Here is a 288,358-nt window from a genome sequence, read left to right as displayed (position 1 = left end):
GCATGAGAGAGTGAGAGTGAGAGTGATAACACCAAATTTAACACACCTGCTCCCCATTCACACCTGAGACCTTGTAACACTAACAAGTCACATGATACAGGGGAGGAAAAATAACTAATTGGGCCCAATTTGGACATTTTCACTTAGGGGTGAACTCAGTTGTGTTGCCTGCGGATTAGACATTAATGGCTGTGTATTGAGTTATTTTGAGGGGACAGCAAATTTACACGGTTATACAAGCTGTACACTCACTGCTTTACATTGTAGCAAAGTGTCATTTCTTCAGTGTTGTCACATGAAAAGATATAATAAAATATTTACAAAAATGTGAGGGGTGTACTCACGTTTGTGAGATACTGTAGATACATGATATAAAACATTTTCTCCTGGCTTATCTGGAAAAGTGTAAGCAAAGAAAAGTGTGTGTGAAAAATAAAATACAAAATTGCTAGATCACGGTTTGATCTTGGTTAATGTCAGAGTTAGAGTCAAGTGTTGGGGTCAAAGGTCAGGGTCTGTGTATTTTAGGTAGCACTTAAAAAAAAAACAAAAAAACAGCAAACAAGCTGTACAAAAAAAATGGCAACCACCCTAATTTATAACTAGCCTCTGCAGTAAGGTGCACATGTAAAGGGCAATGCACACCATAAACAGACAAACATTTCCCAGCACACTTATCAGCCAGCCTGCAAAAAAATAATAATTCACATTAACAACAGAGGTTTTAGTTGCATACATTTGTAAATCTATGAGAAAACCGCAGTGCCCGCCAAGGCTCTTCTGTATACTGCGGTCCTAACTCCAAATTTCAGAGTCTTCAAGTTGAAGTATACAGTATATAGAACTAAAGTGGATGTAAACCCACCACTCATAAATATCAACTATTGCCATGATAATAAATTATATATCTATATATGCCTTCAGAATGTATTCCTACCTTTAACAAGTCACTCACAGCAAGGGGAAGAAACCTGCACATATTTATCTGTGTCCTTTTTTTCGAACTAAAAAAAATGATCAGAGGATTGCTCAGAGCTGGATCAACTCTTCGTGGCAAGACTGGCACAGATGACATGACATTCTCTACTGTACAAGGTAGAAGTCTTAATTAAAAAAAAACATTCGGGTTTACATCCACTTTTTAAGGGCAGGTATGCCTGAAGGGAGTTCACTCCTTCTTAAAGGCACAGGGGCACATTGGACACCCAGCAAAGGCAGCTGAAGGCATCCAATGCCAAAAAATGTCAACCACCCCAATTTATAATTTGCACTTTCAGTAAAGTGCACATGGAAAGGCAATGCACAACATAAAGAGACAAAAATTTCCTTTTGCAGTAGACTGCAAAGGGAAACACTGAATTAAAGCGGAACCCTGCGCTAGCAACTCACCATGCAAATAATAACGTCTTTGATAACGCCCTGGGGGAGGGGCGAAACGCGTCGACGCAACATCCTGCTTACGCCCGTAAACCCGAGAACCAGTGACATCACTTCCTGGAGTTGGTGGAAAGCACGCCGTTCAGCAGCGAACACCGACGATTAAAATATCTGAATGCCTGCTCTGCACATCGATTCCGTGAGTAGCGCTTATATGCGCAGGTGATCTCACGGTGTTATAGGTTTCACACTATATGTTTTCTCCTTTCTTTTTGGAGGAACGTGAATTTTGTGGTCCCATAAGCCTCCTCATAACGATCACCAGTATCAGCTTACCTTCTTGTCCAGACCTATCATATGGAGGAAAAGCTTGAAGTCAGCTGATTGTTTCTTGTGGAGAAACACCCTGATATAATAGACTCTCTGCCACTAGCTATTTTTGTTTTTTTTGTTTCATTTACAATTTGGCGTTTATATCTCTTTATAGAGATTCACCTACTGTTGTTTGTGGATCACGAATATTAATTTATATGCTTGTTTATATATATATATTATATTTTTTTGCACTAGTTTAGCGATATTTTATCGCCCTGTAGTCGCATCGCATCCAAGTGTTTTTTTGGGGTAATTTCACACAGACCACATTTGTTGTGTGTTTCAAGTAAAAATACACAGCTAGTGTATTACTGTTTATTAGTCACTTAGCCCTGTAGGGTTTTTTTGTGTAATCTCACGTAGCACACATTAATTGTGCATATATTATTTGTTTTTCCTAATTTATTATTTGCATGGTGAGTTGCTAGCGCAGGGTTCTGTTTTATATACCATTAAAGTCTTAGCACTTTCAACCAGCAGCTGCAACGCGATAGGTAGATCTGTATATTATTTAATTTTAATATATTTGCGAGCGCTGTTTTTTATTTATTTACTGAATTAAAGCGGTTCACTCCTTCTCTGCAAAGGGAAACACTGAATTAAAGTGGTGTTAAATTATAGTTTTGAAACGTTGGTGGGTATTTATGACAAAAGAGACCCTATCGATTTTCTTCTGTCGTAAATGCTTCTCCCTGCCTGTCAGCTGCCATGTACACCGAGCTGCACATGCGTTCGGGTGCCATATGTTTATGGCACCCCATCTGCACCGTGGTGATGTGACTTCCAAGCGTATGCTCAGGAGTAATGTCATTATGACACAGCCATTCAAGTTGCCAAAGAGACAGAATCTGAACGGAAGACCGGGTGAAGATGGAAGCGTGGGACCAGCAGGAGCAGTGATAGCACAGCCCTGGACAGCTTCATTGGCTGGGTAAATCTGCCATAATGTGCTAATTTGTGGTGCATACTAGCACATTATGGCATAACCCACCTGGGGGCCCATGTATTAAAAATAAAAATACGGTTGAATACCACTTTACTTTACACTAATGCCGCATACACACGATTGGACTTTACGGCATACTTGGTCCGGCGTACCGGATTTCGTCAGACAATTCGATCGTGTGTGGGCTCCAGCGGACTTTGTTTTCTCAAAAGTTTGACGGACTTAGATTTGAAACATGTTTCAAATCTATCCGACGGACTCAAGTCCGGTCGAAAAGTTCGCTCGTCTGTATGCTAGTCCAACGGACAAAAAACAACGCTAGGGCAGCTATTGGCTATTTGTTATGAACTTCCTCGTTTTAGTCCGGTCGTACGTCATCACGTACGAATCCGTCGGACTTTGGTTGATTGTGTGTAGGCAAGTCCGTTCATTCGGAAAGTCCGTCGTAAAGTCCGTCGAAAAGTCCACCGGGCAAAGTATGCCGTAAAGTCCGGTCGTGTGTACGCGGCATTACTCTTCAGCACTGGCATCATTGGTGCCAGTTCCCAAGTCACATAGCAACTAAAATTTACAGGGTACAGCAGGGATGATCAACCCATGGCCCACGACCTCAAAACTATGGTAAGCCGCACAGCCTCCTTCGGGTGTATGCCGCTCTATTGAATGATTGCCGGTCCTTCATAATCCTGGTGGCTGTCATACACAAGCCGCTATTGCGGTCAGCTCCCTGATCTTCTCTCTTTCCTAACACACAGACACAGGGAGAGGAGCCTTTAGCCGGGTGGATTACATCTAGTGGCATCCATACAGGGGTTATGAAGGTTGATTCTTAGTTGTGTGATGAGCTGGGTGTCATTCTGAGAGCATGTGAGTGCATTATATGTCATTTTTATCTTTGCTTAATAATGAAGTTTATTGCACTACTAGGGCATTCCCTGGCGCGTCCCTGGTTCTTGTTTTGGCAATTCAAGGGATGGCTGCAAAGAACCTGATATAGTGAAGGCTTCAACACTGGTTTGGAGCTTTTTGGCTGATCACACCTGAGCGCAAGAGTGGGATTAATGTTGATCTGGTTAATAAAAAAAGTGATGTTTACGTTTGTAATGAAACAGTGGGTAAACATCCAGCTGGAATGGGTCCCACAGAAAATTATGATCCTGATGGTTATTTAACCACTCCCCTACGGGGCACTTTCAACCCCTTCCTGTCCAGGCCAATTTTCAGATGTCAACGTTGTCACAATTTGAATGACAATTACACGGCCATGAAACACTGTACCCAAACTACATTTTTATCAGTTTTTTGAGATAGATAGAGCTTTCTTTTGGTGGTATTTAACTACTTCATTACAGGACACTAAAACACCCTTCCTGCCCAGACCAATTTTCAGCTTTCAGTGCTCTCGCACTTTCAATGGCAATTACTCCACACTGTACCCAAACAAAATTTTTATCATTTTTTTCACACAAATAGAGCTTTCCGAGGGACACGCCTCATCCCCAAACGCATCGCTGCGGGCCCCCGGGGAGCAGCAAATAGCAGAGGACGTCATATGTCGCCCGCCCAGGATGGCAGAGTATTCCTGCGGACGTCATATGACTATAGGTTGTTAGGGAAGTGGTGTTTTTTGCAAAACAAATGAAAAAAGACTGAAAATAGAAAAACTTTTTTTTTTTTTTAAATAGTTTCTGTTCTAAAATTTTCTAAATAAGTAATTTTTCTCCTTCACTGATATGCACTGATGGCCACTGACAGGCAGCACTTGTGGGCAACCTTTGGGCTGATTATCAGGACACTAATGATCAGTGCCCTGATTAACAGTGTAGATGTCTCCTGTGTAGATTTGCCGGTTATCGGCAATCCTCTCCTTACACGTTGTCATTGTGAAGAGGACTGCCGATAACCGGCAAATATGATTTACACTGTGATCAGCTGTGATTGGACACAGCTGGTCACATGATAAAGAGCCGCTGTGATTGGCTCTTTACTCCGATCTGTGATCAGCTGTGTCCCAAGGACACATCAATCACAGGTCCATGCCGATGAGGGTGCGCGGAAAGCGCCATTACGGGAGGACTTCCATGGACGCCCTCCCAGCCTGCGCTGTAGCCGTCTTTCAGCTATAGCATGAATGGGAAGTGGTTAAAAATCTTCATTATGCTATTCAAAATAAAAAAATTGAAATTCAGAACCATTTAATTTTATTGTGGCCCGTGACCGGTTACCAAATTACAAACATGTTATACTTACCTCCTCTGTGCAGTTGGTTTTGCACAGTGCAGCCTGGATCCTCCTCTTCTTGGATCCCTCTTGACTGCTCCTGGTCCCTCCCTCCTGTCGAGTGCACCCACAGCCAGCATCTTTCCATGGGGGCACCTGACCTGAGTCACAGCTCCGTGTATCCATTCAGACACGGAGCCCCAACCCAACCCGGCCCCACCCCCTCTCTCCCCTGATTGGCTAACTCACTTTGACAGCCACAGGAGCCAATGGCACTGCTGCTGTATCTCAGGCGCAGAGTCTCGGACGGCTTAGACACTTGTGGACATCGATGGATCGAGATGGGGCTCAGGTAAGTAATTAGGGGGTGCTGCACACAGAAGGTTTTTTATCTTAAAGCATAGAATGCATTAAGATAAAAAACCTTCTGCCTTTACAACTCCTTTAAGTGACCCGCGCTCTTTAAAAGGTTGAGCACCCCTGGGGTACAGGGTCTACTTTGATTCCTTGACTGAATTAAAAAAAAATATCCCTGTATGACCAGCTTTTGACTACCATTAAATCTGAATCAAGCTCATTATGCTTTATAAAAGAATTAATTTAATAAGAAAGAACAGTTAAACTCTTGACAAACATTGTCAGCCCTGGATCTCCTTGCTTAATAATCCCAGCCCAGAACACTCACTGCTTTACAAGTGATCTTCACACCAACCCGGATTACACTCTTATACAATGATTCAGCTCCTGCTAGACTTTGTGATTACTAGACTACTATCAGATGCTATTTATTATGTACAGTATATTTGCTCTGTATTTTTAATTAAAAGACATATTTGTGAAAAGTCTTATTACTGTATAGAACCCCACAAAGCCTGCTGCTTAGGGATTTGTGACACATTGGGGGTTATTTACGAAAGGCAAATCCACTTTGCACTACAAGTGCACTTGGAAGTGCAGTCACTGTAAATCTGAGGGGTAGATCTGAAATGAGGGGAAGCTCTGCTGATTTTATCATCCAATCATGTGCAAGCTAAAATGCTGTTTTTTATTTTCCATGCATGTCCCCCTCGGATCTACAGTGACTGCACTTCCAAGTGCACTTACAGTGCAAAGTGGATTTGCCTTTTGTAAATAACCCCCATTGTAGGCTGTAGTTACTCTCTCCATTAACAGAACACAATGCATTCTTTTATGGGAAATGCAACTCCCACTACCAATCGTTTGTGAAAAATAAGTAGAGTAGAGGGTAAAAATAGGATTTTTTAAAACAGCTTACCTGTAAAATCCTTTTCTTTCGAAGGACATCACGAGACACAGAGCCACAGTAATTACTGATGGGTTATATAGGTATCACTGGTGATTGGACACTGGCACACCCTATCAGGAAGTTCAACCCCCTATATAATCCCTCCCCCTTGCAGGGATACCTCAGTTTTGTAGCCAAGCAATATAGTGTATTAGAAGAGGGGCGGGACCTCTGTGTCCCGTGATGTCCTTAGAAAGAAAAGGATTTTACAGGTAAGCTGTTTTAAAAAATCCTATTTTCTGTCTCGAACATCACGGGACACAGAGCCACAGTAATTACTGATGGGATGTCCCAGAGCAATGCTACCTGAGGGGGGGGAACCACGACCAAGTAGGGTGCAATCAGACCTGAGGACCCTGTACCGCTGCCTGCAGCACACTACGCCCAAAGGCGATATCCTCATGCCTTCTCACATCCACCTGATAGAATCTGGTGAATGTATGAACTGAAGACCAGGTTGCGGCCTTGCAGATTTGAGCCATAGAGGCCCGGTGATGCACTGCCCAAGAAGCACCAATAGCCCTTGTGGAATGTGCCCTGATCTGAAACGGAGGAATCTTCTGTTTCAAACCGTAAGCTTGAATGATCAACTGTCGAATCCATTTAGAAATGGTAGCTTTTGACGCTGCCTGTCCTCTATTGGGACCCTCTGGCAGCACAAACAAAACATCCGTCTTGCGGATCTGAGTAGTTGCCCCTAGATAGGCCTTAACTGCTCTTACTACATCCAACGAATGTAGAGATCTCTCTTCCGGAGAACAGGGATCTGGAAAAAAGGAAGGTAGAACAATGTCTTGGTTTAAATGAAAATCAGAAACCACCTTCGGTAAAAAACTAGGATGAGGGCGTAGTACCACTCTATCCTTGTGTATAATCAAATAAGGCTCCTTACAGGAAAGAGCTGCTAATTCTGATACTCTTCTAGCAGAAGAGATGGCCACCAGAAAAATTAATTTCCTTGTCAACAAGACCAAAGGAATCTGACTTATTGGTTCAAAAGTCCGTTTCTGTAACACAGCCAGGACCAAATTCAAGTCCCAGGGGTTTAGGGGCGCTTTAACCGGAGGATTAAGACGCATCACCCCCTGCATAAAGTTTCGGACCAAAGAATGCGAAGCAAGTGGCCGCTAAAATAATACTGATAAAGCAGAGACCTGGCCCTTGATGGTACTCAAGGCCAGCTTCATCTCTAATCCCATCTGTAGAAAATCAAGGATTCTACCTATGACATATTTCCTGGGATGCCAACCTCTGGATTCACACCAGGTTATATAAGCCTTCCAGACTCTATGATAAATCATCCTGGAAGCTGGCTTCCTTGCATTAATCAAGGTAGATATGACAGGACCTGAGAGCCCACGACTCTTCAGAACGTGGGTCTCAATAGCCAAACCGTCAAATTTAGCGTTTGTAAGGCAGGATGGAACACTGGACCTTGAGATAACAGGTCTGGGCGTTCCACGGGGAACCTACCGTCATCCTTACTATTTCGGCATACCAAGTCCTTCTGGGCCAAGCGGGGGCCACCAGAAGTACCGACTTCCTTTCCTGCCTGATCCTGCGAAGGAGTCGTGGTAGTAGCAGAATAGGCGGGAATGCGTAAATCAGTGAGAACCGATGCCACGGAATCACCAACGCATCCTTCCCGCATGCAAGAGGATCTTTTGTCCTTGCCACAAATCTGTCTATCTTTTTGTTGAATCGGGATGCAAAGAGATCTACATCTGGAACCCCCCATCTTTGGCATATGGCCCAAAAGACGTCGGGATGCAGAGACCATTCCCCTGGAAGTAACTGCTGGCGACTTAGATAGTCCGCCTGCCAATTCTCTATTCCCGGGATGAAAACTGCCGATATGCATGGCACATGCATCTCTGCCCAGACTAAGATCTGGTTCACCTCTTTTTGAGCAGCTCGGCTCCGGGTGCCTCCCTGATGATTGACATAAGCCACTGCTGTGGCATTGTCGGACTGGATCCTGACCGGACAACCCTGTAGCCTGATAGTCCAGGCCTTTAGAGCTAGATGTATCGCCCGGATCTCCAGAATGTTGATGGGTAAGCTCCTCTCTGTCTTGGACCATACCCCTTGGACCGCAGCCTGTTCCAGAACTGCTCCCCAACCTGACAGACTGGCATCTGTTGTTACCACCGTCCAGGTAACCGGTAGAAAGGATTTCCCCTTCTGCAGGTTTTCGGGTATGAGCCACCAATTGAGGCTCTGACGCACCGCATGCGACAGGTGCATCGGAAAGTCTAATGCCTGAACCTTCTTGTTCCAGGTCGACAGAATACTGTGTTGCAGCATTCTTGAGTGAAACTGAGCATAGGGAACTGCTTCGAATGAAGACACCATCTTCCCTAGTAGCCTCATACAAAGGCGGACTGAGGGACCCTTCTTGGTCCTTACTGTCAGAATCAGCTCTCTCAAAGCAGTGATCTTTGCCTGGGGTAGAAATATTTTCTCCTGGCTTGTATCTATAATCAGACCTAAATACTCCAGTCTTCTTACTGGTTTTAGGAAAGACTTTTCTAAGTTGAGGATCCAACCCAGGTGTTCTAGATACCTGACCGTGGTCCTCAAGTTTCCATTCAAAGAGGCTACCAACCGGTCTATCAAGAGCAGGTCGTCTAGGTATGCTATGACAGCTATACCCTGAGCCCTTAATCTGGCCAGAGGAGGAGCCAAGATCTTTGTGAACACTCGAGGTGCAGTGGCTATCCCGAAAGGCAGAGCCACAAACTGGAAATGGCGCCCTCCTACCTCGAAGCGCAGAAACTTCTGATGAGCAGGAAAAATGGGCACATGCAGATATGCATCTCTGATGTCTATTGATGCCAGAAATTCTCCTCCCTGCAGGGTGGGAACTACTGTTCGAATTGATTCCATGCGGAAGGATTGAATCCTTAGGAATCGGTTCAGATCCCTTAAGTCCAAATTGGGCCTGACATCCCCATTTGGCTTTTGGACCGTAAAAAGGTTGGAATAGAAGCCCAATCCCTGGTCCTTTGCGGGAACTATCATAATGACCTCCTGCGACAAAAGTCGCTCTAACGCTAGAAGGAGCGACTGCTTCTTCTCTGGGTCTCTGGGAACATTTGATCTGAGGAACCGAGGAGAAGGGAATTCCTGAAACTCCAGCTTGTACCCTAAGGTTACCGTGGAGACTACCCATCTGTCCTGGAAGTCCTCGTGCCAGAGCTCTGAGAACTGTCGCAGTCTTCCCCCCACTCGAGTGAGCGGGGGCGCCCCCTCATGCAGAGGTCTTAGTGTTTTGCCTAGTAGGCTTCTTTCCCCAGGACTTCTTTTGTCCCTGGGGTTGACTCTTGTCTCTGGACCCCGATGGAGGCGGCCGTCGAGACTGCCTGGAGGCTGAAGCTCCCGGAGCTGGGGAAAGAGTCCGTTTGAAAGAGGGACGCTTACTCTTCTTCTTGACAGGTAAGAGAGTGCTTTTCCCACAAGAGATTCTCTTGATATAGTTATCCAAGTCCTCTCCAAACAACCTTGCACCACGAAATGGAAACCCAGCCAGTAGCTTCTTACATGGTGCTTCGGCTGACCAATTTTTCAACCATAGGATTCTACGTATATGCACCAACCCCAGTGAAAGACGGGAGGTTTGCACGATAGAATCTCTAATGGCGTCAACCACAAAGCATAAGGCCGCTGGAAGGTTAGCAAACCCCTGGGCCTGCTGTTCAGGTAATACTTTGATGACCTGCTTAACATGGTCTCTTAAGTATTGACAGACTCCAATCGCTGCTACTGCAGGTTGGGCCACTGATCCTGCTAAGGAGAAAACATCCTTCAATAGGGATTCCATCCTCTTATCTACAGGATCCCTGAGCATCTGAGCATTGTCTACAGGACAAGTCAGGCTATTATTTACGGAGGAAATGGCGGCATCAATAGCCGGTATTCCCCACATTTTAATAAACTTTTCTTCCATCGGATAAAGTGTTGCAAACTTTCTCGGCGGAAAAAAAAACGTTTGTCTGGGTGATCCCACTCAGAATAAATGAGCTTTTCAAGTAAAGTATGAACAGGAAAAGCATGTGCTGCTTGGAAAGGTTTCAGTGACCCCAAAGCAGAAGAGGATTCCTTAGCAGTTTCAGGTATGGGCAACTTAAATGTGGAGCGGACCAATCCAGCGAGGATCTGCACTAAGACTTTCTCCTCTTGGGAAGTCGCAGAGGGTCCCTCTCCACCTGATTCCCCCGAAGAGGAATCATCCGTCCCATCCCGATCCTCTGAAAGGGATTCATCTCCTTTATCCCAGAGCTCCTCTGTCTGAGGGTCTTGGGGAACAGAGGAAAGCCTAGTGCGTTTTCTTCCACTGAGTGAAGACGTAATCACGGCCATTAATCTTTCCTCTAGACCATTAATGGTTGAGGAAAAAACCTCTTGTGTAATATATACAGGGGCTGAAGTGCCAGAGGCAGGTGTAGCCCCTGACCCCGATGGCTCTCCCCGGCTAGCCGTCCCTGGCCCATCTTTAGGGGGGGGAGGATGCTGCCGACAGGGGGCCCTCAGAACCTGAACGAGATCCCCTAGTGTCTCTGGTTCCTGGGGTGCTTGAACCTCTTCTACCCATAGTGCAAAGCAACAAGGTGTGAGGTATACAAATGAACACTGCCCGCTGAGCGATGTAGTCTGGCTAAAAGCCTTGCTACCCAATGCTCAGTCTGGTGTTACTTCAGTAAATGCTGCCTAGGAGAATGCCTGTGTCCCACCTTACATGCGACCGTCAGCTCTGTGTCTCTCAGAAGGCTGAGTGCACCTGTACAGAGTGCCTTTAATAGCCTGCAGCTGGCCTGAGTGGGAGTCTAAGCACTCTGTGCTGACGTCCCGCCCCCTCCTCTACCGCCCCCCCCCCCCCCTCGAGTTTTGAAAAAAACGAGCGCTTCCCGCACTGCCGACTCTCCTGTCATGCTTCTGGAGAAAGGCTGGGGATGGGGGGGGGGGGAGGAGGGAGGCTGGTAACAAGATCTGCCTGAATGGCTATTTTCAGAGATGGTGGCCATTAGGCCGCAGAGCCCGGGTGGTATAACCACTTTCTAGACCCCTGTGGCCCCTCTCTAGCCTGGGGGGGAACATTCAAACATGAGAAATCCCCCCTTCCACCTTACCTGTTTGCAGCCTGCTTGAGACGCTGGGACATAATCAGCGATTACAACACCTGAGACAGAGTCAGCATGTGCAGGTTTGTGCTCTTGGCAGCCCCCGGTGGTCACAATAGGCATAGCATGCATTTACCTTAAAGGAGAAAAGCCACTAGAACTCAAAAATTCTGTGGAATCTCCTCTTACCTTATCCAGCCGCAGGGTGCTGTTTACACAGACCCAATCTTCACCTCTCACGGTGGGCTCCGTTTGAAAAAAACGTCAGAGACTGGGGCCCCCATCAGTAGGGGGATCCAACAGTTCTGGGACCGTAAAGCACCTCGCCAGAAATTAGGAAGTTTAAAGCCATTTTCTGATCTGCGGGGTCCAGCTCTCTAAAAAGAGAAGCATTACGGGTAAAACCTCGTTTCTTCGGACACGAGGCCCGGGTACCATTCAATTCGGCCATGAAAAGACACTTTGAATGGATCCGGTTCGCCTGGCTTGCCCCAGTATAGGATCTTAGGATATTCCCTTTGGAGCTCAGCACAGGACATCTTTACACGTCCATCACCTAAGACACTGGCGTAAAAACTGAGGTATCCCTGCAAGGGGGAGGGATTATATAGGGGGTTGAACTTCCTGATAGGGTGTGCCAGTGTCCAATCACCAGTGATACCTATATAACCCATCAGTAATTACTGTGGCTCTGTGTCCCGTGATGTTCGAGAAAGAAATGGGATGAATGGAAAAAAGATAAAGAGTTGGAAAGATAGAGAAGAAAAGGAGGGGAGTCCATCCAGGAGTCTAATGCCAACCATTCCTGGAATCAGCACTTATGTCTGGGACCTGCAAGTAGGCAAGTCAAGGAGACCAGATTTTGTTGAAAAGATGTTGTTTTTCTCACAAGACACTAATCATTTTTTCATTTAGCATTAGCCAAGTTAGTTTACGCTTCCACACATTATAATCTCATTGTACAATCTCCTTTAAATCTACCAAGAACTATATGGTGCAAGGGCCAGCTTAAGTGTATGGTAAGTGTATTGTTTAGGTAGGCCCCTCATATTATACAGTACATCGTTTTGGCAAACAGTACAGAGATAGCACAATGACATGTAATGTGTATGGCAAGATATTATAACTTATGCCGCGTACACACGGTCGGACTTTCCGGCGGACTTGGTCCGGCACACTTTCTGACGGACTTTGTCCGCCAGGTGCGCCGGACTTTAAAACGGACGGACTTGCCCACACACGACCGGACTTTTCCGGCGGGCTAAGTCCGCCCGTCTTTCCGACGGACTTTCGCCGGAGTTACGGCGGACTTTCAGAATGAACGGACTTGCCCACACATGGACAGGTCCGTTCATTTTGAACGTGACTCGGGTACGACGGGACTAGAAAAGGAATTCAATCTCGCCGCTTTTTTTGGCGAGATTGAAACCTTGCGAGCCCCGTCGCAGGCCCTTAGGTCTGGTATGGAACTTTAAGGGGAACCCCCTACGCCGAAAAACCGGCGTGGGGGTCCCCCCAAAATCCATACCAGACCCCGATCCGAGCACGCAGCCTGGCCGGTCAGGAAAGGGGGTAGGGACGAGCGAGCGCCCCCCCCCTCCTGAGCCGTACCAGGCCGCATGCCCTCAACATGGGGGGGTGGGTGCTTTGGGGGAGGGGGGCGCCCTGCGGGGCCCCCCACCCCAAAGCACCTTGTCCCCATGTTGATGAGGACAAGGGCCTCTTCCCGACAACCCTGGCCGTTGGTTGTCGGGGTCTGCGGGCGGGGGCTTATCGGAATCCGGGAGCCCCCTTTAATAAGAGGGCCCCCAGATCCCGCGCCCCCACCCCATGTGAATGAGTATGGGGTACATGGTACCCCTACCCATTCACCTAGGGAAAAAGTGTCAATAATAAAACACACTACACAGGTTTTTAAAATAATTTATTAAACAGCTCCGGGGGGGGGGTCTTCCTCCGGTTCCTCTTCTCCCGGCGTCCGGTTGTTTCTTCTCCGCTCTCTCTCCCGGTGTTCCAGTTCTTCGGCCGGCTCCTCTGCTGTCTTCAGGTAGCTCTCTTGCCAGCAGAGGTCCGGGCTTCTGGGCTTCTTGGCTTCTTCCCTCTTCTCTTCTCCAGATGTTGACACGACGCTCTCTCCGGCTGGACTGCTCTCTGAGGGCTCCGTTGTGACTTATATAGGCGGAGACCCCGCCCCCTAATGATGTCACAGTCCCTGGGCATGCTGGGACTGTGACGTTTTAGGGGGCGTGGTCAACATCGCCCGGTGACAGCAGAGGAGCCGGCCGAAGAACTGGAACACCGGGAGAAGAGAGCGGAGAAGAACCATCCGGACGCCGGGAGAAGAGGAACCGGAGGAACCCCCGAAGCCGGAGGAAGACCCCCCCCCGGAGCTGTTTAACAAATTATTTTAAAAACCTGTGTAGTGTTTTATTATTGACACTTTTTTCCCTAGGTGAATGGGTAGGGGTACCATGTACCCCATACTCATTCATATAGGGTGGGGGCGCAGGATCTGGGGGCCCTCTTATTAAAGGGGGCACCCGGATTCCGATAAGCCCCCGCCCGCAGACCCCGACAACCAACGGCCAGGGTTGTCGGGAAGAGGCCCTTGTCCTCATCAACATGGGGACAAGGTGCTTTGGGGGGGGGGCCCCGCAGGGCGCCCCCTCCCCCAAAGCACTCACCCCCCATGTTGAGGGCATGCGGCCTGGTACGGCTCAGGAGGGGGGGGGCGCTCGCTCGTCCCCACCCCCTTTCCTGACCGGCCAGGCTGCGTGCTCGGATCGGGGTCTAGTATGGATTTTAGGGGGGACCCCACGCCGGTTTTTCGGCGTAGGGGCTTCCCTTTAAAATCCTTACCAGACCTAAGGGCCTGGTATGCCCCGCGCTCGCCGCAATAGGAAAATTTGTTTTTCCTATTGCAGCGAGCGCGAGATGCAATACCCTGTCCTCGTGTTGTATCTGGTCCGTCGGACCAGCATACACACGAGCGGGCTTTCCGTCGGACCAGCACACAGACGAGCGGACTTTCCGCCCAAAACTGGGTCCGACGGGAAGATTTAAAACTTGTTTCAAATCTAGGTCCGGCGGACTTTGGGGAAAAAGTCAGCCGGAAAAGTCCGCTGGCGCCTACACACGGGCGGATTGTCCGGCACACTCTGGTCCGCCGGACCAAGTCCGCCGGAAAGTCCGACCGTGTGTACGCGGCATTAGATCCCTTCTTTGTATACAAACCTATAATTCAGCCATAACATTGAAATATTGGTACCTGTGTCATCAGCAGCTGGCTTTCATTCATGTCTCCCCAGGGTATGTGGGTGAGCAGATAGTGGTGGTACTCAGGACCGGCCCTACCACGGGTCCCGCTGGGTCCATCAGACCCAGGTGGCACTTTGAGAGGGGCAGCAAATGGATGCCCAAGATTTTTTTTCCCAGCAGTTTTGTGTGTCATCCAGGGGCATACTGGGCCGGAGGGCAGGGTGATAACTGTACCCCGGGCTGCTCCGCTGCCCTCAACCCACATGCTCATAGTTGCCAGGCGAGAGGGTGCTCGCATCCAGTCTAACACCGAGCACACATGAAGAGCTCAGGTGTGTGTGCTTTGCAGCCGGAGGCTTTGTACCCACAGGAGACAGAGGGCAATGAAAGATCCGTTCCCCACTGGCTCCGCCAGCAGGTGCAGCTTGCAAGGCTTGTATCTCTATTGGGTGGAACTGGAGGAGGGGGTGCGGCCGACCTCGCGCCCGGCCCGCCTTCTTCTGCTCTGGTACATGCATGAGGCTAGCCACTGAAGACTGTGGGAGCACTGCGAGAGAGCAACAGAGAGGTAATATGTTAGTTCTGTGTGACAGGACACAAAGGGTGTCCATCATTTTTTCTTGCAGTGGCTCCTGATCTGCTGGATGGCCAAATGTTGCATAACCTGTCATGCTCAAAAACCACTCTACAGACCTAGCTTGCCATTATACTACCCTAGCCTGTCCCTATACTGCCCCTTTCAATTAAACATAATGGTATGTCATATAATTTTGCATACAGACAAGGTGAAAGAAGGTTGTTTAAAACCTTAGCATATTTAAAAAGATGGCAAGCTCTAGGAAGAGTCCTGGTGGTTCCAAACTTCTTCCATTTACAAATGTGCTCATTGGGACCCTCAATGCTGCGGAATTTTTTCTGTACCCTTCCCCAGATCTGTGCCTTAATACAATCCTGTCTCGGAGGTCTACAGACAATTCCTTGGACTTCATGGCTTGGTTTGTGCTCTGACATGCACTATTAAAATTGAAAGCAGGATTAGGTTATAAAAAAATATCCCAAGCTTTGAACATCTGACAGAGCACTGTTCAATGAAAATAGTATGGCACTGTTTGAAAATGGAAATAGTATGGCACAACTGCAAACCTACCAAAACATGGCCGTCCACCTAAACTGACAGGCTAGACAATGAGAGCATTAATCAGAGAAGCAGCCAAGAGGCCCATGTAACTCTGGAGGAAATGCAGAGATCCACAGCTCAGGTGGGGGAATTTGTCCACAGGACAACTATTGGACGTGCACTCAACAAATCTGGCCTTTATGGAAGAGTGGCAAGAAGAAAGACATTTTTAAAAGGAGAGCCATAAAGGAATCCAGTTTGTAGTTTGCAAGAAGCCATGTGGCAGACACAGCAAACATGTGAAAGAAGGTGCTCTGGTCAGATGAAACCAAACTTGAACTTTTTGGTCTAAAAAGCAAAATGCTATGTGTGGCGAAAAACTAACACTGCACATCACCCTAAACACACCATCCTCACCGTGAAACATGTTGTGGGGATGCTTTTCTTCAGCAGGGACAGGGAAGCTGGTCAGAGTTGATGGGAAGATGGATGGAGCCAAATACAGGGCAATCTTAGAAGAAAACCTGTTCGAGTCTGCAAAAGACTAGAGACTGGGGCAGAGGTTCACCTTCCAGCAGTACAATGACTCTAAACATACAGCCAGAGCTACAATGGAATGGTTTAGATCAGGAGTCTCAAACTGGCAGCCCTCCGGCTGTTGCAGAACTATAGGTCCCATGAGGCATCGCAAGGCTGACAGTTACAAGCATGACTCCCAAAGGCAGAGGCATAATGGGACTTGTAGTTCTGCAACAGCTGGAGGGCCGTCAGTCTGAGACCCCTGATTTAGATCAAAGCATATTCATGTGTTAGAATGGCCCAGTCAAAGTCCAGACTTAAATCCAGAGAATCTGTGGCAAGACTTGAAAATTATTGTTCACAGAGGCTCTCCATCCAATCAGAGCGTGAGAAGAATGGGCAAAAATGTCACTCTCTAGATGTACAAAGCTGGTAGAGACATCCCCAAAAAGACTTGCAGATATAATTACAGCGAAAGGTGGTTCTACAAAGTATTGACTCATTCATGTTCAAAAACATTTTGAAAAGTATTTATTATTTTTCTTCCACTTCACAATTATGTGCCACTTTGTGTGGGTCTATCAAATAAATTCCCAATAAAATACATTTACATTTTTGGTTGTAACGTGACAAAATGTGGAAAATTTCAAGGGGTATAAATACTTTTTCAAGGCACTGTACACATACTAAGGCCAATTTAGACAGGAGCCAATTAACCTACCAGCAGGTCTTTGGCGTGTGGGAGGAAACCGAAGTAACCGGTGGAAACCCACACAGACACAGGGAGAACATGCAAACTCCAGGAAGGTAGTGTCGTGGTTGGGATTCGAACCAACGACCCTATTGCTGCTAGGCGGAAGTGCTAACCACCTAGCCACTGTGCTACCCTGTAGAAAAATACTGAAGGATCCTTGCCAAACACACATTACTGTGCAGTCAAATAGATCCAGAGTCTGACCACATTGGGGGCTACCAAATCCCAAAAGGAAAAATAAAAGGGTCTCCAATAGTGTAAAAAAAACTTTTTTAAAAGGCGTTTATTGTAGGCACTGTACACAACAGTGAATTAAAACATAGAAGCTGCAGCAGAAGTTTAAAAAGTTCCGGTGACTAGGGTAGCAAGGAGACGCTACCCTAGTCACCGCAACTTTTTAAACTTATGCCTACAATAAATGCCTTTTAAAAACGTTTTTTTTAACACTATTGGAAGCCCTTTATTTTTCCTTTTGGGATTTGGCTTGGTGGACATGAGGCTCTGATCTGGTCACGGGAGGGACGGCTGGAGAGACGTATATTCCCTACATCATTGCTTTTCCTGATGTCTGGAGCTGACAATTTCCAATGCTTATCTGACCTTCCATAATAGAGGGTCCATCCCGTGTGGTATCTCACATACCGTATGTTAAGCACGAGGGAGTTTAATTTTGCTATTTATTTCTGACTTTTTCTATATTCATTCTATATTTACGGTCTATGCATATGTCTTTAAGTGGCATTGTATATTTAATATATGGATTCAACTTATTGTTAAGATTCGTGGTTTGATATTGATTGTTTTGTTTTTCACAATTGTCACTGCAATAATAAGAGCAGTGCTACACTTATTTGATTGACATTTTGACTTTGGTAGAAGTGTGTAAACATATTTTCTGATTTCTTTGCTCATCTCTATAAAATAAGTACACCTTACAAATATAATAAAGAAGTCAAAAATTTTATTTAGCACCTAGACTACAAAATAAACACATACAAATGAACTCCAAATCCAGGGGTTATCTTCACACTAGTTCAACTTCCACACTAGAAAAACTTTTGAAAACGTATTTTCTTGCAAAACCTTAATTTGCGGTCCAAATACTTAAAGTGAGATTATCTTTTGATTGGAATAATGTTGCACCTGTCAAAACAAAGATAACAGACCTTTAGGGTACCATGAAATGATTGCGCTCATTAGTTATATAGTATTTATGGGCAGTTAAAGTGATACTAAACACACACCATTTAATTTATACTGTTCCATTTCTGTGGATGGATGATGGCGCTGTAATTATTTTAACAAAAAAAAAAAAAAAAAAAAGTACCTTTTTCCTAATCGATATACAGCTGTCACAATACCCAGATCTTTCCCAGCCTGTCTACAGGAAAAATAAATCATGTAATACCCCAACTAAAAGGTTTACATGTAATATCCCACCACCATTGTGTTTATCTGGTTGTTAGGCATGGAGGAGGAGGGAGGGAGTGAGCTCTCATTTACCACTGTGTATAAGCCCACATGTGTGACTTTATAGTCACACGGGCTGCTCAGATGTGATAGGGAGGAAATGCTCAGCATAGAAACTCACTGAAAACTGATCATGTGCAGAGCTGCCAACACTGCTCTGCAAAATCCATAGCTGAATTGGGGACATGAACAGAAGGGGGAGATAGAAAACAGGATCAACTCGTTTTTTTGCAGAATACAGAAAACAAATCTCATAGTGACTGAGCGAGCGTGAACAGCAGGTAATACAGCATTTAGTGATAGTTTTTTTATGATGTGGGTTTACTGACACTTTAAATTAAAATGCCCGTTCAAATTTGAAAAAGTATGTGGTGGATGGTTAGCTATTCCTGGACTGCACCCCCATGGCACTGGTCATGGATAGATTGGTGGGGTAATGCATTGCTGGTCTCTGCAAGTTATTTTTTGAAATGCTTGTGTAATCCAAGTCAATGGAATATTGTATGCTAAATGTTTGCATTTGGTTGATTTACACTTTAGGAGAGAAGTGGGACTTGGAATGTTAAGTATCAACTTTATTCATTTTGGGCTGGAATGGAATGTTGATAGAGTGTTTGTAATGCTTTAATCATATGCAACAGAGGTATTTGGATATGTTTAGTTTTGGAATCAGTATGTTTGTACAAACCTAAAAAAGAAGTATAAAAAAAAAACAAAAAAAAAAAAACAGTTTACTAAATATTGTCCGACTGTAAACACCAGACGGTGCCTGGAGCAGCACAAAATGCCAGCTTGCCTACACCCCCGAACAGGAACCAGATCCAGTTGTGTCACCCCCGCCTGCACCTAAAATGTTCTTGGTATACAGGCATCTGATGTATATTTTTACCAATTTTGGAATGATGCATTTTTTTTTAACAGTTATATGTGACTAAAAACAAAGCACATTTATGCTTTAAGCCAGTGATTCTCAACCTGGGGGTTGGGACCCCCTCAGGGGTCGAATGATGATTTGCCAGGGGTCACTGAATCCTGGGCTGTTTGTGAAGCCTGCACCGCTCTCCCACCCTTTTTGTGGCCACCCACCAGGGCTGTCCCTGGAGCCTGTGGCCACCCAGCTGGGCTGTTCCTGGAGCCCACAGCTGCCCACTCAGCCTCTTTGCAGCCGCCCATTGAGTTCGCTGCATGGCTGGGGGGGCAGAGACTAGCGGTCAGCTGACTGGTGAGGAATGTGAAGTGGGAGAGGCTGAAGGAGACCCTATCTCCTAATTTCGGCATAGGTGTCACTGCTACGAGACACCACAAAGTCTGAGACACAGTGAGTAGCACTACCTGTGGTTATAGTTACCATTAAAAGTCCCCACTACAGTTCTCAGATCAGCAGATGACCTTCATCAAGAGCACCTAAGCTGGATGATCAGAACTCCCCCCAGCACTGCCACTCATCCCAACTTCACACCAGCACTGCCACTCATCCCATTCCCCTCACCATGGAATAAGAGAAGAAATAAAAATAGAGAATACATGGAAGGGAGAGGAAAAGAGCAGGATGAACAAAGAAAAAAGGAGAGAAAGAATAAGAGAAAGAACAAGAAAGACAGCTAGAGAGAGGGATGGGGATGTACCATAAGGGGTTTTAATACTGTACGAGTGGAAGGGACTCAGGGAGCGCTAAATGTCCGTGGGTTAGGGGCGAAAATTACTTGTCTTGCCCTGGGTGCTGACAACCCACGCTATGAAAATAATTTTACTGTTAGGGGTCCCCACAACTTGGGAAATTTTATCAAGGGGTCATGGCACTAGAGAGGTTGAGAACCACTGCTTTAAGCAATATATGCAACAGCTCATGGTTATCGTTAATTACAGTAATGAGATTTACTAATCTACTGCTGCCCAATGCACAGAACAAAATATGTCAGCTGTGGAAAAGTGTTTTATGACCAAACTGTCAATCATACTGGCTGAGCCAGATCAGTGGCTTAAGTAGCTATCAGTCAGAGAAAAGGTGAAAACTGAAGCTGGAATTTGCTTGGCTGGTATGTGCAAGACCCATATATTTTTTTTCCACTATACTCTTTTTTTTTTTTTTTTTTTTTTTTTTAATTTTTTATTTAGTGGTATGCGACATACAATGAAATGATAACTTCACAGAAAATGTTGTTCAAACAAAATAGCTTACATATGAGCACAAGATAGTGGTATCTGAACAAAATATAAGTAAACTCCATATATTATAACAAGGATAGCTCTATACATAAAAAGATACCTAGATACCCAGGAAGTATAAGACTAGGGCTTCTCTTCGATAGGGCAGTTAATCACTAATAACCCTCTGGGGATTAGCCCTAGATCCATGAAGGATTTGGGCATCCTCACCTAGGGGAAGGGTACTGTGGTGTGACCAGCTGGGGTCGAAACATACCAATTTTTGATTTAAAGGAGAAAAAAAATTAATAAAGGAGAAAAGAGAAAAGAGACTGGGGGAAAGAAACTGAGTAAAGGAAAAGAGGGGGGGAAGGAGGTGATGTGATGGTAAAGTGAAGAGGGTAGAGGTAGAAGTCCACCTAGAGAGCAAGGACCGCCCCAAGCTCTCCAGGCCATCTGAGGGCCATGGTTTGGAACAAGAGCCTCTGGCATACGCCTTGGCCCAACTATATCGTACGGAGGTATTCCTCTGAGAAGCGGAACTGGGTCCAATAAAACCACCTGGTCTTATGTTCCTCGGATTTATCCCGGACCGTTGCAGTCAGGTCTTCCATTCGCTCAATGTCATTAACCCTCGCGAGCCAATGGGCCACCGTGGGGGCAGATTGTTGCTTCCAGAGACTTGGGATGCAAGCTCTAGCAGCGTTGAGTAGGTGTTTAAGGAGAGATTTGTGGTATCGCTTACTTGACATGGGGGTGAGGTTGAGGAGCACAGCAGCGGGGTCATTGGTTAAGGAAATGTCTGTGAATTTGTGGATGAGTCGGAGGACAGGTTGCCAGAAAGTTTGTAGTTTTGGGCAATCCCAAAAAATGTGGAGAATAGTACCAGCTTGTTGTTCGCAACGCCAGCAACGGTCAGATTGATTGGGAAATATTTTGGCCAAAACGGCCGGAGTGCGATACCAGCGTGTGATCAATTTATAGGAGATTTCCTGATATTTGCTGCAAAGTGACGATTTATGAGCGAAGAAGAGTATGCGTTCCTTCTGTGGGGTGGTGAATGTTATTTGTAGGTCTTTTTCCCACTTGGTTAAGAAGGGAGGGTCTGTGGTAGCTTGTATGTCCATCAGTGTTCTGTAAGACCTAGAGAGGGAACCTCGGATTGGGCCATCACTCAGGCATATTTCTTCGAAGGAATGGAGTTGTCTAGAAAAAAGCGTGTATTTGGGTAGACAGCTGAGGAAGTGGGAGAGCTGCCCTGCTCTCCAACTATCCAATGAGATAGGTGCCTGTCCTGCTATTAATGCCCCTGTGGGGATCCAGCCCGTGGGTCCTAGGAGATGAGATGCGCGTAAAAGTTTTTTCGGGGCTTGTCTGGTAAAGACCGGGTCTGACAGGCCCGGGGGAAATCTAGGATGACCCAAGATTGGAGTCATGGGAGAGGGAAAATTAGGCAGGGAGGAAAGACGAAAAAATCGTTCCATCTCGGTGAGAGAGGGGCCAATCAACGGGTGAGCGGTCAGGTGGAGATCCAACCGCCCACCCGCCCAAGGCAGGCCAGCCAAAGGAACCTGTGCCATCTCCTGTTCCAGCGTGACCCATAGTTTCCATTCCCCGTGTCGGCACCAGTCAATCACCCGAGTCATGTGCGTCGCTGTGTAATAGAGAGCAGGGTCTGGGAATCCAATGCCTCCCCTCAGCTTCGGCCTTCGCAGCACCGTCCTACCTATTCGAGGATGTCCGCCTCGCCATATGAACTTAATAAACCTCGAACGGACCTCGTGAAAGAAAGTTTGCGGTAATTTGACAGGTAAGGCTTGTAACAAATAAAGAAGCCGTGGCATTGCGTTCATCTTCAGTACGTTGCATCGGCCGAACCAAGACAAAGCGAGTGGATCCCATCTCCTAAGATCTGTAGTGAGTGTTGATAGGAAGGGTTGAAAATTCAGGGCAAAAATGTCCTTTGGATTTGCAGGTATTCTGGTCCCTAAGTATTGAATGGAGCGGGTGGCCCATTTAAACGGGAAGAAGGGACGAATGCCTGCCAGCGTACGGTCTGGTACCGAAATATTCAGAGCTTCTGACTTTTGGAGGTTAATTTTGAAGTTGGAGAGATTGCCATAGCGTTTCAATTCTTGTAACAATGAAGGCAGGGATGTCACAGGTTTGGTGATGTAAAATAAAAGATCGTCCGCATACGCTGCTACTTTGTGTTGATAGTGGTCAGAATGGACACCACTGATATTTGGATTGTCTTTTACATGGCGAAGAAATGGCTCTAGGGAAAGGACAAATAGTAGAGGGGAAAGGGGGCACCCCTGCCTGGTGCCATTGGAAATCGCAAAGATGTCTGAGTTCACCCCGTTCACCCTTACCGTGGCTGTGGGTTTGGAATAGAGGGCAGAGATCCAGTCTAGGATAGACTTCGGCATTCCAAAAGAACAAAGTGTTTCCCGGAGAAATACCCAGTCCACCCTATCGAAAGCCTTTTCGGCATCGGTGGATAGGAGTAAAAGAGGGGTGTTGGATCGCCTTGCCTTCTCTATGACGTTTAATGTCCGGATGGTGTTATCCCTTGCTTCTCGCGTCTGAATGAAGCCTACCTGGTCAAGCGCAACCAAACGTTGCATTAGACTGTTGAGCCTCGAGGCTATGATTTTCGTGAGGAGTTTGATGTCGCAGTTTAGCAGGGAAATGGGCCTGTAGCTGGAGCACAGCAGTGGGTCCTTCCCGGACTTAGGAAGAACCGAAATAGAAGCTTGCAGCATGTCGGGGGGAACAGTATGTCCATCGAGTATGGCATTGAAGGCTGTGATGAAATGGGGGGCCAGCTGTGTCTGAAATGCTCTGTAGTACAGGAGCGTAAAGCCATCAGGACCGGGGGCTTTCCCCGGCTGTGTATCCTTCAAGGCATTAGCAAGCTCATCTATGTGTAGAGGTTGGGATAGTAGTTCCCGTTCGGCTTCCGTAAGAGAAGGGAGTTTGGCTTCTTGAAGGTATTCCCGAATGTTTGAGAGGGAGGGGGCCGAAGATCCAATGGCCTGTACTGCATCTAAATTATAAAGCTTTGAATAGAAATCTCGAAAGGCGGCTGCTAGGTCCGTGGAATCATGAATCTTGGAGCCTGATGGGGTCAAGAGAGCTGGGATGTATGATTGTGTGCGTTTAGCTCTTAATGCATTGGCCAACAAGCGGCCACATTTATCGCCATACTCATAAAAGGAGCGGCGAGCTTTGAGCAGGATATGTTTGGCCTTGTAAAGGGAATGCTCCCTGATTGCCTCTCTAGTCCGGAGTAACTCTACTTCCGATGTGTGGTCAGGGCGAGCTTTATGTTGTTTCTCCAAAACGTTAAGTTTTGTCAAAAGGTCTGTCAGAGTTTTGGCGTGGCGTTGCTTGGCCGCATGGCCAATTTTTATGAAGATCCCCCTAATGTAGCATTTATGTGCTGACCACACTGAGAGAGGGTTAGACACGGAGCCATTGTTGTTTTCAAAATAGGAACGAAGTTCTCTGCTGATCTCCGCCACTGTTTCAGGGTCTTTGAGAAGTGATTCATTCAGACGCCAAGATGGTGTCTTTGAGTGTGAGCATGGGAGAGTGAGGTCCAGGAAAACCGGAGCATGGTCAGATAATGTTATCTGGCCTATCTCCGCTTTGGAGGCTAAGGAAATTGTGGAGTGTTGTATTAGGAAAAAATCAATCCTGGAATAGGATTTGTGGGTTGGAGAATAGAAGGAGAAATCTCGTTCTTGAGGATGGAAAATTCTCCATATATCAACCAATTGATGGTCATGCAGCAGGTCTTTCAGAGCTCGTCTTGCACCTTGAGTTAGAGATGTTGATTGGGCAGATGAGTCCTTAGATGGATCTAAGGTGAAGTTAAAGTCTCCCCCCAAGACAAGCGTTCCCTCACGGAAAGACTCCAACTTTGTCAGGAAAGTTTGCAAGACCTGGGCTTGATTTGTGTTAGGTAAGTAGAAATTTGCCAGAGTAACTGTGTGAGAGTCGATTTTGCCCTTCAATAGCAAGAACCTGCCCTCTTGATCCTGGATTTCATCCAGGAACTGCCAGTGTAGAGATTTGGATAGTAAAATACTTGTCCCCTTGGATTTAGAGGAAGTAGAAGTACTATGGTAGCCCACCGGAAAGTGCTTGTTAGTAAGTCTCGGGACCTTATCTGCCCGAAAATGAGTCTCTTGGAGAAAGGCTACGTGCGCTCTATGTCTCCAGAGTTCAGACAGACAACTGGTCCGCTTCTCAGGAGCGTTCAATCCGTTAACGTTCCAAGAAAGGAATTTGAGAGCCATAATGATAGAGTGTCTGCTCCCTAGGTGGTGAGAGAGTATAGAAAAGGAAAGAGGAGAAGAGGGGGGAAGGTGGAAGTTGACAAAAAAAAAAAAAAAAAGGGGGGGGGGGGGGAGTTGAGGGAAGTGAGAGAAACTAAAGTATAGAGAAGAAGAGGAAAGATACGGAAAAAAAAAAAAAAAAAAAGGTATGGGGTCTATCAAGAGGTGTAACTCCGTACAGGAGAGCTACTGCCACCAGGGCAGAGTATTCCTACTGTGGGAGGAGGTAGGGCACGGTCAAGCGCGGAGTCCCAGCCATTGGAACCCCCGCAGCAATGTTCACATATTAATGAAATAACACTACCAACATGAAAGGTAAAACTATCATTGTAGATCTAACATTGGAGAACCGAACATATAAGCATATACAATCAGCAAAATTAATACTGAAAAGTTAACAATTAAAGGTTATCTAACGCCCTTAAATCAGGCCCAGTGTGCCATGTAGCGCACGGAAAGAGCAAGAAGATTAACAGTACTCCAGCTCTAGAGACACTTCCTAGTCTCAACTGCGTTTGGCACCGGGTTTACCACTTTTGTGTCTCACCAGGGGGCCATCCCTACCTTCCTAGGCTCGCCTGGAAAGAAGCCCGACCCGCTCTCTACGGCAATTCAGACAGTGTCTCCCGTTATAGGGCCCTTTGTGAGCGGTCCAATGCTAATGGGCACTGGAGCCGCCGAGGAGACCAGTGAGGCGTCAAAAAGGTATATGGTAAATGCACCCCATAAAAACTGTGGTTATTCCTGTCTCTGACCTAACAGCTCGGGTGCGTGGAGGCGATGTGGGAACACGGATCCGACACCTACCCCCACACGCCCATAGGAAGAAACAGACAAAAAGCAATCTAACAGTATAAAACAGTAGGGGATTAGCTCATGTAAACTAACTGTTGAATCCAATACTTTCCCCATCACCCGTAGCATTGGACAAGTCCTCTAGCTTCCTCTCTCTTCGTACGATGGGTCCATCTGCTGTATTCCAGGTTGGGGAATAAAAAAAAAAAAAAAAAAAAAAAAGGTGGGGGGGGGGGTTCTTTTCCTTTTTCTCCACCCCCCTCCCAGGAGACCCCCTCTCCGTGACTCTGGGACAACGCAGTGTACACTGTTTGTGCAAGAAATCCCATGGAGTGTTCATTTGGGAAAGTCAGGTATGTCTCAGAACGGTTCAAGGCAATAAGGGGGACTGGTGAGCTCCTATAAAACCGACTGTGAGGCGGTTGGGCCCTCCTTCGGTAATAGGAAAAAACCCCAAGGCAATGAGGAAAAAAACAAAAACAAAAACAACCAAAAAAAAAAAAAAAAAAAAAAAAGGGGGGGGGGGTAGGGGAGCCCCTCCAACCCCCAAGGATGGAAAAAAAAAATTTTTGCTTGGATACAGCGAGGGGTGAACACACCCCTGACAAGAGGGGACTGCCGATTACTTATTTCTTCGGATTCAAGAGGCTGGATCTTGGGGTGCCTGTAAGGGGCCTCTCTGTGATCGACGGTAGGCCCGGACCCTTTGTTGTCTTCCGTCTGTGGGCCGACGTTGTGGGTTCGACTGCACATTTACCAGGAGCCAGTTGGGGACAGTGACTGGGTTCATCCCAGCGAAAGTGAACAGGAGTGGAAGCTCTGAGGGGTGACGCAGGGCAAAGGCGTCCGTACCCTTACGGACAATAAGGTGGAACGGGTGGCCCCATTTGTATGTGAGACCCTTCTCACCGATGCCGTCTAGAAGTGGTTTGAGTGCTCTCCTCATCATCAGAGTTCTCCTGGAAATATCTGGGAGCAGGTGGATGGCCGCGCCATCAAATTCCAGAACACCCACCTGCCATGCCTGTCTCAGGATTTCTTCCTTGAGGCTAAAGGAGTGCAGGCAGCAGAGGACATCCCTGGGTCTGTCCGGTAAGTTCGGATTAGGGCCGAGAGTTCTGTGAACGCGGTCTATGGTAATAGCTGTATCTCGCGGGCGATCTAAGTAACGGTTAAAGATGGCGGTCACCGACTCGCGGAGCTCAGATTGTGTAATGGACTCCGAAATTCCCCTTAGGCGTATATTCTGTCTGCGACTGCGATTCTCTAAATCGTCTAGGAGTAGTTGTAACTGGAGAAATTGGTCATTAATTTCAGAGTGTGAAGACTGCACAGCCTGTATATTCTGGGACATTGCTCCCTGTTCCTGCTCCACTGCTGTAATGCGTGTATCTAGCACTGCAACTTCCTGTTTAACAGACTGTATCTCTCCCCTCATGGCCATCTCCATTCTAGAGGCTAGTGATTCAAAATCATCTCTGGTGGGGAGCTGCTGTAACAGTGTCCATAATTTGTGGGTAGGATCAGCAATGAATACAGGCTCTAACTGCTGGGATGATGTAGCTGGTGTACTCACTGTGTCCTGTAGCTGTAAGATGTTTGCTGTGTTGAAGCCAGAAGTAGCGTGGCAGGGAGAGGTGTATGGAGAGGTCTGTATGGAGCTGGGCAGCTCCTCTTCCACCCCAGGTGATACTGCCAGCGATCTTGGCAGGCAGGGAGATAGGTCACTGATGGGGGAGTATGGCGGCATCGTGAAATCTTCTCCCTGCCGCTGCGAGCCTCCACAGGTGGTCGTCTCTCCCCGGGTATCCCCCGTCACATGACTGGTCGGCGTCATCTTGGATACCGCCGGGGTAGAGGCGGACAGTTTGAGCTGTTTTAAATAGCGATCCATGCCGCTGGTAGTGTGCTGTTAGCGGCGGTTCGGTCTCCAATCCGTCTGTAGTGCTTGTGGATGCTGGTAATGTGTGGTATCGTGTCGTTGGTATGCTGCACGGGTGCCGCCGGCCGGGAGCTCACAGTACAAGCGTCCTCACGCCGCCATGCCGAAGCCACGCCCTCCACTATACTCTTTATATATTGCCAGTATGCATGTTGCTTCTGATGCAGAATTCCTCTTTGGAGAGCCAGAATTGCAGACGCCACAGGATTACATATCGTAACATCCATTTCCAAACTTAGAATTGCCGCTCAACCCTATCCAGTCTATGTGGTTAACATGTATAAGTTGGCCTCAGCCTTGCACCACTCCACATGCCACATCCTCTTGAGACTGAACATAGACTGGATAGGGTTGAGCAGTGATTTTTTTGAAGTATGATATACACTACTGAATGGTGATATTTTTCACCAGCACCCCATTCCTGAGCATCAGCGGGACTATATATACACACTTTCTTTTTTGCTTAGAGCAGCACTACAAGCATTAGCAATCCACTTCTAAACAGCATGTAGATTTTTTTAAAAAACACGAGGAAAAGGGGTCCGTTTATTGATTTTTTTTAAGGCGCATGCAAATATAAGGGGTAAACAGAATGTCTTCTACATTTTAAAGTCACAAAGGCATTGGATGTAGCTTGTTAGATCAATAATCTATAGGTGTAAACTATTTTCCCAAAACATACCCTAAAAGTCCTTTTCCACTCCATCGCTGTGGGGTTAATCCTAAATGAACAGACTTTCCATCCCGGATTACTGTCACACTTAAGGGTCTCTGGAAATACAACATTCAAGATTAATAACAAAACAAAAGACCTGTTTACTCAAAACCATTTGCACATTGTTTAATTAGAATTTTTTCTTAATACAGGACAATTACAATGAAAATGAATGAGTGACCTCAACCCGGCAATCCTCCTCTGCAGACTAAAATGTTCCTATTTTTTTTTTTTCAATGAAGGCTCCAGGATGCATGTGATCAATATGTCATAGCTGACACTCGGACTGCTTCCCAGTCATCAATGGGGATCAGAGTTATCAATGACAGCAGGATTGAGAGTTAGCAGCCACATAAAGTATCAACTACTGGCTCTCAGGGGGGTGTTTGGAGGTGGTGGTTGATTTATTAAAGTATCCCCCAGGGCACTGTACTAGGAAACTTTAGTAAAACAGACTGTGGGTGGGAAGAAATAAACCAAGAATAACATACACTGAACATGAAGTGTAAAGTGATTCTAAACCCTTTTTTTTTTTTTGGAATAATGAACATGTTATACTTACCTCCTCTGTGCATTGGTTTGCACAGAGCAGCCCCGTTCCTGCTCTTTTTGGGTCCCCCACTGGCAGTTCTGCCTCCTGTTGGAATTCTACAATAACGGCCATGGCCTAATAAACAAGATTCCATCCAATACTAAGCATTCTGTATTGAGATCTTTTGTTTTTATAGCAATACAAACATGTCAAAGATGCTTCGCATATGCTTTTAAAATGATCTCAGACTTTTATAATGGTATTGTTTACATGATTCTGTGTCCTCTCATTTTCTCGGATTCTTGTGTATTGTGAGCTGGACTAACAATAGTCCTCACATTTTCCTATCTGTTGCACATCTCCGTGACAATTAGGTGATGGTGATACCAACAAGCCATTCTGTATACACGGTCTGTATAAGGGCACATTTGTGTAATGACCACCTTCCCCTTCACTTGGAAGAGCAATAACATTTGAAAAAGTGAACAGGGCCAGGTGAGAATAAAGCTGGCCACTCTCTCTCATGAACCAGCCAAAATCCTATCCGTGGGTGGTCCTTTCGGCACCTGCACCTAACATCCTTTTAAGTGAAAAATCTGATTTCAGCACCTGCAGTGCTGTCTGTAAGAACACAATGGCCATAGCAGGAGATTTGTCCATCCTCACAGTTTAGCCTAGATGGAGGAAGCTGTCCATTTTTTCTGTTCAGCCAGCAGGAAAAAAAAAAAAAAAACTGCATGTATGGCCAGCTTAGGTAGTAAAAAAAAACAAAATCAGAAACAGTGCACTAGTCGAGCTTGTACGGACTCTAGCGCTGAGCTGCATGGATGGATCGCCATTCCCAAGATGAGGCTGCCATACCTTACTGTGCCTAGCATCACCTTAACCTAAAATCCTAAGGTTCAATCATCTAATCCAGGATTACTCCTATGTTATCCATTGATGCTGCTTGCCTACAGTACCTTCTACCATATACAGCTCATGCGCTTATTGTGGGCTCACCTAATACCTGAGTCTGTTCATAATCCCCCGTGTCCGCCGTGGGGGGATTTATGTTGGGTCCTGCTGTCCCATTGAACCTGCCTGAGTGGTTTGAAGAGCTTCGCTTGGCAGCTGGCAGGAATGGAAACGATCTACAGAATAGTAGAAATGAAATCGCTGAGCTCACTCAGACAATTCAGAGGCTTAAAGGGGAGATTGAGTGTGCTAAATCTCAGCGTGCTCCACTGGAAGCCGCCATTAATGAAGCTGAAGAACAAGGTGAAGCCGCTATCAAAGATGCCAAACATAAGCTAGCTGAATTAGAGGCTGCCCTACAGAAGGGCAAGTAGGACATGGCTCGCCAACTAAGAGAATACCAGGAACTGATGAATGTCAAACTGGCTTTGGATATTGAGATTGCCACGTATAAGAAGATGCTGGAGGGAGAGGAACATAGATTGGCTGGTAAAGGCCATGTGAATATATCTGTTGAGCACTCCAGTATTGGAGGAAAGCATCACTCGGGAGGCCACCATGGTGTACATCATCAACATTATCACCACAAGGGAGGATTCAGCTCTGCCAGCCATACTTCCAAAATGAAGCACCACTCTAGCCATGGGCACCATTGCTGAAGTAACTGTTACGATTGCTGTCCAAATGCCAATGGCAAACATATACTTCAAAGAATTATTGTTGTAGATGCAGGCTCTTGAGAACTCCCCCTGTTTTGCCATTGTATTACTCTACTCTATTGTGCCCACTTAGTGACCCATATTGTTAGTATGTAGTGTAAATAAAGTTATCTCTGCTCTTCTAAATTGCACTAAATAAACTATTTACATATCATTAAAAAAAAAAAAAAAAAAAAAATACAAAAAAAAAAAAAAAAAGAAACAGTGCACTAGAAATCTGTCACATTTACCATTTACAAAGTACACACCCGGGCTTTAATTTCTGGTTTAAAAAAAAAAAAAAAAGAGAAAGAAAAAATGTATAATAGATAATATATATATATATATATATATATATATATATATATATATATATATATATATATATATATATATATCTCTATTGCTACAAGTAATGTGAGAGGTTTAACATGTGAACTTACCCCCTCGCTGTGCTGAACTACAGTGGCAATATTCTGTAAATTCTGGAAGTTTTTCGAGTTTACTGAACCGAATGCGGTAATTTCATCTCCAACCTGCAGTCCCTTTGGAAAAAAATACGATAAAAAAAAGCAATAAGACTAACATTTAAAATAGGAACTCTTAGAATAACGAGCTTGCAGTACATACTTTATAACAGAGTGGGGATGCCAAATGCATAAGAAAAATCTTTAGCAACCAAACAAAAGTATCATTCGCCAGAGTGACTATATTATACTTATTAAAAATAGGAGTTTTATGCTTACTGTAAAATAAAAAAAAATTCTAGTAGTGTATTGTAAACACAAGAAGACTTGTACTGTTGAGTTATACTGCCACAACAGGAAAAATCAGACACTAAACAAAAAAAAAAAAAGGCCAGCCCAAGATAACTGCTTCTCCTGCCAGCATGCCTTAAATTGGCTGTTACTTTGGCAAACGCTTTAATTTCACTGGCAGTCCATCTCCTTTATCCAGCGATAACTCACAGTATAAGTGTTTATTTAAATCTATCCATCTAAAATACCTTTTTTTTCCAGTCATCTTCAGGCTGGTCACATGACTCCCGGTCGCTCTGTTACTACGATCCAGGGCTACAGTGGGAGGGGCCGAAATCTCCATCTGACTTCAGCCAGGATGTCACGTGACCGCTGTGCTGGCCACTCGGCACCTCCCACTGTAGCCCTGGATCGGAGGAGAGCGGCCGGTGTCTTGTCAAATACAGTCCCCTATCATATGGTGTCCTCCCTGTACTGCGCAGGCGCAGTACGGAGGACAAACGAGACGCCGAAAGTCTCCGAAGTTTAACAGCTGATCATCAGCTGTACACGGCGCCTGCGCTTTTATTCTCACCCTATGTCCAGGTTCATTCTCTACTATCCAAGTGGACATAGAGTGAGAATTAATAGTTGCCGAGCGCAGCAAGGCCGTGCCCGAAGCGTGGCGAGCGAAGCGAGCCCGCGAGGGGCCCTCTTACACAGCCATCGCTAAGAAGTGCCGAATCGCCGTGTACAGCTGATGGTCAGCTGATCAACTTCGGACACTTTCGGCATCTCCTTCTGCTCCGTACTGCGCAAGCTCTGCGCCTGCGCAGTACGGAGCGGACACTATCCGATAGGAGGACAGTATATGTCAGAACACCGGCAGTCAAGTCAACGCCGCGTTTGCAACTGGGCACCTCCCACTGTAGCCCTGGATCAGATGTAGGAGAGCAGCCAGGAGTCACATGACCGCTGTTTTGGCCACTCGGCACCTCCCATTGTAGCCCTGGATCGTAGTAGGAGAGCGGCCAGGAGTCACGTGACAACCGTGCTGGCCACTCGGCACCTCCCACTGTAGCCCTTGATTGTAGTAGGAGAGTGGCCAAGAGTCACGTGAACTCCATGCTGGCCGCTCGGTACCTCCCACTGTAGCCCTGGATCGTTTTAGGAGAGCAGCTGGGAGTCATGTGACCACCGTGCTGGCCACTCGGCACCTCCCCACTGTAGCCCTGGATTGTAGCAGGAGAGCAGCCGGGAGTCACGTGACCGCCATGCTGGCCACTCAGGACCTCCCACTGTAGCCCTGAATCGGAGTAGGAAAGCAGATGGGAGCCACGTGACCAGCCTGAAGATACCTGGAAAAAAAAAGGCATTTAGAGGCATAGATATAAACACTTACACTGAGTTATCGCCGGATAGAGGAGTGGGACTGCCAGTGTCATTTTGTAAATTTTTATGTACTACGAATAGCAGCAGGAGGGGGGGGGGGGGGGCGGAGACGGCTCACACAGACACAGGAGCTGACAGGCAGCAAGGGGGGGAGAGAAGGACAGAGCAGGGCTGCGGATCACGGAGGCACGAAAACTGTGGTCAGTTTATAGGGGGGAGGGCAGGAAGTGGCAAGATCAGCTAGGTTTTTTTTTACAGTTTAGAGAGGGGCAGATTAAACAGCACAAGCACTGTGCTGTTTAATCTGATTTTTTTTTTAGGTTACAAACACTTTAATTGTTTGGAAAAGCAGTACCAGGAGGATGATCATGAACACTGAAGGGCAAGACCTTTGTACCTCAATAGAATTCATAAAAATTATTTTACAGTGAGGACACAAGTCTTGTACTGTCAGGACAAACAGCAAACAAAAAGCGATCAGGCCCACAAAAAAAATAACAGAACTGGGGACTGGCTGCAGCTCAAGGAGTCACATGAAGGACCTTATGCCTAAAGCTGGCATCAGAAGCCTGAACATAAACCTGTTAAGTCCTGGAGGACCTGTGATTGAAGACTATGTAGCAGTCTTGCAAATCTGAGAAACCGTAGTCTGATGCTGAAAAGCCCAAAAAGGTACTTACAGATCTGGTGCCTTGACACAATAGGGGGTAGCTCCTTATCCTTAAGCCTATAAGATTGAATGGTCTTTCTGAGCCAACATGAACTGGTGAAATGAGAAGCTGGTTAACAGGGAGCATCAGAAATGACAGAGAGTCAGTATATTTTGAAAGACGCAGTGACTGCATGGTAAACTCTCCCAGCCCAAACTACATCCCTGCAAGGGAGGGAGATCCCCTTCTGAAGAACTGGAGCCAGACAGAGGGATGGAAGGACAATGTCCTGGTTGAGGTGAAAAGCCGAAACCAAAGCTGGCCATACATTATACAATTTTCTTTAGCTTTACCTTCAACTATGTAGTGCAGGAGTCTGCCCGATTGCATACAAATTGAAAGTGTTTAGGCTTGACCTCATATTATATGCAGTGGCGGTGCACCCATTAAGGGTGCACGGGCGCCGCCCCCTCTCTCCAGCCACCCCCTCTATGTAAAATAGATAGATTCAGGCATAGCATGAATCTATCCATAGTAGTAAATGTGTGTGAGTGCGCTACTCTTGGGAGGATTTTTCTTAATATTGCACAGTAATAGGATAGAGATGTAAAATTATGAGTGGTGTATGTTAGAAGAGTAGCGCACTCACACACATTTACTACTATTTTTAGTCCATTTCACTGAATGTTTTTTTTGAATGCAGCAACTCTAACAGGGTTTAAATGGGCAATTAAAGGAAAAGTTTTTTTTGCTCCGGTGACACATACATATTGATGAATCTATCCATGGCCGCTGTAGCCACCCCCTATTCAGGCGTCCGGCCCCTTTTCGGACACCGGGTGCCTGAATTGCAGCGGGGGGGGTGGGGGGGTTATGGGATTTAATAGGCTTCAAAAAAGGTGAACCCAGGTGTGTTGGAAAAGCAAATATTCATTCGCTTTGCTAACACTGAACCGCTTCTCAGCCCATCAGGAGGCACAAGTCTAATACCCGTCTCCTGATTGGCTGAAGCCAGAGGTGCTCTGATTGAACGCTGAAGGAAGAGGAGACGCACACACAGGAGGACAGAGAACGATGGAGGATGCAAAAGCCGTCGCCTGACCCGCCACCACCAGGATGGGGTAAGTGTGTGCCGGTCAGACGGCGAGGTGGGGGGGGGGGGGGTAACAGAGGCTGTATAAGATGGGCACAGAAGTTGCATATTATGGGCACAGGCTGCATATGACGGGCACACAGGCTGCATATGATGGGCAAAGGCGCTACATATGATGGGCACAGAGGCTGCATATGATGATTTTTTTTTCAGTATTTTTCAGTTTGTTTGCGCCCCCCAAAAAATTTTGAGCACCAGCCGTCACCGATTATATGATTTTGATAAATATAAAAAAGGAAAATTGTATAATGTATGGCCATAGGTGGGAAGGAAGTTTTGGATCTCAATAGCATCTTGTCTCTAGTCTCTGTAACAAGATCACAAGTGTTGAGACCTGACCCTTGAGAGTACCAAGCACCAAATGCTGGTCCAGACCCATCTGTGAAAAGGAAAGTATTCATCCCACATAGATTCAGAGATGTCCTTGTCTCTCAGAACCTGGACATCAACAGCCATGAAAATAATGCCAGCAACCACGAAGTAGGGTGGTCAGTTGGTCTATGAGACAGAAGAACCAGAAAAGCTGGTTATAGATTGCAGAAGGTCTGCCTGAAGTCTTATCCGGTTGGAGTACCACAGTTACTTGGGCTAGTTTGAAGCTATAAGGATCACAGGAATGCCCTCTATCTTGATCCTGCAAAGCAGATGAGGAAAGTTTTAAGGGAAGGCATAGATCAGGGTGCACTGATCCCCAGAGAAAAAAAGAGCTTCTACTTCCGCTAGAGCATACTTGTACCTGTAGACAAACCTGTTCAGTTAGTTGCTGAATCTGGAGGTCAGGAAGACCACATCTGATGCCCACCCAACTGTGACATAAGTCTTGCAACACTTCCGGGTTTAGGGACAACAATCCAGGTCCAGGCACTGCTGACTGAGGAAGTCTGCATGCTGACTGTCCATGCCTAGTAAGTAAATGGCAGAAAAGACTAGAACATAAAGTTCTGCCCCGGACAGGATCTGCTCTACCCCTTTTGCTGCAACAAAACTCCTTGTACTTCCCTAATGGTTCATATACCTAATGGTTGAATCCGGATTCAGATGACCCTCCAACCGTAATGCCCAACGTTGCAGGGACAATCAAATTGCCTTAAGCTCCAGAATGTTGACTGGAAGATGAAATTCCTCCGACATCCATGACCCCTGCACAGGCAAAGTGCCCAGGATTCCTTCCCAGCCTGATATCCCTCGTGAGGATCTTCTAGGCGACCATAAAAAGAACTTTACCAATGCCATAACAGGTTTCTCAGCCATCAAAGCCAGGGACAACCTGCTTCTCAGTGCCAGTCGAATCAGTCTGTTCAAAGACTGAACTGACCTGCCTCACAATGGCAGAATTTTGTGTTGTACAAGACTGACGTGGAACTGGGCAATTGGGACTGCCTCGGAGGAGGCCATCATCAGTCTGAGGACTCTTATGCCGAAGCTAGGAGTCAGGTGACTCCAAGACTAAAGAATCAGAAACTAAAATCAGAACATTTGCAGTTTTTCCTGGGGAAGAAAAACTCGAGCACTGAGATCGCAGTAAGGCTAGCAGATGGAACAGCATCTTGGTGAATACTCAAGGTGCAAGAGAAAGTCTCCCTGATGAATAAAGGCAATGACAGTTCTCCCACAGGGATTCAGGAGGCATGCTACAGGCAACGCCAGAACTGTTGAAGTGTGAGGTGGGGGCAAGTGGTACAGCAGGACTGGACTCTCTGGGGCTGATTTACTAAAACTGGGCTGCAAAATCTGGTGCAACTGTACTAGTAGCCAATCATCTTCTAACTTCAGCTTGTTCAATTAAGCTTTGACAAAAATAAAAAATAATAATAAAAAACACTGGAAACAGAGAGAGAAAGCTGCACCAGATTTTGCATCTTTCAATCCAGTCTAGAATCAAACATATTGCATAAGGCAATATAGTTCAGGGTACAAGGAAAGGTCTCAGGAACTCACAAACTCAGCTGCTTTCAGGCGTCCAAAAGGTGACCAGGTGACTGAAGATGAGAAGTAGGAAAACTCCATAAATTAAGACTCCATGTCACTCCTCCAGGCAGTAGCAGCAGTAGGAAGATGCTTCTTTAATGGTAAATGGGGGAAGAGCACAATAATCAGTCCACAGATGTCAAAGTATATGTGCTTTTCTGATTTGGATGAGTGTATGAATAGTGGTTCAGCAAGACTGTGCAGCTTGGTCTGTAATCTATATGGTAACAATTCTGTAATGCTTGGTGTGAATGAAACATTTTTTATAAATATTCTTGGTACACATTATTAGAACCAGCTGGAACACTGATCTTTTAGAATCAGTAAAATAACATTTGGAAAATTCATGAAGCAAATAAGATCCACATTTTTCTTTTATTCCCAAGAAAAATGAAGTTTGAATTCAATGTGTGTGTAGTACAGCAGCAGGACACTGTAAACCTACAAAGTTGTTCATCCTAAAGAGAAGCAGATGTATTGGTAATGTAGATTTCCTTATTTGGAAAACAAGGCTCCTATCAAGCCAGCTAAATCTAGAAAATGTGGAAATGCTTTGAAAACAGATAAAAGCTACCACGTATGAAATTTCCCCTATGTTTCCTGGCATGACAGTGTAAACCAGAATTATGCATTTTCTGTGTGGCAAAGTTAGTTAACATCCCTAATCTAATTATGGGACTTGAGCAAGTCCATACTTACCTCCTCCAACAACCATACCCTCTCCTCACAGATATTCATCCCCATCCTCCCTGCTGTCCGCTAATAATTCTAATGCCAGGCTGCCCATACCCAAGCACTAATCCAACACAGACTTGAATAGATTGTTGCTCCTGCAATACGGGAGTGTTCCATTCAAGTCCATGCCAATCCCCTCCACTACCTTTGCACTCAGGACAGCAACAGTCTCCCTAATCTTAGTTGAGCAAGTTAATTTACTTTGTGATCTTGCCACTTTCAGATCACAAGATGAAGTGCCCATTTATCTGTAAGGGGTCAACCTTTTGGGCACTGAGAAGGATGTGCTGCATGACATTTCACTTTCCATCATACTCCAGTGGAGGGCTTTCTTTTTCTCATACTTGTGTAGCTCCTCAGACAACATGTTTGTCACTGAACAGAGATTGCACTTGTGGGTAAAGTTGGCTGTATGAAAAAAATTCCCCTGTGCAATGACAAGCTGTGGTCACATTCAATGCACTTGATCAATATATGCAAGAAAATACATGCGCTTTACGGATCAAGGCATTTTAGTGTGTGTGGGAATGCTTTGGTATACGATTGAGACAGAACCACTAAAGACTCAAGAACATTATTTCTTCATATATCGGCACATACAGATCTTGTTTGATCACTTTTAACAGAAACAATGGTATTTTTATTAAAATGTATTTTAATGCTTTTTTTGTTTTGGAGATATTGTTTTGAATATGGAAGTGTTAAAACCCCTCATGTTTTTACTGCTATTTTTGTACTATTTGGAAAGACCCATCATCTCTATTTGTCCTATTGACAGAAAGTGATAGGAAATCCAGATTTCCAGTAATCACTGAACAGGAATGAAGGGCAAATGGTCCAGTGGAAATTGTCTAAAAAGGTATTTTCCCTTCATTTTTGAGACATTTCCTCTCACTTTCTGCTGTTGTTTCTGAGGTAAGATGTAAGTAAAGGGGAATCACAATTGTACAAAAACAGCAAAGAAAACCTGGATCTTTTAACCGGTTCAATACCGGGCAATTTCACCCCCTTCCTTCCCAGGCCAATTTTTAGTTTTCAGCGCTGTCGCACTTTAAACGTCAATTGCGCGGTCGTGCGACGTTGTACCCAAAAGAAATTGACGTCCTTTTTTTCACCACAAATAGAGCTTTTTTTTGGTGGTATTTGATCGCCTCTGCGGTTTTTATTTTTTGCGCTATAAACAAAAGAAGAGCGACAATTTTGAAAAAAACACAATATTTTTTACTTTTTGCTATAATAAATATCTTCTACATATTTTTGGTAAAAAAAAAAATCGCAATAACCGTATATTGATTGGTTTGCGCAAAAGTTATAGCGTCTACAAAATACAGGATAGATTTACGGCATTTTTAAAAAAAAAATATTTTTTTATTTTTTTTAGCGGCGATCGCGATTTTTTTTGGTGACTGCGACATTATGGCGGACACATCGGACACTTTTGACACATTTTTGGGACCAATCACATTTATACAGCGATCAATGCTATAAAATTGCATTGATTACTGTGTAAATGTGACAGGCAGTGAAGGGGTTAACCACTAGGGGGCGGGGAGGGGTTAATATGTTTCCTAGGGAATGATTCTAACTGAAGGGGGAGGGGACGCATTAGGGGAGGAAACCGATCTGTGTTCCTCCGTTCTGGGAACACAGATCGCTCTCCTCAGAGCTGACAGGCTGTGGATCTGTGTGTTTACACACACAGATCCACATGCCGGCCCGGTTAACGGGCAATCGCGGGTGCCCGGCGGACATCGTGGCCGCCGGGCACACGCACCGGGTCCCGAGGAACGGCGCGCGCGCGCCCCCTAGATGGCCGGGAATCCCAGGACATCATATGACGTCCACCCAGGATGGGAGATCCCATCTGTGGACGTCATATGACTATGGGCGGGTAGGGAAGTGGTTAAAAACGTTAAAAAAAAAAAAAAAAAACTCCAAAAAACCCCCACTTACGTCAATATAGAGCAGTGGTCTCCAAACTGTGGCCCAGGGGCCAGATGTGGCCTCTTGCTTGCCTTTGTCTGGTCCTTGGGATATTATTTCACCAACTGACACTAATGATGGAGCACCATTTCCCCTATTGACACCATCAATGGGGCACTATTCTTCTCATTGATATCACCAATGGGGCTCTATTCCTCCAATTACATAGGTTGAAAAAAAAGACACAAGTCCATCTAGTTCAACCATAAAAATAAATAAACAAAAAATAATATCAAACAATCCCACATACCCAATCCTATACCCACAATTGATCCAGAGGAAGGCGAAAAACCCCAGCAAAGCATGATCCAATTTGCTACAGCAGGGGAAAAAATTCCTTCCTGACCCCCAAGAGGCAATCGGATTTTCCCTGGATCAACTTTACCTATAAATGTTAGTACCCAGTTACAGGTATATTGTGTGCATTTAGGAAAGAATCCAGGCCTTTCTTAAAGCAATCTACTGAGCTGGCCAGAACCACCTCTGGAGGGAGTCTATTCCACATTTTCACAGCTCTTACTGTGAAGAAACCTTTCCGTATTTGGAGAGGAAATCTCTTTTTCTCTAGGCGTAAAGAGTGCCCCCTTGTCCTCTGTGTTGACCATAAAGCGAATAACTCAATACCAAGTTCACTATATGGACCCCTTATATATTTGTACATGTTGATCATACCCCCCCCCCCCTTAATCTCCTCTTCTCAAGAGAATAAATTCAGTTCCTCTAATCTTTCCTCATAGCTGAGCTCCTCCATGCCTATCAGTTTGGTTGCCCTTCTCTGCACGTTCTCCAGTTCCCCAATATCTTTTTTGAGAACTGGTACCCAATCCATCTGGTCCAGGTGCTTTATCGACCTTTATTCTGTCTAAATATTTCTGGACCATATCACTTTTGAGCCATTGTGGATTATTTGGGGCTGTGTCAATACCATCCCCATTATGGACTTGAGCTCCCCCATGCTCCTTTGTATACACAGAACTGAAGAATGTATTTAATAAATTTGCCTTTCTTCTTGTCCCCAGTCACTAACTCTAGATTATTTTGTAAAGGGCCTTCATGCTCAGACCTGACCTTTTTACTATTAATATAATTTTTGGGGGTTTGTCCTACCATCTTTTGTAATATGTCGTTCGTTTTGAATTTTTGCATCCTTGATTTCCTTTTTACATATTCTGTTATATTATTTCTAACATTTAAACGACAATAGGTGTTTCTTCATTTTTATATTTTTTTAAAAGCTCTTTTGTTATTGTTTATAGCTTTTTCTAACTTTGACCGTGAGCCACATAGGTTTTATTTTTAGCCTTTTAAACTTATTGCCCATGGGAATATACTTTGCAGTGAGTTCACAAACAGTCTTTTTGAAGAATTCCCATTTCTGTTCTGTGTTTATCAATGCCAATATTCCCTCCCAGTCTAAGTCCTGGAGAGCAGCCCTCATCCTTGGAAAATTTGCTCTCTTAAAGTTTTACCTAACATCAAATGAAATCATGTTATGGTCATTGCTACCCAGATGTTCCTTTATACGAACATTAGTAATAAGCTCTGCGTGGTTTGAGATTACCAGGTCCAACAGAGCATAATTCCTAGTTGGAGCCTCAATAAACTGGACCATAAAATTGTCCTGAAATAGGTTTATAAATTTTTGCCCTTTAACTGATCCAGCAGTGCCATTACTCCAGTCAATTTCCAGGTAGTTAAATTGTTATCACCGCTCCAGCCCTTTCCATCTGTGCAAGGAGCTGAGTCTCCACCTCCTCATTAACATTGGGTGGTCTATAACAAACTCCAATATTAACTTTGAACTACGCACATCTATGCAGTTCCACCCATAATGTTTCAGCCACATCACACTCTGCATCAATTAAGTCCTCATTCACACTTGCTTTGAGATCACTTCTCACATAGAGACAGACCCCGCCACCTTTCCTTTTTACCCTGTCTCTCCTTGATTTGTTGTAGCCGTATTAGTGCAATTGTGACAGTACTCAATTTTCTCTACCCTGTCTCTCCGAAAGTCAGTGCATAGCCAAGAATATTAATAGCCCAGTCATGTGAGGAATGAAGCCAAGTTTCAGCAATACTGATTACATCATAGCTCTCCTCATGCACCAGAGCCTATTTTGCTTGGCAGACTTCTGGCATTGGTGAACAAACACTTATTATTATTATTATTATTATTCAGGATTTATATAGCGCCAACAGTTTACGCAGCGCTTTACAATATAAAAGGGAGACAATACAGTTATAATACAATACAATACAATACAATACTTTAATGCATTATGACATTTAGCTTTGGTTAAGGCCCCTTTCACACTTGTACGACTTTTCCTACGATTTGGGACTGCAAAGTCGCATGACAAGTCGTTCCCCACGATTTCCAATGACAACCATTCATATGGTACTATAAGCACTACTTTGGGCCCACTTTGATGACAGTTACACAGGCATTCCCTGAAATCGCTGCAAAAATCACGGCCGTGAAATTACGACTTTGAAGTCGTGGTAGTGTGAAAGGGGCCTAAAATCAAACCAATGATGGGGCACCGATACCAGGGCATTTTCTACTCCCACTGACCACAGTCCAGCACCCCTAAATCCTGAAGGACAGTAAACTGGCCCTTTGCTTAAAAAGTTTGGAGACCCCTGATATAGAGCAAAGAGGTTTTCAAATGTCTATAACTCCATAAGGGATACCCATAAAAGTAATAAAGAATCCCTACATGTTTATATAAAATCAGTCAGGCAAAGACCCTCAATTATGTAAAAGCTATTGCCCCATCTCACTACTACATTTAGGTTGAAATATTGAAAAAAAGGATTAACTAAAATTGTATTCACGACCAAACCCCTCTTCTCCTCACCGAGCCCCATGCTCTCCATCTTAAAGTGGTTGTAAACCCTTACACACCACTTTTACCTACAGGCAAGCCTATAATAAGGCTTACCTGTAGTTACCGTGAACATCTCCTAAACTTGCACCGTTTAAGAGATATTCACTGTATCAGCATGTGCAGACGTCATTGGCACATGTGCACTGAAGAAACGGCTCGCTTTTGCCGTTTCTTCAGCTGCTGTGCCATTACCAGTGGCTGCCGCGCGTTATCGCGGGAGTGACGTCACTGCAGCCAGTCACAGCACTGCAGCCCACGATACCCGGAAATAACTCTGTGAGAGGTGTTGCCAGCCACAGCGTTGTGCCGGAAAAACAGCAGCGGGGGCTTCGATCTAAGGTATTTCATAATGAGCTAGTATGCTATGCATACTAGCTCATTATGCCTTTGTCTTGCAGGGTTTTTTTTTTTTCGTGGGTTTAAAACCACTTTAAGCCAGCCATAGATGGTTCGAATCTTGGGTAAGTTTATCAGGAAACGGGCAAGATTCGAATTTTGTGTGGCCAGGCTGAATGTACCCAAGTTAATCAATCAATTAGCTTGGATGCAACCTGCCTGCTAGATTGTACATGTGATTATTGCTAGCGGCTGTCACAGCCGCTAGCAATAATCACTGTGTTCTCAAAGCAGGGACGGCCTCCCCCTAGCTTGCTTTATACCATACTAGTAGAAGAAGGGACTGCCCACAACCTGCCATTCTTACAGAGATGGGAAAAAGGACTTAAATATTATTTTGTTTACCCAAATCCAAAAATAATGCATTTTCCTATTTGCTCATAAGGCCTCAATAGCAAGTAAATATACAGAAGGATTCTATAAGCTCCTAATGAGGTGATACAGAATCCCCCAAAAAATAAATAGAAAAATAAGAAAAAATACCATCTAATGTTCCCACAAACCACTAATCAATGTTAAAAGTGTTTTGAGGCTGAACGCAAGTCATTTTTGGGAAGGTACATAGCTTGTGGGAATGTCCGCAGCTTCAGAAATTAGGCACTCAGTATAACAAACGGTAATAGGCGAGTCTCTAACCAGGAACCCAGAGGTGTACTTATTACAGGATACCCCTTTATTCATTAAAAATACATAAAAACGAATTGCTAAAACGCTAAAGTCTGCCATCCATCTATGTGGTTACAGACAGCTTTCTGCAGGAAATAGCAATTAGGAATGCACCGAAATTTCGGCCACCGAAACATATCGGCCGAAAATGGCCCTTTTGGCATAAAGCCGAAAGAGAATTCTTGCCGATACTGGCGCCAAAGATCGCGCATGCGCAGTAGAGGCGGAAGAACCAGCGGGTGACGTCACTCGTTGTGTGGGCGGCGTGCACGTTCCTCGTGGTTAAGATGCCACAACGCCGCACTCGTAAGCACGTTCCCTGCTGAGACGCTGGCAACTTCCCTGCGGATGCTCCTCGTGCTTGTGAGACGCTGCTGGGACCTGAGAGACGCTGCTGGGACCTGAGAGACGCTGCTGGGAAGCGAGAGACGCTGCTGGGAAGCGAGAGACGCTGCTGGGAAGCGAGAGACGCTGCTGGGAAGCGAGAGACAGTACTGGGAAGCGAGAGACAGTACTGGGAAGCGAGAGACAGTACTGGGAAGCGAGAGACAGTACTGGGAAGCGAGAGACAGTACTGGGAAGCGAGAGACAGTACTGGGAAGCGAGAGACAGTACTGGGAAGCGAGAGACAGTACTGGGAAGCGAGAGACAGTACTGGGAAGCGAGAGACGGCTTCATAGAGGGCTGCACATAGCATACTCAAGTACAAGAGTGGGCACTGTCACTCCTGGATGGCTACCATTACTATTCGTCGGTGAGCATTGCTGCTTTTGCCTTCTTAAACTGACAGAAACAAAACTAGTCATTTTATTTCTTGATTATTTTAGTATAGTACTAGTAATGAGTCTGACTATTTAAAATTACTGTGTGTCTACACAGCCGTACATCTGATCTGACTTGTAGCAAAAAAAATTATATAATTGAACTGACTGATTAAATATGATCTGAAATGGAATGTAATGGATTGCAAATTGCAAGCTATTTTTTTTTTTAGCTATTCTGTAGTATACAGTATAAAATTCATGCGCTTGCTGTTATTGAATGTGTCACTTTGACAGCGTAGTAAAAGTTATACAGTACTGACATGACAGCAAGCGCATTAATTTTTTAAACATGACAGTATGCAATAAATATGTATTATATTGCATACATAATATATTATTATTAATAATTATTTATTGCGTACTCTCATGTATAAAAAATTCATGCGCTTGCTGTCATGTCAGTGTCGTATAACTTATAATACTACGGTGAGACAAATTTTATTCAATGACAACAAGGCGCATGAAGTATACTATAGAATAGCTCAAAAAAATAAAATCACATGCAATTTGCAATCCATTCCATTTCAAATCAAATTTATTCAGTTCAATTATATTTTTTTGCTACAAGTCGGATGTACTACAGTGCAGACATAACTACTACCTTGCATGCCAAGAGCAGCACCATAAAAAAAAAAAATAAAAAAAAGGAAGGATTGGTTAGTTTTCATTTTATTTTTTAAAGCTGCCTCCTGGGGTTTAGCTTTTAAATTGGTTCTGTCCTTTTTTTAGCCCCTCCTCAGATTTCACTCCCACTATAAATCATTCTATGATATTATTCTATGTTACCAGCAAAGGTGGACCATGTCTGCAGTGTGGAAATATTTTGAAGTTTCTGATAAAGACCCCAAATTTGCAATCTGTAGTCTTTGCTCAACAGAAATTTCAAGAGGGGGTACAGTGGCAAGGAATTTTTCAACAACAGGTTTGATACACCACCTGAAAACATCCAGTTCAGCATTCTGATTACAAGACAACAGCGCCACTTTCAAAAAGTGCCTCAGGCTTAACACCATCTGTGGCCACAGAGTTTGAAAAGGTTAAAAAAATATGCAAGTGACAGTCCCAAAGCTCGTGCCATTACAGTTAAAATTATGGAATTTATTGCATTAGACGACCAGCCATTCACTGTTGTGGAGGACATTGGATTCCGTAGGCTCATGCAACATATTGAGCCGCGTTACTCACCACCAAGCAGACGCTACTTTGCAGATACCAGTCTACATGAATTGTTTAGCAGTGTTAGAAAACACGTTCAGGAGTTCATGACTACCGACATCATAGCAATCAGTTTTACTACCGACATTTGGAGTTCAGATGTCAGTCCAACGAGCATGCTCAGCCTGACAGCGCAGTGGATAGATGACAAATTTCAATTGCAAAACATCCTAATCAACGCACGTGAGTTTGTTGGATCACATACTGCAGCAGCAATATCTGATGCTTTAAAAACCATGCTTGACACTTGGCACATTGAGAAGTCTAAAGTGCATTTGATTGTCCGAGATAATGCGCGGAACATGGCAAAGGCAATGGAGGACAGTGAACTTCAAAGCATACCGTGCATGGCACATACGCTACAACTGGCTGTGAATGAAGGATTGCTGAGTCAGCGCACCATATCTGATATCGTATCAAAAGGAAGAAAAATTGTGGATCACTTTAAGCATTCTCCGCTTGCTTATTGCAGATTACAAGCTTTGCAGATGCAGTTTGGAATGGCACCAAAACGACTGCAGCAAGATGTAGCCACTCGTTGGAACAGCACCTACTATATGCTACAAAGTCTTTTTGAACAAAAGCATGTTTTAGCTGCATACATTGCAGATTACAAGCTGCCAGCAACACTGAGTGCACATCAGTGGACGTTAGTTAAAAATAGTTTGTCTCTTCTATCTCCATTTGAACAGTTAACAAAAGAAATAAGCTCAGCAAAGAGGAACACACTCCCTCCATATCTGATATGTTTGAAGAAATTTTACATGAATGCACCCCAATCCATAGCGGTGCCACAACAAGTGCAGCTACCCAACAGCTGGACATTTATTTAGCTGAACAGCCTATTGCCAGAAGCGACAATCCACTTGAGTACTGGCGCATCAACAAAGAACGTTTTCCCTTGCATGCACAGATTGCACGCAGATATTTATCTGCCCCAAGCACCAGTACAGAGAGTGAGAGACTATTCAGTCTAGCATCTCATATTCTTGATGAGAAGAGAAACTGTCTCTCCTGTGAGAAAGCTGAACAGCTTTTGTTCTTAACCACTAAGCTATCGCCCGCCGTCATATGACGGCGGGACGAGGCAGCTCTTGTTCTGGGCAGACGTCATATGACGTGATCGCCCTCCCGAGCCACTAGGGGGCGTGCGCACGCCCCCGGCGGTGCCCGCTGCGTCACTCGGGACCCGGTGCACGTGCCCGGCAGCCGTGATGTCCGCCGGGCACCCGCGATTGCCGGGTAACAGAGCAGGACCGTGGATCTGTGTATGTAAACACAGATCCACATCCTGTCAGAGAGGAGAGGAGACTGATGGTGTGTCCCTTGTACATAGGGACACCGATCGGTCACCTCCCTCAGTCAGTCCCCTCCCCCCACAGTTAGAATCACCTCCCTAGGACACACATTAACCCCCCTCGATCGCCCCCTAGTGTTAACCCCTTCCCTGTCAGTCACATTTATACAGTAATCAATGCATTTTTATAGCACGGATCGCTGTATAAATGTGAATGGTCCCAAAAATGTGTCAAAAGTGTCCGACATGTCCGCCTCAATATCGCAGTCACAATAAAAAAAAAAATCGCAGTTCGCCGCCATTACTAGTAAAAAATAAATAAATTTTAAAAAATGCTATAAATCTATCCCCTATTTTGTAGACGCTATAACTTTTGCACAAACCAATCAATATACGCTTATCGCAATTTTTTTTAACCAAAAATATGTAGAAGAATACGTATCGGCCTAAACTGAGGAAAAAATTTGTTTAAAAAAAAAAAAATTTGGATATTTATTATAGCAAAAAGTAAAAAATATTGTGTTTTTTCAAAATTGTCCCTCTTCTTTTGTTTATAGCGCAATAAATAAAAACCGCAGAGGTGATCAAATACCACCAAAAGAAAGCTCTATTTGTGTGGAAAAAATGATAAAAATTTAAATTAGGGTGCAGTGTAACATGACCGCGCAATTGTCATTCGAAGTGCGACAGCGCTGAAAACTAAGAAATGGCTTGGGCAGGAAGGGGGTGAAACTGCCCTGTATTGAGGTGGTTAACCACTTCAGCCCCGGAAGGATTTACCCCCTTCCTGACCAGAGCGTTTTTTGCGATTCGGCACTGCGTCGCTTTAACTGACAATTGCGCGGTCGTGCGACGTGGCTCCCAAACAAAATTGACGTCCTTTTTTTCCCCACAAATAGAGCTTTCTTTTGGTGGTATTTGATCGCCTCTGCGATTTTTATTTTTTGCGCTATAAACAAAATAAGAGCGACAATTTTGAAAAAAATGCATTATTTTTTACATTTTGCTATAATAAATATCCCCCAAAAATATATAAAAAAAACATTTTTTTTCTTCAGTTTAGGCCGATCGTATTCTTCTACATATTTTTGGTAAAAAAAATCGCAATAAGCGTTTATTAATTGGTTTGCGCAAACGTTATAGTGTTTACTAAATAGGGGATAGTTTTATGGCATTTTTATTAATAAATTTTTTTTTACTAGTAATGGCGGCGATCAGCGATTTTTATTGTGACTGCGACGTTATGGTGGACATGTCGGACATTTTTGACACATTTTTGGGACCATTGTCATTTATACAGCGATCAGTGCAATTAAAAATGCACTGATTACTGTGTAAATGACACTGGCAGTGAAGGGGTTAACCACTAGGGGGCGGGGAGGGGTTAAGTGTGTCCTAGGGAGTGATTACTAACTGTAGGGGGATGGGCTGTGTGGGTGACGTCACTGATCTCTGCTCCGATGACAGGGAGCAGAGATCGAGTGACACTTGTCACTAGGCAGAACGGGGAGATGCTGTTTACAACGGCATCTCCCCGTTCATCCGCTCCGTGAGGCGATCGCGGGTATCCCCGCGGCGATCGAGTCCGCGAGACCCGCGACCCGACTCACGGAGCTCCCGGCCGGCGTGCGCGCGCGCTGCCGGCGGCGCGCACGCAATGGCACGGCGGGGAATTCAAAAGGACGTACAGGTACGTCCTTTTGCCCAGCCGTGCCATTCTGCCGACGTAAATAGTCGTGAGCCGGTCGGGAAGTGGTTAAAGCAAAATCTGCCACTTTTACTGAAATAGATTTAAAAATCCATAGCATAGACCAATTCATTTACCATGCTGAACAAAGTAAATGAATTGGTATTGGACAATTGGAACATACAACATAGTATGACTGACTACCTAGTATGTTCCAATTGTCTAGTTGTGCCATTTGTTGGTTGTTCATTGTAGTTCTTCTACAGTTTTTAGCACTTCAATTTAAGAGAGAACTCCAGCTTTTGAACTACTGTACCATAGTTTGTTGCTGTTGGCCTAAAGTTAAACTATGTCTCTCCCTAAGCTCGCTGCATGTGCAAATGCAAAACTGTATGTTCTGTATCTGTGGATGTCTACATACTACAGTACTATACCGCACTGTGTTCCGGATATGGTATGATAGGGTATGGGCGGTGACTTCCATAAACACAGACATTGCTTGCTGTGATTGGCTGAGCACTACTGCTGTAGACTAGTCTGTGTTCCACTTCCAGGATGTCTCCGCCCATAACCGGGGCCGGAACACAATGCGGTCTACTGTATGACTAGTATGTATCTAACCCGCAGCTACATACATACACTTTTATATCGCACATCCAGCTGCTGACACCTTAGGGAGAGAACCCTGGGGAAAAAAACTACTATTATACTTCTCATTTAAATTGAACGAAAATAAAATAAAAATGTTATTATAGCATAGCAGATAGCACTGTACTATGTTATATTTACAGAAACTGTGAAACAGAATAACGGCCTTCTGCCATATTTCTATTATGGTTAGTTGAGAGAGTTGTTTTTTAAAGTACTACTTACATGTATAGTTTGTTCTGTTGTTGGGCCAAACTATATCATTGTCTCTCCCTAAGCTGTCAGCCCGCTGCATGTGCAAAACTGTATATTCTGTATCTGTGGCTATCTACATACTACAGTACCGCACTGTGTTCCGGGTATGGGTGGTGACTTCCATAAACACAGACTGTTCCAGGATGTCTCCGCCCATACCCGGGGCCGGAACACAGTGTGGTCTACTGTATGAAAAGAAGGAAAAGAGCGCACCAGCCTAGTGCATTATCCTTGACAAATTTATTAATTAAAAACAAGATAAAAACTACTCACAAAGGTCGAAGAAAAAAATCGCATAGTATGAAGGCTCTGATGAAGAAGGGTAACCTTCGAAACGCGTTAGCCAGCAGTAGTCCGTACGCCTCCTTCCTGGGACCTGGAAAACTGCTACCACTGGATTATTTGCCTCTGTGCCATATACTATGCAATTTTTTCTTCGACCTTTGTGAGTAGTTTTTATCTTGTTTTTAATTAATAAATCTGTCAAGGATAATGCACTAGGCTGGTGCGCTCTTTTCCTTCCTTTCATTTAACACCAGGACAATCCCATCCTTGAGAGCAGCAAGGCCGAAATCCATAGTCCTTCTTGAACCCTTGGGACTTTCTAGCCAACACACCTGTGCGCAAGAGTACTTTTGCTTCTTTTTGGTCTACTGTATGACTATGTATGTAACCCGCAGCTACATAAATACACTTATCGCACATTCAGCAGCTGAAACCTTAGGGAGAGAGAACTGAATTACTAGTTCTGATGTAAGTTGGAAATTAATAAAATATAAAAAAGTCAGTCTTTGGCATTTTTATATTATTATTATTATATTAATATTAAATAATAATTATTATTAATATTATATATTATTATTTATTTTTTTTATGCCCGTTTTGTTTGGTATGGTGGTGCAATGTGCACTGACTGCAGTCTTATATTATTTTATTTTTATCTTCTGTGTCCACTGTCCAATTTTATGTGGGTTACTTTTTGTTAAAGTACTTTTGGACATTACTGGATTGTAGTATTCTTTTCTTCATAAAATTAATGATTAAGTTGAATATAAATAATATAACGAATACGAATGTAACACAATTTTGTATATCCAATAATTTTTTTGGGTAATAGATAAATAAAAGCCTATTTCGGTTTCGGTGCTGTTTCGGTATCGGTTTTCGGGATCAAGGAAGATTTATTTTCGGTATCGGTTTCGGCCCCAAAAAACCCATTCGGTACATCCCTAATTGCAATAGTTTAATAGGATTAAGGAAATCCAACAGATAAACAACCTTATGACCATAAAAGATCAGGCTGAAAAATACTAGCAAATTTGGACCTCATGATTTCTTTACAGCAATCAAACATTTTTGTGAGGCTTTACTGTAGGTATGGTGTTATTTGGATGACGAGCTGTATTGGATTTCCGCCAGACATATTGTTTGGTGTTGAGGCCAAATTATTCAATTTTAGTCTCATCTGACCATAACACCTTTTTCCATGTGGCCTCAGAGTCTTCAAGGTGTGTTTAAGGTGGTCAGATGAGACTAAAATTAAATTTTTTGGCCTTTGCAAATACAGCTGGATAAAAACAAAAACCGTGTCTCTTCATTTCAAACTGCAAAGCAACAAAATGTGATTATTTTAAAGAGGAGGTGATTCTTTTCTTTACTCACTGTATGTGTGAAGTTGAGTAATAGAAAATGTATCAGGTAACATAAACCACATAGCAAGAAGAAGTATGGTATACTGGAACTTAATTGAGATAATTAACTAAGGGATCATGTGTACAGAACTCTTTAAGATGGGTACCAATTTTCCAGATGTGATAAATACACCCGATACTGCCTACCACATCATTGTTGTAAGTAAGACTTTGGTTGTGAAATGTTTTCCCCAATTGTGCAACTTTGCTATATTTTGCAATAATGTCTTCTTTTTATCTTTTTATTTCCTCTTGCCTCAGGAACACCAGTTAAATAAAACAGCTCTGATGAGGGATACACTGTAATTGCAACAAAAACGCATTGGAAATACACCTCCCACTACTGATCAAGACTCATTTGACGGTCAGTCTTGATCACGTTTGGTATGGAATTGAGTGCTGATTAGATTGAATTTTTATTTTCTAATAACGTTTTCTAATAAAGTTTCTCCTCACTTATCACATGATCTATATATTGGGGCCATGTGTAAAGCAAGCTTTCTGTATTTTTTTTTCAGCTAGCTAAAAAGGACTTTTGCTGTCCCTAAATATATATCTACTTGTAAGCAAAATAAATTTTCATGGGTTCTAACAATTCCCTACTGTATCCAAAACTAAAAAAGTTTTGCCCTAATATATAAATTGTATTTTATTCTTCACAAGATCTTGAGGAATACTTTGACATATGGCTTATCTCTTTTGTTGTAATGTCTGCATATTTTTGAAAATTAAGATTTAAAGCGGAGTTCTGCTTGAAAAAGCTGAGTTAGACTTACCGGTAACTCCTTTTCTGAGAGTCTTCCAGGACAGCCCATGAGACCTTGGGCTCCTCCTACCAGGACAGGAAACACGTCACCCCCACCAGATAAAAGGGCGGTCCTCCAGGCCCATGTCAGTATTCTCAAGAACCGTAGGACCCTGCAAAACATATGCATAATACACATAACTTCAGACAATACCGGGTGGGAATCCGGCTGTCCTGGAAGACTCTCAGAAAAGGAGTTACCGGTAAGTCTAACTCAGCTTTTCTCCAAGCGTCTTCCAGGACAGCCCATGAGACGATGAGCCAGAACTTACTAGTCTAGGGAGGGACAACTGCCTGAAGGACCTTACGACCAAACGCCTGCTCCTGAGCTGATAGGAGATCCAGGCGATAATGTTTAATGAAGGTCGAGTAACTGGACCAAGTGGCAGCCCTGCAAATTTGTTCCGGTGAGGCACCAGCCCTCTCAGCCCAAGACGTAGACAAGGCTCTAGTTGAGTGCGCAGTAACAAAAGGTGTAGGGACCTCCCTAATTTTGTAAGCTTCCAAGATGGCTTGCTTTATCCATCTAGCCAATGTGGCTTTAGATGCACTATTCCCCTTGTGAACTCCAGAAAAGAGGACAAACAAGGCATCAGTTTTCCTAAAGGTCTTCGGGACCTCAAGATAGACCAAGAGAATCCTTCTTACATCTAGGAAACTAAATTTTCTTTCTAAGTCGCCCTGTGGCGAACTACAAAAGGTTGGCAATACAATGTTCTGAGATCGGTGGAATGTACTTGCCACCTTGGGCAAAAAACCTGGATCGGTTCGTAACACAACTCGATCCTCAAAAATCGTGAGGAAGGGCTCCCTAACTGATAGGGCCTGCAACTCACTTACCCTACGAGCTGAGGTAACAGCTATAAGGAACACAGTTTTTAATGTAAGTAACTTAACTGACATACTTTCCAGAGGTTCAAACGGAAATTCTACCAGAGTTTAAAGTACTAGGGACAGATCCCACGTTGGACAACTTCTCACCACTACTGGTCTGGCCCTAGAGATAGATTTGAAAAATCTGGCTATAGTGGGATTTTCCAGGAGAGAAAACTGGAGGAACACACTAATAGCTGCCGCCTGTACCTTTAAGGTACTAACAGAAAGACCTTTGTCGACACCCTCTTGGAAAAATTCCAAAATAGACGGAATATCATGAGCTAATCTATCATTTTCAGATAACCATGAGTTAAACCTTTTCCAAACTTTGGAATATATGGCTCTAGTAACTGGCTTCCTGCAATTCACGAGAGTCCTGACTACTTTGTCAGAGAACCCTTGGGCGCTCAGTATCTTTTCTTCAGATACCAGGCCGTTAAGTTTAAGGAAACCACCTGAGGGTGTGATACTGGACCCTGCAATAATAGGTCTTCCCTTTTCAGAAGACTCCACGGAGGCTCTGAAACCAGAGACTGAAGCAGGGAAAACCATGGCCTCTTGGGCCAAAACGGGGCAATTAGAATCAGATCTGTCTCTTCCAGCCGAAACTTCCGGAGGACTACTGGAATCAGCCTGATTGGCGGAAAGGCATAACATAGGCCTGGAGGCCACGGGTTTGCCAGAGCATCGATCCCCAAGGCTTGGTCTGCCGGGTTCATGGAAAAGAATATCTCCGTCTTGCGGTTGTTTCGGTTTGCGAACAAATCCGCTACCGGATAACCCCATCTCTTGGTGAGGTCTGCAAAGACTTCGGGATGAAGGGACCAGTTGTCTCGGTCTATCCTGTGACGGCTGAGATAATCTGCAAGGCAATTGTTTTTCCCCTTCAGGTGTACAGCAGAAATGGAGGCTAGATTCCCCTCTGCCCATGAAAGGATCTCCTGGGCAATGGACTGAAGCCTCCGGCTTCTCGTGCCTCCCTGCTTGTTGATATACGCGACTGTCGCTATATTGTCTGACAGGATTTGGAGGTTGTGACCCCTGACCTCCATCTGAAAAGACTGGAGGGCTCTCTGGACTGCAAGCAGCTCTCTTTGATTGGATGAGGCCCTTGCCTCCTCTGGGGACCACTCTCCTTGTGCTACTGCATTGCTGAGGTGGGCCCCCCATCCCCAGGAATTCGCATCCGTGGTAATCCTTCGGGAAATGGGAAAGGACCATGGGAGACCTCCTGCTAGGTGCTGACCAGCTTTCCACCTCCACAGGCTTCTTTTTATCCTGTTGGGAAGCCAGATCCTTGACTCCAGGGACCTTACGTCCCCGTCCCAGTTTCTTAAAAGAAACCTTTGTAACGGACGCTGACGGAGTCTCGCCCATGGTACTGCGGGAAAACATGAGGTCATAAGACCCACTGCCCTCGACACCTGTCTCAGAGAGACCGACTGGTTGGTCTGCAATGTTGACATAGTCTGGAACACTTTGGTAATCTTCTCCTGAGGAAGAAAAACTCTTTGGTTCACGGAGCAAAAATCGTAACCCAGATAAGTTACTTTCTGGGCCGGAATCAAGGACGATTTTTCTTTGTTTATTAGCCAGCCTAGGGACTGTAAGAAGTCCTGTACAACCTGGAGATCTTCCAACAGCCTTTGGTATGATTTTGCCACTATCAGGAGGTTGTCTAAGTAAGGGATAACCGTTATTGCCTTTAATCTTAGAGGAGCCAGCGCTTCCCCCAACACCTTCGTAAAGATGCGTGGGGCTGAGGAAAGACCGAAGGGGAGGGCCTGAAATTGAAAATGTCGGGTCCCCATACCCGTCTTCACTGCCAATCTCGAAAACTTTTGGAAGGCTGGATGGATAGGGATGTGAAGATAAGCATCCCTTAAGTCCAACGTGGCCATAAAGCAGTTTGGGTATAGTAGGTTTTTGATTGTAAAAACCGTCTCCATACGGAAATGCTTGTATCTGATGGACTTGTTTAAGGTCCGGAGATTCAGGATAAGTCGAAACTTTCCTGCCGGCTTTCTGACCACAAATACATGGGAATAGAATCCCTTGCCCCGCTCCGCTCGAGGAAGAGGAATCAGGACTTTTTGATCTAATAAGTCTCCGATCTGGAGACCCAGAGCCCTCGCTTTCTCCCGATCTTGTGGAGGAAATGTGACCAACAAACGTTCTGGTGGTTGGTGAACAAACTCCAGCCTGTACCCGTTGGTCACTAGGTCCAGGACGAAGGGGCTCAGAGTGACTGCTGCCCACTGTGGGATGAAGGCCCTCAATCTCCCTCCCACCGGGGAACACAAGTCACTGCGGCTTGGCGGGCTGTTGAGGAGGGTTAAATAGCACTCCCCCTTTGCCTCTGCCTTTGTGCCCAGTCCAATGCTTTTTCGGCCTGCTGTTCTTTTCTCTAGGACTCTGTTGCCTGTTTTGGCCACGAAAAAATTTTCTGGCTGTCTGAACTCTCTTTCTCTCTGGAAACGCCTTTTTCTTATCAGCCGTGCGTTCCAGTGCCTCCTGTAGACCTGGGCCAAATAAATGATCGCCAGTTAAAGGAAGGCCACAAAGGCGCAACTTGGAGGCCGAGTCCCCTGACCAGGTCTTAAGCCAAAGGCTTCTCCTGGCCGAGTTCACTAGAGCCGAAGTCCTGGCTGACATTCTTACCGTCTCAGCGGAGGAATCTGCCAAAAAACCCACTGCCTGAAATAGGAGAGGAAAAGACTTTAAAATTTGCTCTCTGGAGGTACCTGCTGACAGATGTGACTGAATCTGAGTCAACCAAACCTCCAGATTTCTGGCCACACAAGTGGAAGCCAAAGCTGGTTTCAGGTTTCCAACTGCTGAGTCCCAGGCTCTGTGGAGAAGGATATCCCCCCTCTTGTCCATCGGATCCTTAAGCGTACCCATATCATCAAACGCCAGGTCCGAGTTTTTTGAAACTTTTGAAAGAGGTGCGTCTAACTTGGGATTCTTATTCCATGGCTGCGCAGTGTCCTCATCAAAAGGAAACCTCCTTTTTAGGTTACTAGAGAAGAATGGTTTTCTCTCAGGATTATCCCATTCCAGTTTAATAGTATCAACCAAAGAACTATGAACTGGAAACACTCTTGATTTTCTCTTATGTAATCCCTTATACATAAGATCATGTTTGGATAACTGAACCTCTTCCTCTTTTAATTCAAGGGTAGTATAGATAGCCTTTAATAAGTCATCTACATCCTCAACAGATAACTTAAATCTTGAGCCTCGAGTGGATTCTCTATCTCTGGGCTCTGTATCTGACCCTGATTCTTCCAGAGAAGAACGGGTAGATCTGACCTCAGCCTCAGAGTCTTCACTCTCTGCCTGCTGCGGAGTGCTTACTGACGCCTTCAGTGAAGACGGACTCTCTGCTGGAGTCTGGAGCTTGTCAATAAGCGTTCTAAAGGAACTGAAGGTGGACGCAAGCTCATCCCTAACAGAAGTAAGCATCTTCTGGCACGAGGCAACCGGGTCATCCTTTACTAGGCCTTCTATACAGGTGCGACAAACTACTTTGCTCCATGAGGAGCTCAATTTGTTTGCGCAAACCGCACATTTCCTTTTAAGTGGCTGCGCTTGGGCCTTGTCCTGAGTCTTGGTCTGCAAGACAAAATAAATGACCCACAATGTAATTAAAGCCACACAATCACTCCGTAACACCACGTGCAGGAGGGAGGAAATGTGTCCCCTTACACCCACTACTACAGAGGGGGGAGGGGAAGGGAACACTCACAGGGATAGTAAGGTGGTGACAGAACACCCCAGGCTTACCTGTGAGGTGCTGGTGTTGGGAACTGCATCCGCTGCCTGTGCAGGTATTGCAGGAGGATCCATTCTGCCCCTCTTGGTCATCCACAGCCTGGCTGCTTAACACCAAGAAACACCAGCAGCCAGCGTTCTCTGTTCGCGCCGTTTATGAAGACTGGAACCTCGTCTCCGGCGCCCGATGATGATGTCATATGCCCCGGAAGTAACCCTCTCCAGGCACTTCCTGTGGGCCAGCTTGGAGCGCAATAGCTCCGCCCCCTCGAACGCTGCGGCTTCCTCCATTCCTTGCTCAGATCAGCCAGGCTGTCGGCAGGGAAGGACAACCGAAGCTCAGCTGAGCTATAGTGCAATGCACTGCGCTAGGGGCACGACCTCACACCAGTCCTGGCCCTCTCCAGGCACTGAGGACAGAGAACAGCAACACAGCCAACCTCCCCAGCGGTGTGCTTCTTCTGGCAGAGGAAGAGGTAAAAGATATGCCCCAGAAAAAAACCATACAAAGCCCCTGCTTATAAGGCCTATGGGAGCAGGTTCCATGAACATGTTACCCCCCGTCCGGAGGAAACACAAATAACTGACATGGGCCTGGAGGACCGCCCTTTTATCTGGTGGGGGTGACGTGTTTCCTGTCCTGGTAGGAGGAGCCCAAGGTCTCATGGGCTGTCCTGGAAGACGCTTGGAGAAAAAATAAATAAATAAATAAAAGTCAGCAGCTACAAATACTGCAGCTGCTGACTTTTAATAATGGGACACTTACCTGTCCCAGGGTCCAGCGATGCGGGGGAACGAAGCCCCGCTTGGCTCTCCCTCCTCTCTGTGGCGCTGGCTTTGTAACTGTGGGCACTCGGCTGTGACTTCGAGCCACGCGCCATGACTGGCCAGGCAATCATCTGGGACCCGTGACATGTCCCAGATGATTGCCGAGAGGGAGGGGGGAGAGGTGATCTCCCTTCCGGTGCCGCAAGGAAGTGGGAGCTGAGACCCTCTAAAAAGGAGGGTATCCGCGCCCCCCCCCCCAAAAAAAATGACATGCCTAATGTGGCATGTCAGGGGGTCACCTTCCCTTAAAGTGGAAGTTTCATTTTTGGGTGGAACTTCGCTTTAAGAAAAAAAATTAAAAACACACAATGGTCTCAGTTCTACTGCATTGATTGATGGAAAGAAATGATTCCATTAACCATACGATTATGATACACCCAAAATTACTTTTGCAAAGTTATCTGTAAAAACAACCACAAAAAAAAAGTAGATACTTTCATTTGGGTATTTCATCCAGAACCATCTTTAATGGTCAATAAAGTAAACTGGTCTTAGCTGGAAGCATGACTCTGCATTATACAGAAGGCTGTGCTGCTTACCACCCCTCAGCAGATGTCACAGGAACAGAGAATTTCAATGAAGTCCAGATGTCAAATGCTTATCACATAGAACCGTTTTATACTGGTTTTTCCAAGTCTGATAAACCACATATCAGAGTGAGGCTTGATCCGTCCTATTACACCTGAACAGGACTGCTAACCTCTCATGCACGGTTCACTTACTTCATTATCAATAAGAAGCTATTTATCATCCATTAATCATCATCAGCACAAAATATGAAACCTCATCGGGGTGAATAAAAATCAAGGATTTAAAAATAAATAAAATAAAATCAGACATCAGATTTTTTTGCTTTACATTAAATTTTGATTTTTATCAAATTTATTTTAATAAAATGCTTTTGGAGCAAAAATCTATCTAAAAGATCATTTTCTATGTAAGATACATTAATAAATTTAGTTTATTCAGCATGAACTGGAGCTTAGTTATGTAGCATGAGGCTGTATATTCTGCAAGATTTACATTTTTGGTAGACTCATTCAATAAATCCAAGCTCTGCAAGCTGAGATAACATGCACTGCATTCACACAATTTCACAGTAACCATGAGATAAAACAAAGTTCAGGAATATTCCTTTATCCCATTGTTTTGCAAATCTACGTACACTACAAACTATGTTTGAATCGGTTCTGATATTGCTGATTTACTAACCTGAGAGCTTATTATTCTAAATAGGAAACCTTCATTTTGTTTGCAAATATTAAAGATTCTAACTACCAGCAAGAATAAGTCCTTACATTTAAAAAAACACCTGTCATTTCAGATCCATCATGGCAATACCTGTTAGCGGGCATCCACCTGGCTGCTGCTGCCACGTCCCTTACCTTGTTGTGTCACTGCCACATCACCAGCTGTCCCATTAAAGTGAATGGGACGGTCTGTGAGTCAACAGTGGGTCAGAGGAGTCGATGCGGGACAGAGATGACAATTGCTCTTTAAAAATTATGATTTAAATCAAGTTTATTAAAATCAAGCCTTTTTACTAGTGATTTAAATCAAATCCATCCTGAACCTCATTCATTAAAAAAAAAAAATTCAGTGGAATTCAGTTTAAAGACTTAGGCAGGCCATAGATGATACAATGGATCAACTTGGGTACAATCAACCTGCCCATACATGGCTCAAATCTCTGCCGGTCCCTGAATATATCAACATATCATATTCAAAAATGAGTTGCGTTTAGAAACAAATATGAATAAATATTACACACACACACACACAGCGATGTGCAGAAACAGCGAATCCTGACGCCCAGCAGCACGCATACTAGAACAAAGTGTTTTGGTCTTCAGCCCATGTGATCGAGCACTTACAGCAAAAAAAAATTCAGAGTACCAAAGAAAAAATAAAGTTGAGTAAAGTAAGTGTAAGTGAGAAGTATAGTAAACTTACAGACATGCTAGCTGGAGATCCTGGAGTCACAGCGTCGACTTTAGCAAAGGGCACAAGAAGATCAAGGTTGTGCTGTAGAGCTTCAGCCTGGGCCTCTACTTCATCTTTCACTCTCTTTTCTTTGTCCCGTGCATGTAAGTTGTGCAAGGCCTCTTCAATGTCTTTCATGATGGCTTTATGATCATTTTGCAAACCTTTTAAAACAAAATGAGCAATTATGTTTTTTCTTTGTTCCAAAAATCAAGAAACATTCGCTCTGTTACTTTAATAGGACACACAAAGCGTAGCGGATCATTCTAGCCAAAACATTTTTCCTTATTATTATTATTCATTCTGTGAAATACCATCTCCCAAGCTATCCCAATAGACAATCCAGAAGTGATTATACTATCACTCAATACTACAAAATGAAAAGGGCCCTCAATGGAATGCCTAAGGGCTCTTTCACACGGGGGATCCGTATGTCCGTTTTTCATCCTTCCATTTTCGGATGAAAAACGGACATACATGTATCCCTATGGAGCATCGGATGTCAGCCGTGACATGTCCGCTGACATCAAACCCGCTCCGATCCGAAAAGTAACGGAGGAAAAACCTACTTTTCCATCCGTTTTCGGATCGGATGACGACGGACTCTACGGTCCGTCATCATTCGATCCCCCATAGGCGAGAGCGGTGCTCTGACAGGTCCGTCGCTGCACAGTGTGCAGAGACGGACCTGTCATCTTCCTGCTCAGTGGGGATCGGCAGAGTGATCCCTGCTGAGCAAGCGGATGTTCACGGGGCGGATCATCACTGATCCGCCCCGTGTGAAAGAGCCCTTATACAAAATTATAATGATCAAAACAGTTCAAAAGAAAACAAGCTTAGTTGAATTATTGAGATTTGTCGGACTCAAGTAAGGGAGGAAATAAATGGAGTGGGAGCCTTCGGTAAATGCATAATTAGAACTGAGAATAAAAAAAAAAAAAAAACTTGACTCGGCTCAACCAGCCCAAAAGCATGAAAATAGAAATAGCCCACTGCATGTATCAAAGATAGCAAACAATTTTAATAAATCAACCACAAATGTATGTTTAAAACAATGACGAACAGATAAACGCTAATAAAAACCAAGCCAAGCCCACCTCTTGCAGACCCATGCAAAAGACCAAGATAACAGCGGCATATGGCAATTGTTCAATAAGTCTAGTGTTGATGGTTAAACCCTTTAGTCCACAAAACCTCTTAACGAATAGCTTGTGCACCTATAGAGGCCAAGATATATAAACTCAATGCTCATGGAGTAAAATGTGCATATCCCCAATGTCAGTATGCTGCATGGAGTTGTATCTGAAATCGCACTAGTGTGAGCCAGACCTAAACAAGAACTAATGAATCCCAATGGCATGCTAGTAGAACAGAACACGAACAAGGATGTTGAATGAAAGTTCTAAAAAACACTCACAGACAATGTTATGCCGTGCTGTTCGAATTTGGTAGAGGTCTACATCTGTTCTTGGGTAACCCTCAATGTCCACCAGTGGTCCATCCATTCCAATACTCTTTTGCTGTGAATGAAGCATTGGGACATAACTCTATTGTAGAGTCAATTCATGAAAAAAGTTGAGATAGAGATATATATATATATATATATATATATATATATATATATATATATATATATATATATATATATATATATATATATGGGCTGCCTGGGCAGAGGAAATACACCAAGAATTATGCCGAACTGGCTCAGCCAGGCCATGTGCAAGTGCCTTACATGACTAATATGTGCTCACTGAAAATGTTTTGCTATATATATATATATATGTGCAAGTGCCTTACATGACTAATATGTGCTCACTGAAAATGTTTTGCTATATATATATATATATATATATATATATATATATATAGCAAAACATTTTCAGTGAGCACATATTAGTCATGTAAGGCACTTGCACATGGCCTGGCTGAGCCAGTTCGGCATAATTCTTGGTGTATTTCCTCTGCCCAGGCAGCCCACAAACAGCATGTGATTGAATGATACTTCGTAGTGGTATCATGAACACCAGTACAGGATAAATGGGGTATGCAAAAAAAATAATAATAATATATTTTGCATACACCCATATGCTGCACTCATGTTCACAATAGCACTGCCATATAGAATACATAAGCACAGCAGCACACAGCCATTCATGCCAATCACAAGCTGCACCTGGTCTGCCCGGGCAGAGGAAATACACCCTGAACTCTGCTGAATGGACTCAGGCAGCCTATGTGCAAGAGTCCTATTGCAATTGGTAATCAAAGCAAATCTGATTACAAACTTGCAGTTTTATATTATTGTTATTGTATTAAATATATAAATTTGTCCACATAGAGAAAACACACTTGCAAACACTCTGCCATCCTGCTTAAAGAGTTACTTCACTCTAATGCCCCGTACACACGGTCGGATTTTCCGATGGAAAATGTCCGATCGGAGCGCGTTGTCGGAAATTCCGACCGTGTGTGGGCTCCATCGGACATTTTCCATCGGATTTTCCGACACATAAAGTTTGAGTGCAGGATATAAAATTTTCCGACAACAAAATCCGTTGTCGGAATTTCCGATCGTGTGTACACAAATCTGACGGACAAAGTGCCACGCATGCTCAGGATAAATAAAGAGATGAAAGCTATTGGCCACTGCCCCGTTTATAGTCCCGACGTACGTGTTTTACGTCACCGCGTTTAGAACAATCGGATTTTCCGACAACTTTGTGTGACCGTGTGTATGCAAAACAAGTTTGAGCCAACATCCGTTGGAAAAAATCCTAGGATTTTGTTGTCGGAATGTCCAAACAAAGTCCGACCGTGTGTACGGGGCATAATCCCCCCCCCCCCCAAAAAAAAACCCCTAAAGCCTGGTACACACTACTAGTTTTTTTTTTTTTTCTTTTTTTTTTTTAGCATTCAACCAAGTGGGCCGAAAAAAAACAGACAGCTCAGAAGGGGCCGCTGTACTAACAATGCGATGTTAGTACAGCGATATCTTCTGCTGTGCTATTGTCTTCTGACAAGGGGGACATCCCCCTCTCCCCCCAGAACATGTCGGTCAGTGCTCTCAGCCATTGGCTGAGAGCACTGATCAGCAGACATTCTTCGGTCACACCCCTTTGACTAAAGCCAACGAAAGGCCAGCTTCAGTACACACGGGCCGAATGTCAGACGAATTCTATTGAACCGACCGATGCCGGTTTGGCCCGTGTGTACTAGGCTTTAGGGCTCTTTCAAATTGGCAGCTGGGAGGAAGGAATAACAGGCGACTGAGCTGCAGTTTTAACACCCCGGGCTGCAGACTTTGGCTGGCACTGCCTGTCAAACTTGCCCATTGAGACCACTGGGGCAACACCACAATCCAAAGATTTGCTTCACAGCTGCGGAGTGATCCTGCAATGCAAATTTTCCATTTGGAGTAGAAAAAAGATAAAAAAATAAAATAAAAAAAAGAAGAGGGCTGCTCCATCGCCCTCTGAAAATCACTTTTCAGAGTGTGGTATACATTACTGCCAGAGCCCCAACATTGATTCCAGTCTCAGAAAAAAAAAAAAACATAGTGGACAATGGAATCCAGTGCTGTCTTGGTAAAAGCAGTGGCCCTCCCTTTGTCCCTGTTCTCCAGCATCATCACCTTTACTTTATATGTCATCCATGCACAGACAAGTCCACCAGGAAGGGCTCACTGTACTCAGCCAACCATAAGTGGCCAGGGCATTCCCCGCCCCACAACCTCATGTTATAAGCACTTCTTTTATATGTGTGGCTGTGCGATGGGTAATACCTTAGCTGCTTATGATTAAGGGTCAGCTCAGGCGTGTTTGCGAGTCCACGTGCCCGCGCCAGGAAGCTGACACTCCACAGCGCTAATCACAGGCAAGTGAGACATTTCCCGATCCGCGGCTGCACAGATTGGGAAATGTCTCACTGCTTGTGGATGAGGAGGATGAGCTCCGGCGTGTTCGCAAGCTACACGTGCAGAGCCTGCCAGGAAGTGTGCAGGGCTGATCACAGGCAGTGAGACATTTCCTGATGTGCGGCTGCAGAGATCGGGAAATGTCTCACTGCCTGTGATTAGCGCTGTGCAGTGCCGACTTCCTGGCGGGCTCGGCACGTTCAGCATGCGAACATGCCGGAGCTCATCCTTACCTGTGATTAGTGCTGTGGAGTGTCAGCTGCCTGGCCGGCGCAGACACGTGGACTTGCGAACACGCCTGAGCTCATCCTTACTTATGATTGACCAGGTGGGGGTGACAGCTAAGGATGAGCTCTGGTGTGTTCGCACAGCCCACATGCAGAGCCCGCCAGGAGGTCAGCACTTCACTGCACTAATCACAGGCAGTGTGACATTTTCCCGATGTGCGGCTGCAGAGATCGGGAAATGTCTCACTATGTATAATTAGCGCAGTGCTGACATCCTGGTGGGCTTTGCACGTGGAGTGTGCGAACACGCCGGAGCTCATCCTTAGTGACAGCTTCCTGGCAGACTCAGACTAGGATCTGAAAATGCCTTTGTCTCTAATGAAGCTCACCACACATACACACATTACAATCTGATTGTAGATCTACCAACAACAATGACAGTGAATGGGGGTGTTCACATGCCACAGTTGTAATGCTTTTGGCTGCAGCAAGAACTATCCAACATATCATGATTGGCAGGTGGCAAGGATGCTGAATGGGGGACCCACTCAGATGAAATAGAGAAGGACTGCAAACACCCCGCAAAGGCATTTATTTGGCAAAAAAAGGAAAAGAAGAGGTGGAGTCACCTCGCCTTCTTGTCGCCTGTCAAGTACCTCTGAAAAGTGATCCAAACACAAATCGCTTTTCAAAGGAACAGCAGATTTGGATGATTCAATGACTTGAAGTGCTATCCTGAAAACATGTCACAGGACAATGACTGGGGGCAGGAGGTAGTAGGATCAGACACCTAGGAATAGAAGTGCCCTATAAGACCTGCACCGATTTCCCTATGACAGTCCTGTATATTGGGGTGAGCACTGCACAGATGAGAATAGAGCACAGCACCGATCACAACTCTGTGTACCTCTATGTGATCATACAATGACACTGACACAGGGGGGACTCACATCTTCCAGGACCTCATAGAACGCCTTTATCTGAGCTTCCAACTCGTCCTTCTTAGCGATCAGCTTCTGCACATCGTGCATTGTGATAACAGATGGATCCCCAGTACACTCCGTCATCTCCGACCTGCAAGTCATGGAGCAGAAACTACAACTACTAATACAGGAAAAACTACAAGTACGGAAGCCGAGCACAGCCAAACCTCCCCGCTCACATCTCAACCAAACCTTCCCGCTCACATCTCAACCAAACCTCCCCGCTCACATCTCAACCAAACCTCCCCGCTCACATCGCAGCCAGCACCACTCTCATTGTAACCCCTTCACCTCCGTTCCAATTGTTTCATTTCTTACATACATGGGAAAATCTGCAAGAAAACGACTTAGAACTCCTCAAACATTACATATTGTCTGAAAGCAGAGGCCCTGGAGAATTAAATGGTGGTTGATGTTATTTTTTTTTATGTCACATGATATCTACAATTTTTTTTTTATTTCACAATATTTGCACAGCTGTATATCAAACACAAATTACTTAGATCCCCAAACATTATATATTGTATGAAAACAGAGGCCATGAAGAATTAAATGGTGGTTGATGTTATTTATTTTGTCACATGATAGCTACACAGCCACTTACCAAATCCAAATTGTCAGGGAAAGATACACTAAAATGAACTTCAGCACACACACCTACACACACAATATAATTGGTTGTGGAAGTTAAAAGGTTGGATTGAAGCACAGAGACACTTTATATTCTTTATGCAACACGGAAGCACAAAGACATTTTATTGTTAATGAAATAGATATTTGTTTATTAAAAGATGATTTAACTAGTGGAGAGGAGTGAAGGTAGAGGAGATAGATGAGAGTAGAGAGCCCGTTCTCCCGCCCCGGTGGATAAGGACCCCCCTGTACTGCACAGGCGCAGCGCTTGCGCAGTACGAGCCGCCAAAAATAGCCGAAGCTGAACACCTGTGAGTCAGATGTACACGGCGCCTGTAACAGGGCCACTCGCCATGCTTCAGGCACAGCCTCGCTTCGCTCGCCATATTTTTATTCTAACTCTATGTCCACTCAGGGCAGAATGTAGTGCGCAGGCGCCGTGTAGAGCTGACGATCAGCTGTTCAACTTCGGATACTTTCGGCGGCTCCGTAGTCGTTCATACTGCACAAGCGCATGCGCAGTACAGAGGGGTCCTTATCTGCCGGGGAAACTTTCTCGGCAAGACACCGGGGTAGAAAGGGTGAGGAGCAGAAGAATGACAGGAAATGACTGATGATTGACATAGGCGGATTGACATTGTTGTGTAGAGTGTATCTTTGTTTCTACTAGGTTTCCCTCATCATATGTTACGTTATTATAGTCAGAGAGGTGCAAGGTTTGTTTGTTTTGTGTGTTTTCTTACTCTATGATACTTTATTAACTTGATATATTATTTATTTATATGTATCACAATAAGAATATATTATGGACTAATTTAATATAATATTTGTTTATATATATTATAACAAAAATATCTTATGGATTAATCTGATATATTTTGATTATATGTATTACAACAACAAAAAATTAAAAAATAAAAACTATTTGATTTAAAAAACAAATAGATATTTGTTAAAAGAGAAGTTTGTTTTTTTTTTTGTTTTGTTTTTTTGGTGGATGCGGCATCAGTCCGATGCTGCACATGCCCCCCGCTGGTGTTCTGTCGAATAGTGCCTCCCGTCGAAAAATGCCTCCGATAGGTCTGCGCATGCGCAGGTACGGAACATCATTTTAGCTGATATGCTGATCAGCTGGCATGACCTGAACATAGTGCATGCGCATATCATCTGCGGCATTATCCGATGCTATGTAAACAACAGAGGGAGAACGTAAATGTCAGATTATGCCCCGCTGCTACGGGGAGTGTTTTGCGTGTTTTGCAGAGTGGCTTCAGTGTGTTGAACGGCGGCTTTTGTGTGTGTTGCAATACAGTGGTGGTGCATCCATAAGGGCGCACAAGTGCCGTCCCCCTCTCTCCAGCCAACCCCTCTATCACCAATAGATAGATTCATGCATTGCATGAATCTATCTATGGCCGCCACTGCCACCCCCTATTCAGGCACCCGGCCCCTCTTCGGGCGCCTGAATTACAGCAGCGGGGGGTGTTTTTGAAGCACCTGAGTAGAGCCATAGGCTCTAATAGGCGTCAAAAAAGGTAAACAGCGAGCGCCAAGCTCGCAGTTCATCCAGGTGTGTTAGAAAAGCGAATGAATATTCACTTTCCTAACACTGAACCGCCTCTCCACCAATCAGGTGCTCAGGTCTGTTACCTTTCACCTGATTGGCTGAAACGACAGGCGCTGTGATTGGACGCCTATCAGGCATCCAATCATAGGAGAGGACGAGAGAAGACATGGAGGAGCATAGAGGACACCGCTCGCCGCCGTCACCCGCTGTCCCACCGAGACAGGGTAAGTGCCGGGCAGGTGGGCACAGTGGCAGCATTTGATGGGCACAGTGGCTGCATTCGATGGGCACAGTGGCTGCATTCGATGGGCACAGTGGGAGCATTCGATGGGCACAGTGGCTGCATTCAAAGGGCAAAGTGGCAGCATTTGATGGCACAGTGGGAGCATTTGATGGCACAGTGGCAGCATTTGATGGCACAGTGGGAGCATTTGATGCCACAGTGGCAGCGTCTGATGGGCACAGAGGCAGCGTTTGATGGGCACAGTGGCTGCAATTAATGGGGTTTTTTTCAGAATTTTTCAGTTTGTTTGTGCCCCCCCACAAATTTTGAGCACCAGCCGCCACTGTTGCAATACGATCTTAGACACAGGCAAAACCCAATACACTAAAGATGCCCTGGCATAATCTGACAATTACGTTCTCCCTCTGCTGTTTGCATAGTGTTGGATAATGACGCGGACGATCTGCGCATGTGCTATGTTCAGGTCGCGCCAGCTGATCAACATATCAGCTGGAGTGACGTTGCGCACTGCGCATGCACAGACCCATCATAGGTATTTTTCAACAGAGGGCATTTCTCGATAGAACACCAGCCCTAGGACTGAGAACCGCTCGGTTCCCAGAGCTCTCTGAGTAGAGAGCTGTTGACTGTCATTCACCGCTGTCTGCTCTGCGCCCCTGGTCCCCACACACACTCACTGGAGCGCTGGGCTGTGGAGGGGGCAGGAGGTGGAGGCAGCTCGCTGATAGGCTGAGTCAGGTGCCAGTCCAGGATTCTGGATGGATACTGACAACATTGTCACAATCTTTCCTGGGCCTAGACTGGCTCTCTGACGTCAGTTGATAGCGGGGTTCAGCTGGAAACCGGTCACAAGAGTGCAGAACAAACTGCACTCCTGGGATCCATGGGAGAAGTACAGCCAAATGAGCTTTGTCTGGACTTCTCCTTTAATAGTTGGCAGCCCAGAGACACTTTAGTATGCGATGAATTATATATGTTTATAATTGGTGGTATATTTCGAAGCACGGAGACACTTCTTTATTCCATGAATTACATATGTTTATGTTAGGAAATAAGTTTATAATTAGTGTATGAATTAATTATATTAAAAAGAGCTATTGCGTTAACACGCTTTTATGATGTATTTTTAACATTTTTGCATGACAAAAAATAACGCTTTCCAGACATCTCTTCTGTGTTGGTTTTCTATTTCTACTTATACTGTCATGCCAGCTAATAATGCTTTCTAAATGCATCTCAAACACATACCTCCCAACTTTTTGAGATGGGAATGAGGGACACCTATTAGCAAAAGTATGTAGGCGTAGGACACACCCCCTGCCATGCGAGATTTGTACAAAAAAAAAGATTAGTTAACCGGTTCCCGACCAACCGCCGCAGTTCCACTGCGGCAGGTTGGCTCTCCTGCGCAAATCGCCGTCATTGTACATTGGGTGCGCACATGGCGATCTGTGCCCATTCGCTAGCAGGGGAGCCAATCAGCAGGGAGGCAGAACGGGGATCTGCCAGTGTAAACAAAGCAGATCTCTGTTCTGTCAGAGGAGTAGAGTGAGATTGTCTGTTCCTAGTGATTAGGAACAGCGATCTCTCTCTACTCCCTGTCAGTACACTCCCCCACAGTTAGAAATCACCTCATTAGGGAACATTTAACCCTCTGATCACCCCTGGTGTTAACCCCTTCCCTGCCAGTGTCATTTATACAGTAATCAGTGTATTTTTATAGCACTGATCACTGTATAAATGTCACTGGTCCCAAAAAAAGTGTCAGAAGTGTCCGATCTGTCTGCCGCAATGTCGCAGTCCCACTAAAAATTGCAGATCACCGCCATTACTAGTAAAAAAATAAAAATAAAAATGCCATAAATCTATCCCCTATTTTGTAGACGCGATAACTTTTGCTCAAACCAATCAATATATGCTAATTGGGATTTTTTTTTTACCAAAAATATGTAGAAGAATATATATTTTTGGGGATATTTATTATAGCAAAAAGCAAAAAATATTGTTTTTTTTTTTCAAAATTGTTGCTCTTTTTTTGTTTATAGTGCAAAAAATCAAATACCACCAAAAGAAAGCTCTATTTAGGGTGAAAAAAGGACATCAATTTAGTTTGGGTACAACATTGCACGACCGCGCAATTGTCAGTTGAAGCGACGTAGTTACTTATCGCAAAAAATGGCCTGGTCAGGAAGTGGGTAAATCCTTCTGGGGCTGAAGTGGTTACTTAAAGTTTCACCGAAAAATGGAACTTCCGCTTTAAGTGATGGTGACCCACTGACATGCCACATTTGGCATGTCATTTTTTTGGAGGGGGAGCGGGTACCCAGTTTTTACGGGCACCCAGCTCCCACTTCCTCCCCTGGCTCTGCGGCGCCGGAAGGAAGTTCACCTCTCCCCATCCCTCCTTGCAATCTTCTGGGACACGTCACAGGTACCAGAAGATTGACCGGCCATTCACAGCGCGCAGCATGGCTCATGCATGTGCAGTGCACACCCTGCTGTGAATCCACAGCCGAGCGTCCACAGTTAGAATGCCGGCGCCGTGGAGAGGAGAGGAGCGGAGCTTCGTACGCCCGCATCGCTGGACCGTGGGACAGGTGAGTGTCTGATTATTAAATGTCAGCAGCTACACCTTTTGTAGATGCTGACTTTTAAATGGGTAGAACTCTGCTTTAAACCCACAAGTCCTTTTTTACCATAATTATTCCTTTATATTGGCTTTTGAAATTTACAAATGCAGCAATTTAGAAATTGGATGAAAGGTTTAGCACTGGGAAACACTTTTTCAAAGATAAAAAGTGCATTTTATATACTGTACAACTATATAAATCAGACCAAATTATTGGACAAATGAGGAGGAAAGAGGGACAGAGGGACTTTGTTCCAAATCAGGGACAGTCCCTCAAAATCAGGGACCTTTGGGAGCTATGCAAACACGCTATGCAAACAGCTATGCAAAAAGTGGCTTGCTATGGGGGCACTGGTCAAGGAGGAGGAGCCAGGAGCGCTGGCATGGGGACCCAAGAAGAAAAGTATTGGGGGGCTGCTCTGTACAAAACAACTGCACAGAGCAGGTAAGTATAACATGTTTGTTATTTTAAAAAAAACAAACTTTAATATCACTTTAAAACAGAACTCAACTGTATCTGAACACCACTAATTGCAAATGCTATTTGATGGATTTTTAATAAATGCAGATGATTCATGTAGCATTTACTTTCTGGAATCCATCTACCATTAGCTCAGGCGTATAGACAGGAGGATGTGTTTAGCTTAGCCTCTCCTCCCCTCCTCCAGATGAAGTAAAAAAAATGCCCATGAACACTACTTGTATGTATGTTATCATTTTGACCTAGAAACCAGGAAGCAACTGCAGAAAGGTAAAATAAAGCAAATGAGTATAATATACCTTCTTATCTGTTTACTAAAGCTACCAGAATTAAGGCCTCATGTACACTGCTGCTAAACAGACATTTAGAAGCAGTTGGGTGTTTTTTTCAGCTGCCCCTGAACTCTCCTCTGTGTTATCTTATCAGTACATGTACACAGGGTCTTTTATAGTGGTTTCCAGGCAGTTGAGTTTAGAAGTATTCTTTGGAAAGCAAAAAAAAGTGCGTTCAGGACAGTTGTTCAGAGGCATTTGAATTGCCAAATGCCTGTAACAGCTTGTAAACGTGTGTAAACATGGTAACTCGCATTCAGCTGCGTTTCGCTTATAGGCGTTTTTAATGGAGATACATTTCTGACCATTAGCAATGCAAAAAACGCTTCTAAATGGAAACGTGGCTAAACGCAACATGTAAATGTGGCACAACGGACGTTTTTAACCGTGGGTTATTATCTGTCAAGTTCCATTTTTCAGGAGAGGTTTTAAAACGTCCCGTGTACATGAAGCCTAAGAATTAAAAATAGTTATTGTTATGTTTATTATTTTTTTGTAGTAAGTATTTGTCTGTAATGAAGTAATCTATTCTAGAATAAGTCATGTGCACATGCGCAAAAAAAAAGTATAACCCCTTTCTGTGGTGTGGAGGCACCTCAAGGGATCATAGAGATAGTATTTATTTACTATTTAAATAGTATTTAATCCAGATCTGGATGGGTGACTTTACTTGGAAGTGTCCACATATGGGTCCACTGGTGCGTTTAAGTCTCTGCATATAATGAGATTCCTGAGACCCGTTTCCTGATTGTCCGAAAGTGGAAGCTACCCTATTGGCCAAGGAAGGAGGAGGGAGGAGGCACACGGCCAAGACACCGCCTGTCGTCCGACCGACCGGAAGGGGGGGAGTCTGTGCACTGTCTTCCTCCCCCTAAAAAATATACCACTGGCCGCCACTGGAGCTTGAGCTATTTTGCAAAGAAGAATGGGCAAAAAAATCACTCTCTAGATGTGCAAAGCTGGTAGAGACATCCCCAAAAAGACTTGCAGCTGTAATTGCAGTGAAAGGTGGTTGTACAAAGTATTGACTCAGGGGGGCTGAATACAAATACATGCCACACTTTTCAAATATATAAAAACATTTTGAAAATAATTTATCATTTTCCTTCCACCTTACAATTATGTGCCACTTTGTGTTGGTCTATCACATAAAATCCCAATAAAATACATTTACGGTTTTGGTTGTAACATGACAAAATGTGGAAAATTTCAAGGGGTATGAACATTTTTTCAAGGCACTGTATATTACTCTGGTCACAGTGCGTTAAAAAAAATTGTAAAAAAAGTAAGAGCCCTTGCACACTGGGGCAGTTTGCAGGCGCTATTGCGCTAATAATAGCGTCTGCAAACCGCCCCGAAAGTGCCGCTACTTTCATTCCAGTGTGCAAGCCCCGAGGGCTTGCACACTGGAGCGATGCGCTGGCAGGACGGTAAAAAAAGTCCTGCCAGCAGCATCTTCGGAGCGGTGAAGGAGCGGTGTGTATACCGCTCCTTTACCGCTCCTGCCTATTGAAATCAATGGGACGGCGCGGCTATACCGCCGGCAAAGCGCCTCTGCAGAGGCGCTTTGCAGTGGTATTTAACCCTTTCTCGGCCGCTAGCGGGGGTAAAACCGCCCCGCTAGCGGCCGCATACCGACGGTAAAACGCCGCTAATAATAGCGGCGTTTTACCGCCGACGCCGCCCCCCGCCCCAGTGTGCAAGGGCTCTAAATAATTATTTTTTTAATAAAAATGTTTTTTAACAAAAATGTATAACTTTTTTTTTTTTTTACTGTCACCAGTCAGTGTCCCTGGTCACCGCCACACCAGTTATATGATGTCACTGTACTGCACTAGTGACAGTATGTCAAAAATTGTGAAATTGTTTTTTTTTAATTTCTTAATTTTCCCAAAAATTATGACAAAAAATGCCATCAGCACAAACCCAAAGCTCTGTGGACACAGACACTATGGCCTCATGCACACTGGACATTTTTGCAACTGCTTCTGGGGGTTTCACCCGCTGCCTACCTGCTCTCCGCCTCTCCTGTGCTGCCTGCCGCATGGCTGCAGAGAGGCCACGATCCAGTAGTGGGCCGCGGCCCTGTGGTTGGGAACCCCTGGGACTCTGAGCTATGGGCCCCAGATTCAGGGCTTTAGCCCCAAAAGCCACCGCCTAGTGACGCCACTGCCATGCACACATAGGATTTTAGCTGCATTTAGTGGCAGGGGCTTTTAGAGGCATGGAAAAAAAAAACACTGCCAGTGCGTCCAGGAGCAACAGAATTTTGGCAGAAAAAAAACGCTGCTAAACGTGTCTAAAGGTACCTAAACGCTAGGCTCATTTAGCGTTAATTCATTTTAATGGCCAGAATAAGTTATTATTCTGGCCAATGAAATTAACGCCCAAGCTCTTGACGCCTGTAAACACACCTAAAAACTTTTACAGGCGTCAGGCTTTTTTTCTGCCTAACAGGAGCAAAGGCTAATAGGAGAGTTTGCAAAACATCCTGTTTGCATGAGGCTTAAAAATGTTTAACCCCTTCCTGCCGCTGCCTCCCAGCCCTTTAAGAACTTCTAGATGCCAGGAGGCGGGCATTTAGGTCATATGACCGCTGTAATTGGCTGTCACATGATCAGAAAGCTTCTGCTTTTATGTAGAGTGCTTGCCTGAACCTTTTAAATATATATAGTAGATATCACACTGATGTAAAGTTAGTATTTTACCTTATTATTATTATTATTACTAATCTTTCAAAAAGATACAAACCATACACAGATCACCAGATATAAGAGCTTTTTTATTCAGTTAAAATTGAAGAAACAGCACAATGTATGGACATCTTTTGTTGATGCAGCTTAATGAAACAAAATGAAGTATTTTAGCAGACTGTACAATAATTGTGTTATTGATGCATAATATGGGGTCCTGTAGATGAAAGTACATGCCAGATAATTAATGTGTAAAGATCTGTCTCTGACCTTAGTTCCTAAATCAGAACCATATGATGTTTACAATGTGACTGTGTGCTGTGGTGGACTTGCACAACTATTGCACAACATATGATACATTTAGATTATTTGCAATAACTGTTTTAATTTAGTCTTTGTTATAGAAATATGATGGCTGCCACTTTCCCAAAAACAAACATTTTCTCCTTTAAGAAGAGAACGATTTGGAATGATTTCACTTGTATATGAGGCTACACTAAATAGAAAGGCACATCCCACTTTCCTGTCCAATGGGAGGTGTAGTGCTGATAACGCCCCTCGCTGGGGTCATTAGAAAGCAGATGTGCATGCAGATCACTCACCTTCTTCGGCATCCTCTAGTTTTCTGGAGTTTGTACAACTTATTTTAAGTGGCTCTTTTCCAATAGCTTGCAGGTGTTCAGATACTTTTACTGCCATCACAAACAGCAGAATGGGAAAAACATTTCTGCAGCCGCTATCAGTCCAAAACACATTTGAATGTAACTTAAAAGTGGAACTATGGGTAAAATAAAAAATGACATACAGTATCTCACAAAAGAGAATATTTTTGTAAATATTGTATTTATTTATTCATGAAGAAATGACACTTTGCTACAATGTAAAGTAGTGAGTGTACAGCTTGTATAACAGTGTAAATTTGCTGTCTCCTCAAAATAACTCAACACACAGCCATTAATGTCTAAACCGCTGGCAACAAAAGTGAGTACACCTCTAAGTGAAAATGTCCAAATTGGGCCCAATTAGTCATTTTCCCTCCGCGGTGTCATGTGACTCGTTAGTGTTACAAGGACTCAGGTGTGAATGGGGAGCAGGTGTGTTAAATTTGGTGTTATCACTCTCACTCTCTCATACTGGTCACTGGAAGTTCAACATGGCACCTCAGTACACCCCTAAGTGAAAATGTCAAAATTGGGACCAAAGTGTAAATTTTTTTTGTGGGCACCGTTATTTTCCAGCACTGCCTTAACCCTCTTGGGCATGGAGTTCACCAGAGCTTCACAGGTTGCCACTGGAGTCCTCATCTACTCCTCCATGATGACATCACAGAGCTGGTGGATATTAAAGACCTTGCGCTCCTCCACCTTTCATTTGAGGATACCCCACAAATGCTCAATAGGGTGACAACACTCATTTCTTAAGTGTTGTCACATGAAAAGGTATAATAAAATATTTACAAAAATGTGAGGGGTGTACTCACTTTTGTGAGATACTGTATTGATGCTATGGCATAAATACAGCAGTTTCTGTTTTTGGAACAAAGTTTTATTACTTGTTGATCCTGGCAATACAGCCTTTATTATTCCACTTCCTCCATCAGGCCAAGTTGTTTAGCAAAAGTGACTGGGGTTGGGACAAACCATTTAAAACTGACAGGTGTGTTTCATCTTTTTTTTTTTTAAATAATCTCCATTTTAAATTTTTATAGAACGATAAGATCAAGGTATATACAGTATATAAGTTTTATTTTACCCATTGTCCCACATTACATTTTTCAAAAAAGGTATTACTCCTAAATAAATGATGCATATCACGCCAATTCTGCAGAGTGTGCAGCTGCACAAGGGCCCCATGAAACTTGTGGGCCCAATTATAATTGAAGGTATTAAACATACGGTGACAAATACATTTCTCCAAAGTAAAATCCCCTCATAGACAGTCTTCACAACAAGTGTCCCCATTCGATGATTTCTCAACTGTTCCTCTTCCAGTGGCAACTCAAAATTTCTTTATCGTGCATCACAGGACATGGAGTACCATAATAATGACTATTTGGGTTATACACTACCTTTAGGTGATTGGACACTGGCAACCAATGGTAAGACGGTTCTTCCCATATAACCCCTCCTATACAGGAAGAACCTCAGTTTTTTCGCCAGTATCTTGAAGGTGATGGTCATGGCTGTTGAAGCTCTTCAAAATTCTTCAAATGATGTCCCAGTGAGGATGTTATAAACGGATCCATTCAGATGGCATAAGAAAGCTAAAGTGGATGGTACCCGAGCCTCGGTTCAAGAGCGAGGTTTTGCCTGTAACGTGTCCTATATGGCGCTGGACCCTTGTTAAGTTGGTATTCCTGGTCAAACTTGCCCAAGGTAAACCAGAAGGGTGCCTTACAGGCCCAAGGGTGTGGACCCCAAAGAATGGGGGACCCGGTCCTTGAAGGTCCTCTGAGGCGCTACCCGCCATGATGGGGGAAGATTTGGACTGGTAAAACAGGCCCTGCTGCTTGGAACGGTGAGTACTCCCTTTGGGAATTTTTTATATATTTCCCTCTGTTTTCCGCTGAAAAAAACTTAGTGACTTGTGTCTTAGATGTTACAGATTGGCCGGTATGGCATCGCAGATGCGCCGCGTGCGCCACGTGTGAGGCGTGAGTCTGGGCACGGCGGATGCACCGCTGACCACATGGGCGCGCGCGCGTGATCAGTGCACTGTCAAGTTAGGCTTTATAAGGATTGGAGCTCTTGACTTGCACTGGGACAACACAGAGCGATACTTGGGCACGTGAGTCTGGAGGTTTTTGGAAACAGTTGCGACAGGCTGAACGCTGGTTGCAGCTTGTGGGGAGTACTTTTTTCCTCGTATGTGAGCAATGTCTTCCAGAAAACGAGGTACAGGGAGCAAGGCAAGCACAGGGGTAAGAGTACCTCCCTTAAAAGCAGGAGACTAACCTCATGCTGATGCAGCCTCAGTCTCCCCCAAAAGACCTGCGGCATCTGGCCTGGCTGAGCCATTGCATTTGTCAGGCATAGGGGCCACTACAAATATTCCTGCCTCGGCTTATGTTACAAAGGATGATTTAGCATCTGCCTTAGCGGGCCTTGAAGGCAAAATAGCTGGCATGATTGCCTCTGTAACACAGGGAGGTAAGAAGCGTAATAGATCTCCCTCCCCTGAGCCCGAGCCAAGTGGAGAATCACTAGAGCACCAGGACTCTTATAGCCAGTTGGGTCCAAGTGATCTGGAACCAGAGTGGGCAGAGGATTTGGAGGAGGTGGCCATAAAAGACCGGGAGGAAGGAGAGGCTGAAGAATCCTCAGCTGAGGACTCCGGTTCAGAAGAGCCAATTTCAGCCTCCCATTCCCAAAAATTGTTTATCCAATCTCTGACTGAGATGGTACGAGTTGGGTTTAAGTTACCCCCGGTTCAGGAGTCTGGACTCTCCTGTTCTACTTTGGGATCCTTGCGACCTCAGCAAGGTTCCCAAGCGTTCCCTTTGCATCCATTATTGGAGCAGGTGGTTTACGCAGACTGGGATCATCCTGACAGGATATACTTACCTCCAAAAAGGTTATCTTATATCCTATGGAGGAAAAGTTCAGGAAGAAATGGGATACATCTTTGGTGGACGCCGCCATTTCTTCAGTTAATAAGAGTTTAACCTGTCCAGTGGATAATGCCCAGGTATTAAAGGATCCAGGCGATAAAAAGCTAGAGTCCTTATTAAAAGCCTCTTTTGCGGGGGCTGGTGCAGCAGTTCAGCCAGCAGTTGCAGCTATTGGGATTTGCCAATCCCTAAAAGACCACTTTAAAAGGTTGATAAAAAACCTACCTTGCCAGGAGGAACCTACCGAGGAATTGTCGGAGCTTCCTCATGCTTTATGTTTTGCAGTGGACGCATTGAAAGACTCAATCCAGCAGATGTCTCATTTTACGTTGCTGTCAATACGTATGCGCTGGGTCTTGTGACTAAAGAACTGGTCTGCTGAGACGCGATGCAAAAGGCTACTCGCAGCTTTTCCATTCCATGGAGAACGCTTGTTTGGTGAGGATCTGGATAAATATATCCAAAAGATCTCAGGAGGAAAGAGTGCCAGACTCCCTACTAAAAGGAGAAGTAAGCAACCCTCTTTTAAAATTCCCAATGCTCCAGGGCCTAGTGCTTCTTCCCCCAAGCGGTATAGACGGCCTCAGCCGTCTGGGTTTAAAAGACCTCAGGGTCAGAGGAAGCCCTGGACCCAAAAGCCAGCCAAGTCCAACTCAACCTTGTGAAGGGGCGCCCCCGCTCTCACAGGTGGGGGGCAGGCTTCAGCTGTTTTTGGATGCCTGGGAAGAACTGGTCCAAGACAGATGGGTCATTTCCACTGTAACACAGGGTTACAGAATAGAGTTCCGGGAAATTCCTCCAAACCGTTTTCTGTACTCAAGGGTCCCGTCGGATCCAGAGAAAAAGAAATGCCTGTTCCTAGCTTTGCAGCATCTGCAGAAGCAGGGGGTAATTGTCAAAGTTCCGCATGAAGAAAGATTCAAGGGGTTTTACTCAAACCTTTTCACTGTGCCGAAACCAAATGGGGAAGTAAGGCCCATTTTGGATCTCAAGGCTCTCAACCTCTTTGTACACGTCCGGTTCTTCCGTATGGAGTCGGCTCATTCAATAATAAAATCTCTGAGAAAAGGAGATTATTTAGCATCCATAGATATCAAGGACACGTACCTTCATGTACCGATCTTCGGTCCACATCAAAGGTTTCTGCGTTTCGCAGTAGAGGGCCATCATTTTCAATTTGTGACACTGCCATTCGGTCTAGCCACGGCCCCCAGGGTTTTCAGAAAGATTCTGGCCCCTGTGTTGGCATCCCTAAGGTCCTAGAAAATCTCCGTGGTAGGATATCTGGACGATCTTCTCCTGAGGGATCGCTCTTGCCCCATCCTGATCCAAAATGTGTCAAGAACAGTGAGGGTTTTACAACGCCTAGATTGGATTCTAAATGTGGACAAATCAGCCCTTTGTCCGACTCAAGTCTTGGTGTATCTGGGTCTGGTCTTGGACACCGCCCAAGAAAGGGTGTTTTTACCCCCCTTAAAAATCGTTTCTATAGTGGAACTCATCCAGAGGGTGAAAAAAGAACCAAGACCGTCTATTCGGCTGTGCATGAGGTTGCTGGGCAAGATGGTGTCATCCTTCAAAGCAATTCCATATGCACAGTTCCACTCCAGGGTGTTCCAGAACAGTATTCTGGAAGCCTGGGACAGGTCTGCTCGAACCTTAGATCATCCTATGGTTCTATCTCCGCAGATACAACAGAACCTCTCTTGGTGGTTAAGAACCAGCAATTTGAGAAAGGGAAAATCTTTTCCACCAGCAACCTGGAGAGTGGTAACTACAGACGCCAGTTGTCTCGGCTGGGGAGCAGTCCTGGAGGAGGCATCTGTCCAGGGAGTATGGTCCCAGGCAGAAAGGATCTTTCCCATCAATCTATTGGAGATTCGGGCAGCTCGTCTGGCTCTGCGCTTCTGGACATCCAGGTTGCGGGGTCTTCCTGTCCAAGTCCAGTCCGACAACTCCACGGTAGTGGCATATATCCACCACGGGGGAGGTACAAGGAGCAGCCCAAAAAGAAGTAAATCACATATTGACTAGGGCAGAAAAGCATGTGCCGTTTCTTTCAGCAGTGTTTATACCGGGGGTGGACAATTGGCAGGCAGACTTCCTAAGTCGCCAAAAATTGTTGCCAGGGGAATGGTCCCTGCATCCCGAAGTTTTTCTACAGATCTGCCAACACTGGGGGACCCCAGATGTGGATCTGCTGGCATCCAGATTCAATACCAAACTGGACAGGTTTGTATCCAGAACCAAGGATCCGCTTGCTGTCGGGACAGACGCTTTAGTAGTTCCTTGGGATCAGTATTCTCTGATATATGCTTTCTCTCAGATCCAAATTCTGCCGCACTTACTACACAGAATACAGGAGGAACAAAAGCCAGTGATCCTGGTAGCCCCAGCATGGCCCCGGAGATCCTGTTACACAGAGGTTGTGAAGTTGGCAGTGGGGGACCCATTGGTCCTTCCGTGCCTTCCAGACCTGTTGTCTCAAGGACCCATATTCCATCCTTCTTTACGGTTGCTGAATTTGATGGCATGGTTCAGTCTTGTCTACTCTGATAAATGCTAGAAAGTCAGTTTCTAGAACTATTTACTATAGAGTCTGGAAGTCATACATTTCCTGGTGTAAGGGAAGGAAGTGGAACCCTCATAAGTATATGATTGGAAGAGTTCTTGCTTTTCTTAAAGCGGGAGTAGACTTGAAGCTGGCTTTGGGGACAATTAAAGGACAGATTTCGGCCTTATCGTTTTTTTTCCAAAGACCAATTGCATCCCATTCTTTGGTACAAACCTTTGTCAAAGGAGTAACGCACCTGAGGCCGCCGGTTAAACTGCCTTTATGCCCCTGGGACCTAAATTTTGGTGCTGTCAGCCTTACAGAATCAACCGTTTGAACCTATTAGGCATATTCCTTTTGTCCTATTGGCCAGGAAATTGTTTTTTTGGTGGCTATAACATCAGCTAGAAGGGTGTCAGAATTGGCCGCCCTTTCTTGCAAAGAACCTTTTTTGATTCTTCATCAGGACAGAGTGGTTATGCGCCCTCGTCCGGATTTTTTACCAAAGGTGGTTTCCAATTTTCATTTGAATCAGGATATCATTTTACCTTCCTTTTTTCCAAACCCTAAAACTAGGGAGGAAAGGTCGCTTCACTCGCTTGATGTAGTGAGGGCAATCAAAGTTTACTTCAAGATGTCAGCTCCTTTTCGGAAGATGCTTTTTTGTCCTGCCGGAAGGTCCTAGGAAAGGACAGCCGGCAACAAGTTCAACTATATCTAGGTGGATTCGCCAGACTATTATCCAGGCGTATGGATTAAGGCGCAGGGTTCCACCTTGGGATTTAAAAGCACACTCCACTAGAGGGGTTAGTGCATCATAGGCAGTACGCCAACAGGTGTCTATGGCTCAGGTTTACAAAGCGGCCGCTTGGTCTTCAGTTCATACGTTCACCAGGTTTTATCAGGTGGATGTTAGATCTCAAAAAGAGACTGTTTTTGGCCACAGCGTGTTGCAGGCAGCTTTAAAGTCTCAGGCCCCATTGGGGCTTAGGAATATTGTGTTCCCCCCTCCTCAGGTGCATTGCTTTAGGACATCCCAAATAGTCATTATTATGGTGCTCTGTGTCCCGTGATGTACGATAAAGAAAAATTGATTTTTAATACAGCTTACCTGTAAAATCCTTTTCTTGGAGTACATCACAGGACACAGAGGTCCTTCCCCTCTTTTCTGGGATCGTCATTGCTTAATACAAAATAGGTACTTCCTGTATAGTAGGAGTTATATGGGAGGAACCGTCTTACTATTGGTTGCCAGTGTCCAATCACCTAAAGGTAGCGTATAACCCAAATAGTCATTATTATGGTGCTCTGTGTCCTGTGATTTTAGGTAAGCTGTATTAAAAATCCATTTTTTAGATCACATTCAGTCCTAGTGACATTGGTCATCAGGGCAAATAAAGAGGGTGAATCTTGGGCAATGCATTTTATTAAAACTGGAGTTCTGTCGCAAACAGTTAAAATAGAGAATAGGCTCAGTTTAAGTGTGGATTAAAACGATTGCATTGCAGTAATATATTGTAAAATGGCAGCCCAAAAACATGCACAGAGCACCAAATGTAAACCACCTGTGGGTTGTGGTGAATTGCATTAATGGGTCTGTTAAAACCTGCACTGAAGTGCACTGACAGTGAGCACAAAGCAGCACCCATAGGATGAGCACACTGTGAAACATTGATTAGGGATATGAATGGAGGACTGTCAGACAGGTATGACTACAAACTGAAATCCCACAGATCAGAGGTCCGCCCTATTAAAATAGTTAATACTATGACAGCATGTCTCCAAACGTATCTACACCAAGATCTGGCAGGTTTAAGGGTAAATAAAAAAGAGAGTTTGTGAGGTTTAGTCAGTCTTTTATAAGGCTGTTGGATTTCTTCACGAATTATATGTTTGTTACATCCTAGCAGAAATCAAAGCAAGCAAATCCTTTGTTGTGCACAGCTTAAAGATACCAATGAACACTTTTCTTAGCACCGTAGAATATAGAAGATTATTGGAATGTGTTACTCAAATTTAGTGTCAGGACTCAGGAGATGCCACAACCCTCTGATGGTTTCATGATATGTATGTGAATTGATAAGACATCTGCCATCCTAGAACAAAGCAGGCCAAATTGTGTTGTCACCCCCCCCCCCCCCCCCCACACACACACACACACACACACACTTTCATTTTGTACGGTTCCATGCACACATATCATATATTTCCTCTATGCTACCTTCCCAACCTACATTCCCTTTAGATTTTGTGGTGAGACAAAGGGGTCTATATATAAGCTGTTGACAGAATGGGGGCAAAACCGAATGATCTTAGGCTATTTTATCTTCTAATTCAATATTCTTCAGATATTCTGAGAAGCAGTAAAGATAGGTACAAACATAACATAACAAACATTATGGCCACTAGATGGAGCTGAGGATCATAGGAAACAAATACATCTTACAGTAATTATATATGTTACAATCTGACCATATAATCTTTGCTCAGCCAAATTTAGATTTACCAAAACTAAAATGAGGACCTAACTAGTGGAAGAACAGAAAGTCTGCAATTTGCTGCACTGGATATCTTTATTGAGAGTATCAAAATCAAAATCACATCACAGGAATAGCAGGAACAATAAAAGTTAACGCATTTGACGCTAAATACAGCACTTGCTCAAACTTCCTTGGAGGCTTGAGTAAGTGCTGTATTTAGCACGAAACGCATTACCTTTTATTGTTCCTGCTATGCCTGTGATGTGATTTTGATACTACAATAAAGATAGTGCAGCACATTTCAGACTTTTTGTTCTTCCATGGTCTTACAGATGAGCTGTGCAGGACCCTTAAGCTATACTCCCAGCAAAGAGGCTCTGATAGTTCCCCCTTGGATCGGCACTAAGTGTGTTCTACATTGAGGACCTACCTAGTCTATCCAATCACTTTGTATCCAATCAAGAAGGCCCTTGCACTAGGTTCACACTCATGTGTTTGGTGCGGGAAATGCAGGAAAAAGGTCTCTGCACCTTTATTTTTAGATTGCAGCTGCACGGGAATCATATGGTGCTTTTGCACCGTGCAATTTCCCACACCCAAAAATGTGCTGCATTTTCAGATGTGTGTAGGGGTGACTTTAGTAATTAATGGCACCCCCATGCATCTGCCAAAAATTTTTACCTGCGGGTGCCAGAATGTGTGCGATTTACATTGCTCTCCATAGTTTTAGCCAATGGAATGCACTGGGGGGAGGAGGGAGGGGGAGAGGGGATTTGTAGGCTCGTTTTTACAGGCTCAAAAATAACTGAAATACGCCTTAAAAATAAGCTTGAAAACACTCAATTCCAGTGTTTTATAGGCATTCCTTTTGAAGTCTAGAGGGGTTAAAAACTCTCAAATCTGCATCAAAAGTAGCTTATGTAGGTTTTGAACTTTCAAGCTTTGGGCTAGAGGAGTCTGAGAGCTCATATGTGGACAGTCACCAATGTAATAAATTGGATTTTGGATGTTGAACATTAAGGAGCATTGAGCTACAAAATGCTCAGGTGTGAATGGGGCCTAAAGAATACATGCATAGATTTTTTTTTCTTTAAAAAAACGGAGTTTAGTGTAATTTCCAATTCTTCAGACCGAACCTTGTACACTATATTATACATTCATATTACTAGGAATAGTTGAAGAAACCCTCCTCATCCCAATTAACAAGTGGGCACAATTTTGCTATTGTGATACAGTATAAAATTAATATATAGAAAGCAAGTTCACAACGTCTTTCACAATGTATATTTATAAATCAAGATGTTAATGAAGCTTTACTATGCAAACAGATTTTGTAGCCATCATACTGCTGTTTCATGGCAGCTTTACATTGGCATGTGTGGAGTCAGTTTTTGTTTCTCTTGCCTAAAGGTCCTCCTGTGGATTTGATGTTTTCTCTGGATTGGATTCTCCTAGACATGGGAACTCCAAACTTTTTACACAAAGGGCCAGTTTACCATTCTTTGGGCTTTAGGGCGGCCCAGACTGTGGCCAGTGAGAGAAGAAAATGCACTAACATCAATTTAAGTAAACAATGCCCCATCATTGGTTTTAGTGGGAGGAATAGTGCCCAATTGTTGGTATCAGTGGGAGGAATAGTGCCCAATTTTTGGTATTAGTGGGAGGAACAGTGCCCCAGCATTTGTGTCAGAAGGAGGCATGGTACCCCATCATTAGTGACAGTGGGAGAAATAGTGTCTCAAGGGCCAGATTAAGGTAAGTAAAAGGCCACATCTGGCCTTGTGCCACAGTTTGGAGACCACTGTCCTAGACTATATTTCTTCTCTTCCCCATCTGATAGCAGTGATGACGAGTGTATTATCAATTTATTTCTTCTGATGATTCTGCACATACCACATAAGACTGGGGGGGGGGGGGGGATAAAAAAAATATTTGGGAGTGGGAGGGAAGATATTGCCCACCCAACGCATTGGTCATTATTTAGTGTCCTCACTGTATGTGTTATAGATGTAATAGTGATCTGCCCATTCCTTAAAGTCTTGTGAGATACGCAATGATACCCTACTTTTAGACATTTATTAATGTCTTGAAGAATTGCGGTAGTCACAAATATAAAGAAAACTATTTTGTATTCAAACAACAAAAGCAAACGTATGGACTTATGAACCCTGTCAGGTTTTTATTGCTGTCTCTATCCCAGCCAGAGACGTCCTAGTGACCATTGTCACTGGGAATAAAAGTGATAGAAAATCCAAAATGTGTTGTTTTTAACCAGAGCAGGAATAGAGGAAATATCTTACAATGAGGACGCTCGTTCCAGTGACAATAGCTTAAGAGGGAATTTCCCCTTACTTTTGGAGAGAATTATTTGCTGCTGCTGGTCTACAGGACAGGAAGTGAAAGGAAATCTCCTCAGTGACACAGAGAAGACACAAGAGTTCTAACAATTCCTAAAATGAAGTTTTGACTTTTTCCCTCCTACGTCTGAGTGGGTCTGTGAAAGGAGTAGGGATGAGCCGAATACCCCCCGGTTCCGTTTAAATATCGTGCCTGGGGGTTTCCTTAGTATGCCTGTAAAGTAGCGCATCTTTCCCATGTTTATAACAGTGCCACAGCAAAATTACATTTCTAAAGGAAAAAATGTCATTTAAAACTGCTCACAGATATAATGTATTGTTGGATCCCTGCAACATAGATAAAAATACCAAAAATACCAAAAGAAAATGGTGTGGATGTCACCCCAAAAATCCATACCAGGCCCTTCAGATCTGGTATGGATATTAAGGGGAACCCTGCACCCAAATTTTTAAAATAATGGTGTGGGGGTCCCCCAGGCCCTATATACTCTGAACAGCAGTATACATATTAAACGGCCTGCCCTATATACTCTGCAATAAATTGGGCCTTAGGTGTTAGTGGTACCAGAACACTGCAAGCCCTCACAGTTACTCTTGTTGGGCGCAGAAACTGGCCCTGCTGTGAAATATTATATCAAGAATTGTAATTACATGCCCCTGTTAAACAGGGGCAGAAAAATTGGGCCTTGGGCCTTTTATGAATGTGAGCCTATCAACGGAGTCTGTGGACAGGCGCACTCTTTGATCCATTACAAACCCTCCAGCAGCACTAAATGTGCATTCAGAAAGCATGCTGGATGCAGGACAGGCCAGTAGCTCAATTGCATACTGAGCAAGTTCTGGCCAGTGGTCCATCCTCAAGACCTAGTAAACCAGAGGATGCTCTGTTGGAAAGGTCTCCAAGTCTGCTCTTGCTCCTAGATATTACTGCACCATGTAATGCAGACGCTGGCGATGGTTGCTTGAACCGATCAGACCTTGACGCTGAGGACTGAAAAATTGTTTAAAGGCTTCGGTCAGCCGGCCACCTTCTCCACCGCTCCTCCTCTGACTGAACGAAGCCTCAGCAACACGTTGTCCAGCACCAGGAAATTGTAACCTCCCAGGGTCTGGAAATGCATTGCACAAACCTTTCTTCAAGACCTCCTGAAGTTGTTTCATCCTCTGCTCCCTCTGCAAAGGCAAGATGAGTTCTGCAACCTTTCCCTTGTAACATGGATCAAGAAGGGTTTCCAGCCAGTAATGATCCCTCACCTTGATATAACAAATCCTAGGGTCCTTTGGCAGGCTTTGCAGAATCAGGGAGGCCATGCAGCGTAAGTTTGCAGAGGCATTCGATTCTGAGTCCTCTGGGTCACTAAGGATGACATGATCCGTAACTACCTCCTCCCAGCCACATACAGCTCCTTGGGTTTCTGGGGACTGAAAACCATCCCTTGAAGACTGCTGCTAAGTGTTATCCTCTGTATCCATGCTGTCACAATCCTCCTCCTCTTCTTCCTGTGTGTTTGGCGGGCCCGCAGGAATGCGGATAGAGGGGGCCTTGATAGGTAGGGAAGTTCTCCTCTTCCTCCAACTGTTCTGCCTCAAGTGCCCTGCCCATGATTCCACAAATCGTGTGCTAGTTATAGTGTCTACAAACTATGGTATATATACTGGAATTTACACAGCTATAGATGATATACTGTAATGGCAGTGAATTTATAGTGGGACTATGATAGGGTGGCGGGCAATCTGGAGCTAACAGACACTATCTGGGAGGGTCACTAACTGACACTGACATCGCTAGTGACACTAATACAATGATCAGTGATAATACTGTACACTGACACTGGCTGGGAAGGTTTTTTTTTTTAAAAACGAAAGTGGAGAATTCCCCATTGGGCTTTTTAGCAGTAAATAGGAGTCAAAATAATTTTTCAGATAAATTATTAATTTTATTCATCAAGAGACAATTAGACATCAATGTGATACAAAAGTTAAAATATGAGCTCTGGTGTACACAAAGCGAGACAGTTTGAACTATGAAGGGGAAGCAAACAGTGGATAATACCATGTGATATAACTGATAAACAATATACATCAGAGGGTATTCCCTCAAGGGCGGAGGTGAGCACAACTCCCAAGCAGGGTTCGGGATCATCATTGGGGGAATTCTTTATCTCCTTCTGTGCTTTTTAACAAAGAGAAGTCTCTGGATAAGCGAGCCGTCTTGGTGGAAGGGGTAAATATAGTGTGATTGCCAAGTCTAATAGATGATTATTTATAAAGAAATGTGTTTACATATGATATTCTGTAATATTGTTATATGTCCTTTTTGATGTATTTATAGAAATATAAGAACCCCCTGAAGAAGACCATAACCTTTAAGGTCGAAATGCATTGGGGCATTTCATAAACATTGGATAGTATAATTACAATTCATCAACACTGTGAGGGAGTACCCTCTGATGTATATTGTATATTGTTTATCAGTTATATCACATGGTATTATCCACTGTTTGCTTCCCCTTCATAGTTCAAACTGTCTCAAACTGTGTACACCAGAGCTCATATTTTAACTTTTGTATCACATTAATGTCCAATTGTCTCTTGATGAACAAAATTAATAATTTTTATGAAAAATTATTTTGACTCCTATTTGCTGCTAAAAAGCCCCATGGGGAATTCTCTACTTTCCTTTAAACATTTGTTCCGGGGTGTGCAGCCATATCAGACTCCTATATATGTGTCATTCGTTGCTATGTTTTTTTTTAAGGCATTTATTTATATTTTTAATTTTTAAACATAACAAACAAATGCCATCCAAAATGGCGATGGCAGTAATGTTAGCTATGCAGAGCCCATCAAAAGTACAGCTGGGAAGGTTAACATCTAGGGGTTAACTGTGTGCCTAACAATGTGTGTAATGTGCGCTGATTTTACTTTACTATCTGGCTGTTTTTTCTCCCTGCTTTTTAGGGAGAAGATACAGCCAGATCGCTGTTCCCTGCACACAGAGTTCTGTGTGTTTGTAAACACAGATCTCTGTGTGCGATTGGACACAGCCGATGAGCTAAATTCAACCGAAATCATTGGCTGAAACATTCTGCCAATCTTGTGCTACATCCAATCACAGCATGGGCCAGCAGAGGGGCACACACACATGTGCTCCAAAGCCAGAAGAGGGCAGTCATGTACATGAATGTGCTTGTGCCTTCTACATGCTTGCTGTATGGATCACATGTAAATGTGTACATAAATCACATGTACAGTGCCTTAAAAAAGTATTCACACCCCTTGAAATTTTCCACATTTTCTCATGTTACAACCAAAATTGTAAATGTATTTTATTGGGATTTTATGTGATAGACCAACACAAAGTAGCACATAATTGTGAAGTGAAAGGAAAATAATAAATGGTTTTACATTTTTTTTTACAAATAAATATCTGAAAAGTGTGCTGTGCATTTGTATTCAGCCCCCCTAAGGGTCCTTTCACACGGGACGGATCCGAGATGATCCGCCCCGTGAACATCCGCTCTGCTCAGCGGGGATCGCTCCGTGGATCCCCGCTGAGCAGGCAGATGACAGGTCCGTCGCTGCACACTAGGTGAACTGCGCTAGCAACTATGTATAAATAAGATATACCACATCAAAATAGACTAAAAAACACAAATAGTGAAAATAAAGGTGTCCCAAATAGTGAATATAAAGGTGTCAAAGAACTGGACATGCACCCTGTGCAGCACACCCAATTTTGTGTGAGAGTGCACAGGAGTGCACTACCAGAACCACAAGACCTTCAATATAATAAATGTGATAGATCAATTCTTGTGCATAATGCTGCACAATGACAGAAAATGACAACGGGAGCGTACAAAAGTGCACTCCCTGGGTGAAAACCTTCACTGCAATAAAAATCAATTGGTGTGCATATTAGACAAGGTGTGAACTATAAAAAGACAAAAATAGCGGTTACCGTAACACTAGTGTAAGAAAGAGAAATAAAACAAATATACTCTCAAAAAATTCACAATCAAAAATGACTTATGGAGCGATCCCCTCAGGAAATGCCAGGTGGGATAGTGAAATCATGAAATGTCAGCAATAACCAAATTGCAAACAGAGAAACGTAACTAATGGTTAAAACCCCTTCATAGGAGAAGCAATAGGCGGACTTCCAGCTTTTTCATCCTTATGGTCAAACAGGGCTGATGGTATAACAATGTTGAAATTGCTTGGAAGAAACCCCAAAGCTCGCGTTCCACCAAAAGAGAAAGGAGAAGCATATAGCATAAAACCTTATGATACCAAGGGGTCACCTGCGCATATATGCGCTACTCACGGGACCGGTATGCAGAGCAGGCATTCAGATATTTGATCGGTTCGCCGCTCTCCGGCGTGCGTTCCACCAACACCAGGAAGTGATGTCAGGTGATGGTAGCAAATCAGGTAGACGTGGACAGGATGTTGCGTCGACGCGTTTCGCCCCTCCCCCAGGGCGTTATCAAAGACTTTGATAACGTCTACCTGATTTGCTACCAGTGACATCACTTCCTGGTGTTGATGGAACGCACGCCGGAGAGCGGCGAACCGATCAAATATCTGAATGCCTGAATGAAGGGGTTTTAACCATTAGTTACGTTTCTCTGTTTGCAATTTGGTTATTGCTGACATTTCATGATTTCACTATCCCACCTGGCATTTCCTGAGGGGATCGCTCCATAAGTCATTTTTGATTGTGAATTTTTTGAGAGTATATTTGTTTTATTTCTCTTTCTTACACTAGTGTTACGGTAACCGCTATTTTTGTCTTTTTATAGTTCACACCTTGTCTAATATGCACACCAATTGATTTTTATTGCAGTGAAGGTTTTCACCCAGGGAGTGCACTTTTGTACGCTCCCGTTGTCATTTTCTGTCATTGTGCAGCATTATGCACAAGAATTGATCTATCACATTTATTATATTGAAGGTCTTGTGGTTCTGGTAGTGCACTCCTGTGCACTCTCACACAAAATTGGGTGTGCTGCACAGGGTGCATGTCCAGTTCTTTGACACCTTTATATTCACTATTTGCGACACCTTTATTTTCACTATTTGTGTTTTTTAGTCTATTTTGATGTGGTATATCTTATTTATACATAGTTGCTAGCGCAGTTCACCTGGTTATATATCACTAAAGTACAGTACTTTCATTCTGCAGCTGCAACAAAGCTCTCTTCTTCTCTAGTTTTTGAGATCACATATTATATTTATTTGCGAGCGCTGTATTGTATGATTTTACGTCGCTGCACACTGTCACAGTGCCGCTCTCCCCTATGGGGGATTGGATGACCACGGACCGTAGAGTCTGTCGTCACCCGATCCGATCCGAAAACGGATGGAAAAGTAGGTTTTTCCTCCGTTACACTTTTTCGGATCGGAGCGGGTCGGATGTCAGCGGACATGTCACTGCTGACATCCGACGCTCCATGGAGGTCTATGGAGGGTCCGCTCAGGTCCGCCTAAAAAACTGACAGGCGGACCTGAACGGATCGTTCGTCTGAAAGAGGCCTAAGTCAATACTTTGTAGAACCACCTTTCGCTGCAATTAGACCTGCAAGCTTTTTTGGGTATGTCTCTACCAGATTTGCATATCTAGGAGTGAAATTTTTGCCTATTTTTCTTTGCAAAATAGCTCAAGCTCTGTCACGTTGGAAGGAGAGGGTCTGTGAACAGCAATTTTCAAGTCTTGCCATAGACCGAATCTGGCGGACAATCTGACCATGTGTGGGCTCCATCGGACCTGCAGCTGACTTTTTCGGTCAAAAATCTGACGGACTTCAGATTTGAAACATGTTTCAAATCTTTCCGACGGACTTGGGTCCGGGCGAAAAGTCCACTCGTCTGTATGCTAGTCCGACGGACAAAAACTGACGCTAGGGCAGCTATTGGCCACTGCCTATGAACTTCCTTATTTTAGTCCGGTCGTACGTCATCAGGTACGAATCCGTCGGACTTTGGTGTGATCGTGTGTAGGCAAGTCCGTTCGTTAGGAAAGTCCGTCGGAAGTCCGCCGAAAGTCCGTCGGATAGACCGTCGGACCAGTCCTGTCGAAAAGTCCGCCTGTGTGTACGCTGCATAACAGGTTTTCTTCTAAGATTGCCTTGTATTTGGCTCCATCCATCTTCCCATCAACTCTGACCAGCTTCCCTTTCCCTGCTGAAGAAAAACATCCCCACAACATGATGCTCCCACCACCATGTTTCACGGTGGGGATGGTGTGTATAGGGTGATGTGCAGTGTTAGTAACCCGCCACACATAGTTCTTTTAGGCCAAAAAGTTTAATTTTGGTTTCATCTGACCAGAGCACCTTTTTTCACATGTGTTGTGTCCCCCACATGGCTTCTCGCAAACTGCAAATGGGACTTCTTATGGCTTTTTCAACAATGACTTTCTTTTTGCCACTCTTCTATAAAGGCCAGATTTGTGGAGTGCATGACTAATAGTTGTCCCGTGGACAGATTCTCCCACCTGAGCTGTGTATCTCTGCAGTTCCTCCAGAATTAGGTGGATGGCTATGTCTTAGGGTTCTAGTTGCTCTATACTCTATACTCTTTCCATTTTCAGATGATGGGTTGAACAGTGCTCCGTGAGACGTTCAAAGCTTGGGATATTTTTTATAACCTAACCCTGCTTTAAACTTCTCCAAAACTTTATCCCTGACCTGTCTGGTGTGTTCCTTGGCCTTCATGATGCTGTTTGTTCACTAAGGTTCTCTAACAAACCTTTGAGGGCTTCACAGAACAGCTGTACTTATACTGAGATTTTTTTTTTAATTTAAATAATCTTTATTCATTTCTTCATAATATACATGTTGCAAAATACCAATTTCTTAAATACGCCATATATCATATACATTACAACAAAAATATATAAAACAATTTCTATCCAATTTTCCCTTTTTACTCTTAACCCCCACCTCTATAAATACATCTTTAACCGCCCCCCGCCCCCCCACACCATTTTCACATTTAATTATTAACTTCTCTTTCGCATATTAAGTTTGGAACCGTATAGCCACCTCCTTCATCTCCTCCTTGCGCACCTTATATAGGGTATCCCAATTCCTCTAGCCAAGGTTCCAGATTTTTTTAAACTCTCTCATATTTCTTCTCCTTGCAAATACTACTTTTTCCTTCCACACTGTTTCAGTTTCTGTTCTAATCCAGTCTTCCTTCGAGGGGGGTTTCTCTGCCTGCCATCTCTGCGCTATTAATTTTCTTACTTGGAAGAGACATCTCAGCACTACTTTAGTTGTAACATTTCCTCTACCTAAAATCTCCCCTACTCCCAAAATGCACAGTTTCGGATCCATTTTAAGTCCTAAGGCGAAGATCTTAATTATAGTATCTAGTATCTCAGACCAATAACGGAATAGTTTTGGGCATTTCCAAATCATATGTATCAGGTCCCCAGTGTCCTGACATCTAGGACATCTGGCATCCGCCCTCCGCCCAAACTCAAACAACATTTTAGGAGTATGGTATGTCCTATGTAGCAACATCAAATATGAGACCTTCTGAGCAGGTGAAACCGAGACCTGATGTCCTCCCTCTAGAATTTTTTTCCATTGTTCATCCGAAACTATACACAGGTCCTCTTCCCATTTACTTCTACTCCTGAGTCTTTCCGGGCCCTCAATACTACTTCTAATTATAAGTGGGTAAATTTCAGCTATAAATCCACTAGACCCACCTGATCTACCTATTCTTTGGAATATGGGAGAGTTACTCCAAATCAGTCCTTGTCTCCCAAACTGTGCATTTAGGGCATGTCTTATTTGTAAATATTTATAATATGAATGGTTTGGTATGTCATATTCCTCCTTTAATGAAGAGAATGTTTTTAAAATACTCCCTTTATATAATTGAGCCAATCTATCTATTCCCTTTATTTCCCATGCCTTTATTTTCCCTATTGGTTTTATCTCTCGTAGGTTCTTATTATTCCAGAGAGGGGTACACTTAATCATACCTCCCATGCCCTTCATAGTCTTAACAGTTTTCCAAACTTCTATTGTTAATTTTACCGTAGGAGTTCTATAAATGAAGGAGTTTGCCTCTAATACCTCTGTTAGTGTCCTATAGGGCGCCCCTACAGTCATAATTCGTCCCTTATTATCACCTTCAAGGTCAGTACCCGTCCCTAAATGCTGCAGCTGGGCAGCTAAAAAGTAGCTCCGTGGGTGAGGAACTGCCAATCCCCCCTCTCCTGTGGAAAGTTGTAAGGTTTGTAAACTTATCCTAGGCTGCCCACCTTTCCATATAAGATCTCTAAACATTGTATCAATTTTTTTAAACCATTTCCTGTGATTCCATATTGGGGAATTATGCAACAAGTACAATAGCTGTGGCATCCACAGCATTTTAATCAAGTTGCATCTCCCAGCAATTGATAGTGGGAGACCTCTCCATATTTCAATCTTATACTGAGATTTAATTACACAAAGGTTGACTCTGTTTAATAATTAGGTGACTTCTAAAGGCTATTGGTTCCACTAGATTTTAGTAAGGGTATCAGAGTAAAGGGGGCTGAATACAAATGCATGCCACACTTTTCAGATATTTATTTGTAAAGAATCTTGAAAACCATTTATCATTTTACTTCGACTTCACAATTATGTGCCACTTTGTGTTGGTCTATCACATAAAATCCCAATAAAATACATTTACGTTTTTGGTTGTAACATGACAAAAATTTGTAAAATTTCAAGGTGTATGAATACGTTTTCAAGGCACTTTACATAAGTATTCACAGCCTTTGCTCAATACTTTGTTGAAGCACCTATGGCACCAATCACAGCCTCATGCCTTTTTGAGTATGGTGCTACAAGCTTGTCACTTATTTTTGGGCAGTTTCTCCCATTCTTCTTTGCAGGACCTCTCAAGCACCATCAGGTTGGATATGGAACATCGGTGCACAGCAATTTTCAGATCTCTTCAGAGATATTCAATCAGGTTCAAGTCTGCGCTCTGGCTGGGCCGTTCAAGGACATTCACAGAGTTGTTTCATAGCCACTCCTTTATTATCTTTAATCACAAAAATATGCTACAGAAAAACTATAACATTAGCAGAGCTAAACAATCACAAGAAAGAATTAAAATAATAATGTCCAATTTAAAATTTCGTGAATAATGTATTGTCCATCAGAAGAGTTCATACAGGGTTAAATCCAGCTGAATACCGTCACCACACCGCGTGTGCAACAATGACCCAAGATAACGAACTTACCAGACAACCATAGGTATTACGCTTGTGTTTTAAACAATCAACAGGCACTGCGTCTCTCCAATTAGGTATTGCTCACAGCAAGCAAAAGAAAAAAGTGAACATAGCGTAATCCAGTAAAATTTATTAATGATAAAATTATCCCCCTTACAAATGCGCACTTACAATATTTAAAATACAAAAAAGCATGTAACAGGCATACAAACTTTAAAATCTCTCGTCTCTATCATATGTCCACCTCTCACCGCTCAGCTGATTTCTCATAAAGCGGTGTTCCCGGGCTAGGTGAACAGATAGTCCAACGGCGTAGGACGCTGCATGGTCACGCCCCTTTATTATCTTGGCTGTGTGCTTAGGCTCATTGTCCTGTTGGAAGGCGAACCTTCGCCCTAGTCTGCGGTCCAGAGCGCTCTTGAGCAGGTTTTCATCAAGGAGGTTTCTGTACATTGCTGCATTCATCTTTCCCTTGATCCTGACTAGTCTGCCAGTTCCTGCTGCTAAAAAACATCCCCAAAGCATGATGCTGCCACCATCATGTTTCACTGTAGGGATGGTATTGGCCAGGTGATGAGCGGTGCCTGGTTTCCTCCAAACATGACGCTTGCCATTCAGGCCAAAGAGTTCAATCTTTGTTTCATCAGACCAGAGAAGTTTGTTTCTCATGGTCTGTGAGACCTTCAGGTGCCTTTTGGCAAACTCCAGACGGGCTGTCATGTGCCTTTTACTGAGGAGTGGCTTCCCTCTTGCCACTTTACCATATAGGCCTGATTGGTGGAGTGCTGCAGAGATGATTGTTCTTCTGGAAGGTTCTCCTCTCTCCACAGAGAAACGCTGGAGCTCTGTCAGAGTGACCATCAGGATCTTGGTCACCTCCCTGACTAAGACCCTTCTCCCCCGATCGCTCAGTTTGGCCGGGTGACCCGTTCTAGGAAGAGTCCTGGTGGTGCCAATCATCTTCCATTTACAGAAGATGGAGGCCACTGTGCTCATTGGGACCTTCAATGCTGCAGAAATTTTTCTGTACCCTTCCCCAGATCTGTGCCTCGATACAATATTGTCTCAGAGGTCTACAGGCAATTCCTTGGACTTCATTGCTTGGTTTGTGCTCAGACTTGCACTGTTAACTGTGGGACCTTATACAGACAGGCGTGTGTCTTTCCAAATCATGTCCAATCAACTGAATTTACTACAGGTAAACTCCAATCAAGTTGTAGAACACATCTCAAGGATGATCAGTAGAAACAGGATGCACCTGAGCTCAATTTTGAGTGTCATGGCAAAGGCTGTGAATACTAATGTACACGTGATTTTTTCGTTTTTTATTTTAAATAAATTTGCAAAGCTTTCAAACAAACGTCTTTCACATTGTCATTATGGGGTATGGTTTGTAGAATTTTGAGGAAAATAATGAATTTACTCCATTTTGCAATACAGCTGTAACATAACAAAATGTGGAAAATGTGAAGCGCTGTGAATACTTTCCAGATGCACTGTATTTTCCATTAAGCAAGTTTGAGATCAAGGCTTTTGTTACTAAAATACATACATATTGTACTATTCGTAAGCTCACCTTTACACACATTTCCCAAAAAGTTTCCCCATGCACCACAGTGTACCCAGTAAATGAGATTTTCACAGCTCTGTCACACAGCACAGCCATGTCTGGCAGGACTGCAGAAATGTTTTTTCTGTGCTGAAAATAAATTAGAACTATGGCCTCCCATTAAAAAATTCTTGCTGCAGTAATACATTTTTGGTGCATCTACCCTTATAATTTTTTTTTCTCTGTTGATCCTGCCAGTGAAGTTCATCCAATCCAGCTTCCTCTGATCGTGTGGCAACAATGCTGCACTGTCCCTGAATTCAGAGCAGAGTCGCCACTCTCATGTAGTCGATGCCTGCTTGCGCTACAGTGGGATGAAAAAATATTGCAGGGGGCATGGTTATCTGCATTGTCATTGCTGATTCTCAGGCATGTAGCTTATCAATGAGCACCTGGCCACATCTAAATCTGCCAAGTGCATTCTGAATTGACAGCCCTGCCTCTGTTGCTGAAGCCCTCCCAGAGTTATGCCCTGTACACACGGTCGGATTCTCAGATGGAAAATGTCCGATCGGAGCGTGTTGTCGGAAATTCCGACCATGTGTAGGCTCCATCGGACATTTTCCATTGGATTTTCCGACACACAAAGTTTGAGAGCAGGCTATAAAATTTTCCGACAACAAAATCCGATCGCGTCAATTCCGACCGTGTGTGGCCAGTTCCGACGCACAAAGTGCCACGCATGCTCAGAAGAAATTCCGAGATGGAACAGCTCGGTCGGGTAAAATTAGCGTTCGGAATGGATACAGCACTTTCGTCACGCTGCAATGTCAAAAATTGTTTAATACAGCGCACTCTCTTCTTCTTTATAATGTGAGAAGAATGAAGTAGTTTTGCTGCTCATATTCACACAGACTTCTCACAAACGTATTTCTTTATTATTTATTGGGATTCCCTCAATATATTTAGATTTGTCACATCTGACCAAATTAGTTTTTGGTTGTTTGTAATTTTTTTTTGTTTTCTTCCAGGCTGGTTTTGTATTTTTTGGGGGTTTGTTTTGTTTTTCAAGGCTGTGTTTTTATTGTTGTTTTTGTTGTGTTTTACTCTATAATATTTTTGTGTGTGTTTTGTGTGTCAAGTTACCACAACACCATTGATATCTTATATTATTTATAATCTGTAGGAGATTGCTTGGTGTTGGTGTCCCTTGTTAATTTCACATTGTATTTTTAAGTGTACCTGCCTCCTCACAAACAAACTGTCCTTTTTGAATGCAAACACACATAGGAGAGTATAATTGAACAAAAATTTCATTTATTAAGCGCTCACAACTAAACAAAGAGGGAGGCAACACTGGAGAAACAGCAGAAATGGGTGAAGCCTTTGGCCCCCAGGGCACACATCAACTATTTTCAAGCAAAATTGGTGGCCTGAGGAGTCCATATCTAAGGGAGTGCAGTCTGGTCCAGAAGTCTCAGAGATCCGGAAAGCAGCAGATGACATCTGTGTCCCCAGGCTGTGGTCATACAAGAGACTGCATCTTTTGTCAGACCAGACTGAACCCAGGGCCATCACTCTCTGGTCTTCCTTCCACGCTTCCTTCCACGCTGTGGTTCTGGTGGTGGAGTTGGGGCAGGAGGAGGAGGAGGGGCCAACTCACTCAGGTGGGTATTGGGTGTTAGTTCAACACTCACCCCCTTACTTAGGACTTTATAAAGAAGGTCCTCACATAGTTTGCGTTGACCCTCCTGCATGCCCTGCAGTTTTGTGGCAGCCATGCAGGCAAAGGCCTCTTCAGGAGTGGGTAAGGCTCTGAGGGACGCAGAAGTCTCCTGAATGAGCCTGAGCGCTGAATCCTGCATGTAAGTCGCCTTCCTCGCTCTTTTGTATGGAAGGCGGAGGGGAGGAACCTGTGATTCGGTCAGGCTTCGACTTGTCCGAGGCTTCTCCTGGCTGACACTTAGCCCCGCCTCCTCCTGGCTGCCACATTCCACAGCCTCCTCCTGGCTGAGATCTTCCTGTGTATGAAAAAGGGACATAGTTTTAGGTTTTTATTCATCAATCACACATAATTTTCACCTCCAGACTGTTGCAAATTGAATGTTAACAAATATAACAGACTATCCTTCTGAGCCCAGCATTTTTCATTCTTGTCCCAATTTTTTGTGCCCACTACTGTCTATTGATATGTAAAACACTTTTTTCAATCAGCAATTAGTAATTAATATTGACATCTAGTAAACATCATTTATTTATTGTCCAGAAATCTGTAGAAGAATGCTATACCTGACTCAAGCTGGGCTCCTCCATTTCTTCCTGGCTGGAAGGCCCAGGTTGGACATCGGAAGCCTCAGCTGGGGTGGAAGGAAGAGTGAAAGGAAGAGTAGAGAGGGATTCCCTGACTTCAGTGTGGTCTGACAGAAATCGCAGTCTCTCATAGTACCACAGCCTGGGGACATAAGCGTCATCTGCTCCAGCTCCTGATCTCTGGGAATCCGTGACCTTCTTGCGCTCCCTTAGATAAGTGCTCCTCAGGCCACCAATTTTGGTTTTTAAATAGGGGATGGTTGCCGTGGGAACCACCGGCGTCACCAACTCCAGCAGTTTCTCCAGTGCTGCCTGCCTCTTTTGTTTATTATTATAATGAGGATGTCTCACCTGCCACAGACAGGGCAGCGCCCTGTATTTGTCTATGAACAGGGGGAGGAAATTTTGGTCGTTGAAGCCATCCATTTTCTTTGCAAGACACAACACAAGACAAACCCTAATGTCAGGCCAAACTCTCCTAATCTTGTTACAATATAGGCATCAATTTAGAAGCAGTATAGGCCCAAGTTTAGATCTTACCTTTGTTCTCACGATCGGCCCCTCCGATGCTCCTTCCTCCGCTCACAGATCGTACGTACTATGCACACATGTTACGCTTTAGACACACTGCGCATGCGTGTAACTTCGTCCGCCCCTGACGTTCTTTCTAGTCTATTCCCCGCCCTTTTTTGTTCGGCGCAGTGGGGGAAGAGCACATGGCGGAGACACAGCAGGTGCGTGCTAATTATAGCAACAACAAGGAGGAGGAGGAAAGCCCGGATCCGGAAATGTCCCAATCCAGAAGGAGACGATTTAAGGCCTCAAATGTGTCCTTTGGGGAGATGTTGGAGATGGTCGACATCCTGAAGAAGGCCGACTATGATGGTAAGTATGGACCTTACCCCAACCCCAATGTCCGAAAGGCCAAGATCATGGCGAAAGTGGTCAAAAGTCTGCACCGGAATTTCGGGGTACGTCGATCGAAAGATCAGCTCAGGAAGTGGTGGTCGGACCTGAAATTACGAGAACATGAGCAGTACAGAAAGATCCGGAGAGTGCTGCAAAAAAGTAAGTAGTTGTGCTGTGTTCCTATTCTTTGTGTCTTTATTACGTTCGTGCTGCTCCATGTGCTTTTCTTAAGTGTTGTACAGTTTAAAATGGCAACTTTCATGTTCATGGGTACATTATTCATTCGTATCAAACATTTTTCTTTCGGCCTATAAAACACCATTGTTTTGGCTATATGCATTTGCCCACATTTTTTAGGGCCTACTTGTATGAAAATAATTTGGTTGTGTAGATGGGTTTGTTACTAGAATGAAATGCAAACTAAATTCTGTGTAAGGAGAGGACACTCAGCAGCAGTTTTCACATCTGGACGCTGAAGCACTAGTGTGGGACACAAGAAAACCCTTTTTATTAGGTGGCCCACACAGGTGCTCCAGTGTATACTATAGGGGTGTCTCCATCTGTGAAGCTTGTACAAGACAGGTAAAGTATTGAAGCTTGACAAAGGACACTCAAAATTCTACATCTTGGAACTCTGATAAAACAGACAATTGTACCCCACTTCCAAGCAATGTTTCCTATTTATAGTTCTGCCATCAAATATCTGTGTGCTAAGTATACCATTTTTGTTTTACATAGGGGAGAAAAGACTCGGAGGACACCCCTCATCCGAGGAGACCAGAGACCCCCCACCTCTGGAAGAAGGTGAAATACCCCCAACACAAGAAGAGCAGGAGGAAGAAGATGTGGTGGAACTAGTCACCACAACAGGTGAGTGTCTGCGACCACAGGCTCAGGTAAGAGATGAATGGCGGCATATTTATAATACATGTTTTTTTTAGGTTTCTCTCTTTTTAGGTGATCGTGATGTTGTGGAACCAGGGCATTTCACCTCGGAAAGTGCACAGATCCTGAGCGGGGAGATCATGGGGTGTAATTTAGCATTGGAAAACCTCAAGAAAAACATCAATGATGTTATTCAAAAAAATAAGAACATCATTGATGTTTTGGGGAGCGTTTAAAACCCCTCCAAATCCCTTTGTTTTTTGTGTGCTACAATGTTAAAAATGTTTTAGCGATTTTTAGAAAAGCTAAATTTTGAGGACGCACACAGTGTGTCAATATGTGCTATCTGCTATCACGGGAGATCAATGGACGCATTTTGGGGGTGCAACCCCTTCCTCAATAATAAAGTAGCTGAGAGGAAGGGGTTACTCCCCCAAAACACGTCCCTTGATCCCCCGTGATGGCAGCTAGCACATGTTGACATTCGTAAATTGGTGTGCATCTTCAAAATTTGGCTTTTCCTGGGGTGACTTCATCCCATCTGAACGCAATATCAAACACAGTTCCTAAATACTCATGTCTGATATTGCCTTCAAGTTCTAACAAATGTGAACTTTGTAAGTTCAAGATTTGTGTCTTTCTTGTTGTTTTGAAACATGCCTGTTTTATCTTAAATGGACATTTCTATTTTTGATAATGCCACCCCAAAAATTGTTATACAACAAACATGTTGGTTTGTTTTAAAAACCTTTTCTAAATGCACATGTGATTGTGCAGGTATTAAAAGGATTGTTAATCAAGAGTGTGTGGATTATTGTCTCAACGCTACAACACTTTTGTGGTGATGTAATTGCTGCTTTCTGTGACAATGGGTGTTATTTCCTAAGGGCAAATCCACTTTGCACTACAAGTGCAGTTTCAGTGCATTTTCAAGTGCACTTGTAGTGCAAAGTGTCTTTGCCTTTAGTAAATAACACCCAACAGTGCTTTGTAAGGTTACTCAGTCACGCCATTTTCAGGACTCACCACATTTCGGTCAGGGTCAGCTAAAACAAACACAAGCAATAAATGTCACCAAAGATTTGCTTAATTTTTTTTTATTTGGTCAAGGTTTCACAAATTGTCTGGCATATTGACCGCAAAGAACTCAAGGTATCTTAGCCGGACATCACGGGCACTCAGGGAGGGCAAGCCAGGACAGCCACTTTCAAGCGCCGTCAGGGTTGTTTCATTTATAATTCCAGCCTCAGGCCCAACTGAGCCAGCATAGTTGGCAGAATGTTGCCATAAAAAGTTATGTAGAACACAGCACGCCAGGATTATATGATTCAGTTTATACTCCGCCATATGGATGGGTGTAAGACATAGGCGGAACCGGCTGGCCATGATTCCAAATGTGTTCTCCACCACTCTTCTGGCTCTGGCCAGCCGGTAATTAAAAACCCTCTGGTCCGTGGTGAGGGTCCTCATTGGGAATGGCCGCATAACGTGGTCCCCCAGTGCAAAGGCTTCATCCGCAACGAAGACGAATGGGAGTCCTTCCACATTATCTTCTGGAGGTGGCAAGTCCAAGCTGCCATTCTGGAGACGCCTGTAAAACTCCGTCCGGGCGATGACTCCACCATCGGACATCCGGCCATTCTTCCCCACGTCCACATACAGGAACTCATAATTAGCCGACACCACCGCCAACATCACAGTACTATTGAACCCTTCATCATTATAATAGTATGACCCCAAGTTGGGTGGTGGGATGATGTGGACATGTTTCCCATCAATTGCCCCTCCACAGTTAGGAAAGTCCCACCGCTGGGCAAAGTGGGAGGCCACAGTCTGCCATTCCTGTGGCGTGGAAGGAAACTGTGGAGGAAAAAAAAAAATAGTCTTTTTGCACACTAAAACATGGAAAGCAGATTAGACACAAACATTCTTGGCCAACATCAAGATAACATTTATTAATGGGAATTTTTAAACACCAAAGTATAAGGTACACCTATCAGATCCCCCTCCCCCACCCCCTCTCATGAGCCATTTCTAACATTATAGGGGGGGGGGGGCTCTTGGACAGGTAACCCTCTCCACTTCATTGAGAGATGAATGCAAAGATATAAATACACACTGTACACATTTTAGCACATATAGACATTCTGCTATTACCTATCAAGATAATAATAGGATACAAAAACTTTAAACAGTACCATTTGAAAGTATACAGGCAGGCCCTTGCACTACATGCTTTGGGGAATTCATCCATACATCTGAGCACAAAAGAGGTGGGTATAGTGTGTATGGGTTTGGCAAAGTCATCAGATAGATGATTGAGGATAGATAGAGAATTGGTATCAGCTGACTTAGCAGTTGGGGGGAGGGAGGGTTAAAAATGATTTGGGGACACCCCAACAAAAAAGCCTCTGGCACTCTGTCTGAATTTAAAGCACCAATCACATTTTAAAACATTTTAGGGGGTGTTTGGGGTAAAGCACTACTATGGAGCTCACAAAATACATTAAGTGACTACATAAGGTGAATATAGGGCCTGTAGACCATGCTGGGGAGGTAAGTGAAGGCAAATATGTATGAAGGACAAAAAAATAATTAGATAAAAATCCAGCATGAATGAGGACAAAGGGGACATTCACAGCATATTCCAATCATGGTAATTAGTGAATGAGGAAAGAAATACAATACATTATCAAACAATAAATACAATAAAATGTGATATTAAAGGATAAAAATCTTACCTTCATATACTCCTTCTGCAGGACCTGGATAATGGCAGAACAGGTCTCTGGGATAATGATCCCCAGAGCCTGGGGGGAATTGCCTGTCGAGAACTTCAAGTCCTGCAGGCTTCTCCCCGTCGCCAAGTACCGCAGGGTGGCGACGAGCCTCTGCTCCGGAGTGATGGCTTGCCTCATGCAGGTATCCTGCCTGCTGATATAGGGGGTCAGCAAAGCCAACAAACGGTGAAATACGGGGTCCGTCATCTGGAGAAAGTTCCTGAAATCATCAGGATTATTCTCACGGATCTCACGGAGCAAAGGCATGTGACAGAACTGGTCACGCTGAAGCAACCAATTCTTGGTCCATGAACTCCTCCCCACCCTGTTCATGGACTGGACTTGTGTCAAGGTAAGGACCCCAACACCAAGCCCCCGCACAGCACGAACTCTATGAAGAGTACGTATATGCAACATGGCTAGAAAACGGTCGGCTGCTCAGAACGAAGTAACAGAACGCACTGAAGAACAGCAAGGCCTGTGAAGAGCGACCTGAAAAAAAAAGCAACGAACGAACAAGAACACAATGACTAATGAAAGTCATGCGTCGCGTAGCTTGTTTGCACGCACGGAAGAGCAGATACAAACCCACAAGCACAAACTGAACCGCAGAAAACGATCTGAAAGCCACGAGTCTGAAAAAGCGCGAATCGTCTCTCACCAAACTTTTACTAACACAAGATTTGCAAAAGGAGCCCAAAGGGTGCCGCGCTTGGTTCTGAAATGACCTTTTCTAGTCTCGTCGTACGTGGTTGACGTCACCGCGTTCTTGCCGATCAGAAATTCCGACAACTTTGTGCGACCGTGTGTACGCAAATCAAGTGTGAGCCAACATCCGTCTGAAAAAATCCTAGGATTTTGTTGTCGGAATGTCCGATCAATGTCCAACCGTGTGTACGGGGCATAAGACGATTAAGGGTGATTGCAATTTATAGTGCTGAATGAACTAAAAGTTCAGGAAGTGCAGGAAGCTACGGCTCTTAAAAGGGTATTAGAAAACAAAGAATAAAGTTGGGGAAAAATACAAAAATGGAAAGAAATAGATGTTCCTGATTATATCATAGAAGACCAATAGCTAGACTTTACTTGTCTGGATGTTGTGAATGGGCTTTTCTTTACCATAGATATCCTCTGGGTGGATATCATTTCAATGCTCCACTTTATACTATGCTATGTGTATTGTGTGTTTTATCTGTGTAATGTTATTTGTACTCTTTGAAAACTGAATAACATTATGCAACTGAGACATCCTCTGCAGGAATATTGTTTCCTCGTATTACACAGAATAAGGAGGAGCACAGGAGGGATGTCCCATGTCTAGAGTCCTATATGAGATGTGTCCAGCATCACAACCCACATATAACAGATCTCTTCGCTGATAGCGCACATCTTCTCACTATGGTAAGATACCACATTTTACACTAACACACTGCTAACTACACTTACATGCTTACATTAATTAGAAAGTGTTTGTCTTGTGACGTGTATACAATTTTTTTCTTTTTTTTAGACATCATATACAGACAAAGGAGAAAAGGTACAAAGGCACAATTATGCTATATGATAAATACATTGACTATATACATATATTTAGTAATCACAAATTAGAAAGAGTAGAGAACTAATAATATATATATATATATATATATATATACACACACTGTATATCAAATTTGTTCTCTCCTCTTTCCAATTTGTGATTAGGTGTGGTTTTGTGTATTTTTTCACTTTAATTTAGAAAAGGGATTTAACATTATTGTTTTTGCATGCTCACCTTTACTACTTGTGTTTGTCTAGTTTATTTATTACAATAGGTTACTTTTGGTATGGCTTACTGAATCATTACTGTACACCTGCTACTTGTAAAATATTGGGAGGAAAATTTGATTATTTAAAATTATCTGAACTTCGCAACTAATGAAATACAATTTGTTTTATTGGATTAGATTAAAGTCTGCTCATATTTAAAATAAAGGATAGAATAGGCAGGTGGTCACTATAATTGGATACTTCTAAGCTGCTTTTTATAGTATCTTCAGAATTAGGAATATAAAAGTACAGGGGAATTCATCTTACCTCCTGGGTCATTCACAATGCACCATTTTGGTTGCTGATTGCAAATGAATGATTATTATTATTATTATACAGGATTTATACAGCGCCAGCAGTTTGCGCAGCGCTTTACAACATGAGGGCAGACAGTACAGTTACAATACAATTCAATACAGGAGGAATCAGAGGGCCCTACTTACATTAGAGCTTACAATGTAGGAGATCTCTCAATGTTTTCCAAAGGTGATCATGCATTGATGGAGCACCAGATAAACACTGGCTATAATGCATTGATAGTTTCTTTCTGTATGATGCTTATGATTGAAACTATTTTGTCTAATACTACCATTCGATCTGTGCCTAGCATGAACATGGAAGATTTCTCAGATTTCATTCCATAACACTGTGGGTGAGCAATGCAAAACAGGTAAGCCGGTTCTATGTTGTAACTAAAGATAAAAGACGTTTTTGCAATGCTTGCAGCATAATTGTATTGGTAGCCTGTGATTGGTTAGTGGAGGGGAGGGTCTGATGTCCCTGAAAATCTGTTGTCAATTATGGCATTTGCCACATCTGCTTCTTCAGTAAGAACACATTTTGATCACACTCCTCACTCCTGGGATGTGTTATATAGGTTTCTTAAGGCCACGATGGCATTGTGAAAATAGTGACTATAGTGCCTGCTTTGATAGACAATGAATTATATTCTAATTTTGTCATGGGCTCTGTATTCTGTGATCATTGTTATTTACACTTTTACAAGTGTTTAAAGCAGAACTAAACCCATCAATTTAAAACAGTTACATTCAAGGCATGACATGAATGATAACTGTCACACCTCTTTTTCTCTGAATCAAACTGTCAAGCCATCAAATGTCTGGTGTCATGAATGTCGACATGTGCAGCACAATGGCAACTGCAAATTAAACAAAGTCTAAGGAGGATCATTTCCACTCAATTACAAGCCTGTAGGTTATTGTACATGCTTAGTAGCTATAGCCAACGCTCTACAGCATTTACATTTTAGAACAACTTCACCTAAATTAAATGTCTCCAATGTGGGTGGAGTGGAACAAGACTTGATCTCCTGGTAGATCTTTTTTGCTGTATGGGAGCTCAGTATAGAGATTTGACAACGTTATTTCAAAATCTATTTTGGGTGGTGATGCTCCTTAAAGATAACTATATGAAATCTTTATTAAACAGTTAAACATGTATTACTGGATGTACCATGATAGCCTCCATATGCTGATGAATGAATACATTCCTATGGCTGCTAGAGAGAGTGAAGGGGGAGGTGTGCCTTTTCTGAATGATGTTTAGTTTTAGCCTTCAGAGACGGAACAAAGAGTTTGCAGACAACCTGCCTTCTAAATAATCAGTGATGACTGGTGCTCAATATTTTGGGAGGGGCGGCAAACAAACCTGCATCCTGACTCGCACCAGCCGCCACACCCCAACCCCCCCCCCCATGCAGGGGACGGACAGGAATCAGAGGTGGTGCAGGCTCCTGGAAGCTGCCCCTGGCCCCCTCGCTCACAAAAGCAGTCCCCCCGCCCACGCGGACGAGTCGGACGCCATCCATGTCCTTACCTTAGGAGCTGGTGATCCGGGGTAGAGCTCCTGGAAGCTGCCCCTCAGCCTGCTCCAGCTTGCCGTGACACAGGGCCATTGCTTCTCCTCCTGGCCCTCAGTCCCTACCCTCAAGGGGCTTACAATCTAAGGTCCCTGACTTACATTCATACATACATATGTGTCCCCTTTTGACTCAAAGGAAGTGTGAATTTTAATGACAGTTTTGGGGTCTGTATTGATGGCATCAGTTTGAGATGCTTCTGATTTCAGATATTTTAAAATTCATTGAGGTACATTCAACCTGCATTTCACATGCTTTAAACAGGTTTGGCATTCCCATAGACTTCTCTGGAGATGCAAAACCCACCTAAAGAGAATAAAAGCCCGTCCACACAGACCCTAGGAAAGAACTGTTAAAGTGTTTGTTAAGGCAATAAAATAAGTCTATGCCAGCCCCTATATTAGATGCTGGCATAGCACATAGCACACAGAGCTGGAAAGCAGCCGCAAGTCTCGTGACCGGCCTGAAGACAGCGTGTAATCTGCTTTAAGGGACCAGGATCTACATATTTTTTTTGGGTTAACAAACACTTTAATGTTGACCTCAGATTGTACCTACCATGTATTTAACTCAGCACAGTACAGTACTTCCTCCAGCCCAATGTTCCGGTGAATAATTTGTCAACCGGTTTCGTTTACATAATTTATTGAATATAGGTAGATACAGACAAACTTTTATTACAGTGGCAACATGTTACAACTGTAGTTTTTAATTCTATATTAATCTTTGTGTCTGTATTATACCACTGTAATCTATGCAGATATGACTGTTAAAAACTTTCTCCCAATACGCCAGGTTGGCTCTCAGCATTCGCATACAGGTCAGATTAATATACTTTTTGCAAGAGTATTAAAGGAGTTCAATGGTCACATCATGCACTTTCATTTTATAACATCAGCATTGTAATAACAATACAAACAATTGTAATTTTTAACAATCCAATATAAACTTACTTGAACCATCTCCTTTCATGTTGCATAACTCCCAACTTTTTGAGATGGGAACGAGGGAATCCTATTAGCAAAAGTATGTAGGCATAGGACACACCCCTGCAATGCCCCTTTAAAGGAGAATTATACAAAAAAAATTAGTTAAACCCACAAATGTTTTTTTTTTTTTTTACCACTACTATTCCTTTATACTGGCTTTTAAAATTTACAAATGCAACAATTTAGAAATTGGATGAAAGGTTTAGCACTAGGAAACACTATTTGAAAGATAAATAATGCGTTTTATATACAACTATATAGATTAGACCAAAATGAGGGACAAATGGGGAGGAAAGAGGGACAAAGGGACTTTGTTCCAAATCAGGGACAGTCCCTCCAAAATCAGGGACAGTTGGGAGCTATGATGTTGTGAGTTCTGCCTGTCGTCTCTTTCCAAAACTTCCTGTATTCCCTGCATGCTTTGCAGCTTCTCCTATGGTGTCTATTTTCAATTTCTAAGGACTACATATCCCATGGTATGCACCAATTCCACCTCCTGAAACTACTCCCCTTGGCAATTCGGTAGTTTAGAAGGCAGGCTCTGAATTCTGTGACACAGCAGTGCATTCTGTGATATAGGGGATACAGGTCAGAGCATTCAAGCATATGTGAGGATCTTCACAAGGTAAGTTTACAGAGTTTACAGACTTTAAGATTGTTCGGGAAAAATAGGAGTAGGCTGGAAATAATTGAAATACAATTTGGAAATTAAAGTGTTTGTAAAGGTGTTTTTTTTTTTTTTTTAAAATAACAAACATGTTATACTTACCTTCACTGTGCAGCTCGTTCTGCACAGAGTGGCCCCGAACCTCGTCTTCTGGGGTCCCTCGGCGGCTGTTTCAGCTCCTCCCCGCAAGCATTCACCACCTTAATGCGAGCTCCCTCGCACGGTGGTGAGTGCTTGCGGGCGCGCTCCCGTGATACAGCCGGCGGCTATAGCCGCTCGCTGTATCACTCGGCCCCGCCCCCCGGCGCGCCGCGTCATCGGATGTGATTGACAGCAGCGCGAGCCAATGGCTGCGCTGCTTTCAATCCATCCACTGCAGCCAATCAGCGGCCAGGGTGAGCGGAGGAACAGATGTCGGGAACGCGAAGCTGACTTTCGAGGCGTCAGGTAAGTAAAACGGGGGGGCTGGGGGCGGCGGTTCTGTCAGAAGTTTTTTCACCTTAATGCATAGAATGCATTAAGGTGAAAAATTTTTTACCTTTACAACCCCTTTAATATATGATTTCACATTTAGACCATAGTTACACAGCTGACATTTATGATAAAAGTACATGTCACAGTTACTTTACCTCATACCTATACATTATTATGTTCACAGGTTTTAATGTTGCTTTGCAGGTCCTCGTCCAGTGTGCTTAATAACTTTACTTGTGTCTTTACCACAGGCTGCCTCATTTTATTGCAATAAAATGGGGTTTGAGCCCCTGGCTTACAAGGGCCTAGAGACCGGGAGTAGGGAGCTGGTTTCTCACGTTGCCAAACAAGACAAGGTACACGGCTCAGTGCATTGCCCATGCCAGTATTATTCATACTGTACTGATCATGTAGTTATAATCACTTCATGAACCTTTATGTTTTTTTTATAGATCATATTTGTGTTTATTTCACCTCTTACTCCTGGAAATCAAGGTAAATGTGCTATTTTTATTATTACATAGTATTTAGCCTACATTACACACTTGTACGTATGTCTGTATACACAAACAAGATTTCAAAGAAAATAGGGTATCTTGTAGATATAAAGTATATGTTAATACACGAGTCTTGGTCATCTGAACTGTGATTAGGTCATGGACAAATATTCTCTGGTCTTGTTTTATTGTTTTTCTTGTCATTCTAAAAAAATAAGGCCATTTCATATCAGCGTCAATGACAATAGTCCAGAAAAATGTCAGATTTTGGAAAATAGGTCCAGCCACTGAACTTCTTCCCACAACAAAAACATAGACGTGATTCATTTTATCTTGAATTGCCCTCCCGCAGGTGTTTACCCACACTGCAAATGCCAGCGGCAAGAATCTTGTGCAGATAGCTGCAGCAGCCAAGCCTGTACACTGCAGGAAATGATCTGTAGGCTAAACTAAAAAACAGTACCTCTCTAATGCCGCGTACACACGAGCGGACTTTTCGACCGGACTGGTCCGACGGACTATCTGACAGACTTTTGGTGGACTTCCAACGGACTTTCCCAACGAACGGACTTGCCTACACATGATCACACCAAAGTCGTGATGACGTACGACTGGACTAAAATAAGGAAGTTGATAGCCAGTAGCCAATAGCTGCCCTAGCGTCGGTTTTCGTCTGTCGGGCTAGCATACAGTCGAGCGGACTTTTCGATAGGAACTGGGTCCGGTGGAGTTCCGATGTAAAGATTTGAAACATGTTCCAAATCCAAAGTCCGTCAGATTTTCGACCAAAAAAGTCAGCTACAGGTCCGATGAAGCCCACACACAGTCCGGTCGAAAAGTCTGCTCGTGTGTACACAGCTTTATGCTCCAGAAGACAATTCCTGTGGCTGGTGACATTGTATGCTGGTGCTGGTCGGGATATAAGACTCGTCAGGTTCAGCTTAAAACAGACCCGGTCGCACACAGGATCAGCAGACTGTAAAGCTAAAATAATAAAAGATGATGAAAATTGGCTATTGTTTTCCACCTAAGGAAGCACCCCCCCCCATAGGCGAAAGGCATTAGCGGGGGCTCTTGTATGGGTGAAGAACTAAGCTGAAGCGAATTCTCATCATCTTTTACTATTTTAGAATTAGACTCTGCTGATCCTGTGTGTGCCATTTTCTTATAGTGTAAAAAATTATTTGTCTTTAAAACCACTTTAATATGATTGGCTGGACCTGTCGTAGGTGCTCATCAAGAGTGCCAGCTATGTCCACCCCTTCCGTTCTTCTCCTCCATTCATAGAAGCTGTATTATAGCTTCCATCAATGAGTCACCTCCAAAAGTCATAAATTACTCTTATTTGATGGAAGCTATAGTACAACTTCGATAAATGGAAAAAGGGGGGAAAAGGGAAGGCATAGACAGTACTCTTGAAGATACCAAACTATGACAGGTCCAGCACTTGTACTAACCCCCGCAGCACTAAAGATCATGGCTGCAGGGGGAGGGGGCTGTTCAGGGGTGCAGAAGATTTTTAACTGAGAGACCAGTAAGAGGCACAAGGGACATTTCACTTAAAAGTGGTTCCAAACACTAAAGGTTTTTGAGAATGCATTAAGGTAAAAACCCTTGCGCTGCCTTTTCCGCCCCCCCCCCCCCCCTCACATACCTGAGTTTTGTATAGATCCAGCCTTGTGCTCGACTGCAGCTCTTTGCTCCCTCTCTGCCTTGTCCCACGGGCTTTGCTGATAGCAGCAGGAGCCATTGGCTCCTGCTGCTGTCAAATCAAGCGAGGAGGGAGTGGGGGCCAAGCTGAGCCATGCTGTGTGTTCCTATGGGCACACACAATCCAGCTCAGGAGAAAGCCTGCGCATCTGCCCCCATAGCAAGCCACTTGCTATGGGGGCAGACACAGAAAAGGAGGAGCCCAGAGTGCAGGCAGGGGATCCTAGAAGAGGACGTTCTGGGCCACTGTGCAATACCATTGCACAGAGCAGATAAGTATAAACCTGTTTATCACCTACTTAAAAAAAGGCTTTAAAACTACTTTAAAGCCTAAACTTAGGCTTTAACTGCAGCACCAGCATCATGTTTGTATCTATCAGCATTCTTTTCATTAAGTAATGGTTTTCTATAAGTGATATATAGTAGGTGTAAATGATCCTATTTACTTATTAACCAGCTTAATTATTTTTTTTACTAATATAGAGTTTGGAGAGCATTTGCAAAAGCACGGAGATGGTGTGAAAGATGTAGCATTTGAAGTTGAAGACTGTGACTTTCTGGTTCAGGTGACAATTGCGTATATTTATTTGCAGAAATTGCAGAGGATGAGAAAGTGAAATACTTATCTTAGCAGAGAGTGCATGTATTGCAGCACATTAGAGAAGGTGGCATGAAAACTCACAGACGTGCTCCTCCTTAACTGCTACTAGAATTTATTCAATACGTATTTTGTGGGGTTGAGCTCATTACTTTGTGCTAGACAATATCTGCAGATAGAATTCAGTTTTAGATGTAGATTGTTTGCAAGCCTGAACAAAAAAAAAAAACACAACACACAAAAGTATGGGAGGCACATTTGTGGATTGTCACAGCCAGCGGTTTTCTGGAATTTTTTGAATGTCTTATTGTCATGTGTGATGGGGTTAACTGAACCATTTTCATTCTTAACAGAAAGCCAGAGAAAGGGGAGCGGTTATAGTAAAGGAGCCGTGGATTGAGGAAGACAAGTATGGAAGAGTGAAATTTGCTATCATTCAGACGGTATTACACATATTTTGTTTCTGTTTTTTAAAATTAACAGTGTAATTTTGCATGTTTTACCAATAAAAAAGGTAGTTCTGGCGTTAAAGTGACACTAAACTCTGGTATAAAAAATAATATTTTAAAGTATGTATTAACTTAAAGTGGATGTAAACCGTCACATAAATCCAGTGAAGTGAACAGCCTCAGATGATACACAGAGGTGAAACAAATCTCCCTTTTACTTACATATCTGCTGTCTTCAGCCTAATATATCCTTTCCTGACAGACTCCATGGCAGCATACGTATGGGTTAATCCCGCCTCTCATACCTCATAGGACCCCACTCCCATAAATCTTTGCTCCTAGCCAGAGGCCGTGTTCCTTTTTTGTCCTCCTCCTAGGACCAAGGTGTATCTTACCTTATGGATTTATCTACGGTCCGGTCCTGGCGTGCACGATTGTCCTGATGGCGGTTCTGGAGTCCAGCATTCCCGGCTATTAGCAGGGTGGAGACGGGCTATACATGCGATGCCACGAAGAGCTTCTATCCTCGCCATTGGCAGGCAAGCGGCATTGGGCCAAACGTCCTTGCTATTAGCAGGAGGCCCCCCTTACTGAAAGCCCGGTCGTGCAATGGATGGTCGTTCCCAACCAGGATGGACCAGGATCGTGCTGAGTGGTATCGTATACAGCCTTTGCCTTGCATATTTTTTTTATGACAGCAGTGTCTGTGTGTGTTTTGTTTGTCTTCCTTCCTGTGTTCTCCTGTTATGGTGGCTGGAGCGCATCTGCGTCTCAGTCCGCCGGGTACTTCCGGGTTCTGTGCAGCGGCCAGCCTCGTCTGAAAACGAGGCTTGGTTCGCGCACGCGCAGTTCCAGGGATAGAACGGCGATCGCGCATGCGCGCGAGTTCCGCTGGATGACGCTGGGGGGGCGTGGTGACGTCATCATCGGCGCCAAGTTTAAATAGCTGTCAAAATACAGCTATTACTTGGGATGATCTGCAGATGATACGGCGGCCTCCCGGTGCAGTGATTTGTATCTGCCAAGGTAGGAAGCTATGCTGCTGGCTGTCCAGCTCTCCTGTGTCCTCTGTTAGTGTTTCCTAGGCTGACTATGGATTTTCACTACAGTTATAGGTTTCTACTATGGACGTGTCACCGCCCCCCAGTGGCCAACCCTTGCGCTGCAGGTAGGAAATTTACCTTTCCTTCTGCCTGTATTTTTTCTTTTGGGTTGCTTTTCTATGGATTCTATTTTTCTTTCCCTTTCTTGCTCAGCCCTTCTAGGTCTGAACATAGGTCCTCAGCACGCGAAGATACGGATCGTTCCAGATCACATCACCAACAATCTTCATCTAGTTCCAGACGCCCTAGTTCAGCTTCTAGGCGTCATAGCGAAGAGCCCAAGTCCACGTCCGGGCGTCATTCCTACCGCCATTCCAGTCGCTCTGAGAAGAGAGCTTGCTGGGGATGTAAAGCTCAGGTCCCAGAGGGTAAATCCCTCTGTGAGCTATGTTTTTCCCGAGCTGCAAAAGAAAGGGGAGCAGAAGACCAGCAGGTAGAGGCCCTGGTCCGGAAAGTGGTTCAGGAATCTCTGATCAGAACGGATCCCATCCGCACAACTATTGCTCCCTCTGCTCCTACATTGGCTCCTGGCAGGGACGACCTTGGGGCTCCTGGTCCCTCCAGACGTAGTCCCTCTTTGAGTGAATCCTCGGAGAGTGAGGTTGAGACGGACGATCCTGGAGTGGGTTTTGATTTTTCCCTGGTACCACGGTTGGTCAAGGCGGTGAAGGATGCATTGAAATGGGAAGATCCAGTAGAAGCACCCTCTAAACAGAGGAAATACTTCAAACATCTTAAAAAGGATCGCCCAAATTTTCCCTTCCTCTGAGAACTCGGAGAAATCATTTCTGAGGAATGGGTTAAAGTCGAGAGGAAAAAATCGTTGATTTCAAAAATGGCTAAAATGTATCCATTCAGGAGTGAAGAGGTTAAGCACCTAGAATCGGCTCCGCTCATTGATGCTGCTTTGATGAGGTTGGTGAGACATGTCACTCTCCCTCTCGAGGATACCGTCTCATTCAAGGATGGTCTAGAGAGGAAAATCGATACGGATCTTAAACGTATCTACATCACGGCAGGTATGGCTTGTAAACCAGCCTTAGCCCTTGCAGCTTTGTCTAAAGCCATGGAATCCTGGTCGGATGATGTGGGTGCAGCTTTGGCAAGTGTCTCTGAAGATTTGGTTAAAAACTCACCGATTCATGAGCTGAAACTGGCGTCAGTCTTCTTGGGTGAAGCATCCCTTGACATTATTCGCCTAGTGGCACGTGTCATGCTCTCTTCAGTCACAGCTAAACGCGCCTTGTGGCTACGCCCATGGGTGGCGGATCCTGCCTCTAAACAGGCCTGGTGCAGAATTCCCTTTGAGGGTTCTTCCCTCTTCGGGAATAAGCTGGACTCCGCCATCACCCGTGCTACAGGGGGTAAGTCAGGGTTCTTACCCCAGGACCGTCGCCTCTTGGGTCAGAGAAGACCTCAACCCAGGCAAGATCAAGAGCGTTCTAGAGATGCCCGCCGCTACAAGCCCGGTCGTGAGTTCAGAAAGAACTGGAGGAGAAATCAACCTTCTGGTCAGAAGTCCTCAAAGACGACCTCTTCTGCTGGACGGGAGGCTTCCAAGTCCTTTTGATATAAAGCCTGTCCAGGCGGAGCAAGTTGGGGCTCGGTTACTCCTTTTTCAGCACGTCTGGGCAGCTTCGATCAGGGATTACTGGACAATCAAGACAGTCTCATCAGGTCATTCGTGGGTGTTCAGCAGCCCACCCTTCCACCAGTTTGTCTCCACAGTCCTTCCTCACCTGGAGGAGAAGAAACAAATTCTTCTATCATACACGGACCCACTGATAGCTCAAGGTGCGGCCATCCCGGTACCCTCGGAAGAGAGATTTCAAGGGGTGTATTCCCCCCTTTTTATGGTCCTCAAAAAGAATGACTCCTGGAGGCCAGTCATCGACCTAACACACCTGAACTCCTTCATCAAGAAGGAGAAGTTCAAGATGGAATCACTACTAACAATTCGCCAAACAATTCAACCAGGCGATTGGATGGTCTCCATAGACCTGAAAGATGCCTACTTTCACGTACCGATTGCAAAGGACTTCCAGAAGTATCTTCGCTTTGCAGTAGATCAGAGGCATCTCCAATTTACATGTCTCCCATTTGGGCTTACAACATCGCCTCGAGTGTTTTCGAAGCTCTTACTGGCTGTCGTGGCTTTAATCAGGGTCAAGGGTATCCGATTACACCACTATCTAGACGATCTACTCCTGCTTTCACAGGACAGAGAACATCTGTTATCGCACTGAGATCAGGTCATTTCTACTCTGACGGAGTTCGGTTGGCTGTTAAACAGGGAGAAAAGTCATCTAGACCCGACTCAGTCTTTGATATTCCTCGGAGCCCAGTTCGACACGATAGAGAGCACCATCTCTCTGCCTCTGGAGAAAATCCCGTTAATTCGGGACAGAATTCATCGTGCAATGTCATCGCCCTTACTCAGAGCTTCTCAGTGTCTCAGGATAATCGGCACCATGGTAGCAACAGCCCCCATGGTGAAATGGGCACAGTGGAAGATGCGCCCCTTCCAGAAGGGTTTTCTCCAGCAGTGGGATCCAGGATCACGAGACCATCTGGTCCGTATAACCCCGTCCATGTGGGAGACTCTCCCTTGGTGGCTACATTGGAAGAACCTCCTTAACTGTCATTCCATAGCACCCGTTTCCTGGATCACAGTGACAACGGATGCCAGCAGCAGAGGCTGGGGCGCTCTCTGTCTAGCAGAGGTAGCCCAAGGCAAGTGGGACTTTTCATCCCGAGGTGTAGTCTCCAATGTTCTGGAACTTCGAGCTGCCTTCTGTGCTCTACGAGCCTTTCTCCACTTAACTTCAGGAGCCTCAGTCCTCCTAAGGCTGGACAACACGACAGCGGTGTCCTATATCAAGAGACAAGGGGGCACACGCAGTCTCTCCTTACTGAGGGAAGTGGGTCCAATCATGTCCTGGGCTCAGACGAACCTGACAAATCTGACGGCTGTCTATCTTCCCGGAGCTCAAAATGTCCAAGCAGACTTTCTCTCAAGGTTTGCTCTGGACAACAACGAGTGGTCTCTCCACGCAGAAGTCTTCAGTTGGATTCTATCCCTGGGAGTGACACCGGAAGTAGACCTGTTTGCATCCCCTTGCAACTACAAAATAGGGAAATACTATACGAGATGTCGTTGTCCCCAGGCCTTCGGAGTGGATGCCCTGACGGACCAGTGGAGATTCCACAGGGCTTATGCCTTTCCTCCAGTTCCGGTCATTCTACGTTTTCTGTCGAGGCTCAGGTGGGAAGAAGTCGAGATAGTGGCAGTTGTTCCTTATTGGCCCAACAGGCCGTGGTTCCCCCTCTTATTACAGCTCAGCTACAGGAATCCAATTCCTCTCCCATCCAGGTCAGATCTCCTATCACAAGGGGCATCTCTTCACCCATGCCCATCCCAGCTCCATCTGATGGCTTGGTTCTTGAGAGGCAAAGGTTGGAAGCCCTAGGATGCCCAAGTGCAGCTATTTCAACTCTACTAAATGCCAGAAGACCAGGTACCAATAGAGTTTATCAGAGAATTTGGTCAAAATTCGCAGATTATGTTGCCACCACTGACGGTTCCTGTATTGACCCAAGGATTCAGGATATTCTGGGTTTCTTACAAAAAGGTCTGGATCTATCCTTATCAGTAAGTTCTCTACGGGTTCAGGTTTCCGCAATCTCTGCCTTCACAGGTATATCCTGGGCCAGACATCCCCTTACAAGGCAATTTTTCAGAGGAGCAATAAGGATCAGGCCTCAAAGAAAGCCGAGGTTTTCCAAGTGGGATCTTCCTCTTGTCCTGGATTTCTTTTCTGAAAAGGAAGTACGACTTGTGGATCGAGCAGCTATTAAAGATCTCTCTCTAAAAGCTGTATTCCTAGTGGCTATAACATCAGCCGAGGGTCTCCGAAATCAGTTCTCTAGGATGTAAAGAACCATTCCTTACCTTCTTCCCTGACCGGGTGGTCCTGATTCCTATGCTAGGAGCAAATCCTAAGGTAACATCGGTATTCCATGAGAATCAGGAGATTGTTCTGCCAATTTTCCGGACAACTGAGGACTCTAGCATTCACCCTTTGGATGTGGGTGAAGTTTTAAGGCAATACCTTGAAGTCACTGCCTCTTTCCGAAGATCCGATTATTTGTTTGTTTATTTTCAAGGAAAGAACAAGGGTTTGCGTGCTTCCTCCAGAATCATTGCAGCTTGGATCGTTCAGGCTATACAAGGGGCTTATGCAGCCAAGGGTCTGGCTCCTCCAGAAGCGGTGACCGCTCATTCTACCAGGAGCGTTTCTATGTCATGGGCAGCTTCCCATCATGTATCTCCGGAAGTGATCTGCAAAGCGGCCTCTTGGTCGTCGATCAACACGTTTATGACGCATTATTGTGTAGAACCGGCTTCCTTGTCTTCGGTTAATTTTGGTTTGCATGTCTTGTCTGTTGACGGTGCCAAATAAACCTTTTTTTCTTTAAACCAGCAATTTCCCACCCGGGAGTGTATGGCTAGTCATTTCCCATACGTATGCTGCCATGGAGTCTGTCAGGAAAACGGAAAATTTATATCAAATACTTACCGTAATTTTCCTTTCCTGATGGACTCCATGGCAGCAGGAGTTCCCTCCCATTTGCTGGAGTAGGCTAAGTTACGGAACACGGCCTATGGCTAGGAGCAAAGATTTATGGGAGTGGGGTCCTATGAGGTATGAGAGGCGGGATTAACCCATACGTATGCTGCCATGGAGTCCATCAGGAAAGGAAAATTACAGTAAGTATTTGATATAAATTTTCCGTTTTAGAAAGTGCTCCCTGTGTTACAGATTTTCACTTCCTGTTCAGCACTGGGAGTAGATTATTGACATACAGCCAAGACAGCTGATTGGAGGAAAGGCACACACCCCCACTCCACATAGGCAAAGAAAGGAAGTAATGTGCAAAGCTCTGCTGTGAGAAGGCAAGCTGTCTGCTAATCTATTTATAGCAACCTCCCACGACACAAATTTCAGGCTGCATTGATCTCCGGTCGGAGAACTTGTCAGGTTAAGGTTAACTTTAATCAAGTTATCAGGCTGATACCAGAGCTACAGAGCAAGAGAAAGCCACAGGACTCAGTGCTTTGGGAGAGATAATAAAACACTACAGATATATGTGCCCAGCTCAAATTTCATGAATCGGGGTTACATCCACTTTCAGGGATGCTCTGCTGCACTAAATTGCATACAAGTACGTGATTTTGTATTTCCAGGTAGGGGCGCACACTTTTGCGCCCGCCGCCCTGGTTGTGCTGTTATTCGCTACAGCACAAGCCGATCAGCAGGTCCCAGCCAATGATTTAGGGCCAAAACCCGTGCATCAACTTAGCAAATGACAGAAGAGAGGCTTGTGAGCAAAAACCGACACATTGCTTAGTAAAAACAGCACACAGTAAACATGGATTGCCCCTAAATGTTAACCCCTTCCCAGCTAGTGTCATTAGTACAGTGACAGTCTGTATTATTAGCACTGATCACTGTATTAGTATCATTGGTGATGTCAGTGTCAGTCAGTCAGTTTTCCCCCAGCTTCAGTTAGTGTCAGATTTTCCGCTACACAAAACAGTTAATATACACTTATTGGGATTTTTACAAAAGACATGTAGCCATTTGGCCTAAATTTATGAAGAAATTAGATTTTTTTATTTTTTTCATTGGATATGTTTTATAACAATGTAAAAAAACAGCTCCATGTCAGCCGACTACTGGGAACTAACTAGCTACCCATGCTGGGATAATGCGGAAACAAAATAGGGTTAATTATGGCCTCCAGCTAACAAGATAATCGTTTTGCCAAAATTAACTGTTGTGTTTAATAACGGCTCTATGCGATACTGAGAAATAAAGGTTTGTATGGATGACCACGTTTCTGCCTTGCATATTGACTTTATTGAGTCTCTCCAGGCGGCTGCCTAGGAGGTTGCGATGCTTCTTGTGAAGCATGCCGTTATTTCTTCCGAAAGGGCCAACCCCCTATCCGTTTATAAGGGGAAGATCCCCGACCCGGCCCCGCCCCCTCTGTCCCCTGATTGGCTGACTGGTTTTGGTTGACAGCCGCAGGAGCCAATGGCACCGCTGCTGTGTCTCAGCCAATTAGGAGGAGTGTCTGGGACAGCTAAGACACTCGCGGACATCATAGCAGAAAGAAGGGGCTCAGGTAAGTGATTAGGGGGTTACTGGTGGGGGGGGGCTGCTACACACAGAAGGTTTTATTATCTTAATGCATAGAATGCATTAGGATAAAAAAACCTTCTGCCTTTACAACTCCTTTAAGATAACTAAGATGATGTTTAAAAGTTACCCATCTACTTCAAAGTACAGCCCTGCAGATTAAAAAAGCAGTAATAAAGTAATTAAAGTAAGTAATAAAAACAAATTCAATGCAATAGGAATTAGTGTGCTTGGAAATAACCCTCTAAGTAGTTAACTACTGCTAAGGAAAGCTAAATACTGCAGCTTCCCTGATCAGAGCTCAGTCATCACCAGGTGACATAGGTGTGCGCAGCCTATTGCATTAGGGTGTGCACTGTGAAGCTCAAACACACATATCTTTCTCGGCAGCCTCAGCGACACTGGACAGTGAATGAATGAGAAGTTCTCTGCGCTGAGCGGCTTCCTGTTCATTCACAAACCGAAGCATGGTAAACAAATTTTACCATGCTTCAGTTATGAATGAACACAGTAAGTGTGTTCACTGTATTCATTAAAAAAAAGGAAGGCCCTGGTAAATTACATATTTACTAGCCCCTTTCCCCACTCCTTATCCAGAAACATCCCTTGCAGCAGCTGGGGGGAGAGGAGGGAAGCCAGCAGCACTGCAGGGCGGTGGGGCCAACACGGTGGAAGCCCTGGGTGGTAGGGGGAATCAACACTGCACATAGTGATTAGGGTGTGCCCAGGCACACCTGGCACACCCCCTGCCCACGCCTATGCCAGGTGATTTGTTCATCAAAACCTAGTCTTGCCAGAAGCAGGACAATGAAAAAAGTTCTGTTCAGGACAGAAGCAAGGAGGTAGGACTCTGTAACAGATTATGATAATATTCTGCAGTGTACACAGATCACCCAAGGGATTAGTAAATATCACCATTGCACCTTTTAACAAAAGTGGAGTATACCTCAATAGCCCAAAGCAGGTGCCTTGTACAACCCCAGGCTGCTATGGAGCTCAAAAAGGCATCCCAGCTGCCATATGGGGATCCATTTAACCTATAGAAATATCACTGAATGAAGGAAGATGCAGCGTGCATCACAGAGACAAAAAGGCAATAAAATCAGGCAGAGTTACATACCAGATAGCTGCAGCCATGGTGTCACCTCTGGGAACAGCCATTCATTTAGTAGGGCATTAATCCCAATGCCAGCCATAATACCCACACAAGAAGCCTATTTAAGGGTCCATTGAGCGGGGTCTGCACTTGGGGAGCTACAGGTGGACGGCCACAAGTTTATTGCAGCCAGGTAAGGGGTGCTTGATCCTACTAGGTGAGGAAGAAAAGAGAGGAACACCGGCCTGAGGGCGGGAGTCAAATTTATGAGTTAGGCCCTGCAGGTGGGGGTATCAGCGGACATACCCAGTAGTAGGCTGACATGGAGCTGTCAGAAAATATTGTTTTTTTTCTTCAAAATTTTTGGTATTTTTTTAATTTATAGCGCAAAAAATAAAAAAAAATCACTGATGATCAAATACCACCAAAAAACTGTTCTATTTATGTGAAGAAAATGATATAAATTTAACTAAATTTAACAGCGTTGCATGACCACGCAATTACCCGTTAAAATAGAGCAGTGCTGAATAGCAAAAAATGGCCTGGTCATGAAGGGGGTAAAATCTTCCAGTACTGAAGTGGTTAAAACAGTACCTTCTATTACTCTAAGCCTCAACCATTTTCAAATTCCTTTTTTTTAGCTGCTCTGATCTGACTTCCTGTTAGAAGGTGGCTAAATTCCTTCACTATTGCCATACTGTATGTAAGAATATAGCCCCCCTCCCTTGCTCACTCCCAAGAGGGACTATGGACTGTGATCTATGGGATTTGTAGTGTGCATAGAGCACTGCACATGAACGCAACTAACAAGCACTGCTCTTTCCAAACTAGCAGAAGTGTGTGCGAAAAAAGAAAGGTTTGGGAGCTTTACAGGAGACATTACAAAGAGGCATAAAAACATAGCAAGAAACTGTTTCATTAAAAAGAGATTAGAGGGCCATTAAGTAATGGCTGTGTTTGAATTCATTTTGGAAAATTAGGCTATTGTTTAGCCACTTGCCGCCTAACTGGGAATTTATGTCATGACTTTGACGTTTAATACCTGGGTTATGGCTGCAGCTAGATGCCATAACCCCAGTATTTTCTTTTACCTTTGGTAGTCGCCTTTCTGATAAAAGTGATCCCAGCGGCGGATTTGCTGCGGGATCACTTTTAGAAGTGATGAGAGAGGTGCCTCCCCCACCTCATACCGCTTCCCGGTGGTTCCCGGGCTAATCGCTGAGCCGGAAACCATCCGCCGTTGGTAAGGTTTTCCCAAGTGATGGCAAGATGGCCACCGGTCATCTCTATGCCTTTGGAGGACCGGAGCAACATCAACGTCACTTCTGGTTCCCGGGCCATATAAACATGTTTTTTTTTTTTCTTAAAGCAAAATATAATATATAAAAAAAAAAATATATATATATATATATATATATATATATATATATATATATATATATATATATATATATATGCAAAACAATTGGGGTATACATTATGTTTTTTTAATTTTATTCATTAAAGTGTATTTTTTCCAAAAAAATTGCATTGGAAAAACCGCTGTGCAAAAACCGCGTGACATAAAAAATTTCAGTGACCGCCATTTTATTCTCTAGGGTCTCTGCTAAAAATATAAATATGATGTTTGGAGGTTCTAAGTAATTGTCCTTAAGTGATTAGTGTCACTTTAGGTGCATACAGTGCCTTGAAAAAGTATTCATACCCCTTGAAATTTTCCACATTTTGTCATGTTACAATCAAAAATGTAAATGTATTTTATTGGGATTTTATGTGATAGACCAACACAAAGTGGCACATAATTGTGAAGTGAAAGAAAAATGATAAATGTTTTTCAAATTTTTTTACAAATAAATATGTGAAAAGTGTGGCGTGCATTTGTATTCAGCCCCCTTTACTCTGATACACCTAACTAAAATCTAGTGGAACCAATTGCCATTCAAAGCATTTTCATGTGTTAGAATGGCCCAGTCAAAGTCCAGATCTAAATCCAATTGAGAATCTGTGGCAAGACTTGAAAATTGCTGTTTACAGACACTATCCATCCAATCTGACAGAGCTTGAGCTATTTTACAAAAAAGAATGGGCATAAATTTCACTTTCTAGATGTGCACACCTGGTAGAGACATACCCAAAAAGACTTGCAGCTGTAATTGCAGCGAAAGGTGGTTCTACAAAGTATTGACTTGGGGGGGGCTGAATACAAATGCTTGTCACACTTTTCACATCATTATTTGTAAAAAAAATTGAACGCAAGTTATCATTTTCCTTCCACTTCACAATTATGTGCCACTTTGTGTCGGTCTATTACAAAAAATCCCAATAAAATAAATGTAAGTTTTTGGTTGTAACATGACAAAATGTTGAAAATTTTAAGGGGTATGAATACTTTTTCAAGGCACTGTAGACATGAAACTAGAGCTTGTTGCACTGAATGATATGCTGTATATTGACACTGTGCTGCCAAATGTGAATATGAGGAAAGTATTCTCAATCCAGTATATATTCTGTAAATTTCACTTATCTGAAGATAGAGATGATTCCTTTCTGGCCTTGGAACAAACTCCTTCACTCTTGGTTTGTCATGTATGCAGTTCAGATGTGTCGTTAACCTTATTTTGCAGTGTATAGGTAGATCTCAGTCCAAAATCAGACCCATTGGTGTTTAAGTCGGTAAAAGAACAGTCCTCCTAACTTTGGTATAAGGTGCATCAAATGGGTGCTCACTACTATGGCAAGTGCCATGGGCGCCATATGAAGGGGGCGCTCTCTTCTTCCCTTCTGAGTCCCGGTGACTAACTGGCTCCATTGAGACATACAGGTTATTAGAATCTAGTAGAAAACCAGTAGAATTTCATTGGAAAATGTTTGTCTTTGGATTATTTGTTCATTCGTTTTTATAATGGTTTTTGGGGTCAAAATCAATGTTTTGGCCTGTATTAACAAGAAAATTCAGAGGAGTAGGATGGAAAATCTAACTGTGAATGTGGTGTTAATGTAGGAAACACAATTACATATTGTAATGAAACCTGTATAGCAGGTCTCAATGATGTTTTAAGGGCTTTCAAATAAAAAGAGTTGACTCAATGATGGCAAGAAAGAATGTTTTCATAAATGATTTTTCTATTAACGTTTGAATGAAAATCTGTGTATGGCCAGAAACAACAATGGTTAAACGTTAAGCACCAGACAGATTTGAAGTTACAGACCTAGTTCCGAAGTTGCCAAGGTGAACATCACCCACTGCTCCCTATTCCATACCCCCAATCTAAGCATATTTTCCACTGTTTTTCAACCCACCAGGAATGCCAAATTCAGATACCCTTTAAACTGTTAGGTATGGAAGAACCAGCATGTCTACACGATAGTAAGGAATAAAAGCTTTCTGAAACGTTGTAGGATAGTTTCTACCCAGATGAGTAAAATGTATATTGGCAGTGCTACATTCATTAAAGTGTATGTCAATCCTGATAATTGACTTTTGTGGCCTGTCAAATATACTATTGAGGGTGTTTTGTCATGTCTGTTTATATAGGTAAAAAAAAATACTTGTTGATCTGGCCTGAAACTCAGCGAGTTGTTACCTTCTGAAATCTTAAACAGTTTAATCAGCTCCAGTTCTCACTGTGAATTACCAAACACCTCTCACCTATGTTGAGGTGATGGGAGGTGTTTTGTAGTCCTGAGTGCTCAGTCACGTCATTGTTATATTTGTTGTTTTGTTTGAGCTTTTTTGTAGTAATAGGTTGTTTTACTCTTACATACACGTTATGCAGGTCTCTGCTGCAGCATGACTGGCCTGCATGGGATGCCTGTCAGTGCTGATATCAAAATATCCAAAATCACAAACATTCCACTTCTTAATAAATTTGTTCTTGTAACGTTAATGTATCTGTGTATCACAAATTGGCGGCAAAGGAATGCATTACCAGTTGTGACGTGTAATTTCTTCTCTCTTCTTCCAGTATGGAGACACGACACACACACTTATAGAGAACCTAGACTATAAAGGCATCTTCTTACCTGGATTTCATCCTCCTCTCTTCCTGGATCCTCTGCTGCCCAAACTGTAAGCACTAGAAAAGAGTAATGAAAAGAGTAATATAGGTGTAAAAAGTAGATGGAGTACTTTAATGAAGAAAACACAATGGGGGAGATTTACTAAAACCGGTGAGCACAGAATCTGGTCCAGCTGTGCATAGTAACCAATCAGTTTGTAGAATTTATTGCTAAAGCTTAATTGAACACGCTGAAGTTAGAAGCTGATTGGTCACTATGCACAGCTGCGCCAGATTCTGTATTGATCATTTTTAGTAAATCTCCCCCAATGTGTGTAGATATCTGCTAGAGTGCACCAAAATGACATTTTTGTTTTCATGTGTAATAGTAATGGAATGTAACAGACAACTGGTAACAATTAACTTAAAGAAACTGAAACTTGTGGGCATTATTGCTTACTTAAAGTTAAACTGCCTGCCTGTACATAGTACATGTGGCTGCATGCACCATAGATATATATACCTAATACCCTCTAAGCCAGGCTGCTCTGCTAGGGAACCGTTGACCACATTGTACGAATGTGGACTAGTGAGACTAAAGCCTAGTACACATGGGTCAAAAATTGTCTCGTAGTGGCCCGCGTGTACAGTAGCCTGTCTAGCGTCTGTTGAAAGGACATACTGGGAAAAACAGCACCTGATCGGCATCCGATCAGCGATCGCAGCCAGTGGCTGTCAGAACACAATAGCTCAGTGGGGAGATGGCTGTACTAACATAGCAACCCACTGGGTTGGACAAAAACAAAAAGCTCTCAGTGTGTATGGGGCTTTACAACTTATTCAAAAAGACCAAACAATATTTCTGTCTGGGCTTCCCTGCTTACGGCTGAATTTTCCATTTTTCATTTATTTTACAATATTAAGGTTATTAAGGTTAGATAGTGCTATCTCCCCTTTAAATTACTTGATATGCTTTATTTTAACTCAGTTTATGTTGTTGCTTTTTAAATGGGTTATTTTTACCTTGGTCAATTTTAATGCTCTTTTTCTTTTCCATTTTATAGGCCAAATTGCAAACTCAATTTTATTGACCACGTTGTGGGAAATCAGCCTGACGATGAAATGGTTCCAGTTGTAGACTGGTAAATATCCCATTGAAAACAATCCGTTTTGTTACAGTTCACCTGGACAATGATGATACATTTGTGTGTGGTCTAATGCAGTCTTCATGTGAAGTATTTGTGGACATTTCAAATATTTTAGATGTTTTATTTCTAAAATATATCAGTGTGTGGCCACCAGAGGGCAGATTTCCTACATATATTCATTAATTTTATTACTTCATACCGCAATGACAAAACCAGTGCTTTAGAGCAGGGGTCTTCAAACTTACTAAATAAAGGGTCAGTTTACTATCCTTCAGACTTTTGGGAGGCCGGACTGTGCCAGTGTAAGTAGAAAATGCCCCAGTGTCAGTGGGAGTAAACAACATCTTAGTCTTGGTGGTCAGTGGGAGTAAAAAAAAATACATATTGTCTGCAGTGAGTAAGAGGAGGAACAGTGCCCCATCATTGGTATTAGTGTAAGGAATAGTGCCTCATAGATGGTGTCAGTAGGAGGAATAGTGCCCGATCATTGGTTACAGGAGGTGGAATCATTTATATCAGTAGGAGGAATTACCTGTATGCCTTATGTGGCCCATTGTTGGTGTCAGTGGGTGGAATATTGCCTCATTATTGGTGTCAGTAAAAATAATTGTGCCTCATCCTTTGTGTCAGTGGGAGGAATAATGCCCTGTGGAATGGATAAAACCAGGTAAAAGGCCACATCTGGCCTTCAGGCCACAATTTGGAGACCATTGCTTGTGAGAGTACACATTCACTTAATTCCTGTCTCTGTCATGCTTATATAGACACAAACACAGGAGTCAGTTTTGGATGGAATCCAAGTAATTTACCAGTATGTTTTTGGGATTGTGGTAGGGTTCCCCTGCAATTACAGAGAGAACATGCATACTCTTTGCTAAGATTGTCCCAGGTGGGAACTGAACCCACCAATTTGCAAGGCAAAATTATTAACCACACCGTGCATTTTATTTTTATGAAGTTCAAGAATGCCATAATGATTTCGTTAACTTCTGGTCTTCGTGATTAGATTTTTAAATTGATGTGCACATTGTCTAGTGCTGCAGGAGACCACGGTGTAGCAAGTCCCAAGTTTTCCACTTTAAACCATTAGAAAGCAGGAACTAGAGGAAAATGATGGCTGGGCAGGCAATGGTCACATGGACTTTTCTGATGTGCAATCGGGACATGAGATGAGTGTAATAAACCATTTTCTCACCTGTTAGCCCTGTGTGGTAGTATAGGTACAACCAAACACAGCAGCCTTTTCTTTTGCTGTTTGTTATGGATACAAAGATTTAGGGTGGTCATAGATAGGAAGATGTATTCCCAAGATGACCCATCCCAGCCAGGAGTAGAGCATACCATCTGTCCTTGCTCTCACTGAGAAGTGGAAAAGATCAGCAATTACATGGTGGGTTTCAGCAAATTTGAAAATCCTACCCATTACCGTAAGAAGGTTGCACAGTACAGAAACATGTACTTAGAGGTAATCCCCTAAGGCTGGGCGGCAATCAACCCTTGGCTGTGATCTTGTTCATGCACATAGGATCCCTTGGTGTGATCTATATATCTGGTAAGTGGCCTTCCTTTTGTCTTGGAGCACAGTGGTGATGCACAAGCACTTTTGATTTATTTGTTTTTGCGCAAGGACACTCTTTTATCTGTTTTAACTGTTGGATCACACTTTGAAGCCCCTAAGTACTGGAGTTTGTTGAATCAGGCTGCAAATAATGATAAAAAGCACAGATTAGAGATAACTTGAATTAACTCTATGATTTTGCAAAGTTGCAGAGCTTCCCAGATAGCATTAACTTCTATTCTGTAAAGTGAAAGTCCAGAATAAAGACAACCTTCTCTAACACTTGTGGTGAACTATGTACGCTACAGGGACAGGCACTTGTTGAAAGCATGGTTAGTCATAGACAGCCCAATTCCTACTGAAGCATCAGACTAGGCTGTAGAACAGTGGGTGGGACTGGACTGTTAATGGCCCTCTTTTCTTCTCATTTCTAAATGCTGAGATGAATTGATTGCATGAAATATCCACACCTTTCCCTGCAGGTACCAAAAAACTCTGTTGTTTCATCGTTTCTGGTCTGTGGATGACAAACAACTGCACACAGACTTCAGTGCACTTCGCTCCATTGTGGTCGCTAACTATGAAGAGACCATTAAGATGCCTATAAATGAGCCTGCGTCAGGAAAGAGGAAATCTCAGATCCAGGTATCTCACTGTAATTTTGCTGTATATATTAGAGGCAAACCAGTGCAGCTCACTGCTTCAGATTTAGCCATCATCACAGTTAGGTGAATCTGTAGTGGACTGGAACACCTGCAAACAAGACAGGGTTAGGGTTAGGTAGGTCCATATTTGGGCATATGGGTAGTCCATATGCCCAAGTATGGCAAGCTTTAGCTAACTGCTGAAAGGTCAAGTTAGAACAATTAATAATTCATTAAGAGCCCTTGCACACTGGGGCGGTTTGCAGGCGCTATTGCGCTAATAATAGCGCCGGCAAACCGCCCCGAAAGTGCCGCTGCTTGTATTCCAGTGTGCAAGCCCCGAGGGCTTGCACACTGGAGCGATGCGCTGGCAGGACGGTAAAAAAAAGTCCTGCCAGCAGCATCTTCGGAGCGGTGAAGGAGCGGTGTGTATACCGCTCCTTTACCGCTCCTGCCCATTGAAATCAATGGGACGGCGCGGCTTAGAGCCCTTGCACACTGGGGCGGGGGGCGGCGTCGGCGGTAAAACGCCGCTATTATTAGCGGCGTTTTACCGTCGGTATGCGGCCGCTAGCGGGGCGGTTTTACCCCCCGCTAGCGGCCGAGAAAGGGTTAAATACCACCGCAAAGCGCCTCTGCAGAGGCGCTTTGCCGGCGGTATAGCCGCGCCGTCCCATTGATTTCAATGCGCAGGAGCGGTAAAGGAGCGGTATACACACCGCTCCTTCACTGCTCCGAAGATGCTGCTGGCAGGACTTTTTTTACCGTCCTGCCAGCGCATCGCTCCAGTGTGCAAGCCCTCGGGGCTTGCACACTGGAATACAAGCAGCGGCACTTTCGGGGCGGTTTGCAGGCGCTATTATTAGCGCAATAGTGCCTGCAAACCGCCCCAGTGTGCAAGGGCTCTTAGTGTTGAAAATATTTGTATTGCCAGATGTAGAAAAAACATACAGTAGATTATCAGCAATGAACAAATGAGATAATCAAATAAATCAATGTTGAGAGTTCCATCAAAGGTCCTCAGAAGAGATGTATCTCAAGCCAAGAAATGTACAGAACAATATACGAAAACCAAAGTTAAACCATTAACAAGTATTTTCAAAAGCCACGCCTAATGCCGCATACACACGTGCGGACTTTCCGGCATACTTGGTCCGGCGGACCAGAGTCCGCCGAACAATCGGACCGTGTGTAGGCTCCGGCGGACTTTTCCGGCTGACTTTTTCCCAAAAGCCCGCCAGACCTAGATTTGAAACATGTTTTAAATCTTTCCGTCGGACTCAGTTTCTGGCAGAAGGTCCGCTCGTCTCTGTGCTGGTCCGACGGAAAGCCGGCTCGTCTGTATGCTGGTCCAACGGACCAGATACGACGCAAGGGCAGGGTATTGCATTTCGCGCTCGCTGCAATAGGAAAAACAAATTTTCCTATTGTGGCGAGTGCGGGGCATACCAGGCCCTTAGGTCTGGTATGGATTATAAAGGGAAACCCCTACGCTGAAAAAACGGCGTGGGGTCCCCCCTAACATCCATACCAGACCCCGATCCGAGCACGCAGCCCGGCCGGTCAGGAAAGGGGGTGGGGACGAGCGAGCGCCCCCCCCCTCCTGAACCGTACCAGGCCGCATGCCCTCAACATGGGGGGGTGGGTGCTTTGGGGGAGGGGGGCCCTGCGGGGCCCCCAACCCCAAAGCACCTTGTCCCCATGTTGATGAGCACAAGGGCCTCTTCCCGACAACCCTGGCCGTTGGTTGTCAGGGTCTGCGGGCGGGGGCGCTTATCGGAATCCGGGAGCCCCCTATAATAAGAGGGCCCCCAGATCCCGGCCCCCCACCCTATGTGAATGAGTATGGGGTACATGGTACCCCTAACCATTCACCTAGGGAAAAAGTGTCAATAATAAAACACACTACACAGGTTTTTAAAATAATTTATTAAACAGCTCCGGGGGGTCTTCTTCCGGCTTTGGGGGTCCCTCCGGTTCCTCTTCTCCCGGCGTCCGGTTGGTTCTTCTCCTCTTCTCCTGGTGTTCCAGTTCTTTGGCCGGCTCTTCACGTCAACATCACCCGGTGACCACGCCCCCTAAAACGTCACAGTCCCAGCATGCCCAGGGACTGTGACATCATAAGGGGGCGGGGTCTCCACCTATATAAGTCACAACGGAGCCCTCAGAGAGCGGTCCAGCCAGAGAGAGCGTTGTGTCAACATCTGGAGAAGAGAAGAGGGAAGAAGACAAGAAGCCCAGAAGTCCGGACCTTACCTGGCAAGAGAGCGGCCTGAAGACAGCGGAGGAGCCGGCCGAAGAACTGGAACACCAGGAGAAGAGGCCGGAGAGATCGGAGAAGAACCAACCGGACGCCGGGAGAAGAGGAACCGGAGGGACCCCCGAAGCCGGAAGAAGACCCCCCCAGAGCTGTTTAATAAATTATTTTAAAAACCTGTGTAGTGTGTTTTATTATTGACACTTTTTCCGTAGGTGAATGGGTAGGGGTACCATGTACCCCATACTCATTCACATAAGGTGGGGGGCCGGGATCTGGGGGCCCTCTTATTATAGGGGGCTCCCAGATTCCGATAAGCCCCCCCGCCCACAGACCCCGACAACCAACGGCCAGGGTTGTCGGGAAGAGGCCCTTGTCCTCATCAACCTGGGGACAAGGTGCTTTGGGGTGGGGGGGCCCCGCAGGGCGCCCCCTCCCCAAAGCACCCACCCCCCATGTTGAGGGCATGCGGCCTGGTACGGTTCAGGAGGGGGGAGGCGCTCGCTCGTCCCCACCCCCTTTCCTGACCGGCCGGGCTGCGTGCTCGGATCGGGGTCTGGTATGGATTTTAGGGAGGACCCCACGCCGTTTTTTCAGCGTAGGGGCTTCCCTTTAAAATCCATACTAGACCTAAGGGCCTGTGTATGACCTGCGACGGGGCTCGCAAGGTGTCAATCTCGCCGATAAAAGCGGCAAGATTGACTTCCTTTTCTAGTCCCGTCGCACGTCACGTTCAAAATGAAAGGACTTGTCCATGTGTGGGCAAGTCCGTTCATTCTGAAAGTCTGCCGTAACTCCGGCAAAAATCCGTCGGAAAGACGGGCGGACTTAGCCCGGCGGAAAGTCCGGTCGTGTGTGGGCAAGTCCGTCCGTTTTAAAGTCTGGCGCACCTGGCGGACAAAGTCCGTCAGAAAGTGTGCCGGACCAAGTATGCCAGAAAGTCCGATCGTGTGTACGCGGCATAAGACGTATTATAAATGTGTCAAAGCAGTGTGACCAAGTTGAGTAGTATTGATGAAGAAGAAAGATCATAGAGAAAAATGACAAACTCTCAGAAAGATCATGGAGAAAAATGGCACACAGGGTGAGAAAGGAGAGAAAAAAAGGAGAAGGAGCGGACTGGATTGGAGCCATGTTGCTAAGGGTCAGAGTGAAAACCTGGCTAATAACTAAGCTTAGTAACAAAGTTGGTAAGACAGAGAATCTGTGCTCAACTGAGAGGTCAAGTTATATTAGTATACAAAGATATCAGGATTGAAGTCTACGTTTCAGAGCATCACAGGAGGAATACTCAATCCACACTGACCATTGAGAAATGTATCTTGTGCATCCAAGTTATGACCTAATAGCTCCTCCAAACTCATGATACCATTAACTAACCAATGTAACAGGGATGGGGTCCTAGGGGACCTCAATCCAAAGAAATAATATTAATTGTAAACCTGCTGATTTTTTGGACATGTATGGAACTGGGTAGAATGGATAAGAGAGCAATAGCAAGGGAAAAATAATGGAACGATTCACAAATCTGCATGTCATCCTTGGGCAGGGACCATGCTAATCATCTCTGTATTATTCCAATTTTAGTATATGTGCTGCCAAAGCAAGCACTTTATAATAAATTTAAACAAGGTGAAATATGAAATCACTATTTTTTTTCCCTATAGGAGTATGTTGAATATTATGGCGGTCCTGGAGTTCAGCACATTGCTCTTAACACATCTGACATTATCACTGCAGTAAGTGCTCTTCTATACTTGTGCCCCAAACATGCAAATGATATCCAGTGGGGCAAAAAAATATTTAGTCAGCCACCAATTGTGCAAGTTCTCCCACTTAAAAAGATGAGAGAGGCCTGTAATTGTCATCATAGGTATACCTCAACTATGAGAGACAAAATGTGGAAACAAATCCAGACAATCACATTGTCTGATTTGGAAAGAATTTATTTGCAAATTATGGTGGAAAATAAGTATTTTGTCAATATCAAAAGTTCATCTCAGTACTTTGTTATATATCCTTTGTTGGCAATGACAGAGGTCAAACGTTTTCTGTAAGTCTTCACAAGGTTGTCACACACTGTTGCTGGTATGTTGGCCCATTCCTCCATGCAGATCTCCTCTAGAGCAGTGATGTTTTGGGGCTGTCGCTGGGCAACACAGACTTTCAACTCCCTCCAAAGGTTTTCTATGGGGTTGAGATCTAGAGACTGGCTAAGCCACTCCAGGACCTTGAAATGCTTCTTACGAAGCCATTCCTTCGTTGCCTGGGCGGTGTGTTTGGGATCATTGTCATGCTGAAAGACCCAGCCACGTTTCATTTTCAATGCCCTTGCTGATGGGAGGAGGTTTGCACTCAAAATCTCACGATACATGGCCCCATTCATTCTTTCATGTACACGGATCAGTCATCCTGTTCCCTTTGCAGAGAAACAGCCCCAAAGCATGATGTTGCCACCCCCATGCTTCACAGTAGGTATGGTGTTCTTTGGTTGCAACTCAGCATTCTCTCTCCTCCAAACACGATGAGTTGTGTTTCTACCAAACAGTTCTACTTTGGTTTCATCTGACCATATGACATTCTCCCAGTCCTCTTCTGGATCATCCAAATACTCTCTAGCAAACCTCAGACAGGCCCGGACATGTACTGGCTTAAGCAGGGGGACATGTCTGGCACTGCAGGATCTGAGTCCCTGGCGGCGTAGTGTGTTACTGATGGTAGCCTTTGTTACGTTGGTCCCAGCTCTCTGCAGGTCATTCATTTTTGCTCACTGTTCTTGTGATCTCCCCACGGGGGGATATCTTGCGTGGAGCCCCAAATCGAGGGAGATTATCAGTGGTCTTGTATGTCTTCCATTTTCTAATTATTGCGCCCACATTTGATTTCTTCACACCAAGCAGCTAGGCCTATTGCAGATTCAGTCTTCCCAGATAGGTGCAGGTCTACAATTTTGTTTCTGGTGTCCTTCGACAGCTCTTTGGTCTTCATCATAGTGCAGTTTGGAGTGTGACTGTTTGAGGTTGTGGACAGGTGTCTTTTATACTGACAACAAGTTCAAACAGGTGCCATTAATACAGATAATAAACGGAGGATAGAGGAGCCTCTTAAAGAAGAAGATAGAGGTCTGTGAGAGCCAGAAATCTTGCTTGTTTGTAGGTGACCAAATACTTATTTTCCACCATAATTTGCAAAAAAATTCTTTAAAAAATCAGACTTTGTGATTGTCTGGATTTGTTTCCACATTTTGTCTCTCATAGTTGAGGTATACCTATGATGACAATTACAGGCCTCTCTCATCTTTTTAAGTGGGAGAACTAGCACAATTGGAGGCTGACTAAATACTTTTTTGCCCCACTGTACAACTGTAGAGACCAATGGCCAATAACATGAAAATCTCTTCTGTAGATCACCAACTTAAAAGGAAGGGGAATGGAATTCATGTCTGTTCCACCCAGCTATTACCAGACACTAAGGGAAAATCTGCAGACAGCTAAAATACAAGTTAAAGAAAATATTGACATACTGGAGGTAAGTACAAGCAAAAAAGAAAAGAAAAATAATGAAAATCTCTGTTATTTCCTTGTGCTTTTTTATAGTTTGGCCTGTTCTGCTGCTTTTCCTTCTCTCATATGTTTTCACAAACACTCTTCAATCCTTAACTAGGAAAATCCCAAAAATGTATATTTGCCAATAGGCAATAGGGCTAATGACTCATTCATTTGTCCAAAAATATTTTTTCATTACATTCTATCTCATTGTTTGAGCTAAATTTCTCTTTACCTCTGCTATTAGGAAGTTGTCAAGGAGTGCCCAGTAGGCTCCTAAGAAATGTCCTAGATGGAATTCCAGTGTTGTAAGGGTAGGAATCTTCCAGGTCACACACTGGAAGGAGGCATGATTCAGGAACTATTAAATGGCACAAGTTAGGATATCCCCAAAAACTATAAAAAATATTTACATTAAAACTGAAATATTCGGGGGGAAATTGTTCTCAATGTCTTTGCTCAAAAGTATTGCATTGCAGACTTTTTATTACGATTTTCATTGCAAAGGTATACTTTCAATAATAAGATAGGTGGCCACGCATGTTCATCTGATTGTAGAAGCTCCACTATATTTACCAACAACTAAGTAGTATAAATGCTTACCTAACCAGTCTGTTTAATGTATGTGTAATCTCTACGTTATTATTTTTAAAGGAATACAGTGAACAGTATATGTCAAGGAACATATATCATAGAAATAAGTACCAACAATCATATTGGAGAAATTTGGTTCCTCCTGACATGGTCAATAGTAAGCCCTATAAAGCGTAGAAAAACTTGCCAATTTCACAGAATGTTAACAGGAAGTCAAGCAAATGCAGTACAAATGCATACTAATTTGTGAACATTTAATATACCAGTGATAAGGAAATAAAATATGGATTGACATATGTGAAGGAACACCCAAGGGAGCAATACATAAGATGTATGGAAGCGTGTACAAAAGCGCTCTGGTTGTAGTCCCCTCCGGGGAAAAGAAAATTAGAAAAATGAGAAAGGAAGGGCAAAGGAATAGGGGGTGGGAGAAAAAAAAATTGCTTTTATTTATAAAGAAGAGATGAGGCAAGGACCTAGAGTCTTTTCGATCACTACGTAGACTGAATTACAAAGAGACCTGCCAAGGGAAGATCTTAAAAATATGAGGTGAAGTCTGATGGATATCTAAAGTGAAACCAGACTGTCCAGGTAATTTTAAAAGCATCTGATTTGCCATTTTCTCAAGAACTAAATTGCTTCATATCACAAATGGTATCCAGTTTACAAGCCCACTCCACTAGTTAGGGGTGTTTGATTTATGCCAATACCTAGCAATAATTGTAGAGTTTAAGAAATTACATAAAAAGGCCCTTCTTGATTTTTTCTCTATGACCTGGGCATCAGAGAGAGGATAGTGAGTTGAGTGGAATCCCTGATCTTGTTGCCTGCCAGTCTATGAAATATTCCCACTATATTGTCCCAGAAGGGGAAAATCAAAGGGCATATAGTCCAAATTTGTGTCATGGTACCAGGGACACAAAAGCACCTCCAGCAGTTGTTTAAATAGATAGATCTATGGCATGGAGTAATGTGGGGCATCAATACCAGCAGGAAAGAAGTTTAATATTGCACTCTTGTGCTTTGAAAGAAATGGAAGTCTTGTGGGTAAAAGTTAATATCTATTCCAAAACCATATCTTCATGGAATAATACTGCAAATTCCTCTTCCCATTTAAGATGAAAATGTGGCAGAAGCGGGTAAGATTCATCAAAAGTACAGCACAGAGAAGGAGTACTTTGGTATGATAGTTTGGAGTAGTAAAGATTCAAAGTCTGTGTGTGGACTATTCATAGATTCGAGTGAAGGTATAGATCTCAGAAACTGTTGTAGCTGAGAATATTCCAACCAAACTTTAGAAGAAATATGGCAAGACAGAAGGAGTCATTCCAAATCAGCTTCCCTTGTGATAGCTGATAGGGTCTGTCAAAAAAGAAGTTTATCCCCTTTTCACCCAGGATAAAAAGTGGGTTTGGTGCAAGGTCAGAAGAAAAGAAGTGCTGCCAAATAGAGGCATTAAGGGGCTAAGCTTGGATGAGAGTAAATCTTTTGTCACATATGAGTCCCATACCTGTAATACATTATCAATAGCAGAAGGGAGTCTTTAGTAGCCTTGATGCAGGTGGACTGGGGATAATAAGATCGTCCTCTAAAGTAGTCCAGTGTTTGTGTAATGTGCAATACCATGTTTTCTCAATAAAGACCAACCTTGTTTGTTTAAAAAAAAGTAGTCCAGTGTTTAGTCGAATTACCATAATACTAGTCAAGTATCCTTATCAGGAACAATGCATGAAAGTACAGAGACACATTTGGCAAGGAAAGCCTGCCCTTACTTTTCCGTAATGATACAATCATACTTCCTTATTCTGGGGTCCTTATGATTCTGACACGAAATCTAGTATTAGCTTATTAATTTGAGAGGTGGCTCTCAACAGGTGGGGGATGGGGGATCATCTGCCATACAATACCTTATGCAGGATGTCCACTTTAATAAGGTAAATACTCCAGAACCATGAAAAGGTAGGTTTGTCATAAGAGTGCTAGCATGTCTGGTAAAAAGTCTTTCCAAGTTATAACCAGGCTCTGATACTGCAGTTCTTGGTAAATTTAAAGTAAATTGTACAGTTAGATTGCAACACGTGGCATTCTTTAGATGCACAAGTTCAAATATTAAAGCAGACCTTCAGTAATTTTTTCAACTTTCCATCTGTTAAATCTTCTGCCCTTGGAGTTTTAACTTTAGATAGTAAAACATTTTTTTTCTGCCCGTAAATACCTTATGCGCCCACTTCCTGTTTCTTGTCTGGTCATTAGCCTAGGCTTATGACATCATGCACAGCTCCCTCACTCTCGAGAGGAAGGGGGGAGTCATAAGAAGGCCAATGAGAGCTGCAAGGCTGCAGAGATAGAGGTGTGCCTCTGTGTGTGTCTGTGTAAATCCAGGAAGTGAACAGGCAGCAGCTTCAGCTGCCCACAGTTAAAATGGCTGCAGCCAGACTTAGTGGAGGGAGATTTCTGCAGCATATTTGGCAAGTACAGAATCACAGTATATATAAAATAATAAGCAAAGTGGTTGGAGAGGAAGCTTCAGAATGGCAAAGATGTGTTTATCACAAATTATATGAGCAGACTGCAGTTCTTCTTTAATAATAACAAAGTTCTCTATTGATGTTATAAAAAAAATAGTCTGTTGAGCAGTATACATGACATTTCTCCTAAACAACCCTTTAGGAGCTGAAAATTCTTGTGGATTATGATGAAAACGGGTATTTGCTACAGATTTTTACAAAGCCAGTCCAAGACAGGCCGACACTATTTCTTGAAGTCATTCAACGTAAAAATCACCAGGTAAGAGGACTTTATTAACAATTAAGTCAGTGATGAAAGAATGTTTGTCTATTTTACTGTAAGGAGTGCAGCAATTAGGTTGCCATTTAGGGTTTGTACACATCATAAGTGCTGGGCTGCATTGCTCAGCACAGCCTAAATGCAAAGGTACAGAAAAAACTATTGTTTTCAATAGTGCCACACAAATGTATCTAAACCCAAGATCAAAAATTGAATGTAGTGCAACTCACCTTCCGTTTGATGTGGTGCCTGAATTTATTTTTATTTTTTACACTTTTTTCTTCTTTATTTTCACCTGGTGATCCTGCCAAGAATACACCTTCTGTTCTAGAGTGACCAACTGTACTCTATCAAAGAGGAACAGTGTTGTCACCCTAGGAAGAAAGTGTGGTTGAACTATATAATACCCCCCTCCATAAAATAGGGGGAGGTGTTTTGTAGTCAATGGAGATAGCTGTGAACAACAGTAACTGATAACAGTCTGCAGAGAAAGGGGGCACAGGAAGTTCACAAGATTTCTGGCTGGGTGAACAGCTATTTTTTTGTATTTGTGGAACAGATCTAACAAAATGCTTTCAGTGGTATATTTAACAGACCACTAAGCTAAGCAATGCAATAACTTCTCTACAGGATGCGAAAACCTTGCAAAAAGACCTGAACAAATTAATGGGGTGGGCGACTACATGGCAAATGAGGTTCAATGTAGAAAAATGTAAAATAATGCATTTGGGTGGCAAAAATATGAATGCAATCTATACACTGGGGGGAGAACCTCTGGGGCAATCTAGGATGGAAAAGGACCTGGGGGTCCTAGTAGATGATAGGCTCAGCAATGGCATGCAATGCCAAGCTGCTGCTAACAAAGCAAACAGAATGATGGCATGCATTAAAAAGGGGATCAACTCCAGAGATAAAATGAAAATTCTCCCACTCTACAAGGCTCTGGTCCGGCCGCACCTGGAGTATGTTGTCCAGTTCTGGGCACAAGTCCTCAGGAAGGATGTACTGGAAATGGAGCGAGTACAAAGAAGGCCAACAAAGCTAATAAAGGGTCTGGAGGATCTTAGTTATGAGGAAAGGTTGCGAGCACTGAAAATATTCTCTCTGGAGAAAAGACGCTTGAGAGGGGATATGATTTCGATATACAAATACTGTACTGGTGACCCTACAACAGAAATAAAACTTTTTCGCAGAAGAGAGTTTAACAAGACTCGTGGCCACTCATTACAATTAGAAGAAAAGAGGTTTAACCTTAAACTACGTAGAGGGTTCTTTACTGTAAGAGCAGCAAGGATGTGGAATTCCCTTCCACAGGCGGTGGTCTCAGCGGGGAGCATTGATAGCTTCAAGAAACTATTAGATAATCACCTGAATGACCGCAACATACAGGGATATACAATGTAATACTGACACATAATCACACACATAGGTTGGACTTGATGTGTCTTTTTTCAACCTCACCTACTATGTAACTATACTATGTAACTATGGATCAAATAAGAGAAAACGGGATTCATGACTTCCCGGACTACTAGGTTATGCCCCACCTTCAGGTAATTGGACTGTTCTGTTCTCGCTACACGTTAGCCCCTGGTGTGTATGTAGCTCAACATACAGCCTAAACCTTGAATCCTAAAATAACCAGACTGTCTGTAACTTTGGAACTTTATTACAATGAACAGATGATGGTCGTATAAGAATTTGACGGTAAAACTAGAAATAAATAGATAAATGAACATATAATAAATACATGAACATAAACAAATGTCCACTGCTGCCTTAGACCAGGATTTTCCTCGGAAACATGTGGTGCAGGCTTAGCTGGCTCCCATGCGGTCTGTCCCAGTGGAGAATGTGAAAGAATCTTGTACTGTAGTAGGAAGTGGAGCTAGTTCCCAGTGATATAACAGGAAATATGTAATAAACTATAGGACACTGCCCTGTCTTTTGTTAGAGTGGCATCTAGTGGACAATGTTGGTATTGCAAGTTCAGAGATATTTTTTCTTATAGGCCGAAGGCATGACATGGACCCTAGCAAATAATAAACCTTTGACTTAGCCCTACTTAACCCCACCACCTCCAAGCATTGTCTCAGTTTAGTCAGCGGGCAATGTTGGAGTGAGACAAGAGGGAAGGAACCTATATTCTAATTTACTTCCAGAAAGGGATTTTAAGGGAAGTCAAAAACCATGTTTTCTCAATCAAACATCACAGGACAGAGCAGCGTTGATTCTCAGACTACTAGGATGTCTAAAAATAAACCCATAAGGAGTGGGCAAAAGCAAACTAATGCCCCGTACACACAAGCGGAAATTCCGCCAGCAAGTCGGATGAGAGCTTTTGGTTGGAAAATGCGACCGTGTGTATGCTCCATCAGACTTTTGCTGGCGGAATTCCAGCCAGCAAAAGACTGAGAGCGGGTTCTCAATTTTTCGGTCGGAAAAAGTTCCTATCCGAAAATGCGTTCGTCTGTATGCAATTCAGACGCGCAAAAAGAACGCATGCTCGGAAACAATTTGATGCATGCTCGGAAGCATTGAACTTAATTTTCTCGGCTTGTCGTAGTGTTGTACATCACCACGTTTTTGGCGATAGAAAGTTCAGAGAACTTTTGTGTGACCGTGTGTATGCAAGCCAAGCTTGAGCGGAATTCCGTCGGAAAAACCATCCAAGATTTTTCAGACGGAAATTCCGCTCGTGTGTACAGGGCATTAGGCTAACAGGCCCCTAACAACAAAGCCTTCTAACAGAAAGAGAAAATGAAGGACTGAGAGGACCCTTACAAGGCAACCAGGAGGACTTTCTAAACTAGGCCCCCAAAGCCTGAACATTCACCTGGTAACATTTATCAAATGTATGTGTAGAAGACCAGGTAGCAGCTTTACAAACCTGGGAGACCAATCCCTGATTAAGTCTATGAAGTTAATCTTTCTGCTCTGGAACCTTTATAACTCTCTAGCTAGCTACGTAAGAGATTGGATTCAGGGCACCTTGATGTACACTTATACTAAACTTGAACCTCCAAAAATAACTTGTTATATGTTCTTCATATACATAAAGAACTCCTGCCTGCCGAGGTGTCAGTGAATGCTCTCCTATACTCCACATGGTAGGTATGGCTTAAAGTACCTACGCACTGTGTTCTAAAGAGCCACACATCTCTTTTTATCCCCCTATGGAATAACTCAAACCTCCTGGAGTCCTCTGGATTTCCTACTTTTAAACCATGGCACTGTAAAGGTCTTTGATATAGAAAATGTAGATATAGAAAATCTTTGGTGGATGAAATGTCCATGCCTATACAATAACTCATTTCTTTTCCTCAAAGTGAACTCTTATATTGTCTAGACCAATAAAAAATTCTCTCGGAACGACTGGGGAATCTCATTGGACACCCTTTTAGGATATCCTAACCTGAGTATGAAAGCAGATTCCCTCTCTTGATCCAATTAAAGTAAGCTTTCCACATGCAATGGTAAGCCTTTCAAGATGAGGGCTTTTGAGCCTTTAACAAAGTTGGAATCCCCGAGTCCAAAAGTCCCCAATCCCTGCTTAAAGCCAGTGACTGTGAAGCAGTATAGAACACAGAACCTTGTGATACAAAGTCCAGATGGGCTCCCACAGAGTCTGCTGGGAGTCTGATTATGTCTGAGTTCCATGCCCCCCCTGGGCCAATCTGGTGCAATGAGAATCATTGGTATGCCTACTCTCACCATCCTTCACAACAGGCAAAGCAGGAGTTTGACAGTGGGGAGGAGGAGGGGGACAAAAAAATCAGGTTGAACTGATTCCAAAGGGTAACAAAGGCATTGATCCCAAGGAATCTCTGGATTTGGACACAAACCTGTCCAGCTGGTGGTTGAATCTAGACACCAGAAGGTACACATCTGGTGTCCCTCATCAAAGATTAAGTGGATGAAACCCCTCCTGGTGTAGGGACCACTCCCCAGGATCCAGCCATCGATGGCTTAGGAAGTCCATATGCCAATTTGCAATGCCTGGAATGTGCAGCATGGACAAGAAGGGAACATGACATTATGCCCAAGTCAGAGGGAGCTCAGTTTCCTTGAGAGTCGGCTGACTCCTTGTTTCGCTTTGATGATTTTTGTATATCACGGTTGTGGTGTTGTCAAATTCTACCCTAACTGGAAGTCCCCAAAGAAGGGGATCCAATGCTGAAGGGCAAGCCAAATCACACAAGAATTCCAGGATGTTGATTGGTTTCCAAGCTTCTTCTGACAACCAGGTCCTGGAGGACTTGCACCATTTGTAGTACATTGGTTTTGAGAGCCTTTCCTGTTTCTGCAGGATCAGTGCATCCAAATACCCCAAAAAAGGGCATGGCCACAAACTGAAATTGCTGTTCCCCGCACCCTAAAGTTCAGATAGCGCTAATGAGGCTAATAAAATAGTGATATGCAGGTAGGCACCCTTGATGTCCACCAACATAAAAGGACCTCAAGGGTGTTAGATGGAGAGAAGCAGTTACTAACCTGACAGATTCCATACAGAACATTTGAACAGAGAGAATTGTTAAAATGCTTGAAGTACAGAATGGGCCCCACATCACCAATATCTTGGGCACCTAAAAAAGATTGAAATGTTATATGCAAAATCTTTTTTGTTCTGGAAGAGGGGTGAGAGAGGGCAGGTCTTGCACAACAAAAAAGGCTGCTATTTTGTCATGTTCTGGGGGCACATTTTACGTCATGAAGGGTGGAGGAGGCAAGTCACAAAATACCAGCTTGTAGCCTCTGGACAAAATGTTTTTGACCCAAACGTCTGAAAAGAAGGTTTCTACTTGGTTGGCTCTGCCATGTCTTCATAGGTAGGAGAGTACTCTTTCTCATTGTCCAAGAAGCACTCAGCCTCAAAGCTATGCGTCCCAGATTAATGAGTTGAAGAATGGAGTCTACCAACTCATCTACGCAGGAGTGTAACACTTCAGGGAAGAGCTCCAAGTGGTGTCTAGCAGATGAACCTGATTTCAGACCTCCAGACCAGCAAAGCTTGAAAAACGCCCATTGAAGCAGTAATGTGTAGTACACTTGCCCAGCCACATCTGTGTAGTAGTGCCAGCAGCCCCATGCGTGGTAGTCCGTGAAATACTAGGACAGTGCAAATGCACCCTCACAACTCCTAGGCAATATGAATATGAATAATATGAATCTGGATTTCATGTATTGATAGTTTTGGCATAGTCACATTGGTCAAACTTGGACCAATGTAAGTATGCTCATTCCATACCTAGCCGATGTTTGTGGAAGCGACGAGTCACTGTAATGGTCCCTGCTACAACAATGATTTTTTTTTTTTTTTTTCATAAGGCAAAGGTTTATTGAGATGTCACAAATTTGTACAACCAGACATTAAAAGTACATGTAGTTCACAACAGATATCAATTCAGCATACCAATATTGTAGTTCATGTCATGGAAATGCTTTAAGCTCCCTTTAAAGCCGTATCTAGGGTCGTGTACAACCGGGACACTAGGGCTACAACAATGATTTTTGCTGTCTTCCAGTAACCACAAAGGGGTTGCCTGCTCAGCACAGGCACCATCATAAGAATGGTTTGCATGAAAAGCATTCTTTGATTGGACGAGATGGAGTAGTCACATCAGGATCTCCACCTTGTCTGATCAGAGAATGCCTTTTAATAATTGAAAAAAATAAAAAGGCATTCCTCTGAATGGTGCCAGTGCTGAGCTAACGTCTGTCTGTGGTTACTATGCAGTAGGGCTGTTGCTCGGCTTAAGACCCAGAAAACAGTGAGGATGACTGTAGTGAATGCGCTAATAGAGCTAAACCTACAAATTTTCAACGCCAGCTTCTAACCACTATGGAGAATATATTGTTACAGGTAGTTACATTTTTAAAAATTGTTTTTGTACTGTTGCAGGGCTTTGGAGCTGGCAATTTCAAATCACTATTTGAAGCTATTGAACAGGACCAAGCAGCACGAGGAAACCTCACTGTTCTTACACCAAATGGGGAGTTGGAAAGTCTATAGGAACGATACATTATAAGTTTACAAGAGCACCTGCATAACATTTTGTGAAAAAATATATTACTAATTATGTGGCACTTAATTCTTACTTACTCTAGGTCAAAATTATTTCTCCAGGTTATTTCTACAGCCAGTTTTGACCAGGATATAATCAATGTATAATTTCTACAGCGATCCTGTTCCTTTCCTGCATGAAAAGGGAAGAGGGTATATACACCAGTCAGCCATAACAATATGACCACCCACCTAATATTGAGTAGGCCCCTTTTTCCATCGAGACAGACTCCACTAGAACTCTGAAGGTATGCAGCAGCAAGCTGCCACTAAGATAACAATGCCTTTTTCCCATAGTGTATTTTGGTGCCTCTCTTCCTAAAGTAAGTGACGCACACAGTCATCCATATTATGTAAAATAAATCTTCTTCCATTGCACTGAGCTCCAGTTCTGATGCTAACTTACCCATTGTAGGCCCTTGTGGCTGTGGACATGGGTCAGCATGGGCACCCTAATCGCTCTGCAGCTACGCAGCCCCATACACAACAAACTGCAATGGATTGTGTGTTCTGACACCTTTCTATCAGAACCAACATTAACTTTGTCAGAAATTTGAGCTACAGTATCTCTTCTATTGGAGTGGAATACACAGGCCAGCCTTTGTTCCCCTTGTGCAATGAGCCTTGGCCACCCATAACCCTGTCACTGGTTCACCAGTTTTCCTTTCTTGAACCACTTTAGGTTGGTCCTGACCACTGCAGACTGGGAACATCCCACAAGAGCTGCAGTTTTGGAGTTGTGTCCCAGTCATGTAAGACATTACAATTTGGCCCTTGTCAGTCGCTCAAATCCTTACACTTGCTCATTTTTTTCTACTTTTAACCCATCATCGTCATGGCAACATGTTCACTTGCTATGCAATATATCCCACCCACTTTTAGATGTCATTGTAACAAGATAGTCCATGTTATTCACTTTACCTGTATGTGGTCATAATGTTATGGTTGATCGGTGTATACATGTGTATATAGCCACAGCTGTAATTTGAAAAGCTCTGCTATATTGGTTTTTAATTTGACTTGGGCTGCTTTCACACTGGGTCGCTTTACACGTGCTATAGCGCTAAAAAATAGCACCTGCATAGCGCCTGCAAAGAGCCTCTCCTCTCACTCCAGTGTGAAAGCCAGAGTGCTTTCACACTGGAGCGGTGCGCTGGCAGAACACCAAGAAAAGTCCTGCAAGCCGCATCTTTGCAGTGCTGTAGGAGCGGTGTATACACCGCTCCTAAAGCGCCCCTGCCCATTGAAATCAATGGGCAGTGGAGATTTGCGGGCGGTTTTAACTCTTTTACGGCCACTAGCAGGGGTTAAAAGCACCCCGCTAGCAGCCGAAAACCTCCGCAAAAACAACGGTCAAGCATGGCTTTACCGCCGATGCCCCAAGCACCCCAGTGTGAAAGTAGCCTTTCTGTTGCATGAGTACCATAGTATTAAATGTTTTCTTCAAAGAACCTGGAAATATAGTGGGAGTTGTAATCTTGATTAGCATTTATAGTAAGGTCTATGCTATTAAAGTAGGTTAAGAGAACATTGAAGGCTTAATTTCATGAGCTTTAACATACACGATGTTTGCCATAATGATTATTCTTTTCAGCCATTTCACTGTTATGCTCAGCTCTCGTAAAAAGAAAAAAGAAGAAAAATCTAATTTTGACACAATTATTACAGCTTATGCCGCGTACACACAATCGGAAATTACGTCAGCAAAACTCCAATGAGAGATTTTTGTCAGAAAATGCGACCATGTTTATGCTCCATCGGTCTTTTGCTGGCGGAATTCCAGCCAGCAAAAGATTGAGAGCATGTTCTCTATTTTTCAGTTGGGAAAAGTTCCTATCTGAAAATGCGATCGTCTGTACAAATTCCGATGCATGCTCGGAAGCATTGAACTTCATTTTCTTGGCTTGTCGTAGTGTTGTACGTCACCGCATTCTTGACGGTCGAAAGTTCAGAGAACTTATGTGTGACCGTGTGTATGCAAGGCAAGCTTGAGCGTAATTCCGTCGGAAAAACCATCCAAGTTTTTTCCGACGGAAAATCCGCTCGTGTGTACGGGGCATTAGTGTATTGAGTTTTTTTTTTTTTATCTGTTGTAGTGCAACCTATTAGTCTGATTATCTAAAGGTGTCCCATGGCAATGTTTTGTGGTACCCTGATGCAGATGAAATATAATAAAAATATATATACTAGGTTGGATTTACAAAAACAGTTAGTTTCTTTTTTTTTTTTGTATGGGTTCATGCAACCTCCTATTGTATACTATGTTAGTCATGAGTGTTCTCTGCTATGAGACACAAGAAAATAAAAGCACACATAGCAAAGGTTTAAAGAAACAATCCTGTAAAAAAATTTTAAAATTTTGTAATGTTTTTGAAAAACTACATCTCAATGTAATCCATTGCAAAGTACATACTCAGCTCACTTTGACAGCTAAATTTGTAGTTAAAGAGAGGACACCAGCACTCAATAAAAGTGATCTTATGCTTTAATGCAGTTACTGTATTTCTTCTTTATTAAAAATAATAAATGTGTTTTTAAATGCAAAATAATTTGACTTGACACAGCCTTTGTTATCCTCTGACAGTAGAGCCCTTACTGGGAGGAGGAGAGGCACTATCAGAAATCAATCCGATGTGCTGCACAAACCCATGCGGACAGTGAACATACCGTCAGCAGATGAGCAGAGAGATGCCCTCCTCAGTGTGCTGCTTCTTCCTCACTATCCAATTTCAGGCTGGAGGCATGAAGGGGACTAATCTGTATAAATATGAATCAGAGAAATACCATGTCAGTAACTGCTTCTACTATCTGGCAATGCTGTTTGCGTCTTCCGTGTCCTCCTGAGATCACGTCGGCTTCCGCTATGCTTCTCCTTCCTTCCTTCTATGCGTCCAATAGGATCGCCTAAACTTTCCGCCAATCGGGAAACGGGTAACAGACCCATGCTTCCTGATTGGCAGAGAGGCGATTCAGTGTTAGAAAACCAAATGAATATTTGCTTTTCTAACACATCTGGGTGGACTATGAGCTCAACGCTCTGTGCTCAGAGTCCACCCTATTTGGAAGCTTATTAGAGCCTATGGTTCTAATCAGGTGCTTAAAAAAAACCAAAAAAAACCACCCCCACCGCTGTAATTCAGGCGCCCTGCGTCCGAAAAGGGGCCGGACGCCTGAATAGGGAGTGGCAGTGGTGGCCATGGATAGATTCATGCAATGTATGAATCTGTCCATTATGCATATAGGGGGGTGGCCCCCGTGCGCCCTTAATGCATGGGCCGCCCCTGGATCTATGCATTGTGTCAACAGGTTTTAATGAATGGTAGTTTTTGTGCTGCATTGCATTCATTTAGGACAGGGGTAGGCAGCCTTAAAGAGGTGGAGATCTACCTGAACAACATGGGAGAAGTCAAAGATAACCGACACATTGTCACCTCCTTACCCCTGATTTAAACCTCTAGTTGCTGTACTACCGTGTCGCAAACGCGTGCATTGCGCAACAATCATGGTTTCAAATTAGGTGGTGAGGAGGCAACATATCACCCCCTCAACACCTGTCAAACACACTCGGATTGCTTTTCAGAAGAGCAGCAGTGCCTGCTGCACTTGTGAATGAGCCCTTGGTTGCATTCGGCAGCGGCACCCTTAGAGCTTGTACACATATAAAGTTGGGGGGGGGGGGGGGGGTAAAACTCTGCGGTTAAGTTGCGGTTTTACAGCCCTCAATCCCTAACCCCTTTAGCTGCTGAAGCAGCAGCCAAAAGGTGTACATATGCGGTTGCAGGAATGAAACACCCTGTTGCTTTTGGTGGCATGCCAATAGCATCGCATTCAAGTAAATGGGACCACTCTGCAAGTGCCCTGCAACTGCATGCTTCTGTGGGGTCCAAGGGGTTAAAGCAGGTGGTGAGAAAGCAACACAACGCTGCCTGCTTTAACCCCTTGTTTGCGGTACTGCACAGGGTTGCAGGGCACTTGCAGAGCAGCCTCATTTACTTGAGTGTGTCATGCTTGGCGGGTGCTACACCCACCAACCATGACAGGGCATATAACTCAGCTGCAACATGTGTACACCGCTGGCCACTGCAGCTAAAGGGGGTGTGGTTCTGAGCCCCCTATAAAGCTGCATTCACACCGATGTGCTGTAGTTTACCTGCACCGCAGATTCAGAGCAGTGCATCTGTGACTTTCCTGGGCTAGCTGTGCTTTGCGATAAACTTCTATTATAACCTGCAGGTGTGGTGCACTTTTTGAAAGCGCAGCAAAACTACTGCATTCAGGAGTTTTGGTGAGCTTTCAGAAAGTGCACCAAACCCGCAGGATACAATAGAAGTCTATTGCTAAGTGCAGCAAACCCACAGAAAAGCTGCAGGTACACTGCACTGCACCCATGGTGTGAGTTTACTGCAGCACATCAGTGTTAAAGCAGCCCTATACTATTATGCCCAATGTATTGCTTCAACCTGCCCTGAAGAGCTCTTCTTTCCTGCTTCTGGGCACCACTCTGGAGACCGCTAGCTGGGATGAGGAGGAGTGCAGTTGCTATCACTCTGCATGGGACAGGAGCTAACACTACAGTGGAGGCATCGGCTTTTGCGGTTCTTGTTCCCTACTACAGCTCCAACTTTACAAGTAGTCTCTCTGCATTGCACTTTCTTTGGTGCTCTGGAATAGCAGGTCAGCAAGTCCAGACTGCGGTCTACAGGTTGCTGAGCCCCGATTTTGAAAAACACCTCAATGCACAATTTCAGCATCCACGATACAAAGCACCATAATGCACATGCTATCTGTTGTGGTGTAATGCTGCGCTTGGGCTTTTGCCATGTGTTTTTGACCCATTCAAAATGAATCCTCTTCCTTAACATGTGAAACACTACATGCTACTAAAGTCTAATTCCAGGCTCACTTCTCCCGAGGAGTATTTTATGCTTTCATTTTTTTTAAATACCTACCATTTCAGAGGTCTTCAAGCCACTCATGTGATGCCACAGGGGCCTCTTTGGTCTTCAGCTTGCAATGGGTGGTCCCCAATCATGCAGAGAGCAGCACTGATAAGATGTGCTGCACCCAGTCTTCAAACTGGAAGACTGAGGACATCTTTGGGGAGTTTTACTAAAACTGGTACACTCAGAATCTGGTGTAGCTGTGCATGGTAGCCAATCAGCTTCTAACTTCACCTTATTCAAATAAGCTTTGACAATCAAACCTTGAAGCTGACTGGTTTCTATGCAGAGCTGCACCAGATTTTGCACTCTCCAATTTTAGTAAATAACCCCCTTGTGTCAAAAAGAGTACTGCAGGAGACAGCTCTGGAAGAAGAGCAATGAGCCTGAGCTTTTTTTTTGGTCACACTTGCTCTTCACATCCCTAGTAAAATGTTGAAAATCCATAAATAGAAAGCATTTGCTTACACAGGTTTTAGATATACAGGCGGTCCGGTCCCCTAGTTACAAACATCCGACTCCTACTTGCAAATGGAGGGAGACAACAGGAAGTGAGAGGAAATCTACCCCTGGGAATGAGAAATTCACTCCTGTAAGAGTTATTATGGGAAAAGGTACCTCCACTGATGCTTTATCACCAAGGCTTGTTTCCACAACAACCTAAAATTTTCAAAATCCAATTGTCATTGGGACAGAAATTGAGGTGCAATCTTCTGAACAGGGTCACAGAGAGCAAAACAAATGTTACAGGGGTGTTGATCCTTCTCTATGCTAGCCAAAAAGCTTAAATATCATTTTTTTGGCTGGAGCTACACTTAAGTTGAATCTGTAAGTTTGAACAGGTACATTTTTTAAGAAAAAACCTACAGACCGTATCTTGTTTGTAACCCAGGGACCGCCTGTATCCTGCAAAACAATGGTCCATACAATTCTGTAATTTGTGTAGAGAAGAGCATGGTAATTGCTTAGACACACATTTTTCATTAAAACACACAGTTGAAAGAATACGCAAGAACAACAAATTTTCTGTAAGAAAAGTGAGTATATTTATGGTTTGCTTTATAAAAGTTACTATAATACAATGGTACAGAGTATTGATTTCACAAAAATATGAACAGATATATACAGGCAAGACACACCCACAAAAAAACAAAAAAAAAAAAACACTTTTCTTCAAAACAAGGTACATTTCCAAGGCAGTTTTATGCACAAAAAATCCCTAAATGTACTTTAAAAAATAATTATATAGAACCCGCAAAATCTCTTTGACAGAGATTCCAAAAAAAAGCTAAATGATGCTAATGAAAAAATAAGTTCTTTTATTGCAAAACCTGTCACTTGGCTTCTGGTTGATTTTTATAATTTTTTTGCATTTTTTTTTTTTTTTTTTTTGACTTTTGTGAATTAAAAATATCCTTATATACAAAATAATCCCACAAAACTTTCAGCAGTGTGCCATTAGATTTTATTTTATTTTTTAAACAACCCCTTTAAAATATTCCTTATAGTGTTTTATTTTTAACAAATACTACAATGGCAATTTTTATCTGACAAATGAAACAAAAATATAAATGCAGTTAATGAATAATCCAGTTGTGACTCGCTGCAATAGCCTTTGCAAATATTTTGCACGTGTTCCTGGCCATCTAACAATGAAGCCAAGCTGGTTTAACACTCTTGCAATTAGAAAATTGTTGCGCTGCTTCTGGAAGCAAGAGCATTAAATATGCTTTATGTATACTACAATACAGATGTTCTATCTGGGAATAAATACAAGGTTTATGTTTATATTGCGGGGGGTCCTCCACTTTCTTCCATTTAATTTGTTAATGCTTCTAAATTACACAGAACATGACAAAAAATATTTATACAGAATGTACATATTTATTATAAAGCTTGACACAAGCTAAAATTTGCTACTTGTTCACTCCAATATACAATGCCATATCACACTTGGTTCCTTTTCAATATGCTAAAAGTTATCTTCTTGAGCTAAAAGGGAAAATGCCGGTTCCTATGTATGCCATACACAATCTACCTTGGCAGGTTCACTTTTAAACATATTGAATAGAAACCATTATATCTTCAACTGTAACTTAAAAAAGAACCTCAAAATTAGAATATTCATTTCAGTTATTTACACACTTTTTCAGACGCAAAAAAATATGTCGGCAAAGAGAAACCAAATCCATCTTGTTTCTACAAGAAACAAATGCTTAGGGATTGAAGTGAGTCTTTGTACACAAGATGCAAAATTCTGGGTACATGGAAAACTCTTCATTTATATATACAGTATATAGATATACATATATACACACGCACACATATACAATTTTTCTTCATTTTTTTTTTTTTTTTTTTACCACAAATGCACAGATTATAAACCATTCTTCGTTGTGTTTTATTTGGTTGATTTTCTCCAATTTTATAAGAATAGTTATTTTAATAAACTGGTATCTTAAACAGAGGAGCTGGAATTGAAAAAACATTATATAAAAAGGCTGCTAATGGAGAAAAGTAGGAATACTGGTGCTGCGCATTTATAAAAAAAAAAAAAAAAAAAAAAAAAAAAAAAAAAAAAAGGAATGCTAGCTTATATACACTTGAAACAAACACATGTACGTTTCTTAATTTACAATTCAATACGGTATAAACCAAGCATTCACATTAGCGTGATGGGGTCATGTCACCAAGTCCATCATTTTTCTTAACCACATCAGGCGTTTTGTGAAATGTAGAAAAAGAAGGGAAGATGGAAAAATTGTAACAGACTTTCACTGTTATCACCATGGCCATGGAAAAGAGGCATTTATCCTCTTATCCCATCCATGCTGTTGATGCCCTCTTTTCTAACAGGTTTGAGGAGTGTAAACGTCTGGGCACATACTAAAGGCCTTGCTTATCAAAGTGTCTGAAGGAACACATTAACCAGATTCTTCCTTTATAAACAGATATTAAATAAGGTCATAAGGGAGAACAGAACATATCGAGTTCTGTCAACTAGTATAATAATAATAATATTAATAAAAAAAACAAAAAGAACTACACCGGATGCTTAGCCATTATATCTTCCATTCCTAAAATATTATTTAAAGCAGTTCTATAGGGTTATTTTGCCCTGACATAATTTATACATCCACACGGGTGTTGTTAGTGTTCTTGGTTCATATACAGCTTAAAATGATTGTAAACCTCAGTCATGAAATCTGAACAAAGTACCTATATCTGTAGTGTTTACTTGTCTCTCTCCAAACCTGTCATTTCTGGTACTTAGTTCCTTAGTTATCAGCAGATAAAATAGAGAGGAGGGAGGAGAGCTCAGCACACAGCTCTGCATTGTTCCTTCATTCCTGTGCAGTGTGTGAAGGGGGGTGTGTCCCTTTCCTCCAATCAGTTCTCACACACTGTACAAGAGCTCTAAACTGCAGCTCCCCACCCCCTCCTCCTCCGTGCTACTGACAGATGCAGAAAGATTTTCAGCACTTTGAAGGTAGAAAATGTAGAAAGAATGTAGAAAAGAGAAGACTGCAGATAAACAAGTAAAACTTATGTTTGTTTCATCTTTACGCATCATCTGAGGCTATTCCCTTTTTTTTCACTTGGATTTACAACCACTTTAAGGATGTGTAATTCAAACAAACCTACAAGTTCATTACATGCTGTTTAAACCTCATTGCTCCAGTATCCAGATGTATTTGTTCCCAATTTAGGAAGGGGCTGTGAATTTTTAAGGGCTAGTTTATACTCGTGCTGCTTCCTGAAGAGTGATCCATGTTTGGTTAGCTCTTTAGACAGCAGTTGACAGGTTGTTTTAACCCTTCAAATCCCCCACTAGCACTCTGCAACCATGTGCGTTTCTGAACGCGACGGCAGGAATCATTTTTGCCGCAGGACAATTAAAAGCATTGTGGCCACAGCATATATACTTTAACTTTTTTTGCCTTTGCAGGGTGAGCAATTTGCGGGCAATAAAGATGCCACTCAGCTTTGCATTTTTACTGCCCCCCAAACACAAGTGTAAATAAGGCCTTAAGGCAATATTTACCCATAGAAAATCTAAACTGACAACTTGCTTAATTAACTAAAAAAGGAAACATTTTACGGTCTACCTCCATGGACTAGCAAGTATTAACTTGTCTGACACTGAGTACTTATAACAGCAGCAAGTGCTGTTTTTTAGAGTCACAATGGGTTTCCATACCATGGCTATGTGGCTATGGATCAACACATGATAGAATGCATGGTGGTCAGAAGTGAATTGAGTGTAAGGGTTATTAAGAAATAAGGAGGCGAGAATTCATCAGGAAATGTAACATCTGAAAAAATTCTCAAGGCAAGTACATAAGGTATACAGGGGATATTCAGTAATACTTTATTGTACAGCTCTTGTTGAATATTCTTTGGAAGACACAAAAGTCACTATAAGCTGAATCATATTTTTTAACAGTGGAGGGCAGTATGCATGGGAAGAAAGCTCAAGTAGAGCAGTACAACGTTGTTTATAGTATTGTAAACCTTTATGTAAAGTGGAGCCGCTTGTGTGCATAGGTATTTAAATATAAATGGTATTCTGAAAGGGCCAGCGTTTTCCTACAAGCAAGCAAAAGTGTCATTTAATGAAAAGTTACAACAAGTAGTTTACAAACTCTTGCAAGTCTGAAATGGCTGAGAGCATTAATCACAGAGAATAAGCAGTCTGGAATTTCTAAAAATTCTGCTATGGTATGGAAATATTTAAAGATACAAACTATAAATCTCTTCTATTCCTTGGGTTGTGCTTTAGGTTGAGTGTCCTGTTAAGCAAACACTTATTTTATTTGTATTACCTGTAATGTTGTATGCTGGAATCCTAGAGTGGAATAAATGTTAATTTACTATAAATATGAGAATGTGCTGTGCACTACTCTGGCTGGTCCAAACTGACTACTGTGATGCAGATCTATTAAACATCTGCAAATTCAAACTGGTAGTGATATACATTCATGGAAAGGGTTTCCCCTTTATAAAAGATAATGTAAGCGTGCTATTTGAAGGATTCTTTCCCAGACATAAAATTATGCCCTTACAGAAAACACCCACTGTCAAAAGATAGAATTCAGGGCTTGGTTTGATGGATGCAGGATTAAAATATCCAGGTCATACTAGATCACTTTGATGTAGCTGTAAGTAAAATACGAATGCGAAACATACTCATTCTTAACTATCCATGTTATGGCCACCATTCTGATCACAGAATTCACTTAAGTGAAGAAAGCAATCTAAACATGTCTAAGATGTGATGCCATGCATTCAAGGGTTTAAGGTCTGTGCTAAAACACACTCCGCGAAAATTGAATGAGAACGCTCTGCTAGAGAATATTTTGGGTGGGGTATTTGTAGTTTACTGAAAAAAGTCTCTAATATGCTGCACTACCTAAAACCTAAACTAGTTAAGTACTGCATTGCAAATGGGAAAACCTCTTACCAATTAGGAAGATTTTCATTAAAAAGGTTCTATCAAGTTGTTATTTTACCTTTCACATAGCTGGGATTGTCTGCTAACAGAGTCAAACTGCTTCAGTGGAGTGAAAACAAAAACGGCAATTCCTTGAAACATGATTGGATATTTGAAATTAAATTAGGATAGCATGAAAATGACGCATTTCGTAAATCAGCCTTACTGGGTCACTGAACAAATGCCAGCCATCACCATACTACTTTGTGACTGATTGTTTCAGGATTTACAAGTGAAAGAAGATTTTTTTCAACTGAACTACCAAAGGGGTTAAAAAAAAAGAAGAATCTACACTGTTTTAAGAAGCAACTGAACAGTAATCACTAAAACTCTGCACCCAAATAGAGGAATTGATTTACAGGCAGAAGGAAAGCACACTTGATGTCCACAAGAGCCCTTGATTAACAAATGACAGTGCTATGACACTAAATACCAAGATTAATTTTGTCAGTGGACTATGGAAAACAAAAATAAATAGGTTGTTGTACTGAAATGATAAGAATAACAGCTGCAATAATATTAACGATGTATGCAAGCTGGAAGATCAACCTGCCTTTAGCTCCACGCTGCAAAACGGAATTGTCCTTTTTGCTAGGCAGATATACACTGATCAAACCACCCAGTTACTGTACTACCCTCTATATCAAAATCAACACTTAACTCAATTCCTATAACAGAACAGTTTCACAGAAGCCATTTCAGTTGTTTGAATTATTGTCTAGTCCATTATATGGATCTTTCTTTAATACTGGCAGCAGTGTATAGCTAAAATAAATACATTAAAATTTCTGCCATGTAAGAAGGCAGCCACTGCCTACTAGACAGTATTGTTCTTATAAAGCCTGGTGTGCCCTAGTGACAATACCAATAAACTCAGGGAAGTTATAATGCAGCCTACATTTTATGCACATACACAAACAGATGCAGCTTGATGCCTAGTGTTCATACCATGTTGAACAGCACATGCATGACAACCACCTTCACATCTATGGTGTATGCAGGCTGATGTGCACATACAACACGGGACTGAATTGTAGTGCATTACAGTAGAAACAGTCGGCTAGCTGCATGGTAACGTGATGTGCGTACATGTATGCACCAGTGTACATTTGACTGGTCTGCGTAAATGCATCTATTGGTCTGTGTGCATGAGCCTTAAACCTACTATATACAGGCAAAAAAGCTACATCCAGATGAATGCATGATATGGCATAGGCTCTAATGCACAAGGACATTAGTACCAAGCCTTTTATTAAAATGATTATAAAAAATGATTTCTGAGAATCTGAAGTGCAACATCATCTATATTTGAAACAAATAGCATGAAAGCAGTTAAATTCTGCTGATAATGTGTTCATATATATAGTTATTTCAGCAGATGCTATACCAACACATATTGACTACGGAATCGTTCAATTTGTATTGTATTATCCATGTTACTTCTTTTTAGACTACCGTGAAAGTGCACAGCTGCCTAATTTAGGGAACGGGAAGATCCCATCTACCAGCCCTGGACCATGAATAAACTGCTGACCAGAATGATTTATTTATTTTAGCTGCTTGTTCTCTGGTCAATGCACTCCTGAAATACCCTAATATATGAAGCTTAACTGCGAGAATGTGTTAGAAAACACACATTCCATAGACAGAACAATGATTAAATAAATAGGCTGTGCTGTAAAAGAAAAGAATGCGGAGAGGCAAATGGTCTTTGCTGAATGAGAATAGGCATTAGTGATAACACACAAGGATGAATGGATTTCTCCTAGAAGTGGAGACTGTTCTAAAATCTTCAGGACCAGTGCAAGCTGGCAGCAAACAGAATACTCCCAGGTGCAGCTACACAGGACCCCTTCGTCAGGCATGTGATGATGGGTACTAGGTGGCACCAAAACATTGCACTATGTCTTTTGTGAGGTCATAATTCTTCAATAAAGATTTGGACATAATTGACGATCTGTGGTGTGCTGGCAAATATGTACATTTGATCTGTGATGTTTCCAGTTCCAGCTGGTTGTTGCTATAGCACCTGCTACTCTTAAAGCCTTATCCAGGAAAGTGTGCGATGGGAATATCGGTACTATTCGCAGGTGCAGCTAGACACCCACTAAAGTCTAGAGCACTAATGGCATTAGGTTGTGGATTAAGAATGCCATTCATCTCTATGGTGAATTTAAAACATGTGTTATTGGTCAACAATGAAGGGCATTTCACCAAACACAGGGATGTACTTTGGTGCAGACTGTGTACAGTAAAATGTGCGGCAGCAGTGCAGTAGCAAACCCATCAAATATTTTAAACAAAAAATAAAAAACATCCTGACTAAGAACAGATATCACAGGATTCCTGGTATTACCATGGTTAGCAGGCTTGACCTTTGGTCTAAGCCTTGCCAGATGCTATCTCCCTGTCCAACTAGAGTGCTTCATTGGCCAGTAAGTAAGTAATTGGGCAAGGGTACAGCACTTAGCAGGATTTAGTCCTTAAGTCAGGCCCTGTAACAAAAGTTCAGAGAGAAATCTTTTCTGATTTATAAGTGTAATAGCATCCTTTGGTATTTGCTCTTATGCATGACTTTTACTTATCAAAATATCTGACATTTATTTTAAATTAATTGTGCTGAGGAATTTATGGAGCATCAAGAGCAGCTTAACACCCACATTTAGGGGACCTACAGTAGCCAGTAAAATGTCATTTAACAAAGGTTTACCTTTAGATAAGAAAAAAAAATCCCTTCTAGTAAAGCCAAAAGGTAACATCAGTCTTTCAATGGATACCATTACAGCATCTCCTCTTCATATTAATGTCGATCACCTGATAAGAAAACTAGCAGCATTTATGACAAAAAGGAAAAAAGGTACCGTGTTAATTCCAAAAAGAAACAAGGTTGGTTTAGAAAATGCTTTCCACTGGTATATGTTTTCTGTGCCACTCGGTGATAGTCAACTTATTTTCCCCGCAGTGAGGTGGAAAAGAAAAATAAACACCAGGATCCATACAATCAGAAGCAAAGTCTTAATGTACATGTGCTCTTGTTGCTCAAAAGCCCAAGAGAAGTGCGAAACCATTCATTTTTTTTTTCCTTTTATAATTTTTTTTTTGGCAAAAGTGCAACTTACACCTATATTCTGCCGTCCACTATAGCTGAAAGGTGCAAAAGAAAAGATGGTTGGTTAATTCAGCGTCCCTCTGCAGTTCTCTGCTCCGCAAAGACAAGGGATCTTAACGTCCTCTATCGGGAACTTATAATCGTAGGTAATCTCTTCATTCACATTGATATACTGTTTGGAGTATATGACGATCTTCTTTTGGGACTCCACAGTGATGACCTTTGCGTAGCAATTGGGCTGCAAAAGTGATGGTATGAGAAATGAGCACTTTGTATATTAGATTAATAACTTCACAGGTGAGGTCCCCCCCTCCCCATTGGCAATTTAATTTTTGCTTCATAAAAAGGACTCCTGTAAGAATCTGTAACCAACATGAGCACAGACTGAACACCCTTATGAACCAGGGTGGATAAAAATCAATGATTTAAAAAAAAAAAAAAAAAAAATCAGATTGTTTTGATTTTTATCAAAGGCATTTTAATAAAATGCTTTTGGAGTAAAAGTATATCTAAAAGATAGTTGCACACATTTGCAAATATACAGTGCATCCGTAAAGTATTCACAGCGCTTCACTTTTTCAACATTTTGTTATGTTACTGCCTTATTCCAAAATGGATTAAATTCATTATTTTCCTCAAAATTCTACAAACAATGCCCCATAATGACAATGTGAAAGAAGTTTGTTTGAAATTTTTGCAAATACAAACTTTTGTTGAAGCACCTTTGGCACCAATTACAGCCGCACGTCTTTTTGAGTATGATGCTACAAGCTTTGCACGCCTATTTTTGGGCAGTTTCTCCCATTCTTTGCAGGACCTTTCAAGCTCTATCAGGTTGGATGGGGAGCATCAGTGCACAGCCATCTTAAGATCTATCCAGAGATGTTCATTCAAGTCTGGGCTCTGGCTGGGCCACTCAAGAACATTCACAGAGTTGTCCTGTAGCCACTCCTTTGTTATCTTGACTGTGTGTTTAGGGTAGTTGCCCTATTGGAAGATGAACCTTCACCCCAGTCTGAGGTCCAGAGCACTCTGGAGCAGGTTTTCATCAAGGATGTCTCTGTACATTGCTGCATTCACCTTTCCCTCGATCCTGACTAGTCTCCCAGTTCTTGCTGCTGATAAACATCCCCACAGCATGATGCTTCACTGTAGGAATGGTATTGTCCAGGTCATGAGCGGTGCCCGGTTTCCTCCAGACATGGCGCTTGCCATTCAGGCCAAAGAGTTCAATCTTTGTTTCATCAGACCAGAGCATTTTGTTACTTATGTTCAGAGTCCTTTGGTTTGTGCTCTGGCTTGCAAGGTTAACTGTGGGACCTTATATAGACAGGTGTGTGCCTTTCCAAATCATGTCCAATCAACTGAATTTACCATAAGTGTACTCCAATCAAGTTGTAGAAACAACTCAAGGATGATCAGTGGAAACAGGATGCACCTAAGCTCAATTTTGAGTGTCATGGCAAAGGCTGTGAAAACTTATGTACATGTGATTTTTTAATAAATTGGCAAAGATTTCAAACAAACTTTTTCACGCTGTCATTATGGGTTATGGTTTGTAGAATTTTGAGGAAAATAACGAATTGAATCCATTTTGGAATAAGGCTGTAACATAACAATGTGGAAAAAGTGAAGCGCTGTGAATACTTTCCAGATGCACTGTATGTGGAAGCTGCAGTGCCTACTCCAAGGCTTCTCTGTATACTGCAGTCCTAACTATATTTTTTAGTCTCCAAGTTGGAGCTTATAGAGCAGTAGATAAATTAAGGGCAGGTATGCCTGGAGGGAGCCAGCCCCTCCTTAAAGGCACAGGGACACATTGAACAAAAGCACACTGGCAGCTAAAGGCATCCAATGTGTCCCCACGCCAAATCCAGCAAACAAGCTATACAAAAGGATGACAACCACCCCAAATGTATGACTAGCTTCTGTAGCAAGATGCACAAGAAAGGCCAATGCATTGCATGCTGGGTGTCCAATGTGTCTTTAAGGAGGGGTGGGCTCCGTCCAGGCAAACCTGCCCTTAATTTATCCACTGCTATATATACTCCAACTTGGAGACTCTCAAAAATATAGAGTTACGACCACATTATACAGAGGAGCCTTGGTGTAGGGGACTGCAGCTTCCACATATACACTATATTACCAAAAGTCTTGGTACGCCTGCCTTTGCACACACATGAATTTTAATGGCATCCAAGTCTTAGTCTGTAGGGTTCAATATTGCGTTTGCCCATCCTTTGTAGCTATAACAGCTTCAACTCATCTGGGAAGCCTTTCCACAAGATGTAGGAGTGTCTATGGGAACATTTGACCATTCTTCCCGAAGCGCATTTTTGAGGTCAGGCACTGATGTGGACGAGAAGGCCTGGCTCGCAGTCTCCGCTCTAATTTATCCCAAAGGTGTTGGGTTGAGGTCAAGACACTGTGCAGACCAGTCAAGTTCCTCCACCCTACCTTGCTTTGTGCACTGGTTCAAATCATTTGGTGGAGGGGGGATTATGGTGTTGGGTTGTTTTTCAGGGGTTGGGCTTGGCCACTTAGTTCCAGTGAAGGGAACTCTTAAGGTGTCAACATATCAAGACATTTTGGACAATTTTATGCTACCAACTTTGTGGGAACAGTTTGAGGATATCTTTTCCTGTTCCAACATGACTGTGCACCAGTGCACAAAGCAAGGTCCTGACCTCAACCTGATAGAACACCTTTGGGAGGAATTAGTGTGGAGACTGGGAGCCAGGCCTTCTCGTCTACATCAGTGCCTGACCTCACAAATGTGCTTCTGGAAGAATGATCAGACATTCCCATAGACACACTCCTAAACTTTGGGGAAAGCCTTCCCAGAAGAGTTGAAGCTGTTATAGCTGCAAAGGGTGGGCCAACTCAATATTAAACCTGACGGACTACGACTGGGTTGCCATTAAAGTTCATGTGCGTGTAAAGTCAGGTGTGCCAATACTTTTGGTAATGTAGTGTATATGCACTAAAACCTCTGTTTTAAATGTGAATTGTTAGACGCGTCAATTCAGTTTGTCTTTTTTTTTTTTTTGCAGGCTAGCTGGTAAGTATTCTCGGAAATTTTTATCTGTTTGTGATGTCAAACACAGGAGACACTAAGCAGCGTTTGGATACACTGCTCAGACTCAATTCAGAAGAAATAAAAACTAACAATATTTATTTAATTGTCAGAATTGATTGTAAAGGGAAAATGTATTCAACAAAAAAAAACCAACATGTCATACTTACCTGTTCTGTACAGTGGTTTTGCACAGAGCACCCCCGATCCTTCTCTTCTCCGGGTCCCCTGCCAGCACTCTGGGCCACTCCCCCTGGCCAAGTGCAGATGGTTGACTGCCCCTCACACTTGGAGGAACAGATTCTCGTCTAAGGGCACCATGCATTACAGAATGAAATGTCATTGCATCTCAAAATGTTTCAAGACATCAAAATGTTCAGCCCCTGAGTGTTTTGTAGCTCAAAAAACAAAAAAATAAAATGGCTTTTAACTGCACCTGTTCACACCTGACCGTAGTGTCAATTGTAGCTTGTAGCTCAAAAAACTACATGAGCTTCTTTTGAGCTACAGGTGTTTTTGGCCCCAAGAAAAATAAGTGAATAATAGGATTTTTATAACAGCTTACCTGTAAAATTCTTTTCTTTGAAGTACATTAGGGGACACAGAGCCATAGTAGTTACAATGTGGTTATAGGCCACCTTCAGGTGATGGACCTCAGTTTTGTAGCAAAGCAATACACGTGTATACCAAGAAGGGAGGGACCTCTGTGTCCCGTGACGTACTTCAAAGAAAAGGATTTTACAGATAAGCTGTTATAAAAATCCTATTTTCCTATCGTACATCACGGGACACAAAGCCATAGTAGTTACTATGTGGGATGTCCCATAGCAATACCAACTGAAGGAGGGAGACACAACAAAAGTAGAGGCAACAAGAGACTAGAGGACTCATACTGCAACCTGCAGTACACTGCACCCAAAGGCGATGTCCTCATGCCTTTTATATCTACTTGATAGAATCTGGTAAATGTAGGGACTGAAGACCAAGTTGGGGCCTTGCAGATTTAAGCCATGGAGGCTTGGTGATGCACTGCCCAAGAAGCACTAACAGCCCTGGTGGAGTGCGCTTTAATATGAAAAGGAGGAACTTTCCTCTTAAAAACCATACGTTTGAACAATCACTTGACAAATCCATTTAGAAACAGTAGATTTCGATGCTGCTTGTCCTCTTTTAGGACCATCTGGTAACACAAACAAAACCTTTGTTTACGAATCTGAGCGGTCACTTTCAATAGACCCTGACCGCTCTCACCACATCAAGAAAATGTAGTGACCCTTCTTCCACAGAAAGGAAGTTCTTGGAAAAAATGAAGGCAAAACAATATCCTGGTTTAAATGAAAACTCGATACTACCTTCGGTACGAATTCAGGATGAGGCCGCAATACAGCCTCATCCTTATGAGCAACCAATATGGCTCCTTACAAGAAAGAGCAGCCACTGATACTCTTCTTGCAGAAGATATGGCAACCAAGAAAATAATTTTTCTCCCGTCAAGAGGACCAAGGGTATATCCCATACTGGCTGTGAAAAAAGTCTGCTTCTATAAGCCGACAGGACTAAAATTAAGTCCCAAGGGTTCAGGGGTAACCAAACTGGAGGATTAATCCGCGTTACCCCCTGAATAAAGTTACGAACCGGAGAGAGAAGCAAGTGGTTGATGAAAGAAAGACCGATAAGGCCGACATCTGGCCATCGATAGTACTCAAGGCCAGCTTCAATTCTAATCCTATCTGTAGGAATTCAAGGATCCTACCTATGACATATTTCCTGGGGTGCCAACCCCTGGATTTACACCAGGAGACATATACCTTCCAGATTCTTGACTTTGGAGGCCGGCTTCCTAGCATTTACCAAAGTAGAACTACTGAGGCTAATCGCCCACGATCTTTCAGAATGTGGGTCTCAATAGCCAAACCGCCAAATTTAGCGTTTGTAAGGTAGGATGGAATACCGGACCTCGCGAGAGAAGGTCTGGCCATAGTGGTAGGGTCCAAGGGCCCCCCACCGCCATCTTTACAATCTCGGCAAACCTAGATCTCCTGGGCCTCACGAATCACCTCCTTCCCTTATTGCTTGATCCTGCGAAAAAGGCGTGGAAGCAGCAGAACAGGAGGGAACGCATAGATCAGTAAACAACTGATCCCACGGAAAAAATCAAGGCATCTGTTTCGTATGCCATCAGATCCCTTGTCCTTGACACAAAGTTTCACATCCGGAACTCCCAATCTTCTGGTATATCAACAGAAACATGTCGGGGTGAAAGGACCATTCTCCCAGGAACAATTGTTGGCGACTCAAGTAGTCTGCCTGTCAATTCCTATTACTGGAATTAAAATTGTAAATAGGCAAGGAATGTTGTTTTCTGCCAAGATAGAATATGATTCACCTCTTCCTGGGCTGCACGACTTCTCATGCCCCCTTGGTGAATGATAAAAGCCACAGCTGTGGCACTGTCGGATTGGATCCTGATAGGACAATTTCGTAGTCTGAGCGTCCAGGCCTTTAGGGCCAGGCGTACTGTTCGAATCTCTAGAATATTGATGGACAAGGTCATCACTGATTTGGACCATTTCCTTAGGACAGATGCTTCTTCCAGGACTGCTCCTCAGCCCAGAAGGCTGGCGTCTGTTGTTACCACCTTCCAGGTAACTGGTAGATAGGATTCCTCTTTCTGAAGATTCTTGGATATTAACCACCAATTGGGGCTCTGATGCACATTGGGGGATAAACGCATTAGGAAGCCCAGAGCTTGGGACTTCTTGTTCCCAGTTGACAGGATACTGTTTTGCAGCAGTCTTAAATGAAACCGCGCATAAGGAATGGCCTCAAAAGAAGCCACCATCTTTCCCAACAAATTCATGCAACACTGAATAGAAGGATTCTTCTTTGACTTGAGTAACTTAATCAGTTCCCTTATGGAACTCACCCTTTCCTGGGGAAAAAAACATCCTCTTCTGAGCTGTATCAATGATCAGCCCAAGTACTGCACTCTCCTTGATGGATTAAAGGAGGATTTCTGTAGTCTGAGAATTCAACCTAGGTATTCCAGGTAGCTAACTGCAGTGACCAAAGTTTGGATTAAGCGGGCTACCGAATTGATCTATGAAGAGAACATCTAAATAGGCTAGTATTGGTATACCTTGAGTCATTACCCTGGCTAAAGGAGCAGCCAGGACCTTTGTAAACACTTGAGGTGGAGTAGCTAGACCGAAAGGCAGAGTTACAAACTGAAAATGAAGATTTTCTACCTTGAAGCGTAAATTTCTGATGAGCGGGGAAAAAAATGGCACATGGAAAAAAGCATCCTTGACGTCAATTGACGCCAGAAGTTCTCCCCCTTGTAGGACGGAGACTACTGATCGGATTGACTCCATGCAAAAAGAATGGATATTCAAACCCGGTTTAGATCTTTGAGATCTAAAATGGGTCTGACATCCCCTACAGTTTTAGAACCTTAAAAAAAGCTTTGAAAAACCCTAAACCTTGCTCTACCAAGGGGACCACTGATATCACTCTTTGAGACAAGAGATGATCCAAAGCTAGAAAGAGAGACTTCTTTTCACTGGATCTCTGGGAACATTTTGATCTGAGAAAACGAGGAGACGGGAACTCTGACATTGTCCCTGCCAGAACCTTGAAAGCTGTAGAAGCCCCCCCCACCCACTCGAGCGAGCGGGGGCGCCCTTTCATAAGGCTTTAGTATTTTGTTTTGTTGGTTATCTCCCCCAGGTCCTCTTTTGACCCTGGGACTGACCCTTAGGTTTACCTCTTGAATCCTGATGGTGGAGGCCGTCGTGACTGCCTGGGGACAGATGCCCCTGGCACTTGAGAAGAAGCACATTTAAAAGAAAAATACTTAAACTTCTTAACCGGAAAAAAAGGGAACTGTTCCCATTAGAAATTCTTTGGATATACTTATCCAGATTGTCTCCAAATAACTGTTCACCATAAAAAGGGAAACTGGCCAAGAACTTTTGTATGGCGCTTCGGCTGACCATCTTTCAACCATAGGATTCTATGCACATGTACCAGCCTTAGCATGAGCCGTGAGGCCTGGAGAATAGAATCTTTCATAGTGTCAACTGTAAAAAAGAACGCTTCTGATATGTCAGCCAAACCCTGGGCCTGCTGATCAGCAATAACTTTAAGTACCTCTATAAACTGGTCCTAGAAGCCTACGGCACATGGAATTTCCAGGCGGTCTCCCATGCAGGTACTAACCAGGCCTGACCCTGCTTAGCCTCTAAGATCAGACGAGATCGGGCGCTTTCAGGGTGATGTGGCCGTAGGCCTCTGAATGCCAGTGCAGGTTTGAATGACTGAACCTGCAGGCGAAATATAGTTTGTTTTTTTTAAAAAGGAACTCCAACTTCTTATCTATTGGACCCTTTAGCATATGAGCATTGTCTACTGGACAAGTCAGGTTTTTGTTTAGAGAGGATATAGCAGCGTTAATCGCTGGAACTCCCCATAAAACCCTTCCTCCATAGAATAAAGTACTGAGAACATTTTCAGAGGAAAAAAACTGTTTATCTGGGTGCTCTCACTCAGAATACATAAGCTTTCTTAGCCATGAATGGATAGAAAAAGCATGAACAGATGGGGGGGGGGGGGGGGCTCTTTTAGTGAACCCAAAGCAGAAGTGGGCTCATCGACTGACTGCGTTACTGGCAGTAAAAACGTGGAGCGGACCAATTCAGTGAGTGACTGAAAACAACCTTTCCTGCGTGCTTGATATTTCACATCAGGTTCTAAGGAAGAGGAGACATCAGCCTTTTCCTGGTCCTAGAGAGAAATTCGCCATCTCTCGCTCCTTGTTCCTCAGTATGAGGGTCTTGAGCAATGGACGGGGACCTGTTACGCTTAGTCCAACTCTAGGATGCTATTAAAGCATCAAACTTTAACTTTAAGCTTAAAATGGTTGAATAAAAAACCTCCTTAGAAATATACACAGTGCTTGCAGTGTTTAAGAACAGCTGCAACACTTGCCCCTCTTGACGGCTCACCGTGACCAGCCATATTACTCTCAGGGGAGGATGCCATCTTACTGGGATGGATCTAGGCTTCCGTGTGACTAAATAAGTCTTTCTAGAGCCCTTTATTGAGGTGTTTTTACCCCCCTTCTACCATAGCCCGATGCACAAAGCAGAGGTACTACCAGAAGTGGTGACACATAGGCATGACAACATTTTACTGATCTTAAAGGAGACATTCATAAGAAAATTCAAAAAATGTCTTAGAAAACTCCACTTACCTTTCCCGCCGCAGGGTTTTCTGTGGTAAACCAACAGACCCAATCTTCACCCTTCACGGTGGGTTTCGTTAAACCTTCAGGAGCTGGGGATCCTAAGGGAAACCCACAATCCTGGACTTGCTATAGCACACCAGCAGTAAACTTTATGACCTGAATACCAAAAAGTAGTGGATTCCGGGGTCCAGCTCCCAAAAGAGAAGCATTCACAGGCAAAAACCTTGTTTCTTCGGACACAAGGCCCGGGTACAATTCGGCCAGAAAAACACCTTGAATGGATTTATCTGCATAGCTAGTCCCAGCAAGGATTGCTCCAGAGGAGCTCAGCTCAGCACATTTTTACTCCGTGACCAACACCTAGACACTGGCGAAAAAACGGAGGTACTCCCACCAGTGGGAGGGGTTATATAGGGAGTGCACTTTTTAATTTAGGGAGTGCCAGTGTCCATCACCTGAAGGTGGCCTATAACCACATAGTAACTACTATGGCTCTGTGTCCTGTGATGTACGATAAGAAATGCCCTTATTGTGAGTTTTTATTCCCTAGTAACTAGCTTTCTATTGGCTAAAAATATATTTTAAAAAAAAGCCAAAGCCTCAGATACCTACAGAAACTAGCAAAAGTGCCTGTCTCAAAAAGCCTGTAAAATGACCAAAGATGTTGATCACAAGTATGAATGCAGCCTTTCTCAACTTGATCTCATTATAGCTGCAATACAAATTGGATGTGCTTAAAAGGGAAACGGACAATTTTATGTAATTTTATAGGTATTTAAAATTGAGTTTTTGATGAGTTTTATATATACAAGCATATACTGTATTTCAAAATAAACTATATTATAATTACCTTGAAGGCTACTGCGACTCACAGTAAAAGCCACATTCATTGGCTGAACAACATAATTGGCCATGGTGTAACCTTTCAGAGCAACTCTCCAGCTACACACTAAACTATTGGCTCATGTAGTCTTTTTTTTTGAATCCCAGTGTCATTTCCCCCTAATAACCTGGATCAAATCTATACCATGAATATATCTGGGCATGATATCAATATCCTTTTATGTAATGCAACATGTCATTTAAATTTAATAACCGTTGAGCTTAGGTAGACTCAATCGGCTGGAGAATAAATACATCTCAAAAATTAACATTTCTCTAGTTTAAGTCTCTGTCTAGTATGAAGTCTGTGACTAGATAACATATAATGGATTACTTACATTGCAGCTGTGATTAATAAACCGAGCAAAATTCCCACACTTTGTGGCATCGATAATGGTATCGTGGTCCACCCTGAACATATAACTGCTCCCAATCCCCTCATCTTCATATCGCTTCTCCCGCATGTCTGCAATGACCTAAAAAAAAAAGAAAGATAAATTGTGTTGTATAGATAACAATGCAAACCTAGACCAGTCAATTGCTACCAGAAACATCTTACAAGTAAAGCTTACCTGCCGAATGTTTTGTCCCACATATTCAATAACCATCTCATCTGCTGCAATTGGCTCCATTGCAAAAAGGCCCCAGTCGTGAATATGGCTCCTGCAGAAACGCAATTTCTTCCTGCGGAACTGAAAATACAATTTAATTTATTATAAATACATTCACAGTTGTCAGTGGTTAGTACGGTTAAAATGGTTGTAAACCCTTACAGACCACTTTGACCTACAGGTTAGCCTAGATTAAGGCTTACCTGTAGGTCCAAGAAATAGCTCCTAAACCTAAACGGTTTAGGAGATATTTGCAAAAAGACAGACACTGCTGTCTACGGCGCATGCGCCATAGACAGCAGCACGCAGGCACACTGAGCATGCCGCAGGAGTGACGTCATCGCGGCTCCAGCCAATCACAGGGCCGGAGCCACGATACCCAGAAAGAAGATGGACGCTCCGTAGCAGAGGGGACAGCGGTGACATCGCAGGCTCCTGTGTCAGGTAATTGACACATAATGGGCTACTATGCGATTTACTTCCTCTTTTGCTCTCTGCAAATTGAAAGCATAATGGGCTAGCCCATTATGTGACACTTACCTGCAGACAAAGCCAGCGCTGTCCCCTGTGCAGGCCATGTCCATCTTCTCCCCTCTTCCAGGGCTCTTTGACTGGCCAGAGCCGCGTGACATGGGAGGCGTCACTCACGGCACTTTCGAGTGAAGAAACGGCACAGAGGTCCGTTTCTTCACAGCGCATGCGCTGATGACATCATCGGCTCACTACAAGGGGAAAATATCTCCTAAACGGCGCACGTTTAGGAAATATTTCCTCTACCTATAGGTAAGCCTTATTCTAGGCTTACCTATAGGTAAGTCACACAAAAGAGTTTACAACCACTTTAAAAGTGATCAAACTTACTCCTGCAGATGAGAGTCAAGAGTTGAGATATAGAAAAAATATTTCTTTAAGCAGAATAAGGAAAACATTATTCAGCTAGGAAGTAAGAGTCTAGGAGAAAGTAGTAAAATATTTAAAAATAAAGGGTTACCATACCTTCAGCTGATTAAATTTGAGCAGATCACTATCACAGCTTCCAGTAAAGGAAGAAAGCAGTCGGCGTTGCTCCGATCTTCTTTCCGATCCTGCTCTGGTGGAGGTGTGAGGCTGAGCAGGAATACTCTTCCCCTAGGTAGCAAAACAGAGCTGTCACTGACAAGAGTTTGGGTAGCTCACTTGCTGAATGAGCCAACATGAAAAGATTAGAGGTGCATTTTTACTACACATCTGTTACATGTTAAATTTTTGACTCAATAAAAATATGCCAGCACCAAATACATGTTGAAAACCTGTTTCTAAGGCCAAGGAACCTGTTCAGCGTTTACTCTGACTTTCTTATCTGCATGCATGTACTGGGTCTGAGACTCCACTTTTAAAAACAAATACAGCCAGGCAAATAGAATTTTTAGAAGATCATCAGGAATGGCCGCCTCCCTACAGTTATCCTGTCCAGGTAAGGCCCTGAAAGAATAGAATGGGCCAGAAAAAAAAATTTAACCCTTATAAAAGAACAGTCACTGAGTACTTATAACTTTCTTCACCCAACTTGTAGTCATTTCGAATAATCACTCACATGTAAGACTGCCCTCAAAAAATCCAGGTTCAGAAAGAGGAATGTAAATTTATAACAATAAATTGTACACTGGTCCCACTTATAAAGCCAGTTTTCATTTTTTTTCCTATGGTTAGTGATTTATGGTTCAAAGTATTTTTTAATAAATAGTAACAAGCATCACCTACCTGGGTATCATTCAGAGGCTCTTCAGCCAAAGAGCGATTATTAATGAGGTATTTAAGTTTATCCTTATTATCAATTTTATAATAACCCTCACTACGGGCACAGCCTGTAAGATGTTCCCGTAGTCCATCATCCCGTTTCTTCTTTTTGGGGGAAAAAACACTGGTTGGTGGGGAAATGTTAAGGAATATGCACAGAAATGTTTTTTAAATTAAAAAAAGAAATACATCAGCCCACATATAACATTCCAAAGAAATATTTTCATCTTATGTAAAACTACAATACTGTGCAAAAGTCCTAGGCAGGTGTGAAAGAAAATGTTGTAAATTAAGAGTGCTTTCAGAAATAGAAGTGTTAATAGTTTATTTTTTATCAATTAACAAAATGGAAAGTAAATGAACAGAAGAGATATCCAAATCAATACAATATTTGGTGTGGCCACTCTGCCTTCAAAACAGCATCAATTCTTCTAGGTACACTTACACACAGTTTTTGAAGGAACTTGGCAGGTACGTTGTTCCAAACAGATCTTCTGTAGATGTAGGCTGCCTCAACGCCCTCAGTCTCTTCATGTAATCCCAGATAGAATTGATGATGCCGAGATCAGGGCTCTGGCGTAACCAAACCATAATTTCCAGTTTGCTCTTCTTTACACTGAAAATAGTTCTTAAAGAGGAACTGCCGTCTGCTCACATATCTTGTAATAAAAACATCTTTGCCATTCTGAAGCTTCCCTCCAACCACTTTGCATATTATTTTATATATACTGGGATACTGTAATTGCCAAATATGCTGCAGAAATCTCCCTCCGAGTCTGGCTGCAGCCATTTTAACTGTGGGCAGCTAAAGTTGCTGCCTGTTCACTTCCTGGATGTACACAGACACACAGAGGCACACCTCCAGCTCTGCAGCTCTCATTCGCCCTCTTATGACTGATCCTCCCTCCCTTCCTGGCAAACTCACAAGAGTGAGAGAGTGAGAGAGTGAGAGTGAGAGAGTGAGAGAGTGAGAGTGAGAGTGAGAGAGAGCTGTGCATGATGTCATAAGCCTAGGCTAATGACCAGACAAGAAACAGGAAGTGGGCTGTATAAGGTATTTACTGGCAGGAAAAAAAATATGTTTTACTATCCAAAGTTAACACAAGGGCGGAAGATTTAATAGATGAAAAGATTAAAAAATAACTGAAGGTCTGCTTTAATGACATTGGCTGTATATTTGGGGTCATATATCACATGCCTCCCTGTTGTAATGGCATGATAGATAAGTATCTGCCTGTATTTCTCAGCATTGAGGACACCATTGAGCCTGACCAAATCTCCAACCCTATTTGCAGAAATGCAAGCTCAAACTTGCAAGGAACCTCCAACCATGCTTCACTGTTGCCTGCAGACTCTCATTATTATACCTCCCTCCAGCCCTTTGCAAACAAACTGCCTCTTGCTACAGCCAAATGTTTAAAAGTACCTGCTGCCATTTTTCTGCACCCCAGTTCCTATGTTTTCTTGCATAGGACATGGAAACAAAGCTAAGCGATCCAACAATGCACAATGCAGGAAAACATAGGAACTGGAATACAGAAAAATGGCAGCAGGTGCTCTGCACTGATGAGTCAAAATTTGAAATAAGTGGCTGTAGCCATTACGTGAAAAGACAGAAGGATTGAGGCAGCCTACATACAACGAAGATCTGTGGTTAGTTTTCCAAGATGTTTGGAACAACCTACCTGCCAAGTTCCTTCAAAAACTGTGTGTAAGTGTACCTAGAACTGAAGAATTGATGCTCTTTTGAAGGCAAAGGGTAGTCACACTAAACATTAATTTGGACTTCTGTTCATTTACCTTCCATTTTGCTAACTGAAAAAAAATAAGATATTAACTCTTATTTCTGAAAGCATTCTTAATTTACAGCTTTTTTCACACCTGCCTTAAACTTTTGCACATTTCTGTATGTCTCTCCTTCTGTACAGAAACCCCATGTGAATAACCAATGTCTTCTGTATAAAAACTGAATCAGTGTTGTCCACAGCAACCAAACCAATTTAAAATAAGTTTTTCTTTTTTAAATCATACTTACACCACCTAGGTCACATTGATGCTGCATCTGTCCCCCACCGTCTCTAAGGCTGAGAACTGCTCCGTTCTCCCCGACACTCTGAGAGGAGAGCGGTGAGTGTCAGTGGATCGCTGAGAGGCTGAGCCAGGTGTCGGTCCAGGCTCCTGGATGGATCCTGACCATATGGTCGCGATCTTTCCCCAGCCTAGAACAGCTCTGTAAATGCCAGCTTTAGCCTACTGTTGGCTGAAAAATGGGTCACAGGAGTGCAGAATGAACTGCACTCCTGTGATTTACAGGAGAAGTACAGCCAAACGAGCTTCTCCTTTAAGCTGCCTATGGTACACATGATATATACATCAGTGCTAGATATTTGATACATTGCACACAGCTTAGGTAGGGGGATTTAGGGAAGATCTACACTATGGGAGATATAGGCTTGGGGATAGGGGGTGATTTGTACTGAGAAAAAGGGTCATTTTGGTTGTACTCTCTAAAGTGGTTGTGCATCCTGGGATATTTAGAATTTTTAAAACTGGAAGAGACAGAATCTGGAGCAGCTGCGCATAATAACCATAATAATCAGCTTCTAGCTTTCATTCTCCAAGTGTAACTGAACAAGCTGAAAATAGAAACAGATTGCCCCAATTTTGATAAGTTCTTCTTTAACTGCTTGCCGCCCGCCATCAAATGACGTCGGGGCGGTGCGGCTCTCGTTCTGGGACGACATCATATGACGGCCTCCCAGAGTGGCCTCTCTGGGGCGCGCAGTGTGGCGATCGCAGCCGCGTCATGTTGCTAAGCCCATCAGTGCCGCCTTATCAGTGCATATCAGTGAAGGCAAAAAATTAAGTAAAAAACTTTTTTTTTTTTCAAAATGTAAAGTCTTTTTTTTTTTTTTGTAAAAAAATAAAAAACCCAACAGTGATTAAATACCACCAAAAGAAAGCTCTATTTGTGTGAAGAAAATGATAAAAAATGTTTTGGGTACAGTGTAGCACGACCGCGCAATTGTCATTCAAAGTGCGACAGTGCTGAAAGCTAAAAAATGGCTTGGGCAGGAAGGGGGTGTAAGTGTCCGGTAGGCAAGTGGTTAAAGTAGGCTGTGTGTAGAAAAGCCTATGTAATAGAACAGTTTCATTTTAATAAATCGAGTGTGCAGAGGTTTGTACATGTCTGTTACATTCTTGCTTGTGGCACAGTCATTAAAGCATTTTGTGGATAAAAGGACAGTGGCATATGTGTGCCAAGTATAGGGGAAGTAGGCTCAGTTTTTTTTTTTTTTTTTTTATAAACTATGCCTCTTTAAGCTTCTCCCACTATTAGAGCAATTTGGCCACACCTACCGCTATATACTCCTAGGCTAGGTTAGACAGCAAATGCTGGGGGATGCTGCTTTGTAAAATCTCTTTTGCTTTTGTCAGTGGTTAAGTGGTTTGACTTAAAGAGGTTAATGTAAGAAATTAAAGCGAACCACTCATTTCTACAAGCAATGCACACATTAACATACAGTGTCTTGCATTGCAGTTTTGAAACACCCAAGTTTAAACAACTTGAAAGACAAAACTTTGGTCAAAAAGACCATAAAATGCAGTATTCAGAACCTTATGTAATGCAATGAGAGAAGATAACACATTTTACTCGTCTAGTAAAATGCAAGAAAATATATAACAGTCAGTCCAAAACTCTTTCTTTCTAAAAAGCCAAGGTACCTTTTGATGTTCCACCTCATTATCACAGACTAATATAATTGTAGTAAAGGATATGAGGATGGTAGACCCAAAGAGTGTCATTAAGCCAGTCCATGCCATTGTCCTGTTGTAGCAGCCTATCATAAGTGATGCACATGAATTTTACATCCTCTTCATCTATTCCTCCATTCCATATATCATACAGAATGGTCATCTCCTCAAACTCTGAACGAGGCTTAAAGAGAGATCGGGGTGGAGAAAATCCAGGAGAAGGAATAGCAGATATCTCATCAAATCTTTTTTTAGGCCTCCAGTTAGGTTTTTTCAATTTGCTATAGTCTTCCCCTTCTCGTCTCTCCTCCTTCCATTGGTTCTCAAGTTCCTTTAATGGGACTTTCTGATTTATGGCTTCATACACTGGAATATTAGGGTGTTCTTCGTTCCTGAAGTCTAATGGAACAGCTGCTGGATCTTTAATTCCACAGACTTCATTAGCTTGATCAAACACACCTTTACCCAGGACAATTTCTGTTAATGCAGCCAGTGGAAGGGTTTCAGAGTTTTTGCCAACATTATCTTCTATTGCTAGTGCAGGAGGTCCCTTTTTGGGCCTCCCAGATTTCCTTTTACTTGTAGGAAGTGTAGGGGAGGGTGCAGATTCCTCAATGGAAGGCAGATGTGTTTTAGAGGGCTCACATTCACTCTCTTCACTTAATAATTTATCTTCTGTAAGGTATGTTGGCGTTACAGATGATTCCAGATCATCAGCAGTTAAACTTATGTCCTTCTGAAGATCCCCTCTTGGGGGACTAGCAAATGGGATGGGTGAAGGAACACTATTCAGGATTATGGAAGCACTGGCTGGTTCTTTAAATGATTTTTCATCAGGCTCATCAACTGAGGGTTTCTTGTTTGAGGGGTGGCAGGGAAACATAGCATTAGATTCAGGAAAAGTAGGGGTAAAGTTAAAGTCTCTTCCAGGAGTCCTTGGAATGCCACTATTAATTATGCCCGGGGACTGAGAAAGGTATGAAAATGGGCTTCCAGGAATGTTGGGGGAAGTTAGAGTCAGACTATTACCGGTGAGGGGTGCATCACTACCAGGCGTAGCAGGAACAGTATCAGTGCTCTGTGACTTCCCAAGGTGTGAGGACTTTCCAGAGAATTCTCTGCCTGGAGTTCGTGGCAACTCTTCCTCAGATAGCATTTTTGTGACTGCTAAATGCCCACAGTTCTTTTCATGATGGACTGCTGGCTCCTCATCTTTTTGGGAGAGTAAGGGAAGTGCAGTAAGAGCTACTTTGGGGACAGCTGGTAGAGGGACCTCGGGATCTAAATGAGCAGCCGTGTCTCTTCCTGGCGTGCGAGGACAGAGTACCTCTTCCTCTGCAACAAAAGGAGGTAATTTAGCTGCTATTTGCCGAGTATCTGAAGGAATCTCCTCAGGTTTAGGAGTGAAGCTGGATTCACCAAAAGCTCCAGTAGGTGTTGCAGGACGAATAGCCATATTCTCCTGAGCCTCTTCATTTGGGATGTCTAGGACTGGCTCTAGGCGGAGTTCTACATACACTTCAGAAGGATCTTCAACAGCTAAATCTGTAATAGCTAAAAGAAAAAAAAGAAAAAAAGAAAAAAAAGTTGTCATGACGGCAAGTGCAAATCTTGGAAAACAAACATTTTCTGAATAGATAAAAAGGAGCACATCAGGACCTTAGTAAAAACTTTGGTAAGGTTTTAGAGCTGAGCTCCACGCACAAACATTTTCATTGAAATACATTTAATAGACACAAACAATATAAATTTACAATATGCATTTACAAACCCAGACTGTACTTTGTAAATGTAGCAATGACATTATCACTGTGCAGCACATAGCTTGTGCAGAGGATAGAGGTGTTGGTGGGACCCAGCAGGTCCCAGGCAACCTGTAGAAAACTACAGGTTGTCAGAAAACTTGTACACGGAGAGGGAGCATTAGTGACTGTTTTCTTTTTTATTAAAAAGGGAGCTACAGTGAGCTCCAGAAAAGTGAAGGGGCTCTCATGCTGAATTACTGCACAGATCTGGATGAAATACACAAAGAACACTAAAAATCAAGAATACATCTAGCTCTTGTATTTAGACAATACACATTTTGCCTGAAGTTCAGTTTTAAACGAATGAAAAAAAAAAAAAAAATTATAATGATGCACCGAAATTTCAGCCACTGAAGATTTATGGGCCAAAAATAGTGTTTTCAGCCTTGTGCCAAAAAAAAAAATAAAAAATAAGCGACGATAATGGCTGCTAAAAAAAGCCTGCGATTTTGCCATAATTGTACCATGGTGTTTTTATCATGGGTCATGCGAATCTAAAAATGCATAAAAAATGTGGGTGCATTTTTGATGCGTTCTTGCTGCATTTTCAATGTTTTTTTTTTTTAACGGACCAGTGAAAGCACCAAAAATACAGCAAGTATGATTTTTAACACCGCTTCAAAAAAGGTGCCAAATGCCCGACAATAAATTTATATTAATTTAAATTCATGATATTAATTAAAAAAGTTGAATATTTATATATATATTTTTATTTAGTTATTAACTGTCAATTTTGGTTTAGTTTTTGGCTGAGTGCACTCTGAATTTTCAGGTACCCCACTAGAAAGTTAACACATACATTTGAATTGACCTATTGGTCTGCTATCAAAGTACTGACCTAATAAGATCAAAGAACTACCAGTCCCACTAAATACAATTAGCCTAACTGTACAACTCCTTAGCTGTCAAAATTTAAACATATTCAATGTTTTCCATGACCCATTATCGAATGATATAACCAAACATTTTCATAAGCACCTTGGTTTGATGGTGATGGAGCTTTCTCAATATCCATCTCGGTCTCATCTTCCACTGGTTTCTCTGGTACCACTTCTACCGCAGTGTCATGTTCCAATACACTTTTACAATCAACAGCTGCTGTAGCCAGGTGTCTATCACCCACAGCTGATACTTCTTCCACCGTTGACGGGGTTAAGTCTTCCACAACATCACCTTCTTCGGTTCCTTGCTCTTCTTCAGCTGAGGCCTTGGCTGGACTACTCTGAATGGACATGCCATCATCTCGGTCAAGTTCTGCAGAATCCTCATGCTCCACATCTACCTCCTCATCTTGATCTTCCTCAAAAACTAATTCTTCCTCCTCAGAGTCCTCCACCACTCCGTCTTCTTCAGATTCAGAACTAGATTCATACTCTGAGGACTCTTCACTTTCATCTGAGGAATCTAGCTCAGCTTTAGAGGAAGTTGCACTGCTGGCATCTTCTAGAGAAAGTAAAATCAATGGTTGCAGAATTTTTCTAAATAGGCAGAGGAAAACATTGTTTAATTTATTTGATTCTAAAACTTAAACAGGTTGTCCAGAAAGCCTCTTTCCACTCACTCAAAATCTTAGATGCAATATAAAATGCAACACTCTTCTTTAGCTCCATTACTTTAAATGCATCTTGTGAAATATGAATAAAGGGACTGGCTTCTAATGCACTATTTGAGTATACAGAATTTCGTCATATATCCATTTTTAGATGCCCATCTAACTGAGAAATTGCAATAATGAACTAAATAAAAACCCACACATTCTCCACAATGTAGGAGCTTTTTTGGAACAGCTGATGCAGGGCCATTCAAATCCAAATACCAGCATGTAATCCTTCCTATTTACTTCCTGGTCATCTCTCGTCTCAGCTACTGGAACTCCCTCCTTATTGGATTACCTTTACATAGGCTATCCTCTCTTCAATCATGAAGGCTGCTGCCAGACTCATCCACCTTACCAACCATTCAGTTTCTGCTACTCCTCTCTGTCAATCCCTCCATTGGCTTCCGCTCACCCAACAAATTATATTCAAAATACTAACAACTTACAAAGCCAACCAAAACTAGGCCCCCAGCGAAATCACTAACCTAGGACTTTTTTCGAGCCTCTCCCATTTTATGGAACTCCCTATCCCAATCTGTCCGACTATCTCCTGCTCTGTTTTAGGGGTCGACCGATTATCAGTGCGGCCGATATTCACTTTTTTTGAAGAATCGTTACTGGTCACAAACTTACAGATATTGCTTTAAGGAGTTGTACCGGGGTGATGCATCTACCGTTTTTTAGAGTGGACGGTCAGCTTTCTTATAACAACCGATGCAGCCAAGCAGCCGCTCGACTGTTATTACAAGCAGCAGGAGGGGACGTCCCACCCCCAGTTGCTCCACCCGGGTCTCCCGTCCCACTGGACAGGGTAAAAATAAAAAAGATATAAATCTACAGAATATCAGCACCTGATATCAGCTATTGGTCTGAAAGGCAGCTGAAAAATCGGTATCGGTCCTGAAAAAACGATATCGGTTGATCCCTACTTTGCTTGCTTTTAGACAATCCCTGAAAAGCCTTCTCTTTAGAGAAGCCTATCCCGCCTTCACCTAACAACTGTACTTGTATTTCTCCATCAGCTCATCCCCTACAGCTATTACCTTTTGTATCACTTGACCATTCCTCTTAGATTGTAAGCTCTAATGAGCAGGGCCCTCTGATTCCTCCTGTATTAAATTGTATTGTAACTGTACTGTCTGCCCTCATGTTGTAAACAGCTGCGCAAACTGTTGGCAAAATAGAAATCCTGAATAATATTAACATCTAAAAAAGCACAAAAACACGTCTATGGAACCAAAAACGCCTGAATACGCTCAATAAAACAGCTCTTTTTTGAGCCTATGGCATACAGCGTAGGGTGACTAAGCATACCAGTGTGAACAGGAACAATTAGAATGGGATTCTGCAGTCGGGTGAAATCAGGCATAGGGAAACGCGCATAAAAACTATCAAGTGTGCGTGGGGGGCTTAATGACTTCCTGTGACCCTCAATGTATAAGAGAGAAAATATTTTTGTTTCTAGCTAAATTGCATAAAAGGAACAATGGCACTGCATTTCTAACAAGGTCGGTAAGTGTTTTCTGTACTTACCCACTAAGCCACCGCTCACCGTCATATGACGGCTGGACGAGGCTTCTATTGTTCTGGGAGGACGTTATACGACGTCCTCGCCCTCCCGAGCCACTAGGGGGCGCGCGCGCGCCCGCTGCGTCACTCGGGACCTGGTGCGCGTGCCCGGCGGCCGCGATGTCCGCCGGGCACCCGCGATTGCCGGGTAACAGAGCAGGAGCGTGGATCTGTGCATGTAAACACAGATCCACGTCCTGTCAGAGAGGAGAGGAGACCGATGGCGTGTCCCTTGTACATAGGGACAGCGATCGGTCACCTCCCCCAGTCAGTCCCCTCCCCCCACAGTTAGAATCACTTCCTTAGGTCATACATTAACCCCTCGAGCGCCCCCTAGTGTTAACCCCTTCCCTGCCAGTCACATTTACACAGTAATCAATGCAATTTTATAGCATTGATCGCTGTATAAATGTGAATGGTCCCAAAAATGTGTCAAAAGTGTCCGATGTGTCCGCCGCAATATCGCAGTCACAATAAAAATTGCAGATCGCCGCCATTACTAGTAAAAAATAAATAAATAATAAAAATACTATAAATCTATCCCGTATTTTGTAGACGCTATAACTTTTGCGCAAACCAATCAATATACACTTATCGCAATTTTTTTTTACCAAAAATATGTAGAAGAATACGTATCGGCCTAAACTGAGGAAAAAATTTGTTAAAAAAAAAAAAAAAATTGGATATTTATTATAGCAAAAAGTAAAAAATATTGTGTTTTTTCAAAATTGTCCCTCTTCTTTTGTTTATAGCGCAATAAATAAAAACCGCAGAGGTGATCAAATACCACCAAAAGAAAGCTCTATTTGTGGGGAAAAAAATGATAAAAATTTAATTAAGGTGCAGTGTAACATGACCGCGCAATTGTCATTCAAAGTGCGACAGCGCTGAAAACTGAAAAATGGCTTGGGCAGGAAGGGGGTGTAAGTGCCCTGTATTGAGGTGGATAAACACACAGATGAAGTTCTCTCTGTAATCCTCAGTGCCTGATAATACACTAGAGTTTGTTGTAAAAATTATTTTATTGCAGCTTACCAGTTCTCAGATGTTGTAGTTGTATTTTTTTTTATCATCATTAATGCTGGCAGCATTCGTTTTACATTTTTCGGGCTAAGAACTTTTTTTGGTAACCACCTCAATACAGGGCACTTACACCCCCTTCCTGCCCAAGCCATTTTTCAGTTTTCAGCGCTGTCGCACTTTGAATGACAATTGCGCGGTCATGTTACACTGCACCTTAATTAAATTTTTATCATTTTTTTCCCCACAAATAGAGCTTTCTTTTGGTGGTATTTGATCACCTCTGCGGTTTTTATTTATTGCGCTATAAACAAAAGAAGAGGGACAATTTTGAAAAAACACAATATTTTTTACTTTTTGCTATAATAAATATCCAATTTTTTTTTTTTTTTTAACAAATTTTTTCCTCAGTTTAGGCCGATACGTATTCTTCTACATATTTTTGGTAAAAAAAAATTGCGATAAGTGTATATTGATTGGTTTGCGCAAAAGTTATAGCGTCTACAAAATACGGGATAGATTTATAGTATTTTTATTATTTATTTATTTTTTACTAGTAATGGCGGCGATCTGCAATTTTTATTGTGACTGCGATATTGCGGCGGACACATCGGACACTTTTGACACATTTTTGGGACCATTCACATTTATACAGCGATCAATGCTATAAAATTGCATTGATTACTGTGTAAATGTGACTGGCAGGGAAGGGGTTAACACTAGGGGGCGCTCGAGGGGTTAATGTATGACCAAAGGAAGTGATTCTAACTGTGGGGGGAGGGGACTGACTGGGGGAGGTGACCGATCGCTGTCCCTATGTACAAGGGACACGCCATCGGTCTCCTCTCCTCTCTGACAGGACGTGGATCTGTGTTTACATGCACAGATCCACGCTCCTGCTCTGTTACCCGGCAATCGCAGGTGCCCGGCGGACATCACGGCCGCCGGGCACGCGCACCGGGTCCCGAGTGACGCAGCGGGCGCGCGCGCGCCCCCTAGTGGCTCGGGAGGGCGAGGACGTCATATGACGTCCTCCCAGAACAATAGAAGCCTCGTCCAGCCGTCATATGACTCCCATATATTTACATGAGTTGGCTGAATGTGGGGAGGAGGGGTGACATAATCCACAGAGCTAGAATAATGGTTTTGCCCTCCCGCCAGGGGTATGTGAAACAATAAAACAGTTCATAATTTTTTTTTAATGTATTGAGTGGTTTTCTATAAATCTTCACCTTTGTCAAACGCAAAAAATTAGTACGGAGATACATACACAGCCTACAGGGCTTACATGTACCGCTAATGTTATTATACATAATCCTAATAAACACTAGAGCTGTAGAAAAAGATAAAAAGAAAAGAATTACTACTGCAAATACCATCATCTGAATCTTGATCATCTGCTTCCTTCCCACTGGTCTCCTCATCATCCGACCCCGATGACGACGATGATGAATGATCATCATCTTCTTCATTATAAAGCGGTTCCTAAACAGAAATATAAAAAATCGTTTTGTGTAGAAATCACAATGTAGATTTACAGATTTGTTCATTTAAATCTGCATTTAAAAACATTTAATGGGCACATAGTTTTAATAAAAACCCAACTTATAATTTTTATTAAATGAAAATTGGAAAAATATAAGAAAAATACACTATTAAATTTGTTTAAGTTGTAATTTCTAAAGTTAATACTTTTAAGAATATTTTAACTAAAGTGCTACTTTAACTGGTAATTGATCAGTCATGCAAAACTGTACCCAAATGAAATGTACACAATTAAAAAGACGATATTTTCTAATTTCTGTTATAAAAAATATCCAATAAAATTTCTTCATAAATTTAGGCCAAAATGTATTCTGCCAAGTCTTTGGTAAAAAACAAAACAAAACAAAAAAAAAACATATTCCAATAAGTGTAAATTAATTGGTTTGTTTGTCAAAGCATCAACAAACTATGGTAAATATACTAGAATTTATGCAACTTTCACTTTCTGACTGCCTATCACATTTTTTGAGGCGACAAAATGCCAGGACAGTACTAACACCCCCTCCCCCCCCCCCCCGACCCTTTTTGGAATGTAGACATAACAAGGTATTTGCCGAGAGTCATGTTGCGTCCATGGAAGATTTTATTTTAAAGCGGTTGTAAACCCTGCTTGGTCATTTTTACCTACAGGTAAGCCTATAATAAAGGCCTACCTGCATCTAAAATGAATATCTCCTAAATGTGCATCGTTTAGGAGATATTCATTCTGCATGCAGCCAGTGACATCACTGGCGCATTCGTTCTCAAGGTCTGGCAAGGTACCTTGCCGGAACTTTAGAGGTTCATGCTGGAACCAAGGACTCCCACTTGCATGCACGGGGGTGACGTCATCACGGCTCCGGCCAATCACATAGCAGGAGCTCGCAAACCCGGAAGAAAGACAGGGAGAACATGTCAGCCCTCTAAGCAGTGACTTTACAGAGCTGCAGGGCTTTGTTCCAAGGTGAGTATTTCATAATGTGCTAGTATGCGATGCATACTAGCACATTATGTCATTGCCTTGCAGGTTTATTTTTTTATTATTATTTTTTTCTTTTCCAACATCCATGATTTACAACTGCTTTAAGTTTTTAATTTATTTTAAGACTTTTTTTTTTTTTTTTACACACAGTTGTCACCTCAAAACACATTCTGCTACTTCTCCTAAGTATGGGGATAGCTCATGTGAAAGATTTTTTGGCAACCTAGACACGTACAGGGTCCCAAAATCCAATATATTAATTATGCATACTGATTTCCTGACTACCCATCACATTTTTAGAGGCCCTAAAATGCCAGGACAGTATAAACATCCCCCAAATGGCCCCCTTTTGGAAAGCAGACATATGAATAAAGGGACTAAAGGGAGTAACAAATGGCCCCCTTTTGGAAAGCAGACACCCCATATTTGGCGAGAGGCATTTTGAGTATTTGGAAGATATTTTTTGCCACAAGTTTTTGAAGAATTACAAAAAAGTATTGTAATTTTTCAAAAACTTATACCAAATATATACCGATGGCATGTGTGAGAAATATCTCATCAAAGTGACAACGTTTTTGTAAAAATATAAATAAATAAATAAAATAAAAAACATTTTTTTTTGTCATTTTTCAAAAACGTTCAGCTTTTTTTTTTAGGGCCTTTAAAAACATTACGTGTATGGCCAGCATTAGGAGTTTCCCAATATTAGAAGTTTCCATCACATATTCAGCCTACGTTTCTAATGTTGGGCCTACACGTTATGTTTTCTTTGGTTGATGTGCATGAAGAAATCTCTGCCAGAAAAAAAAAAAAGTGAAAAAAGTATATGACGAGCATAGAACCTACCGCCTTCTGGCTATGACATGCTCCTAATTCTTGGCATACACTTTTTATTTATTTATTTTTTTAGCTGCAGATGGAGAAATCTCCCCCTGCACCGCTGCAGGCACTGATGTATGTATTCTGAGAGCAGCACCCTGCTGCTCTCAGAATACATAGATCTGTGCTGCAGCTGATTAGTGTCCCTGCAAAGCAAACAACAGTTAACAACACACAGTACCAATATAACATTAACGCAATAAAACAACTTTTTTTTTTTTAAACATTTTTTTCGTAACCTAACTATTCCAAACTGTGATAGAGGTTTACTGACTACCTAACATTTTTAAAGACCCTTCTTGTACAGAATTGTGTGGACCCCTATACTGTGCCGTGCTGCACCCTTGACTAATAGTTTACTACAGTGTGGTAGCAACAGAAGCAGTCCTTGATGCATAGGCCAGGTTGGTCAGAAGAAGAGGGACAAAAAAAAATGTGCCTTGCCATATTCTATGTTTATCACAGACACATCTTTCTTTATCGTACATCATGGGACACAGAGCTTTAAGTAATAACTTAATGGGTTATAGGCCACCTTCAGGTGTTGACACTCAATCAAAGGAATCTCACTCCCTGTATAACCACTCCTTCCAGGAGCACATCAGTTTTTTCACCAGTGTCTAAGGTGTTGGTCAGTGAAGAAGTGCTCTGAGGAGCTCCAGGAGGGATCCATGCTGGATTTAAATAGCCTTGATAGAAAGAAACCAGATCCATCCAAAGTGCCACTGAGTCCTAAAATGGATGGTACCTGGGACCTCGTATCCCAATACAAGGTTTTGCCTATAACGCCTCTTTTTGTAGGGCTGGACCCCAGGAACCCAGGGCTTAGGTCTTGCTACATTACCTAAAACTTCCTGATGCTGTGCATTGTACAGGGCCCAAGGGAGTGGAACCCCTTTTTAGGGACCCGGTCCTTGAAGGTTTGCTAAACGCAGCCCACCGTAATGGGTGAAGGTTGGATTTTCTGATAATTCAGCAAAATCCTGCGGTGAGGATAAGGTAAGAGAAGAAACTTAGGTATTAAAAACATCTATGTATTTCTTCCATTAAAGGAAAAGATGTTGTCATACCTTAAAATCTCCACTAGATGGAGTCTATGCACATACCTTACTCTGTTGTCTTCACTGTTAGCTCAGTGTGGAGGGAGACTTGCAAGGTAAAAAAAGAAATCCACAAAATGTATTTTTCTTACCCTGATGGGACCAGAGGGTTAGGGGGACAGCAGCGCTGTACCCCCCTTACATCCCCCATCCCCCCCTCCCCCCCCCCGCTGTGAGGGATGCAGGGGTCCCGCTATTTACCGCTAAATGTGTGTTTTTACTGTGGCTGTATTTTCTCAGGTCTGTGCCTCTACTGCATGAGTCACTGCCTCCCCCCCCCCCCTCGTGTTGGGTCTGGGACCCGAAAAACACCTCGCTTGTTGGAGGGGGCCGGGCCTAAATGCAGGTGCCATGAACGTCCACGAGGAAGCAAGCCAGGCTAAAAGCAGATAGATACTACAGCTGTAACAGTTTCTCCTCTGCTGATGAGGAGGAAACAAGCTGCCTGCAACACAGGGACACACGAGCTGTGGGACACGTATGGGTTGCAAAATGGGCATTCCTGATTCTGGAAGGACACTCTTTTTCCAGCACTAGGCTGAACTTTATAGCGGCTTTAAAAGTCATGACTATTTTCAGCGATTTAGTGCAATTTGTATAGCGCCTCTGTTTTTTGTATTTAGGACTATGCCTGCCAAAAAAAGACACCACAAAAACCAAAAAGTAAAGGTTTCACCCACAGGCATTAGGATCTCGACCTGCATTTCCATGCTGTTATCCTCGCCTGAATTACCAATTATGGCAAGCCAGGGTGAGCCACTGGAACAAATTGATAGTGCAGCTGCCTCTCGCATCTCAGCACCTGTATACGTTTCCTCCTCCCTCCAGGGTCTGGAAGAAAGATTAATGGCTTTAATCGCATCCTCCATTCAAATGGATTGGAAGCGTACTAGGTCCCCCTCCCCCACTTCAGAAACTTTGCAAGGGGAACAGTGGGCACACGATGAGGTGTTACTCTCAATCGATCAGGAGGAAAAGCAAACCAATGATTCCTCTGCAGAGGAAACAATGGTAGATGAACCTTTTTCAGACTCTCAATCTGAGAAATTGCTGATACAATCTCTTATAGAAATGGTTCATTCCACTTTCTGCCTCTAACAGAGTCTCATGAAAACTCCGCTTCTTCCCTGGGTTCTTTAAAACCTTCTCATCCTTTGCATGCGTTTCCTGGACATGCATTACTAGAACAGCTTATTTTTCTGCATGGGATCACCGGATAAGATTTTCTCCCTTCTAAAGAGATTTTCTCTCTATCCTCTGGAGGAGAAATTCTCCAAGAAATGGAAAGTACCAGCAATTGACGCTGCGATTTCCAAATGTGAATAATAACCTAACTTGTCCTGTAGACAAGGCACAGATGCTTAAGGATCCCACAGATAACAAGTTGGAATCCCTGCTAAAATCTGCCTTTTCCATAGCAGGTGCCATCACTCAGTCCGCATTCGCCGCAATAGGCGTCTGTCAATCCCTAAAGGACCAATTTTTTTTAACAGTAACGTTTTTTTATTGTATTTTAAAAAAGTAAAAAGTACAAACAAAGCATTGACAGTTCATTAAGTATAGTACTTGCACGTTGTTACATGTCACGTTGTTATTGTGGGTTTGAGAATAAGCATAGTAAATTCAAACTTTATGTAGATGGGAGTACAGCAGTTGGGATGGTGTGATAAACAAGAAAGAAGAGTGTTGACAGTACAGTTACGCAGTTATGCTATAGCAGCCCCACCTCTAGGGGTCGGGGGGCAAGAGGAGGGGGGGAGAAGAGGTGTGGCAAGGGGGGGGGGGGAGGAGGGGGAGAGGGAAGGAGGGGAAGAGGGAAGGAGGGGAAGAGGGAAGGAGGGGGGGAGGGAAGGAGGGGGGGAGGGGAAGCCAGGAGGAAGGGAGGTGGGGAGAAAGGGGGGGGGGGGAGAAGGCCAAGGATCACTCATCACCTTTTATTAATTGCCGTACTCAGTTATTATTATTATGCAGTCCAGCAAGTCTCAGCCACAGGCGTCAACCCAGTTCGACCAAACCTTATCGTATTTTGCTGGGCAATTTCTGCTTTCATACGTAATTTTATAGAGTGGTAAGACCTTGTTTATTGTGTTTTGCCATGAAATTCTCGTAGGAAGCTCTGTTCCCCTCCATCTCAGGAGGATTTCTCTCCTAGCACAGAATTGGATGAAGGTCAAGCACAGTTTGGTGTATCTATCCCCCTCCACTTCGCCCAGATAACTAAGTAAGAAGAGGAGGGGGTCTAATGGTATCATAGTTCCACAAATCTCTGTCAGGACGTCCGCCACATCCCGCCAGTATGGGCGGATTTTTTGGCAGGTCCAAACCATATGGAAGAAAGAGGCCCGTTCAAGGGAACATCTTGTGCACAGTGGGCTGAGGGAGGGATATATTTTGAAAAGTCTCTGTGGGGTATAGTATGCCCTGTGTAAAAACTTCAATTGTACGAAACGGTCTCTAGAGGCAATCATAGAAGGAATATATACAGAGACAAATTCCTCCCAGATGTCCTCATCAAGGTTAGGGATGTTGTCCTTCCACTTGCTCAGAGTGGCCGAAGTGTCGGCGCCATGAGCCACCGTGAGGTATAAATAAAGGGAGGAGAGGGGCTTCCCCATCACTCCCGAAGTAAGGAGTCACTCAATGGAGTCCGACTCCAGAGTGACTGGGCTAGGAAATTGTGAGGTAAGGGCATGCCGGAGCTGGAAGTATCTAAACTGAAAGGAGCAGGGGAGGTCATATGTCCGTCTTGACGGGTGGAGCGGGAACAGCACCGACTTGTCCCAGTTGATACGGACCCCTGAATAATGGCTGAAGGTATCAAACTGGGTCAGGGCAGCCCTCAGGGAAGTGGAAGTGTCCTCCATATATAGTAGGGAATCATCCGCATATAGGGATAATTTTTCTTCCAATGGGCCTACCTTTATGCCTTTAATACCAGACTCCCTCCTAATATGGGCAGCTAGCGGCTCCAGGGCCAAGGCAAACAGGGCCGGGGACAAAGGACACCCCTGCCAGGTCCCCCTTCGTAAAGAGAAGGAACCCGACAGGGTCCCGTTAGTGCGTATACGGGTCCTAGGATGTGCATATAACATTTGTAGCCATGATAGGAATTTAGGGCCAAAGCCAAATCTAGAGAGGACCGTCCATAGATAGCCCCACTCGACCAAATCGAAAGCCTTCTCGGCGTCGAGTGAGGGCACCACCCCGGGGGCATCTGGGTCCGCAGCCGCTATGTGAGTGTGCAGTCGACGGATATTTATGTCCGTGCCTCGACAGGGCATGAAACCTGACTGGTCTGGGTGGATCAGGGCTGTGATAACAGTATTTAGGCGGTTGGTGAGGACTTTTGCGAATATTTTGGCGTCGACGTTTAGGAGGGAAATAGGGCGGTAGGAGGAACATAGGGGAGGATCTTTTCCTGGTTTGGGAATAACTACTATAACTGCATCACTCATCGAATCTGGGAGGACCCCAGTCTCTGATGCCTGAGACAGAGTCAACTGTAATCTAGGGGCAAGGTCTTCCACATAGGTCTTATAGAACTCCACTGGGAACCCATCCGGGCCTGGTGTCTTGCCTGCCTGCATCATTTTTAGAGCCTTCCTAAAGGACCAATTTAAACAGGCCCTTAGAGAGCTTCCTGCACAACAAGCTCAGGATTTGGCTGAACTACCTAAGGCATTATGTTTTGCCATAGATGCCATTAAAGATTCTATTCACCAGGCATCCTGCCATACGCTTATGCTTGTGCACATGCGTAGAATCCTGTGGTTAAAAAATTGGTCAGCTGAAGCACCATGTAAAGACCTCCTAACTGGGCTCCCCTTTCAGGGGGAGCGAATATTTGGAGAAGACTTGGATAAAAATCTCAAGACAATTTCTAGTGGGAAAAGTACTCTTTTACCAGTCAAAAGAAAATACAAAACGACCTTCATTTAAACAGGCTCTTCCCCCTGCGCCAGAGGCTTCTGCCTTTAGGCAGTAGCGACGGCCTCCGCTGTCAGACTCTAGAGGAAAACCTCTGGGTCAGACCCAGGCTCAAAAGAAGCCCTGGGGTAGGAAATCTTCAAAACAGAATTCTAAAGCTTTATCATGAAGAGGCAACCCCTCTCACCAAGGTGGGGAGAAGACTTCTGTAATTTTCAGAAATATGGAAAAAGGGAAATTCAGGACAGATGGGTCATTTCCACGGTAACGATGGGGTACATTCGGGACTTCCACCGTCTCGTTTCCGGAGGTCAAGCGTTCCCAAAGATCCAGAGAAAGGACAATCTCTGCTTCAGGCACTAGACCGATTAATATCTCAAGGGGTGATCAGACAGATCCCCAGAGCAAGGTCTGGGGTTTTATTAAAATCTTTTCATGGCACCAAAACCAAATGGAGAAGTCAGACCCATTCTAGATCTAAGAAAGCTAAATCAGTTCCTGAAGATCCGCTCCTTTCACATGGAGACAATCAGGTCAGTTTCTATCCTTCTCATCAAAACTTTCTGCGGTTCTAATTAGAACAGCAGCATTTCCAGTTTATAGCCCTACCCTTCGGGCTAGCCACAGCACCCCGGGTGTTCACCAAAGTGCTGGCCCCACCTCTAGCCAGGTTAAGGGCAAGGGCATAACAGTCTTGGCGTACCTAGACGATCTATTGCTTATAGATCAATCGGTGGCTCGTTTGGAGCAAAGCATACCCACTACAACCAACTATCTGAAAAAGTTGGGTTGGATTCTCAACCTAGAGAAATCTTCCTTAATCCTGCTAAAAAAGCTGGATCATAGACACAGCCCAGGAAAGGGTGTTTCCAGTACAGGAAATACATTGTACTCAGCATCTGCTGATCTTTATGGGGCATTGTTTTGCTAGACTCTTGCTCAGCAAGTAGTACATATTACTAGAGTGCCTCTGTATTTGTGCTTAGCACTATGGCTTCATTCAAAGCAGTTCCCTATGCCCAGTTCTATTCAAGACTGTTGCAAAACAGTATCCTGTCTGCTTGGAACAAAACAATTCAAGCTTTAGATTTGCCAATGCAGCTGTCCCCAACGAGTGTCCCAAAGCCTCACTTGGTAGTTACTAACCCAGAATCTTCTGAAAGGAAAATCCTTCAGATCAGTCATCTGGAAAGTGGTAACGACGGATGCCAGCCTTTTAGGCTGGAGAGCAGTACTAGAAAAGACAAATGTCCAAGGACAGTAGTCAAGAACCTAAAAGAACCTTGCCCATGAATATCCTAGAGATTCAGGTAGTACGTCCAGCTCTAAAAAGCCTGGACTTCAGGTTACGGAATTGTCCTGTCAGGATTCAATCCGACAATGCCACAGCTGTGGCCTATATAAATCCCCAAGGGGGCACCAAAAGTCTCTCAGCAGAGAGAGGTGAACCATATCCTAACTTGGGCAGAAAGGAATGTTCCATGCCTTTCGGCAGTCTTCAGTCCGGGAGTAGAGAATTGGCAGGCGGACTAGTTAAGTTGCCAGACGTTATTCCCAGGGGAATGGTCTCTTCACCCCGACATATTTTGGGCTGTTTAACAAAGATGGCGGACTCCGGACGTAGATCTTCAAGCATCCAGGTTCAAGATGAAGTTAGTCAACTTTGTGGCCAGAACAAGGGATTCATTTGCATGTGGAATGGATGCGTTGGTGACACCATGGGATCAGTTCTCACTGATCTATGCATTCCCCCTATTCAGTTGCTGCCTCGACTTCTTTGCAGGATCAAGCTGGAAAGGAAGCCGGTAATTCTGGTGGCACCAGCACGGCCCAGAAGGTCATGGTACACAGCAATCGTAAAAATGGCAGTGGAGGGCACATGGTCCCTCCCACTACGGCCAGATCTGCTCTCTCAGGGACCGATATTCCATCCTTCCTTACGGTCTCTAAATTTAATGGCTTGGCTATTGAAACCCACATTCTAAAAGAAACATGGGCTTTCCGGGTCAGTTATCTCTACCCTGATTAATGCTAGGAAATCAGCTTCTAGAACTATATATTATAGAGTCTGGAGGGCTTATGTTTCCTGGTGTGAATCCAAGGGTTGGCACCCTCGGAGATATATCATAGGCAGAATTCTTGCCTTTCTACAATTAGGGGTAGAAATGAAATTGGCCTCAAGTCCTATTAAAAGGCCAAGTCTCGGCTTTATCTGTCTTATTTCAAAGACCACTTGCTACTCATTCTTTAGTCCGGGGCTTTATACAAGGGGTGACGCAGCTTAATCCGCCCATCAAACCTCCCTTGAACCCTTGGGACTTGAACTTAGTTTTGTCTGTGTTACAAAAACAGCCATTTGAACCGATACAACATATTCCCCTAGTCATTCTGACAAGGAAGTTGGTATTTTTGGTTGCTATATCCTCAGCAAGGAGGAATTGACTGCTCTTTCTTGTAAAGAGCCATATTTGATTTTTCATGAGGACAGAGTGGTGTTACACCCTCGTCCAGGCTTTTTGCCAAAAGTAATTTCAGGTTTTCACCTGAACTAAGATATTGTCCTGCCATCGTTTTTTATAAAACCATGTTCCAGGGAAGAAAAGTCACTGCATTGTCTTGATGTGGAGAGAGCAGTGAAAATCTATTTAAAGAAAACTGCTCAGATTTGTAAGACTGATGTCTTATTTATTCTGCCAGAGGGTCCTAAGAAAAGACAGGCAGCGTCAAAATCCACTGTCACTAAGTGGATTCTGCAAGTGATAATTCAAACTTATGATTTAAGGTGTAAGATTTCCCCATTTCAAGTTAAGGCGCCTTCTACCAGGTTGGTTAGTGCTTCTTGGGCAGTGTGCCATCAGGCCTCCATGGCTCAGATCTGTAAGGCCACAACTTGGTTTTCAGTGCATACATTCACAAGATTTTATCAGGTGGATGTAAGGAGGTATGAGGATATCGCCTTCGGGCGCAGTGTACTGCAGGCAGCAGTATAAGTCCTCAAGTCTGTGAGTAACCTGCGGGTTCTTTTCTCCCAACCCTCAAGTAGCATTGCTATAGGACGTCCCAACTAATTACTTAAAGCTCTGTGTCCCATGATGTACGATAAAGAAAATAGGATTTTTATTACAGCTTACCTGTAAAATCCTTTTCTTGGAGTGCATCATGGGACACAGAGGTCCCTCCCCTCTTTTTTGGTATTTTAAGTATATTGCTTTGCTACAAATACTGATGTGCTCCTGGAAGGAGGAGAGGTTATAAAGGAAGTGAACATCCTTTGATTGGGTATAGCAGTGTCAACACCTGAAGGTGGCCTATAACCCATTAAGTAATTACCTTAAAGCTCTGTGTCCCATGATGTACCCCAAGAAAAGGATTTTACAGGCAAGCTGTAATAAAAATCCTATTTTTTTGGGGTGACTTTTGTGTTGAGGTAGATTGTAGGACATCTGGAAAATGCCTCTCATGCAGCTGGCTAACCGCATCTGGATTTTGACTTTGGGCCATGTCTCTTTCTGGATACAAAAGGGCTGAGACAAATTGCTTTTTGAAATTTTAGGAAGGATCCAGTTCTTCCAGTAGCTTTGTATATAAATGCATTGTATAAAGTCAATTTAAATAAATACAGTGGGTATAGAAAATAATCAAATTTTGTTGTTTTGCAGCCTGAAATGTTTTTGTTTTCTCCAGCTGTATTACTTATTAATGACTTGTAAACTTAAATCAGGTGTTGCTAATCTCAGACAGACCCTCCCTGGATCAGTACAAAACATATTACAGCGCACACATTCAAGAATGACATTTCCTGCAAGGCTAGTTAAAAACACCTGAACATATTCAAAAAAATACGGGGGTTTGGTCACACTACCCCCGATCAGGACGTTGCTCCAAACTGAATAAAAGAGACAGGAGGAAACTGGTCAGAGAGGCTACCAAGAGGCCTACAGCAACTCTGAAGCATATGCAGGAATTTATGGCAAAGAGTGGTCATTGTGTGCATGTGACAACAATATCACAATTTCACCACAAATGTGGCTTGTATGGGAGGGTTGCAAGAAAAAAGCCACTTCTCAAGAAAGGCCAAATGCAGTCACGACTGAGCTTTGCCAAAAAGCCGCTTGAAGATTCTGAGGTCACATGGAAAAAGGTGTTATGGTCAGATGAGACTAAAATTTAATAATTTAGCCTCAACACCAAACGATATGTATGGTGGAAATCCAATACAGCTCACCATCCAAATAACACCTTTCCTACAGTAAAGCAAGGAAGTGGTAATATCCTGTTATGGCACACTTGTCTGGGTAGAAGGAGAATTGGATGGGGCAAAATACCGTCAAATTCTTGAGGAAAATCTGCTGCCCTCTGCCAGAAAGTTGTCAATGGGAAGAAGGTTTACCTTCCAACATGACAATGTACTCAGCAAAAATGAGCACCCAGTGGTTGAAGGAGAAAAAGGTGAATGTCCTTGCATGGCCTAATAAGAGACCATACTTAAACCCCATTGAAAATCTGTGGAATGACTTGAAGACTGCAGTCCACAAATGGTCACCATCAAATTTAACTGAACTTCAGCAGTTCTGCAAAGAATAGATGTGCAAAGTTAGTAGAGACATATCCCAACGGACTGAAGGTTGTAATAAAAGAAAAATGCTGTTCAACAATATACTGGCACAAGTGGGTGATCCTTTTTTTCCAACTCAGTAATTCTGTTTTTGGGAATTTATTTTTTTCTGAAATGTTGAATCTGAGATGATTCTTTTCTATGCCCACTGTATATAGACACTCTTTTGTACCAGTGTCTAGCTCTGTGGGAGGCTAATACTGGCTTCGTCATTTGGTCGCTGAAAACTACACCTCCCATATTTAGATTATAGTCGTGGATGCAGAGAGGCTTTTCAACGACACTAGATATCATGTGAATTTGGACTGTCGTGTCTGGGTGAATGGAAGGATGAATACATAATGTTTGTCCTTCCATTTTACAGCTAGTAGATCTTCATTCCGCAAGCAGGCTTTCTCCCCTTTTCGAAGTGGGGTGTTAACGACCCATTGGGGAAGACCCTGCGACTAGGTCACATGGTGCCACAGTAGCCAATTTTTTAGGGAACAAATCTCTAAAATGTGGCATGCTTGCAAAAAAGTTGTTTGTGTACAAATGGTACCCCATATTGAACAAGGGTGACAACAAGTCCAATACCAGCTTACCACTACTCCCATGTAGTCTGAGCATTTATGGGGCTCCACTTGACTGCCTTTTCCCTCATAAATTCTAAGGAACTCATCTATGTAGATGTTTTGTTGGGGTGTATACATATCTGTAAATTTTTGGGACAGATAATTTGTGAGGGAACAAATTTTCTGGAGCCAATCATAGTCAGGTTGTTGTCACTGAAATGCATAATATACATTTTTATCTCAGATCTTTTCCTGGCCATTGCAGCAGAGAACATGGGCATATGATGAATTGGGTCTGTGGACCAATATGACTGCAGTTCCTTCTCCTTTGTAATGCCCATGTTAAGGGTTAGGCACCAAAAAGTTTTAAATTCGGAAACCGTGATAAGTTTCCAGGTGAGTTTTAAAGGTATGAATTTGGGTTGGCTGCAATATACTGTTGGGGATAAACAGTACTTTGGTTCACAATCAAATTATAAAGGTCTTTGGTGAAAAAGAGCTAAAATAAGTCAAGGAGAGTTGTTAAGTTGGCTGTTTCCACCTGAACTCCGGGCCTGTGCTTGAATTTTTGGTGGCAGCGGTTGCATTATGCTACTAGTGCTAGCCGCCCCGCCAGTTTGTATTTCACTGCTGTTGCTCACCACTTCACCATAAAATACTGCAATGTTGGAGTCTAAAAGGCCAGAATGTACTATGCTACTGGTGCTTGCCAGATCACCCAAAAGTAGTGCAGCGCTAGTACCTGCGTCCTGCTGCATCTGAGCATAATTATGTGATTGTGGCACTTCAGCAACATGGGGTTAGGTACACCTGATTTTAGGAGAGGCCTCTTCACCAACATCCGAGATAGCTGTCAGGGTGCTGCTGCTTTCCACAGGTTCATATTCTGAGCCCAATTCTGATGGTGAGATGGTGAGGCCTCCCCTTCGCTCTCATCTGTCATGCTCAGAATTCTGTATGCCTTCTCCCTTTTTTTGGACAATTTTAGGCACAAAAATTACAGGTACTATGTAGGACTATTGAAAAAAGAAGACAAAAATAGAGACCAAAAGATTTGGGACTTTATGGGCACTATATCAAAAAAAAAATAACCGAGTATAAAAGGTAATTATAGTCATTAGAATTTTTTTTCAAAAAACATCATCAGTAATAACGCAAACTATTGTGTGGGCATACCCACCCCCTAGGCATATGTAGGGAGCCTCCAAAGTATTAACAATGGTGAATATAAAACATAATGTACAACGTCACGAAATGCTGATAATAAACATGGGGCTATAGCTGTAGAGGGGTGCGTAGCTTCACGCTAGATGGAAAGATCTGTGCTCAACACGTTTCGTGTTGACGAATAACGCTTCTTCAGGAGCATGAAGGGTTAATTACAGTTTTAAACCCTGTTCAAGAATAAATACAGAGTTTAATGATAACAAATTTACAATATATCATCTATTACCATATTGTATACAAAATAAATAAACCTAGGTACTTGCACACAACATATGTGGATCAAAGGAGAGCGAGGAACAGAGCCAGTGTCCATAAGTGTCCCTGGTTGTATATATGTGGTTTGAGCCACCATTGCAGCGACAATTTGAGCTCTTGTGGGATTATGACCCAGCACTCCCCGCTGAGCCAGAATAAGGTTCCGTAGCGGTCTTGTGTGCATTTGTGCCCACGTGATGGCCGGTATGGAGGAGGTCATGAGGCCGAGCACCCTCATGCTCTTCCTTATGGTAACTGCATTGGGGAGACATAAGGTCTCGATCTCTTCCGTTAATCTTGCTACCTTGTCCTGTGGTAGAAGGATCTTTGTTTCTCTTGCATCTAGCACTTACCTTAGGTAGTTTACTCTTTGACTGGGAATAAGGTTGGACTTTTGTTCATTTATTATCCACCCTCATTCCTTTAAATACTTGAGACTTGACTGGAGGTTGACTGCCAAGTTCTCTTTTGTGCTGGTGAAAAAGAAGTCGTCGTCCAAATATGGTACGACTCCTATGCCTTTTAGTCTTAAGCTCTTTAGTGCCTCTGCCAGTATTTTGGTGAATATTCTGGGTGCTGACATAATTCCAAAGGGCAAGGAGGTATACTGGAAGTGCAGGGTAGCCTTAGGACCCTGTATTGCGAATCTTAGAAACTTGTGGTGGTCTCTGTTTGTTGGTATGTGCAGGTCGGCATCCTGCAAGTCTACCGTGGCCATAAAAGCCCCTGGCGGTAGTAAGTTCCTTACTGAGTAGATGGATTCCATCCGAATTTTTTTGTATTTTATTTTCTTGTTGAGGGGTTTTAGGTTCAAAATGAGCCTGTACTTCCCAGAGGGTTTTTTCCTGGCAAATATGTGTATGTTAAAACCCTCGACTATTTCTTCTTGTGGAACCGCCTTAATGACGTTCTGTGTTAGTAGGTTTTCTAGTGATGACAGGAATCCCTCTGCTTTCTCTTTGTCTCTGGGGAGTGCAGCATTGGAAAATTCTATGGAATACCCTCGCTCTACCGTGTGGAGGACAAACTTGTTTGAGGTGACTTTTCACCACTTGTCTATGACTGCTGAGAGCCTGCCCCCCACCTGCTGGGTGTCATTGTTTTTTGGTGCTGCCCCTGGGAGGCTTAAGGATGAAGTCTTCCCTATTCTTCCTCCTTTGAAATGAGCATCTCTTACTGTTTTTGCTTTGTTTGTAGTTTTCTGCTGACGAAAAGGAGTTTTGCTTTGCTTTTTCTGCGGCTGCGGGAACCCCATTTTCCCGTTTGCTGACCTGTCTAGTACCCATTCCAGGCCTTATCCAAAGAGAAGGTCGCCTGTAAAGGGGATACCACATAATTTGTTTTTGGAGGCACCATCCACTCTTTGAGCCAAAGTGCCCTCCTGGCTGAGTTGATCAAGCCTGTTGTCCTTGCTGTGATTTTAACTCCCTCTGCTGATGCGTCTGCTACGAAGGCCGCTGCCCGTGTCAGGGTGGGCATGGATTTTAGTATCTGTTCTCTGGGGGTGTCTTTTTCTAGGAGTTCTTGCAGTTGGTTTAGCCAAAGCAGCAGGGTTCTTGCTGTGCGTGTGGATGTAATGGCGGGCTTGTGGTTTGCTGCCCCTGCTTCCCATGCCTTTTTTAGTCTGCTTTTTTTATCCATTGGATGTTTTAGCGTGCTGGAGTCTTCAAACGAGAGGTCCGACTTGTTTGCTATTCTTGACAGTGGTGTGTCTAGGGCATTTAGCGTGTCTTCTTTAGCAAATGGTTTACCTACGTTTTATTGCTGAAGGTGTAACAAGTCCTTTTTTTTTTATTGCTGTGCGCAAGGGGTTAAACATGTCCCACATTTCTTTTCTGAAAGTTGACATAAATTCTTTAAAACACCCCTGTGATTCTTTTGCCACCAGTTTGCCAAGACATTTTTGGCATAGCAGTTTCATCCAATCTAAAACTAGTTTGTGTCCGCATGAACCACATGTTTTGCTGCTGGACCTGGAATTTTTCTCTTCTGGGGCTTTTGAGGGAGAGAAAGGGACCCAAAGTAAGAGGATGCAGATAGTGTGCTGCACACAACATATAGCCTAAGCGCAATAGTGATTAATAAGTGCTGAGTTGGCCTGTGCATGCTCTCGTTTACCTTTTAGCTTTCCTGGCTTGCAGGATTCTGCAGGTGATGAGCCTCCTGTCAGGTGCTCTTTTATAGCTCCCTGCCCCTGCTCTCGCCCCGCCCCCAGCTGCCTTGATAGAGGTATGGCTGGACACATAACTCTGTGTGTGACTCCATGTCCAGTGTGTCCCAATTCTGTCTGCGGCCGGAAGTGCCTCTTTTGCTGCCAGGTTTCCGGGTTTTCCTGCCCCCCCCCGTACAGGTATCCACCAAAAAGATGGTGCCGGCAGGCCCGCGTGACCGGAAGTGCGTCACCAAAAGCCGCACCGCCAGAAGTGATGCACTCGGCATCTGGGATTTACTCACCGCCATCTTGCTACAACCTTCTGAACTCTCAGTGAGGGAGAAGAGCTCAGGAGGCAGCCAGCAGCCGCCCCACTGGTCTGGATTGTCTGCTACTGCATCACAGCACTGGAGGCGGGTTGCAGGAAGGAATCCTAAGATACCTTTGTTGGCTGGGGGATGGTTGCTCACCCCCCCCCCCCCCGGTGGGGGCGAAACCTCAGGCTTGTTGTGGGCCCTGGCCTAAGTCACCTGACCTCCTCAGAGGCAACTGATGATGACCAGCTAGGGAGTCCCCTGCAACTTAGCACAGGTACTGAAAGAAAATAATAAACTGTGAGTTGATTCTGTTGGTCCGGAGGAAACACAAGAACTGAGGCATGCAGGTATGTGCAATCTTTTTATAATGGTGGACATTGTGTTTCCTGTAGGAGGAGCCCATCTCTCAGATGCTGCCCTGGAAGACGACTTAAGGAAAATGTGCTTCAATGCCTAGCGTGGTCAGTCTGACATAGGAAAACAGGGGGGGACTGGCAGGATCACCAGGTATTTCACACAAAGGAAGAAAAACAGAGAACAGGGTACTTTTTTTAAACACAAGTACATGGTACAACATACACTAATCAGGAGAAGGAAATGTTGGGGGTAGCATAAATTTTAACCACTTGATATCCTTAGGCCGTCATATGACGGCCTCGACTTTCCGGGGTTATATCTGAATGATGCCTGAGGCTACAGACATCATTCAGATATCGGCATTTTCAGCCAGCGATTCCGTACACCATAAGAATGATCACAGCAGCTGTTCCGCTGCTTGATCGTTCTTACAGGCGGTGAAAGGGGACGTCCCCCCCTCCCGCCGCCCTCCAGTGCTTCTACCGACTCACCTCAGCAATCGGTGAGTCGGAGAGCGGATCCGCCTGCGCCGGATGTAGATCATCGAGATTTCTCTATGATCGTTCGGAGGCCAGGCACGATGTTATGACGTCGCACCCGGCCTCTGCATTCAAAAAAATGGCGCCGCCTCGGCTGGGAAGCGGTGATCTTTTTTTTTTTGTATTTGATTTTAAGCTTCCCAGCCTAGAGGTGAGATGTGGGGTCTTATTGACCGCATATCTCACTGTAAAGAGGACCGATCATGTCATATTCCTATTACAAGGGATGTTTACATTCCTTGTAATAGGAATGAAAGTGATCAAAGGTTTTTTTTTTTTTTTAAAAAGTGTCAAAATAAAAAAAAAATGTAAGTAAAATTAACAATAAAAAAAAAAAAAATTTTTTTAAAGCGCCCCTGTCCCCGTGAGCTCGCACGCAGAAGCGAACGCATACGTAAGTCCGCCCACATATGAAAACGGTGTTCAAACCACACATTTGAGGTATCACCACGATCGTTAGAGCGAGAGCAATCATTCTAGCCCCAGACCTCCTCCATAGCTCAAAACATGTAACCAGTAAAAAATTTTAAAGCATTGCCTATGGGGATTTTTAAGTACCAAAATTTGGCGCCATTCCACGAGCGTGTGCAATTTTGAAGCGTGACATGTTAGGTATTTATTTACTCGGCGTAACTTCATCTTTCACATTATGCAAAAAAATTGGGCTAACTTTGCTGTTTTGTTTTTTTTAAGCATGAAACTGTTTTTTTAAAAAAAAAAAAAAAAGTTTGAAAAATTGCTGTGCAAATACCGTGCAAGATAAAAAGTTGCAATGACCGCCATTGTATTCTCTAGGGTCTCTGCTAAAAAAAACATATATAATGTTTGGGGGTTCTATGTAATTTTATAGCACAGAAATTATGATTTTTGACATATAGGAGCGAAGTGTCAGAATTGGCCTGGATGCGAAGTGGTTAAAGAGTACGTGCATAATAATTAAGAGTACAAAAAACAAGAATTTTAAATGACCAATGGTTACATAGTTCTACCATAAAAAATAAGCCAGTTAGTGTGGGAAGTTCAATTTCAATTTTTTTTTATATTTGAATACTGAATTTTGAGTATCAGAACATCCTGCAAAAGGTGGCTATGATCACAAGACTAATATCCGAAACATGACAGCACAGGACAACTGACCTGGTAGCAATACACTGTAATACATCTTGTAAATTTACTATACAGGCAACTTACTTTACTGAACAGGTCTCCAACATCTTGCTCTTCATCTTTCTCAGATAAGACGTCTTCCTTATAAGAAGCCTCCTGTTCTGCATCGCTTTCTGCTTCTTCTTCACCCTCACTGGCTAGAGGTCTTGCTGGCTTTTTGTGGATATTTACAGGGTCTGCATCTTTTTTGGATGGGTCTAATGACGTCCCCAGAGCATCTCTGTCACGTTCACACTCTACAGTATTCAAACCAAATTCAAATTGTAAGCACTTCATTTGTATAAGCAGTCACTATCTGGATACAGTGACAGTCATCAAGATTCCACAGAAGGGCGACAACCAAGTGATCTAAAAGCTGAAAATCCCTGCTTACTACTATATAATGGGACACATAAACTTTGTTAAAATGATTCTTCCCAAAACCCTTAATATTGTTTGGCACTTGCCGATCTATGTGCCCATAAAATATTTTAAGTGTTAGATTACCTACTGAAAGCTTCCAACTCTGGCTCCGGCAGACAAACGGAACCGGTCCACTCTGAAATATTCAAATGATTTGGGAGGCCAGGCACTGCCAGACTTCAATTTACACTACTTGAACTCGCAGACATCTCATATTTTCCATTGGCGCACTGTTTCCCGGTTTACGCACCTTATGGTACCCGACAGCACTACCAGTCCCCTAGACCCTCTTGCTATGATTAATTGTGGGTCTAAAGGTTAAATAGAACTACAGTCTTTCAACCTGATGTTGACTCAGTGTGCCAAGCTAAGGGACATGGATACTCTATGTTCAAACTAAGTATAATGGGGGTTAATAGTCACACTCCATTTTAACAGAACGAATCTTTGCCTAAGATTTCTATGGTGCCACATCCTGAACTTTGGTGTAGACATGCTAACACCTTGCTAAATTATATGGCTTTTTTGATATCTCCAGTTCAGACATGCTGTCACCAGGCAATTTTGCTCCATAATGCCTGTGCTTGCAGATAATCATTCAGCTGACGCTATGATTACAGCTTCTCCCACACAAAAGTGATTCTAGCATTCTTTGCAGCCTTCCAGGACCCAACGACACAACCCAAGCCTTATAATTGAAAGATTTTGTTTGGGCTGATTTGGATCCTATTAATGATGAGACCTTGGAAGAGGTTCTAACCAGCCACCAGATTAGCCTCCCTGAAACTTACTGATAATCTCGCCCATCCATTTATGTTTCCATATGCCAATTTGATGCCAGTTTGGTTAGCAGGATATAAACCATCTTATAACCCATTACATCCTAAGTGTCACAGGGCCCGGCTCTTTTTCCACTTGCTATGGTCATTCCCACAAATACAGGCTTAATGGAAGCAATATTGCATAACCTTGATTAGGATGGTGCACTCACGCACCTACACAATGTGAGTACCCCTATGAAGGGAAGTGTTTATTTTACAATAAATTGTTGGACATATGACACTATGGAGTTTCTTTGTTTCCCTATTTTATGAATTGTGATGATATTTGAGCAAATTGGAGGTCAGTGTCTGCATACCATTTAGAGCCGAGTATACACGATTTTGGATGAGCACGATGGATAAACACTGATGATGGACATTATATCAATGCACTTTGAGTTCTGTCATTTATGAATTTTTGCGTTTATGAACTTTATGGAATTTATATACCACTTTATTGAAGGAGTGAACACACCTTTGATATTTTTATGAGCACTTGGATTTTATATTTTTTTATGCATGTTGCACTTTAATTATTTATCACTGATTGATAGCACATATGATTGTTATTTTTTTATATATTTTTCATATATTTTTTTGTAATTCTTATGTTTATATTTGCTTTTTGCACATTGTTACTGGTCCTTGGTTTAGCGCAGACACAGTTTTTTGATTAACTTCCACCTCTCTATCCCCTCCCTTCTTCCTCTTGCTCACCCCCCCTTACTTCCGCTGAACCTCTGCCTTAATATCTATTTAGGAGACTGTGACAATCCTTTGTAGCCACAATGGCGAAATACTTCCGATTTCCTCTTCAGATATAACTATACAGTTTGTATTCATAGAGGTGCTTGGCAATATTTAAATCACTATAGATACCTTTTACTCCCTTGCCTCTGGCCCTCATGGGATAGTGATGGTCTGCTTTTGTTTACAATATACCTGTTTACACATGTTGTTTTAATATACCCATTAGCTTTATTACAGAAAATATGGCATACTTGCCAATATTATCATCTCCTTCCTCCCCTTTATTTCCCCCCTCCCAAACCTTACCCCCTTCATTCCCTTCTCCTCTCAGGCCTGCATGCAAATCAACCACACACCTGGATGGTCCTGGCTACCCCAACACTATGGTTGTGCCTCAATGCACCACCATTTGCCTAGACAATTTTTTCGTTGGTTGCTCTTTAAAGGATTATGCTCTTCTTTTTCCGTTTCCTCTTCTGTCTTTTTTCCTGCCACCCCTTTACTTCATTTGATCTCTACACGAGGAAGACCCATGACCTTTTAGTGCAGTCTCCTTTCTTCCACTCTCAAGATTTCTTCATCAAAAAAGTCACCATTATTTCACACAATGTATAGGCTTTTAACTCTTACACCATGTGCCTGCAAGAAACTAGATTATCTACCTCCTCCAAACCCACATACCTCCACAAGAATTACCCACAAATGTTCTGCACTACAGAGGCCTTCTGATCGCGTTTCATATATAACACCTTCACCTGCTCTCTTGAAATAGCTGAAACAGCTGAATGTTGCTCATTCTTAAAAGGGACAATTTTGACACAGAAGTGATAATGGTGAACTATTGCACTCCTAACAAGCACCAAACTCAGTTCTTTTATTTGTTATGTGCTTTTTCCTGTCATAAAAAAAGGAACACAAATACTAATGTAAGACACGACAATGCCTTTAGATAGAAAACCAAGCAGATCCTCCTCTGTTTTAACAACCCCCTAACAATATTGAGTCAAATGACCAAACGAATCTGCTACATGACCTCCTGATGGAACACAACCTTGTGGACGCTTAGCGGGAACTGAACCCTTAAGTCAGAGATTGCATATTACTACTTGGCTCCACAAGAAAGCTTCACACGTATTGATTATCATTTTGTGCCCCAATGTTTCTTGTCAGATATCACTAACCTGAATAAGGATGAGCTCCGGCGTGTTCGCACACTCCACGTGCCGAGCCCGCCAGGAAGTCAGTTAGCACGGTGCTGCGCTAATCACAGGCAGTGAGACATTTCCCGATCTCTGCAGCCGCACATCGGGAAAATGTCTCACTGCCTGTGATTAGCGCAGCACCGTGCTGACTTACTGGCGGGCTCGACACGTGGAGTGTGCGAACACGCCGGAGCTCATCCTTAAACCTGAAGATTCTATCTGCCCTATGGTTAGATCATTAGATCAATCACCTCTATGATTGCAGAACCTTGAGATCTGGCCAAAAGCATTTTCCCTGATGCTTAAATGAATACCTGCTCCCCTTCAATGGTGCATTACCTCGATCCAAACCTCCCTCTCTGCATACTTCAATGAGAATACAGACTTCGCCTTCTCCCCAACAATTCTTTGGAAAGTCCATAAGGCTACAATTAGGGGAGCCATCATCCAACTTTCAGCATGCAAGGGAAAAAGAGGTTCTAAAATTTCTGCCTTGTCTTGCCCATCTTGCACACCTTGAGACATGATTCAAATCCCTCCAGAGCACACCAATACAGAAAGGGATTGAAACGGCAACGACAGAACCCAAACTCCTCCCTAATGATAGGGCCAAAAAACGATTTCACTGGCCAAAAAGGAAATTTTATACCTGCGGTGACAAACCAGGCTCTAAGTTAGCTAACTTATTCAATGTTCATGTGGGAGACACAAAACCTATTAATATAAGTTGACCTAATAACACAGTTACTGCCAATCCATCCACACTCCACAATCCACCAACCCTTGGCTTCCTTCCATCGGGACTTAGCAAGCCATGGAAGATGACATAGAAGCAGAAATTACTACAGGGGAGGTCTTCAGGGAGATCAAAGTTTTTAAACTGAAAAACTCCAGGCACTGATCACTTCTTGGCTTTATACTACAAAAAGTTCCCTGAAATTCTTGCTCCACATCTAACCAACCTCCTTAACCACCTGCATACTCACAGACCTACACCTTTCTTCCCTATTGGCCCACATAGTTATGTTCCCAAAACTGGGTAAAGACCCTCTAGATCCACAGAACTTCAGGCCAATTACGCTTCTAAACATGTACATAAAACATTTTGACCAAAATTCTTGTGAAGAAACTCAATACATTCCTACACACTATAATCCAGAAGGAACACATGGGCTTTGGCCCACACAGACAATCATTTGATAATATATGTAAAGTCATCAATCTAATGCACAAGAAACAAATACATGGCATGATACTCAGACTGTATATACACAAAGCATTCAAATGAATCTTTGTCCTGGGAACACAGTACAGGCGGTCCCTGGGTTACAAACATCTGACTTACAAACGACTCCTACTTACAAACAGAGGGAGACAACAAGAAGTGAGAGGAAATCTCCCCTAGGAAGGGAAATTCACTCCTGTAAGAGTTATCATGGGAAAAAGGTGTCTCCACTGAAGCTTTATCACCAATCCTTGTTTCCACAACAACCCAAAGTTTTCAAAATCCAATCATCATAGGAACAGAAAGTGAGGTGAAATCTTCTGAACAGGGGCACAGACAGCAAAACAAATATTACAGGGGTGTTAACCCTTAATTACGCTATCCAAAAAAAACTTAAAAACAATTTTTTTGACTGGAGCTACACTTAGCTTAGCAAACTTACTGTTTGTAACCAGGGGACTGCCTGTATATACATTATGCTCTGAATATACACATTATGCCCTGAGCCAGTCCAGGCTCTAAAGAGATTCTGACCATCCACCCAGAAGCTCTCTATTCTACCCTCCAGCACTCACTGGAGTGCTTGGCTGTCGAGGTTCTCAGCGGGCCACTAAGAGCTTACTTCTATGAGCGCTTTAATGTGGCACACACTGAATATTTGAGATACCACCAAATATTTTAGCAAACTAATATCACCACATTACCTCTTTCAGGCAACCCGCTATTTTCTCTCGTGGCAAGACTCGCCTAATGCCTTCCATCGGTGGCACTTTCACAAATTTCACTACATTTAGTCCTTTATTAATGGCTTCAATATTTACACATGGGCAGACATTAGGGAAATGATCAAACCCGCTCTTTCTACAACAAAACACTGGCTAACTTCAACACTTACCAATAAAGATTTTACAGCTCAGCTTTCACTCTCCAAACATATCTGCCATCATACACCTCTCTGTCCCAAGTAGATATCCACTATCTATCCAGAATGAAACAAACAATCTAGGTAACCATATGAGCCACACTTACGTTTCCAAATGGGGGGAAGATCTCAGGTACACTAAAGCCAGGAAAGATTGGTTACAAATCTGGTCCACCATTGCTACTTGCTCTATAAATATAGCCATGGCTGAATCTGCAATCAAAATGGTTATGGGATGGAATGGAACATCGTTCGATCTAGATTACCACATTTCCACCCATCCCTTACCAACATATGCTTTCATGGCTGCACTGTCTCAGGAGATGTCTTACACATCTGGTGAACCTGTCCCATGCTTGCAAGGCTTTGGACTAAAGTCATTAAACTTTTGCAAACCCTCTTCAACTGCCCCTTTCCAAGAGTCTCTTGGTTCACAATACTTTACCTGAAACCCCAGTACTCACCAAATCTCAATTCAAACTGACAACATAGGTTTTACTAGCGGCAAAGCCAACCATAGCAAACGCCTGTAAAAACAATTTACTTGCTTCACAGAAGCCGATTGACGCATCAATGCATTATTTATTAATGAGAAACCCATGAGTATTCCTCAGAACACTCATTAGAAGGTATTTGTGGTATGGACTCCTTGGATTCCAAAAGCTCACCCTTCAATGCCTATAGCAAGTTATTCTGCCCTGTAAAAGCAGAACCCATCGGGTGGCCTTGATGTCCCCTTCCTCCAATCCCATCCCCCCCAACCCAAGACACTGCTCCTGGTCCCTACCTTCCAATGGTTTCTCGCCTTTTCTTTTCCACCAACCTAACTAATTCACCAATACATTTTTCCTCTTTTATGCTCTTCTCTATTTTCTTACCAAGGGGGCTCTTCAGCTCTTTACTTTTTCTCCTTCTTGAAGGAGACCGTGGCTCCCACTTGGATCAATATCTTCTCCAGACTTGCTCATAGCTGAATGCACCAATACATCCAAGATTTTGCTCACATACCATCAATTTAATTTGCTGTATATCTGAAAGCTTCTACAACGTGCCATTATTGTCCTTTCTTACAGGTCATCATGACTTTTGCAGTCACTTGTGTACTGTTCATACATGTATTGTCCTTCATAGAAATGTCTGACACTCTCTCATAAAAAAATTATTGAAAGTAAAAAAAACACGCTAACTGGAAAATTTTATTCTCTGACAACTGAGCACATCTTGATGCATTCACAAACCTTCATCTTCCTCATCTACTGAAGGTGATGGACGAATTCTCTTCTGTTCTCCCCCAAGTGCAGCTTCAGGAGGTTCTTTCCTCTTTACCTTTATAAGTTAAACAAATAGATTACATACTGCTTTTTACAGATCCTTAGAGACATCAGAACTGTATAAAAGTGCGTACATTTTAAGGAAGAAAAAGGAATTAATGTAAGAACTACTGTAGTGTTAATTCAAGTTATTTCTAATACATTATTGATGTAGAACTTGCCTGATCCAGACTCAATCAGCCATTAAATGTAAAGGACAAGACACTAACAGGTCACGCATTTAATTGTACTTTATGTTTGGTAAAGCTATTCCTTTTTCAGAACATTCTAAAATGTTATTTCAGTATGTTTAATGCTTCAATTTCACTTCAACAAGATGTTAATATCACCAAAGACCAATTCATATTTAAAAAAAACAAAAAGAAAAAACAATTGTCTTTAAATTATCAGTCTCTAAAAACATTCTCAATGAAATGCAATAAAAGAGGTCTTATACTACTTGTCTGACAGTCTGCGCCTCCTACCTTCCCTTTATTTAGTTTCAGTGCTGCAGCCTCCTTAAGACTCAATGCATTCAACATTTGCAGGGGTGGTGACAAATGTGTCCTCTGCCACCAGGGACGTCGATAAGCGAGGATAGATAAGGGGAGGGTGTCTGAATAGAGGCCACAACCCCCCCCCCCCCCCCCCCCGAGCAGAGTTATGTTTGTGAAAAAACAGGGAGCTTTGCTCCTGTCCGGTTCGTAATGGTCAATGAACGGGAACAAGGCAAGCTTCTGTAAAAGTGTTTATTCAGCCGAGCCGCTTATGCCGTCTGTATCATGCTGCTGCTCCCCTTCCTCTCTCCAGGGCCAAGCCACTTTAGAACTCTTCATTTGTCTACATTTTGGGCTGTCTCCGCCCAGGCAGGGCAGTGTGCTGACCTGATGCACACTGTGTGGAGACATAAAAGGTGCTTGACGCCTCTTCCACAAATTCAAAAACATACTGCAAGGAGGGGGAGCGGGAGGAGAAGAGGATCCATTCCTGCCTTCAGTGCCCTGGGCTGCATCAGAAAATTTTGTCCCGAGGTTTATTTGTGTCTGTGTGGCTGTCAGTTGTGGTACAGTAACTAGGTATATTTTGTGGGTACAAGGACCATTATATGTATGCAGTGTATAAAAAACTAGGTACAGGTTCTCTGATCCCCCTTCAGCCCATGTGTACTGCGCACGACACAGAAAATGTATTTTCTTTTTGATCCTAGAGTGCCCCAGGTCTTTCATAATCCTAGCCATGCACATTTTGTCACTCTGTTTTGTGGGGTTTGGGTGTTGGCAACCCTGCTCAGAGTGTGTGCAGGCAGCTTTGCAACCGCTGCTAAGAATCTAGCGATTATTGTTGGTGACTGCCCCTGGATGAAGCCTTATTCTCCCTAAGTCTGGGTTCACACTTGTTCACTGCATTTATATGCATTATGTTAGGGTAAATGATTGTGAACAGGCTGTTATTGCGCTAAAAAAAGTGAAAAAAAAAAGGATTCCTCCATCCACACAAATTAGGTGGAGAAACATTGTATTCTGACAGCTGGACCCTGTGCTGTCATAATATACTGATCAGCGGCTGTGGCCATGGCTGCTGATCAACAGAAGTTTTCCTTCTTGTCCATTCAACAGGGACCAACTGAATTTTGATCCACCAATGTTCTTTCCCATAAGAAAATGATTCCAAACAGCTGCACTTCCAAAAATCCTTTTACTGAAGCTTCATATGACAAGTGGTTGACAGATGGAGCAGAGGACAAAAATGTAGAGGCATTTCGCGCAAATGTTAGCGCTTATTCATTACCAATGGCCTTTCCCGCTTGACAGACATTGATACATCCATCAACTTTTATCCAAAGGGAATATTGGAAAATTTCATAAGCGCTGATCAGTGTATTCTGAGAGCAGAGTCATCTCACTGTTAAGCTGGTCATCGATGAATCCTTGACGAGTCAATTTTTTTCATTCAACCAGCACCCTTTGTGGTATTGTATTCTGACAGCAGGAAGACTTCCCCCCATCAGAATACACTGATTAGCACTGCCAGGGTCAAGTGGGGAAAATCTGAAAGGGCAGCAGATCAACATCGGCGCAAGCACAGTGCCCATACATTGACAGAAATGAACCGGCCCCTGCAGAACCAGACAAATACCAATCCATAAATGGCCGGCTTTAGAATACAGCAACACAGCATTTTGCTGCACAGAAATTGTTTTTCGTTTTTTTTTTAATCAGCACACTGGCTTATCAAAAAAAAGAAATGAAAATAAATAAATAATTATAAAAACACAAAAAAACAAAAAACAAAATCCATGTATGGCCAGTCTTACACTTACGCTCCCAGAATATTATGTGTTCTATATGTTAAGATATAGTTACATAGTAGGTGAGGTTGAAAAAAGACACAAGTCCAACCTATGTGTGATTATGTGTCAGTATTACATTGTATATCCCTGTAATGTTGTGGTCAGTCAGGTGCTTATCTAATAGTTTCTAAGATGTGGTATTAAAGTGTTTTTTTTTATTATTATTTTTTCAACAGTTGCCCATTGCTGTTTCGTTTGCAACTGTTTTAATGAAGTTCATCTTCACAGTAGGCTCAGACAACGTTTTCGCTCTCTATCTCTATTCTGTTTAGGTTTATGCATCTGTGAGGTGGCATTAATGTTACCTCCTAACTGCCTGTTTTAACCTGTAAATACCTGCACCACAACCGCATGGTGAATGGGTCACATTTGATGGAAGCTACTGCCTGCCGAGTGCAACAGTCTGTATAACTTTTGCCTCCCATTTGCTGTTTTTGACAGGTACCGTACCCCACTTCTGGGAGACGCGGCCGCTTGTGCTGTATCTCGGAAGTTCGACCCCCTCCTTCTTCCTCCACCGCCGGACCAATTAGAAAGTGCAGTGTGCTTCACGCATGCGCAGTAGGGGTTTCCCTTACCAGTAATGGCGGTAGCTGCACCCGACAGCCGATCCGAAGATCGGCTGGGGTGCCGACATTGCAGGCTCCCTGGACAGGTAAGTGTTCTAATATTAAGAGTCAGCAGCTGCAATATTTGTAGCTGCTGACTTTAAAATTTTTGTGGGGGGGGGGGGGGGCCTTGACCTCCTCTTTAAGGAGGAGCAGTTGTGGGGGGGGTTGAAAATGCAGCTCAGCCGTGAGCTGAACCCCCCAGAAAGATATCTACAGCTCGCCACATGCATGTGACATTCCAGGAAGTGTCTAATGCTGAGTTTTACAGAGGCTGCAGCATTGGAATGGAGGGGAGCTGTGGGCTAAAGTAGTACCATTAGGACTATGTATTACATAATAATAAGCTATACACTCAAAAAGGACCGTTACAGACAATATATAAAATGAAATATTTACCTTAAATGAAGGGAGTCGGATCGCACCACGCAGACCAAAGCCAAGACCTCCTATTCCATCAAATCCCAGACCTTCTCCCTTGTTCCAGCTTTCTAGCAGACTTGATGTTATTTGGACAGTTGCCTTTGGTTTTTCTTCATCTTTGTTATCCCCAGATTTTACAGGGGTCAGCGACTGCTATCAGTGATGATATAACAGAAGATTAAATAAGCAATGTTCGACTCTATGAAAATTCTCATGGATACACATACCTATTCTTAGGTTTAAAATACATGTACAGAAAAACAGGATTTTTTTACTTGCCAGCAGAGATGGGCTCGGGCATGTTCGAAATCCCACGTGCACGATCTCGCCAGGAAGCCAACACTTCACATGGCTAATCACAGGCACTGAGACATTTCCCGGTCCGCAGCTGCACAGATTGGGAAATGTCTCACTGCCTGTAATTAGCCGTGTGCAGTGTCAGCTTTCAGGCAGTATTGGGCACGTGGGGTTTTCAAACTCGCTAGAGCCACTCTCTATTTGGCAGTAAAGTTCAATACAGGACATGAGAGCTTAGTCCTAACTATAGGTTATATGCAGCTACTTTCAGGCAATTGGACACTGGTATAACAAAGCTGCATGGGTATGCCTTATATAACCCCTCCAACTCCCAGCTAGCCTCGGCTTTGTAGCAAGCAATAGGCAGATCAATAGACAGATAGTCTAATATGCTATTTTTCTGGTCATATAGTACAGGAATGTAAAAAGCCAACTACTGCAAAGCACATGATTATTTTAATCCAGGATAAGAAAAAAGAAAAAAAAAAAAAAGAACAGCATATCCTCCTTTGAGGATATAAATATAGTTATAGCATAGCCATAGCCATTTCCTTGATGTACTTGTAAGGAAGTAGAAAACAGGCACTCCCACTAAGGCCATCCTCTCAAGGAGCTTCTTTCATAGGCATTCTGCCAACCAGCATTTGAGACAAGGGATCCTTCGCATAGAGTCAAAAAGGAAGCTCATCCTGGAGATCTGGTGAAGCAAATCCACTAAGCCATTCAGGCAATAGCACAGGTAAAAGCTCCAGACCACCATAGAGGCATTCACAGGTTGCATGGCGGGGACCGCCAAAGAAAACAAGGCCTTAAAAGGGGGATGCTAAACTCTTGTCCAACTGATCCTTGAACACAGAATTATCCTCCACAGGGTAACAGACTGTCCATTTCTGTAGGAACTTCTCCTCAGTCGGATATTGCTGAGCACAATGTTTAGGAAGGGCAAAGAGTGAGGTTAGTCCCTGTACAAGGTAGGATCTAAGAGCGAGTGCTCTGGGAAGGTCTAAGCAGGTTTGGGTGACTTGAGAGCAGACTCAGGTTGCTCTAACCCTAAACATGAGTGTACCGCATCAAAAAGGGTAGCAATTTTAGAAATCACGTAACTCGGGTATTATTTATATTCTCTGTCCATTTTCTAGAATGGGTCTGGGTTGTGCAGGAATGGGATGGGTTGGATTTTTTTTTGTATGGCTGATATGTTTAGTTAAAAAAAAAAAAAAAAGTAGCAATGGTATTTTTAAGCTTTGAGAAGCTCTCAGCAGAAGGCCTCTCATCCTGCTTTGATTCCTCAAAAATTTGGAGGGGATGAACCACAATTTTATACATATATTCATCAGTAACATTTCTTTAAATTTCTCTAGATTACCATTGAATATACTATGTGCATGTCTATTTGATAACCCTTTTGTTCTTTCTGATGACAATGACTTGTACAACATCTTCCTCATGATGTCCTACTGTAGGTGATGCAGCCCATTCCTAAATAATGTTTAACAAAAAAAAAAGAAATGGGGGGGGGGGGGGGCTTTCTAGTCTACCTCCTGCTCAGGCAATGCATCAGCTGCAAAGCCAAAAGTCAGAGACTCACTCAGGAGGAGAGATGAAAGGGGCTTGTTTGTGACTTTTAAGGCCTACGACCTCCATTGAGCCCAAGATCCTGTCAATAAAATCAGACATGATGGCAGAAATCTCCTCTCTACATAGGCAGAAAAAGAAGTGTGTAGCCAAGGGGTCAGCAGAGTTCCAAGGGATGGCAGGGAATCAGACTGGGACAGGTGTCGGAATAGAGGGCACTGGGGCTCTCTGGACACCCCCACTACAGTCACTCAGCTTTTGGAATGCCAGCTTCGTGAGACCAGTTAAGACACAAGTCCTATGTAACTCACGACAGGAACAATGATGGGGACTAGCCCCATTGTCGCTTCGCCATCCAACTCAATATGATGAGTCAATGCAAGTGCCCACACAGGATAACGGTTAACATGGATACAATCTTGTGTCCTGTATTGTACAATTAACACTGAGCATAACCACGTTTAGGATATTTTCAGCACCCTTTCAAATACATATATACCACAAATACTAACCTTTGCTTGACATTCTTTTTTATCCCACCACTCATCAAATGCCCGGAATGCCACCACTTCAACCATTTTTCTGTTCAAATCTCTTTTCATGATGGCTTTAAGTTCTTTAACAATGACTTGCAGCACTCCATCCACAGTGGCCTTGTGTGGATCCTCCTTTTTGTATTCATAGCCCGGTGGTGGCACAGAAGGGTCAAACTTTGGGTAAGGTGGCCAAGGCTGACCTCGTGAAAGGTAAGAGGACATGGCAAAAGGGCGATATGAATGCTGGTTACTAAACTGCATGGAATTCCCCATGAAGTGGTGGTAAGGGTAAAGGTTTTGTCCTTGCATCATGCGGCTGAGCATCTGAGTCTGCATTTGAAAGGACATAGGCATTCCTCCCCACTGATTACCTAGGGCACTCATCATGTCACCTTGCATCATGGGGAACATGCCTTGATGGTATGGTGGTGGAGGGTGCAACATATGTGGTGGGGGTACTCCAGGTGGAGCAGGTAATGGTGGAGGGGGTACTGTAACTGAAGGATGAGTTGGTGGAGGAGGTGGGGGAAGAGGTGGTGGCATAGAGAATCCAGGTTGCGGTGGAGGAGGAGGTGGTGGTGGTGGTAGTGGAGGAAAACCAGGAGGTAGTATAGAAATGACCGATGTCATAACACCAGAACTAGTGACAGCTGAATTCACAACAATGGAATTGGCACATTCTTCACTAGTGATAGGAGAGGTGTTCATTTCATCATCTGAAATCTCCATGTCTTCTCCTGAAGACGGATGACCCTGTAAAAACAGAGAGATCACCATTAGTGAACAGTCTTCCAGAAATCTAATAAAATGTATATAAACAAAAAGAGAGATCTGTTAATAACAAAATTAATACTTCTGTAAATTTTTGTACAATTAAAAGAAAAAAAAAAATCTTTAGCCATTGTGAACTTTTTATTTTTTATTGAAATAAGAAGATCCATGCACTGGAAATCTAAACATAATCCAATGCCTGGTGACACATACAGGGCCACTGAACAAAAGGTTGTTCTGTCTCGTATATGGATAGAATCTACAAATCAGTATAGATTCTTAGTCATTAAAATATGGCATAAAATTAAACAATAAATAATGTGACCATGAAAACCTATTTCAGGGATATGTTACAATAACAACATGATATCTACTTAAACTACACTAACATATTCTTTAAGCCAACAACAATAATATGTGATCTGTGTGACCTTTAGGATTGGGGTTTCAATTCTACTGAAGCTTCTCAATTATAAGTGCATGTGTTGCAATGAAAACACAGAGTGCTGCTAATAGTGAAATGATTTTGTATGTAAGAAAATGAAGACATTGTTCCTAATATAAACATAAGGACACGCCAACACAACATGCTACAGCATTTCTAAGGCTCCATTTGTATGAGTGTTTAGCCACGCTGTGGCTGGACACACACAAAGTAGGTACAGCTGCGATCTCTACAGATAATCACTGGCTGTGCAAACAGTCACTAACAGCTGCAGCCACCAACAGCCTTTCATTGCACTGTACACGCTTGGTAGCTGCAGCTATCTGCACGCACAGCTGTCAATCCTAGCCGCATAAATTAGTAGATTGGAATTTGTAGCATTGCTAAAGGCCCGTAGGAATAGAGCCCTAATGCATGGCCCAGTCTTAGATAAGATTCCGCTCCCTCACACATAAACCTCTTATGGAACACAGCAATATTTACCTTTCAGCTATTGGTCAATAATTTTACCATTACTTATGATAGCTCTAATGGTTCCAAAGGTTTAAAGCGGAGTTCCACCCAAAAGTGGAAGCAGGAAGCTCCGCTTATCAGCCTCCATCCCCCCTCTGGTGCACCATTTGGGGGGGGGCGTATACCTGTTTTTGACAGGTACCCGTCGCCACCGCAAGATCACTCAGAAGTTCGTCCCCCCTCCTCCTTCCCCCGCCATTGAGAAAGTGTAGCACGCTTCACGCATTCGCAGTAGCAAACCGGCCGTGAAGCCTAAAGGCTTGACTTCCAGGTTCCCTCACTACAAATGGCGGCACAGGACCCGAGAGCTGATGGAAACAATGGCTGGGGTGCCGGCATCACTGGATTCCAGGACAGGTAAGTGTCCTAATATTTTATATATATATATATATATATATATATATATATATATATATATATATATATATATATATATATATATATATATATATATATATATATATGTCAGCAGCTACAGTAATAAAGCAAAAGGATTAGCAAAACTGGCAGGCAACTAGCATTTGTAGAATGAGAAATCAGCAGTGACAGACTTCATGTTTGTCTGAGGAAAATATTCCTTAAAGCGGAACCTCACTCTCTCAATCAACATTGACTATTTGAAATCCTTGCGCTGCTAGCATTGGTAAATAGATAGTAAGGTATATCATATTTACATGTTTTAAACTTTTTTATATTTCTGCCTTTACTTCCTGGTTTCCAGGCCTGGGCAAATTATGTAATACATCCCAGGAGTCTTCAGGAGGGGTTCTCTCAGCTAAGCACACCCTCCTGCCTGCATGCCTGAGCTAAGGGCAGAATAATTCTAGGAAGTAAATGCTTCATGAATCATTTACCCTTACCCAAGATGGCCACAACCAGAAATGCTAGGAGATTTATTTATTAAAGTGATTTCTCAGCACAATAAAGCATGGAGACTTGGATGGATGGGTGTGTTCACTTTATATATTAACAAATAATTTAAAAGCATTTTTTAGTTTGTGGTGCTCAGAGGCAGTGTAGTTCCGCTTTAAAGTGATACTAAAGCTTCGTTTTTTTTTTGTTTTTTTTAAAATAACAAACATGTCATACTTACCTCCGCTGTGCAGCTCGTTTTGCACAAAGTGACACCAAACATCCTCTTCTGGGATCCCCTCGGCGGCTCTCGTGGCTCCTCCCGGCATTAGATAACACCCTAGGAGAAGCGCTCTCCCAAAAGGGTTACCTTGCGGGCACGCTCCCTAGTCCTTCATTCGGCGTCCATAGAAGCTGAATGTATGACTCGGCCCTGCCCCCCGGGTCATTGGACTTGATTGACAGCAGCGGGAGCCAATGGCTGCGCTGTTATCAATCTATCCAATCAAAGCCGGGACTCCGCGGAGAGAAGGACGGCGCGTCCCCGCCGAAGAAGATGAAGAGGCTCAGGTAAGTAAAACAGGGGGGCTGGGGGGCCAGTGACTGCCAGGTGCTTTTTTTACCTTAATGCATAGGGATGCATTAAGGTGAAAAACACGAACCTTTACAACCCCTTTAAGTGTCTACAATAAACACACATTAACATGTAGGGTGAATATAAATTTGGTTCATAGATTCACAGTATTCCTTTATTTTAGTTAAGAAGAAGCGATGAAAAGTAAATTTTCAAAAGGATTCCAAAACAGTGAAAAGGAAATGCACCTACATTTTTTAGAGCAGGTGCAAAGCTGAAAATGAGAAACAGAAATTGATTACATCACCTATTATTCATTCCCTGAAATCTAACGTTTCACCATAGACTTCTGTTACCAGAGAGCAGCTGGTCTCTTTTATCCTCAGTCAACAGAGAAGCACAAAAGCATTGTACCCTTGCTGTAATTGCACAAAGCAGAGAAGCTGTGAAACAACCTGTGAATACACAGCGACAGCACCAACTATTTCACACTGCGTATAATAATCCAGATTAAAAATACAGGCTCTCCTCACTTAATGACCAGGTTCAGTTCAAACGACTAAGTCGTTAAACGAATTGGTCGTTAAATGAGGAGCCATAAGTAGTCAATATTTTAAGCATTAACTACTGTACTGTATTGTGAAAAAAAGATCTAAACACAAAACTCCAGCTTAATAATGTTATTTTAATTTGCATAAGTACAGAACACAAATGAAAATTCTGTACTGTACAATACAATGATGTACAGCGGGTCGTTAGTGTGGGGAGAGCTGGTCGTAAGTCCGAGTGGCCGTTAAACAGGCAAGTCTTTAAACGAGGAGTATCTGTATCCAATTGCACATTTAAAAAATAAATTAGAGAAAGGGATTAACATTATTGTTGCCTACGGCAACCAGATGTTGGATTCCTTCTCATTTTCTTAAAAGTTAATGTAGAGCCAAAAAGTTTTCTTCTTAGTTTTAGATTAGAAAAGAGTAAGAAATAGTGTTGAGCTGAACATATTCAAGTTTGGTGTGAGCAGGTGCGGAGAATATGATAAAGTTTGGGATCCAGGGCGTTTTTCAGTTTTCCTCGAGGTTAAGAATTTAAATGACAATTACTCCGCCATGCTACACTATACCCATATGAAATTTTTATTATTTTTTTTTTTAGACAGATAGAGCTTTCATTTGGTGGTTACCACTGGGTTTTTTACATTTTTCTATATAAAACGAAAAAATTGAAAAAATAAAATAAAAAATAAAATAAAAGTTTTAGTTATAAAATTTTGCAAATAAATAATTATTACTGGCTGCCTATTTCATTTTTGAGGCCCCAAAATGCCATGTCAGGCAAATCCCCACCAAATGACCCCTTTTTGGAAAGCAGACAGTCCAAGGTATTTAGTAAGAGGCATGGTGAGTTTTTTGAAGTATTAATTTTATGTCACAATTTTTGCAAAATGGAAAAATGAAATGATTTTTTTTCACAAAGTTGCCATTTTACCAAGTTATTTTTCATACACAGCACATACTTCGAATTACACCCCAAAACACATTCTGCTATGCATTCCGAGTAGGGCTGCAAGTAACAATTATTTTCATAATCGATTATGGTTTCGATTAATTGGTTAATAACCTTAAAAAAAAAAAAAAAAAAAAAGTGTGGTGTATAATTTAGTTAATATGTAAAAAAAAAAGGCAATTTATTCTTAAAGCGGGGTTCCGCCAATTTTCTTTTTTTTTTAAGTCAGCAGCTACAAATACTCCAGCTGCCGACTTTTAAAATAAGGACACTTAGCTGTCCAGGGCACCCGCGATGTCGACACCCAAAGCCGATCTATCCCTCGGGTGCTGCCGCCGCCATCTTGCGGCTTCACTTCCTGGTTCCCTACTGCGCATCCGTGACACGCACTGCGCTATCCCTCTGGTCCCCGCTTTGTTCTGGGACTTGTGTGTCTCCCAGAAGACAGCGGGGGGACGGGATGGAGAAGGCAACGGAAGTGGCGTAGATACCGCGAGTGGCTCGGGTATCTATGCCCGGAAGTGGGAGCAAAATACCTTGATTAGACAAGTATCTGCTCCCTCCTCACCCCTGAAAGGTGCCAAATGTGAGACCGGGGGGGGGTTGGGGGGTACCGGAAAGTCAGAGTGCCATTTTTAGGTTTGTTTCATCCCCAAAGCACATTTTGCTACTCCATCTTAGTAGGACAATACCACATTTGTAAGACTTTTTCACTGTGGAACTCCGCTTTAAATATCTCTATGCAGTGGTAAATATAAATAACCAACTATATGGTTAGAGAGCAAAATATCTACTCTGAGAATAACAGACAGAAGAGATATACTGTATAAACTATTAGAGGAGATATACTGTATATACTATTAAAGGGTGAATTAAAAAAATAAAAACAATTTAACAAAACAAATTTAATTTTAAGAATGTTCGTTTGATTTTCTAATCGTTATTGGGGTCAAATCGACGTTCATTTTCAACCACAGTGACGGGAAAATTTGGAAATAATAGAAAGGTCAAAGGAATTTTCAGACAGTGTATGTGGTTTTTGGTTTTTGTTCAGAAATTCCATTCATCTTAAAAACAGAATGTTAAAAACAAGTGAAAATTTCAAGTATGCTTTCATACAGTGAATGTACAAAGATTTTTTGTCCGAATATTCTCGTCTGAAAATTGATCCGTGTGGCCAGTATATGGCTCGGTACACACCTATGCAGTTTGCTTTTGATCTGTTTCTGCAGTGCTTTTTTGCTGTGCATTTTGATTTTTGTACACGTGATTTTGCTGCGATTTGCGGTTTTGCATTTTTTTGGGCCGATTTGTTGTTGGTTAACTTATCCTTTAATGAGATATCTCTTACACACAACATTCATGCCTAACTAATTCAGAGGAATACACACCTATAGTTGATTACCGTTGTATCCCTGGAGTGATGGCATGCCTTGCTACAGTGGGGATTTACTAATTTGAAAAATCCCCCTCTAGCTTGGTTTATGTGGATGTAGTCAGAGTGTCATTATTATGTTTGTTTCATCCCCAAAACACATTTTGCTACTCCATCTTAGTAGGACAATACCATTTGGGGCGGAGCTGGCAGTCTGTATCCAGTCTGGATACAAACTGATTGGATAGACCAGCTGTTGCCTAGTTACTGACTCCATAGCTCCCATAAAAGGACACCTGTTGTATTAGCCTATCGGATCTGAAGAAAATGCGGAAGCATTGAAACGCGTCATCCAACACGTCCATACGTCACTTCCGCTTTGTTTGGTTCCTGGACTAAGTGCCTTGCGTTCCACGCTTGTCTTCCGGTTCCTGTCTACTGCGACGGCTCTGGCTCTCCATGTCCGCTTAGACGCTGGTTGTCTTTGCGGACACCTCCATCGTTTTGCAGCCCAGCACCCAGCGATGACCCCGGTGACTACTTGCACATCCTAACGTGGACAGCGCTTCCAGGAGAACCTGCACCATGCACTTTGCCCACATCTGAGGAGGACGTCCCTGGACCCATTACTTGTCCTTGCCTTAACCTATTTCATCTTTGTGAGTAGCCATTTGGCTGTTTGTCCGTTTATAATTATCTCATTAAAGTTTCATGATACTGCACTTAGATTGGCGCTTCTTGCTGTTTTTTACATGGCTAGGACTGGTGTCTTATAGAAACTTAGTCCGTTGGGCATGCACATGGGTCAGTTCAGGCGCAGACAGTATAGGTCACAATCGAGGACACGAACGGTTACTGGCTACACTTAGGGCTTGTTGCGCAGACAGTATAGGTCACAATCGAGGACACGAACGGTTACTGGCTACACTTAGGGCTTGTGAGAGGTTGGGGGGTGGTAAAACCTCGTGGTTGAGAAGCCCCTCAACCACTACCCCTTTAGCTACAGAGGCAGTGGTCAAGCTTTGTAGACATGCCACGGCTGCGATGCTTTGCAGCTGTGGCAGGAATTATACCCCCTGTACGCCCATTGATCGTGACCTATTGAAGTGAATGAGGTTGTTTACGTGTGGTCCAAGGGGGTTAAAGTAGGTGGTGAGGAGGCGATACAATGCCTCCTCACTGCCTGACTAACGCTCTCTGAAGAGCAATCTGAACATGGGTGGCTCTTCAGAGAGCATTACACATGACTGCTGGCGGTGATCAGGGGCACTGGGACTGATGTGGCAGTGATCCGTTCTTTCTCCAGACTTTTTCGCCACTGCTGTCTTCTACGCCAACCCTGGCCTCCTCTGACGCTGTCTCCTGTGATTGTGCCAGCTCCGCTCTCTGCCGGTTCTTCTATAGCCATGGGTGTGGTCATCCAGTGATGTCACAAGGGGCAGGGTCTTATGATGACATCAGCGGATGAACACGTCCCAATAGCGGCGGCGAAGACAGCAGCGGCAGAAAAGACCAGAGGAAGAAGACTGGAGGGAGAACACCTGAAGTAAAACATTGCAGGAAGATTTTTAATAAAGGACTTGTCAAAACCGTAGTTTTTTTTACACTACACTGAGGGGTGAATTCACATGGGGGGCCCCCTTTTCCTGACCTGCATGCTCGGATAAGGGTCGGGTATGGATTTATGGATTTGGGGGGGGGGGGGGGGGGGGGGCATGCGCTTTTTTTTTTTTTTTTGGCATGGGGATTTCGTTTCAAGATCCATACCAGACTGGTATGGATCTTGGGAGTTTCCTTTTAAGAACCTCAGAGCACAAGTTGCACCATAAGTCGGATCATCATGCGAATTCCATTCAAATCAATGGGCTGAAAGTCGGATCAATTAAGATGGCTCTCATATTAAACTATTGATTTTGACTTGTCAAAAAAAAGCTTGATGCAGCTTAACGCTGTACTCAGCGTTAAGCCTCATTTAGCAGCCTTTACCAGTGTCAGATATTATTACAGCTGTAATGCGCCGTCCTGGGTTTTTTGGAAATAGTCTATGCCACTTACAGCTGCTAAAAGCCTGTGTGCGCGCATAAGGCCATAGAATAACATGGAGAGGTATTTTTAAGCTGCAAAAAAAAAAAAAAAAAAAAAAAAAAAAAAAAAAAAAACACCCGATACTGGTAAAAGCAGCTGTAAAACCACCCTGTGTGCATGGGGACTTGCAAAGAAAAAAATTGTGCTTAACAAGGAGTCGTCCCGTCCCCCCCCCCCCCCCCAGAAAAAAATTAAAAGTCAGCAGCTACACATACTGTAGCTGCTGACTTTTAATATGAGGACACTTACCTGTCCTGGAATCCAGAGATGTTGGCACCCCAGCTGATGTTTCTATGGGCTCTCGGGTGCTGCCGCCACCATTTGTAGTAAGGGAACCGGGCAGTGAAGCCTTTCGGCATCAGAGCCGGTTTCCTACTGCGCATGCGAAAAGCGAGTTGCGCTTTCTGAATGGCCCAGCAGCGGGGGAAGGGGGAGGCAGGCCGAACTTCTGAGTGATCTCGCCGCGGCACCAGTTCCACCTACCCCCCAAAAGGTGCCAAATGTGGCAACGGAGGGGGTTGGGGGAGGCGGATAAGCGGAGCTTCTGCTTTTGGGTGGAACTCCGCTTTAAACTGCAGTTGCTGTAAAAAAAAAAAAAAAAAAAAAAAAAAAAAAAGCAGCAGGGGATTGCCTTCATCTATACCAGACCCTTATCCGAGATGGGGGCCTGGTATAAATGTTAATGGGAGCGCACACACACACATAAAAAAGGCATAGGATTCCCCAAATTTATTCTTGCCCCATTCAGGTCTGGTGGGAATTTTAAGGGGGAGCCCCATGCAAAAAAAAATCAATCAAAAAAGTATGAGGCTTTTGACAAAACTTAAAAAAACAAAAAAACCCCAAAGAAAAAGTTCCACATTGTCTAGTGAGAAAGACTCACGTCAATCACATTTGTACCACCAAAATCACCTGTAATTAAATAATAAAGTATCTATTGATCACTCTTTGATGGTAAACCTGGTTCTTGATGGTGTAAGCTAAACAATAGCAGAGTACATAATGATTAATCACACAGAACTGCAGCACTGTACAATCACACATGATTTATCACTACTACATAACTGTGTGATTTACCCCATAAGGAGTCATTTGCTCCATCCCATATCAGAGATACTAATCTTTGTGATAAATTGCAGGTAATTTTAGCAGCAACAAACTATACAACGTAGACCTTAGCGTTTAAAGCCCTGAGGTTTTCCTGCCTGAAAATAAAACACTCCAATCTATCCACTGAAAAAGCTCAGCAGAGGGATGTCCGTAAAGGCCCTATATAAAAAAAAAAAAAAAAAAAAAAAAAAAAAAAAAAAAAGGGAGATCATTGCCTGACTGTATTTAGCTGAATCAATTGATTCTGCATTAGAGCAGTAGATCTAAGCCCTGTGCTGGAGCTTAGAATAATCACCCTCCTATTATGGACCTAGGAATTGGCTATTTTGGCCTGCATCCTCAGAGTAAGGAGAGGTCACTGATAGTCCCCTATACCTATATACACCAGGTATTTCAGAGGGATCAGTTAGAGCAGTGGTTCTCAACCTAGGGGTCGGGACCCCCTCGGGGTCGAATGACGTTTTGCTAGGGGTCACCGAATCCTGGGCTGTTCCTGAAGCCTGCACTGCTCTCCCAGCCTTTTCGCCGCTGTCCAGAATGGCTGTCCCTGAAGCCTGTGGCTGCCCACTCAGACTCTTCACAGCCGCCCATTCAGTTCAGAGCATGGCTGGGGGGCAGTGACTAGAGGTCAGCTGACTGGTGAATAATGTGAAGTGGGAGGGGCTGAAGGAGACCTTATCTCCTGATTTCGGCATAGGTGTCACTGCTGCGAGCCACCACAAAGTCAGAGACACAGTGAGTAAGACTACCTGTGATTATTGTTGCCATTAAAAGTCCCCACTACAGTTCTCAGATCAGCAAATGACTTTGATCAAGAGCACCTAAGTTGGCTGATCAGAACTCCTCCCCCCCCCAGCACTGCCACTCATCCCAACTCCCCGCCAGCACTGCCACTCATCCCCCCCCCCCCCACCAAGGAGTAAGAGAAGGAAATAAAAATAGAGAATACATGGAAGGGAGAGGAAAATATGGGGAGGAACAAAGAGAAAGAGAGAGAGAGAAAGAATAAGAGAAAGAACAAAAAAGACAACAAGAGAGGGATGGGGTAAAAAAAAACCAAGAAATTAGGATAGATAGAGATAAAAGGGAAAGAAAGGAGAACAAAAAGAAAGAGTGGTACATCCCAAGTGGAAGGGACTCAGGGAGCACTAAATATCCGTGGGTTAGGGACGCAAATTACTTGCCTTGCCTTGGGTGCTGACAACCCACGCTACAAAAATAATTTTACTGTTAGGGGTCCCCACAACTTGAGAAATTTTATCAAGGGGTCACGGCGCTAGTAAGGTTGAGAACCACTGAGTTAGAGGAACAGAGCAGTGGGGTGTGGCAATGGAGGAGGTAAGTAGCAGTGGATGGAATGGTGTACTTTCAAGAGAACGTGTCACGTTGCTCTAATTTGTGTTTCCTCAGACCTGAGGTCTGCCATGAAGGCCAACTAGTTAGTTAGAAAACCTGTCTTGATCACTATTAAGCACCCCCCTCCCAATTTAAGTTTTGAGAGTCAAACATTCTTGTGTACAGTGAAGCCACAGAGCAGATTAAAATTGACGATATTTTTTTCAAAAACTCTGATATACGTCGGCAAAGTAGCACGGGTACGCAAAACTACGTACTTGTCCGTCACTCCGTCATGGGCGGCTAGCGGGCGCGCCTGCCGCGGAAGCGTGCCCACGGGTCCCACGGAGTCTATGTCCGCTGGTGGCCCGCGACCGTGGCACAGAGAGATGCCCATGCAAACAAAGCATTTCCCTGTTCTGCCTAGCAACATGACAGGGATCTACTGCTCCCAGTGATCGGTTCACTGTGAGCAGTAGGTTCTGTCATGTCCTAGTGAGCCCATCCCCCCTACAGTTAGAACCCCTTCCTGCCAGTGACAATTACACAGTAATCAGTGCATTTTTATAGCACTGATCGCTGTATAAATGCCAATGGTCCCAAAATAGCGTCAAGAGTGTCCGATTTTTTACCAAAAATATGTAGAAGAATACATATCGGCCTAAACTGAGGAAGAAAATGGGATTTTTGACTTACCGTAAAATCCATTTTCATGGATCATGAGTTCATTGACACAGTGCTCCATTATTCAGAACCATAGGGTTATATCGCCCCCTACAGGAGTAGGACACCAGGCAGAAAAAATACTTGGCTACACCTATGGGCAGTCCTAGATACACCCCCATCTCTGCTATAGGCCTTCAGTTTAGTAACAAGCAGTGTCAGAAGCATCAAAACTCCTTAGAGGGGTGGGTGCTGGGTCTGTCAATGAACTCAGAGAAATGGATTTTACGGTAAGTCAAAAATCCCATTTTCTCTTTCGTTTATTGACAGACACAGCGCTCCATTATTCAGAACCATAGGGTCATCCCAAAGCCGTGCCAAACACAAGGGGTGGGACAACAAAAAATCCCAAGGCTAACACAAGAGCCAACCAGGTAACAGGAGCTCAACACAGAAAAACTGGAGCTCAACCAGAACAATACGCCTTCAAGAGGGAATAGACCAGGGGTAGGGAACCTTGGCTCTCCAGCTGTGGTATAGACCCTATTAACAGCAGCCTGCAACACCTTCAGCCAAAAGAAGCATCCCCTGATGCCAGCACATCCACGTTGTAGAATTTTGTGAAAGTGTACACCGATGACCTAGAGGCCACCTTGCAATCCAGGCCGACGCCTGATAGCGGAAGGTCCAAGAAGCAACAAGCAGCCAAGTAGAATGCGCCGTAACGGGGAAAGGAGGAACCTAACCCCTGATAGAATAGGCCAGAGTCATCCTCTGTCTGATCCATCTAGAGAGGTCGCAGAAGAACTAGACAGCCCCTTTTTTTAACCAAAATGATTGCTCTTGGGGGTTTAGAAACGCCAGTTTTGCCGCGTTTGCATGCCGCGTTTGCGTCTAGAAGCGTCTGCAGAGCAGAGAATGACATTTTGCGACCCAACTTTGGGGCCCCATATCTTGGGGCCACTTGGTGCTAGGAACCCCAAATTTGGATATGTTGTATTGCTAGTTCCACTGTGTTTGCACACCAAATTTGTTCCTAGCACCAAGTGTCCCCGAGATATGGGGCCCCAAAATCGGGTCGCAAAATGTTCCTTTAAAAAAACTTACAAACGCAAGCGCGGCTAAACGCGTTTGGCGTCTGAAACGTGGAAAACTTTTGCGTCTGAACCCATTTTTTTGCTTCTGGAAAAACGAGGTTAAACGCAACTGCCTAAAAACGCCAAAAAACGAGACTGTGTACATGGACACATAGGATAACATTGAATGGGTTCAGGGGCAGTTGAAAAAAGTGTCCAACTGCCTCTGAACACGAGTTTAACAGCGTCTCGTGTGCATGAGGCCTTATCCCTCCCTTGAGGAGCAAAATGGCATCAGGCTGTAAAAGAGACCCAGTTTGGGAATATTTTAATGAAGTTCCTCTACCCATGGGTAAAGCAGGTATGCATGCAAAATGCAAGCAGTGCAACAAAGAGGGCAAGGCCTGGTGGCCCGAATGACACAACATCATGAGAAGATGTGCTGTGATGAAAGGACGTGTTTGAAATTTTTTTTTTTTTTTTTTTATGTGGACCCAGCTGATATATTCAGTTTAAAGTTATTTTGTTTGTTTGTTTTTTCAAGGACATTTTGTTTATGCACTTCAGTTACTAAACATTGATGTTTAAGCAAATACAAGAATATCTAATACAGTATGTAAAGGTTAATTTAAAAAAAAAAAAAAAAAAAAAACACACACACAAACATGTCATACTTACCTCCTCTGTGCAGTTGGTTTTGCGCAGAGTGGCCCCGATCTTCCTCTTCTGGGGTTCCCCAGCGGTGCTCCTGGCTCCTCCTCTTCTTGAGTGCCACTTTGGAGAGCCCCTCTCCCCCTGGGCACTCATGCGGGCGCGCTCGTGTCCTGCTGCTGTGTCCATTGACACGAACAGCAGGACTCGGCCCTGCCCCCGCAACTAAAAGACCCCCGATCCCTCCTTTACACTTCAAAGTATTCAGATCGTCGAAAACGGCGATTCTGAATACTGCATATTTTTTTAAAACCGGCGCCACTGGCAGCCGAGTAAACAACGTCGCTGCATGAAGTCGCTTCCGTGTTTACGATTAGGAGGCTGGAACGAAGCCGCTCACGGCTTCGTTCCAGTCCGTCCCCAGCCGCCGGAGGTGGCCGATTGGTCATCGGGCCTCCCGGGCCCGGAATGGGAGGCCCGGTAAGAGACGTCCCCTCCCGCTCCTCCAGTATAACAGCCGAGCGGCTTTTAGCCGCATCGGTTGTTTTACCAGGAAAGCCGATCGCCGGCTCTGAAAAACAGTACCAGGATTATGCCTGCACCTGCAGGCATCATCCCGGTATAACCCCCGAAAGCCAAGTACGCACATCTGCGTACGCTCGGCGGGAAGGGGTTAATGCATAGAATGCATTAAGGTAAAAAAACCTTCTGCCTTTACAACTCCTTTAAGAAATGTTTTTGTTTTAAACACACTTTATAACACACATAAAATGATTGTAAAGGCTAAAGGATTTTTACCTTATTGCATTCTCTGCATTAGGGAAACAATATTTAAGTTGCAGCTCCCCCTAGACCCCCCTTATATACGGTACTTACCTGAGCCCGATCTTAGTCCAGCGCTGTGCCCAAGAGTAGTATCTCTCTATGCTCTCCTACTGCTGTCAATCAAATCCAGTGACGATGGAGCAGGGAGCAGGGCCTAATTGCCCGGTGTGTGTCTATAGATGCACACTGTGAGGCTCAGGAGCAAGCCTGCACGAGTATCCCCTAGCAAGTGGCTTGCTAGGAGGGAGGGGTTCTGGTACTAAAGGGTACAGTGGGAGGCAGAAGCATCGTAGGGGACTCCAGAAGAGGAGAATCAGGGCAGAGCAGGTAAGTATAACATGTTTGTTATTAAAGAGGAACTGCAGTTTTCTCACAGAATTTGAAATAAGAACATTTTTGTCATTCTGAAGCTTCCCTCCAACCACTTTGCATATTATTTTATATATACTGTGATTCTGTACTTGCCAAATATGCTGCAGAAATCTCCCTCCACCAAGTCTGGCTGCATCCATTTTACTGTGGGCAGTTGAAGCTGCTGCTTGTTCACTTCCTGGATTTACACAGAGGCCCATCCCCAGCTCCGCAGCTTTCATTGGCCCTCATATGACTCATCCCCACTCCCTTCCTGGCAAAATCTCAGAAGAGTGAGAGAGAGAGTTGTGCATGATGTCATACACATAGGCTTTTTACCAGACAAGAAACAGGAAGTGGGCTGTATAAAGGTATTTACTGGCAGAAAAAAAATGTTTTACTATCCAAAGTTAAAACAACAAGGGCAGAAGATTTAATGATGGAAAGTTGAAAAAAATGACTGAAGGTCCGCTTTAAAAAAAATAAAACCATACAAACAAGACTTTATCCACTTGCCGACCAGCCGCCGCAGTTGTACTACGGCAGAATGGCATGGCTGGGCGAAACAACGTTATGTTACATCGCTTCGCCCTGTGGCCACTAGGGGCACTCGCTCCTACTGCTCGCCCCCCCGAGCCGATGCGAGTGCCCGGTGGTCACGATCGCTGGGCTCCCGCCATCTCTGAGGGGAGAAGAGACAGATTGTCTGTTAATACACTGTATGAACAGAGATCTGTCATCTTCCCTACACAGTCCCCTCCCCCTTTAGTTAGAACACACACTAGGGAACACAATTAACTCCTTGATCGCCCCCTAGTGTTAACCCCTTCCCAGCCAGTGACATTTTTACAGTGATCAATGCATTTTTATGCATTGATCTCTGTATAAATGCCAATGGTCCCAAAAATGTGTCCACCATAATGTCGCAATCCCGATAAAAATTGCAAATCATCGCCATGACTAGTAAAAAAAAAATATAAATAAATAATAAAAATGCCATAAATCTATCCCCTATAACTTTAGCGCATAACCAATCAATATACACTTATTGCGATTTTTTTTACCAAAAACATGTAGAAGAATACATATCGGCCTAAACTGAGGAAAAAAATAGGTTTTTTTTATATATTGTTGGGGGATATTTATTATAGTAAAAAATGTTGCGTTTTTTTCAAAATTGACACTCTTTTTTTGTTTATAGCGCAAAAAATAAAAACCGCAGAGGTGATTTAGAAGCTCTATTTGTGGGGAAAAAAAAATGTCAATTTTGTTTGGGTGCAACGTCGCACGACCGCGCAATTGTCAATTAAAGCCACGCAGTCCCGAATCGCAAAAAGTGCTCTGGTCAGGAAGGGGGTAAAAGCTAAAAGCTTCCGGGGCTGAATTGGTTAATATCACTTTTAGGCTCCATGCATACTAGCGGTTTTGCTCCTAGAAGCAATTATGAGCATTTTTTCTGCTCCTAGAAGCTAATAGTGTAATCTAATCTATGTGTCAATGCACACTATTTTATGCTAGAAGCATTTTTCAAGCTTCAGTGTTTGGGAGCAGAAAAAAAAAAAAAAAAAAAGAATGATCTCTCTCTCTCTCTCTATAGCCATCTATTTTTTAAAGAGTCTTTGGGAGCGTTTCCCCAGCAGAAAAAAATCCCTAAATGCTCCTAAACACTACTAAAACTGAGTTTTATTTTTTTCCGTCATATACTGTAAAAGCTATTAAATTCTATTACAAACCGGCACACAAGCTATCAGAATGTTCATCCAGCATGTTTTTCTAACATTTTTTGAGCTTATAAAAAATGCTAGTGTGCACAGAGTCTAAAAGGTCTGTGAGAATCACATGAAATATCCAAAGCATTTACAATGTTTTCCATTTATTTTTTCCCCTGTTTAGTGGCTAAACACTCATAACTAAGGGAATGTACTATAAAAGTACACTGTGTAAAAATACCTGTAGAAATGTAAATAATGTTAGGAAACAAACATGTCTGGTTTCAACATAGCTGACTGAAAAAGGCAATCACAGCACACAAAATATTACAAGAATGATCTGTTATGAATGAAATGTATAGGTGCTGCCACTGCTGATCGTCTTCTGAAAATACTAGCTTTCTTGGTGATCCACTATCTTCCTTGATTTCTGAGTCAGTGGCACAGAACAAGCAGGCAGAAAGTCAAGTTGAAATCTTAATAAGCAATCTGATTATGTCAAATTACAAGCTTGCTTTACTGTTTTAGACAGACAAAAGCACACAAGCAATTACACCACATCCATTAGTCTTACGATGGCCACATATATAACAATCAGATTGTACAATCTCTTTTAGATCTACCAACAATGTAATATGCCTTGCAACCCTGCAATTAAACTCTGACTTGAGGTAAAATTTTAGGCATCCCCAACATGGTCATCTGGGTTTTTGACAATGATCTATGGTTAGATGCTAGCCAATGGTGCTGCATTTAATAAGGTGCCGGTGTCTTATCGAATTCAGTCCCCTATCATATAGTGTCCTCCCTGTACTGCGCAGGCGCAGTACGGAGGACAAAAGAGACGCCGAAAGTCTCCGAAGTTCAACAGCTGATCGTCAGCTGTACACGGCGCCTGCGCATTTATTCTTACCCTATGTCCAGGATCATTCCCTACTATCCAAGTGGACATAGAGTTAGAATAAATATTTGCCGAGCGCAGCGAGGCCGTGCCCGAAGCGTGGCGAGCGAAGCGAGCCCGCGAGGGGCCCTCTTACACTGCCATCGCTAACAGGTGCCCGAGCGCCGTGTACAGCTGATGGTCAGCTGATCAACTTCGGGCATTTTCGGCATCTCCTGCTCCTCCGTACTGCGCAGGCGCTGCGCCTGCGCAGTACGAGGCGGACACTATCTGATACGAGGACACTATATGGCAGAACACCGGTTTCCTATTTTTCGAAAATTGTTTGATTTTCTCTGAAATCAGTACCATGCTGTCCACATTCTATATCCAAATACTACAGCCAGTTACAGTCAGGTCCATAAATATTGGGACATCAACACAATTCTAATCTTTTTGGCTCTATACACCACCACAATGGATTTGAAATTAAACGAACGAGATGTGCTTTAACTGCAGACTTTCAGCTTTAATTTGAGGGTATTTACATTCAAATCAGGTGAACGGTGAAGGAATTACAACAGTGTGCATCCCACTTTTTAAGGGACCAAAAAGTAATGGGACAGATTAACAATCATCCATCAAACTTTCACTTTTTAATACTTGGTTGCAAATCCTTTGCAGTCAGTTACAGCCTGAAGTCTGGAACGCATAGACATCATCAGACGCTTGGTTTCATTCCTGGTGATGCTCTGCCAGGCCTCTACTGCAACTGTCTTCAGTTCCTGCTTGTTCTTGGGGCATTTTCCCTTCAGTTTTGTCTTCAGCAAGTGAAATGCATGCTCAATCGGATTCAGGTCAGGTGATTGACTTGGCCATTGTATAACATTCCACTTCTTTCCCTTAATCTCTTTGGTTGCTTTCGCAGTATGCTTTGGGTCATTGTCCATCTGCACTGTGAAGCGCCGTCCAATGAGTTCTAAAGCATTTTGCTGAATATGAGCAGATAATATTGCCCAAAACACTTCAGAATTCATCCTGCTGCTTTTGTCAGCAGTCACATCATCAATAAATACAAGAGAACCAGTTTCATTGGCAGCCATACATGCCCACGCCATGACACTACCACCACCATGCTTCACTGATGAGGTGGTATGCTTTGGATCATGAGCAGTTCCTTTCCTTCTCCATACTCTTCTCTTCCCATCACTCTGGTACAAGTTGATTTTGGTCTCATCTGTCCATAGGATGTTGTTCCAGAACTGTGAAGGCTTTTTTAGATGTTGTTTGGCAAACTCCAATCTGGCCTTCCTGTTTTTGAAGCTCACCAATGGTTTACATCTTGTGGTGAACCCTCTGTATTCACTCTGGTGAAGTCTTCTCTTGATTGTTGACTTTGACACACATACACCTACCTCCTGGAGAGTGTTCTTGATCTGGCCAACTGTGGTGAAGGGCGTTTTCTTAACCAGGGAAAGAATTCTTCGGTCATCTACCACAGTTGTTTTCCCTTATCTTCCGGGTCTTTTGGTGTTGCTGAGCTCACCGGCTCAGTTTTTTCAGCCAAATGATGGCTTGCTTCACTGATAGTGACAGCTCTTTGGATCTCATATTGAGAGTTGACATCAACAGATTCCAAATGCAAATAGCACACTTGAAATGAACTCTGGGCCTTTTATCTGCTCCTTGTAGATGGGATAATGAGGGAATAACACACACCTGGCCATGGAACAGCTGTGCAGCCAATTGTCCCATTACATTTGGTGCCTTAAAAAGTGGGAGGCACATATACAAACTGTTGTAAATTCCTACACCGTTCACCTGATTTGGATGTAATAACCCTCAAATTAAAGCTGAACGTATGCAGTTAAAGCACATCTTGTTTGTTTCATTTCAAATCCATTGTGGTGGTTTATAGAGCCAAAAAGATTAGAATTGTGTCGATGTCCCAATATTTATGGACCTGTTTATCTTACTGGGGTGATATCATACACCCATACAAGTAAGCGTGAATGCATGGAAAAGCAGGTTAGAAGCAACTCAAAAGTCATCAGTTTGTTATAGCATGCTGCAATTCACTTGCTTCTAAGCTTGGAATCTGGCATGGACAAAGAATTCATAACTTTTAATGTACAGGTGTAGATATTTTAACATGACCCTTATGAATTTAAACCAATGTTTATCTGACATCTAAAAGGCTACAGATCACAAAACATCCTAAAGGCATGTTTGGCGTTTGATGTACATTTTGAAAATCTCTCCAGTTGAAGAATAAAGGCACTCTTTTTTCAAAATAGCCCAAACCTGCTAGTACCACTATGCATATTCAGAAACAGCAGCTTAACGAAGACCATCACTGAATAAAAAAGTAAATCCGATTAGTAGTAAGAGCAATTCCTACATAATTCTCTGCAGTAATTTACTAAGTTCATAAATACAGACCAAATCTGTTTTCATACATTCCAGGCTGCTTCCTGGGCATCTTGACTTACCTCATCCATCTTTTCCGATGTAGGGGTTTCATCACCTGTCATATGTTCCTTTGATTCTGTACTATCAACCTTCCTGAAAGGCTGACATAGTTGATCAATGGGAGTTGTTGACCTCGAGTTCGGGCAGAGAGATGCAGTGCCAGGTATTGGCTCATCATCATCGGAATCTGGCAGTGGGGTTGGGCTTATATCCTCTAACCCAGTGCTGGAAGGTCTAGAAGAAGGTGTAACATCCTGATACTGAGAGTTCGAACTATAAGGAGGAATAGGTGATAATTGTGAAGAAGAGGATGATATAGGACTTCCTTGCATCATCACCTCATTGTCAGAGTTTGGTTCATTTAGGAAACGTAAATTCGTTCTTTGCTCTTTTAAAAGCATTTCAATTCTGGAGTCTAAACTATTGTGCTGCATTTCTGACTCCAAAGTAGGAGTTCCTGGAGAGTTCCGACTCTCAGGGGTCCGGGCACGAGATGCAGATTTATGCTCTATGAGGCACTCAGGCTCTGGTGGGGGGGGTTCCTCTGGTTTCTCCTTAACTGGTATAAAGTCAATATTTATAGCGCTACACACGCCATCAGAAAAAGGCTCTGGTGGCAGTGGTGGAGCTGTTCTTCTATAATCGGGTTCTCGTGATGTCTGTGGGAAAGAAGTCTCATCGTGATGGGTGTAAACTGAAGATGCCTGGTAAGGGGAAAAGGCTGACTTACCAAAATTCAAACCAGAATGACTCAAGGGTGATGTATGTGAAAACTGTGGAGTCTCCGGTTGAGATCTGGGAGTATTAAAAGTCTGCTCAGATCCTCTATAAACACTGGAGCCATGCACGTAGTGATGTCCAGGCCTCCGGTTGTAAGCATCTGTAAACTTTGTTTCAGGTCTCCTTGGTTTAAAGTCTTGTCCGTAATGATAAGCTGGTGTTGTTTGCCGACTGGAATAGCTGGAGTCTTGAGAATAAGGTGTTCCCAGACGTGGGGTGTGAGGGGTTCCTTGTGACTGAGGGGTGAACTGGCTGTAGGAGTTTGGGGTGTCTTGTCGACAGCTTGAATAGGCTGTATCCTGGGAAAATGGGGTACTGCTGTTTGGGGTAACTGATGCAGCTACACCTGTTTCTATAGGACGTTTCACAAGTTCGTTAACCTAAGTTAAATAAAAACAAAAAAACATGGAAATGGTTATCAGCAAGGATTCATAAAAGGGAAGAGAGCAGTAAGAAAAAAAAAATGAAAATTTTTTTTTTATATATAGTATATAAATTGAAAAACAACCACCAATGCACCAGCAATCTTTTCTAAACCCTAAACGCTTGTCAGGCGTTTTAGCACTAAAAATAGTGCCTGTAAAGCACCTCTCAAGCCACCTCAGTGTGAAAGCCCGAGTGCATTCACACTGGGGTGGTGCACTTGCAGGACAGGAAAAAAAGACCTGCAAACAGCATCTTTGGGGCGGTGGAGTATACACCGCTCCTCCACCGCCCCTGCCCATTGAAATGAATGGGAATCGCTTTGCAGGCAACACAGGCGCTATTAACCCTTTCTTCAGCAGCTATGCATTAAGGTGAAAAAACTTCTGGCAGTCACCGGTCCCCCCAGCCCCCCTGTTTTACTTACCTGTGCCCTGCAATTCACTCGGCAGTGACGCACTGTCTCCCTCTCCACGGGGCCCCGGCTCTTGATTGGATAGATTAATACCAGCGCAGCCATTGGCTCCGCTGCTGTCACTCAAATCCAATGACGCAGGCGCCAGGGGGCGGGGCCGAGTCCGGCATTTGTGTCTATAGACGCAAATTCTGGACTCGGGAGCGTGCCTGCAAGGTAACCCCCCGGGAGAGAGCTTCTCCTAGGGGGTTATCTGATGTGGGGAGGAGCCGCGAGAGCCGCCGGGGGACCCCAGAATTCGAGGATTGGGGCCACTCTGTGCAAAGCGAGCTGTACAGTGGAGGTAAGTATGACATGTTTGTTATTTAAAAAAAATAAAACAAAGCTTTACAATTACTTTAAGCTCATGAGCTGAAACCATCAGCTACTTGGCTTGCTAAAAAGTACTCTGTAAGAGCGCTTAGTAGCATCATAGCAGAAAACAAGGCTTTAGCACTGTGCTAAAGGGGACGTGACATGAGGTTATCAGCACCTCCTACAACTCCAGCATTCATGTTTAGAAGGAGCAGAGCTGATCCGGCTTAGCCCTTTCTACACATTCTACAACAGTAATGTATGGCTTGATGATAACTGCAAACAGATCACAATTGATCTATTGAACAAGTGATATACTGCCGCAGGATGGGGCTGGATCGGGTCTCCTAAGCCCCCATATGAAAAAAAACAAAAAACAAAAAAAACAAAACAAAAAACAAAACAAAACATGATTGAAACTCAAACTTTTTTGACACTTGGCTAAATGAAAACTTTCAGGCTCCATTTACCCTTCTGCATTTTGCAACACGTGTTGTTTTTACTCATTTGTTTTTAAAATGAAAAAGCACGAGTATGCCATTACTGTGTTGGAAGGCAAAAAGGTGCAAGTAAACAAAATTACAAAAAAAATTTAAAAAATTTGTTTACCTGTGGTGTTTCATTCACAGTGGGTGAAGCATCCAAGTCACTGCCAACTGGAAGAGTCTGAGGCGTGTACAAACCATTAACCAACAGTTCATAGAACCGCATCCGTGTCTCGCCTGTAGACAAAAACATAAGCAAACACGGTACAAATATTGTTAAAGGAAAAAAAAGTTAGTAAAAAGGAAATTGAAGTGAAGAAAACAAAAAGTGTATAATAAGCATGCTGAAACGCAAGTACCTTGTGGTACCAGCAAGTGTTATTCAAATTGACCCCTCTGTAAAAGCCCCTTGTATCCTAGGTTGGGGACGTTTCGTTACAATGTACTGATAATTATCTTGGAATTTATGTTGCGCATGCACAACATCTTTAAATTAATAAAAGCAACTAATTACACACTCTGCAACCATTTTGCATTTACTATATTTAGATTTTTAAATACCAACGTTATGTGGATAGAAAACTACCCCTCTTCATCATGAAGTCATGAAGCCCTGTCCCTTTTTCCTCCACTGTGTTATGGCAGGTACATCAACATGACAAAACAGTAAATTCACTCAAAAGAGGGAGGATTTCTATTTCATACACAGGCCTGTATAGTGAGTGTGTGTGTGTGTTGCTCCCTTCCAAATTTTTTTATTTATTTTTTGCATATTTGTCACACTTAAATGATTCAGATCAACAAACACGTTTTACTATTACACAAAGATAAAACAGAGTAAATACAAAATGCAGTTTTTAAATGAGGATTTCCTTTATTAAGGGAAAATAGCTGTCCAAATCTGCCTGGTCCTGAGTGAAAAAGTAATTGACCCCCCCCCCTTTGCAAAATCATGAATGAACTGCGATTACCCACATTTTTTGGAAAGCCAAGTTAAAATTCACTTGCCACACTTATGCTGCGTACACATGGTCGGACTTTTCGTCTACAAAAGTCCGACGGACCAAATCCGGCGGACAATCCAATCGTGTGTGGGCTTCCCCGGACTTTCGGCTGACTTTTCCAGCCACAAATCTGACGGACTTTAGATTTGAAACATGCTTCAAATCTTTAAGTCGTAACTCCGCCGGACCCAGAAATCTGCTCGTCTGTATGCTAGTCCGACGGACAAAAACCCACGCTAGGGCAGCTACTGGCTATCAACTTCCTTATTTTAGTCCTGTGTACGTCATCACGTACGAATCCGGACTTTTGTGTGATCGTATGTAGGCAAGTCCGTTCGTTAGAAAGTGCGCCGCAAGTCCGCCGAAAGTCTGTCGGACGGGCTGTCGGACTTTTGTAGCCGAAAAGTCTGACCGTGTGTACGCAGCATAAGGCCTGATTACTGCCAGACATGTTGAATCAAGAAATCACTTAAATAGAAGCTGACTGACAAAGTGAAGCACGCTAAAATATCTCAAAAAGCAGCATGTCATGCCATGATCTAAAGGGATTCGATAACAGATGAGGAACAAAGTAATTCACATGTATCAGTATGAAAAAGGTTACAAGGCCATTTCTAAGGCTTTGGGACGCCAGCAAACCACGGTGAGAACCATTATGCACAAATGTAGAAAACTTGGAACAATGGTGAACCTTTCCAGGAGTTGCCGGCTTACCAAAATTACTCCAAAAGAGCACAATGATTGCTCATCCATGAGGTCATAAAAGAATGCAGAACAACATTTAAAGAACTGCAGGCCTCCCTTGCCTCAGTTAAGGTCAGTGTTCATGATCAAACAATAAGAAAGAGACTGGGGAAAAAAACCTTAGTTAGACTTACCGGTGACGGTATTTCTACGAGCCTTTCAGGACAGCACCTTGGAGAGAGCGCAGCTCCACCTCTTAGACAGGAAACACTGCGTGACAACGCCCCTTTAAAAAGCAGCTGCTTCCACCATGCCGTCAGTTGTTACCGAGAAATCCTCCGACATGCTGGAAAATATAATCAGACAATTACCAGGTCCTATAATTATACTTTACATATGATAACCAAGGGAGGGAAGTAGGCTGCTGTCCTGAAAGGCTCGTAGAAATACCGTCACCGGTAAGTCTAACTAAGGTTTTCTCCCTTCGCGTTTCAGGACAGCACCTTGGAGAGGATAACCGAGAAACTTATTTCAGGGTTGGACTACTGCCTGCAAAACCTTCCTACCAAATGATTGGTCCGAGGCTGATAGTAGATCCAAGCGGTAGTGCCTTATGAAGGTCGAAAAACTGGACCATGTGGCAGCCTTGCAGATTTGCTCAGGAGATGCCCCGGCCCTTTCTGCCCATGATGCCGCCACTGCTCGAGTAGAATGAGGTAATACCCCTTCCAGAGGTTCCAGACCCAAAGATTTGTAAGCCTATTTAATGGCCTGCTTTAACCATCTTCCGAGGGTGCTCTTGGAAGCTTTACCTCCTTTGTGAGTACCTTCCATTAAAACAAAGAGTGAAGATGACTTTCTGATTTCCTTTGTTCTTTCCAGATATTTAAGCAGACACCTCCTGACATCAAGGGTATGGAAAGCTTCTTCTCGTGCTCCCGAAGGTAAAGGACAAAAAGTAGGGAGAATGATTTCCCGTGTACGGTGAAAAACTGAAGCCACCTTTGGTAGAAAAGCTGGATCCGTCCTTAAGACTACCCTATCCTGTAGACATCTCATAAAGGGCTCCTTAATTGAAAGGGCTTGTAACTCACTAATTCTACGTGCGGAAGTTACTGCTACCAGTAAAATAGTCTTTAACATCAAGAAACTTAATGATGCTTCTTCTATGGGTTCAAACGGTGCCTTAGTTAGTCCCTGAAGAACTAAAGATAAATCCCATTTGGGAAAACTAACAACAGGTCTAGGCCTTACTTTTGCCATTGCCCTAAAAAATCTGATTATTAAAAGGTTCCCCTGACAGGGTTCTTTCCAAAAAAACTGATAAAGCAGCTACCTGCGTCTTGAGCGTACTTGCTGCTAACCCCTTCTCCAATCCCTCTTGAAGAAATTCCAAAACTGAAAACGTGGTACGAAAATCAAAGTTTTTACTGGAACACCAAGAATTATAGATCTTCCAGACTTTAAAGTAAATGTCTCTCGTCACTTTTTTTTTTCTACTTGCAAGAAGGGTAGAAATAAGCTTCTCTGATAAGCCCTTCTGTCTTAAGATTTGTTCTTCAGAAACCAAGCTGTTAGTTTGAGGTAAGCTGGATCTGGATGGAGAATTTGGCCCTGACTCAACAGGTCTGTCCTGATTGGTAATCTCCAAGCAGGTTTCACTGAGAGGTTCATCAAGGTTGAAAACCAGGGTCTTTTTGGCCAATAAGGAGCTATTAATATTAGCTCCGTGGACTCCAATCTGAATTTGGCTAACACCCTTGGTATCAGTTTAAACGGGGGAAAAGCATAGGACAGATGGAAGTCCCACTTGTATGCTAACGCATCTACTCCGTGAGCTTGATCCTGTCGCTGAAGAGAGAAGAAGACTGGTATTTTTGCATTATCTTGTTTTGCAAAGAGGTCCACTTGGGGATAACCCCAACTCTTGGAAATTGTTTCGAATAATTCCTGATTGAGAGACCACTCTGCTTCCCTTATTTCTTTCCGGCTGAGGAGATCTGCTAAGGTGTTTTCCGTCCCCTTCAGATGGACTGCTGATAGAGAGGCCACATTGTTCTCTGCCCATCTTAGGATCTGATGCGCTAGACCCATTAGGGTTTTGCTTTTTGTGCCCCCTTGCTTTGTTAAATATAATACTGTCGTCATATTGTCTGACAATATTTGGACATGTTGATTCACTAGGAGGAGGGAGAAGAGGCTTAAGTGAACAGCCTTTAACTCTCTCCAATTTGAAGATCTTCTCGCTTCTGGTTTGGTCCAAACTCCCTGAATCGTTTTTTCTTCCAGATGAGCTCCCCATCCCCATGCGCTGGCATCTGTAGTCAGCCTTCTGGTTATCGGAAAGACCCAAGGAAGCCCTTTTGAAATGTTTTTTAGGTTCCTCCACCACCAGAGTGATCTTTTTGCTCTTGCCCCCATGTTGAATTTCTTCTCCAGAGGTTCCTGGTATGACCAATTCATCAGAATATCCGATTGCAGAGGACGGGCATGCAACCTGGCCCACTGTACCGAAAGAATTGCTGCTGTCAACAGTCCCAGAGCGGACATGGCTTGTCTTACAGAGATCTCTGCGTTGGATTGAAGTGTTTTCAGGGTCAACTGCATCTTCTCTATTTTCTCCTGGGGTAGTAAAATTCTCTGTTCTATCGAGTCTATTTCGTACCCCAGAAACCTTACCCTTTGAGATGGAATTAAGTTTGACTTCTGAAGATTGAGAAGCCATCCCAAACCTCTTAGACGTGTTTGAACTGTCTGTAGGTTGACCTCTACTTGACCCTTTGAGTCTGCAAACAGTAGCAGGTCGTCCAAATAGGGTACTATTGAAATCCCCTTCAGTCTCAGGGGCTCCAAAGATTCCGCCATCACTTTTGTGAATACCCTGGGAGAAGAGGAAAGACCGAAAGGCAGAGCCCGAAACTGCAGGTGTAAAATCCCCCCCCCCCAGATTGACTGCAAGACGCAGGAACCTTTGCGATGGGGGCGCTATTGGTATATGGAGATAGGCATCTCTCAAATCGATGGAAGCCATATGACATTTGGGGGTTAGCAAGTTCCTCACTGAGAAAATCGTATCCATCCTGAATTTTTTGTATTTTATGGATCGATTTAGAACCTTCAAATTGAGAATCAGGCAAAACTTTCCTGATGGCTTTTTTACCAGAAAAATGTGGGAGTAAAACCCCTTCCCCTCTTGATCTTTCGGAACCTGGGAAATGACCTTCTGTTGCATCAGTTCTTGTAACAGAGACTTCATGGCCAGAGCCTTTTCTCGATCCTTTGGCAGGTTTGTGATGTAAAACCAATTTGGGGGGCTTTGTGAGAATTCCAATTGATATCCCTTTTTGATTAACCCCAGGACAAAAAGGACTCTTTGTTGTTTTTTCCCAAATTGGTAAGAAGTCCTGTAGTCTCCCCCCCACTAGATGGTCATTGTTTTTTAGGGGTTTGTTCTGGGGTTCTAAAGAGTACCCCACCTCTACCTCTTCCTCTCTGAGAAGACCAGGGTCTCTTCTGTGTGTGGTCCTTTTCCTTATTGGCTTGTCGAAAAGGATGAAAATTTTTCCTCTGCTGTACCGTTTTCTTCTTCTGTGGGAAAGCTTTCTTCTTATCTGCTGTCCTGTCAAGGACAGTCTCCAGTTCTGGCCCAAACATCAGGTCTCCTGAAAAGGGAATTCCGCACAGTTTTACTTTAGAAGCTGAATCCCCTGTCCAGGTGTTTAACCAGAGTGCTCTTCTTGCTGAGTTAACAAGCGCAGAGGACCTGGCTGACATCCTGATAGATTCTGCAGAGGCATCTGCCATATATTTTACTGCCTTAAGCAGGGTAGGGAAGGACTCCAATAAGTCTTTTCTGGAGGTACCTGCAACAACATGATTTTTAAGTTGATCTAACCAACACTCCAGATTCCTAGCCACAACTGTAGCCACCATTGCTGGCTTAAGATTAGTTAGAGATGAGTCCCAGGCTTAAGTAGCCCATCTGCCCTCTTATCCATAGCATCCTTGAGAATACCCATGTCCTCAAAAGCTAAGTCAGTTTTTCTAGATACTTGAGAAAAAGCAGCGTCTATCTTTGGTTTTTTATTCCACAACAGTTCCTCATTCTCCTCAAAAGGAAACCTCCTTTTGAGGGCTTTAGAAAAAAACTGTCCTTTCTCTGGATCCTTCCATTCCTTTTTGATAGTGTCTGTTAACACTTTATGCACAGGGAACACCCTGTGTTTATTTTTCCTCCAGCCCCAGGTACATCTTGTCATGCACGGACAGCTGAACTTTTTCTTCCTGGATCTCCAGGGTAGTATAAATTGCCTTGAGTAATTCATCCACCTCCTCAAGTGAAAGCTTATATCTAGATGATCTTAACTCTTCTTCCACCTCCTCCTCCTCTGAATCAATGGTTGAGGGTGGAATGCTTTCCCTTTCCTCCTCCAACTCACATTCCACCTGTCTGGAAGTGGACTGAGGAAAACTGGAGTGAGAACTCTGTTTTTGGCTGGAACTCTGTCCGCGCTTTACAAGGGAACGCACTGTCCCTAGGGCCTCTGCTAATTCCTTCCTCACAGAAGATAATAGCTCTTTGCACTCTTGTGAGGATTCTTCTTTTACTAAATCCACAATGCAGGATTTGCACAGTGGTTTGGGCCAAGAGTCCCTTAAAGGATTTTTGCATTAGGGGCACTTTCTCCCTGTTCTCTCTGATTTGGCAGTAGCTTTCTGAAACAGAGAAACAAGAAAAAGCCAGGTCCTTTAGAACTAAGGCTTCAGAGAAAAGTAGTACCTCCGGCCAACACCCTAAGTGCCCAGAGTCTCACTCCTTTGCTGAACTACTAATGGAAACTGTTACCCTATAGATAAAACACCCAGTGATATAAAAGGAAAAGAGGTGCCACCGCACCTCTCCTACCTGGGGCCTGGCCGGGAACCTGGGCGCCTGCAACCGCCATTACTGCTGACGATTCCGCTGTCTCCATAGTGCAATCCTCAGCTGCTGCACTGTGTACTAAGCTCCATGTGCCAAACAAAAGGAAGTCCCGGCCAGAGGACCCGCCCCTTCCTCCTGCGTTCCAGCAGCAGGAACCAATCGCTGCTACACCCCGCCGGAAGTCTCCGCCCACCGGAACTGGCATCATCCGCTGTCCGGGATTCGGCGCCGCCATGCAGAGGCCTGGCATGGACGCTCTTACTGAGCACAACCGCGGCCCCCCGAACACTCCGGGTGGAAAACTTCCGGCAGACCATTACTCCTGTGAGCCGGAGAAGGAAGGGACACCGGAGCACCCCCCTCACGTGCGGGAGGGAGCTGGGCTGGTCTGAGTACCCAAACGTGGAGGTCCTGCCAAAACCCTCTCCTTGGAGAGAGCGCAGCCCCTCTGGTTCCCCAAGCAGTGCTTCCACCATGGCGGAGGAAACACTAAAACTGACGGCATGGTGGAAGCAGCTGCTTTTTAAAAGGGGCGTTGTCACGCAGTGTTTCCTGTCTAAGAGGTGGAGCTGTGCTCTCTCCAAGGTGCTGTCCTGAAAGGCGAAGGGAGAAAATGGCATTCACGGGAGAGTTCCAAGGCCAAAGCCACTGCTGACCAAAAAGAACACAAATGCTCGTCTCACGAAAACATCTCCATTACCTCTAAGACTTTTGGGCAAAAATTCTATGGACTGATGACACAAAAGTTGAACTTCTTGGAAGGTGCAATAGTCCTGTTATATCTGGCGTAAAACTAACACAGCATTTCATAAAAAGATCATACCAAACGTCAAACATGGTGGTGGTAGTGATGGTCTGGGGCTGCTTTGCAGCTTCAGGACATTGATGACTTGCCATAATTGATGATAGAACCACAAATTCTGCGCTCTACCAGAAAATCCTGAAGGAGAATGTCCGGCCATCAGTTTGTGACCTCATGCTCAAGCACACTTGGGTTATGCAACAGTACAATGATCCGAAACACACCAGAAAGTTCACCTCTGAATGGCTCAAAAGAACAAAATTTAGGTTTTGGATTGGCTTAGTCAAAGTCCGGACTTAAATTCGACGGAGATGCTGTGGCATGACCTTAAACAGGCCTTTCATGCTGGAAAACCCTCCAATGTGGCTGAGTTAAAACAAGTCTGCAAAAAAGAGTGGGCCAAAATTCCTCCACAGCGATGTGAAAGACTCATTGCCAGTTATCGTAAATGCTTGATTGCAGTTGCTGCCGCCAAGTTATTAGGTTTAGGGGGAATTACTTTTTAGACAGCTTTTTTTCCCTTATTAAATGAAATCATCATTTAAAAACTGCATTTTGCATTTACTCAGGTTATATTTGTATAATATTAGAATTTGTTTGATGATCTGAATCATTTAAGTGTGACAAATTTGCAAAAAAAAAAAAAAAATAGGTTCTCTGCACATACAGGGATCTGAAAAAGTATTTGCCCCCTTCCTAACAAGTAAAACGTTTCTGCGGAGTTAGTCATTTTGATCACAGAAGACCTTTCTACTTACATTCTGTAAATGTGCCAGAGGATAAGAGAAGATAATAGAACACAGTTAAGTAAAGCTCCAAAACAACTTAACACAATGTGAAGATTATAGCTAAATGATAGCGCAGATTTTTTAATTCTGTACTGTACCATAGAAAATAATTTAAAAGGGCAAGTTCACCTTTACAGAAAAATCTATAATGTGAACTTACACAAGACCCCCTCCTCAATCCCCCCCCCACCATGCTGCTGACCTGTAGCGCGGCGATCTCCTGTTCTGAGAGCCCTGCTATAGCTGCGTCATGGGTCCAGGGCTAGAAATCCCCGCAGCTTCATCTCCAAAACGTACCAATTCATGAGAGACGTTTAGGAGCATTCCAATTGGTCGGTGCCATCATAATGGTCGGCGCTGACCAATCAGAACTCACGTAGCATGTCCAGTCAGCGGGGAAGAAGATGCATTAAATGACGTCGGGATTTCTAGCCCCGGACCCGTGACGTGGCTATAGCAGGACTCAGAATGGGAGATCGCGGGACTGGGGGGGGGGGGGGGGGGGGTGGATTGAGGAGAAGGTTCTGTGTAAGTTCACCTTACAGATTTTTCTGTAAAAGCTGAACTTACACTTTAAAAGTAGGGCTGAAACAACTAATCGATTAATCAACAACTAATCGATTATGAAATTAATCGATTACTATTTTCATAATCGATTAATCGGCCAGTAACATAATGGGGTTAAAAAAAAACCTAAAATGAGCCCTTTATAGTACAAAAAGAGCAAATAATCGCTACTGCAAATATTACTTTCGCAGTTCTACACTGAAAAATATAAACCCCTTACAGTAGTGATTAGCTGCTTTTTTTTGTACTATAAAGGGCTAATTTTAGTTTTTTTCACCCCATTACGTTACTAAACGTCTTAGACCTGGTTCACATCTATGTGTTTTTTGGTGCTTTTTGCATAAATGCACCACAGTTCATTTACATGGTTTCCTATGGGACACGTTCACGCGAAACGGTGCTTTTTTGGTTCAATATACTTCAATAGAGAAGCTGCAGAAAAGCATTTAATGCGTTTTTGCAGCAATATGTGTTTTTTAATCTGCCCAACAACAAATTGGCCAAAAAAATGCAAAAACGCAAATCGCAGCAAAATCACATGCACAAAAATCAAAACGCACTGCAGAAACAGATGCAAACTGCATAGGTGTGTACTGAGCCTTATGCTGGCCACACCGATCAATTTTCAGACGAGAATATTCAGACGAAAAATCTTTGTACATTCACTGAATGAAAGAACGAACGTTCTTAAAATTAATTAATTTTTTTTTTTGAAGGAAGACTTTGTTTTTGTTTTTAACAGAAAAATTTGATCACTGAGTCTGATATTTACCAGGTTCACCCTTTAATATTATATACAGTATATCTCTCCTCTAATAGTATATACAGTATATCTCTCCTCTAATAGTATATACAGTATCTCTCCTCTAATAGTATATACAGTATATCTCTCCTCTAATAGTATATACAGTATATCTCTTCTGTCTGTTATGCTCAGAGTGGATTCGATATTTTGCTCCCTAACCATATAGTTGGTTATTTATATTTTACCACTGCATAGAGATATTTAAGAATAAATTAACTTTTTTTTAAACTGTACACATTAACTAAATTATACACCACACTTTTTCTTAAGGTTATTAACCGAATAATCGATTAATCGAAACAATAAATCGGCCAACTAATCGATTATGAAAATAATAGTTAGTTGCAGCCCTATTTAAAAGGAAACCCGTACTAACAGAGTAAAGTGGCTATCAATGTTGACATCTTATTTTAAAAAATACTAGCTGCCTGGTTGTCATGCAGTTCCTGTAGCTTCAATGCTTTCTGATTCACTGACCTGAAAGTGTACAAACCAGACAACATTTTCTAATCTGCATGCTTGTTCCAGGTCAGCGAGTCAGAAAGTACTGAAGCCAGAAACAGGTGGGCTGCTATTAATCTTGTCAATGGCAGCCCTAGCATTTCTCTTTTAAAATATAGTCACTTGCTGAAATTTATCTAAGTCCAGGTTCACATCTATGCGGGCTGCGCTTGAGGCGTTTTTCAGGCATGTTTTGCAGTGCATTTAGCAACCTTCGTTTTTTATGTGTTTTTGCATGCAGTTTTCATGCATTTTGTGTTTTATGTGTTATGTTTTTTTTTTTTCTTTAAACACACTGAAAAAAAAAAAAAAAAAAAAAGAAAAGAAAAAATGCGCGGGGTCCTCCTCAAAATCCATACCAGACACTTATCTGAGCATACAGCCCGGCAGGCAAGGAAAGGGAGGGGACAAGCGAGCGCCCCCCCCCCCCTGAACCATACCAGGCCGCATTCCCTCAACATGGGGGGGGGTGTATTATGGCAGAGGGGCTCTGTTCATGTTGATGCGGACAAGGGCCTCCTCCTCGACATGGGGACAAGGTACTTTGGGGTGGGGATAAGGGTCTGGTATGGATTTTGGGGGGACCCCACACCATTTTTTAAATTTGCTGCTTTTTTTTTTTTTTCACGATTATTTTTTTGCCGGCAATTCTTTTTTATTTTACATTCAGACGACTCATCGGTTGAAAAGAACACGGCGGCCGGTTTCCCAGCCCACTCCTTAACATTCAGCTATGTACAGTTTTTAAAAAAGTAAATGAAAAAAATGCAAAAAAACACAACAAAAATCGCACCACAACACAACACTTGCGTTTCTGGTGCAATTCCATTAAAGTCTATTACACGCAAAATGCGTGAACACTCTGACCCTGTCAAAAAAAAAAAACGCAAAGATGTGAACGTGTACCATAGGAAACCATGTTAAATGGACTGTAGTACGTTTCTGCAAACTGCAAAACGCACTAAAAAAACAGATAGGTGTAGGTAGGTAGGTGATAGGTAAATCAGTGCCTTTATTACAACACAGACAAAGCACGATCATAGTAAAGTATCCTTTTAAAATTCAAATAGGTGGCCAGTATTCTTTGCAAAAAGGTGAAGCTCCCAGTAGGGTTAACCAAAAATATTGTCAGGGGTCAAATCTTTCAAAACAAACACATAATTTGATCTTAAAGCAGAACTCTGGGCAAAAAATGTTTTCCATGTCCTTGCTTCTGATCTCCTACCTTAACCAACTATGTCATCCATGTTCTTCTGAGCTCTGTAGTTCCTCTGTAATAGGTTGCTGAACAACTGTTATTGCCTGGTCACTTCCTGTTTGCAAGCCCGCTGGCTGCTATGGCTCCAGTAACCTCAGCCAGCAGTCTGACAAGCCCCCTTGTAGTTCTTTGTAAAGTGAGCAGGGAGGAAGCAGACATGTAGGGGGCAGAGGGGGTCTCACAGCTCCCGGTCTGTGCCGCCCAGGGAGGAGGTTTCCTTTGCCTTCTCCTCTCTGCTCCCTGACAGTCACCGCCCCTCCTCTCCGTTCCCGCTGCACCGCCCCCCCCCCCCCGCTATCTTCGTGCAGAGTGGAGATTAATATCAAAAATCACTTGTATGAACCCCCTCTGTGTCAGTCATTGTTTATGAGAACACCGATCACTGATGTCCCGCCTGTAGTCCGTAGTGCCCCTGGACAACGTAATTCTATTACGAAACGCGTAGAGCAGAGCAACGCACTTGCGTCACCTCATATCGCTGTTGCAGTTTCCAGTAGGACAGGCTTGTCTGGGTGCTTACCGGCCAGTGCACCAGACATACAGGCGCTTTTTCTACTGAACAAATGTGAGTGCAATAATGTGTTTTTAACATTTAATTAAAGTCTGAAGGTTTTACACCATCGGATACTTTATATCTTTTACAAGCCATGCTTATCTACTTGCGAGCTGGGGATGTTATGATGAGATCTGAAGTTCAATGAGCTCCGTTGGACGTGTTTGGAGACCACACTAATACTACCAATAAATCCAGGTTTTGGCTGTATCCGTTATGCCCTGGAGGGCAGCTCCCAATACAGGCTTTCCCTGATTCTCTGTAGTGGGGGATCATGGGTCTCTGGTAAGCAGCAAACCTTCACTTTTTGGTGGTGGATTAGGCACTAGCTCTCCATATAATATCGAGGATTCCATACTATATGGATGGACTCTTTCATCTTCATCTTCCAATTGCATTTTTCACGGGTGATACTGTCAGTCTATGTTTTTGGACTTATTAATCATTTGTTTTTCAATTGTTGAGTGTACCCAATACTGTTCACTTTGTTTTGGTGTTAAGACATTTTCTACCTTTTTTGTTTACATCACACGTGATACACACATATGGGCACATCATTTAATATTGGGCCAGTATATATGTGTATGCTAATAACTTTTTCTAGCGCGATTCCACATTTTTTATTTTTCCAACACTGTGTTTATTTTGTGCAGGTGAATCGCTGCTTCGAGGGATTTTTTTATATGATATCTCACTAGTACTCTTAAGGTTTGGGTACACGTGTTTTATAATTTATTCACCACAGCGCAGTTTCTTTTTTTTTTTACATATCTCTTAATTTAGAAATTTCACAAATGTAGTAACTGTTTAGTGTTTTGTGTGTGGGGGGGGGTGTGTACTAATGGGGGATTTTTGAAAATCCCGGAGTTCTGCTTTAAGCTTAGCACAGCCTTTTAAGAGGAGTAATATGCCATTTTTAGAAGAATGGGAATGAGGATTCTGGGAAAGTGTGCCAAAAAGTTGCCATGACTGCAAAGAAAAGAACGTTTATGACAGTTCATTGCTGGCTGTAGACTGAAATTAAGAGGTAACTTCTAATAACATGATTTACGAAGCAACAATATGTTTAATCCATTTTTCCATGCTTGTAGAGGTTGCATGTCAGCCAGTGACACATTCATTTTTACTTTAAGTTACAAAATTGGGCTAAGGTATCTGCTGCCCAAATACTTGAGACTCATGAAGCCATAGTCTAAACAGTGATTGCCCTGGGTTGCCATAATATCCAATGCACATTTGATTAGAAGGAAGTTATTTTCAAATACAGGCAGTCCCCGGGTTACAAATAAGATCAGGTCTGTAGGTTTGTTCTTAAGTTTGATCTGTTTGTAAGTCGGAACAGGTAAATTTTTTAAGTGAAGCTTCAGCCCAAAAAAATATTTTTAAGCTTTTTGGATAGCAAAGGGAACGTTTGTTCCCTGTAACGTTTTTTCGGTTGTCTGTGCCTCATGTTCACTTTCAAAGTGAAACACTTCAAAGTGAACACTTTTTTGTTGCCAGCGGTTTAGACATTAATGGCTGTGTGTGAATTATTTTGAGGGGACAGCAAATTTACACTGTTATACAAGGTTATACAAGCTATACACTCACTACTTTACATTGTAGCAAAGTGCAATTTCTTCAGTGTTGTCACATGAAAAGATAAATATTTACAAAAATGTGAGGGGTGCACTCACTTTTGTGAGATACTGTATGTATTATAACACACACACACACACACACACACACACACACACACACACACACACACACACACACACACACACACACACACATTACCAAAAGTATTGGGACACCTGCCTTTACATGCACATGAACTTTAATGACATCCCAGTCTTAGTCCATAGGGTTCAATATTGAGTTGGCCCGCCGTTGCATCTATAACCGCTTCAACTCTTCTGGAAAGGCTGTCCACAAGGTTTAGAAGCGTGTCTAAGGCTACTTTCACACTGAGGCGCTTTACAGGTGCTACAGCGCTAAAAATAGCGCCTGTAAAGAGCCTCTCCTGTGTCTCCAGTGTGAAAGCCCGAGTGCTTTCACACTGAAATGGTGCGCTTGCAGGAAGGTAAAAAAAAAAAAGTCCTGCAAGCAGCATCTTTGTAGCGCAGTAGGAGCGGTGGCTAGCGGCCGAATAGGGCCGCTAAAACGACAGTAAAGCGCAGCTAAAAATAGCAGCGCTTTACTGCTGACGCCCCCACTGCCTCAGTGTGAAAGTAGCCTTAGGGAATGTTTGACCATTCTTCCAGAAGCGCATTTGTGAGGTCAGGCACTGATGTTGGACGAGAAGGTCTGGCTTGCTTTGTGCACTGGTCCAAATCATTTGGTGGAAGGGGGGGGGGGGGAATCATGTAGTGCGGTTTGTTTTTCAGGGGTTGGGCTTGGCCCCTTAGTTCCAGTTCTTAAGGCATCAGTATATCAAGACATTTTGGACATTTTCATGCTCCCAACTTTGTGGGAACAGTTTGAGGATGGCCCCTTCCTGTTTGTCCACATCAGTGCCTGACCTCACAAATGTGCTTCTGGAAGAATAGTCAAACATTCCCATAGACACACTACTAAACCTTGTGGACAGCTTTCCCAGAAGAGTTGAAGCTGTTATAGCTGCAAAGGGTGGACCAACTCCATATTGAACCCTACAGACTAAGACTGGGATGCCATTAAAAGTTCATGTGCGTGTAAAGGCAGGGGTCCCAATATATCTAGATCTACATCTATATACACACACACAGTGGATATAAAAAGTCTACACACCCCTGTTAAAATGTCAGATTTTTTACATCACAGAAATCTGACATTTTATAGTGTGTGTGTGTGTGTGTGTGTGATAAATACATCTCTCTCTTTTTCTCATCTAAATAATATATCACTTCAAAACAAATGCAAATAATAAATGTGTACATAAATCCTCAAAAAAACTCAAGTTCCCAAGAATGAGCTGAAGCTGATACAAAGTAATACAGTACTCAAAGGAAGAATAAAAAATAAATGTAGCAAGGCTTCTTTCTTCACTCATGTGGCGATGACTAAATATCCACCCTCCAAACACCACATGCTGTCCTACACCTACATGGATCTGTACTCACCAAATAATACTGCCACACTTTCACAAATATGGCACATCTATAGTGATTACTTATGCCTTCTTGGCTGTCTGTTCTGATATGCAGATGTATATCTCTACAAAATACAGAGCAGATTTTGGTATATAACAATTTTTCTGTTATTTGTATGGAAATTTCAATAAAAATTCTTTAATGATAAAAAAAAAAAAAAAAAAAAAAAAAAAAAATACAGAGCAGAGTGACGACAGTCAGAATGTAAATGAAGCAGTTTGGCTTGGATCTGTAATGGCAGCTCTCAAAGCAAAGGGAAATAAAGGCAAAAAGGTTAAAAAACACTAAACTTTAGCCCCAACTTTAAAATAAAAGAAGATCACAGGGTTAATACCGTAAATGAAGATTAATTTGCCAGCAAAATCAGAGGCAGAAATGTAGGAATTTGGTTGGTGATCCCTAAACCAAACTGCACATGTAAAATCTTGTGTTTTTCAGCTGCATGCTGCTTTTTAGCAGGTCCTTAGCCAGTCTAAAGATTTAAATTGCCAAGTGGTGAAGCCAGTTGGAGATGTGCATCTTGGATCCAGTACTACATCATATTTGATAATGGTGTGTCTTGTAGCACGGCAACTGCAGCTATGGGATGCTCAGCTCTCACCTCAGTGTGGCCTGTTCCCTTCGCTCTTTTCTCTCTCTCTGCACTTGGCTGGCTACATCTATGTTGGAGGTGATGCTGATAAAGGAGTGAGAAGAGACATGCACTTCAGCAATGGTTGCAACATAGTGGCACTGATATAGCTGAATAACGGGAAAACCACTAAGGAGTAGGGAAAGGAGCAGAATAAGGAAATATCCTGTAAAGCAGACAGACAATGCTGTAACTCCATCTGGGACTCCTGCCTGTAGCCCTAAGTTGAGGAACTGAACTCAGTCTGCTGTTTCAAATATAAGTATTGCTGGGGGGGCCATAGTCTCGGGGTACCTAGTGTACATTTATCTCCTCACACAACACTAAATATTCTGAATGCAAAACTAAATTAGATCTTGAAAGTTGGCCACTTATTGGCAACTATAGCACGGGCTCAATAACCCTCTATATAGCAACGATAGAAACAGATTTAGATACATCTTTCCTATTCTACAGTAACTTACAGGGCTTTGAAAAAGTATTCATACCCCTTGAAATTTTCCACATTTTGTCATGTTACAACCAAAAATGTAAATGCATTTTATGTAATAGACCAACACAAAGTGGCACATAATTGTGAAGAGGAAGGAAAATCATGAATGGTTTTCAAAATTTGTTACAAATAAATATCTGAAAAGTGTGGTGTGCATTTGTATTCAGCCCCCTTTACTCTGATACTCCTAACTAAAATCTAGTGGAACCAATTGCCCTCAAAAGTCACCTAATTAGTAAATAGAGTCCAACTGTGTGTAATTTACTCTCAGTACAACTATATACAATATAACTGCTCTGTGAAGCCCTCAGAGGTTTGTTAAAAAACAAACAGCATCATGAAGGCCAAGGAACACACCAGACAGGTTAGGGATAAAGTTGTGGAGAAGTTTAAAGCAGGGTTAGGTTATAAAAAAAAATATCCCAAGCTTTAAACATCTCACGGATTACTGTTCAATCCTTCATCCGAAAATGGAAAACGTATGGCACAACTGCAAACCTACCAAGACATGGCCGTCCACCTAAACTGACAGGCCGTATGAGGAGAGCATTAGTCAGAGAAGCAGCCAAGAGGCCCATGGTAACTCTGGAGGAGCTGCAGAGATCCATAGCTCAGGTGGGAGAATCTGTCCCCAGGACAACTATTAGTTGTGCACCCCACAAATTTGGCCCTTATGGAAGAATGGCAAGAAAAAAAGACATTGTTGAAAGAAAGCCACAAAGCTTTTCTTCAGCAGGGACAGGGAAGCTGGTCAGAGTTGATGGGAAGATGGATGGACCCAAATACAGGGCAACCTTAGAAGAAAACCTGTTAAGAGTCTGCAAAAAACTTGAGACAGGGGGGCTGAATACAAATATATGCCACGCAATATTTTTTGGTAAACAAATGTGAAAACCATTTATCATTTTACGTCCACTTCACAATTATGTACATCTTTGGTTGTAACATGACAAAATGTGGAAAATGTCCAGGGGTGTGAATACTTTTTCAAGGCCCTGTATATGCTCTCAAATGGTCAGTCATTTTAGTGACTACATGAAAGCCAGGCAAAGATGCATTAGTCCCAGAATCAGAACTGGCTATCTTTGCTTACAGTAGATGTTAAATTGATAGCTAAAATGTAAGCAAAGCAGTTAGCTACAGAAATGCAGAAAATTCTAAAATGAAAACTTGGCATACTTTCTTAAAAGTACAAATATGGGTTAACAAATGGATTTAAATACTCTAACTCTTATGCAAGGATTGGATAAAGTAACTGTTTATTTCCTCATTGTAAATTACAATGTGGCAGTTGTCAGGGTCGCCCCTATAGCAACAGAACCATTGAAAACTTTGATTAGGCAACCTTCAGATATTAGAGGTTTTTATAGCAGAAAAAATAATAGAATATGTGTAGGCATGTGGGAACTGCATGCTGTAAATTATATATAAAATATACTTCTGCCATGTGTTTGCTAGGTGTTGTTTCTTGTGTGGGTTAGCGCCCTCATGGCCAGAGGTCAATTTACTACACACCAGAAGAATAACGTTTTTCTCAGCACCAACTACAGACACATTTTGAAGGATGTCATGTTAAGCGCGAATTCTCTCCAACAGCACTATTACACAATACACTTTACTTGCTTCAGCCCGAAGGCATGGAGTGAGGCTTAACACACCATGGTCCAGGCCCAGTTCATAGAAAGGTTCTGTTACGCAGCAGGCCCTAACATAGGGACCCTGCCCCTTAGAAGGGCAAACCATACAGCCACCAAATGCCCCCCCCCCCCCCCGGAACCACCACCTCCTCTCCCAAGCAGGCAGCGACTCTCTTTCCCTTTTACTTCTCACTCTCCATTACCCAGAAAGGTTAACAAAGGATTACACTCCGTTCCCTGTTCCCACTCACTGTAGGACCATGTTCTCATTCTCTTCTCAAGTAAATCGGACCAGGCGTTGTTGCCAAATCAGAATTTATTTTTCTTGAAAAAAAAAAAAAAAGGCAGTTCCAACAGTTCCACTGAATCTCCACATCACAGTTTTCCAACTGTTACATGAGCAAGGCAACGTGTCAGTAAACATGGCAATACTCCTTCTCTCCGCTTTTTACAAATGCATTGCTGTTACTACGCTAGACTTGGGCTATGCTGTAATGCTCATGCCTTTGATTTGGGATAACTACCACCTGTTAGCAATAGGGTTCTAACTGCTTAGTCCCATTCCAGGGTCCCGTTAAGGTGTAAGACCTCCTCCACATGCAACACGTGTATGGCCTTTCCAACACACACACACACACAACACACACATTGTAGACTGTAATTTCTGCTACTTTGCCCAGCTCTGTCTGTTCTTTTAGGATTGTTGCCTCTTTTAAAAATGTGACCTATCATTTTTTTCTGACCCCAATACATATATTTAATAAAATATAGATCCTCTTACTTCTAAATTTTGTGCACAGTGTAAATCATGGTACAAATTATTTATACACACAGACGCCATGATTAACATTATGACCACTGACAGTTCACTATCTCTTGACAATGGCATCTAAAAGTGGGTGGGATATACTGTATTAGCCAGCAAGTGAATAGGTTGTCCCCGATATTGTTGTGTTGAAAGCAGAAAAATAGAAAAGAAAAAAAAAAAAAAAAAAAAAGGCTTTGAGGGCCTTTGACAGGGGTCAAGTTGTAATGAGTAGACGATGGGTCAGATCATCTCCAAAGCTCCAGCTCTTGAAGGATCTTCCCAGTCTGCAGTGATCAGGACCTACCAAAAAGTGGGCCAAGGAAGGAAAACTGGCAACAGGGTCGTGGGCAGCCAGGGCTCATCAAATCACATGGAGTGAAGGCTGGTCCGTGAAGTCACATCCAATGGAAGTCCTACTGTAGCTCAAATTGCTGAAAAAATGTTATGCTGGTTCTGATAAAACGATGTCAGAACACAGTGCATCGTAGTGTGTTGTGTATGGGGCTGTGTAGCTGCATACCAGTTAGGGTGTCCTTGCTGACCTACATTTACAGCCCAAAGCACCTACAATGGCTATTTGAACATTAGAACTTGACCATGGAGCAATGGAAGAAGGTGGTTTGATTAACACAATGGATTTGAGGCGTTAACTTGGTCTACAAATTATTCATATCTCAATCCAACTGAGCATCTAAGATGTGCTGCAAAAACTAGATTGATCCATGGAGGCCAGACTTTTAAACTCACAGGATTAAAGGTTTGTTTTGCTACTGACAGCTTGGTGTCAGATACTTGGAATGGCTACAGACACCTGGTTTGGTACCACATAATGTACTTTTTAATTTTATGTGGTTATATATTTTAAAGAACGTTATTTTAGACTGTATTCTAAAGATTGTGACCTTTATTTTGTTTCTTTGTCTGGTACTGGGATGTTTTATTATCTCCGTTTGTATTGTATGTATGAGGTTCTAGTGCTTTTTAGAAACCTTTTTATCATTTAACTTTTTTTTAATGGCTTAATTGGTATGATGATCGCTAAAATGATCTCTAGCAAAAATATATTAGAACTACTGTGGCCGTATTCCTGGGTGATCCAATCCAAATTTGGCTCCTGTTTTTATTGGAATTTGACATGCCCGATATAGGCAGTCAAATGCAGAATAGCCTTTGCAAATTTGACAATTGAGAGCCAAAGTATCAGTAACTTCAAGGATGCAGGTAAGTTGTTTGCACCAAATAGTAAAACTTTTTGCTTCTAATCACAACTTTAAAAGGACAAAACGTAACTTTCATGTAACCGATACTTAGCAGCATACAGAAAGATGTATGCATATAACATTACAGGGTTCCATCCATGCTGTGATCACAAACTGATATACTGCAGAAATAAATAAACATGACAGTATTATTTGCATACATTCCCTAATATGTTTGCTTTTGTGGCAATTTCTTTATGTATATGAAATTCAAATTTAATTTTCAAAAGTTAGTAACTAAAAAAGCCACCACGGCTGCTTAAAATCATTTGATTTGGGCATCGTGATACTGTCTTATAGAAGTGCTATGTACATTCCACTACTCCCGGTGGTTCCTTTTTAAAGTATGAACAGTACACGTGTGCAAAAATAAATAAAGGGTTGTGGGATTTGCTGCTGTGCACACGTGTTGATGCAGTAGGGTTTCTATTAGACAGGAAGGGTAATTCTTCCATGAACAGAAGTCAAGATTTCACTTCAGCCAACACATAGCAGGAAAAAAATTAGTTTATATAGGGTGGGGAAGACAGGATAGGCACATATATGCTGTGTTTGTCTTCATCACACAATACTTGGCAATATAATTTATATCCCTGCACAATTTGCAAATAAAAATTCTCTTTCGTTCTTCCTGCCAGCTTTCATGAAGCTACACACAAAAATTAAAAAAAAAAAAAAGTTGCGGACAGTCCCAGATAACAAATTCAATAATTTAGAGCTGGACATGACCTTCTCCAACACTGCCATTTCTGTGCCCTTATGAAGATGCAATCTGCCCAGCTGTCATGCTGATCCTTTTGACTTCCATACATTCTTTGTCTCTGACCCTTAACAAAATTTGTAGCCATTGAAGTCAGGATTACTAATGAGCATATTTGCTGCAAAACAGTGGGGGTGATTTACTAAAGGAATAGCACTGGTCAACATTATAAAGTAAACATTCACTTAGTTTACTGATGCAATCATGTACAAGCAAAAACCTGTTTTTTTTTTTATTTCCCTTGTACATGATAATTGGTTATTACAAAGTAACACCGTTTCATCGTCATTTATTAAGCTGCACATGCAGAAATAAAAAATAAAAAAAACAACAACAACAACAACAACACTGGGGAGTTTTGCTTGCACATTATTGGATTAGAAATTTAAGCGAACATTCACTTTACAGCGTGAACAACCTGTACTCCTTTATTTAAGCAAAAAAGTTTGCACAGCCAGGAAACTAAACAGAAGAGGCCAGAAATAGCAGCCTATACATTTCAGTTTGCACTGTCTTAATATGCTTACCCCAGTCTAATTTTGCATGCTCCTTATCGTCCAGACAAGAATTATTCACACCTTGACCCAAGCCCACTGAAATCTCCTGCGAATCAAAGTTTGTAGAGTGCCTGTAGTTTTCATAGGGAGGTTGCATAGGCTCCCCCACTTCCCTTCCGAGCCCAATGGGAGTTATACTGTGATACACATTTCTCTAACGTGGACTGGCTTAGGGCATTTTCCCTCCCCCATTCCCTCTCTATGTCTTGTAAAGCCCCGGAGAATAATTATGAAATACTAACACAATGGTATTGCTGACCAACTACACTTACCAAACTCTTTCCTACGCTATCAAATACCTACTGGCAATGCCACAGGCATGAGGGCACCTACAGGTCAGTATAGAAAAGAATCACCCCCTTTAAAATAATCACATTTTGTTGCTTTGCTGCCTGAAATGGAGAGGCACAGTTTATGTTTTATCCAGCTGTATTTCCCTAGTGCAACTTATAACATGCAAGTGAAAGATATAGAACCAACATGTCATTTAAAAAAAAAAAAAAAAAAAAAAAAAAAAAAGAATCACCGATTTTGAAAAAGGATCCCCCCCCCCCAAAAAAAAAAAAAAAACTACTTAGAAACTCAATCAGGTGTAGCTAATCACCTTCTCAATGGCACACAAAGCCATTTGACTTTAAACTATGATTAGCTGTGGTCATTTTGATTAGCTCAGTATGAAAAGAGCTTTCCTGGAGCATTTGAGTCCCTGATAGTGCAACTGAAGCAAACAATCAACTATGGATGGCGAGGCACTGTCAAAAGATCTCCAGGATAAAGTTGTAGACAGACACAAGTCAGGAGATGCATAAAAACATTTGCAATGCCTAGAAGCACAGTGAAGTCCATTATTAGGAAGTAGAATTTATACACAGACCCTCCCTGGATCAGGACGTCGCTCCAAACTGGATGAAAGAACCAGGAGGAAACTGGTCAGAGAGACTACCAAGAGGCTTACACCAACTCTGAAGCAGTTGCAGGAATTTATGACAAAGAGTGGTCATTGTGTGCACGTGACAACAATATCACAAATGTGACTTGTATGGGAGGATGGCAAGAAAAACAGCTACTCGTCAAGAAAGGGCACATGCAGTCATGATTGAAACTTTGTCAAAAAGCACCTTGAAGATTCTGTTATGGTCAGATGAGACTAAATTTGAATTATTTGATCTCAACACCAAACAATATGTCTGGCGGAAATCCAATACAACTCACCATCCCTACAGTAAAGCATGGAGGTGGTAATATCCTGTTATGAGGGACTTTCTATGCAGCAAGGACTGGAGCACTTGTCAGGATAGAAGAACAAATTGGATGGGGCAAAATATTGTCAAATTCCTGAGAAAATGCTGCTGTCCTCTGCCAAAAAGTTGTCAATGGGAAGGTTTACCTTTCAATATGACAATGACCCAAAGCACACAACAAAAATCACTACACAGTGGTTGAAGGGAAAAAAGCTGAATGTCCTTGCATGGCCTAATCAGAGCCCAGAATTAAAGGAGTTGTAAACCCTCAGGGTTTTTCACCTTAATGCATTCTATGAAATGTGGCTCTCCGTGGGGGCACTCGATGAGGATGAGCAAGGAGCGGCGCCAGGGGACCCCAGAAAAGGAAGATCGGGCCGCTCTGTGCAAAACCCTTACACACACCAGGGATTTCACATAAAGGAAGCAATGCAAAGAGAACAGAATACTTTCTCATACAAGTACATGGTACAGCAGGCACATATCAGGAATATAAAAAGCTGGGTTAACAAACACATTAAGTTTTATTTTCTTATGAAGCCAGTTTGTTTCCGAGACAGAACTATATGTCTAAGCTGAGCTTCCCTCCACCCCCCCCCCCCCCCCTTTTTATATTCCTTTCTCCTTCTTTCCCCTCCATCTCTTACTATATCAATAAAACCTCTCTTATTTGCATGTTAATAAGGGATGAAGTTTGGCTTTCATTTAATTGTTGCCACCTTTTGCCATCCCATTATTATAGCTGACGGTTATGTCTACCAGTTCCACTTAAACTCCTCTCATTGTTGAATCATTGTCCTCTTCAAATGACATAACTTGGATCAGAGATTGTATCTTGCTTCTTTCAATAAACACCGCTTTAAACATTAGTGGTTCACTTTTCTTATTTTTTGAACCTTCTATATAGTGTCCCCATTGACAGATGTTTCACCTCTATTACCGTCTTGGGGACAACTAAATTTTTTTTTTTTTTTAAACTTTCAATGATATTGGTAAATATTACAAAAAGAGAGGGGGCAATCTACCTAAAGGGGGCATAAACATGAAAAATGTTACTTACATGCATCCTCTGATGGTGACATCACCACTGAAGTTCTGGTGGTGAAACTTACATTCCAGGCTGGAGCACAGCAAAAACATCTTGTATTCTTTTCAAAAAGCACAAGGCGTTCTGCGAATTCTGATGTTCATATGCCCTTTTGTCCAGTCACAGAATGCCTTGTATTCTTTGAAAGGAATTCAAGAAGGAGAATTTATCAAAACTGGAGCAGTCAGGTATGGAATCGAATCAGCTTCTATCTTCATTTTAAAAGCTTAACTGAACAAGCTGAAGATAGAAGTTGTTTCCTGAATTAGGGAGCTGCACAGTGAGGTTACTGCTGTGATCACTGTACTCCAGCCCCGACTGTCATTTTCACTGCTGGAACTTTAGAGAAGATATAACCATTGGAGGCTGCATGTAAGTAACACTTTCCGAGATAGAAGCCACCAGTGTCATACACATAATTAGATGTACCCAGTGCTGGGACAAGGTCAACCAGTACCCAGGGCAAAGATGGGAAACTGCACCCCCCCCGGCATCCCACGCCCTCTTGGCCCACCACACATTGCATGGAGAAGGGTGCGGGCCAATAGTGGCAAACGCCACACTAAAGTGTTTGTAATGTTTGCGGCATATAATTAAATAGTACCAGTAAAAACTATAAAGCTGGTGCACAAATACTGGCAAACAATGGCAAAGAAAAAAATGACCATGAGTCAGCAGTGTCACTGAAATAAAAAAAATGTCCCTGAGTTGGTGGTGTCGCTGAAATTAAAAAATGTCCCACAGTCAGCGGTGTAACTGAAATGAAAAACATGACCCTGTGTTGGTGGTGTCACCAAAATGGAAAAATGTCCCCAAGTCGATGATGTCACTGAAATGAAAAAGCGAAGTCACTGGACTGGAAGCAAAAAACAATATCCCTACTTCAGTGTCATCATTGCAAGAAACACCACTACAAAGCTCCTCCCTCATAACCAGTGCATAGCTCTTCACTCAACCGTTTAATACCGTTTTAAACGCAACACATATGAATATGTGATCTTTTATTAATCAGATGTCATGAACAATCAGTGCACTTGCCAAACTAAATAAGTCTGTTATTTTTACAGCATTCCCACATCCTGTAATAGGCTGAAAGCCATGGTTAATCTATTAACAGGTAACCTGGCCAAAATTGAGAACTAGTCTATGGTCTCACAGTACAAGTCAAACAGTTTGTATGAGAGAAATTACACTTTGAGAGTTGTCACTGTATTTTAAAGTGGTTGTAAAGCTAGAGGTTTTTTGTATCCTAATACATTCTGTGTTCAGCTCTCCCTCCAGCCCCACAATACTTAATTGAACACAATCTCGATCCAGTACTGTGCATGAGAGCAGTAGCTCTCTTTGCCCTCTCCCCCCGCATAGGCTCAGAGACAGCAGTGAGAGCCATTGGCTTCTGCCAATCACAGCTAGTAAAAACGTGGGTCTGCGCCACACTGTCAATGGACACCGAGAGCGTGGCTTGGGAGCAAGCCCACACAAGTGCACCCATAGCAAGCGGGGGGGGGGGGGGGGGCACAAGAAGAGGAGGATCAGGGCTGCTCGGTGCGAAACCACTGCACAGAGCAGGTAAGTACAATATGTTTATTGGTTTAAAATATATTTATTTTTTTTAAATCACCTGTCACTGGGACAGGTAAAAACACACTAACAGATAAGGGCTTAATTCACATGGAAGTAGCACATGTCTAGCATCATTAAACTGAAATATCTTAACAATTGATAAAGAAAAATCCTTGAAAGAGTTTCTTGCTATTAAAGATTTGAGTATATGTGGAGTAATAAAACAGTTATTAAAAGCAAACCATTTTTTTTTTTTTGCAGAGACTAAAAAGAAGGTTATAACCCCATCATTACCTGCACTGTAGCCTAATAAGGAAGTTAGACAAAATCCCTCTCAAGCGAGGAAATCCTTTATTTGTCACTAGGGTCACCAGAACCAGGGTCCCCATTGGAATATTTCCCCACAATTACTGTTCTGTGGACAACCTAAAATGTGGGATAGTATTTCCCTATTGGTGAGAACTCTAAGCATGATGAATAGAGAGGGTGAATCTCCCTATAATAGAAAGTTATGTGGCCTCTGGGTCGAATTAGTTAATACTATGCTAATGAATCTTCAGTGAAAGAAAAAAAATAGGGATAAATCCTTTGGAGAAAATTCTAAGTTTTGTAATTTTTGACAAAATATGCTGACTTTTTCTGGGAGAGGGGGCACTTTCCAAACATATTTTTGCAAGCAGAGAGCAGTTAAAAGCTGTGAAAAAATCACAGAGACTATAGCACACAGCTTCCAGTACAGGGGCAAGCATCATAGCTGCAAGTGCACTGCCTTTGCAGCTGCTGTCAAACACACAGTCTTAGAAGCAGACAAATCTCAGTGTGAAGACACAAGCTGAATGTGCTGGTGCACTGTGTAATTAGCCTGCAGAAACAGCGTTGTCACCTTATGACAGAAGAAGTACCCTTACTAGAAGGATCACAAATTCAAATAGGTCAATAAAAAAAAAAAAAATGAATGGAGGAGATGTATATGACTTGTCAAAAAAAAAAAAGGAAAAATACTCACCTCTATGGTGCAACATTGATGTGATGCTACAGCTGTCCCACAAAAGCTTTATGCCTGAGAACTGATCGTACAACCCAATTGCTCAGTTCTTGATCTGCTTGGAGCAGAGACAGGCACTGTGCTCTGCTCCTCCAGTGCTCCCTGAAGCACTGGGCAGGGGAGGACGCAGGTTTCACACTGAGCAGTGGAGTCAGCTGTCACTCAAGCCAGGATCCTTCCTGAGCCCACTGTCAGTTGACTCTAAGGCCCCTTTCACACGAAGCAGACTCCGTTTCTACGGAGCCCGCCTCAGTCCGCCGGCTCAGCGGGAGATCAGTCCGTTGATCTCCGCTGAGCCGGCGGATGACAGGTCCCTCTCTGCTCACTGAGCGGGGAGGGGCTTGTCAGGCGCCGCTGCCGCCTATGGAGGGATCGGATGAAAATGGACAGCATGTCCGTTTTCATCAGATCTCATCCGATCTGCCAGCGACGGACCTGGACGTAGAGCCATCCGTCTGCTTTTAGCGGATGGGACCGGGTCGGATGTCAGCGGACATGTCTCCGCTGACATCCAACGCTCCATAGGCTAACATGGAGCGCCCGTTCAGGTCCGCCGTCAAAACGGTCCGATCGTGTGAAAGGGGCCTTACATAGTTAGTGTGGTTTAAAAAAAAAAAAAGACACAAGTCCATCTAGTTCAACCAATAAAAGGAGGGGGGGGAATTTAACTCTGGTTTACAGGAAAGCAAAAGTAAGTGCACTCCTGACCAACAAGAGATGTATGGCCAAAAAAACATAAAAAACAAAAACAAAAACACACTTTGGCCATACTTCTCTTTTAAAATTAGCTTTAGCCTTTAAAACAGTAGTAACCTTTTTTTTTAATTGGGCCCCTGCAGGTTTATGCAATAATGTGCTAGGATGCACCCCATACTAGCCCATTGTGACAGCCGTACCTTTTAAATGGAGCATTCCAGTGCTGAGCTGTCACTGTACCTGGCGCTTCCATCTTCACCAGGTCTTCCTTCTAGGTTTGCACTCTCGGGCCAGGTTGCGATGACGTCACTCTCGTGAATGCGCATTGGAGTCTCGATTGTGGAATGGCGCTCTCTGCATTTATGGCACACTGCGCATGTGCAGTGACGTCATCGATTGGAGCCTAAACTGTGAATGTTTTGGAGATATTCACGATAATACAGGTAAGAATAGAAGCTTACCTGCAGGTACAAGTTTGAAGTGGTAGTTTAATATCAATAAAGTCAGCAGGTCACACTGACTGTACAAAGAAACACTGGAAGGTTATATTTTTACTATCACTTATGTTTTAAGATGGTTCATATGGACATATTCCAATGTCTGATAGGACTATAAAAACAAGAATGTATTATTTGTATCATCTTCATTCCTTGAAGTCATATGTTATGGGATGTTTAGGGACTGTTTTTTTTTCAAATAACTGAAACTTACCTATTTGCAGCATGTATACATGGGCACTGTCAAAGCTTTTGGTAAGCCTTCCCCCTTAATAAAATGAGACTCCTTTACACAGCAAATATTCTGTAAATGTATTTTTGACTTCCAAACAATATTCTTTCTGCATAATAACAGCAGCGAGTGCAGCGGTAACTGAACACTATGAAAAACTCAATGCATAACACTAACATGTGCATGGATGGTGTCTACATACATAGTTTCCAAGCTATTCCATTTGCATTGCTTCCGACTGTCAGAAACCAAATATGTACACCAGATATTAAAAGGGATTAAGCCTTACAACCCTTTAGATCTCTTGCAGGCACCAGCCTTCTCAAACAATTATTTACATGCTACACACATTTATAGCAATCAACAATATCTTTCTTTAAATGACCAGTTAGACATCATTATAACCTGCTGGATCCAGGATAATTTTCATATTTATTTCAAATATCTTTATTATACTTTATTGTGCATGGTAACCTTTCTATTGTAAGCCATAATAGGTTCAAGCTGGGTACACACACACACACACACACACACACACACGAGGGGTCTTCAAAGTTTCCACACCTGTTTTTTTTATTGAATAGAGTTAAAAAAAAAAGTGAGGAAACGTTTTGAAGAACACACACACACACACACACACACACACACTCTCTAACAAAACACACACTTGGAAAGACAAACTGTAGTGAACGCATACTGCGCACAAGTATCACCATCCATGAAACTGCACATTAACCAGATTTGATTTGATTTTTCCATATTTTGAAACTGAAAAGACGAGGAATATGTTTGGAGGATTTACTTTTAAGAGAACAAAATAGGAATTCCGTAAACTGACCCAATGCCCATCCATCTTTTTACTAGAAAAAGTATCACAATAATGATGAAAGTGTCTTAAAGACAAAAAATTTAAAATGTAGAATGCAGAACTGTCAATCCTTACTAGCTTAAGATAAAATGCTAAAAGTGCAATTTCATGAAAAATTGCAAAAGAAGCAGAAAAACAAAAAACATAAAAGGCTATACCACCATAGGAATGCAAAAAAACGATTACTATTGACAATATCTCAGAACAGCCTACAATGCAATGCTTAGATACTAAGCTAACATTGATACAAACTAACATATTCATGTTGCAAAAATAAACAAAAAAAAAAAAAAAACACACACACAATCAAGTGGCACCTACAATGCTAATTATCTATATTTTGCATGAGCAAACTGGGTAATTTCAAACTAAAAACAAAGCAGCAAAGAAACCAAAACAATGCAACCCTCCTAGCACTGTCCCTTTGTAACACTATCCCTGCTTTATTTGCATATTCTAGCTTGGCACTTGGTGAAAGTCTGCATGCAAAACACAGATTTCGAAAAAAAAAAAAAACACACAAAATCGAGGTGGGGATATTGACACACATCTTCTAGCAATCAAGGTGTGAAACCATGAAAGAACAATGACAGTTTGTGGAATAAAATTACAGAGAAACATCAGGAGCACAAAGTTTTAATGACAGACAGCCCAGATCTCTAGTCTCCTAGCAACAGACAACACTTTCCACACGTGACTGTCAGGGTACAACACAGACCGAGCATGCACACACACATCCTTCAGTGGGATAGTAATGAACAGAGCAGATCGGTACACATCACCCCCACTCCCTTCCTCACCCCCAATCCTTCATCACCCACCTTTGGTGTCCAGCTCCACATGGATGATGTTGCCCATCACAGAGGTGTTATGTAAGTGCTTCACCGCATCCCTGGCGCCTTTCACAGTGGCAAAGATGACTTTGGCAATGCCCAGGTGTTTCTTGTTCTTGGGGTTGTACAGGATCTCCACCTCCTCCACTTCCCCGTATTTTTTGCACATGTCGCCCAGAAAGTTTTCCCGGATGTTGTCGTTGAGTTTAGCAAAAGTCACTTGCTTAGGGGGTACCGGCCCGACATAGAACTCATCGATCTGAGAAGAGAAAAGAAGAAGAGAATGGAGATGAGTGATCCGACACTCGGGATCTCCTCCGCAGGCACAGAGATAGAGACACACACAGACAGGGGGAAGCTGTCAGATACACAAGTCGCCGGCCGGAGAAGATGGTTACTTTGTAGCGTGTTGTAGAAGGTGGATCGTACACAGTCCATGGATAGTGCACATGTCATTATTATTATTATTAATCACTGACGGCTGGGCTGCAATCGGCGACATAGTTACAGTTCCAAGAACCAAACAAAACAAGAGCCAGCCAGGGATGTGCGGAGGATGATCGCTGTCAGCAGCTGTTGCAATACCTTGAGCTTGGGCACAGGTAGATCCAGCTCTTTGTTTTTGGTCCATATCCTGCCGATCCGGGGATCTCTGACTGTGTCCACCGGGGGGACGCCCGAGTTCTGCAAAATAAACAATCCATCAGTACAAAACACACTTGTCAGGAGGCACACATGGACCTATAGATGGGAGGAGAGGGGTCCTCCATTCAGCATAGCACTATACACCTTGGGGGAGGGGGGGTATGGAACTGAAGAGAGGGAGGGGGTCTCCATCCAGGACAGCACTATGGGGGGGGGGGGGGGGGATCTGGACAGGGAGAGGAAGAGGTCTCCATCCAGGATTGCACTATACACCTTAAGAAGGGGAGGTGCATGGATCTTGACAGCTATGCGGTAGGGGGGCATACAAGCACACTTGTCGGAGTGCACACATGGACCTATGGATGGCAGAGTGTGCCCATCTAGAACTTCACTATACACCTGAAGGGGGAGGCATGGATCTTGACAGGGAGAAGTTAGGGATCTCCATCTAAGACAGCACTATACACTTAAGTGGGGGGTATGGATCTTGACAGGGAGAAGAAGAAGAGGAGGGGAGTGTCTCCATCGAGGACAGCACTATACTCCTTAAAGGGATCTTGACAGGGAGAAGAAGTTAGGGATCTCCATCTAAGACAGCACTATACACTTAAGGGGGGGGGGGGTATGGATCTTGACAGGGAGAAGAAGAAGAGGAGGGGAGTGTCTAAATCGAGGACAGCACTATACTCATTAAGGGGATCTTTGACAGGGAGAAGAAGTTAGGGATCCCCATCTAAGACAGCACTATATTCCTTAAGGGGATCTTGACAGGGAGAAGAGGGGGGCTCCAGGACAGCATTATACTCCTGAAGTGGGGTGTATTGATCTTGACAGCTAAGAAGTAGGGAGCACATACAGGCACACTTGTCAGAATGCACACATAGATCTATGGATGGGAGTTAGATGGGGGGGGGTGGTAATGAGAAAGGGGTGACATACAGGCACACTGAAGTGCAGTCCATCGTAGCGGTAGAGTTTGTGCTGGCCCTTCTTCAATGCAGGGTCAATAATCAACTTGTAACTCCTCCAATGGTGACTTTTCTTCTCGCCAGAAGTGCCGGCTTGGTTGCCCGCCGCCTCCATGCCGTTGATCCAGCCTGTAAGCCATAAAGAAGGAGATGTGAATGTTGGGGTTTGGAGGAGGAGGATGCACACATGCCTGTCCTGATGCTCCCCCATGGTTGCACTCCAGGACAGGGACACACACACACATATACAATGGCCGGGCTCACTTGTGCTTTGCTTTCTGCCATGGTCTTCTGGGTTCTTGCTTCTCTCCCCGAGCTTGGCCTCCTTGAAAGACATGCCTGCCCGCCTTTCCCACACCACCCACCCCCCCAACCCCTCTCCCCTGCGCCCGGGCTCCTCTTCTTGCCCCCGCAGGAAAGGCTGAGCCGCTTCACCGAAGCCTGCCCGGGTTACATGGCATGCTGTGGAGGGCACCCTGCCTGCTCCTTTTTGGCGAGCCAACACATATTGTGTGTGTGAGCTGCTTCTGCTCGCTCTGGGGCAGCCCACAATGCACCGCGGCCTCCCCTGTCCTCCGCCTCCCTCCTCTGTCCCCAGCCAGTCAGTAGTCCCCGCGAGCAGCCTGCTTCTTCCCCATCGCACTTTCGTCTCGACACATTCCGCCTACTACACGCACAAAAATCACCGTCCGAAAAAAATCAGGGTGGCCCCCGGATACCATTCCCTTACCTACATTGAATTATTGTTTTTTTTTACCGTTAGCCGTTATTGATATACATTACTACCACAATAACCGTCAAGTCCTAACAGTTTTAACGCTCACATTTCCTACGTCCCAGTCATTTTCTAGGTTGTTCAAGCGACGTAAGTACCCATTCGTGGTAAATGTGTGCTAAGTATTGGGAAGCGGTGCAGGGAATCCCCCTTGTTGTGGAAGGAAAGCTGTGTGTGGAATCTGCCGGATAGATTTACATGGCGGCTCTAAACAGTCGCCAGACAAGATGGAAGTGTCCGGGGCAGGGAGGGAGACACTGGAGGGGAGCTGGTATTCGTGGTTATGGAATATGTGATGGAGAGGAGAGGTCCTGAGGGGACAAACCCGGCCACAAAACCCGAGTCCTGTCATTATTATCAACCGGCTCCCTGTGTGTGGAATCTGCCAATCACAATCTGACTTCCATTTTGTGTTACTCCGGGGAAGGGGGAGGGGATAAACATTCCCACACTGGCCGCTTACCTGACACCACGTGACCCGGGAAATGACAACCGGGGGGGAGGGGACAGACCAGAGACCGCACGAGGAGCCGAGGTCTTCTTGGAGATAGGTCCCTGTATCCCTAGACTCATGCTGGTACTTGTAGTCCTAGTGGAGAAGTCTCTGTATCCCTAGACTCATGCTGGTACTTGTAGTCCTAGTGGAGAAGTCCCTGTATCCCTAGACTCATGCTGGTACTTGTAGTCCTAGTGGAGAAGTCCCTGTATCCCTAGACTCATGCTGGTACTTGTAGTCCTAGTGGAGAAGTCCCTGTATCCCTAGACTCATGCTGGTACTTGTAGTCCTAGTGGAGAAGTCTCTGTATCCCTAGACTCATGCTGGTACTTGTAGTCCTAGTGGAGAAGTCCCTGTATCCCTAGACTCATGCTGGTACTTGTAGTCCTAGTGGAGAAGTCCCTGTATCCCTAGACTCATGCTGGTACTTGTAGTCCTAGTGGAGAAGTCTCTGTATCCCTAGACTCATGCTGGTACTTGTAGTCCTAGTGGAGAAGTCCCTGTATCCCTAGACTCATGCTGGTACTTGTAGTCCTAGTGTAGAAGTCCCTGTATCCCTAGACTCATGCTGGTACTTGTAGTCCTAGTGGAGAATTCCCTGTATCCCTAGACTCATGCTGGTACTTGTAGTCCTAGAGGGGAAGTCCCTGTATCCCTAGACTCATGCTGGTACTTGTAGTCCTAGAGGGGAAGTCCCTGTATTCCTAGACTCATGCTGGTACTTTTATTGCTAGAGGGGAAGTCCCTATACCTCTTCCTAGGTAGCCATATGCTGACATTTGTAGACCTATAGGATTCCCCATGCTACTTTTTCTCACCATGCTGACACATGTAGTCTTAGTGGGGAAGCCCCTCATAGCCCAGCCCCTATCCATAGTTCCTTCAGATTGCTAGGGGTGTCCTGAGCAGGAGGCAACATCTCCCTTAGATGACTTCCCACTCACACCAATAATTTTTTTTTTGCGATCTTTAAGGAAGGATTCTTCCCACTGACTCTAAATAGGAGACTGACCATCTCTAATAGTCATTGTTATCAGGAGTTCCTCAAATCCAGAAAGTTATTTCAAGGGTTCCTCCATGTTAAAAAGTTTGAGAGGCTACTATACCTCTTCATAGCCTCATGTCTGTACCCCTTCCTAGGTAGCCTCATGCTGGTACTTGTAGTCCTAAGGGAGGAGTCCCCCTGTACCCCTTCCTAGGTAGCCATATGCTGGTGCTTGTAGTCCTAGGTGAGGAGTCCCTATAGTCTGTTCTAGGTAGCCCAATGCTGGTGTTTGTAGTCCTAGGAGATAAGTCCTTATACCCTTCCTAGGTAGCTCCATGCTGGTGTTTGTAGTCCTGGAGGAGTCCCTATACTCCCTCCTAGGTAGCCTCATGCTGGTACTTGTAGTCCTAGGGGAGGAGTCCCTATAGTCTTTCCTAGGTAGCCTCATGCTGGTATTTGTAGTCCTAGGAGGCCCTATACTCCACCTAGGCAGCCTCATGCTGGTATTTGTAGTCCTGGGGAGAAGTTCCTGTACCTCATGCTGGTATTTGTAGCCCTAGGGGAGGAGTCCCTATAGTCTTTCCTGGGTAGTCCCATGCTGGTACTTGTAGTCCATGGGGAGGAGTCCCTATAGTCTTTCCAAGTAGCCCCATGCTAGTACTTGTAGTCCTAGGGGAGGAGTCCCTATAGTCTTTCCTGGGTAGTCCCATGCTGGTACTTGTAGTCCAAGGGGAGGAGTCCCTATAGTCTTTCCTAGGTAGACCCATGCTGGTACTTGTAGTCCTGGGGGAGAAGTCCCTGTAGTCTTTCCTAGGTAGCCCCATGCTGGTAGTTGTAGTCCTGGGGGAGAAGTCCCTATAGTCTTTCCTAGGTAGCCCCATGCTGGTACTTGTAGTCCTGGGGAGAAGTCCCTGTAGTCTTTCCTAGGTAGCCCCATGCTGGTACTTGTAGTCCTGGGGGAGAAGTCCCTATAGTCTTTCCTAGGTAGCCCCATGCTGGCACTTGTAGTACTGGGGGAGAAGTCTCTATAGTCTTTCCTAGGTAGACCCATGCTGGTACTTGTAGTCCTGGGGGAGAAGTCCCTATAGTCTTTCCTAGGTAGACCCATGCTGGTACTTGTAGTCCTGGGGGAGAAGTCCCTATAGTCTTTCCTAGGTAGCCCCATGCTGGTACTTGTAGTCCTGGGGGAGAAGTCTCTATAGTCTTTCCTAGGTAGACCCATGCTGGTACTTGTAGTCCTGGGGGAGAAGTCTCTATAGTCTTTCCTAGGTAGACCCATGCTGGTACTTGTAGTCCTGGGGGAGAAGTCCCTATAGTCTTTCCTAGGTGGCCCCATGCTGGTACTTGTAGTCCTAGGGGATTACTCCCAATTATCTTTCCTAGGTAGCCCCATGCTGGTACTTGTAGTCCTAGGGGATTAGTCCCTGTACCTCACCCTAGGCATGGCTGCAGAGGAAAGTAGAGCGCCGTAGTCTTCCTAACCTTAGTGTTTGGTTTAGGACTTTGTTGCTGACAAGCTGCCTATATGCTCGACTTTCTACTTCCCCAGTTGCTGCGGATAGTAATACCAGCTGGATGGTGTTGTCAGCCCCCTATTCTTTGTTATGAGGGCATAATGCCGGGAAGCCGGCTCATAGTCGGACGTGTAATGTGTAGGATTGTAGAGGGTGGGTGAGGCGCACGCCGGGGGGAGAGAGCATAGGGTGTCCCCTGCTTGGGTCCGGGCCACGTGACGTCACGGGCAGGCAGAGAGACTCTCCCGAGAGCGCGGCCAATCAGCGCGCAGCTTGCATCCGCCTGTGACTTATTACACTAGTCTGCAAAACATCCTTCATCAGACAGCCAAGGAGAGGCCAACAGAGCAGGCAGCCATTATCCTGCCATGGATTGAAATGGCCAACTCTCTGTAGACACTGACTGGGTGTTTCTCCTTTGTTGCAAACAAGGGATTCTTTTTTTTTTTTTTTTTAAACTGAAGCAGCCACCAGCTTTCAGGACTCCTCTGTGTTGTGTTCTTTATGTTTGCCATTTGAAAGGATTGGTTTCTTGTTTTTTTGTGAAGAAGGAAGATAAAAATATAAATAGCACAGCAGGTCTGGATTTTCTCCTCATGAACTGGAATCCATCTTGGTTGCTCCTAGGTCATGGCACACCCTAAGTTCCTAAGTAAATCCCTTCCTTTTTTTATTTCAAACTTGGATTGTGGCACCTCCAAACCTCAGGGGTCTTGTTCAACAATAAATTCGATTAGCCGTTTCTTTTCATACATTTTGTTGATGTGACCATTAAAAAACATAGTTGCAAACCTAAAAGGTAATGTACACTCCTGTTATTACAAGGAAAACTTTATTGTTCAACTATGTTTTCTCTTTTCACAAGTTTAGGTGGTCAAGTATGTAGAAAGTAAGTTGTACACATATTTGTTTAGATGGCAAATAAAGTGTTTTATATATCACCATCGGTTTACTAGTCTGCCAAGTACCTATTTTTAATATAAGATTTTATTTCTTTCTACCTCCTTACATTTTTTTTTTTTTCATTAATGTGAAACATGTAAGTGGTGGCAGGTATGACGTCAAAGGAAATTGGAATATTTGCCATTTTAACTCTGCAGATTTAACTGCTGATTGGCTGTCAAGGTAAGTAAACGCTTTTGTCCTTTAGTAAAGAAGAAAGAACAGGCTATGGAGCAGGAGTAATTCAATATGCGTATTCTCTGACCTTCAGGGTCAACATTACAAATTACTGGATGTATACTGTAGGCATCTTCTGTGTGTTGTCTGATACAAAAAAAAAAGCCCCATAAAATATAAATATTGAGAGATCTATGAGAGAGATAAATGTATATCGATTACATTTTATATATAAATAATATATAACATTTCTTTCTAACATCTTTTTGCTACTTAGGTATATACACAGATTGTATTTTACAGGTCTAATGATCCCACTACCTAACAAAGCTTATCCATTTGTAAAAAAAAAAATAGAGTTCTTCCACACCTTCCTACCAAGGCAAGTTTGAATTATAGGGATCAATGAAGTATTAATCTATAATTCAGCCTTTTTCTATAGCTGTTCTGATTGCAGTCTATTTTCCATTACTAGATCCCACCCAGCCCTCTCTCTAGATGTTTCTGTAAGATGGTAGACGGTATAAGTAGGTGGACGCCATGGTTTGCCAGACATTGTCATCCATACTCGTTGTGGAGCCACACCGGTGACCATGTATTGTTGGTTCTGTGATGTTTTGTTGTGCTTCTAGATGAGCATTGTGTCTAGTATAGGCAGGCAGTGCTTAGCCCAGGGTTTTGTTAGGCCATGCCTGGTATGTGAGAGCTGAGTCAGAGCTAGGCCCTGCTTGTCACAAGGGCGGAAGACATGGCTGCTGAAAGGGACAGCATTTGTTGAAGGTCTATACGCTGTTTAACCCCTACCAATGTTGGCTGGGCAGACACATTTCCTGCATGGGAAATGTGGATCTTTTGTCTGCAGAGAGAGAATATGACTAGATCTAGTTTGTACACACACAAGCCTCTAAAGAACCTGACATTTGAAATCTGCTATAGATTGTAGAATAGTGTGAACATGAAATGCAAAGCTTTACAGCATGTTGATGGCACTGTAGGAAAGAATAGATTTTCCAGCTTTTTTTTTTTTTTTTTTTTTTGGTTTATTTAGTTGCCCGAGATCTACTGAAAAAGACAGGTTAGTTTAAAGATTGTTTGTTTAGGTTATTAAAAGCACTCATAAGTTTAGCACCGACAAATAGCTTATCTAAGGCATGTGCTTTGGCTGAGCTGGTGAGGGCAGCACAGTGGAAATAAACTGAGCCATTTTTAGCCTGCTATGTAGAGCAGAGGATTAGATAACTGAAGCCTTGCCTACAGGGAGTGTTCAGCCACATCAGGGGTCACTGTAGGTGACATGTCCGCTGGATGAGTCAGGGTGCAGAACTTGTTCCACCACTCAGGAGGTAGAAAACAAACCGGTAGAACTAGAATGTTTCTTGTTCCATGCTTGGAATTGTACAGTGTTTAACTCTAGTTAGGAAGAGAAAAAAAAGCCACTAGTTATATACAGTTAGGCAACATTTTATGTTTCATGTGCCTTTTCTGTTTTAATATTTAGTGCACAAATAAAGGATTGAGTTGATTTGGAAACATTGTAACCTGATGTGCACATCCAGATTCAGTAGTTTTACATCAATAGATGTAAGCCAGATGTGCAATGCCATTTAAAAAAAAATGTCATTGGTCATTGTTAAATGTGTCTTTTGAAAGTTAGAAGTGAAATGAAATTGGTGTGTTTATATATTTAAAGCGGAACTAAATTCCAGCAGTTTCTCAAAACTGTTACATTAAAAGGCATGTCATCAATGAGAACTGTCACAGTGGCTTGTGCTCTCAACCGAACTGTCTAGTCATCAAATGTCAGGTGTCCTAACTGATCACATGTGCAGCACCATGGCAACTGCAGATCACAAACAGAAGCTAAGATGGCAGCTTCCTTGTCTGTAAAGATAGGAGGGTTTAATTCTGCTTTAGGCCAGATTTAGGTCTCTCGCTAAATGTGATATAGGAAGTAAGATCTATAATCACTACAGTGTTATTAAACCCAAAAAGTAAAATGTAATGTATTGCAGCTTACAAATTCTTAGATGTGGTGGCTGCATTAGTTATTTATTTATCCCCCCCCCCTTTTTTTTTTTTTTTTTTTTTCCCTTTTTAAATCTCATAATCCAGTCAGTAGGTCTGCTTTTTTTTCCATTGCCTTTAACAGTCCAAGCTGTCTTGCAAGAGACCAAAGCTTTTTCACTGATAGGTGCTTACAATGATCAGTTTTTATTTTGCATAAAACCTTTTATCCCAAAATGGGGGGGGGGGGGGGGGGCTTTTTTTTTTTTTTTTTTGTGTAAAGTATTTGGAGTTCAGCTTCAATTTGTGATAAAGCACTGATGAATTAATCTCCCACTGCGACAATTACATTTTGACGGCCAGCAACGTTCGTGCTTAACAATTGACAGAGTGGGTCCAGGCAGGTTCACCCACTGAGTGAATTGATATTCGAACAGTGTATGGCCAGCGAAACCCTACCCTCTCCCCAGATTCACAGTGCTCCTTTCCAAAGGGCTTTGTTGCTCCTCCAGTTAGTGGAGACACCCTAAAACATAAAGCATGTTACTGGCTGGATCACCAGATGAAAATAAAACTTAAAAAAGGAAAGCAAATGCAACCACCACATTTATGAATTGGTAAGCTCAAATACATGAAATTTTGTTTTGGGTTTAACACTTTAAGTCATCAGTCTTGAGGCATGCAATATATTTGCTTCCCTTCAGATGTCAATGTGGCTGTCTTTGCCTATTATGAAAATGTAACCCAGTCCAGAGAACTGATATTCAAACTCTTTATTAATACATGTTTTAACGGTAAAAAGGCATATCTAAACACCAATACAAATATTTAAAACCTTTAGTATTTTTGCTTTCAAAGCACTTCTGCCTTTTAGAACCTGGGGTGCCCAGTTTAATTCCGACCAGGACATTACCTGCATGGAGTTTTTACATGTTCTCCCTGTGCTTGTGTGAGGATTCCCCCAGGTACTCTGGCTGCCAATTTGAATGCAGATAGTCTACATCCAGGGCTTACCTGCATAGCTGTCGAATTTGGACAAGTTGTGTCCACACAGATGGTGCATCCCAATAAACCTGAATAAGCTGCCTGCACGCAGCACCTGAAGCTGCAGAAACGAGACACTCTTTTACACGCTACAGGTGTCGATACATGTCTGAATGAGGCCTAAGGAAACAAGTGGTCAGTTCAATGATTTTTATTTTTTTTTTTTTCCCTTTTTAGTCTTACAGTGGTAGTAAACTGTAAACTGTAACAAAAAAAAACCCTCCTGTAAGGCAATGGCATAATGTGCTGGTATGCATCACATACTAACACCATAGGCATGCGCACAGGGTGTGCCAGGTGTGCCTGGGCACACCCTAATGCCCAGGCACATTCAACACACCCCAGGGCTTTTTTGCTGCTAAAATGTGTATGTGTGAGAATTCTTTTTTTCTAAATGACACTGCTGCGAGTTAGACTATTTGTCATGGATGTGTACAACTCCTGTGGGAACTGCAGCCACTGGCTGCGGAGTAATCAGTCAGTCAGCCGCATTTTCCGATGCTGACTCTGTAGTTCCGGCTACAGCATCCCTGTCAGCTGAATATCACTCCGCCGCCAGCTGTCAGAGATAAAGCCTGTAAACTCCAGAGAGCATCGGATAATTCCTGACTGCTTACTTTACAGCTGTGGCTGCAGTCCTTACAGGAGTCACCCACCATCCTATGCCCTGTGTGCCAGAAGACAGCTTGCCAAACTCCTCTCTGATACAGCATTTGGATGAAAACTGTCTCTCTCCTCCTCGGGTTCCTATCTGGCTGAGTCGGAGCTTTCACAGCTCCAGTACAGGTGGGAGGAGCAGGAAGAGATCATCACAGAGTGCACCCTCGATCTCTTTCCTCCTGTCCAGCACACAGCACAGCTCTCCCTGGGGTTGATGGAAGAGCTCAGAGGACACATAGCAGCCTTTTACCTGTGAGACCTGTGAGTACTGACCTTCTCTGCCTTCCACTATACAATTCTATGCACTTTGCAGAACAGGTTCACTGAAAGAGAAAGTAACATTCTTGAACAGGTTAGGAATTCCTGGGACTTCTGAGGTGTTACATAAATGTATTCCACATACACATTATATCCTGTTAAAATGATTTTTTTTAATAACATATAATATGTGTGTGTGTGTGTGTATGGAATACATCTATGTAGCACCACTGAAGTCCCAGAAATTCCTAACCTATCAAAAACTCTTATCATAATAATACAGCCCAACTCCAGGACAGTAAAAAAGTCTCTCCTTGCAGTGTGTGGGGGGAGGGTAGGGGGGTAACCTCTTTCACTTACCTGACTCTAATGTCTCTTCCTTCACCCCAAAGCCATGACATCATCACATACCATACAGGGACATTAACCCTGTATGGTATGATAGGGAGGCTGGAGTGTGACCACAGCCAGTAACTTAAAGCGGAGTTCCACCTTAAAAAAAAAATATTAAAAGCCAGCAGCTACAAATACTGCAGCTGCTGACTTTTAATAAATGGACACTTACCTGTCCAGGGCGCCCGCGATGTCGGCAGCAGATGACGAGCAATAGCTCGGTTTTCAGCTGCCCCCACCGCCATCCTCGGTCAGGGAATCAGGAAGTGAAGCGTTGCGGCTTTACTGTCGCCCTGCGCGTCTTCACTGGTCCCCATTGTGTTGTGGGAACTGTGTGTTTCCCAGACCACAACGGGTGGGGGGGGGGGGTCAGGCATCTGCAGCTAGCTATTCCCGAAAGTGGGTGCAGATACCTGTATTATACAGGTATCTGCACCCCCCTCCCCCCTGAAAGGTGCCAATTGTGGCACTGGAGGGGGGGGAGGAATCAGATGAGTGGAAGTTCCACTTTAGGGTGGAACTCCGCTTTAAGACCCCTTTCACACTAGGGTATTTTTCAGGCGTTTTAGTGCTAAAAATAGCGCCTGTAAAGTGCCTGAAAACTGCCTCCTCAGTGTGAAAGCCTGAGTGCTTTCACACAGGGGCAGTGTGCTTGCAGGACGTTAGGAAAGGTCCCGCAAGCAGCATCTTTGGGGTGGTGTGGTAGCGCTGTATACACTGCTTCTAAACCGCCCAATGCCCATTGGAATGAATTGGCAGCGCTGGCACAGCGCCTGCAAAGAGCTTTGGCAGCACCGCAACATGGCCGGTTTTAACCCTTCAGCCGCTAGCAGGAGTTATACCTCTATGCATTTATTATTTTTTAATAAAAAGTTGAACAAAGGCACTTGGGTTAGGCAGGCACATAAATAGGTGGTTTTATGTACATATATGTGAGTATTTGTGTGTGTATAAACAGTATATGTGTGTGTGTGTGTGTGTGTGTGTGTGTGTGTGTGTATATATATATATTATACATACGCATGTGTGTTTGAGTTTTGGGGTGCACACCCTAATGCAATAGGCTGCGCACGCCTATGACTAACACATTATGTGAAACCTTAAAACAAAGCTCTCCAGTGGCGCGCTGTCACCACTAACAGGGCTTCCATCTTTACCTGGTCTTCCTTACGGGTTTGTGGGCTCCGGTCCTTTAAAAGTATGAGCTGCGATAACGTCACTCCCGCACATGCGTATGGGAGTCGCTCTTCACAACACAGGGCTCTGAATGAACAACATTTTTTTTTTTTTTTTTTCTAACACCCTAGAGAATAAAATGGTAGTCATTGCAATACTTTTTTTCACACCGTATTTGCGCAGCGGACTTACAAGCACGCTTTTTTTGGGAAAAAAATCACTTTTTTGAATAAAAAAAAAAAAGACCACAGTAAAGTTAGCCCTATTTTTTATATTGTGAAAGATAATGTTACGCCGAGTAAATTGATACCCAACATGTCATGCTTCAAAATTGCGCCCGTCGTGGAATGACGTCAAACTTTTACCCTCAAAAATCTCTATAGGCGACGTTTAAAAAATTCTACAGGTTGCATGTTTTGTGTTACAGAGGAGGTCTAGGGCTAGAATTATTGCTCTCGCTCTAAAGATTGCGGCGATACCTCACGTGTGGTTTGACGACCGTTTTCATATGCGGGCGCTACTCACGTATGCGTTCGCTTCTGCGCGCAAGCTCGTCGGGACGGGGGGTTTTAAAAAAAAAAAATAAAAAAATTTATTATTTATTTTACATGATTTTATTTTTACACTGTTTAAAAAAAAAAGAAAAAAAAGTCACTTTTATTCCTATTACAAGGAATGTAAACATCCCTTGTAATAGAAAAAAGCATGACAGGACCTCTTAAATTATGAGATCTGGGGTCAAAAAGACCTCAGATCTCATATTTACACTAAAATGCAATTTAAAAAAAAACAAAAAGTCATTGAAAAAAAATGTGCCTTTTAAGACATATGGGCGGAAGTGACGTTTTGACATTGCTTCCGCCCAGCAGTGTCATGGAGACAAGTGGGCGCCATCCTAGCCTCACTCGTCTCCAGGCACAGCAGGCAGACAGCCGATACCGACGGCTCCGGTAAGCGGCGGAGGGCACCGGATCGCAGCGGGAGGGGGAGCCCCTATCCCCCGCCACCGATTAAAAGTGATCTCGCTGTGAATCCGCCACCGAGACCACTTTTATCTGAAAGCCGACCGCTGCACGAAAATGGGGATACTGGGGTTATGGCAGCTAGCTGATGCCATAACAACAATATCTGCCGGCAAACTTTGGACGTACATCGGCGTGCGGCAGTCGGCAAGTAGTTGAGCAGATCTGACCCCTCTTATCCTTTACAGCCAAGGAAGCTACTGTCTTAGACTCTATTTGGTCTGCAGTTGCCATGGTGCTGCACATGTACTCTATGACATCAGCCATTTGATGCAATGCATGTCATATGTCGGCATTTTAGGGGGGGGGGGGGGGAGTTGTCCATACACATACTGGGAATGGAATTTTTATCTTTCTAGAGCTTTCTTTTGGTTTGGTTTTAAAGAGGGAGTCCACCTACAAAAAAAAAATATTAAAAGCCAGCAGCTACAAAAACTGCAGCTGCTGACTTTTAATAAATGGACACTTACCTGTACTGGAGTCCAGCGATGTCTGCAGCCAAAGCCGATCAATCGCTCGGCTCTCGGCTGCTGCCGCCGCCATTCTCGGTGAGGGAGTCAGGAAGTGAAGCTTTGCAGCTTCACTTCCCGGTTCCCTACTGCGCATGCGCGAGTCGCGATGCGCGTCTTAACTGGTCCCCGCTATCTCCTGGGACCTATGTGTTTCCCAGGAGACAGCGGGAGGGGGTGTGACTCCCGTGGGAGTCTATTCCCGGAAGTGGGTGCAGATACCTGTATTAGACAGGTATCTGCACCCCCTCCCCCCTGAAAGGTGCCAAATGTGACACCGGAGGGGGGGAGGGTTCAGAAAAGCAGAGGTTCCATTTTTGTGTGAACCTCCGCTTTAATCACCACTGTTTTTATTCTTTGCTAAACAAATGAAAAAAGACCAAACATTTTGGGAAAAAAATATATATATATTTTTTTTTTTTTTTTTGTCTTTTTCATGTTATAAAATTTAGCAAACGGGTAACTTTTCTCTTTCGCTGATGGGCTGCACCAGTGGGCACTGTTGGGACTAGTAAATAAAAGTGTAGCGCTAAAGGTTAAGATGCACAGTACAAACCATGCAAAAAATAAATTAATTAAAAATAAATAAATTTAAAAAATTGAGCACTGTGAGGGCCACATACATTTGATGAGTAGATTAATGTCCACAAAATCATATCAGTAACACATAAATAACATGCCCAAAGGTGATAGTGTGCATAAGTGAAAAACACAATCTATATTGTTGTGATAAACAAAAAGTCCATAAATGATGGGATGATGAATCTGTACACCATGAGACACCAAAAAATCTTGAGAAGTTGAATATGTACTTGTGAAGGAACCACCACCGAATATAGGGAGGCTTACCAAATGGTTTGAACACACTAGGGCATACGCACTGTGTGTCAAACAGGCTTGCATTTACATCAAATGGACCCTTGTATGGTACCGTCAAAGTGATGCATATAAATGACAGCCAAATGGAATCTTGGAGGATGTGATGCCAGGAGTGGACCCACGCTCAAAATTCCACGGGCAGTTGCTTGCTGTGTATTGTCCTCTCCAGCTGTGTTTCCTATGGAGAGGTCGTTCCTCTCATACTATGTATGAGAGGAACGACCTCTCCTTAGGAAACACAGCTATGTAGCTATACTATGTATGAGAGGAACGACCTCTCCATAGGAAACACAGCTAGAGAGGACAACACACAGCAAGCAACTGCCGTGGAATTTTGAGCGTGGGTCCACTCCTGGCATCACATCCTCCATGATTCCATTTGGCTGTCATTTATATGCATCACCTTGACGGTACCATACAAGGGTCCATTTGATGTAAAAGCAAGCCTGTTTGACACACAGTGCGTATGCCCTAGTGTGTTCAAACCATTTGGTAAGCCTCCCTCTATATATTCGGTGGTGGTTCCTTCACAAGTACATATTCACCTTCTCAAGATTTTTTGGTGTCTCATGGTGTACAGATTCATCATCCCATCATTTATGGACTTTTTGTTTATCACAACAATATAGATTGTTTTTTTCACTTATGCACACTATCACGTTTGGGCATGTTATTTATGTGTTACTGATATGGATTGTGGACATTAATCTACTCATCAAATGTATGTGGCCCTCTCAGTGATCAATTTTTTTAATTTACTTTTTGCATGGTTTGTACTGTGCATCTTAACCTTTAGCGGTACACTTTTATTTACTAGTTTTTGTTTACCATTTTTTTCCATGTGGTGTGTTAGCTGCTAATGTTGTGAGCAGCGCAGAATTTGTTTATCTTTGGCACTGTTGGGACTGCATTGATAATCAGTGCCCTGATTATCAGTGTAGATGTTCCTTTAACGCTGGTTATCAGTGCGAGGAAAGGAAAGCTGATAACCAGCTTGTGTTTACATTGTGATCAGCTGTCATTGGACACAGCTAGTCACGTGGTAAAAGACAGCTGTGATTGGCCCTTTACCTGAGTCTGTGATTAGCTGAGTCCAAAAGACTCGGCGGTCACAGAGCGCACAGCAGGATCATGGGAGGATGTTCATGGACACCCTCCTGGCAAAGTAATCCCATGCTCTAGCCGTCTTTTGGCTATAGTACAGTTGGTAGGAATTAAGGTATAACTAAAGACAACTTTTTTTGTTAAATTTGGATAGAGTGTATTAGGATTAGAACACTTGTCAGGGTTTATTACTGTCTGTGGCTTCATAAGGGAGACTCAACCTCTCCATTTTGTCCAGTTTACCATTATCATTGAAAGTAAAAAAAAAAAAAAAAAAAGCCCAAATTTTGGGTTGTCCCCAGAAAAGTAATGGAGGAGAAATCTTCCAATGGAGTCACTAGTTCTGGTGACCTGGGGGTCCCCAAGGAATTCCATTAATTTGCAGGGATTTCCTCTCACTTCCTGTTTGGCCATTTAGCTGTTTTGCTTGGAATCCAGTAATTAATAATTCATTTCCAAAATATGTTTGTTTGCATCCGCCACCACCCTGTGAAACTGTGGATCCATGTTGTAACATACAGTAGTTGTTTACAGTCTTCCTGATTGCATTTATTGCTGTTAATTTTCACAAATGTTTTCTCTATCCAAAATCTAGCTTCAAATGCAGATCACCGAGTGATTATATACAGTAACTGTTTCTCCCTCTTTAATTTACTTGGCTTAAAAAAATTTAAAAAATCAACATCCTGCACGGTGTTAAAAAGTAGCAGTTTTCTCTTTATACTGGTCATGCCACATTTTATGGTAGCAGCAATGATTGCAGCTTCCTGTAATTCAATACCAGTCTTTCACAACTCTATGGAGGACTTCTAGCTAACTTTGTTGCAAAACTGCTATAATTGCACTTTTTATCTTCTTTTTTTTTTTTTTTATTATTATTATTATGCGGCATCTGTTGGTTTAGGCCTGGACAAAGTTGATTCCCTGCTTGTTTCTCTGATGCCATTCTGATGACTTTCTCTTTGTATATGGGTCCTGTTACATTTTTTTTTTTTTTTCTTCTCAAGTGGTTGACTGTATCTGATATGAAATTTTATAACCTGAATATCCAAAGCAGATTTAGATTTTTTTTTTTTTTTTTTTTTTTTCCATTTAACAGCATGCTATCTAGATGATTAGGTAGAAGTTTCTCTACACTATTGAATTACTTCACCATCTTAGGCCAATCATAGAAGGTTCATATCTGAGCTGGTTCAGCAGGAACCGGCTTAGATTCAAACCGTGTATGGGCAGGCCGAATGTACCAAGTTGATTGATCAACTTTGGTACAACCTGCTTGTCGGAAGAATACAATATTCTCCCCCGGGAGAATACAATGTCTCGGCAGGAGGGATTCCCCTGTCAGCAGTTACTGTGTTGATGGGGAAATCGTGCAAATTTCTTTCCTGCAACCCGTGGAAATGGTCTCACGCCTTCTGTGTGTGTCGTTTCTGCTGGGATGGTGGCCCATAGAACACACAGTATGTGTCTCCGCCCAGTATCCTCTTGTCCCTATGTATGTTATACAGACCTGTTCAGTGCTGTACGATCGCTGCTTGCTCTGTACTGCTGATGGCCAGGAATGCTGTCTCCGCTGCCAAAGATTGCCTCCCCCACCTCCTGTTCACCACTGTTGCCTCTGTCCCATGGGCGAACAGACTACTCATGGGGCCCCCAAGAAATAGGGGATAATGGGGCCCCTGTGTCCCCACCTACACAAAGCCCCACCTACATATTCTACTGCCCTCAGTACATTCTTTCGTGGCAGCTATCGGCTGCACAGAAGGACCTGTCAGCAAACTGTGGAACCCGTCGGCCCCATGTTCAAGAATGGGCCAATGCTAAATTCTTGTCTGCAGCTTAGGCTCATGGACATTCCTGTTGGCATTGCTGGGAAGCCACTGATCACCTAATATGTTCAAAGATGGTGTGGCCATCTAAGAACCTGTCAGGAGCCTGACTGGTACCTAACCATGCCTGTGGGAACCTCTGTGAGCCTAATTATTTGGGTATTGTAGCTCACCTGCATAAAGGGGGCATTTAAATATCCACTTGCAGCAGTTCCCAGGTTCTTTCTATAGAAGACGCTGGGGACTTCCAAGTTTTAAAGATGACTGCTGCATGGGAGCCATTTTTATGATGCAGCCAGTGGCATTTTATGAAAGCGGTGGCCCTGTGTGTAAGATTCTAACTTGGGCGCTAATGCCAAAGAAAAGTGTGGCACACTTAGATGTGGTTTTCGGGCGCTGTTGATAGCGCTCGCTGGTTGCATAGTACAGTAAAGATGCCCAATGATTGAAGGGTTAGTTCCCTTGTGCGGCCATTCGGCTCCCACTTTTTTTTTTTTTTTTTCCCCCCTGAGAACCTGATGTATGACAAACTCTTATTAGAAACTAAGGGCCAATTCAGACTATATGCAGTGACAGACCTTTTACTGCATGGTAAAATGTCTGTCACCACAGGGTCCCACAGGAAACTATTGTTTCCTATGTTTACCATTCACACTGCACCTAGTGATGCACTAAAATGCACGCATGCTTCATTTTTATCACAGTGCACAACCCAAATTGTAGGGCAATGTTGGGCAGCATGCATACATTTTGTACACTTCAAATAAAGCTTAAACAAAACTAGAAAAAAGGGAGCAGTGTGATGCACTGAATTGTGCATCATGCTGCTTCCTAGCAGCCAGCAATACAGAGCGTCTGGAGCGCCGAATTGCTATGGCTTCTCTGTGATTTCAGGTTGCTTCAATTTAAATTCGCCCTAAGAGGGTGGAGGGATAGAGGCAGAAGGAGGAGCGATAAGAATAGGGGTGGAGAGAGAGAGATATGGTATAGATGGGGAAAATAGGAGGAAGGGGGGCGGGGGTGAGAGAGGAAGGGGGATGAGACCCTCCTCAGGCCCTCCCCCCCCCCAGCTTCATACCCCTCTGCTGCCTCCTGCACATCCAGCTCTGTAATCCACATCACTGGGGGCACAGACAGCACGGCTTGAGGCTTCTTCTTAGAGAATGGAAGGGGGGGGGCAAGACTGGGTTTCCAGGAACTATTCCCAGCGTGCGTGCGTGGGCCCGGAGAGAGCTGGGTATTGCAAGGATGCAAGGGTTACTCACTCATCATTGGCTCCTCCTTTCTGGTCTTCTCCCTTATCCTGGGCTCCTGGTCAGCCTCCTCCATGCCAAGAGCCGCCCTGGATTGTGAGAGTGGTGTGCTGCCTTTGTGAATCCACAGCCTGTGCAATGTCACCTGGGCGCCGGCCCAGTCCACCCCTGTTGTTGGCGGTGGTTTTCAATCATTCAGCTCTCCATTGAATCATATTTTTCTTAGTGCCTTTCTGACTCCCTTTGAATTATTGAGCCTAGAGAAGTCTACGTTTTCTTTTTTTTGTTGTTTTTTTTGTTTTTTGTTTTTTTTTGAGGAGTGGCTGCTTTATACTGTTTGGACACCTTTTTACTACTGTGATTTATATATTTTTTTTTTTTATATGCCTAAATAAATGTAGTGTTAAAATTTAAAGTAATGGGCAAATCATTTTCACGCTCATAAGACTTTGAACACTTAACCATAACCTTTCAAAGCAGGTTAGGGGTCTCTAATATATTTTGGTTTTGTTTTAACTAGGTATTAATGTGGTTATATTCCCTGTGTTTGTTTGCTGTACCTTTTTTAATGTTGGGCTCATATGTTGTGGCTGTGGTTTTATTGTCCTGGCTGATTGATTCTCCTATGTCAATGTATTCATTCACCTAGCTTGTCCCTATTTACCAGTGTAGCTTCTTGTTCTGGGTCACACTGCAGCCAATTAATCCCTTGCCATTTGTGTTGCGTCACAAATGTGAGTGCATTAATGCGATCACTTCTGGCCTGTTTCATATCCAATTACTAGTTTTCACCTGCTAGGCACTAGATTGAGAGTCCCAGGGATTGTGTGATATATAGTTTCTTCACAGGAAGTGCCATTTATTAGACTACAGACAGTGGTCCTGCATTAATCTTTGCGGTGGTATGCCTGATGTTTGAACACAAACTTTGACACCAGAATAGTCTACTATAGGCTGTATATATAAGCCAATAAATGACACAAAAATTACATGATCCATGCACATCTTAAACAGGAGAAAAACATTGTGCTGGTAGGAAGGCTTTTTAAAGTGGTTGTAAACCTCAGTTTCTACGCAATTTTACTACATATAACCTAATGGTGGTATCTGAAGCACTCTTATTGTTGGTCACAAAACAATTCAACATTTTTTCAGAAGTTTTGGAGAGTAATGCTTGACCTTTTTCGCTGTGAAGTGAACACAGGGCTAAGATATTGTTCTTTCCTGTAACAGAAAAAAAGGTTATGGGGTACTGTTATGTTTATTTTAAATTGAAACTGTTCTGCAAGCTGTACATTCACTACTTTACATTGTAGCAAAGTGTCATTTCTTTAGTGTTGTCACATGAAAAGATATAATTATTTAAAATGTGAGGGGTATACTCACTTTTGTGACATACTGTATATACAGACTAAGAGACCATGATTATAATAAGGCCCCGTTTCACACGTGTGGACTGTTCTTTTCATCAGTTCGGTCACGTTTTTTCAAAGAAATAATGGATGAAGTTTACAAGTTGTTGTTGTTCAGTCATTTAGTCCTGTCTGAGTCTTCGTGACCTCATGGACCAAAGCGCGCCAGGTTTTTCTGTCCTCCACTGCCTACTGGAGCTTGCTTACTTTCCTTGTTCGTTGTTTTGATGATGCTATCTATCCATCTTGTTTTCTGTCATCCTTCTCCATTTTCCTTCCATATTTCCCAGCATCAGGGTCTTTTCCAATGAGTTCTTTCTTTGCATTAGGTGGCCAAAGTATTCAAGTTTCAGCTTCAGGATCTGTCCTTCCAGTAAATATTCAGGGTTAACTTCCTTCAGGATTGTCTGGTTTAATCTACTTGCCGTCCAAGGGAATTTCAGCAGCATCAATTCTTCGGTGTTCAGCCTTCCTTACGGTCCAACTTTGACAGCCATAGGTTACTACTGGGAATACCATAGCTTTGACTATATGGCCATTTGTCGGGAGGGTGGTGTCTTTGCTTTTTATAATGTTGTCTAGGTTTGCCATTGCTTTGCTCCCAAAAAGCAAGCTTCTCCTAATTTCATGGCTACAGTCACCGTCTGTTGTGATTTTGGAGCCTAGGAAGATAAAATCTGTCCCCGTTTCCATTTCTTCTCCTATTTGCCAAGGAGTGATGGGACCGGTTGCCATGATCTTAGTTTTCTTAATGTTAAATTTTCAGGCCAGCTTTTGCCCTTTCCTCTTTCATCTTCATTAAGAGACTCTCTTTTTTTAGTTCTTCTTCTTAAATTTCTGCCATTAGTGTGGTATCGTCTGCATATCTCAGGTTGTTATTTCTCCCTGCGATTCTGGCTTGTGATTCATCGATCCTGGCATTTCACATGATGTACTCTGCATATAAGTAGGGTGACAATATACATCCTTCCTGCACTCCTTTCTCAATTTTGAACCAGTCAATTGTTCCATATCCTGTTCTAACTGTTGCTTCTTGACTTGCATCCAGGTTTTTTTAGAAGACAGGTGAGGTGGTCTGGTATTCCCATTTCTTTCAGTATTTGCCACATCTTGTTGTGATCCACACAATCAAAGGCTTTACTGTAATCAATAAATAATAATAATTAATAATCAATAATAATGTTGGCAATTTGATCTCTAGTTCCTTTGCCTGTTCGAAATCCAGCTTGTGCTTGTGGTAGCTTTTCATTCACATGCTGCTGAAGCCTAGCTTGTAGAATTTTTCAGCATAACCTTGCTAGCGTGTGAGATGAGTGCGATCGTGCGATAGTTTGAACATTCTTTGGTGCTGACTTACTTTGGTATAGGAATGTAAACGGACCTCTTCCAGTCCTGTGGCCATTGTCGAGTTTTCCAAATTTGTTGGCATGTTGAGTGCAGCACTTTAACAGCATCATCTTTTAGGTTTATAAATAACTCAGCTGGGATACCATCACTTCCGCTAGCTTTGTTATTGGCAATGTTTTCTAAGGCCCACTTGACTTCACTCTCCAGAATATCCGGTTCAAGGTCAGTGAGTGCATCATTGTGGTTATATGGGACATTCAGATCATTCTTCTTCTTGCCATCTCTTCTGCTTCTGTCAGGTCCTTGCCATTTTTGTCTATCGTGCCTATCTTTGCACAAAACTTTCCTTTGATATCCCCAATTTTCTTGAAAAGCTCTCTAGCCTTTCCCAGTCTGTTGTTTTCCTCTAATTCTTTGCATTGATTGTTTAAGAAGGTCTTTTTGTCTCTTCTTGCTATCCTCTGGAAGTCTGCATTCAGTTGGGTATATTTTTCCCTTTTCGGCTTTTGCCTTCCTTCTTTGCTCAGCTATTTTGTATGGCCTCATCAGCCACTTTGCTTTCTTGCATTTATTCTTTGGGATAGTTTTCATTGCTGCACACTGCCTTTCCATATTTCCTCAGGCTGGCACTCTGTCTATCGGGTCTAATTCTTTAAATCTGTTCGTCACCACCACTGAGTATTCACAAGGGATCCGATTTTAGATCTGATCTGGTGTTTCCCACTTTCTTCAGTTTAAGCCTGAATTTTTGCCATAGGACACTCGCGGTCTGCTACACAGTCGGCTCCAGGTCTTGTTTTGACTGACTGTACAGAGCTTCTCTATTTTTGGCTGCAGAGAATATAATCAATCTGATTTCTGTATTGACCATCCAGTGATGTTCTCAATAGAGTTGCCACTTTGGTTGTTGGAAAAGTGTGTGTTTGTTTTTTTTTGTTTTTTTTTGTTTTTGTTTTTTTGGAGTTGGTTCTAAAACGTGTTGTAGATCCTCATTAAAGCAACCAATGTCTGCTTCTTCAGCACCAGAGGTTGATGCATCAACTTGGATTATTGTAATGTTCAGTGGCTTGCTTTAGATGCAGACAGATCATCCTGTCGTGTTTTTGGAATTGTATCCCAGTACTGCTTTCCCCAATCTTTTGTTGACTGAGGGATTCTTGTCCACAGTAGTAGATAAAGTAGTCATCTGAGTTTAATTTGCCCATTCCAGTCCATTTTAGTTCACTAATTCCCAAGATATCGCTGTTCAGTCTTGCCATCTCCTGTTTGACCACATCCAGCTTGCCCTGATTTCATTGATCTTGCATTCCAGGTTCCTATGCAGTATTCTTCCTTAAAGCATCAGACTTTCTTTTCACACCTACCATCCACAGCTGAGAGTCCTTGCGGCTTTGGCCCAGCCATTTCATTAGCTCTGGAGCTACTTGAAATTGCCCTCTGCTCTTCCCCAGTAGCACATTGGACACCTTCCGGGCTGGGGGGCTTATCTTCCGGTGTCACATCTGTTAGCCTTTTGTTTCTGTTCATGAGGTTTTCTTGGCAAGGATACTGGAGTGGGTTGCCATTTCCTTCTCCAGTGGATCACGTTTTGAAAGATTTCTCCGCTGTGACCTGTTCGTCTTTCCTGGGTCTACAATGCATTGCTCATGAGTTCACTGACTTACACAAGCCCCTTCGTCAACAGCAAGGCAGTGATCCATAAAGGGGATCATTCATTTTTACATCTGTCAGCTAGAGTCCTTAACCACTTGAGTCCTGGAGCCATTTTTTCTTGCAAAAATAAACAGTTTGTCCATTTTTACATCCGTGTGTGGGGTTGTTTGTGGTGTGTGGGTTTTTTTTGTTGTTGTTCCGATTTCATTTTTTAACTGAAGAAAAATGAGGCTTTGATCATTCTTCCTTTTCCATAGAGATGCATTGATGTCCGTTTTTTCATCCTTCAACAGCTGGATGAAAAAAAAAAAACGGACAAACTGTCTACATGTGTGGAAGGGGCCTTAGGCACCTTTTTTATAATTTTCAAATTTTGATAATTTCTGGGATAGCATTGCTTCAGCCAAGACCATGTGTCTTCCAATGAACTATTTCTTTAGTTCACAAAGCTTTTACCAGTTAGATTTTGTAAAAAAGTATGTGTATGCATGCAGTGATTGCATTTTTTTTTTTTTTTTTTTTCAGTAAAAAACTAATGCATGAAAAAGATGTGCCTGTCTGCTGTCAGTACAGTGCAGCACTGTTTGTTGGCTGTCTCCTGGGGGCTGCAGCTCTCTGCCAAGCAGGAATAGCTGAATCATTTCTTGCCCTGTGTCCGACCTCCTTTTTCTCTTCTCCTCTGAGACATGTCTGTTCAGATTCTGCTTCCCTTGTTTTGATTTCACAGCACAATAGTTTGCATATGAATAGTATAGCGCCCCCGCTTTTAAACAGATACGTCTGCATACTTACTACATTCACACTGTATGTATGACAGGCTTTTTGAACATAAAATAGTTTTCATGTAGACAGAGATCTTCAATTTTATTTATTACAGGTACTTGTATAGCGCAGTCAGTTTATTTACATATACAGTATATTGTACATTCACATCAGTCCCTGCCCTCAAGGAGCTTACAATCTAAGGTCCCTAACTCACATTCATACATACACCTACTAACTTATTTCTTATTCCTCCCCTTATCTGTCAATTTGTATCTTTTAAATCGGGATATTCTAACTACTCCATTCTAACTACTCCATTCTAACTACTGCTCTAATATAATTACAAGGTAAATAGCCGTTTTTTGTTTTTTTTAACCTGAAGTTGGTGGGCTCTATCTGACCTTCTCATGCACACTGTAAGAAGCCCACCGTATACAGTGAAAGCCATGTTAACAATTCCATTAAGGGAGAGGAGGCTGTAAAAAATCTGCAAAACTGAAGGTAAGGCTGGAGTTCAGCTTTAACGTGATATAAACCTAAAAACAAACATTTTATGTTACAGTTTACCAATTTTCTTTTAGACTTTCTTCTTTTATTTTCACCTGGTGATCTGCTCACTAAGTCTATTTTTTTAATTTAACAGACCAAGCTGTCCAGCAAAAGTGTCAGAGGGTTGAGACAAACCATTCAACACTGAAGGGGTGCTTACAATAATCCGCTTTTATTTATGAAAAAATCTTTATCCCAAAAGAAAAAAAAAACAGTTTTAACTGCTTAAAGTGTTGGCTGGAGTTTAGCTTTATTTTGATCATCAAATCTGTCTTAACCACTTCAGCTCTGGAAGGTTTACCCAACACCCCCCCCCCCCCCCTTCATGATCAGGCCATTTTTTGCGATAATGCACTGCGTTACTTTAACTGACAATTGCACAGTCGTGCGATGCCGTACACAAAATTGATGTTTTTTTGGGTTTTTTTCCACAAATGGCTTTCTTTTGGTGGTATTATCACCTCATGCGGTTTTTATTTTTTTGTGCTATAAACAAAAAAGTCAGACCAAACAAACATTTTTTTACGTTCTGATATAAAACACACCCAATAAAAAGCTGAAAAATCTAATTTCTTCATCAGTTTAAGCCAATATGTATTCTGCTACATATTTTAGGTAAAAATAAAATCCCTATAAGCGTATACAGATTGCTTTTTCGCAAAAGTTGTAGCATCTACAAACTATGGGATATTTTTATAGAATTTCTATTTTTTTTTTTTTTTTTTTTTCTTTTACTAGTAATGGTGGCAATCAGCTACTTATAGCAGGACTGCAACATTGTGGAGCACAAATCGGACCCAGAGTGAGACTGTTTTGGGGACCAGTGCCACCAATACAGTGATCGGTGCTAAAAAAATGCACTGTCAGTGTACCAATGGCACTGGCAGGGATGGGGTTAACATCAGGGGTGATCAAAGGGTTTAATGTGTCCCTAGGGAGTGCTTTCTAACTGTTTTGGCGCGGGGGGGGGGGTGCTTGTACTGTGGGAAGATGGAGCTCTGTGTTCCTGCCTAGCATCTGTCTTCCCTTTTCATAGAACTGCGACTGTTCTGCCTCTTGTTGGGACAGGTCGCCGGGTCCTGGTGGACAGCGGGTCCACCAGGTGGCACCCCCTGTGTCCAATTGCAGCGGAAGCTGGTTGCCAGCAGAAGAGGCTATCACATGCAGGCACATGATTTCGCCTGTAGGAGCCACTGACCTGCAGTGTATGTATGTGGGGTGGTTGGCAAGTGGTTAATCTGCTAGTGCATCTGAAAAAGCAGCTGTCCTAAGGTGTCTCCATTGCTCATCCATCCAGTGTGGACTGTGGGGACACCCCAAGGCTCGATTCACATGTATGCATCTATGCAAATTTTTTTTTTTTTTTTTTACACTGTATATAGCTGGTTGCTAAGGAGGGGGCCACGTCCTTAACAACCGATGAGTCGTCAGCAGGCTTCCCCGCTGAATGTAGGAAAAAAAAAATTGACGGCTAAAAAAAAAAGTTTGGGGACCCCCCCAGGTCCATACCAGGCCCTTTGGTCTAGTATGGATTTGAAGGGGTCAAGCCATCCCCCTGGGGTCAAATTTTTTTTTTCTTAGAAATGGCGTGGCTTCCCCCCAAAAAATCCATACCAGACCCTTATCTGAGCATGCAGGTCAGGAAAGGTGGGGATGAGCAAGCGCCCCCCCCCCCCCCCTCCTGAACCATACCAGGCCACATGACCTTAACATTGGGGAGGTGGGTGCTTTGGGGCAGGCGGGAGGCTCTACTCCCCCACCCCAAAGCACCTTGCCCCATGTTGATGGGAGCAAGAGCCTCTTCCCGACAACCCCCGCCCAGTAGTTGTCAGGGTTTGCGGACGGGGGGCTTATCAGAATCTGGAAGCCCCCTTTAAAGAGGGCCCCCATATCCCGGCCCCCACCATGTGAATTAGTACCCCTACCCATTCATCACAAAAAAGTAGTGTAGTGTGGGGAAAAAATACAGGAGACAGTTTTGTTGACAAGTCTCTTTTTTTTTTTTTTTTTAATTAAAAATATCTTCTTCCTCCATCTTCTTCCGCATCTTGCTCCTCCTTCTCACTTCTTCCACTCTTCTTTCTCCTGTCTTCTTTGTCCAGTGTTCTTCCTCTGTGGCCGCTCCCACCGATGACCCTCCTCCGATGCTGCGTCCCCCTGATCTGTCCACACCGATGTCAAGCATGTCTTAGATGATGTCATCCGGAGCCCCTGCCCCCTTGTGACGTCACCGCCTGGGCATGATGGGTCTGTGATGTCACAAGGGGCAGGGTTTCCGAAATAACTTAATCCAATGGCCACGCCCCCATCATTATCTAAGAAATGCTTGACATCGGTGTGGACAGATCAGCAGGACGTAGCATCAGAGAAGGGTTGTCGGCCGGAGTGGCGGCAGAGGAAGAACACCACCTGACAAAGAAGACAGGAGAAAGAAGAACCGGAGGAGGAAGATGCGGGAAAAGATGGAGGCAGAAAGGGGAAAAAAAAATTTTCTTTCTCGAACATCACGGGACACAGAGCCACAGTAATTACTGATGGGTTATATAGGTATCACTGGTGATTGGACACTGGCACACCCTATCAGGAAGTTCAACCCCCTATATAATCCCTCCCCCTTGCAGGGATACCTCAGTTTTTACGCCAGTGTCTTAGGTGATGGACGTGTAAAGATGTCCTGTGCTGAGCTCCAAAGGGAATATCCTAAGATCCTATACTGGGGCAAGCCAGGCGAACCGGATCCATTCAAAGTGTCTTTTCATGGCCGAATTGAATGGTACCCGGGCCTCGTGTCCGAAGAAACGAGGTTTTACCCGTAACGCTTCTCTTTTTAGAGAGCTGGACCCCGCAGATCAGAAAATGGCTTTAAACTTCCTAATTTCTGGCGAGGTGCTTTACGGTCCCAGAACTGTTGGATCCCCCTACTGATGGGGGCCCCAGTCTCTGACGGTTTTTTCAAACGGAGCCCACCGTGAGAGGTGAAGATTGGGTCTGTGTAAACAGCACCCTGCGGCTGGATAAGGTAAGAGGAGATTCCACAGAATTTTTGAGTTCTAGTGGCTTTTCTCCTTTAAGGTAAATGCATGCTATGCCTATTGTGACCACCGGGGGCTGCCAAGAGCACAAACCTACACATGCTGACTGACTGTCTCAGGTGTTCAGTGCTGATTATGTCCCAGCATCTCAAAGCAGGCTGCAAGCAGGTAAGGTGGAAAGGGGGATTTCTCATGTTTGAATGTTCCCCCCAGGCTAGAGAGGGACCACAGGGGTCTAGAAAGTGGTTATACCACCCGGGCTCTGCGGCCTAATGGCCACCATCTCTGAAGATAGCCGTTCAGGCAGATCTTGTTACCAGTCTCCCTCCTCCCCCCCCCCCCCCCCAATCCCCAGCCTTTTCTCCAGAAGCATGACAGGAGAGTCGGCAGTGCGGGAAGCGCTCGTTTTTTTTCAAAACTCGAGGGGGGGGGGGGGGCGGTAGTGGAGGGGGCGGGATGTCAGCACAGAGTGTTTAGACTCCCACTCAGGCCAGCTGCAGGCTATTAAAGGCACTCTGTACAGGTGCACTCAGCCTTCTGAGAGACACAGAGCTGACGGTCGCATGTAAGGTGGGACACAGGCTTTCTCCTAGGCAGCATTTACTGAAGTAACACCAGACTGAGCATTGGGTAGCAAGGCTTTTAGCCAGACTACATCGCTCAGCGGGCAGTGTTCATTTGTATACCTCACACCTTGTTGCTTTGCACTATGGGTAGAAGAGGTTCAAGCACCCCAGGAACCAGAGACACTAGGGGATCTCATTCAGGTTCTGAGGGCCCCCTGTCGGCAGCATCCTCCCCCCCTAAAGATGGGCCAGGGACGGCTAGCCAGGGAGAGCCATCGGGAGTCAGGGGCTACACCTGCTTCTGGCACTTCAGCCCCTGTATATATTACACAAGAGGTTTTTTCCTCAACCTGCTAACCTTCCAGCGGCCTTATGCTTTGTGGTTGACGCCATTAGAGATTCTATCGTGCAAACCTCCCGTCTTTCACTGGGGTTGGTGCATATACGTAGAATCCTATGGTTGAAAAATTGGTCAGCCGAAGCACCATGTAAGAAGCTACTGGCTGGGTTTCCATTTCGTGGTGCAAGGTTGTTTGGAGAGGACTTGGATAACTATATCAAGAGAATCTCTTGTGGGAAAAGCACTCTCTTACCTGTCAAGAAGAAGAGTAAGCGTCCCTCTTTCAAACGGACTCTTTCCCCAGCGCCGGGGGCTTCAGCCTCCAGGCAGTCTCGACGGCCGCCTCCATTGGGGTCCAGAGACAAGAGTCAACCCCAGGGACAAAAGAAGTCCTGGGGAAAGAAGCCTACTAGGCAAAACACTAAGACCTCTGCATGAGGGGGCGCCCCCGCTCACTCGAGTGGGGGGAAGACTGCGACAGTTCTCAGAGCTCTGGCACGAGGACTTCCAGGACAGATGGGTAGTCTCCACGGTAACCTTAGGGTACAAGCTGGAGTTTCAGGAATTCCCTTCTCCTCGGTTCCTCAGATCAAATGTTCCCAGAGACCCAGAGAAGAAGCAGTCCCTCCTTCTAGCGTTAGAGCGACTTTTGTCGCAGGAGGTCATTATGATAGTTCCCGCAAAGGACCAGGGATTGGGCTTCTATTCCAACCTTTTTACAGTCCAAAATCAAAATGGGGATGTCAGGCCCATTTTGGACTTAAGGGATCTGAACCGATTCCTAAGGATTCAA

At 43.2% G+C, this 288,358-nt stretch overlaps 3 protein-coding genes, 1 non-coding gene and 2 pseudogenes across 6 annotated transcripts; 2 read left to right on the top strand and 4 right to left on the bottom strand.

The window, feature by feature from the left end:
- Positions 1-17,936: 17,936 nt before the first annotated feature.
- On the bottom strand, positions 17,937-64,340 carry PSMD9 (proteasome 26S subunit, non-ATPase 9). The gene is made up of 6 exons (XM_073626793.1): positions 64,149-64,340; positions 60,473-60,575; positions 59,026-59,219; positions 31,039-31,140; positions 28,376-28,464; positions 17,937-18,135 (listed from the first exon to the last, which is right to left on the bottom strand). The coding sequence occupies exons 1-6, from the start codon at positions 64,281-64,283 to the stop codon at positions 18,108-18,110; spliced, it is 651 nt and encodes a 216-aa protein (XP_073482894.1). The 5' UTR covers positions 64,284-64,340; the 3' UTR covers positions 17,937-18,107.
- LOC141140040 (keratin, type II cytoskeletal cochleal-like) lies at positions 29,873-30,806 on the top strand (annotated as a pseudogene).
- A 38,381-nt stretch (positions 64,341-102,721) lies between the features above and the next one.
- On the top strand, positions 102,722-144,005 carry HPD (4-hydroxyphenylpyruvate dioxygenase). The gene is made up of 14 exons (XM_073626776.1): positions 102,722-102,845; positions 102,955-102,981; positions 103,861-103,923; positions 107,514-107,618; positions 107,715-107,757; positions 109,953-110,035; positions 110,421-110,510; positions 122,887-122,990; positions 123,984-124,061; positions 126,108-126,270; positions 130,194-130,265; positions 131,932-132,054; positions 135,336-135,452; positions 141,355-144,005. Exons 1-14 carry the CDS (start codon positions 102,774-102,776, stop codon positions 141,463-141,465), a joined length of 1,251 nt encoding a protein of 416 aa, XP_073482877.1. The 5' UTR covers positions 102,722-102,773; the 3' UTR covers positions 141,466-144,005.
- On the bottom strand, positions 130,031-130,137 carry LOC141125002 (U6 spliceosomal RNA). The gene has a single exon (XR_012241311.1). It is a non-coding gene; the product is annotated as a U6 spliceosomal RNA (small nuclear RNA).
- A 3,473-nt stretch (positions 144,006-147,478) lies between the features above and the next one.
- Positions 147,479-261,450, bottom strand: SETD1B (SET domain containing 1B, histone lysine methyltransferase). 3 transcript variants are annotated; one of them, XM_073626744.1, is made up of 18 exons: positions 261,146-261,450; positions 260,853-261,010; positions 259,854-259,952; positions 259,257-259,527; positions 230,187-230,299; positions 227,626-228,765; positions 208,392-209,168; positions 205,984-206,160; positions 202,555-202,642; positions 196,019-196,230; positions 177,776-177,884; positions 173,192-173,656; positions 170,434-171,962; positions 166,617-166,784; positions 165,873-166,004; positions 164,838-164,957; positions 164,604-164,741; positions 147,479-155,297 (listed from the first exon to the last, which is right to left on the bottom strand). In XM_073626744.1, the coding sequence occupies exons 1-18, from the start codon at positions 261,216-261,218 to the stop codon at positions 155,124-155,126; spliced, it is 5,943 nt and encodes a 1,980-aa protein (XP_073482845.1). In that variant the 5' UTR covers positions 261,219-261,450; the 3' UTR covers positions 147,479-155,123. The 3 variants fall into 3 exon arrangements, with proteins under 3 accessions (XP_073482845.1, XP_073482855.1, XP_073482863.1); XM_073626754.1 differs by having other exon boundaries at positions 173,192-173,653; XM_073626762.1 differs by having other exon boundaries at positions 205,984-206,157.
- On the bottom strand, positions 162,308-162,426 carry LOC141124193 (5S ribosomal RNA; annotated as a pseudogene).
- Positions 261,451-288,358: the final 26,908 nt, after the last annotated feature.

The sequence above is a fragment of the Aquarana catesbeiana genome, linkage group LG01, assembly GCF_042186555.1.
Source record: "Aquarana catesbeiana isolate 2022-GZ linkage group LG01, ASM4218655v1, whole genome shotgun sequence".
Taxonomy (NCBI): Eukaryota; Metazoa; Chordata; class Amphibia; order Anura; family Ranidae; genus Aquarana; species Aquarana catesbeiana.
This window is presented reverse-complemented; position numbering and strand designations above follow the sequence as displayed.

Bases quoted from the DNA above. Each gene is read 5' to 3' on its own strand.
- PSMD9 (XM_073626793.1), bottom strand. From the start codon at position 64,283: ATGACTTGCAGGTCGGAGATGACGGAGTGTACTGGGGATCCATCTGTT. The intron at 60,576-64,148 runs GTGAGTCCCCCC...CTTCATTCACAG, and splicing joins TCTATGAGGTCCTGGAAGAT to CAAAAGAGTATTGGAATGGA. The intron at 18,136-28,375 runs GTATGTTTTGGG...TTGTTTTGACAG, and splicing joins AGTGGAAAAGGACTTTTAGG to GTGCAACATTATTCCAATCA.
- HPD (XM_073626776.1), top strand. From the start codon at position 102,774: ATGAGATGTGTCCAGCATCACAACCCACATATAACAGATCTCTTCGCT. The intron at 102,982-103,860 runs GTACAAAGGCAC...ATCTGTGCCTAG, and splicing joins ATACAGACAAAGGAGAAAAG to CATGAACATGGAAGATTTCT. The intron at 132,055-135,335 runs GTAAGTACAAGC...ACAACCCTTTAG, and splicing joins AAAATATTGACATACTGGAG to GAGCTGAAAATTCTTGTGGA.
- SETD1B (XM_073626744.1), bottom strand. From the start codon at position 261,218: ATGTCTTTCAAGGAGGCCAAGCTCGGGGAGAGAAGCAAGAACCCAGAA. The intron at 206,161-208,391 runs GTTAGTATTTGT...CATCACTGATAG, and splicing joins AAAAAGAATGTCAAGCAAAG to CAGTCGCTGACCCCTGTAAA. The intron at 173,657-177,775 runs GTATTTGCAGTA...TACTTTCTCTAG, and splicing joins TGATCAAGATTCAGATGATG to AAGATGCCAGCAGTGCAACT.